Source organism: Bombus pascuorum, chromosome 5, assembly GCF_905332965.1.
Source record: "Bombus pascuorum chromosome 5, iyBomPasc1.1, whole genome shotgun sequence".
Taxonomy (NCBI): Eukaryota; Metazoa; Arthropoda; class Insecta; order Hymenoptera; family Apidae; genus Bombus; species Bombus pascuorum.
The window spans coordinates 10,850,310-11,138,667 of record NC_083492.1 but is presented as its reverse complement, the minus strand read 5'-3'; the positions used below and the strand labels follow the sequence as shown (position 1 = coordinate 11,138,667).

The window sequence follows — 288,358 nt, the reverse complement described above, 5'->3', positions numbered from 1 at the left end:
TACAGATCATTTCATGCAAAATTTAAGTCAATCAAAAAAATTATTAAATGATTTTCAAATGTTGAAAAATTCATTTGTAAATACGCGTTTAACGAAACATTTTGAAGAACCAAATTCAGTAAAAAGTGAAGTTATTGATTCAGTAATGTTAAACAAACATAAAAGTAATTTAAAGAATTGTGTATCGAAATCGTTAAATAATACTCCTATAAAAACAAATATACTTAGTTTCAGCTCGAAATTTACAGAAATGAGTATACGTCAATGTATAGCAAAATATGTGCCAAATAACGTTTTCAATTTTGGTTTTAGTAATAACAAAGCTCAAAGTAGCAGCGATATTAATTTATCTTTAAATCTCGATACCAATTCCATGGAAAAACAACAAAGTTTAGATGATATTATAGATCATAAGACTGATCGTGAGAATCTCAAATTTGATAATGTTACAAATTTAGAATATAATAATACGTTGAAAATAAAAGAAGCTAATGATAATGGCCTAAATACCGCAAAAAAAGTCCATGATGCACAATTTAATGACTTTAACAGGATAAATTTACAACCGAAGTTTAGATCTAATTCTACACATTTCTTATCTGTTAGTGCCAGCTTATCGCCAATAGAAGTAAAATCGATTGTAAATTTATCAAGTGAAAAGTCTTTGAATAGAACTTCAACTGATTGTAATCAATCTGTTCCAAAACCAAAAGAAGAGCAATTAAGTGTTAATGAATTACCATTATTGTCATTATTTAAGGAAGGTAATTCCTTGATCAATAGTAAAACTAAAAGTTTTAGTATGACTAATTTAGGTGAAAACCGGAATTTCGTACTATCAGGTGACTTACGTTTAAATAATACAAAAACCTTAAGCACAGAAAAGTTGGCAAACTTGAAAGATAGTTTTTTTTTTAAGTCTACAAGATAAAGAATAAAAATTACAATCAAGTGAAAGAAATGTGATATATTATAAATTTTATAATTTTTTAAATAAGTTTAAACATAATTTCATAAATGGAATTGTACTATTTTTTACTTTGAGTCATATACAAAAGTTCAATAATATTGATTGCATAAATTTTGTTTGACAAGTGCTATAAAATAGAAATAAATATGAATTATTTATCAAAAAAGAAATTTATAAAAAATAATTACATAAAAATAACATTATATTAGTGCAAAATGTATGCAAATCTCATGCATATCAAATATAGCAACTTAATTTGGACTTTAAAAATCTATATATTTATGAAAAGACATTACGTCAAGAAATTTGTATCTTTATGATAACATTTTGTAACAAGTACATAGTTTATACTTATGTTCAATTATTCATTAAATTATTTTTCATTATGGTTTATTGCTAGCGCATTGTATTAATTATATATATTGCTTTTCTCAATTCTGTATGTTTATTGCAGAATTTTCATGTTATAGAAAATTGTATATTTATGATTCAAATTGAAAAATATTTTGTTGCTATGTAGGAAAAGTGATATCAATTTTTATAAGAATGTAATCAATTAAAATTGTATCTAAACACGTATGTAAAAAATGTGTAATTTTTATCAGCAAAAATTTTAAAATTAATTTTGTTATATAGAATTTATATTTATTATACAGACTTCTTATTTCCTTTTTAATTTGTATAATTGTATAATAATTTTCGTTTTCAAATTAAGATTTTAGGCAATCTTCCTTGGTGCTGTATAATTTATTAAAAACTCTTTCTTGTACAGCATAATTTTAGAATAATATAATTATTATAAAATTATTTGAAATTAATCAAATTAATTTACATTTATTTCCTTTATATTAAAAGTTTGCAGTTTCTTACTGATTTTAATAATTAAATGCAAAACTTACGAATACCATTAAAAACGTTGATTTGTCATGTATGATTTAATAGAAATTCATTTTTATTCTTTTATGTAAATATTGTATACAGATTTCTAAATTTAAATAATAAAAATTGTATTGGCCTGTAGTGCTTTTTTACTTAAGCTATGTATGGTACCATTTCCTGAACTGAGAATATAATTTTTATTTTTTAATTTTTTATTTTATATTTTAGTAGGATTTTCGTTTTGTAAGATTTTCAATCTTGTATATTTACATATATATATATATATATATATATATAACTTTTGCGTTACATATAAATATACCAATTTTAACATTAATATTTAATTTTTTGATGATTATATTATATAAATTTGTGCTTATATTATAAATAATATTATTAGGGTCGACGTAAATAAAATAATTGGCATAAATTTTTGGTAATTATTAAATTATCTTTTCGATGAGAATTTGAAAAAATGAGATAGATAAAATTTTAAATAAAGATCTACAAATACGATAATATAAATAGAAAACACAATAATACTCATTAACATCGTTAAATATATTTCTAATCTTCAAAGGGTAGTCAAATATTTGAAGGTTTCGAGAAGTGACAAAGGAGATAGATGTCAAAATGGTTTTTCAAATCTAATCGGCAAATCATACGTATCGAAGTTTACATCATCAATGTACGTAAAACGTTTTTAAATAGTAAATTGCAGCGAACGGAAAACAAAAATATTCATTAACGAACATTTTATATACACGTTTAAATTATTCATTTATTCGAAAATATTGGAAATATTGAAATTGTTCATGAATTTATGGAAGTCAAGAAAATTGAAGAATTTTCCTGGAATTAATAATACAATATTGATTATATACTTAGCAATACTTTGAAATTTGGTAATTATCTGACTTTTTCACTGTGAAAATCTCTTATTGTTATTTTATAAATATTACATATATAATATGTATAAAATTTAAATTTTCTTTTCTCATTTGTCTTTTCACGTATAAATAAAAACATAATAAGTAAAATATAATAAATATAATACATATAAAATAAAAATACAAATAAAAAATTTGTAATGTTTATAAAAAAATTGAAATCAAAGTACTATTTTTTTTTAATTTTATAAAAATTATAATTTTATAACTAATATTAAGTAAAAAATATTCAGCGGTTAATTACGTATATAGTTACATTTTTCATACTGAAATTTTGGAAATTATAACTTTGTATAGAATAAAAATATATATATTTGTATTTTCCCATAACTTTTTCAAATTAATCTTACGATGATTATATACATTTATTTTTGAAGAACAATAAAGAAAAAATGCATGAATTAAATTAGCAAAAGTTATAATAATATTCATAACATTTTGTAGTAAAGAAAGCGAGCTACGACGAAACACGATATACAAAATTGAAAAAGTATCATTCAAAGTGATACACGAGCTGACTTAATCCAAAGAAAAAGATGGAGAAAGAAAATCAGCGAGCTAATAAAGCAAACTGCAATTTGATAAAGAATCAGAACGAGGCACGTGATTTAGTATTCAAGGGAAGCCAGATTCGAAATTGTGAATAAATAGATTGAATTTCATTTTAATTTTTCACCACTAGAATTCTCTTCCAAAGAAGAAACTAATTTATATCTTAAATTTACGAGAAATTTTTTTACTTATTTTAAATACACCATTTCTTATAAAAATATATTTTACATATGTGGTTAGTAATTTGAATAAAATTACGAAACATTTATTTAAATAAATGAGAAATCAATTTTAATTAAAACTTACTTTTATGGATTATATTTAGATTTTTTATATAATTGTAACTTAAAAAATAATTGCGCGAACTTAAATTTGATCTGGTTAGAACTTACATTTGGTTCAATCTACAATAGAATGGAATACAAAATATTAAATGAAGAAAGTATATTTTGAATTGTTTTTTGATTTTAAAAGTAATAATTTACAATTTGGTTAAATGTAACAGTAGCATGAAAGAATTCTTTCAGCGTGAAGAACTAAAAGAACAGAATGACGGAAAGAGGATACAAGAAAACAAAAATTTTAGAATCCTAACCGTGAAAGAAAAAGAACTAAATTGCGAAGAAGACAGGAAAGAAGACGGCGAGCTAGAAAACACGATACTTGGATTCTGTGCTGTTTGTCTTGAAAATATAAATTCTAATGTTAGTCAGAATGTTCCTTGTTCTAATGAGCATACTTTATGTCAACGTTGTATTCAACATTTTGCACTGCAATCAGGTTATTTAACATAATTTTTTAAAATTAATATTTCAGTAATTGTTAAAAATAAAAATAAACTAATGATAAATATTATTAAAAGTAGTACGGTTTATTGTTAGCAATATAATTAAGAATATAATAATTTTAGTTTTTCTGCAAAGCATTCTACTTCATCTTATTGGAGATTTAATAATTTAACAATTCTAGTATAATTATAGTATATATAATTTTTATTCTATCTTCTTAAACCTTCAATAAAATGGTAGAATATGAAACAATTTGTAAAAACTAAAATTATATTATTAACAATAAACCATATAAAAAATTTGTAACTGAAGTTCCATATTTCATAAAAAGTTGTATATTTTCACATTATTTTTGTATTTCATCTAATGAATTAATACAACAAATTAACTTTCTAAAATTGCAACTATATATTCCAGATCCTGACTGCATTCCTTGTTATACACAGTGCCAGCAATCAAACATGAATTTATTGCAAGAAAGCAATATCAGCTTGAATTCCACACATACACATATGAAACAGATGCAAATTTCACAACAGCAATCAGACTATTACTCAAAACATCATCAACGATTACGGCAGTGCGATCCTATTAATATTGAACAATTATATGCTAAATCTTGGAATCAGAATTACTCTCATATGCTACAAAATTTTGATAGAAATATATTAACATATTACCATAATGATTTTGAAGATACTTCTGATTATGAACAAGTTAGAAACCAAAATAATACGAGCAGAGAACGAAGTAGAAATTGTGATAAAGAAAAACAGCGACAAAGTTATTGTAACTTACTTAAAAGAAGAAATGTAGAATCATATATGTTAGAAGCAAAAGTCAACGGACAAATTACCGCAGAATGTTCTCGTAGACCGATCCGGTGCCCACGAATTGATTGTGCTATAAATGTAGCTTTCTCAGCATTGACGCATCATTTCATCTTTGATCATCCAGAGGTACCTATCCTGAATGTAGAGCCAGGTATCAAAAGTACACTCATCGTCAGTTTTAGTGCCTTATCTTCCAATACTAGTCGGTGCCTGGCTCTTCTTTTAGTTTCTGGCAAACTTTCGTGAGTATAAACAAATATATTTAAATTGTTATTGTTACACAAAAATGAAAATTTTTTATTTATGTAGAAAAGAATATCAAGTATTTGTATGTTTAAAAATCATTACTATTAACAATATAAAAAAAATAATTTAGAAAAAGTTTGCCTTTGGAACAATAAGTATTATGATTATGTAACAATTTGTGAGATATATCTACTGATACATATGGCTTTATTGTATTTATATTGGAATGATACTACAAAATATGTTTTGAAAGTTGTTTAATTATTTTTTTATTCTTAATAGTAAAGAAAAGACTTTTGACATACAGATGTATTAAGGAGAATTTCAAATATTTAAGTAATGCATTTGATTAACATTAAATCTTTATACCAAGAGAACCTATTGCAAAATTATTTAATGGTAGTCAAATCAACCCAAAATATCGAAATCGTTTACCATTATCAGTGTTGGCCGCTCGGCTACATTGTACAGACCAATATATATCTAACGAGAAAATTAATAAAAAAAAAGATTTTCATGAAAAAAATATAATAATCGCTTGGGTTGCTGGGCTGGATATTGGAAATACAACAAACAAACTTTTATGTAGTATTCAGGTATATTATATGATTGATAAAAAAGTTCAGTTGAATAAACGATTAATACCTATGTACATGATAAGTGATATGCATATCGACTACTTCCACAACAGGCTGTAGACAAGATTGATAATGAAGGCTTACGTTGCCTAACATACACAGGTCCAGTGAACTCATTAAGAACAGCACAATGTCCTCAAGACATTTATTCAACAGGTGATTGTATAGTTCTGCATGAAGGTCTCCTCAGTCACATTACATCAGATTGTGCTACACTTAATGTTAATGTTACTGTACATTAAATATATTACAAAATTTATGTATATATATAATTAAATTCCAATTTATCCCCCCCTCCCCCATTAACATTATTAATGATAATACTTACACAGAGAAAATTGTATCTTTGATGTCTATCCAAATTGTTGAATATCATTTGGAGTGTAATACTATGTAATAGTATATTATTATTTGAATACATGTATAAAATGCAAAAAGATAAGAAAGTATGTCTAATATGTTATAAACTCGTCATAGCAGGAGGCCGTGCATACGCTTTTGGAATAAATCCATATTTTCGAGTTTTAGGCGCATATGCCCATAACCAACCATCTACAGTTTGATTTCCTAAATCTGCATATATCCAATCAGCTCTTCTCACAGATAAATCATCTGGCGCCTGCGCCTTATAATCATAAAGTACAACTAATTCTGTGCCATTTGTTTCATCTCGAAAATCTCGCAAACCTTTTTGCTGCAATGACTCATTTCCTGACATATTGTTATTTCCTTTTCCTTAAAATAACATAATAAAAGATTGGAATTAATTAAATTGTTAAGAATATACAAATGAAAATTCTGAATATTATTAAATAACATTGAAATTAACATAAACTTCTTTCATGTATATATATTTAAAATTGTAAACTATAAATAAATCTGAACTTAAATTTTTTCGTGTTTTATTAATGTTAATTTTCATAAAAAAGGGCAAAGACCAACCTAAACCATGTGTTTCTGTAGATGTTGTAGCTACTGTAGTAGTAGTGGTAGTTGTAGTAGTTGTTGCATATGAATGGAGAACATGTCCTGGATATACAAATCCAGATGGTACAAATCCTTCATTACCATCACAATGTCTAAGTACCCAAAACCAGTCAGGATCATCTCGATTGAGTACAGTTACAAATTCACCTCTTTCTACACTAACATCATTTTCATCTCTAGCTACGAAAGTATAAAGTACAATATATCTCCCAGCTGATGGATCCTGTAACATGCATTATACAAATAAAATATTATGTATCTTTCTGAAAATTAGTAAATTCTAAAGATTATACAAACTATACAAGTTATTTTCTTATGCAGTATTCATAATATATAAATTTAAAAGTTTTGTATATATACCTTAAAGAAAGGATGTACATCTGGCTGAGAGGATATAGTCTGAATAGAATTTTGAGATTGTGTGATGTTAGATCGATTAACATTCAAATCAGCAGTGGTGACATTACGAGCATAACTTTCACAGTCTGATGCTGATCCTGTGTCAGTTTGTTGCGTATCTACAGTTTGTGAACGACCTGTACCAGCAAAATCACAATCAGTCTCATTAGATCTTGGTAATTTCTTTTTCACATTATTCATAAGAGTAGCAAGTGTTAATTCAGCAAGCTGAGACGTATAAGGTGCACAATACGAATGCGGAACAAAACCTTCCATACGTGTATCAGCTGCTATTACATATACCCAATCATTTTCTCTATATAAAACATTTACAACCTAAAACATGCAAAACATAAAACAAAATAACACAAATAAATATGTAAGGATAAAATTAAAGTTAATAACAAATATTATAAATAACAATATTTATGAACACAAAACAAATATAAAAACATGAAGTTAGAAGACATGAAGTAAACAAATAACAGACATAGTGAAGAACAACGTTGTTCACATATATAAAGACACATTATAAGAATTGCTAACCTGGCCTCGTTTTACTTGGAGTTCATCGTCAACACATGGTGTAAAATCATGAACAATAACCATCTTACTATCTGGTGACAGACCATTTTCTTTTTCTATACCTACTCGGACCAATGTCTCAATACTAGCACTTCCTGTTATACGACCAGGAGGCAGTGGTACTTTTGTCCCTAAACCAAGTCCGGTACTGCCACCACCAGCGCAATCCTTCTCCAAATTAAAATTATGTACTCCTGCTGTAATATAAAGTTCAAAATTTTTACTGTTATATTTCCTCCTTCATATTCACAGTAAGTTAGCTAACTTTGTCACTCTGAATTACACTAAAATAAATTTGTTTTGTTATATAAAAAGATGTTTCAAATGAAAGTTATATGACATTAAGGAGGTATACAATGTAAAAATTGGCATTTCATTAATTTGCTTTTTTATTTATATGTGAAGATTATTTTATATATATAATATGTAACATATTTGATCCTGTAATTCAAAGTAGTTAACGGAGTTAAGTAACTCATTTATTATATAATATACATAAAAACAGGATAAATTTATATTACAACCCAATAAATAGTTTATAAGGATATAAGAATCTAAAAGAATTTTGGGATATAGAATAGCACATAACATATATTATATATAAATAGACTATTATGTGTTCATTACTTAAGATAATAATAATATATTTAAAAATGACTATGAACTTCAATAATAAACTTGTTAAATCTCAATATTCTTATTTGATATATTCTTATTGTTCAATGTATATAAGAAAATTTTAACCACATTTTCAGTAAAATTTCAAACTTAAATATTTTCTTTCCGCTCAATAAATATTTAATTATTATAAACAATGAAAAGTAATTATATATAGACGCAATTTTAATAAATATATGTAACAGCTCATATATGTATACATACAGTGTATTTTATATATTACATTTTTAATAGAAAATAAGATTGAAAAAATATCTTTACAAAATTATTTGATATTTTATTACTCACGTTTCTTTTTCTTTCCTCGACGTATGCGAACCGGGCACAAAAAAGCCATTCTGCTTTTTTAAAGTTCAGACAAAATTATATTTCCAGAACATGAATCGTTCAATACAAGGTATTACTGAGGTAAAACATAACAGGGGCAAATATATTAAACATTTTAGTAAAAATAATCCGCTCTTCTTACATCTTAAAAATTATATCGGTATTTCAAACATTTTAGTACTTATTAGTACGAATACGATATAAAGGTATAATCGTGGGTATAACGGTAAAATCTCGAACCAGAAACACAATTACTCCTTCGTTCTCCTGAAGGATTTTAGATGAAGATGAAACTGAAATTTAGATATTTATAGTCGTGAATGCAACAGGTAGACGGCGCTTCAGCAAATATACTATTGTATAACATGTCAAACAAATGTTTATTTATATTGTTCAAAATATGCATCTTTCGAAAGAAGGTTTCTTATAAATGAGAAAATTCGTTATCCCATTTTATTGATAGGTCGTTATTTTTTAAATATTGGTATTTTTAATAGTACAGTTTGAACGTACAAGTATAAAAGTTATTGCTTATTTTAAATTATGCACATATTATGAATACATAAAGATGTTATTCGATAAACGCATTTAAGATTAATATAATACATACAATTATTTATACGATCATATAGATAGCTTATTATTGTAAACTTACGGTGCCATGTACGTTCCAACTGAAATATAAAAATTTTTTTTATATATAAATTTTATAATAAATGATTGTATAATTACAATTAATTACGAATATTCTGGTTTATAATATAATTCGTCAAGAACTTAAATAATATATACCTGGTATTCAACTTTTGCAGTAATTTAAAAATATAAAAAGAAGATTTATAAAGAGTAATACTTTAAATTATTTTTGGTTAATGAATATATATTGATATGTGAGTATATATGTATATAACAAATTTGATACAAAAATTATATAGATTAAATAATATGTAATACTGAATTTTTTAAGTCAATAAATAAATAAAATAAAAATGTTTAATAATTTTCAAATTTATATATATGAGAAACAAAAATACCTTTACTACATAATCAAAATAAAATACTCGTGAAAATAAATTGTGATTCTATTTCTAGATAAATTATTATAATATAAATATTTAGTTAAGTTTAATGAAAAGAAATCGAAGCAATAACATGAAAAAAATCTTATTTAATCGAAACGTCGTTTATTATCTCAATTAATATAAATGACGATAATAGCCTTATCTATAACAATTTCCCCTCATATACATTCAACAATGAGTATTTTTTTGGAAAATAATTATATATACATTTACCCTACAATTATGCCAAAAATCAGATCAATACTGGAGCTATATTTCATATATCCATCGTTAAATATCGACTCATAAGAATATGGAATTCGTCGTTCGAATATAGAAATTCGATCATACAAAAATTCAAGATAATGTTTAAAGTGATTAGAAAATTGTATAACGTTAAATTGTTCTAAACCGCTTTCATTATTTTTTTTTTTTTTTTATAGTTAGATAGTATTATTCAAAAGTTCAACACTATATAAGTACGTTATCAGAGACATGGCCTTACATATAGTAAAGATTCTGATAGTAAAACATTTTCGAAAGTCTTATATATTTTAAAAAAATTTAGAATATCGGAGAAGCCATCCACATATTTCATTTGTCACTTTTTCATCTTTTTTGTTGTAAAATATACAAAATTCAAATAAAACATCAAATTTTGTACTTTCATATTGCACTTCTTTTATGTATTTAATTTCTTATGAGTATTCGTTAATTATGTAGTGTACGAAACACATTTACAGTTGCTTATGAAAATATTCGAACACTTATAAGAAACTTTTATGAATATATTGTGTGCGTGATACAAGACATTTTGATATTTCGTTAACATTGTGATGAGATCCAGTTACCATGAGTATATTAGTAGTTTGAAATATATTAGAAAATGTACATAGAAGATACAAAATATGTAGTGCAATTTTTAACATTTATTATATATTCAAACGGTTATTCACTCTTTCTCTCTCTCTCTCTCTCTCTCATGCTGTATATTAATTTTTTATTAAATATATGTTCGCAATAAATATCTTGTAACTTGTATATACATTTTCAGATTAGTTTCAAATTTGACCAAGATGATAGTAATGTCTCATTACAACGCTACTGCAATTTTTAAATGTTTTATATAATACATACAATATATATATTACGTATATATATACGTAAAAGTTTTCTTTGATAAGTGTTGAAATACTTTCATGGGCTTCTGTACGTCTAACTCTATTATGCCATCTATCGAAGAGTAAGTGTAAGTTAAGAAAATAAACTATTGATAGCGTGCATGATAATTCACGCAAGAATCTCAGCACATTTTACTAGCATAATATACATACATACCACGTCCCCGGTAAATACAAATGGTTTCCATATTACTAGTCAATTAACATAGCCGATAGCTTCTATTTGTTGTTTGTTTCACCGACAAAACAAATTCGAAGTCAGTCTGAAATAAAACGTTCTATTATCCTCAAAAGAGTGTGCACACTATTTATATATGTTAACAAGGATCAATAAACACACTAGTTATTATTACTAAATTCGATCATAAAGCAATATTTTACGCATATTCTATCTTATAATTATAACGTATAAGGTCGTTTAATTTTATGAAATAAATTGCATCGAATAATAATGTTTTATTGCATCTGAATATTTAGCATAATGAACGCTTTATCTATCGCTCAATAGTTTATTTTCTTGAATCCTGGATTCATGGATATATAAAGAGAAAACAATGGGAAACTCGTTCGATTGGTATTTCATATCTACATCTAACATGAGCACGGAATTCTATTATAGCCTAGCATTTGAAATGAGAATCGAACGAGTTTTTTAATATTAATGTATTAATATACGCATATTGAATACAATATTATGCACAATATCGATCGTATGCGTATAATAATGCAATAATTATACTACAATTACTATTCACTCGCGCACGCGATTATGTCTTCTCGTTTTTTCAAATTGAACTAAATGTATTATAACAATAACGATATTTCTTATTTACGAAACACTTAATAACATCTCGTTTTACTTTTTATAAATCACCTTAATTAATTCAAGAGCCGACTGGCAGGATAATATCTATTCGAACGAACGAAATCCACATTAACGCGTTTTCGTGCATAAATGTTAATAAAGTCAGGCGTCGCATATTATGTATTTATTTGTAAACTTCCCATTTTTAACTTAAAATACATCACCCATTCGAAATTAAAATACATCTTTAGTCATGGCAGTTACATGATTCTTTTATCGAAATTTTTATACGCAGATCTCAGATATATGCAAAAAAACCGACCTTCCTATGCGATTCATACATGTACTATTTACCACAATATTCTAGTTATTCTATAATAAACCGAGTGTATGAAAATCATAAATTATTACACTGTTCACCTTAGGTGGGATGCTTATATTATTACAACAATACGATGTAACATACATGTCATATATATATATATATATATATTGATCAAATGTTATATGGAGTATAATTATGAATGCATTTATCCTACGTTATCAATTGTATTTATACACTTTTATCAATTTTTTCCTTTCTCTAACAGATTGCTTTGAAAATTCATGATTTACTTAGATTTAAAAAGCGAGTGTTTTTTTATGAATAATAAAATTGAAAATGGAAATTTCTTAATGCGTTGTGCTTTAATATGATACAAGAATTACTGGCACTCTTGTTACATTAGAAAAATGTACGTGATAAGAGATCTCCGAAGCAGTCTCGAAATATGTGTATATGTATATTTCAAATACACAAATATATAATTACTGTTTCCTTTGCTATATCATATGTAAATATGTGTAAGATTTATATCATATTGTTCTAATATGTACCTGATACAAAAAGCTTTTAAAGCTTATAAAACAACCTTTCTAATACATGTTTAATTTTTAAAATATTTTACACATTTAAAATATTTAACTAGCACTTTAAAAGAAAAGAGAAATTCATATTGTTATAATTTAATAAGAGTACACTGAATTTTCAAAATTTCAGTTTAAATTTAGGTTTAAATTATGCTTCACTTTACATATTGTGAAATGGAACAAATAAAACAGTAACAAAAGATTTAAGAAAATAAAGGAATACGCAAATATTTAAATTAATAAGATTAAGAAGAAATATATGGTGATAATATATACAAATATAAAGATATATATTATATAAAGATGTATACCTTTATATTTTTATATTCGCGTATTCTTTTATTCTTAGATATCTAGTGTGTATTTCTAGGTATATATGCATCTCTAAATCAGTGTTGGTTTTGCAAGGATACTTGGAAAAAATGTGTTGCTTCTATTATTGCATGTACATGCTATTATAGCAAATAAAAATGAAAATAACATTGAATAAGAATCAGTTGTGCTTGTAATTTCGTTTCAGAATTCTCTATAAATATTGATTGTATTATCTCTATACAAATTAATTTTTGATCGTGTAAAAATATTTGTAATAAATCACATTTAATGTTTTAAAACCCACAGGGTCAAATTCTTTTAATTTTACATATAACTAAAATGATATGTAGATACAATGTCACAAATAAATATCGATATCAAAAGATAGATAGATAGATAGATAGATAGATAGATAGATAGATAGATAGATAGATAGAGAGAGAGAGAGAGAGAGAGAGAGAGAGAGAGAGAGAAAATATACATAACACGATTTTACGCATTTTTTATAAAATAATATTCATTTCAATCCTTTATCCAACTGTTCATAATTGGAATTAAATTTTTTTATAATACAAGAATAACTAAACATACAAAAAGTTAATAATTTTTTTATATAAATTAAATTTTCTCGATTTATATCGCTTGAATAATAATTTTATAATTTTGAAATGTATAAATAATTAACTTATTTTATTTATAATCACTCAAATATGAAGATTACTAGCGAAAAATATAATTTTATTATTGTTTCGCGCTATAAAAACGATAACTAGAACATAATCGAGATTTCTGATATTCTGGTGTAATACGACCTGCTGAAATACACCTAGATTTTTGCTGAGAACATTCCTAATATAATAATATAGCACCTAAAGATTTTTTGTACTTTAGCAATATTTTGCATGATAATATTATCAATATAAACATACATCTATGGTACTTGAATCATATTTACATTATGCAATCATGACTATAAAAAAGTAAATGGAAAGCAATCTAATCTCTTATTTTCTGACCACTGTTTAATTTTACAATTAAACGAATGATCATAAAAATCTTGCGGCATATTTAATATGCACAGGAAATCTATTTAACACGTTCCGTGCCGGACTGATTTTTTGTTACTTTCCATTCAGGCCGCGTCAGACATATACGCCCCACGTTATTGCGATTAATAGTTTTGCTTATGCCTTAAATTTTTTAAATATTTTAATATTAATAATAGTGAAAACAACATAATTATCAAGAAAGGGGTGTATTGTTTATGACGTATTAGAGATCAAAGCAATAAATTTAATTTTTGTTTTATTTTTTAATTTGTGGAATTGTTTTAACAAACACATGATTGAACATTTATTCCACTAAAATCCCAAATGCCTTGGACAGGAAGTTTGGCGTGGGGCTTATACGCCCCACTCGGCACGAAACATGTTAAAAAGGCTATTAAGTATTATTATATTAAATGGCATGGTAAATTTTGGTTAACTTATGTTACTTCTTCTCTATATTACAATATCTACATTCGATTTTAATTAAAATCGACATAATCAAAGTATGGTTACAATAAAAATTTCAAATTAATGGTTATAATGTTAAAGGCTCTCTATTTATCACATAACCTAAACAGTTTTTATTTATTTAGAATTCATCATTATCATTATTATAACTAGTACTAAATTTAATGCATGCTTATCCAATAAAAGATGAGCGTTGCAAAAAATTGCTGAGCAATTTTGTATTAAATAATTTAAAAAACTCTAATCACTGATTTTATTCTTTACTAACAGCTAGAACAACAGGTTCAGACTCTTTATTATTTGATGGTAATAAAGCTTCCGTTTCTTCACTACCTTCTGTACTATCTGCTGCACTCGCTGCGTTTGTTGGTTCCTCCTTTTTATCACCATCATTAGATGATTGTATTTGCTGCATTTGCAATTGATTACGTAATCTTAATATTTCACGTGCATCCGAACGTCGATGACGTCGTAATTGTGCATTTTCTAAAACTATGCGTCGCGCCATTTCCAAAACATCTTGTGGTGCTTCCAAAGCTAATAACCTTTCCTCCAAATCTATCGCTGCCGTTCCTTCTGAATCAGAATCACTTTCCAGTGAAGAGGTTCCAATTTCAGCCATAGGTGGTTCTATATTTATCGTAGACGATGTTACAGCAGCACTACTTTCTTCTTCTTCACCCATTTCGTGTTTAGTTTTTTGAGGCAGTTCTTTTTGATTGCTTCCAGGTGTGTAAGAAGGGAATGCAGAATATACACCAATACTAGATCCAGAACTAGGGGATATTTTCTCAGATTTTACATTATCCGACGAAGCTTCTTTCTTCTCGTTAGAACTCGATGTGTGATGGTTATAACGTTTATGATCATGATGATGTCGTCGTTGGTGGTGAGCAGATGGTGGAAGTACTACAGGCACTGATGGTGCAGGTATAGGTGCTAAGGCTACATTTGGTTGAAAGTGTGGTTCAAAACGTTTGCATTCAGAGAGAGGAACCACGTGCTCTGGATGTTGTAGTACAGGTGGACCACGACTGAGATACGCAGGCACCAATGATGAACTGTTTATGAAAAATTAGGAGCATGTTATAAGACATCTCAAATTGTCTTAACTGTATTCATTTAATATACTTACTTATCCTTATGCTTGCAAGTATTTGTAGTATTCCATGGTCTAAAAGCTGATGCTCCTCTAGCTGCTAATTCAAAGACTGCCCATGACATTTGTAGATATGGATCAGTTGCATTGGCTACCTGAGATACAGGATGATACATGCCTAAGCCATTTCCATTATAAATTCCTGGACAATCTTCTCTTCCTATATCCTTCCTAATTCGTTTTATTTTTTCTGAATCATGCCGCAACTGTAAAAGTGTTCTTTATTTTCTTCTTTCCATTCTGTTTATTTTTTGATATATAAGCAGTATCATGAAATCGTAATATTAATTGACATTTAAATCTCTTTCATGTAAAATTAGATATTTTGTGAATATAGTATAATATCATTCTTCCTCTCTATTATATTATTTATAAAATAATTTAGTATTTAGTATTTAGTATTATAATAAATTAGTATTTTTATGAAAACAATATGGGAATACAGTACCTCTGATTTTCGCTTGGAACCCAATGTGAGATGTTTTTCCTTCAATTCTCGAAACAAAGTAAGTGACTTATTATAATGTTCTTGATCTCGTGAAAGCAACAAATATGACCGCCAATTTGCTGAATCAAAGCCCCAATGACATGTACGATTTTCAAGAGATCTATGAGCATGTCTGACAAAACGTTGAGGTGAGAATTGGCAGCCACATTCGATACACTCTATGCACACTGAATCATCTGACTCAAATAAACTCGCATCAAAGATGCCTTTACATTTTCCAAAACACTCATGATACACCTTAAACTTGACAATGGATTCTTCATCGTTGTCATTTTTAGTACATCCTTTCTTGTCGATGTTATCTTGGTTACCAATCTGAGAGGGATCGCACGACTCTGTCCGTAGTAGTAAAGCACTGACAAGCCTCTCTGCATCTGTTTGAGTGATAAGGCCACAGGAAGGAGCATTGCGTGGTAAGATTCCTGAATGCTTAAGTTCTTCCAACTGATCTCTGGTACATCGTGAACAATAGATTTGCAACTCATCACAAACTTGATTAATCTGATGAAGAGAAAATTCTTGCAAAACAGTGTTTAATATTTGTGGTAAACATAACCTCCTTTCGCCCCCTACAACAAAACACGATATTCTCTCGCCCTCCAAGATCGTCTCACATCTTTCAGAACAACTTTGGTCTGGAGCTGTTAAAATGGGTATCTGAAACTCCAATTCTCTCTTTTCACAGATATTTTTCGATCGTTCCAATTGCGGGTCTTCGTCAGAATCTTCGAGTGGTTGATCAGTTCTGCGAACTTTGCAAGGGCCAATAGGCGTCACCGACGAATTATTGTCCTTTTCAGTGTCTTTGGAGATCTGTTCGGAGTCGATAACGCAACTATTCGATCGGTTGGGAGAGTAACAAGGTTGTTCCTGCAGTAAACTTTTGCAGTCCATACCAAGCAGGGCTGAGCTCGGACCCTGTAAACTTTTCACAGCGGATAACTGATATGTCTTCAACACGGTCTTCAGCTGCGGGCTATACGATTGACTGTTCGTATTCCCCGGCAATAACGTCTCCATTATTCGTATCTACGTGAAAAGAATTGCAGAAGATAAAACAGGCTCACACGAAATTCCCGAGACTCGTGACATACCACGCTATTTTGTACGACTCATAATATAGGCGTATTTACACCCACAATATATACGTTCACTCTCCGAATACTTAATTCGACGTATTAGCTCTCGTTCCTCATTATACGGAAAAGCTTAACATTCGGTTAAAGATACAAAGTGTTCATCTTGTATTCCATCTTCATTGCTTCTGTTTCTCACTCGGGAACAAGCTTAACCCGTTCATGTGTCTTCTCCCCTTGTAATATTATATTATCCGCAGTCTATTGTCCATCGCAACGGAACCTCCATGTACATGATAATTCTCTTTCAATCCTTCAGTACGTTCCACTACCAATATACGTATAATCTGTATAATGTTTTGTTCTCGTTTAATTTTCCATTTATTACCAATACACTACTGGAATACACTATCGATGAAATTATTCTTCGCAACTCGCTCCGTTTCTACCTCTCGCTGATTTCATTTGCATATTTTCCCATGTTTTACGTTATTTTCATATCAGTTTTACGTTCTCTGGAGCGATGTACGCGCATTGTGTCGCGAGCTTGGTTATCACTGGCGTTCGTTTCTATCGTCACCGTCCGCGATATTATCGTATCCACCGTCACCTATAGTAGCTATCGCGATCGCGACCGCCATTCGACCGCCACCGCCACAGCTATTTCTACCACCACTGTCGCTGCCGCCGCCGTCGCAATCACCGCCACCGTCGTCGCCACTGTCACTCTACACTTTACACTGACCACTCTCGGTCGTTACCGTATGACCACCACCGACACAACCAATTAAATATTCTCGTTAATGCTATTTGTTGCAGTAATTATATCGACGATACGTTCGATCGATGAACATAATCACCAGGACGAGTGACACTCTTGGAGAATAAATCGACTCGGTACATCGCGACCGAGTAATATCGATCGCACCGAGATACCGACTACTCGAAAAGACACGCATTATTCTTTATGACATCGTACGTCAATTATCAACGTAATACATACATCGATTATACACAGACAAGAGAAAGAATCATTCACAGTCTACACATGATATTAGTTCGTCTGGATATTACTGTTTAGACTGGCACTTCTTATGACAAGACTGTATTCTCCTCCCCACTCACCCATGGAACGTCGTTTTTGCGATACAAATACTCCACCTTGCTTCTTTTTTCTCTCTCTCTCACACACAAATCCACGCGCGCGCGCACGCACGCACACATCTACACATGTACACTCTAACTGTACGAGTATGTAAACACGAGAAGATAGCACTTATAAAAGATGTATATTATTGTGCAGCTTTGTAACCATACAGAGCATTGTACTCTTAATTATGTGTATGTATAATACATAATTTTATGTACGTATATAGTATATAATAGTTTTGTATATGTGTATGATCGTGTTGAACACTCATGGTTATTTTAGTTTGGGTACAAACGATTATCGTAGACTGTACACGAGCCTCGCGAATATCATGTCGTCGAGCGAAGTTCACTGTAGCCCTTGTTAACACCGCTTCTGAACACCAAGCCAGCGCTTGGCCTCCTACCGCGCTCTCTGTGTGTCTAACCACTACCTACCACGTTAGCAGTTTCGTCTCTATCGTGCTTTCGTATCTATTGAATGTATGATGTATACGTATGTGTGTGTGTGTGTGTATATATATATATATATATATGCACGTTAAAGATGAGCCTCGGTTAGCCGTGCTTGCTTCCGAAGGATGCGGAATGGTTGAGCCGCGTATCTATGGGTTGTGGTTGTGGCATAGTGTCGGTCTGCTCACAGTCGCGGTGGCGGGGTGGCGACGGCTAAGTATTTAATCACGTGATTCCCCCGTCAAAATAGGCTACATGCTGATACACCCACATGGTCACATGGATAGAAGTGCATTTATTCCGCGTTCATTGTCAGGGCGAACTTAACACGCGTCGCACACACCACACCTTCATTGTGTCGGTAATAGCTTACTTTAAATACAAAATCTTAATATTCTTGTTAATAACGTAAATTTATATTATAAATAATACTTTTTAGGTAAATCTGTACGAATGACATAAAAGGAAATTTTGTACGAATATTATATAATATTATGGTATAAATATTATAATCCCTCTAGCTTGTGTAAAAGCGAATCTTGGGACAAAATTATAATATTTTAAGAAACAAAATATTGTTATAGAAAATAATTTCTTAGAATTAGTTTATAGGAAATTTTAGTATTAATAGGTTATCTTGAAACAGTTTGTAACAATTTTAAGAGCTAGATTTTACACGATGCTAAGTTTTCTTAAGGTCAGTTAAAAACTTCACAAAAAAAATATTTTTTATATTTATTTATAAATTTTTATGGTAGATTTTGGATAAAATTTTAAATGTTTCTTTAGATTGTCTGTGAGACTAACCAAATCAATGGACAAAAAAAGAATTTCTTGTGAAACTAGTGTTTTATGAAAAACAATCCATCAAATACATGTTTTAACATAATGTCTTTCACATATTGATGAAATTTCAGTAGTCCCATGTACACAGGAAGTTCTTGAAACAAAATTTTGATAAATGTCCTATTGGAACTTGTAATGTCTTTGATTAATTTTATATAACAAAAAACTTCCTACAATATAGAATTAGTAAATAGTAAATGAGCAAAAAATTTTGATATATTACATAATTTATTTGTATCTAAATAGTACTATATGATATAAATCTTTAAAAAGTTGAACGTAAACAATGTGACATATTTTATGGCACAAAACTGATTAGTCAACAATCTAGAGAATGTTTCATATGTTTTCATTTCTGCACAACATTCTAAGAATATATGATATACTTCAGTTCCTTGACCAGGTTTTAGTTGCATTTTCATTAATTTGTGTGCATACTCTTCAAAATCAAATGATGTATGTATTATTAAACATATGGTTCTTTTAAATACAGTTACATTTGTCTCTGTGTTATCTACTATTATATCTTCTTTCCTTTCCACCATAGCAGTACTACTATTTTCATCAGAACTTTCTTTCTTGTCATTTTCTTCTTTACTCTCTGAATCACTGACATCTGGATTTAATATTTTTCTACTTAATTCTTTACATCTATCTTCATTATTAATATATTCTGCATCAAACGAATATATTTAATATATCTTGAGAATCTGTTGTTTCATCTAATGTTATTAAATAAGTAAATCGATTCTCTTCTTCTACAAGATCAAGCTGCTCCATGATCCTTAAATTTATCTTTTCAAACTTGAAATATAACTTCAATTAGGTATCGAATTTGTTTATCTATTTGTCCTTCATATAATATATTTTCTGACATTTATAATACAGCTTTGATAGCCTTTCTAGAAGTTTCAATTAATTTCATATCACATTTTCTCAGAAATTCAATTGGTATTTCAAGCGAGTCATCTATCAGCCATTCTATTTACCATCTCACCTTTACTATGTCATCCACCAGTTCTCAGTAAGAAAACCAAAATTTGTAAAGCCACAATCTCATTGTTACTCTCACTCAGCGCTACTCTTTGATTTAGCAAATGTGCTATAAATATCCCAGAAGATATACAGAGAAGTTTGTCAATCTTCCTGAAAGCATATTTAAACTGTATTATTAGACATTTCAATATTAAGTGTCCTATATTTGAGAATTTAGAATTAATGATTGTGTCGAGGGCTGCATAAATGGATGTAAACATTGATGATATTGCTTGAGCTTATACAATAGACTTAGCGAGCAAACCTCTACCTCTAACAATGTTTTCTTTGAAGTTCTTGAATTATAAGTCCCATATTACTGACATTAACTTTATTAATGTAAACATGTATAGATTTCTTTAGGACTTCCTATGCATGGATTTCCTGATTTATCAATGATCTCAATTTATATTATTCATAACTTTGCTGGTGGTATACAAGCACCACCTGTTCTTGATGTTAACAGTTCAACTATCCGATCTTGCCTTGCTTCGTCCGAAGCACTTGTTTCTTTATCTGTAATTTCATTTTTTCTTTTTTATTTCTTATCATTTTTGTTTTCCTCCCTATGAATTTTTGTTTTCCTCACTGATATACATGTAACACTGGATTTGATGATTGTACGGACGCATAAACAAATCTAGACAATTCTATACTGAAAGTACTGACAAACCGTCCATCTTTTGAGTTGAAAAAAATCAAGATGAAGGGCAAGAAACAGGTCCCGTTCTGCGCAAGCGTAACACGTATGTATGTATTCATAGATACTGTGAATGTTTCAGACAAAGACAGAGATACTATATTTATCTCCGTCTGTTTCACAGAGCGACACCTTTTCTTCTTTTCCATCTTGAATTTTTTCGACTCAAAAGACGGGCGATTTCTTAATATATGCATATACTGATATGAAACCATTAACATTATTATTATATATAAATGGAAGTTTTATAATTAAAGAGTATTCCCACTATCCATAAAAAGTATTTTGTAAAATGTAATATTGTATAATATAGTTTCATAAAATAGATTATAACTGAATCTATTTAAAAGGCATAATAATCATAGGATAGAAATATATATATATTTATTTATTTAAGAAATTATAAATGATATGTATGAAAAAGTATAAATTTGTTTTCTAACAAAATAGCAGTTATTAACAAATTTCTTAATTACTATGTAATTATATATTTTTGCAATGTTATTGAAGATAACTGCAGAAATTCACCACGCCTTAAAATTCTTACAATTACCTATCGTATCCCAAGTTAATAAGAAGAATATAAAGTACTAATAGCAAAGATTTTTAATTTCTTGTGCAAATAGATTGGTGATACAAATTACGAAAGATGTATTAATAAATTATAAATTGTAATTATTATATAACTCATATATACGATATTGATATATAAGATATTGTAATAAAATTAAATAATAACATGTAAGATATAAGTACAAGTACTATATATATCATACAATTTTAAAATAAAAGTATATAATATTTCAATACAGCGTTGTTATATGCATCTATATACATTTTTTATAATATTATAGTTATATAAATTAATTTAAATCATATCAATACAAATTCACTTGTAAAAGCGGCATTACATATTTATAATTTTTGACTAAACTGAATAATTTTCATTATATAGTCATGACTGATCGCGATCAATTAATCGTGATAAAATAATTTAGTTGATATTGGAATTATAATGATGATAATTATATTTTTGCTCAAATTTTTTAAATAAATTCTTTTGAAAGATAAATTTTTTTCATAAATGGAATATACCTATACATATGCGTCGTTTTATAGGGAAAATAGAGATTTCCTTATGAAGATGTGTATCTAATAAACATGGCGGCTGCCAAGTGATAATGCGTTTTGCTATGTTCAGTGCTTTCTAGTTTTGTGTTTATTATATGATTCCTTCTAGCCAATAATTTATGAAATAAGACAATCGTTTCTTTCTTTCGAAGAAATACAGCAAGATATTTTATTTGGCGTAGAAATTCAAGCATTTTTCGGAGAAAATTATCGTGCTCGAATTAAAACTTGTACGTATATCAAAATTGAGATAGTTCAGTTGAACTAGTTTTTGTATATTACAATGATCATTAAATACTTTAATTTGTAAGTTTCAATTATTTTAATTGATTTTTAAAACGTATAAGAATAAATATAGAGAATTGTTCTTTTGAATTTGTAGGTTCTTAATCATGTCGTTCTCGTTTATTATGTCATAATAAACTTTTATAGTAACTGATTTAGGAACATTACAGTTACATTATATTATTTCTGAATATAAAAATCTTAATTACAAAATTTGTATATTTTGCTAGCTTGAGGAGGAAAGTAATTTTAAAAAAGGAAGGAATGTATAATATTGTAAATAAACAAATTTATAATCAAATATCTATTCCAATGTTTATTATTGTGTAATTAATTTATTTATATTAATGTTGCTTTGCTTGATAATAATATAATCTTTTTTCAGTAGGAAGAAGAGTTCTGGTACCAAATAAAAATGCCTACACAGACAATAGAAAGCGATGATATTCGAGTGAAAATCGTTTATAATGGGTAATACAAATGATTTATTTGGAATCTTAATTTAATAAGTTAGAGTTAATAAAACAAGTATATTAAATTGTTAGCTAAAATGCTAAAGAAAATTTGGGAATATAGATATAGAAAAATTTTTTGTCAAATATAAAGTAGTATGTACATCTTTATGACAATAAATATTAATTTGATATTAATTAATATTATTTTATGATATTATTTTTGCTTAGAATATGGCAATGTTAATTCAAATCATGAACTTATGCAATTATTAGTTTAATGCTATTGAGCTTAATACAAGTAACGTTCAATAATAAAAGAAGTTAGTTTAAATATATATATTTTCTTTTTGTAAATGACTTATTTTTAACTTAATAAAAATACCACTATTATTGTTATTACTATTTAAATTACTACTTAGTAACTACTGATAAAATATTTTATGTACAATAATGATACATGTGTATTAATACAGTTTTATAGTAATAGCTAGGGTTAGCGTTAGGTACCTTATAATGTATATAGTACTCGTGCATTCAGTGTATATGTTTATATTTTCAGTATAAAATTATTTTTATGTGAATTTATTGTATATGGATATAAAAATATATACAAAGAAATATTGTTCTGTACTTACATATCTACTTAATAATTTTTGTGATATTACTTTCTTAATTATATTTGAAATTCATTTATTACCTAAGCTTATAATGGACGAAAGCCTAACATAAGCATATAATAATAATAATAATAAAATATAAAATGAAAACATAAAAATATATAAGTTTATGCATATAAAAGCTACATTGATAGAGAGTTATGCATTAATGAATTAAGTAAATCGTATACATTTTGTTTCCAAATATATGTACAAAGTTTAATAAAGTACAATAAAAAGGGCAAAATATAATAAAACAAAAATATAAAATAGGTTTTCATGGTAAAATTTAACCAATAATTATTTCAATTATTTATGATTTTATTTGACCATATAACTATTTATATGTAAATAATTTTTATATTTATATTATAACTCCTAATATTCAGTATTTTCCATAAGATTGTTATATGGTTTTGGATAATAATTGTTCTTCAAAATTAAAGATGTATCAAATTATTTAAAATCAAATAATTTTATAACATCATTTATGTGTTATTTATTTCTAGATAAGAAAAAAAGATTATTGTTTAAGTCGTGTGGGATTTCGATAAAATAAAATGAACAATTTTAGTCGTCAATAAAAGAGAAACATTAAGTTATATACATAAACATAGCCATAAATTTTTGCTAACTTTTTAAATAATCTGTACTATAATGCTCTTTTATTGATTTTTTTTTACATTAATGAAAACTAATGTTAAAATTTTGAATTTTGTAAGCTGCAAATTAATATACGCGCGCGATTGTATATTATATATAACAAAACAAGAAATTTTATCATTTTATCAATTTTTAAAGAAAGAGAAAAATTATAATGACTTATGTTTGTATTAGGGAAGTGCAGATTACGTATATCACTCCTGGCATTTCAGTAGACACCTTAAGGGAAGAAATGCGTACAATATGTGGATTTGGTGCTGCAGGGCCAGATCAATTTACAATGAAATGGGTTGATGATGAAGGAGATCCATGTAGGATCGCTTCCCAACATGAATTGGATGAAGCATTGCGTCTCTATGAACTAGAAAAGGATACTGAAATAACTATACATGGTAAGTGTTTATTATACCGTAATATGTTTTGAGATAATATGTGTCTTCATAAAATTTTCTTATTATTTGAGAAATTTAGATATATTAAAAAAGTTCTTTTTACATTTGAATGAAGTATATATATAAGCTCTTTTGAAGCAAAAGTACACATTGGTTATACAGGTTAATAGATCTATACCATATAATCATGTAGTAAGCTTTTATTTAAAAGAATTCTCCAAAATATATTATCAAATGTATGGATTGAAACTTTTAAAGCGCAATAAGCAACATTTCGAATTAAAATATAGTTATAATAGCTTTTACCTAAAATAATTTATCTTATATTAATATGAAAATATTGCAAAATTTAAATAATAATACAATTTAATTCAATTACTTACATCCTTATATGTATGTATATGAGTAGCATATAAGTTTGAAAATGCTACATGTGAAAATTTATTTGTGTGCATATTACTACATGCATATTAATATTTATTATAATTTATTTATAATACTAATCTACAAAATGACATATTTTATTGAATAGTATATATAATATATATAATATATATATATATATAATATATATATGTAATATATATATATAATATATATATAATATATATAATATGTATACTATTCAATAAAATACGTAATTTTATATATATATTTTTTACATATTATATGTCACATTTTTTACATTAAATATATATATTGCGTAATTTATTTATATATTTTATATATTTCACGAAACATTATTAGTTTGAGAACCATTGTACTTTCTAAATGGTTACATACACTTACGTATCATGTTGCAATAACACGAATGGTGAATTGAGCTTAATTTACTGATGAACTGGATTGAATTTAAACATGCCATTGTTTTCGTTCGCATTCCCTGTAACAACATTTAAACGTTTAAAAATTTTCGCATTCTCTGTAAACATTTAAAAATAATTTTTTACATCTTTATAATTAATTAACAGAGAGCATTATATATTTCTTTACGTACTGTAAGTCCATAATTATCCGCATTTAATAATTAGTGCTATATTTAATAATCAGCTTCTATACTAAGTTTAATCTACCCAAATATAATTTCTAAGTATACAGGATACCCTAGAAATCATGGTACAATCGCTAAAGAGGTGATTCAATATAAAAAAACAAGTCGTAAATATAGAATAAAATTTATTCATATGACACTTTGTTTTCAAAAAAGTCGATTTTTAAAATTTGTTAAGTATATTTAAAATTAGCTAATTCTGGTTTGGATAGGCGGTAACAGCCAATAAAAGATTATTTTACATGCGAAAATGTAGAATCAAATTTTTCGCAAAATTTTTAGTACTCAAGAAAATGCGCTCGCGCGTGTATGTTATGTGAAATTTGAAAATCGATTAGGTACATGCACGTGTACCAGGTCAGTTTCTAACTAAACATGTACAATCTCTATTTTCTTGAAGACAAGACTATGAATGACAAAATTTTATTCTATATTTTTTACTTATTTTAGCATGCAGAATAACCTCTTGTTGATTGTTTATTCGTACCTAGTCGATAATTAGTCAAGTTACGTACATATATTAAAGAAATTTTCAACTTCGATTTTTTCAAAAACGAAGGGCCGTATGAAAAAATGTTATTCTGTACTTGTATTTTCAATTTATTTTTTCACGTAGAATCATCCCCTTGTCGATTGTATCACGGTTGCTGGAACAACCAGTATACAAAAAATACATAATTTAAAATGTCAATAGAAACCAATAAAAAGCCGTTTTCCGTTAAAACGCTAGAAAATAGAGCGCTTTTTAGAAGGATGGAATAAATTGATAAAAGTGCTAATCAGAAGACGCAATGGAAGAGTGAAAAGTGAACGCAGTGAAAGAATAATAAGACGAGGAGAGCACTACAGAAAAAGAAGAAACCATAAGCGAAGAATATTGAGGACGAGGAGGAGTTGAAAACAGATTGGGGGGGGAAGGGTCTGGTAGTTTGTTGAAGAGGAATCAGTCCTGTTTTCCAGAGTATGCCTTTATTCCAGCGTTTGCGCATTTCGTGGAGTAAAGCGCGTCGGGCGGCGGCAGTAGTTAACGAATCCCGCGACAGCAGTCGATATTCTTACGCGGACCGATTAGCTACGAAGTTTTCTCACGCAAGTACGTTTGAACACTTAATTCATACGCATTCAGACATTAGAAGATAATTTATAATTTGTCCAAAAAGACACGTAAAGTAAATAAAACCACGAAACGAATTAAAAATACGAAGTAAAGAAAGCGAAAACTTCGAATTGAGGCAAAAGAGAGAGATAGTATTATACGTTGATTAGCCTGAAACGTGTAACGATAACAGAGCACTCCTCTTAGTTCGCGGTGGAAGATTTCAATGGTCGCCAATTCATGTCGAGAGCTGGTGACATCACAGCTTTAACAATCGCTGTCGAAGAGGTAGCAAAAGTGGCGATAAACCAGCATCGATCGCGCTGACTCGTCGCATTCTCAGCCGGGTTCTCCTGCAAGAGGTCGGGCCACGGGTAAAAGACAAGGACAGTGATTATTGGAGGAGCAAGAAGGAGAGAGACAATCCGGGCAAAGATATCCAGTTGAAACGAGACAGAGATAGAGAAAGAGCGTGCGCACCTACCTCTAGGAAGGAAAGTAGGGAAAATTTGGGGTGGGAGTTAGAGGGTAGTAGCGAGCAAAAGACGGGAGCCAGTAGTGTATTACTGCTGGACGATATTAGACAGCCAGGATAGACGAAACAAAAATACTTCAAGATAAATACTACTAAATTAAAATGGCGTGGGGCTATTGGAGCGCAACGTCGGTCAGCGATCGGGGTCGGTCGCCGCGTCGCGAGAAAGATAAACAACAGCATCAAACATTGCATCAGCACCAGCAACAACAGTATCACCAAGCTGAGACGGGAATTTCACAGGGAATGTACGGTGTGCAGCAAGTGCAAGGTGAGCTCGCTGGCTCCTCCTCTGTCGTGTCTACAGGGCCTGCTGTCGCAGTGGAGGAACCACCCTGCAGTATGATGATACAGGGTGGTTCCTTCTATTCTTACTCCGCGGCTACAGCGGCTGCGGCTGCAGCTGCTGTTGGGCGAAGGATTCCTGGCGTCGAAGGAGGACCCTCCACCTCATCCACTGCTATCCAAATCCTACCACGAGATCGACCAATCAAATCGAGCACCAGCACCTACCCGCCGTCGCCCAGTAGCGACTCAGCGGAATACGAACAGCCTATTGCCGGTTTGAGAACAGAATGTTCGCCTCATAACAGTCCTCGTGACGATATATTCGCGCAGCCTGGAACCTCCTCGTCCAGGATTAAGTTACTCTGCGATAAAGGCATCGATGATACTTCTGAGGTTGATATCGATGAGGTTACTGCAACAGAGATGATGTACGCGACCGCTAATCGAGGTATAGGGACTAGTACATGTCGTGTTCACGGACCGTGTAATCCTCAGCCGGATTCTGCACCGACTATGCCATCTTTGATCGATGATACAAGCGGATCTTCGCAGTTTTGGTTCAACGACATCACCTGGGGTAGGTTTTCACCTGGCTCCGCGCTAAAGGCAATTCAATCTTTAAAAAGGCCGATTATTTATTGCTACGAAGCACGATAATAGAATACTTTGTTCTAATTACTTACTAGAAATTATTGTTTTCCTAGTTTTCTTTTTCTTTCTCTCTCTTTTCCTGGTTTTATAGATGGTTTCAGATTGCACGTTATATAGGTATTGATTTAGACGAGCAGCTGGTTTTTAGTGATAAGAATGGAGCAATGAGTCGAGTACAGAAGGAAGTCGATCGATGTCGATCGAGAGAAATCTAGTGTCTTCTTCTTACTTGAGACGCTCACATATCCGCTTATTTTATCTGTTCTAGCTTGCATTTTTCACTGTCTCTGTGCATACAAATAAATTGTATTGTTTGTTGTTCCAGTTTAAGATATTTAACATATGACATGCTTTCGCATTCGAAAATTAATTAATTAATATTATTTTTAATGTTTTCTAATATTTATGAATTTTATTGAAAGTAAGTTTTATTTGAGAATACAAGGTTATTGAATTCTCGTTTTATTAAAGAGAAACCGAACATTTTTATTATGATATGAATATTTGAAAACAAGTTATAGTTATAATTATTAATATGTAAGAAGTTTCTTTTAATTTAACGATTGTGTATTAATTCCGTTTCTTTTTGGATAGAATTTGTATAAAATAGTTCTACAGTTAATCATTTTAATTCTTCAGAATTTAGAGAATTTATGAAAAGGAATTTTTGGATTATCAATTAATCAATTCATAATGAACAAAAAATAACAAAATCTTGAAAGTTCAAACGTAGTGTCCAAATTAATAAAAATAAACTAAAACAAAATCTCTCTTTCCGATATTAGTTGTTCATGCGTTGGCTAGAACTGTATGATACACTATACGATATTGCCCTCCAGACTAACGGTAATATTGAAGATCATCTTCGGCTCTACATGCGGTGCAATTCTCATATATCCATACATTACATTTTATGCACTGTACACAATCTTCACTTAAGTGGCTTACACTATATTTCTCATGATACTTTCATTATTATATCTTTTAGGTTTATTTGCTTTTTGGTTTCATCGTTCGTCAATTTTTATTTTTTAATTTTCGCTATCAAAAGATTAAACAGCAGTTTATGAACATTGAGGTCCAGATTATGATCTTTTACGTGTTAATTTTTTTCCACTGATGTTGCAACCCAGGACGTACAAACATAATCTCCTGCTTACAAGTAAATACATAGACGAAAATATTCGGTAACAATTTCCGAAATATAACATAAATAGATACTGTTAATATATTCTTTCAAAGCATTATACGTAATACACTTTTCAGAATCGCCGAAAATAAGATTGGGATGCTTAAAGATATAAGAAATACAAGATACTTAATAATTCAATCCAATGTGCTTGCTATGTAATTTTCTATTGAGAAACTTTTGAATATGATGAAAAATACTTGGCAAGTGACTGAAACTTTTTAAATTCATTATGGAGATAAGCATGTATACGATTTTGTATAAATTTTCTTTGTTGATGCTGGATCACGTCATCGCGAATATGTTAAATTAAATCTTATTAACGTTATTCATATTTTTAGTTAATATCGTAATGTACTGACATTTTTTATTTTACATTAAAAAGAAGTGAATTCAACTTCGCAATATTTTAGAAATCTTTAATATATCAAAAAGTAGTATAGTTCTTCTATAATATATATATATATATATATATTTACATATGATATATGTATATATATATGATAAGTATACTTATATATATGTATACTTATATATATGTATATATATATATATATATATATATATATATATATATATATATATACATACAGGGTGCTATATTTATCTTAGATTTCTAAATATATAAATTAATTACTTTTATTGGTAGAAAAATTGGTAGATAAAGTTAGTTGGTTCAGAGTGATCAATATTGTGATTTATCATCTTTATGATTTTCTTCTTCCAAGATCATTTCTTTTTTCAAGTTTTGAAGGATAGCGGCATTTTTTAAAAGCGGGATTTGATATTTTCAAATATCAATCGATGTTTTCTAAATTTAATTTTAACTTCACGAATTTAACAATTAAAATTAAAGTATCTTGAAGTTAAAATGCTTCAATAACTTTTTATACATCTAATCTCACTTGAGAAAGGTATTGTTATCCTTCAAAACTCGAATAAAATTATTTTAAGAGAAGAAAATCATGAATCACAATTCTGAACCAATTAACTTTGATCCGGCATAATTTTTTCTATTAATAAAAATAAATAATTTTAAGATATTTAGAAATCTAAGATAAATGAAACATCCCCTATATAATATCTTTTTCTTTCAGATTGTATTATTTCAATTGTACTTTTAGTACATCACTACAAGTTACAATTGACTACCTAGAGTATTTTCTTACCTTTGTTTTCAAAAGACTAAGGCAAAAAAGATGTAAACTATATGTACATATGTGTATGAAAGTTATACATTTTTGTAGGATGCTAAAGGATATTATATTAAGAGAAAAACTATGAAGAAGCTCATTTAAGGAAACGAAGATGATTTTAATATTGTATTCACTTGCAAAAAAAGAATATTTTTATCTTTTAAATTTATATGACATATAAAATTTCTTTTTTATCTTTTATTTGTTGCTGTTTTTTGTAACACAAATTTGAATCTTCTCTGTTCATGGAGAAGATTTAGAATACTTTAGCTGAATAAAAATGATGCATGATTTTCTATATTTTTCTAAACAAAACTCAATGAAATTGAAATAAAAAGCTTTTTCAGGTTGTAGCTTTTTTTGAATATTTACAATTAATATCTCAATATTTTTTGCAGCTTTACTCAATTAATTGGGAAATAAATGTTTGTTCGATATATATATATATATATATATATATATATATATATATATATATATATGCATATTAATAAAAAATTATTTTTCTTTTTTTTTTAACATATAGAACATATGTATTATATATCTCTTAAAGATATATAATACATAATCGATAGAAAAGCAACTGAGAAGAATGCTCTACAGTAAAATATACGGATTTTTTAATTTATGAAAGAAAAACAAAAGTATTTTGTTCAAAGTAATTAGATTTTAATCTTTTATAAAAAAAGTAAAAGGACATGTATTTTAAATAAATAAAAATTGTTTTATTGATTTACAAACTATGTAGTATTTCATGAGTACTTTATACAAATATTTCATAAAAGTGTTTTGAATAAAAAGTATTGTAATTAATTGCTATTGTTTTAGTTTTCATTTATATGATTTGTAAAAAATAAATAGTTAAAAAATTTTATGATATACTGATTGATAATGAATTTCGTTTGTATCATTGTTCATTAATTTTATTGATTAATTTTTTTATCGTTTTGTGCCATCGTTTGGTGTACGTATAAGAGTTCTTCAAACTAATCTAGATATAGTATTGAATCTGGATCTAATATTGATATAATTAAATCGCTTAAATAATTTGCAATTTTTAAATTATTTCAATAGTTTCAAATTATTTTCTAAGACAGCTAAATGGTTTGAATAATATTAAGATGTTACGATGTTCTATTTAGTTCTTTATTAAAAATTTAAATTCTGTCAACAAACATTTTATAATCATTATTTACCAGGATATTTCATGCCAAATTAAATATGCGCACAATACATGCGCACTAAACACTTGACAATATGTCACTAGATATTTTCTCTTACATTACGAAACTGCGATATGCTCTTAAATTACCAATTACTGATCTTTCTTTCATATTACCCTTTATTTCGCCGTGATAATTGGAACAGCATATAAAGATTTCCTTTAATTCCTATAATAGTAGCTTCAGAGTTCGATAGTTTCGAGCGATCGATTAACGCGCTCGAGACATAACGGCGGACATTGAAAACAACGGTTGCAACTACGCTAGCGAGGTCTACGGCGATAAAAGCGATAACAACGATCGCATCAATCGAATTTAATGTTATCCGTTATCGGGCCGCGTTTTATGATCAGGTTCTGGAATGAAAGTAACAGTAGGAGATATACTTCGTGCGGCAGGCGACGAGTTTCCAGATCTAATATAGATCTTTATCTTTGTTACACGATTTGGAAGTAGTGTTGGAACACGTTGCGTATATTATCCTAACATCGACATCTTTACTTTGTCCATGTTGTTTTAAACGGAGCTAAATAGAAATATAGATATAACGTTATGACGACGTTATGCGTTATGCACGATCTACGTTAGTATTTCCTTTTATTGTTATATATGATATATCAAAATGTGTTGAACGTGGTTCAAGATATTTTTATGCTTTTATTTAAGTGGATTGTTCGTCAGCTATGAAGAGCAGCTTTATAATTTTGTGACTATATATATAGTCATGCGTATATATAGTCACCTCCATAAGTCACTAGACAGTTGCTAACTTTGAATATACGTAATATTTGTTCTGTATGAAGACTACAGACAGAGAATACGATAAGTTACATTTTCCACGTATCACAGAATATTTTTAAAATTTACTATGTTCTTAATATCACTCTTATACAAGTAAAATTGTTATTGTTATTTCATTTCAATAATTAAAAGTATTAGATCTAAAATATTAAAATATTCTGTGGCTTAACAGTTGTGCTTTTGGCTTATACAAAACTTCGTTCGTATACACATATATTATACTTCATAATGTATAATTCTCATATATTTTGACGTAACAGGTCTTTTCCATTTTTAGCTATTTTATATTAAAATATTTCATACAGTGTCATTACAATAAAAAATCAATAAAAATATACATATCGTATATGCATATCGTATTTTTATATAATCTTCATACATATACTTTCTATTATATTATTTGGAATTGGTTGAGAAGTTCATAGGGTTTTCAAAATTGGGCAGTTTAAATATAATAATGTTAGGCCGCGTGTATTAATGAAAAATAATTTTCAATGGTTTTATTTACTAGCCATATCCAATTTGCAAACATTATGATAAGAAATATTAGGAAACCACTTCAAAACAAATAAATGACGAAAAAAATAGTGTATAAAATTAGCTAATAAAATATTAAGTATTAGTTTTGATTACCATTTACTAAGATAATTTTATTGACCTTCATTGTTGCAACTATAGAAAAAGTATATATACTATGTAATGTCCCCTGTGTACAAGCAAACTTGTATAAAAATAATTTTTTTTATATATTCATATAAAATATTTAATTATTTTAAGTTAATTCAAATTGCATCGTTACATATATATGTATGTATGTTTAGCCTTCTAAGATAAAATTTTTCTTTAGATTTTAAGAATAATTCATTTCTGTCAATTATTAACAATAGAAATATATCTTTTCTGATGATTCTGTAAGGGAGACATAATGCACTAAAATTTACCGAAAATAAATATAATTTATTATACTTAACTCGTTTATAATTTTTGAAATCCAATATTGCATATATGAAATATCGAGTATGAACGGGTTAAATTGATCAATTTTATATCGAAAACTTGGTATATTGTATTGTTACGATTCATATTATTCTTTTCCTTTTAATTATCATTTATACTAAATACAATATTTGTCGTAATAACAAGTCAAGCATGTTTATATTTCGATATATACTTGATTTATTTCACGCCTTGTCTATAATGAAAAATTTCACAGTTGTGAATATGAATAGCTGGAAGTTGAATGTGTTGGATATTCAAATCTGTTTTAGTTTCATTATATTATTATAGTAAATATTTTATCTCAAAGACTTCTTGATTTTATCAATTTTTTCCAATTACTTTGTTTGTTTACTTGCTTCGGCAATACGTGTACTAACATTGAAATGAATGCATTGCATTTGATATAATATAAAATTTCTTAGCATGAAGCAAAATTTCCTGGCGTGATAGATGTCTTTTATCTATTAATGTAATTAACGTTAAATTATTATTTATGATTTCTATAATATGTAGCATGTTATTTACATGTTTACGAAATGTAATATAATTACTACTTCTACTCTATTAATACAATTAATTTTTATTTATTATTTAAGGTTTCTATAGCATACTATTTATATTTTTAGAAAATTCAATTTTTAATGTACTGTTGTTTTTCTTATTTTTGAATGTGTTATGCCGTTTGGACTACCTCCATAGAAGAGAAAATCTTTCTCCGAAACTAAAGTAGGAATCTTTCTTCTTGTAGATCAAACAAAAGTGGCAAAGAAAGTCACGTTAACCGTTGTAAATGTACGTAACCCAAAAGCGTATTAATTTAAACAAAAACCTAGTAATGAATTAGTTATTGAAAAGAGTAGATCCCCGGACTAATTATCATAGTGATGCCTGTTTTGCATGACTGAATATTCATAAGATATTCTTTTCGTGCCTTACAGCTGGGTTTTTGATCGTTCTGAGTGCACTACAATAAATTAGAGACTCTATATATTACACTGTACATAACAAGGTGGTCATGTTCAATTTATTATATATTTATTGTGTATCTCTAGGATATTCAAGGTAAAATTTCTAGTTCAACCATACTGTTCTCTTCAGATCTGTTTCAATTTTATGTTTATTCTCGTAATCATCTTTGCACAGTCTATTTATAAAAAGTGTCTTTTTCTACAAATAATAAGTAAGACGAATCATATAAATTCCATAATATTTGTAAAACATTAATCTCTTTTTGCAAGGGTCATTATTAGCTGAAGAATACGCGAGAAGAACAGTAAGGTCAAATAAAATTTTTATTTAAAGAAATACATAGTTGACTTTTTTGATATTCATATTTCTATCTCAAACTTAGTCTGTGTTATTTTAATTAACAGAATGAAACCGTAGTACATGATATGAGAGTGAAAAATTATTTATTTTTGTTACAGTTTTTCCTAATGTGCCGCCTGCGCCAGGAATGCCCTGTCAAGGAGAAGACAGTGAGTTTTCATCACCAAAGAAAGAAATTTCTAACCTATTAACATACAGTATTTCACAATTCAACGATTTTTCAATAATACTAGCCAGCGAGTTGTTCAATTAACAATAAGTTTAAGATTTTGTTGTAAAGGAATATGAGTTGTCTGGCTATATCAACCGTTGATAAAAGAAAATGGAGAACGTTGAGGAGAATCGTTCTTTTCTTCCGTCGACGCTTATTCTTTTCGAATGTTATATTGCTACATTTAAAATCAAGCAGATCTGTTTTAGTTTTCATGAAACATGGATAATCTTAGCGCGCTTATTTTTAGTTTCATCATTTACATAAATTTATATGTACACCTGATTCTTCATTTATACGATAGAGATTAACAGACTTTTTAGTTTTGTCAAATTAATTACGGTTCTGTAAAAACTTTTTGTCAATTTGTTACTCGTGTAGAAAATCAATAGAAAAATCAATTCCAAACTAATGTTTAAAAATGTATAAGTATCTGAGTGTTAATATAAAATTGTCGAAAATGAAATTTTATATATATGTCGGATCTTTTGAATCTTTGGATCATGTGATGCTAAATATCGTATAGATCAAAGATCAGGTGTAACATACTATATTAACCCACTAAGGACCAAGCAATAGTTTATCGTAATGTTATAAATAAATGAAAAACAACGAATAAATGAAACAACGAATGAAATATTAAACGGAATTGGAATTCCCATTCATAGTCATAATATTAGAAAACAGAATTTGATGATGTACATAAAAATATAAAATGTTGGATTAACGCAACGTTGGACTTCAATATGTTAACATGTTAACAAAATCCGAACAGAAGATTCTACTTACGATTAATATGTTTCTACTGCGTTTGTCAATATTTCCAATTTCAAATATCGCGCGCTTAAATATCAAGATGACCTTATCGTGTTTACAAGTTTTATATACGATTGTTTTGCCTTTACAAGATTGTACAATAGTTGGATAGTTTCAACTATCGGGGAATATGGAGGGACTTCAGTCAATCGCAGTTTTACTGCAAATTTTTCAATGCGGTATTCCAATGGGAATATAATTTAAATGCAATTATATCGTAACTTTATAAACGAGATTTTACTATAACTTTAAATGAAATTCGTGTTATATTGCCATAATTAAGGAGAAACGTTAAAAACATTCGAATCTCTACGATAGCGCATGTAATATCGTTGACACATGCCTACACATGCCTATTTTGTCCAATTAGTATTACGGATGAAGTAATAAGAGAAACTGAAATTAAAAACGAGAACAAAATCAGGACAAATATTGAAGATCAATTCTCTGGTTCATTCGTGATATTTATGTTTTTTCATTTTCCAAAGGAAGCATCTACAGACGCGGCGCTCGTAGATGGAGGAAGCTGTACCGAGTGAATGGTCATATATTTCAGGCGAAACGTTTCAATCGGGTAAGCATCATTTCATTCAACTTACTGCTCCACTGTTACTTTCCCCCTTTTTTTTCTTTTAGCTCATTATTATGTTTTTATTTTCCACACATCATTCACACACAATTATACTGTGTCACAAGTTTACAATGCATCATCATTCAGATCACACAGATGAATAAAATTGTAATTTCTGCTCAGAGGAACTTGCTGGCTAGTGAATGTTGAACGTCAAATGCTATATTTAATCGTTGATTATAATAATGATTTGCCCATTAAATACCTAAGACTGAGAATAATGTTTCTGTCATTTAAATAATGTAGGTCGTTCCCAGAGATGAATGATTTATGTGTAATGTTTAGTGTGTAAAAGTAAGAATGTGATAGTACTATTTGATAGAAGTTAAACAATTTCAATAACTTTATATTACATAACAAGTTTATTGATTTATTATAAGTCAAAAGTTTTACAATTACAAAAGGAATAACTAATTTCTATATGAGTAGAATAGAACTTTTGTAGGTAATGATTAAGAAAATTGAATGTATGAATGATGGTGTTCTTAGAGTTTCGATGGAAATTTGATAGTACTGAATTTTCTATATACATGTTGTAACGAAGGAGAATTTGGAAATATTATAATATTATAATATGCAACGATTTTTAGTATCTGGATTTTTGTTTGAAAGTTAAGTTTTTAATAAGAACTGTAAAGTTCTTGTTAATAGATTAGTATTTAATACTTTTTAAAGACTGGAATTATTCTTAAACCAAAAATCTATTTTTATTGTATTCTTATTATTTAGGAAAGGATTAATACATAATACTGTGAATATAAAAGTGAACCAAATGTAATATTTTTATTCCTTAAACAAGAAGCCCTAAGTAATAATTTGACCTTCCAATTAAATTAGCTTGCTTTCTTTTTCTCAAGATTTCATACGATACTCGAGTTATGTTCAAAATGTGAAAACAGTGACTTTCGCAAATAATTTCTTGTCTAACTTTCGTAGCGAGCGTTTTGCGCGTTCTGCCAGGATCGGATTTGGGGGCTAGGTCGGCAGGGGTTCAAATGTATTCAGTGCAAGCTACTGGTGCACAAGAAATGTCACAAGGTGGTGCGCAAACCATGCTTGAGTGTGCAACAGCAACAACAACAGCAGATGCCAAGCACCGAATCGCAGACGATCGACAGAAACGGCGATCAACAACAGCTTGATTCTGTTCAATGCAGCCCAGTAGCTCATCTAGAGGATGAGATACCAGAGTCGCCAATTATTGAGGAGCATTCACGCAATCGTAAGGATATTTGAATTTTTATATGCAAATTTTAGGAAGTAAATGAATTTTATCTTCCTTTCGTTAGGAATCGTAAAATAATATTACAAAAAGGAGACTATCGACTATTTGAAATATATCAGGTTTTAACTGATAATTTTACAAATATATGCAAAAAATTTATTTATGTGTTAATATACAGGATAATTATAAAAAAACAAGTTACGATCTTTGTATGATTTTATTAGTTGTAAGCTATGATTATTTGTTTGGAAATTCAAAAGGGCGCATCTGAAAGATTTATTATTTGAAAGTATATAAAAATTTGTTATTGATGCTACATAAATTATTAAAAATGTAACAGTAGAATATTGTTGAACAATACAAGTAGAACTTTTTGTTGAGAACAATCTTTTATCGATTAAACTGTATTAAACAACATAATATATTATATGTTTAAAATTCTTTATTTAAAAATCTTAAAAATCTTAAAACGATAAAACAATGTTAAAATGTTATAACAAAATATTAAAATAAGCAATCTATATTAAATCATAATTTTAGTATTTCTTCATAAAAACAGATGAACGTTTACTTATTATTCAAAAGATATTATAAAATAAGATTAGACTAAACCTGATTACTTATTGAATTAAATATATTTTTAGGAACTGGAAGTGAAGAAAGGGAGGAATTGCCGTTGGATACATTAAATGATGCTGATAATTCAAATGATATGCAGAGGCAATACTCGTTAAATGATTTCGAACTGATTAGGGTAATCGGTCGTGGTTCCTATGCGAAAGTTTTGATGGTAGAATTGAAGCGTACAAAGAGGATTTACGCGATGAAAGTAATTAAGAAGGCCTTAGTAACTGATGACGAAGACATCGATTGGGTGCAAACGGAAAAACACGTGTTTGAGACCGCCTCGAATCATCCATTCCTTGTGGGACTTCACTCCTGTTTTCAGACACCCTCTCGTCTGTTCTTCGTGATCGAGTTTGTACGCGGTGGTGATCTGATGTTCCATATGCAACGACAACGCCGTCTTCCGGAAGAACATGCTCGATTTTATGCAGCTGAAATTAGTCTGGCTTTGAACTTTTTGCACGAAAAAGGTAAAAGAAATGCTCTTTGTTATTTTCAGAAAGAACTAGGGCTAATTTCCCTTTAAAAATGAAAATAATGCAAAAAGCAAAATAATTAAATTGGGGAGATTTTATTTATAAGAATTTTCAAAATATTGCATAGAATACACATAATATACAATAATAAATAAAATACCGAAAGTGAAGTATTGGTTATAACGTTTAGTAGGTCAAACGAATCTTTATCTAGGTTCCATTTTTTTAGTTATTAGTAAGTAGTTATTAATAAAAATAGGAAATAGGAATAAACTTTTATAAACTTTTTATTATTCTTAGTTACAGAACATATTGGTATAGTTTTTATAGGAAGAGATTAAATATTCTATATATAATTACATTAATATTAATGCTTAAATTTTGAATATTTAAAATGATGGCAAAATTTTATCATTTAATTATGTTTGTTACAATTCACTGAAATATCCTTTGTTAAATTTTGTATATTCTATTAAATTTTTTTATTATGTTTCTTTGATACTATATCAAATCATCTTCAAAATTATATTTATTTGATTAATTTTTGATGTACAAAAACAATTAAAAATTGAAAACGGTAAAATATTAATTATATGGGGAATATTTACATAATTTTAGATTTAAATTTTCTAGAATAAATCCATTGTTAACACAATTTTTCAATAATCGGATGATACATGAACATATTCAATGTACAAGATGTATGGACACTGTAAAATGTATTTGTATTGATTGTGATGTATGATTTCTTTGTGCAGGTATCATATACAGAGATTTAAAGTTAGACAACGTACTACTTGATCACGAAGGACACGTGAAATTAACTGATTACGGAATGTGCAAGGAAGGTGTTAGAGAGGGTGATACAACCGCTACGTTCTGTGGCACTCCGAATTATATAGCGCCTGAAATATTGCGGGGTGAAGATTACAGCTTCTCTGTAGATTGGTGGGCACTTGGTGTACTTCTGTATGAAATGCTTGCAGGTCGCAGCCCATTTGATATCGCGGGCGCGTCGGAAAATCCAGACCAAAATACCGAAGATTATCTATTCCAAGTTATTTTGCAGAAAACAATTCGTATACCAAGATCGTTATCGGTCAAAGCAGCATCTGTGCTTAAAGGTTTCCTTTGCAAAGATCCAAACGAAAGATTAGGTTGTGGTAAAAGGCCAACTGCTTTCCTTGATATTGTTGCTCATCCCTTCTTCAAAGCAATAGATTGGGAAATGGTAATTCTCATAATATGAAAGGAAATATAAAAGTATTAGAATGTTAAAGCATAGAGTATACATTTAAAGATATAGTGAGGCTGTAGAAATTGAGAAAAGCTACTTGTAAAATCTCAAACTTTTTTTTTACAAATCTCTATTGATTCAGAGATGTAGAATAATGCCATGATGGTTGTAATAAGTCATTTTCAAATGCCTTGTGTATGATATTAATCATGCAAGAAATGTATTTTGTATATTAAATATTATCAATATATTTTCAGTTGGAGCAGAAACAAGTAACACCACCTTATAAACCAAGATTAGATTCTGATCGTGACCTAGCAAACTTCCCACCAGAATTTACAGATGAACCAGTTCATTTAACACCGGATGATCCGTAAGTTTTGTTAAAAAGAATTTACTAATTTATCTTTATGTTTTAAACTAAGAATAAAATTTTAAATAATTGTTTTTAATATTAAGTTTCCTAACTCAAAATAAGCTTATATATATTAATAGGCTAATTTTGAATTTTCTGTAACAACAGGAAGTTATGTGATCCAGTGTTTTAACTAACTCTGTCTATATGATTAGAATAAATAATATAGAATATCATTTAAAAAAATAGTGACTCGTGACAATATATAGTTCAATGTCAAAGAAAAATTATTGAAAATTTTAATTCAATTCAGTTCAAGTAAATTAAAATATTAGTTTCTAAGGAAATTGTGTCAGTAATTTGAATGCCATTTTAAATAAATCAATTTGAAGCTTTTGTATTTTTATACAATAGAAAACGATATGTTTTTTGAGCTTTTATACTTGTATCAATTTTACATATGTTTTCTTTAAACATATATTTATAAACTAGAATACGCTTTCTTAATAAGATAAATACATATATTGATAATAATAAATAATAAATAAATAAATATTTTGCAGGAGAGTGATCGACAAGATCGATCAAAGTGAATTCGAAGGCTTTGAGTATGTGAACCCATTACTTATGTCTTTAGAAGACTGCGTGTGACAAGAACCGCTTGTTATTGTGCCACGTCATACTCAAAATCAGCAACAATTACAGTCATGTTACATGTACGAATTACAAGACAAACTTGCAAAGCTTCGAATCGATCCCCTATTGAACATCGGCTCAAGAAATCGAGGTTATCATAACAATGTTTTTTTAATGACATACTCCGAAGAGAATGAGAACGACAATAATTATAACGAATATCGGTTATCACCACCGTTTCCATTCCGGTACGAAAATCCGATATGCTCCAGTTCTCTAAGTATCACAGATGTTACGTACGGCTTTAGCAATAACAATGAGATCATTAGTAACTACGATGAACACAATTACGATGATGAGGAAGATGAAAGTCCGAAGAAAGGGCTCTTGAAGCAAATGTTTTGCCTTCCATTAAATTAAGCTAAATAAGGCTTATTTAATATTACGAGATTGCCTCTAATTAATAGCTACTATAAATTTTGTAGATTGCAAGAGATTTGAAACCTGTAACGAAGTTAAAGTTTACAGAATCCTTGTATTAAGTATTGGAAGAAAAAAGTATTTAATTTGCGTCACATATATATGATCGTGTTGAACTCTTCTTTCACATGGTGCTGCAATTTAAGCGTTATTAATGGGTATTATTTTCAGCTATTTTTAGAAGAGAAATTAATTAAAATGGAAAATGTACCTGACTGCTTCGATTAATCTCGTAGGTAATATGTCATTCCGTTGCGCAGTCGTTCTATTAATATTTACGAGCATTGTACGATCTATTATATCGCTTGCATGAACGTATTCACTAAAAACAATAGCAACAAAATATTTCTAACGAACTAATATCTATTTAAGAAAAAAATATTGTATATTATAGATTAATTACGTTTGAGAAAAAAAAAATATAGCGAACGTAAGTATAAAATTTCTAAAAAAAAAACTAATTTTTGTTTTCTACATTTTTCTCTTTCTTTATATTTAACGTTATAGTACATTAGCGAAACACTTCTAAAAGGAAATTGTTTATCACAATATATTAAAGGAAGAAGGAAGAAATAATCTTAATCACATCACAATTTATAGTATTACATATACAATTTTGCAAATATTTTTATTTGCGTTCCAAGGATGTGAAAGTTATATAGTAAATAATTTTGGTATTAAACTTCCTTTTATAAGTAATATTATATTAATTTTTATCGATGCATTTTGTTCAATACTTTCTTTTGTTATAAGATAGTAGAAATAAAAAGTTAAAATTGCACAAAATGATAAGCATTGTTTTTGTATTCTAAATGGACTAATTTTCCAGTTTCTATTACTATTTTCATATTTCTAATATAAATTAAATATTATTATTTTTGTAAGCTAACGATATTTAGCTAATGATATATATAGGGATATAAAATGAAGGTCTTCCACTGCCATATCTTTTTGTATCCATTGCAAAACTTAAATCACCCTATGCGTTATTAAGAAAGCAAAGAAATTCATCTCGCTGTTATTTTGTTAATACCTTTTGTTATAGTAAAATCTAATAAACAAAATTACGAGTAGGATCTAAACTAATTTCTGATTAATAAACATAATACAACCTAAATTTTGTGCAATTTTATATTACTACTTTACGTTTAAACAGGATGTTAATCATTGTTCATTGATCAATATTAAGTCATTTTTTTATTGTTACATTGTACCAAAATTGTTTACTACTGACGGATATTCACTCCTGTGATGATTATAAATATAAAAAGACCTTAGAAAGTCTTGGCAAAAATAGAGAATTATGAAGATTCGACATAAAAATTAAGATAATCCGAAAGGAATTTAGAATAAGGACACACACGAAAATGAAATTACCAAAACACTTTATATGAAAGGAGTTTTACAAAAAATTAGTGAATTTTCTTAAATTCACACATGCCGGATATGTATACTATACTATGCAGAGTGAGACATTTTGATTCTTACGAATTTCAATTAAGACCTTTGAATTGAATTAATTGAATCAAAATAAAAGTCTTATGTTGAACAGTATAATTGTTCTTATTTTTGGAAATATAATATTTATTTTCTTTCGTTATCAAAAAAATCATCACAAATATGTCTATAAGCTATAAATAATGAAATATTTTTTCTAAATTTGCTTCTTTAATTTATCACATTGAAATTAAAACATTGAAATTTAATACTTCCTTTTCACAATTTCATCTTTCATCATACTTACTGCAAAAGTAATAGTAGTAAATATGTAATAATATATATAATATATATATAACATTTTTTATAAATATTAATTTAATGCTGTTGCAAATATTGTAATCAGTATTCTCATGGATATCTATTAATTCTATAATTCAAAAATCCAATTTTTTTCTTTATAGTATAGTAACAATTAGAAGCTGAAATAAACAAATTATTTACATAATTGAGAAAAGAAGAAAATATAATATTATAAATAGATTTTAAAAAATAGATAACATAATGGTATACATATGTATATTTTCTTAAAAAAGAATGCAATAGTTAGGAAGACACACCTGTAGACTAACTGTTAAAAATTTTAGTTTTGGATTGCAAAAACTAATTATTTTTTAATTTAACTGTGGTCACAAATATGTATAAAAAGTAGCTTTTATTGCTTTTCTTTCTAAAAATTATCAATTGAAAAAATATTACTCCTCGCACGACTTTCATTTTTGTTAATTTGGGCAGGAATCATTTTGAGCATAGTTGGAGTACATTAGTAAAATAATATATTCCAAAATAATTTGTCTTTAACGAATAAGGAAGTATTGTTTTATCTTCTATCATTTATTAGTAGTATTATATTTATAAATAATTTTTGAATATATGTATAAGTTACTGTTATTCTAATATTCAAGTTATTTTCTATCACTTGAATGATCTGACTAATTTGGCTGCTATATTTATATTTAATTATAAACATAAAAAACATGCATTACGCTAATGAACAACAAAGTATTGTTTTTAAAATAAGTATATATTCGTATTAAAAAGAAACATATCAATAAAAATTTTAAAAATAAAAGCTTCTGAGATATATAATTATAGAATTTACAATATGTCTGCGCGTATTCAATAAAGATTGAAATGTATCTTAAGGTTAACATTTTATGTGTTTATATAAAAGATATTAATTAATTTCAATTAATATCAGAGATTACATAAATGACATAAAGAAGATCATAATTATTATTTCACTTTACTCTTCATTGTTTGAAGTCTAATAATATGCGAATACTAACTTTATAAACAGAAATGAGGTTTAATTAGTTAAAAGACATGATTCTACTACTTGTATTTTAAGTGCCTCGCCCTGTATACTAAATGTATATATATTTATGCATGTACATAATTTAAAAAGATAATTGTAATTTGGTTTACTGTTTGGTTTACACACACACACACACACACACACACACACACACACACACACACACACACACACACACACACACACACACACACACACACACACAATAGGTGTCATTTTAAATATTGTAATTACTTTATAACATATTATTATTGTTGTTCAAATGGATAGTATTATCGATCGTTGTAGCACTGTCGTTGAAACGAAATTGAATCAGTAAATTTTTTTTGTAATTATTCACAATTAATTTTCTATATTATTTGGTAGTGTTTTGTATTACAATGAGATGCTTTTTCGTGTGTCGAAAAATATGTTCCATACGGCAGTTCCAAGAATATAATTAAACAAAGAGTATATTAAACAAAGATGGCTTCTGCTGCAAGTAAAGACTACGAAGATAAAAAATTATAGAACTACGTTATTTAAATATTCTATTGTTAGCGCTCAAAATGAAAAGAGAATGCTTGTTATCATTTATATATATACATATACACATGTGTATATATGTATATGAAAGGAATTTTACAATATATGCCTTGTTGTTCAAAACTCAGTTTTCCATCGTACTGAACTTCAATTTGGGCGAAGGACGAGTTTGTACACTGATGTAATTACTAATGTTAAGTAACAATGTTCGAAAATTATTCGACGATTAATTAAAATATTAATTATATAACCACGAGATCAGAATGAAAATTTTCTGTAGTGCATTTTGTTTTTATAACAAAATGATAAAAGTAATAATAGTTAATAATGGAAACCAAAATGAAAAAGATGTTTGTGTAGTCGCTTTGTTTATAACAAGAAAATATAAACGTAAGAAAAATCAAATGGAAATAAATGGAGGAAAAATTTATTTCTTGAATTATTGTAATGAGTGACTGATAAATTAATTAAAACATTCCATTCATTCTTTTTTATCAATGATATATATAGTAATATTTAGTAATGCTAATGATTTATTGATACCTATATTTCAAATTGTATCAAAATGTTACTATATATATGAAGTTAATAGGAATTTTATAAATTTTAACTTATGTTTTGTAGTCTGACTGTTATCAGTTATCTGATATATACTGTATAAATAAATTTTAATAATAGCATTTTAAACCCTGCGTTGTTAAATTATACTGCTTGAATAATGTCTGAGTTTTTAAACCCCTAAATAAAGGCCTTACAATTAGATATTTATTTATCTTCGTTCGAAAAGGATATTAACATTACTATTTTCGAAAAGGATTTTATTTATTATTTTATCTATTACCTTTTATAATGTCATTATTGATTTTTAATAATATTTTTATTTAGTATTCTTGAAAATAATAGTTGTGTTAAAACTATATTCATTGTTTCCTTTTTTGTAGTTCAAGACGTAGTATTGCAGATTTTTATAAAGAACTCATAAGACTAATATAGGTTCAAATATGGCTGATGTTAAATATCTTATGAAATCATAATGAGAGAAGGATTTAATGGATACTTCTTCATGGAATACAACATTATTGAGTTTGTTTTTCAGAAGATCAACATCCTAAAAGAGAATAATGCTTTGTCATTTTTATTACAATCTTAGCAAGTAAAATAAGAAAGTTGCTTATTTGGAACAAAAATGTTATTATATAAAATTTGTTTTTAACATAATTTAAACATAAATTTTATAAATTACAAAAAATTTATTTTAGATACTAATATTTTTATTCTTTAAATGAAACATTTATATAAAAATATGTAAATAATGTTTAAATAATATTTAAACAATGTTCTAAAATACTCAAATATTTTAAAATAAATTGGAATTATAAACCTTTATTTTAAAAAGTTTTTTTTTAATTGAATAATAAATTTAGAATTGTTTTCTATATTGTTATTTATTATATAAAAATATATAATTACTATCTTTGTTGAAAGTAAATCATTATCGCTGCTAAAGAGAGCAGTTATTTTGTTTAATTCGTATTCCGGTGGTTCTGGAGAATTGTAAATTTAATAATTTCTTTCCTTGTTGCCATAATCAAATTGTCGAAAACTGCCTAAAATTATCAAGTTATTGTTATTGCTATTTTTAGTAATGTATTATTTAATATATATTGATATATTTTGATATACTATTGTTATTGTGATTAACAGTATATAGATACTTATCTGTGTTATTCAATAGGTTTGAGATTTAATATTTAATTGATCCACACAGATTAGTTTTGTATACTCTGTATTTCACTACCTTGTACAGCAATTTTCAACACACCGGATACTTAGATAAACAAAAACGTAGTGAATGAGGAAAAAACAGAAGAGAATCGCAAGTAGTTGTATCAATTCTGCATGTAGGAACTAGTGATCATACCAACCTGACATTTATCTCAACAATCTGAATGTATATATACTTGACCAAAATGAACTAATTGTTTCCGAGGAACACCAGCCGGGACATAACTCATAATCGTAGTTTAATTCATCTGAATAATGAAATGTAAGTTTGGAAATTATACGTTAGATAATTTCCTATTTTATATGATAGAAAAGAATGTTTCACGAGGAACTATATAAAATACATTTATAATACATATAACATTATATACGTATAAAATGATTTCGATAATAAGCTATAAGTAATAACGTATAACATTATAGATTATTACCCTATAACGTTTAACGTTATATAGTATTACGTTATAACGTATAATGTTATATACTATTACGTATTAACGTTTAACGTTATATAGTATTACCCTATAATGTATAACGTTATATACTATTACGTAATGACGTATAACGTTATGTAGCATTACGTAACAACGCATTACGTTATATACTATTACTTTATAACGATAAAACGTTATATACTATTACGTATTAACGTATAACGTTATATACTATAGCGTATTAACGTATAACGTTATATAGTATTACCCTATGACGTATAACGTTATATAGTATTACCCTATAACGTATAACGTTATGTAGTATTACCTTGTAACGTATAACGTTATATACTATTATGTAATAGTGTATGTCGAACACGGTAGAAGGGTTTTTCAACCCTCGACAACGTTGTGGAACGTCCTCCCACGATGTCGAACGTCGTAGAATAGTTCTCCAACCCTCCACAACATTGTGGAATGCTCTCCAACGATATCCAATAACATAGAATGGCTCTCCATCTCTCCAGAACGTTGTGGAAGGCAATCCAACGATTTCCAATCACGTAGAATGGTTTTCCAACCCTCCACAACGTTATGGAAGGCTCTCCAACGATTTCCAATAACGTAGAATGGTTCTCCAACTCTCCTGAACGTTGTGGAAGGCAATCCAACGATCTCCGATCACGTAGAATGGTTTTCCAACACCCCACAACGTTATGGAATGCTCTCAAACGATATCCAATAACATAGAATGGCTCTACATCTCTCCAGAACGTTGTGGAAGGCAATCCAACGATTTCCAATCACGTAGAATGGTTTCCCAACCCTCCACAACGTTATGGAAGGCTCTCCAACGATATCCAATAACGTAGAATGATTTTCCAACCCTGGACAACGCTGTGGACGGCTCTCCAACGATTTCCAGTCACGTAGAATGATTTTCCATCATTCCACATCGTTGTAGAACGTCCTCCCACTATGTTGCACATCGTAGAATGGTTTTCCAAATCTCCACAGCATTGTGGAAGGCCCTCCAACCATTTTCGATAACGTAGAATGGTTCTTCAGCTCTCCTGAAAGTTGTGGAAGGCTCTCGAACGATTTCCAATCACGTAGAATTGTTTTCCAACACTTCTCAACGTGGTGGAAGGCTCTCCAACGATTTCCAATCACGTAGAATGGTTTTCCAAGAGCCCAAAACGTTGTGGAAGGCACTCCAACGATTTCCAATCACGTAGAATGATTTTGCAACACACCACAACGATGTTGATGGCTCCCCAAAGATTTCCAATCACGTAGAATGGTTTTTCAACCCTCCACAACGTTGTGGAAGGCTTTCCTACGATTTCCAATAACGTAGAATGGTTTTCCAACCCTCTACCACGTTGTGGAAGGCTCTCGAACGATTTCCAATCACGTAGAATGGTTTTCCAAAACTTCATAACGTTGTGGAAGGATCTCGAACGATTTCCAATCACGTAGAATGGTTTTCCAACTCGCCACAAAGTTGTGGAAGGCTCTCCAACGATGTCCGGCCGCGTGGATTGGTTTTCCAACCCTCCACAACATTGTGGAACGTCCTTCCACGATTTCCTACCCCGTCGAATGGTTTTCCAACACTCCACAACGTTGTGGTAGGCTCTCCAACGATATCCAATCACGCAGAATGGTTTTCCAACACTCCACAAAGTTGTGGAAGGCTCTCGAACGATTTCCAATCACGTAGAATGGTTTTCCCACACTCCGCAACATTGTGGAAGGCTCTCCAACGTTGCTCGATCACGTAGAATGGTATTCCAAGAGCCCACAACGTTGTGGACGGCTCTCCAACGATTTTCATTCACGTAGAAAGATATTCCATCCCTCCACAACATTGTGGAAGGCTCTCCAACAATTTCCAATCAGGTAGAATGGCTTTCCAACCCTCCACAACGTTGTGGTAGGCTCTCCACCGATGCTCGATTACGTAGAATGGTTTTCCAAGAGCCCACAACGTTGTGGAACGCTCTCCAACGTTTGCCTACCTCGTCGAATGGTTTCTCAACCCTCCACAACGTTGTGGAAGTCTCGCCAACGATATCCAATAACGTAGAATGGTTTTCCAACCCTCTACAACGTTGTGGACGGCTATCCAATGATTTCCATTCACGTAGAATGATTTTCCATCCCTCCACAACATTGTGGAAGGCTCTCCAACGATTTCCTACCCCGTCGAATGGTTTTCCAACCCTCGACAACGTTGGGGAACGTCCTCCCACGATGTCGAACCTCGTATAATGGTTTTCGAACCCTCCACAACGATGTAGAAGGCTCCCCAACGATTTCCCATCACGTAGAATGGTTTTCCAACACTCCACAACGTTGTGGAAGGCTTTCCTACGATTTTCGATCACGTAGAATGGTTTTCCAAACCTCTACTACGTTGTGGAAGGCATTCCAACGATTTCCTATGCCGTCGAATGGTTTTCCAACCCTCCACAACGATGTGGAATGCTCTCAAACGATTCTCGATCACGTAGAATGCATTTCTATGAGCCCACAACGTTGTGGAAGACTCTCCAACAATAACTAGCCCCGTTTAGTGGTTTTCCAACCCACCACAACGTTGTGGAAGGCTCTCCAACGATTTCCAATCACGTAGAATGGTTTTCCAAGAGCCCAAAACGTTGTGGAAGGCACTCCAACGATTTCCAATCATGTAGAATGATTTTGCAACACACCACAACGATGTTGATGGCTCCCCAAAGATTTCCAATCACGTAGAATGGTTTTCCAACTTTCCGCAACATTGTGGAAGGCTCTCCAACGATGCTCGATCACGTAGAATGGTATTCCAAGAGCCCACAACGTTGTGGAACGCTCTCCAACGTTTCTCGATCACGTAGAATGGTTTTCCAACCCTCCACAAAGTTGTGGAAGGCTTTCCTACGATTTCCAATCACGTAGAGTAGTTTTCCAACTATCCAGAACGTTGTGGAAGTCTCTCCAACGATGTCCAGCCCCGTGGAATGGTTTTCCAACCCTCCACATCATTGTGGGACGCTCTCCAACGATTTCCTACTCCGTCGAATGGTTTTTCAACACTGCACAATGCTGTGGAACGTCCTCCCACTATGGCGAACCCCGTAGAATGTTTTTCCAACCCTCCACAACGTTGTGGAAAGCTCTCCAACGATTTCCAATCACGTAGAATGGTCTTTCAACCATGCACAATGTTGTGGACGGCTCTCCAACGATTTCCAGTCACGTAGAATGATTTTCCATCACTCCACATCGTTGTAGAACGTCCTCCCACGGTGTCGAACCCCGTAGAATGGTTTTCCAACCCTCGACAACGGTGTGGAAGGCTCTCTATCGATTTCCAATCATGTAGAAGGGATTTCCAACACACCACAACGATGTGCAAGGCTCCCCATCGATTACCAATCACGTAGAATGGTTTCCCAACCCTCCACAACGTTGTGGAAGGCTCTCCAACGATATCCAATAACGTAGAATGGTTTACCAACACTCCACATCGTTGTGGAAGGCTTTCCAACGATTTCTTATCCCGTCGAAATGTTTTCCAACCCTCCACAACGCTGTGGAATGCTCTCCAACGATGTCCGGCCCCGTGGAATGATTTTCCAACCCTCCGCAACGCTGTGGAACGTTCTCGCACAATGTCGAATACTATTACGTAATAATGTATTACATTATATAATATTACTTTGTAATGTATAACGTTATACACAATTACGCAATGACGTATAACATTATGTACTAGTACGTAACAATGTATAACGTTATATAGAATTACCCTATAACGTATAACGTTATATAGTATTACCTCATAACGTATAACGCTATGTGGCATTTCGTAATGATGTATAACGTTATGTAGCATTATAAAACAACGTATAACGTTATATACAATTACGTAAAAACGTATAACGTTATGTAGTATTACGAAATGACGCAAAACGTTATGTACAATTACGTAATAACGTATAACATTATGTAATATTACGTAATAATGTATAACGTTATATAGTATTACCTTATAACGAATAACGTTATATAGTATTACCTTATAACGTATAACGCTATGTGGTATTTCGTAATGGTTTATAACTCTATGTAGCATTATAAAACAACGTATAACGTTATATGCTATAACGTAATAACGTATATGGTTATATACTATTACGTAATGACGTATAACTTTATGTAGCATTACGTAATAATGTATAGCGTTAGGTAGCTTTACGTAACAACGTATAACGCTATATACTATTACGTAATGTCGTATAACGTTATGTAGTATTACGTAATGATGTATAACGTTATGTACTATTACGTAATAATGTGTAACGTTATATAGTATTACCTTATAACGTATAACGTTATATGCTATAGCGTAATAACGTATAACGTTATATAGTATGACCTCATAACGTATAACGTTATGTAGTATTACTTAATGATGTATAACGTTATGTACTATTACGTAATAATGTGTAACGTTATGTAGCATTACGTAATAATGTATAGCGTTACGTAGCTTTACGCAACAACGTATAACGCTATATACTATTACGTAATGTCGTATGACGTTATATAGTATTACGTAATAATGTAGAACGTTATGTACCATTACGTAACAATGTATAACGTCATATACTATTACGTAATAACATATAACGTTATATCCTATTACGTAATAACGTATAACGTTATGTAGTATTACATAATGATATATAACGTTATTTACTATTACGTAATAATGTGTAACGTTATATAGTATTACCTTATAACGTATAAAGTTATATGCTATTGCGTAATAACGTATAACGTTGTATATTATTACCTTATAACAAATAACGTTATGTAGCATGACGTAGTGATGTATAACGGTATGTAGCATTACGTAACTACTTATAACGTTATATAATATTACGTAATAATGTATGACGTTATGCAGTATTACGTAACAATGTATAACGTTACATACTATAACGTAAGAACGTATAACATTATATACTATTACGTAATAACGTAAAACGTTATATAGTATTACCTTATAACGTATAACGTTTTGTAGCATTACGTAATGATGCATAACGTTAAGTAGCATTAAGTAACAACGTATAACGGTATATGCTATTACGTAATAACGTATAACGTTATATAGTATTACCTTATAACGTATAACGTTTTGTAGCATTACGTAGCAACGTATAACGTTACATACTATTAGGTAATAACGTATAACGTTATATAGTATTACCTTAGGACTTATAACGATATGTACAATTACGTAATAACGTACAACGTTATGTAGCATTACGTAACAACATATAACGTTATATACTATTTCGTAATAGTGTATAACGCTATATACTATTACGTAATGACGTGTACCGTTATATTCTATTACGTAATGACGTATAATGTTATGTAGCATTACAGCACAACGTATAACGTTATAGACTATAACATAATAACGTATAACGTTATATAGTATTATCCTATAACGTATAACGTTATATAGTATTGCCTTATAACGTATAACGTTATATAGCATTACGTAATAACGTATACCTTTATATAATGTTACGTAATAATGTATAACGTTATATAGAATTAGCTTATAACGTATAACGTTATATAGTAGTACTTTATAACGTATAACGTTATGTAGCATTACAGCCCAACGTATAACGTTATATACTATAACGTAATAACGTATAACGTTATATACTTTTACGTAATGACGTATAATGTCATGTGGCATTACAGCACAACGTATAACGTTATATACTACAACGCAATAACGTATAACGTTATATATTATTACGTAATAACGAATAACGTTATATAGTATTACCCTATAACGTATAGCGTTATATGCTATTACATAATAACGTATAACGTTTTCTACTATTACGTAATGACGTACAACGCTATGCAGCATTACGTAACAACGTATAACGTTATATAGTATTACCTTATAACGTATAACGTTATGTAGCATTATGTAATGACGTATAACGCTATGTAGCATTACGTAACAACGTGTAACGTTATATAGTATGCCCTATAACGTATAACGTTATATACTATAACGTAATAACGTATAACGTTATATACTATAACGTAGTAACGTATAACGTTATATACTATAACGTAATAACGTATAACGTTATATACTATAACGTAGTAACGTATAACGTTATATACTATAACGTAATAACGTATAACGTTATATATTATTACGTAATAACGAATAACGTTATATAGTATCACCCTATAACGTATAACGTTATATGCTATTACGTTATAACGTATACCGTTATATAGTATGCCATATAACGTATAACGTCATATACTATAACGTAATAACGTATAACTTTATATACTATTACGTAATAATGTATAACGTTATATAATATTACGTAATAACGTGTACCGTTATATACTATTATGTAATGACGTATAATGTTATGAATCACTACAACACAACGTATAACGTTATATAGTATAACGTAATAACGTATAACGTTTTATACCATTACCTAATAACGTATAACGTTATATACAATTACGTAATAACGTATACCGTTTTATACTATTACGTAATGATGTATAACATTATGTACAATTACGTAATAATGTATAACGTTATGTAGCATTACAGCACAACGCATAACGTTAGATACTATAACGTAATAGGGTATAACGTTATATAATATTACGTAATAACGAATAAGTTATATAGTATTACCCTATAACGTATAACGTTATATAGCATTACCTTATGACGTATAACGTTATATACTATAACGTAATAACGTATAACGATTTATACTATTACGTAATAATGTATAACGTTATATAGTATTACCCTATAACGTAGAACGTTATTGTAGCATTACGTAATAACGTATAACGTTACATACCATTAGGTAATAACGAATAACGTTATACAGTATTACCCTATAACGTATAACGTTATAAGCTATTACGTTATAACGCATACCGTTATATAGTATGCCCTATAACGTATAACGCTATATACTATAACGTAATAACGTATAACGTTACATACTATTAGGTAATAAAGAATAACGTTATACAGTATTACCCTATAACGTATAACGTTATAAGCTATTACGTTATAACGCATACCGTTATATAGTATGCCCTATAACGTATAACGTTATATACTATAACGTAATAACGTATAACGTTTTATACTATTACGTAATAACGTATAACGTTATATAGTATTACCCTATAACGTAGAACGTTATTGTAGCATTACGTAATAACGTATAACGTTACATACTATTAGGTAATACCGAATAACGTTATACAGTATTACCCTATAACGTATAACGTTATAAGCTATTACGTTATAACGCATACCGTTATATAGTATGCCCTATAACGTATAACGTTATATACTATAACGTAATAACGTATAACGTTATATACTATAACGTAATAACGTATAACGTTATATACTATAACGTAATAACGTATAACGTTATATATTATTACGTAGTAACGAATAACGTTATATAGTATCACCCTATAACGTATAACGTTATATGCTATTACGTTATAACGTATACCGTTATATAGTATGCCATATAACGTATAACGTCATATACTATAACGTAATAACGTATAACATTTTATACTATTACGTAATAACGTATAACGTTATATAGTATTACCCTATAACGTAGAACGTTATTGTAGCATTACGTAATAACGTATAACGTTACATACCATTAGGTAATAACGAATAACGTTATACAGTATTAACCTATAACGTATAACGTTATAAGCTATTACTTTGTAACGCATACCGTTATATAGTATGCCCTATAACGAATAACGTTATATACTATAACGTAATAACGTATAACGTTATATACTATAACGTAATAACGTATAACGTTATATACTATAACGTAATAACGTATAACGTTATATACTATTACGTAATAACGAATAACGTTATATAGTAATGCCCTATAACGTATAACGTTATATACTATAACGTAATAAAGTATAACGTTATATACTATAACGTAATAACGTATAACGTTATATACTATAACGTAATAACGTATAACGTTATATACTATAACGTAATAACGTATAACGTTAAATATTATTACGTAATAACGAATAACGTTATATACTATAACGTAATAACGTATAACGTTATATACTATAACGTAATAACGTATAACGTTAAATATTATTACGTAATAACGAATAACGTTATATAGTATCACCCTATAACGTATAACGTTATATGTTATTACGTTATAACGTATACCGTTATATAGTATGCCATATAACGTATAACGTCATATACTATAACGCAATAACGTATAACGTTATATACTATAACGTAATAACGTATAACGTTATATACTATAACGTAATAACGTATAACGTTATATAGTATTACTCTATAGCGTATAACGTTATATAGCATTACCTTATAACGTATAACGTTATATACCATTACGTAATAACGTATAACGTTATATAATGTTACGAAATTATGTATAACGATATAGAGTATTACCCTATAACGTACAACGTCATATAGCAACTACCTTATGACCTATAACGTTATATAGCATTACCTTATTACGTATAACGTTATATACTATTACGTAATAACGAATAACTTTATATAGTATTACTCTATAACGTATAACGTTATATGCTATTACGAAATAACGTATATCGTTATATACTATTACCTAATAACGTATATCGTTATATGGTATTACCCTATAACGTATAACGTTATCTAGCATTACAGCAGAACGTATAACGTTATATACTATAACGTTATAACGTGTAACGTTATATACTATTACGTACTAACGAATAATGTTATATAGTATTACTCTATAACGTATAACGTTATATGCTGTTACGAAATAACGTATATCGTTATATACTATTACGTAATAACGTATATCGTTATATAGTATTACCCTATAACGTATAACGTTATCTAGCATTACAGCACAACGTATAACGTTATATACTATAGCGTAATAACGTGTAACGTTATATACTATTACGTAATAACGAATAATGTTATATAGCATTACTCTATAACGTATAACGTTATATACTATTACATAATAACGTATAACGTTATATAGTATTACATTATAAAGTATAACGTTATTTAGCATTACGTAATGATGTATAATGTTATGTAGCATTACGTAACAACGTATAACGTTACATACTATTAGGTAATAACGTATTACGTTATATAGTATTACCTTATGACGTATAACGTTATGTACAATTACGTAATAATTTATAACGTTATGTAGCATTACATAACAACGTATAACTTTAAAATTGTTGCGTAATAATGTATAACGTTATATAGTACTACCTTATACAGATAGCGCATACCATAGTTGGATCGGATAATCAAGATTCTACTGTAATTTTATTAATCATAGAATGTAATGTTTTACTTGACATCGAAACAGATACAATTCTACATGGTATGGAGCACCAGTAAAAGTTCAAAGAATGCTTTACATGATGCAAGTAAGAACTAGACGGCCATGTACATTAACTGCGTGTGGATTGTACCAAATGAATATCGAGAACTTTGGAACTGTATGTAACACAGCATAAGTAGATTGTAATTGTTGTACTATATCAACCATTATTTACAATCGTTTTCATTGTAAGACCTTCAAAACCTGCATGTCGTACATTACGATGATAATGTCATTGAAAGGATGAAGTTCACTGTTATCTCTATATCATTTTATACTTGGACTGAGTAAGCATGAAGATGGTACAATACCTGATATAATACTTTGTCATTATATCGAACGTACAAGTAGTGTTAATAAATCACGATGATTAGTACATATACTTTAATTAGCAAGTGATACTGTAAACCTTCCCAAAAATTACTGTGCTGGATCTTTCTAAATATCGCCAGATACAATGTGTGTATGTATACACGTTTATTAACGTCGTCAAGGTAAACAGATATGATACAAGTACTCAATTAATCAAGTGCGTAATAATTGTTTTTTTATTTTTTTGCATCACATAAATAACGTCGTTGCGCAGTTATATCGGAAAACACTGCAAACGAAAACATAATGGCTTTGGTAGAAATTCGAACGACTTCACTGAGCAATTACATGTTTATCAGCGAACGCGTTAGTAGTGCAATGTGTAATCAATATTTCAGAACAACTACAGATCTTGGTCTTTCAAGGAAATCGACAGGTGGCAAGACAATGGCGTACGTGTCATCTTTTACCTACTATACGATTTTTACCGTACTTTGAACCTGCTTAAAAAATAATACGTACCTGTCCAGTAAACAAAATGATTCACAGCCGTATTTAATGATTGCAATTTCATACTTCATGTAATGCCGAGTATTTAGTACAACTGTGTTTACCAGATATTGTCCGCCAGTTCTGGAAATGAATAGGCATATTTATATACTTTACGACCATTAAATAGTTACAAACGGTGTTACGCTTGCATATGGTTTCATTAACTACCATGGCGCAATTCTAAAAACCTGGTCTCATGGACAGTAAGGCAAAGCTACAACGAGATAATATTTACATCGCGATTAAAATATATAAAATGGCTCGCAAAAGTATTATATTTAGTATTTCAGGGAAACGTAAAACGGTATCGTGATATGTTCGAAATCTAGTACCATAAAGTACTCAAGAAGTACTTACAATTAGTGGGACTACTCTTGCGACAAAAGCAAGAATTCCGGAAATACTAGCGCAATTGTCGTGATGATTAATATCACATGCATACTCCTGCCACCTGTAAAGAGAAGAATATTTTTTAAAAAGTTTTTACAGATAAAAAGAAGAAACTGAAGAGTGAATTATACGTAATAGATTAAGTAATCAGGTAAGATTGATAAAAAATCGGAATACGAATCGTTAGTTATTAGAAATATATACGGGAATCTGTACGCTCAATGTGGACGCCGTGCTTGTATGCCCAGTATCATTAAATTATCGAATATACATAAGTATAGAAAGGACGTGCGTCAATTTTACATATAACACAAAGAAGATTTCAGGCAACAACGAAATGTTTAAAGGACATGCTATTTTATATATTGTAGTTTAACAAGATGTTCGATTTCGTGTCGAACGAGTGGCAGTAGTTGTAATTAAATAATGAATTATCCGTTCTAGAAAAAATAGTCCTGCAAGGCAATGAAATGACCCAATTGTATGGAAGTAAGATTAGTGTATAAAGTGATTCACAAAATTGAGTCTATTTTTAAAAGTTGAACCAAACAACTTGAGTTTTTGTTTTAAGACGTTAGAGACAATAGTTTACTGGATGACGTGTGAGAAAGTTTCGAAAAAATTGTAACGGTAACTTTATACTTAATTATTGTTTAATTCAATGTTCTATACTTGTAAATGTAATTTTTTGATCTGAACCTGTAATGAAAACTTAAAAAATACGTCTTGTAGATCTATAACAATTATGTACATGCTACAAAATTCAGCGAAACCGATTCATATAGAAACAAGTCACAGGCATCGAAAGATATAACAATGTTTAGATTGATTACAGTTATAGGCCAAAAGTTGTGAAAAACTACGATTTTCACCATTTTTGACAATGTTTAGCTCATAACAACGCTAACCCAGTTCAATAAAATTACTTATTGCAGGATAATTAGCATACATATGTATATGAATTATAGGAATATCAACTTCAGTCAAGACCTTTATGTTTCAGACAGTCGTCAATTTTGATAGACCAATAGATGCTCTTAAAGGTGCTGTATTTTGTGGAACCAATCAGTTCCGTTCGTCTGTGTTCAGTTTACCTAAACAGTACTTCTAGACTATTATGCTGACTTAGTGAAACAATAGTACGTGTTTAGTGTCGTATTTAGTGTGACCATCATATGCAAGTTATCATACTAATCTGGAATGAAACGTTTAACCGAATTGAAATAGGTACAATTTCACATGGTGTAACATGTGGGTAAAAATTCAAAAAATGTTTTGCATGACGCAAATAAGGAGGCAGAAGCCATGTGTCTCAGCAGCAGATGGGTTGTAGGAAATGAATATGGAAAACTTCGGAATATTATGTATTTCTATAAGGCTGACATAGTTATTTATATGTACTTATATATGTATACCGTAATTGTATATTATCTACTCTCCGATTATTTTAAATTTTAGAACCTTCAAAACGTGCATGTCGTCATTCACAATGATAACGTCGGCAAAATAATGCTTTCACGTCAGCTGTGGGAAATATGGTAGCATAGTCATTATGTTCTGACATTGAATTTGGACTAAGCAAGAATGCCGATCATAGTAAAAATAATCGACATATATTATTAATTTTGTACTATTTAAATCACCCTATCGAATATGCAAGTAAAATTACATGTCTATATTAGTGATTAACTACTATTAGTACTTACTAGATTTCTTCCTCTATATATATATTATTCTTCTATTATATGTTCACAGTCAGTTTCATATTCGTGTTATAAAATAAGAAGTAGAATAAAGCGACCAATTTTAGTTACAATCATGATACCTGCATCTTGTATAAGTAACATGAGTATATACCTACCGAATGAAATGATTTTGTCGAAAATGCAAATAACATTATGAAACAACATTTTTCATATATTGTTTTTGTTTTTAATCGATCCTTGTTTCTACGAACTTTACGAAAATTATTAATAATATCCTATTCCACTGAATTCTTTGTATATTATCTCAGGAAAAATTTATATTTTATATTGTGTGTAACAAGATTTTCCATTGTTCAACTATAAAACGGTAAGAAACAAAATTTCAGAAATACGCATGCCTTGTAAGTAACATTATAACCTTGTCTTTTCTTGTTCGTAGAAGAACCTTTAATTGGCTATAATATCTAAAATAGCAAAATAAGTTCGCAGTACTCTTTTAAGGAATTAAATAAATTCAATTATGTGTACAGCAATCCTCTCTTAAGAACCGCAATCAACATTTCATTTTGAACTTTTTCAAAATCTACGTAAAATCGTACTATTAAAAATTACGATAGTAACGTGAGACAGTGTTACTTTTGAGGGAAATAAGTTGATCGACACGATAGACACTGAATGTACAATCGCCTTTAAAATCTTTGGAAAATTTTATTTTTGCCGTGAATAATTCTGGTTAGGCATTTTAATTCATCGAATGCAATTTAAATCGATTCATCTACTGCATTTTTCGTCCTTACTGATTTTCTTTTACGAGTGAGAACAAGTTCATTGCTAATTCTGTGCAAGCTACAGACATACTCAACGCTAATACCATCATTAATTTTGGCGCACATATAGGATAGACATATGGAATACAGTCGATCGTCATATGTTCTAATATCTTCACTGCACTAATGTCGTTAAATTTCTAGTTAAACAGCTTTAATAGCTTGTATCATATTATCTATGAAATAATTATTTCTTAAATTTTTCTACTCTTTATCTAACTTTGTTCGTAGCATTTAAAGGGAAAATTGACATGCATTTGATTATTTACTATATAAACTATATAGACGATCATATGGCAATAAAGTATTTTTTTCTTATTATGTCATAATCAAAAGCATAAACACTTCACATCTTCATTGATTTACTAAATCTCAATTATCATAGTATAACTACGCTTTTTTCTTTTGTTCCAAATCACAAAATAAACCAACGTAAATTTCAGTTCAATAAGGACACGAAGACACTTCCTACTGCGGCTGGAACGTCAAATGTACATTAAATAAAAGAACGATAACTATTAGCAATGGTAGCTAGGAGAGAGTGTTTAGGTCGTCATAACGCGTGATGTACAAAATTCATATCGATCGACATTATCAACACTGTCAGAACTGTACTGTAACTGTAACCGTAAGTACAATGTACAGAATATAATTTTGTTTTCTCATATTTCTACCCTATCTCATATTCGTAATTTCTCCTCTGTCTATATCTCAACATTTATCTTCGAAGTATCTATGTTCTTCAATAATAGGGGACCAATCTTTGTCTTCCATCGAATCGTCCAAGAAGCGACAGTTTTAGAGAGAGATGATTGATATTTTATGATGTAAAGCCTAACTGAAATTGGCAGTCCCTTAAAAGAACGATTACGTCATTTTCTTATAGGTATGTACATATGTAACTTCCGTCTGAATTGCTAACACAATAACACCAGCAATCAAACAGCTTTGCCTCGATACAATAAATGAAATAATATGAAAATACCGTCATTAAATTTCTTTACACTTTACCGAATCAATTTACTACCACTTGATACTTTGGATCTATAAAGAATCGCTTCATGCATTCGGCACGGCATGCCAGTTTTATTGAGTTTGTGGTTCCGTGCGTTTCGTTTCTTTACAAGTCGTTGTTTCGAAATTTGGAAACATGGACGGTAAGAAGAAGAGACGCAATATACTTATATTATACAGTGATCAAAATATTTATCGTTTCGTTTACTAATAGTATTAACAATATCTGAATTATATTTCTGTATATATTCTATATCGATAATTTTATTCAAATATAAATCATTCAAATAATTTTATTCAATTTTCGAAATATTTAGTATTTCAGAAATCCGGGGAACAGTATCCTAATATATATGACATTCCTTATTATAATATGATCAAGAAGTATTTAAGATTTTTGGGCCTAGATCCACACCAAAAACATGGATTGATCATTGTAATTATAATGGTGATTAGTATGACAAGCGGACTTATTCCAATGGTAAGGTAAACCTATTGTAGGTACATGTGATAGAAATAGTACTATAGTTAAAATGTGGTAATTGATTGAATTCTGCGTAATAAATTAAATAGTCAAATAATGTCATTAAACAACTGAAACTTATAATTCATTAGTCAATCGTATTGTACGGATCATTATACACCAAGAATCTGGACATGGTGCTCGAGTGTTTGCCACATTTAGGTGCACTTTTGACCAGTATCGTTAAAATATTGAATGTTCATTTCAACAGAGATAATGTACGTAAATTTATTACTATTGAACAATCTTTTCGGAAGAAAGCATGTTATAAAGTTATGACAACATGTGTTATGTTCTAGTTTAGAAAATTGTTCGATTCTATAACGAAAGAATGGCAGCAGCTGAAATTAAGTCAAGATTTGTACATTCTGGAAGAAGTCACCATACGAGGCAGCAAAATGGCAAGATTGTATCGAAGTAAGTTATCATGTCTTAATTTTTTAATTGGCTTACTTTTAGTACACGTAAAAACGGATTCGTACCACTCAATATTTCACACATAAATGATCAATTCTAATCTTTTCAGATACTTTACTGATATGTATGGTACTTTTTTTACTCATTCCACTGATTTCTCCTATATTGGATATCGTTCTTCCACTAAACGAAACTCGATCACGACAACAACTAGTAAATGTTAATTACGTGTTTTTTGACAGCGATAACTATTTCTACTATGTGTACTTACATTTATCTTGGGCGACGGTAGTAATTTCGATAAGCATAGTTACCGTAGATTCTTTATTGATGCTTATAGTTCACCACAATAGTGGACTATTTATAGTATGTGGGTGAATATGATTTACTGAATACAATTATATTACATATAGTTATGTATATATATTGCTGCTTTAAAATTGTTAATACGTTGCAAAATAATTATAAAATTACTGATGATCAGATTGTACAGATATTTATTACAGTGGGTCACGAAAGTACTTGAGCATCCAAATATTAATCTTTTACTACTTTGTTTATAGTAAATGTCTTGTAGCTTTTATGTGCATTTTAAGATTGGTTTCAAATTTTATTAAAACAAAAATGACAGAGTGTCGCATTACTGTCAACAAAATTTCAAAACGCTTTATGCAACATATACAATAGATGTATACATGAAACAACATATATACTTTCGTCGACCACTGTATGTACCAATAGACATTATAAAAATTTCTTTTAATTCTCGTTATACATCCAGGCACCAAATCCAGAAAAAAGCAAGGCACTTAAATTCATTCACTAATGAAGCTGTGTCGGAACATTACACATATAAACAGATCAGAAATTGCGTGATTATGCATAATAAAGCCATAGAGTTTGTATTTAACAAATAACAATATAGTATAATAAATTTTCAAATTATTATTGAATGACATTAATCATTTTTGGTCATTGCATTTTTAGCTTTTACGATATATTAGATGAAAACAATCGACTTAGCTATATGATTCAAATTGGATTAAATATGATTGGTATAACCACGACAGCTGTTCAAGTAAAGACATTCATACAGTGAAAACCAACCAAAACTTTCAAAATCATTAACCTAATCAATTGTTTTATATTTGCAGACAGTAATTAACTTAGATAGACCGGGAGAATCAATTAGAAGCGCTGTGCTATGCGGTGCTAATCAGTTTCATTTGTTTATGCTCAGTTTACCCGGACAAATACTTATAGATCATTGTAACGAGCTAACGAAACAACTGTAGGTGTTTATGTTTTCAAAACGTAAGTGCGGTATAATCTCGAATATCAGATCACAGATTAATGAAAATTTGTGGATGGTCCTATATATGAAAAATTGAAAAATAACAATAGGAACTGATTTCCTATGTTCAAACAAAGCTATTCGATTAACCGGACAGCGCATATCATGCTTAGATCGGATAATCAAGATTCTACTGTAATTTTATTAATCATAGAATGTAATGTTTTACTTGACATCGAAACAGATACAATTCTACATGGTATGGAGCACCAGTAAAAGTTCAAAGAATGCTTTACATGATGCAAGTAAGAACTAGACGGCCATGTACATTAACTGCGTGTGGATTGTACCAAATGAATATCGAGAACTTTGGAACTGTATGTAACACAGCATAAGTAGATTGTAATTGTTGTACTATATCAACCATTATTTACAATCGTTTTCATTGTAAGACCTTCAAAACCTGCATGTCGTACATTACGATGATAATGTCATTGAAAGGATGAAGTTCACTGTTATCTCTATATCATTTTATACTTGGACTGAGTAAGCATGAAGATGGTACAATACCTGATATAATACTTTGTCATTATATCGAACGTACAAGTAGTGTTAATAAATCACGATGATTAGTACATATACTTTAATTAGCAAGTGATACTGTAAACCTTCCCAAAAATTACTGTGCTGGATCTTTCTAAATATCGCCAGATACAATGTGTGTATGTATACACGTTTATTAACGTCGTCAAGGTAAACAGATATGATACAAGTACTCAATTAATCAAGTGCGTAATAATTGTTTTTTTATTTTTTTGCATCACATAAATAACGTCGTTGCGCAGTTATATCGGAAAACACTGCAAACGAAAACATAATGGCTTTGGTAGAAATTCGAACGACTTCACTGAGCAATTACATGTTTATCAGCGAACGCGTTAGTAGTGCAATGTGTAATCAATATTTCAGAACAACTACAGATCTTGGTCTTTCAAGGAAATCGACAGGTGGCAAGACAATGGCGTACGTGTCATCTTTTACCTACTATACGATTTTTACCGTACTTTGAACCTGCTTAAAAAATAATACGTACCTGTCCAGTAAACAAAATGATTCACAGCCGTATTTAATGATTGCAATTTCATACTTCATGTAATGCCGAGTATTTAGTACAACTGTGTTTACCAGATATTGTCCGCCAGTTCTGGAAATGAATAGGCATATTTATATACTTTACGACCATTAAATAGTTACAAACGGTGTTACGCTTGCATATGGTTTCATTAACTACCATGGCGCAATTCTAAAAACCTGGTCTCATGGACAGTAAGGCAAAGCTACAACGAGATAATATTTACATCGCGATTAAAATATATAAAATGGCTCGCAAAAGTATTATATTTAGTATTTCAGGGAAACGTAAAACGGTATCGTGATATGTTCGAAATCTAGTACCATAAAGTACTCAAGAAGTACTTACAATTAGTGGGACTACTCTTGCGACAAAAGCAAGAATTCCGGAAATACTAGCGCAATTGTCGTGATGATTAATATCACATGCATACTCCTGCCACCTGTAAAGAGAAGAATATTTTTTAAAAAGTTTTTACAGATAAAAAGAAGAAACTGAAGAGTGAATTATACGTAATAGATTAAGTAATCAGGTAAGATTGATAAAAAATCGGAATACGAATCGTTAGTTATTAGAAATATATACGGGAATCTGTACGCTCAATGTGGACGCCGTGCTTGTATGCCCAGTATCATTAAATTATCGAATATACATAAGTATAGAAAGGACGTGCGTCAATTTTACATATAACACAAAGAAGATTTCAGGCAACAACGAAATGTTTAAAGGACATGCTATTTTATATATTGTAGTTTAACAAGATGTTCGATTTCGTGTCGAACGAGTGGCAGTAGTTGTAATTAAATAATGAATTATCCGTTCTAGAAAAAATAGTCCTGCAAGGCAATGAAATGACCCAATTGTATGGAAGTAAGATTAGTGTATAAAGTGATTCACAAAATTGAGTCTATTTTTAAAAGTTGAACCAAACAACTTGAGTTTTTGTTTTAAGACGTTAGAGACAATAGTTTACTGGATGACGTGTGAGAAAGTTTCGAAAAAATTGTAACGGTAACTTTATACTTAATTATTGTTTAATTCAATGTTCTATACTTGTAAATGTAATTTTTTGATCTGAACCTGTAATGAAAACTTAAAAAATACGTCTTGTAGATCTATAACAATTATGTACATGCTACAAAATTCAGCGAAACCGATTCATATAGAAACAAGTCACAGGCATCGAAAGATATAACAATGTTTAGATTGATTACAGTTATAGGCCAAAAGTTGTGAAAAACTACGATTTTCACCATTTTTGACAATGTTTAGCTCATAACAACGCTAACCCAGTTCAATAAAATTACTTATTGCAGGATAATTAGCATACATATGTATATGAATTATAGGAATATCAACTTCAGTCAAGACCTTTATGTTTCAGACAGTCGTCAATTTTGATAGACCAATAGATGCTCTTAAAGGTGCTGTATTTTGTGGAACCAATCAGTTCCGTTCGTCTGTGTTCAGTTTACCTAAACAGTACTTCTAGACTATTATGCTGACTTAGTGAAACAATAGTACGTGTTTAGTGTCGTATTTAGTGTGACCATCATATGCAAGTTATCATACTAATCTGGAATGAAACGTTTAACCGAATTGAAATAGGTACAATTTCACATGGTGTAACATGTGGGTAAAAATTCAAAAAATGTTTTGCATGACGCAAATAAGGAGGCAGAAGCCATGTGTCTCAGCAGCAGATGGGTTGTAGGAAATGAATATGGAAAACTTCGGAATATTATGTATTTCTATAAGGCTGACATAGTTATTTATATGTACTTATATATGTATACCGTAATTGTATATTATCTACTCTCCGATTATTTTAAATTTTAGAACCTTCAAAACGTGCATGTCGTCATTCACAATGATAACGTCGGCAAAATAATGCTTTCACGTCAGCTGTGGGAAATATGGTAGCATAGTCATTATGTTCTGACATTGAATTTGGACTAAGCAAGAATGCCGATCATAGTAAAAATAATCGACATATATTATTAATTTTGTACTATTTAAATCACCCTATCGAATATGCAAGTAAAATTACATGTCTATATTAGTGATTAACTACTATTAGTACTTACTAGATTTCTTCCTCTATATATATATTATTCTTCTATTATATGTTCACAGTCAGTTTCATATTCGTGTTATAAAATAAGAAGTAGAATAAAGCGACCAATTTTAGTTACAATCATGATACCTGCATCTTGTATAAGTAACATGAGTATATACCTACCGAATGAAATGATTTTGTCGAAAATGCAAATAACATTATGAAACAACATTTTTCATATATTGTTTTTGTTTTTAATCGATCCTTGTTTCTACGAACTTTACGAAAATTATTAATAATATCCTATTCCACTGAATTCTTTGTATATTATCTCAGGAAAAATTTATATTTTATATTGTGTGTAACAAGATTTTCCATTGTTCAACTATAAAACGGTAAGAAACAAAATTTCAGAAATACGCATGCCTTGTAAGTAACATTATAACCTTGTCTTTTCTTGTTCGTAGAAGAACCTTTAATTGGCTATAATATCTAAAATAGCAAAATAAGTTCGCAGTACTCTTTTAAGGAATTAAATAAATTCAATTATGTGTACAGCAATCCTCTCTTAAGAACCGCAATCAACATTTCATTTTGAACTTTTTCAAAATCTACGTAAAATCGTACTATTAAAAATTACGATAGTAACGTGAGACAGTGTTACTTTTGAGGGAAATAAGTTGATCGACACGATAGACACTGAATGTACAATCGCCTTTAAAATCTTTGGAAAATTTTATTTTTGCCGTGAATAATTCTGGTTAGGCATTTTAATTCATCGAATGCAATTTAAATCGATTCATCTACTGCATTTTTCGTCCTTACTGATTTTCTTTTACGAGTGAGAACAAGTTCATTGCTAATTCTGTGCAAGCTACAGACATACTCAACGCTAATACCATCATTAATTTTGGCGCACATATAGGATAGACATATGGAATACAGTCGATCGTCATATGTTCTAATATCTTCACTGCACTAATGTCGTTAAATTTCTAGTTAAACAGCTTTAATAGCTTGTATCATATTATCTATGAAATAATTATTTCTTAAATTTTTCTACTCTTTATCTAACTTTGTTCGTAGCATTTAAAGGGAAAATTGACATGCATTTGATTATTTACTATATAAACTATATAGACGATCATATGGCAATAAAGTATTTTTTTCTTATTATGTCATAATCAAAAGCATAAACACTTCACATCTTCATTGATTTACTAAATCTCAATTATCATAGTATAACTACGCTTTTTTCTTTTGTTCCAAATCACAAAATAAACCAACGTAAATTTCAGTTCAATAAGGACACGAAGACACTTCCTACTGCGGCTGGAACGTCAAATGTACATTAAATAAAAGAACGATAACTATTAGCAATGGTAGCTAGGAGAGAGTGTTTAGGTCGTCATAACGCGTGATGTACAAAATTCATATCGATCGACATTATCAACACTGTCAGAACTGTACTGTAACTGTAACCGTAAGTACAATGTACAGAATATAATTTTGTTTTCTCATATTTCTACCCTATCTCATATTCGTAATTTCTCCTCTGTCTATATCTCAACATTTATCTTCGAAGTATCTATGTTCTTCAATAATAGGGGACCAATCTTTGTCTTCCATCGAATCGTCCAAGAAGCGACAGTTTTAGAGAGAGATGATTGATATTTTATGATGTAAAGCCTAACTGAAATTGGCAGTCCCTTAAAAGAACGATTACGTCATTTTCTTATAGGTATGTACATATGTAACTTCCGTCTGAATTGCTAACACAATAACACCAGCAATCAAACAGCTTTGCCTCGATACAATAAATGAAATAATATGAAAATACCGTCATTAAATTTCTTTACACTTTACCGAATCAATTTACTACCACTTGATACTTTGGATCTATAAAGAATCGCTTCATGCATTCGGCACGGCATGCCAGTTTTATTGAGTTTGTGGTTCCGTGCGTTTCGTTTCTTTACAAGTCGTTGTTTCGAAATTTGGAAACATGGACGGTAAGAAGAAGAGACGCAATATACTTATATTATACAGTGATCAAAATATTTATCGTTTCGTTTACTAATAGTATTAACAATATCTGAATTATATTTCTGTATATATTCTATATCGATAATTTTATTCAAATATAAATCATTCAAATAATTTTATTCAATTTTCGAAATATTTAGTATTTCAGAAATCCGGGGAACAGTATCCTAATATATATGACATTCCTTATTATAATATGATCAAGAAGTATTTAAGATTTTTGGGCCTAGATCCACACCAAAAACATGGATTGATCATTGTAATTATAATGGTGATTAGTATGACAAGCGGACTTATTCCAATGGTAAGGTAAACCTATTGTAGGTACATGTGATAGAAATAGTACTATAGTTAAAATGTGGTAATTGATTGAATTCTGCGTAATAAATTAAATAGTCAAATAATGTCATTAAACAACTGAAACTTATAATTCATTAGTCAATCGTATTGTACGGATCATTATACACCAAGAATCTGGACATGGTGCTCGAGTGTTTGCCACATTTAGGTGCACTTTTGACCAGTATCGTTAAAATATTGAATGTTCATTTCAACAGAGATAATGTACGTAAATTTATTACTATTGAACAATCTTTTCGGAAGAAAGCATGTTATAAAGTTATGACAACATGTGTTATGTTCTAGTTTAGAAAATTGTTCGATTCTATAACGAAAGAATGGCAGCAGCTGAAATTAAGTCAAGATTTGTACATTCTGGAAGAAGTCACCATACGAGGCAGCAAAATGGCAAGATTGTATCGAAGTAAGTTATCATGTCTTAATTTTTTAATTGGCTTACTTTTAGTACACGTAAAAACGGATTCGTACCACTCAATATTTCACACATAAATGATCAATTCTAATCTTTTCAGATACTTTACTGATATGTATGGTACTTTTTTTACTCGTTCCACTGCTTCCCCCTATGTTGGATATCGTTCTTCCACTAAACGAAACTCGACCACGACAACAATTACTTAATGTTAATTACGTGTTTTTTGACAGCGATAACTATTTTTTCTACGTGTATTTACAGTTATCTTGGACATCAATAGTAGTTTCGATAATCATAGTTACCGTAGATTCTTTATTGATGCTTATAGTTCACCACAATAGTGGACTATTTATAGTATGTGGGTGAATATGATTTACTGAATACAATTATATTACATATAGTTATGTATATATATTGCTGCTTTAAAATTGTTAATACGTTGCAAAATAATTATAAAATTACTGATGATCAGATTGTACAGATATTTATTACAGTGGGTCACGAAAGTACTTGAGCATCCAAATATTAATCTTTTACTACTTTGTTTATAGTAAATGTCTTGTAGCTTTTATGTACATTTTAAGATTGGTTTCAAATTTTATTAAAACAAAAATGACAGAGTGTCGCATTACTGTCAACAAAATTTCAAAACGCTTTATGCAACATATACAATAGATGTATACATGAAACAACATATATACTTTCGTCGACCACTGTATGTACCAATAGACATTATAAAAATTTCTTTTAATTCTCGTTATACATCCAGGCACCAAATCCAGAAAAAAGCAAGGCACTTAAATTCATTCACTAATGAAGCTGTGTCGGAACATTACACATATAAACAGATCAGAAATTGCGTGATTATGCATAATAAAGCCATAGAGTTTGTATTTAACAAATAACAATATAGTATAATAAATTTTCAAATTATTATTGAATGACATTAATCATTTTTGGTCATTGCATTTTTAGCTTTTACGATATATTAGATGAAAACAATCGACTTAGCTATATGATTCAAATTGGATTAAATATGATTGGTATAACCACGACAGCTGTTCAAGTAAAGACATTCATACAGTGAAAACCAACCAAAACTTTCAAAATCATTAACCTAATCAATTGTTTTATATTTGCAGACAGTAATTAACTTAGATAGACCGGGAGAATCAATTAGAAGCGCTGTGCTATGCGGTGCTAATCAGTTTCATTTGTTTATGCTCAGTTTACCCGGACAAATACTTATAGATCATTGTAACGAGCTAACGAAACAACTGTAGGTGTTTATGTTTTCAAAACGTAAGTGCGGTATAATCTCGAATATCAGATCACAGATTAATGAAAATTTGTGGATGGTCCTATATATGAAAAATTGAAAAATAACAATAGGAACTGATTTCCTATGTTCAAACAAAGCTATTCGATTAACCGGACAGCGCATATCATGCTTAGATCGGATAATCAAGATTCTACTGTAATTTTATTAATCATAGAATGTAATGTTTTACTTGACATCGAAACAGATACAATTCTACATGGTATGGAGCACCAGTAAAAGTTCAAAGAATGCTTTACATGATGCAAGTAAGAACTAGACGGCCATGTACATTAACTGCGTGTGGATTGTACCAAATGAATATCGAGAACTTTGGAACTGTATGTAACACAGCATAAGTAGATTGTAATTGTTGTACTATATCAACCATTATTTACAATCGTTTTCATTGTAAGACCTTCAAAACCTGCATGTCGTACATTACGATGATAATGTCATTGAAAGGATGAAGTTCACTGTTATCTCTATATCATTTTATACTTGGACTGAGTAAGCATGAAGATGGTACAATACCTGATATAATACTTTGTCATTATATCGAACGTACAAGTAGTGTTAATAAATCACGATGATTAGTACATATACTTTAATTAGCAAGTGATACTGTAAACCTTCCCAAAAATTACTGTGCTGGATCTTTCTAAATATCGCCAGATACAATGTGTGTATGTATACACGTTTATTAACGTCGTCAAGGTAAACAGATATGATACAAGTACTCAATTAATCAAGTGCGTAATAATTGTTTTTTTATTTTTTTGCATCACATAAATAACGTCGTTGCGCAGTTATATCGGAAAACACTGCAAACGAAAACATAATGGCTTTGGTAGAAATTCGAACGACTTCACTGAGCAATTACATGTTTATCAGCGAACGCGTTAGTAGTGCAATGTGTAATCAATATTTCAGAACAACTACAGATCTTGGTCTTTCAAGGAAATCGACAGGTGGCAAGACAATGGCGTACGTGTCATCTTTTACCTACTATACGATTTTTACCGTACTTTGAACCTGCTTAAAAAATAATACGTACCTGTCCAGTAAACAAAATGATTCACAGCCGTATTTAATGATTGCAATTTCATACTTCATGTAATGCCGAGTATTTAGTACAACTGTGTTTACCAGATATTGTCCGCCAGTTCTGGAAATGAATAGGCATATTTATATACTTTACGACCATTGAATAGTTACAAACGGTGTTACGCTTGCATATGGTTTCATTAACTACCATGGCGCAATTCTAAAAACCTGGTCTCATGGACAGTAAGGCAAAGCTACAACGAGATAATATTTACATCGCGATTAAAATATATAAAATGGCTCGCAAAAGTATTATATTTAGTATTTCAGGGAAACGTAAAACGGTATCGTGATATGTTCGAAATCTAGTACCATAAAGTACTCAAGAAGTACTTACAATTAGTGGGACTACTCTTGCGACAAAAGCAAGAATTCCGGAAATACTAGCGCAATTGTCGTGATGATTAATATCACATGCATACTCCTGCCACCTGTAAAGAGAAGAATATTTTTTAAAAAGTTTTTACAGATAAAAAGAAGAAACTGAAGAGTGAATTATACGTAATAGATTAAGTAATCAGGTAAGATTGATAAAAAATCGGAATACGAATCGTTAGTTATTAGAAATATATACGGGAATCTGTACGCTCAATGTGGACGCCGTGCTTGTATGCCCAGTATCATTAAATTATCGAATATACATAAGTATAGAAAGGACGTGCGTCAATTTTACATATAACACAAAGAAGATTTCAGGCAACAACGAAATGTTTAAAGGACATGCTATTTTATATATTGTAGTTTAACAAGATGTTCGATTTCGTGTCGAACGAGTGGCAGTAGTTGTAATTAAATAATGAATTATCCGTTCTAGAAAAAATAGTCCTGCAAGGCAATGAAATGACCCAATTGTATGGAAGTAAGATTAGTGTATAAAGTGATTCACAAAATTGAGTCTATTTTTAAAAGTTGAACCAAACAACTTGAGTTTTTGTTTTAAGACGTTAGAGACAATAGTTTACTGGATGACGTGTGAGAAAGTTTCGAAAAAATTGTAACGGTAACTTTATACTTAATTATTGTTTAATTCAATGTTCTATACTTGTAAATGTAATTTTTTGATCTGAATCTGTAATGAAAACTTAAAAAATACGTCTTGTAGATCTATAACAATTATGTACATGCTACAAAATTCAGCGAAACCGATTCATATAGAAACAAGTCACAGGCATCGAAAGATATAACAATGTTTAGATTGATTACAGTTATAGGCCAAAAGTTGTGAAAAACTACGATTTTCACCATTTTTGACAATGTTTAGCTCATAACAACGCTAACCCAGTTCAATAAAATTACTTATTGCAGGATAATTAGCATACATATGTATATGAATTATAGGAATATCAACTTCAGTCAAGACCTTTATGTTTCAGACAGTCGTCAATTTTGATAGACCAATAGATGCTCTTAAAGGTGCTGTATTTTGTGGAACCAATCAGTTCCGTTCGTCTGTGTTCAGTTTACCTAAACAGTACTTCTAGACTATTATGCTGACTTAGTGAAACAATAGTACGTGTTTAGTGTCGTATTTAGTGTGACCATCATATGCAAGTTATCATACTAATCTGGAATGAAACGTTTAACCGAATTGAAATAGGTACAATTTCACATGGTGTAACATGTGGGTAAAAATTCAAAAAATGTTTTGCATGACGCAAATAAGGAGGCAGAAGCCATGTGTCTCAGCAGCAGATGGGTTGTAGGAAATGAATATGGAAAACTTCGGAATATTATGTATTTCTATAAGGCTGAAATAGTTATTTATATGTACTTATATATGTATACCGTAATTGTATATTATCTACTCTCCGATTATTTTAAATTTTAGAACCTTCAAAACGTGCATGTCGTCATTCACAATGATAACGTCGGCAAAATAATGCTTTCACGTCAGCTGTGGGAAATATGGTAGCATAGTCATTATGTTCTGACATTGAATTTGGACTAAGCAAGAATGCCGATCATAGTAAAAATAATCGACATATATTATTAATTTTGTACTATTTAAATCACCCTATCGAATATGCAAGTAAAATTACATGTCTATATTAGTGATTAACTACTATTAGTACTTACTAGATTTCTTCCTCTATATATATATTATTCTTCTATTATATGTTCACAGTCAGTTTCATATTCGTGTTATAAAATAAGAAGTAGAATAAAGCGACCAATTTTAGTTACAATCATGATACCTGCATCTTGTATAAGTAACATGAGTATATACCTACCGAATGAAATGATTTTGTCGAAAATGCAAATAACATTATGAAACAACATTTTTCATATATTGTTTTTGTTTTTAATCGATCCTTGTTTCTACGAACTTTACGAAAATTATTAATAATATCCTATTCCACTGAATTCTTTGTATATTATCTCAGGAAAAATTTATATTTTATATTGTGTGTAACAAGATTTTCCATTGTTCAACTATAAAACGGTAAGAAACAAAATTTCAGAAATACGCATGCCTTGTAAGTAACATTATAACCTTGTCTTTTCTTGTTCGTAGAAGAACCTTTAATTGGCTATAATATCTAAAATAGCAAAATAAGTTCGCAGTACTCTTTTAAGGAATTAAATAAATTCAATTATGTGTACAGCAATCCTCTCTTAAGAACCGCAATCAACATTTCATTTTGAACTTTTTCAAAATCTACGTAAAATCGTACTATTAAAAATTACGATAGTAACGTGAGACAGTGTTACTTTTGAGGGAAATAAGTTGATCGACACGATAGACACTGAATGTACAATCGCCTTTAAAATCTTTGGAAAATTTTATTTTTGCCGTGAATAATTCTGGTTAGGCATTTTAATTCATCGAATGCAATTTAAATCGATTCATCTACTGCATTTTTCGTCCTTACTGATTTTTTTTTACTACACAGTGCAGGTTCTTTGCTAATTGTATGCAAGGTACATATATATTCAACAGTAATATCTTCATTAATTTTAGCGCACATGTAGGCCAACTATATACAACTAGTAATATAGTATTTCTTATTTTTCTACCATTTCGTTATTTCAGTTTTTCTTATTATGTCATAATCAAAACCATAAAAACTTCGCATCTTCATTGTTTTACTAAATCTTGATTATCGCAGTATAACTTCCCTTTTTTGTTTTCTTTCAAAATAACAGCATAAACCAACGTAAATTTCACTTCAATAAGTACGCGAGGACACTTCCTACTGCGGCTGGAACGTTAAATGTACATTAAATAAAAGAACGATAACTATCAGTAATGGCAGCTAGGAGAAAGTATTCAAGTCCTCATAATACGTGATGTACAAAATTCATATCGATCGACATTATCAAAACTATCAGAACTATACTGTAACTGTAAGTACTATGTACAGAATACAATTTTGTTTTCTCATATTTCTACCCTATCTCATATTCGTAATCTCTTCTCTGTCTATATCTCAACATTTATCTTCGAAGTATCTATGTTTTTCAATAATAGGGGACCAATTTTATGTCTTCCATCGAATCGTCCAACAAGCGACAGTTTTAGAAAAAGATGATTGATATTTTCTGATGTGAATCCTAACTGAAATTGGCAGTCCCTTAAAAGAACGATTACGTCATTTTCTTATAGGTATGTACATATGTAACTACCGTATGAATTACTAACACAATAACACCAGCAATCAAACAGCTTTGCCTCGATACAATAAATGAAATAATATGAAAATACCGTCATTAAATTTCTTTACACTTTACCGAATCAATTTACTACCACTTGATACTTTGGATCTATAAAGAATCGCTTCATGCATTCGGCACGGCATGCCAGTTTTATTGAGTTTGTGGTTCCGTGCGTTTCGTTTCTTTACAAGTCGTTATTTCGAAATTTGGAAACATGGACGGTAAGAAGAAGAGACGCAATATACTTATATTATACCGTGATCAAAATATCTATCGTTTCGTTTACTAATAGTATTAACAATATCTGAATTATATTTCTGTATACATTTTATATCGATAGTTTTCTTCAAATATAATTCATTCAAATAATTTTGTACAATTTTGGAAATATTTAGTATTTCAGAAAACCGGGGAACAGTATCCTAATATATATGACATTCCTTATTATAACACGATCAAGAAGTATATGAGATTTGTGGGCCTAGATCCACACCAAAAAAATGGATTGATCACTGTAATTATAATGATGACTAGTATAACAACCGTACTTATTCCAATGGTAAGGTAATCATATCGTAGGTGCAAGTTATAGAAATAGTTAATATGGCGGAATTGATTGAATTCTGCGTAATAAATTAAATAGTCAGGTAATGTCATTAAACAACTGGAATTATAATTCATTAGTCAATCGCATTGTACGAATCATTATACACCAAGAATCTGGACGTGATGCTCGAGTGTTTGCCACATTTAGCTGCAATTGTGACTAGTTTCGTTAAAATAATGAATGTCTATCTCAACAGAGAAAATGTACGCAAATTTATTACTATTGAACAATCTTTTTGGAAGAAAGCATGCTATAAAGTTATGACAACATGTGTTATGTTCTAGTTTAGAAAATTGTTCGATTCTATAACGAAAGAATGGCAGCAACTGAAATTAAGTCAAGATTTGTACATTCTGGAAGAAGTAACCATGCGAGGCAGCAAATTGGCAAAATTGTATCGAAGTAAGTTACCGTGGCTGAATTTTTTAATCAGCTTACTTCTAGTAGCACTTAATATTTCGCACTTTAATATTTTCAGATACATTAATGATATTTATGGTACTCTTTTTATTCGTTCCACTGATTTCTCCTATGATGGATATCCTTCTTCCACTAAACGAAACCCGACCACGACAACAACTACTTAATGTTAATTACGTGCTTTTTGATAGCCATAACTATTTTTTCTGCGTGTACTTACAGTTATCTTGGGCGGCAATAGTAGTTTCAATAAGCATAGTTACCGTAGATTCTTTATTGATGCTTATAGTTCACCACAATAGTGGACTATTTATAGTATGTGGGTGAATATAATTTACTCAATACAATTATATTACATATAATTATGTATATTCACTACCGCTTAAACATATTTGCACATTTTTAATACGTTGCAACATAATTATAAAATTACAGATGTTCAAGTTTTTCAGATGTTTATTACAGTGGGTCACGAAAGTACTTGAACATCCAAATACCAATCTGTTACTTCTTTGTTACTAAATGTCTTATAGCTTTTATATCCATTTATATACGTTTATATACATTGATATACAATTTTAGATTGGTTTGAAACTTTACTAATACAATAATGACAGATGTGTCGCATTAGTATTAATAAAATTTCAAAACGTTTTATAAAACATATATAATAGATGTATACATGAAACAACATATATACTTTTGTCAGCCACTGTATGTACCGATAGATATTATGATAATTTCTTTTAATTCTTGTTATATATCCAGGCATCAAATCCAGAAAAAAACAAGGCACTTAAATTCATTCACTAATGAAGCTGTGTCGGAACATTACACATATAAACAGATCAGAAATTGCGTGATTATGCATAATAAAGCCATAAAGTTTGTATTTAACAAATAACAATATAGTATAATAAATTTTCAAATTATTATTGAACTACATTAATCATTTTTGCTCGTTGCATTTTTAGCTTTTATGATATATTAGACGAAAACAATCGACTTAGCTATATGATTCAAATTGGACTAACTATGATTGGTATAACCACAACTGCCGTTCAAGTAAAGATACTCATACAGTGAAAATCTACGAAAATTTGAAAAATCATTAACCTAATCAATTGTTTTATATTTGCAGACAGTCATTAATTTAGATAGACCGGGAATATCAATTAAAAGCGCTGTATTATGCGGAGCTAATCAATTTCATTTATTTATGCTCAGTTTACCTGGACAGATACTTGTAGATCATTGCACCGAACTAACGAAACAATTGTACGTGTTTAGTGCTTTCGAAACGTAAGGGCGGTAGAACCTCGATTATCAGATCACAGATTAATCAAAATTTGTGGGTGGTTCTGTATATGAAAGATTGAAAAATAAGAATAGGAAATGATGAAAATTGTTTCATTTTTATCTTAAAATTTTTGTTCCTATCTGATATTAATATTTATAAAATAGTTCAAAGTAAATGACGTTTTCGTACGTCCAAGCAAAGCTACTCAATTAACCGAACAGCGCATACCATGGTTAGATCGGATAATCAAGATTCTGCTGTATTCTTATTAATCATAGAATGTAATGTTTTACTGACATCGAAACAGATACGGCTCTACATGGTATGGAGTACCAGTAAAAACTCAAAAAATGCTTTACATGATGCAAATAAGAACTAGAAGCCCATGTACATTAACTGCGTGTGGATTGTACCAAATGAATATTGAGAACTTTGGAACTGTATGTAACACAGCATAAATCGATTGTAATTGTTGTACTATATCAACCATTATTTACAATCGTTTTCATTGTAAGACCTTCAAAACCTGCATATCGTACATTACGATGATGTTGTCATTGAAAGGATGAAGTTCACTGTTACCTCTATATCCGTTGCATTTTATACTTGGACTGAGTAAGCATGAAGATGGTATAATAACCGATATAATAGTTTGTCATTATATCAAACGTACAAATAAAATTAATAAATCACGATGATTAGTTGATATACTTTAATTCGCAAGTAATACTGTGTACCTTTCCAAAAATTACTGTACTGGACCTTTTTAAATATCGCCAGAAAGTACAATGTATGTATGTATACACATTTACTAACATCATCAAGGTAAACAGAAATAATACGGGTCCTAAATGAACTAGCACTAATAAAACTAGCACTATTATATGTAACTACAGAAGTGCACAAAAATTTCTAATTTTTCATTTCATATTGTTAAAGCGATAATTTAAAGAACTTTACGAAGTACTCCACTATGGGCATAAATCAATTATGATTTATGCTACTGTATCTTTTTTCTTGTTATGCTGTCATATTCAGTATTGCATAAGATTCTTTTAAATGTCATTTTTACAATATAAAGTGAAGAGCCTGGTTGAAAACTTCCTAACCACAATAGTTACGTATATTATATTATCTACTATTTACGAATATTTTAATCTTCAGACCGTCAAATTGTGCATGTCCTATATTACAACGTTAATATCAGTGAAATATTGAATTCGCATTACCTGTCGAATGTAATCGTCCATACATTCGCATTACCTGTCGAATGTAATCATTTCTACTATATGTTCTACAGAGTTTTATTTGATATAAGAATAAATAACCGATTTGTTATATTGAATAAATTGAACGATTTCAATGAATCTGCAAATAATGATATAAAACCACACACTTCAAATACAATGTTAATACTTTGGTATATACATCGAACCTAAATAATATACATTCACTATTATTTCACTGAATCTTCCTTACATTTCCTTCAAAAATAACTTGACAATCTTAAGAAGTTGAAATAAATGCCACTTCTATTGTTACAATATTCATGTGTTGCAAACAGTGATAAACTCTTCACTGAGACTTTTCAATTGAACGTCAGAAAAAGTGTTACAACTAGGATACGCTGTGCATAAAAAGAAATGTTTTCAAGCAATCAGCGCTACGAATGTTTTGCTAGCACTCACGATCAATTATTTAGTTGGTGTACCATAATTAATTATAATAACAGCTGTACCATATCCTGCAGAGTGATGTAACATGTCTCACAGGAATGTCGGAAAACCATCATTATGATGTCAAGGATGACATTACAAACTTAAAAATGATATCGTAGTGAGGTACTTGGCAACAAATCGATTTACGATAATATTTAATGACGAAAATTACGCATTTCCAGCAACATTGAATGTCCAGTATCACTACATATGAATCATATTGATTTCTACGAGAAGGGAATCTCATACTCCATACGACGTTTCTTATACGCGCGATTTCTTCTAAAGCGGTTGCACGAGTTAAAAAGGCCGACATTTGAAACCTGAAACAACAGCCAGTAAGGGAAAGAGATTTACACTAAAACTAAAATATTTAGTTCTCTTTAAACTAATAATTGGGCTGCAGATGTTCATGTAAATCCCACTTTGTATGAATAGATTTTAGAAATCAAACCCAGGAAAAAGATGTTTTTACATCCTGTTACATATTACAGGCAATATTATATTTTAAATATTTTATATATGTTTTTGCATATGATATGATCATTAATGGTCGTCTTATATCGGCTTCAAGAATCACCTCATAAATTTCCTGACACCTGTAGCCGAAAATCTTGTATATTTTTGAATACTATATGCATTCATTACATCTCTTTTCCTTGCAACTTCACATAAATGTATAAACACACGTAGTGACTAGTGGTATTAATCCTATATTGATGTTATTTCTATGCTATTTGATATAACACGCTGGTGTAATTAATGTGGGTTTTGAGTATTCAGTGCTTCAGATAACCGGAGGCCCCGAAATATTTCAAGTGCCTTATTACAGCAAACTCGAGCGATATATGCAACTCTTGGGACAAGATCCGCGTCATAAAAGTAGCACTAGAAATATTATTGTAGTAATAGTAGTGACTAGTATTGCAAGCATTACTATCCCAACGGTAAGAAAAATACGACAATTATTATATAGAACAGTAATAAAGCTAATAATCAGGTAATATGATTAAACGATTGGGATTTACAATCGATAGACAATAGAGATATTTGCGTCGTTGCATAACAAGGACATGGATGGAGTCATCGAGTGTCTGCCACACTTTGTCACATCTTCCACCAGTGCTGTTAAAATATTAAATATGCATTTCAACAGGCGAAGTGTGCGCTGATTTCTTTTTATATGAAGAAATTGTCAACTACACACGTTGTTAACTGAATAAATACTTATCTTTTTCAAGTTTAACAAACTGTTCCAACTTGTGGCAAAACAATGGGAACAACTGAAATTAAATGGCGAATTGCACGTTCTGGAAGAAGTCGTCAAGCAAGGCAACAGAATGGCGCACTTTTATCGCAGTAAGTAAAGGTATCCCAATTCTCAACATGATTTCCAATATTATTAATTTTTAACCAAAATAGTCCTTTCTAACATACGTAACATTATTTATACGTAAACAATCAATTGTGTTGACTTTCAGACACTTTAGTATCTTTTATGGTGTTATTCTTGCTGCTACCTCTAATTTCCCCCATTCTCGATATTGTCCATCCAATAAACGGAACTCGAACACGACAACAACTACTAAGAGTTAATTATATCTTTTTTAACGACGATGATTATTTCTTTTACATATATTTACAATTATTTTGGAGCTCTGTCGTTATAGTGTTCACCATAATAAGTGCTGATTGGTTATACATGCTACTAATTCATCACAGCAGTGGACTATTTGCAGTCTGTGGGTAAATGTCATAATGTTATGCAAGGCATGGTTATAAGTCGGCATTCTCGCACGTACTAGTAAATATTATAATCACAACATTTATACTAAGTATACACATGCTTATTATTTGTTATCATAATCGTAGACATCGAGTTCAAAAAGCAACTGTGAATCCAAACAACTTTACTGGTGAATCAGTTTCTGAGAATTACACGTATGACAAAATCCGGAATTGCGCGATAATACACAATGAAGCCATACGGTGTGTATTTATTAGAATAATAAAAAAATTAAGAGATGTCACTAACATACATATTCATTTATTTTTGAAGCTTTTCAAATATATTGAAAGAAAGCAGTCGAGGCAGTTACTTAATTCAGGTTGGATTGAATATGTTGGGGATAAGCGCGACAGCTGTTCAAGTAAAAACAATCTTCAAAGTGATAACAAAGATTAAAAATAGTTTCAGGCAAATAATTGTTTATATTATTCTTCAGACAGTGATAAACTTAGACAGACCGGAAGAAGCAATACGAAGTGCAGTATTTTGTGGGGCTTGCCAATTTCATTTGCTTTTACTTAGTTTACCTGGCCAGGTGCTTCTGGATCATTGTTCTGATTTAGCAGATAATATGTATGTGTTTAGAAAGTATTCATATAAACTATATATATTAATCATAGGCTGGAATAAAATGAAATGATCGTATCAAAATAGTTACAGCTCCAAATGGTACAAGGCTCCCGTACAGATTCAAAAAGTACTACACGTGATGCAAATAAGATGCAGAAGGTTTTGTTCATTGACGGCAGGTGGATTGTATGAAATGAATATAGAAAACTTCGGAATAGTATGTATAAATTTAACAATATTATATGTACGTACAGTAGTGTATAAAAATTTCAGATTATTCATTACATATCGCAAAAACGATATTTTAAAGAACCTCTCGAAGTACATAGTATAATATGACCATAAACAAGTATCATTTGTTATACTGTCTCCTCCTACGTGTTATGGCATTATATTCAATATGGGACAAAATTCTTTCAAATATCATTTTTATAATATCACGTGAAAGGCCTATCTAACTGAAAACTACTGTATACTACTATACAGAGTGTTTAGCTATAGGTATAAGAGAATTTAAGCGGCGATTCTTGAAACTAAAAGAAAATGAAAATCAAGAATACAAAATTTGCGTTTTCTGATTTGTTTGTTGATTATTGCCAATTAAAAATTGGTTGAAATATCACTGTATGCGAGCAAGAACCCTTACAGGAACGAAATTAGGTTAACCTAAGCAACGGGGTGCACAGTGATCCACAAATCGATCGATACATGGGCAGTAGCTTCCCTCGTACAGGCCGTAGAAAACAACGTAATGACATTCCAAGATGTAAATCATCCTACACAATGTTTTCTAAGAAAAATCGTAGATTACACATTATACTTGTCTACTCATCAAAATACATGACAGCATAGTGAGGTTTAATGTTTCTTCTAGATCTTTGTTTCCATAAATAATTAATAAATAATGACGTACATAAACAACGTTTATACAAATTTCACACACGTACCGCCATCGCGCCGTCTGTGGTTAGCTGATTTTTCTTAGAAAACGTTGTGCAGGATAATTTGCGACTTTGAATGTCATTATTTTCTTCTCAACAGCTTTTCTCTTTTCTTTTATTTCTACGTTTGTATGAGGGAAGCTGTTGACCGTGTATCGTTCGAATTGAAGATCCCTGTGCACTCAAGTGCTTAGGTTGATCTAAATATTTTTCGTTTGTATAAGGAGGCTTGCTCGTGCACGGGGATAATTCAGGCAATTTTTAATTGACAGTTATTGAAAAACAATTTAGAAAACGGAATTTTTTTATTTTTTATTTTCATCGTATTCTAGCTTCAAGAATCATTCATTAAATTTTTTACGCTTACAGCCAAACATCCTGTATATACGTAAATGTATTATCCACTACTTACGAATATTTTAATTTTCAGACCTTCAAAACGTGCATGTCCTATATTACAATGATGATGTCAGTGAAAAATTAAATCAGCGCTATCTGTCGAATAAATCGTTCATACATCCACTGTGTGTTATATAAAGTTTTACCAACTATAGAAATAATATGATAGATAATTTACATGTAATACTGGATATACTGGACTACTCAGACGAATAGAAATATAAAACTACACACTTCAGACAACGTGTTAGTATTTCAATACAGAATTCGTACCTAAATAATACATTTGCTACCATTTCACTGAATTCTTTCGACACCACTTCAAGAATAATTATACAGATTTAGGCAGATAAAATTGGTAGAAGTATAAAGATAACAGTGCTGTTGTTAGAATATTCACCTTTTGCAAACAGTGATAAATATGTCGGTGAGGAATACTTAATTGAAAGTCAAGGAAAGTATCCGAACTCGAATACATCGCGCTAAAAAAGAAATGTTCTGAAGCAGTCAGCGCTATGTAAAATTTTCTAACATGTATAATCAATACTCAGTTGGTGTACCAACAATCAATTATAATAGCTGTTTTTCTATGTCCTGCCGTGTGCCGTAACATGTGCTACAAGAACTCCGAAGAGCCATCATTTTCGTATCAAACACAATGTCACAAGTTTAAAAGTGATACCGTAGTAGACTACCTGACATCAAATCAATACGCTAAAATATGTAATGCCATAATTGCCGCATTTCTAGCAACATTGAATATCCAGCATAACTACATATGAGTATATTGATTTTTGTGACTTCAGAATGAGACCTCATACTCCACACGACCATTCTTAAACGCGCGATTCCTCCAAAAGCGGTTGCACAAAATAAAGAAGCCGACGTTTGAAACCTGAAACTACAACTAGTAAGGGAAAGAGATTTATAGCACATCAAAATAAGTGGTTCTTTTTAAACTAATAATGAGCCTGTGGATATTTATGCAAACCCATATTTGTAGGAATATAATTTAAAAAATCGTACTCAGTCAGAACGTGGTTTTACCTAGTACATTCTACGAAAAATATTATATTTTGAACATTTTATTTATTTTTGCATATCATGTGCATTCTTTGCGTTTCATTACCTTGAAAATCCTATAAATGCATAAAAATCCGCAGCCTAGTAATATTGATATTACGTTGATGTTACTTCCACGGTATTTAATATAACCTGATGGGGTAATTAATCTGAGCTTGGAGTATTTAGTGCGTCAGAAAACCGGGAACCCCGAAATACTTCATGTGACATACTACAATAAACTCGAACGATACATCCAACTTTTGGGGCAAGATCCGCGTCATAAAAGTAGCACTAGCAATATGATTGTAATAATAGTGGTGACTAGTATCGCATGCATCACTATCCCAACGGTAAGAACATCACGTCAATCATGATATAGAAAAGTAGAAAGGATAAAATGATAAAACTGAATTGAGTAAATGCTACGTAATGAAGCTAATAATCAGATAATGTGATTAAACGATTGGGATTTACAATCGATAGACAATAGAGATATTTGCGTCGTTGCATAACAAGGACATGGATGGAGTCATCGAGTGTCTGCCACACTTTGTCTCATCTTCCACCAGTACTGTTAAAATATTAAATATGCATTTCAACAGGCGAAGTGTGCGCTGATTTCTTTTTATATGAAGAAATTGTCAACTACACACGTTGTTAACTGAATAAATACTTATCTTTTTCAAGTTTAACAAACTGTTCCAACTTGTGGCAAAACAATGGGAACAACTGAAATTAAATGGCGAATTGCACGTTCTGGAAGAAGTCGTCAAGCAAGGCAACAGAATGGCGCACTTTTATCGCAGTAAGTAAAGGTATCCCAATTCTCAACATGATTTCCAATATTATTAATTTTTAACCAAAATAGTCCTTTCTAACATACGTAACATTATTTATACGTAAACAATCAATTGTGTTGACTTTCAGACACTTTAGTATCTTTTATGGTGTTATTCTTGCTGCTACCTCTAATTTCCCCCATTCTCGATATTGTCCATCCAATAAACGGAACTCGAACACGACAACAACTACTAAGAGTTAATTATATCTTTTTTAACGACGATGATTATTTCTTTTACATATATTTACAATTATTTTGGAGCTCTGTCGTTATAGTGTTCACCATAATAAGTGCTGATTGGTTATACATGCTACTAATTCATCACAGCAGTGGACTATTTGCAGTCTGTGGGTAAATGTCATAATGTTATGCAAGGCATGGTTATAAGTCGGCATTCTCGCACGTACTAGTAAATATTATAATCACAACATTTATACTAAGTATACACATGCTTATTATTTGTTATCATAATCGTAGACATCGAGTTCAAAAAGCAACTGTGAATCCAAACAACTTTACTGGTGAATCAGTTTCTGAGAATTACACGTATGACAAAATCCGGAATTGCGCGATAATACACAATGAAGCCATACGGTGTGTATTTATTAGAATAATAAAAAAATTAAGAGATGTCACTAACATACATATTCATTTATTTTTGAAGCTTTTCAAATATATTGAAAGAAAGCAGTCGAGGCAGTTACTTAATTCAGGTTGGATTGAATATGTTGGGGATAAGCGCGACAGCTGTTCAAGTAAAAACAATCTTCAAAGTGATAACAAAGATTAAAAATAGTTTCAGGCAAATAATTGTTTATATTATTCTTCAGACAGTGATAAACTTAGACAGACCGGAAGAAGCAATACGAAGTGCAGTATTTTGTGGGGCTTGCCAATTTCATTTGCTTTTACTTAGTTTACCTGGCCAGGTGCTTCTGGATCATTGTTCTGATTTAGCAGATAATATGTATGTGTTTAGAAAGTATTCATATAAACTATATATATTAATCATAGGCTGGAATAAAATGAAATGATCGTATCAAAATAGTTACAGCTCCAAATGGTACAAGGCTCCCGTACAGATTCAAAAAGTACTACACGTAATGCAAATAAGATGCAGAAGGTTTTGTTCATTGACGGCAGGTGGATTGTATGAAATGAATATAGAAAACTTCGGAATAGTATGTATAAATTTAACAATATTATATGTACGTACAGTAGTGTATAAAAATTTCAGATTATTCATTACATATCGCAAAAACGATATTTTAAAGAACCTCTCGAAGTACATAGTATAATATGACCATAAACAAGTATCATTTGTTATACTGTCTCCTCCTACGTGTTATGGCATTATATTCAATATGGGACAAAATTCTTTCAAATATCATTTTTATAATATCACGTGAAAGGCCTATCTAACTGAAAACTACTGTATACTACTATACAGAGTGTTTAGCTATAGGTATAAGAGAATTTAAGCGGCGATTCTTGAAACTAAAAGAAAATGAAAATCAAGAATACAAAATTTGCGTTTTCTGATTTGTTTGTTGATTATTGCCAATTAAAAATTGGTTGAAATATCACTGTATGCGAGCAAGAACCCTTACAGGAACGAAATTAGGTTAACCTAAGCAACGGGGTGCACAGTGATCCACAAATCGATCGATACATGGGCAGTAGCTTCCCTCGTACAGGCCGTAGAAAACAACGTAATGACATTCCAAGATGTAAATCATCCTACACAATGTTTTCTAAGAAAAATCGTAGATTACACATTATACTTGTCTACTCATCAAAATACATGACAGCATAGTGAGGTTTAATGTTTCTTCTAGATCTTTGTTTCCATAAATAATTAATAAATAATGACGTACATAAACAACGTTTATACAAATTTCACACACGTACCGCCATCGCGCCGTCTGTGGTTAGCTGATTTTTCTTAGAAAACGTTGTGCAGGATAATTTGCGACTTTGAATGTCATTATTTTCTTCTCAACAGCTTTTCTCTTTTCTTTTATTTCTACGTTTGTATGAGGGAAGCTGTTGACCGTGTATCGTTCGAATTGAAGATCCCTGTGCACTCAAGTGCTTAGGTTGATCTAAATATTTTTCGTTTGTATAAGGAGGCTTGCTCGTGCACGGGGATAATTCAGGCAATTTTTAATTGACAGTTATTGAAAAACAATTTAGAAAACGGAATTTTTTTATTTTTTATTTTCATCGTATTCTAGCTTCAAGAATCATTCATTAAATTTTTTACGCTTACAGCCAAACATCCTGTATATACGTAAATGTATTATCCACTACTTACGAATATTTTAATTTTCAGACCTTCAAAACGTGCATGTCCTATATTACAATGATGATGTCAGTGAAAAATTAAATCAGCGCTATCTGTCGAATAAATCGTTCATACATCCACTGTGTGTTATATAAAGTTTTACCAACTATAGAAATAATATGATAGATAATTTACATGTAATACTGGATATACTGGACTACTCAGACGAATAGAAATATAAAACTACACACTTCAGACAACGTGTTAGTATTTCAATACAGAATTCGTACCTAAATAATACATTTGCTACCATTTCACTGAATTCTTTCGACACCACTTCAAGAATAATTATACAGATTTAGGCAGATAAAATTGGTAGAAGTATAAAGATAACAGTGCTGTTGTTAGAATATTCACCTTTTGCAAACAGTGATAAATATGTCGGTGAGGAATACTTAATTGAAAGTCAAGGAAAGTATCCGAACTCGAATACATCGCGCTAAAAAAGAAATGTTCTGAAGCAGTCAGCGCTATGTAAAATTTTCTAACATGTATAATCAATACTCAGTTGGTGTACCAACAATCAATTATAATAGCTGTTTTTCTATGTCCTGCCGTGTGCCGTAACATGTGCTACAAGAACTCCGAAGGGCCATCATTTTCGTATCAAACACAATGTCACAAGTTTAAAAGTGATACCGTAGTAGACTACCTGACATCAAATCAATACGCTAAAATATGTAATGACATAATTGCCGCATTTCTAGCAACATTGAATGTCCAGCATAACTACATATGAGTATATTGATTTTTGCGACTTCAGAATGAGATCTCATACTCCACACGACACTTCTTAAACGCGCGATTCCACCAAAAGCGGTTGCACAAGATAAAGAAGCTGACGTTTGAAACCTGAAACTACAACTAGTAAGGGAAAGAGATTTACAGCACATCAAAATAAGTGGTTCTTTTTAAACTAATAATGAGCCTGTGGATATTTATGCAAACCCATATTTGTAGGAATATAATTTAAAAAATCGTACTCAGTCAGTACGTGGTTTTACCTAGTACATTCTATGAAGAATATTATATCTTGAATATTTTATTTATTTTTGCATATCATGTGCATTCTTTGCGTTTCATTACCTTGAAAATCCTATAAATGCATAAAAATCCGCAGCCTAGTAATATTGATGTTATGTTGATGTTACTTCTACGGTATTTAATTTAACCTGATGGGGTAATTAATCTGAGTTTGGAATATTTAGTGCGTCGGAAAACCGGAAACCCCGAAATACTTCATGTGACATACTACAATAAACTCGAACGATACATCCAACTTTTGGGTCAAGATCCGCGTCATAAAAGTAGCACTAGAAATATGATTGTAATAATAGTGGTGACTAGTATCGCATGCATCACTATCCCAACGGTAAGAACAACACGTCAATCATTATATAGAAAAGTAGAAAGGATAAAATGATAAAACTGAATTGAGTAAATGCTACGGAATGAAGCTAATAATCAGGTAATGTGATTAAACAATTGGGACCTGCAACCGATAGACAATAGAGTTATTTGCGTCGTTGTATAAAAATGATATGGATGGAGTCATCGAGTGTCTGTCATATTTTGTCACATCTTCCACCAGTGCTGTTAAAGTATTAAATATGCATTTCAACAAACGAAATGTGAGCAAATATCTTCTTACATAAGAAATTTTTTCATACAAGAAGCATAGAAACTTATCGTTTTTCTAGTTCAGCAAACTGTTCCAACTTGTGGCAAGACAATGGCAGCAATTGAAATTGAACAACGAATTGCACGTTCTAGAGAAAGTAGTCATGCAAGGCAACAGGATGGCGCACTTTTATCGTAGTAAGTAAAGAATTTAAATTCTCAACACGATTTCCAATGTTTTTAATGTTTAAAGTAAAAGGTCCTCCCTCACATATACATAGAATTATTTACACGTAAATAATCAATTATATTAACTTTCAGACACTTTAGTATCTTTTATGGTATTGTTCTTGTTGGTGCCACTAATTTCTCCAATTCTTGATATTGTCCATCCAATAAACGGAACTCGAAAACGCCAACAACTACTAAGAGTTAATTATATATTTTTTAACGGTGATGACTATTTTTTTTACATTTATTTACAATTATTTTGGAGCTCTGTCATTGTGGTGCTCACCATAGTAGGTGCAGATTGGTTGTATATGTTAATAATTCATCATAGTAGTGGATTATTTGCTGTTTGTGGGTAAATGTCATGATGTTATGTAGGACTTGGTATCAGTCGCCATACTCGCATGTACTTGTTAATATTATAATCATTATATTTATATTAAGTATACACATTTTCATTATTTGTTTTCATAACTGTAGATATCAAATTCAAAAAGCAACTGAGAATCTAAATTACTTTTCTGGTGAAAAAGAATCTGAGAATCTGACATATGAAAAATTCCGAAATTGCGTGATGATGCATAAGGAAGCGATACGGTATGTATGCATTAATCAACAACAAAGCATAATAAAAGTCGACAAAATAATTAAAAAAAATACGAAATATGATTAATATAAATCTCCATTAATTATAAAGGTTTTACAATATATTGAACGAAAGCAGCCAAAGTAGTTATTTAATCCAGGTTGGATTAAACATATTGAGTATAAGCACAGCAGCAGTTCAAGTAATGAACAATCTTGAGAATGATAACGGATACAAATTAAAAACAGATGTCGTTAATTAAATATCTCATTTTATTTTTCAGACCGTAGTAAACTTGGACAGACCAGAAGAAGCAATACGAAGTGCTGTATTTTGTGGCGCTTGTCAATTTCATTTGTTTCTACTTAGCTTACCTGGTCAGGTACTTCTGGATCATTCTTCTGAGTTAGCAGATAATATGTATGTGTTTAGAAAATATCCATACAAACTATATATATATCAATCAGGCTCGAATAAAATTAAATGTCCACATCAAATAGTTACAGCTCCAAATGGTATAAGGCACCCGTGCAGATTCAAAAAGTACTATACGTGATGCAAATAAGATGCAGAAGGTTCTGTTCATTGACGGCAGGTGGATTGTATGAAATGAATATAGAAAACTTCGGAATAGTATGTATGAATTTAACAATGTTATATGTATGTACGTACAGTGGTATATAAAAATTTCTGATTTTTCATTACATATCGCAAAAGAGATATTTTAAGAAACTTTACGAAGTATATAATATATATTAAATTTATACTATGACCATAAAAAAATTATAAATTTTTCTACTATTTTCAATCGCCTGTTATGTTCCCATATTTAAAATTAGATAAAATTTTATCAAATGCCGATTTCACAAGAAAAAATTCGTAAACCATCTAGCTGAAAAATTTTCCAAACCAATATGTTTACATATAGTATATTAAGTACTATTTACGAATATTTTAATCTTCAGACCTTCAAAACGTGCATATCCTATATTACAATGTTGATGTCCATGAAAGATTGATGCATTATCCATCGAAGTATAACCTCATTAGTGTAATCTCATCCACTGTATGTTATACACAGTTTTATCAAGTATGAGACTAGTATAATAAATAGCTAATATGTAATACTGAACATGTTGGATGACATTGAAGAATAAAGATATAAAATCATACCCTTCATATATAATATTAACATCTTAACGCATAAATCGCATCCAAATAACACATATTCACTACCATTCCAATAAATTCTCTTTACGTTACATCAAAAACAATTTCACAACATTACAAGGATGAAATTGATGCCGCATAATGGTAAGTGTAAGAATAAGATATATCTATTTTTACAATATTCGCGCGTGGCAAACCGAGATAAATTTATCGGTGGAGAATCCTTCATTGAAAATCGGGGAAAGTATTCGAATTCAAATACACCGTGCATAAAAAGAAATGTTATTAACAAGTCAGCACTATGAAGAATATCCTACCACTTATAATCAATACTCAGTTGGTTTATCAACACTCAATTACAATAGCTGTCCTTCTATGTTCTGCCGAGTGCCGTAACATGTGTTACAAGAACTCCGAAAAGCCATCATTTTCGTATCAAACACAATGTCACAAGTTTAAAAGTGATACCGTAGTAGACTGCCTGACATCAAATCAATACGCTAAAATATGTAATGACATAATTGAAGCATTTCCAGCAACATTAAATGTCCAGCATAACTACATATGAGCATATTGATTTCTGCGACTTCAGAATGAGATCTCATACTCCACACGACACTGCTTAAACGCGCGATTTCACCAAAAGCGGTTGCACAAGATAAAGAAGCCGACGTTTGAAACCTGAAACTACTACTAGTAAGGGAAAGAGATTTACAGCACATCAAAATAAGTGGTTCTTTTTAAACTAATTATAAGCCTGTGGATATTTATGCAAACCTAAATTTGTAGGAATATAATTTAAAAAATCGTGCTCAGTCAGAACGTGGTTTTACCTAGTACATTATACGAAGAATATTATATTTTGAACATTTTATTTATTTTTGCATATCATGTGCATTCTTTGCGTTTCTTTACCTTGAAAATCCTATAAATACATAAAAATCCGCAGCGTCTAGTGATATTAATGTTATATGGATATTACTTTTACGGTATTTAATATAACCTCATGGGGTAATTAATCTGAGCTTGGAGTATTTAGTGCATCAGAAAACTGGGAGCCTCGAAATACTTCATGTGACTTACTACAATAAACTCGAACGATACATCCAACTTTTGGGGCAAGATCCGCGTCATAAGAGTAGCACTAGAAATATGATTGTAATAATAGTGGTGACTAGTATCGCATGCATCACTATCCCAACGGTAAGAACAACACGTCAATCATTATATAGAAAAGTAGAAAGGATAAAATGATAAAACTGAATTGAGTAAATGCTACGGAATGAAGCTAATAATCAGGTAATGTGATTAAACAATTGGGACCTGCAACCGATAGACAATAGAGTTATTTGCGTCGTTACGTAACAAGGACATGGATGGAGTCATCGAGTGTCTGCCACATTTTGTTGCATCTTCCATCAGCGCTGTTAAAATATTAAATATGCATTTCAACAAACGAAATGTGCGAAAATATCTTCTTGCATAAGAAATTTTTCCATACAAGAAGCATAAAAAATTATCTTTCTCTAGTTCCGCAAACTGTTCCAACTTGTGGCAAGACAATGGCAGCAGCTGAAATTCACCGATGAATTGCATGTCCTAGAGGAAGTCGTCATGCAAGGCAACAGAATGGCGCACTTTTATCGTAGTAAGTAAAGAATTTAAATTTTCAACTCGATTTCCAATATTTTTAATGTTTAAAGTAAGAGATCTTCCCTGACATATACATAGAATTATTTACACATAAATAATCAATTATACTAACTTTCAGACACTTTAATATCTTTTATGGTATTGTTCTTGTTGGTGCCACTAATTTCTCCAATTCTTGATATTGTCCATCCAATAAACGGAACTCGAACACGTCAACAACTGCTAAGAGTTAATTACATATTTTTTAACGATGATGACTATTTCTTTTACATATATTTACAATTATTTTGGAGCTCTGTCGTTGTAGTGTTCACCATAATAGGTGCTGATTGGTTATACATGTTAATAATTCATCACAGTAGTGGATTATTTGCAGTTTGTGGGTAAATATCCTGTTATTATGCAAGATTTGGTTATTAATTACCATTCTCACATGTACTAGTAAATATTGTAATACCTATAATCTTTTTAAGTACACACGTTGTTATTATTTGTTTTCTTAACAACAGATGTCAAATTCAAAAGGCAACTGCGAATCCAAACTACATTACTCGTGAAAATATTTTTAAGAATGCGACGTATGAAAAGTTTCGAAATTGCGTGTTGATGCATAAGGAAGCCATACAGTATGTATACATTAATTAACAACAAAACATAATAAAAGTCGACAAAATGATTTCAAAATTATAAAATGTAACTAATATAGATCTTCATTAATTATAAAGGTTTTACAATATATTAAACGAAAGCAGCCAAGGTAGTTATTTAATTCAGGTTGGATTAAATATATTGAGTATTAGCACAGCAGCGGTTCAAGTAAAGAACAATCTTGACATTGATAACGGATATAAATTAAAATAAATCTTGTTAAATAATTATCATGTATTGTTTTGCAGACCGTGGTAAAGTTGAACAAACCAGAAGAAGCAATACGAAGTGCTGTATTTTGTGGCGCTTGTCAATTTCATTTGTTTCTACTTAGCTTACCTGGTCAAGTACTTCTGGATCATTGTTCTAGTTTAGCAGATAATATGTATGTGTTTAGAAAATATCCATATAAACTATATATATATATATATATCAATCAGGCTCGAATAAAATTAAATGTCCACATCAAATAGTTACTGCTCCAAATGGTACAAAGCACCCGTGCAGATTCAAAAAGTACTATACGTGATGCAAATAAGATGCAGAAGGTTTTGTTCATTGACGGCAGGTGGATTGTATGAAATGAATATAGAAAACTTCGGAATAGTATGTATGAATTTAACAATGTTATATGTATGTACGTACAGTGGTGTATAAAAATTTCTGATTTTTTATTACATATCGCAAAAGCGATGTTTTAAGAAACCTTACTAAGTATATACTATATATTAGTTTTATACTATAACCACAAAGCAATTATCATTTGTTCTACTGTTTCCAATTATCTATTATGTCCCCATAAAATTTCTGGCTGAAAACTTTTCCAAATCAATGTATTTGCATATAGTACATTAACTACATTTACGAATATTTTAATCTTCAGACCTTCAAAACATGCATATCCTATATTACAATGTTGATGTCCATGAATGGTTGAATATGCATTACCTGTCGAATGTAATCTCATCTACTGTATGTTATACAGCAGTTTTATCAAGCATACAACTAGTATAATAAATAGCTGACATGTAATACTATACATCATTGGATGACATTGGCGAATAAAGATATAAATCACCCTTCTTATACAGTGTTAATATTTTAGCACATAAATCATACATGAATAATACAGATAACACACATTCACTACCATTTCAATGAATTCCATTTACATTACTTCAAAAACAATTTCGCAATTTTAGAAGAATGAAATTGATGCTGGCAATGGTAAGTCTAACGATAACATAGATCCATTGTTCAAATATTCGTGTACGGCAAGCAGTGACAACCTTCTCAGTCAAGAATCTTCAATTGGAATTCCGAAGAAGTAATGCTAAACTATTAGAGACTAGAATACACTGCATAAAAAGAACATCGTCTTTCAAGATCAATGTCACAGTTTCGAAAATTCTGCTAGCATTTACCATTAAGATTTAACTGGCATGTCGTAGGAGACGATATCAATATTTTAGGATGATTATACATAATAGTAAGCCTTTCATGTTCCGCAAAATATTTTGATGAGAGCCAGAAGAACATCAGAAAATCGTAATTCTCTTAACCATAATGATGTAATAAATTTTAAATGATACCAAATTGTACAGCTCTTTGACAAGAAAATGAATCAGTATAATATATAATGATCAAAATTATACATTTTCAGTAACATCTAACGTCTGGTAAAACTACATATGAACCATATTGATTTCCACGACCCTCAGATAGGAACTTGTACTCCATACGACATTGTTAAATACGCGATTTCTCCTAAAGCACTCGCACCAGTTAAAAACGCCAGCGTTAAAAATCTCGAGCTATAGCTAGTAACGAAAAAACATTTACACTAAAACTATAAATAATATTTAGTTCTTCTTAAACTAATGATAACACTGCGGGTGTTTATGCGAACTTATATCTCTATGAATATAATTGAAAAAATCGAACCCAGGCAAAAAATGTGTTTATCTGTTACATATTATAGACAACATTACATATTGATTATTTTATACATTTTTGCATATAATATACATTTTTTGCATTTCTTTCTCTTAAAATTTTCCATAAATGCATAAAAACTCGCAGTGGCTAGTGAAATTAATGTTATGTTGTCGCCTTTTGTATTTCTATCGTCTTTAACACAACGCGAATGTGTAATTAATGTGAGCTTGGAGTATTCAGTGCTTCAGATAACCGAAGGCTCTGAAATATTTCACGTGTCCTACTACAATAAACTCGAACGATACATCCAACTTTTGGGGCAAGATCCACGTCATAAAAGTAGCACTAGAAATATGATTGTAATAATAGTGGTGACTAGTATCGCAAGCATCACTATCCCAACGGTAAGAACAACACGTCAATCATTATATAGAAAAGTAGAAGGGATAAAAAGAGGAAACTGAATTGAGTGAATTCTACGTAATAAAGATACTAATCAGGTAATGTCATTAAACAATTGGAATTTGCAATCGATAGACAATAGAGTTATTTGCGTCGTTGCATAACAAGAACATGGATGGAGTCATCGAGTGTCTGCCACATTTTATCGCATCTTCCATCAGCGCTGTTAAAATATTAAATATGTATTTCAACAGGCGAAGTGTGCGTTAATTTCTTTTTATATGAAAAAATCCTGTACCATGCAAGAGGCATAAAAACTTATTTTTTTCTAGTTTGACAAATTGTTCCAACTTGTGGCAAAACAATGGCAGGAGCTGAAATTAAACGGCGAACTGCACGTTCTAGAGGAAACCGTCATGCAAGGCAACAGGATGGCGCAATTTTACCATAGTAAGTCACGGTGTCACAATTCTCATCATTTCCAATATTTCTAATTTTTAACAAAAACCGTCCTCCCTGATAGAATTCTTTACACATAAATAATCTATTGTACTAATTTTCAGACACTTTAGTATCTTTTATGGGATTGTTCCTGCTGGTGCCACTAGTTTTCCCCATTCTCGATATTGTTCATCCAATAAACGGGACTCGAACACGCCGACAACTACTAAGAGTTAATTACATATTTTTTAACGGTGATGATTATTTTTTCTACATATACTTGCAATTATTTTGTGCAGCAGCTGTTGTTGTGTTCACCGTAATTAGTGCAGACTGGTTATACATGCTAATAATTCATCACGCCAGTGGATTATTTGCAGTCTGTGGGTAAATATAATATGATGTAAATAATATGTTGTAAATATTGAAATCACTACATTTATAACACGTACACATATGTTCAGTTTTGTTATCATAACCGTAGACACCGAGTTCAAAAAGCAACTGTGAGTCCAAACAACTCTACTGGCACAGGTGTTTCTGAAAATTACACGTATGAAAAGATCCGGAATTGTGTGATAATGCACAGTGAAGCCATACTGTATGTATTTATTAATTGACGATAAAGCATAACAGAAAACGATAAAGTAATTAAAAAATTACGAAATGTTACTAATATATATTTTCATTAATTTTAAAGATTTTACGATATATTGAACGGAAGCAGTCAAGGTAGTTACTTAATTCAGGTTGGATTAAACATATTGAGTATAAGCACAGCAGCAGTTCAAGTAATGAACAATCTTGAGAATGATAACGGATACAAATTAAAAACAGATGTCGTTAATTAAATATCTCATTTTATTTTTCAGACCGTAGTAAACTTGGACAGACCGGATGAAGCAATGCGAAGTGCTGTATTTTGTGGGGCTAGTCAATTTCATTTGTTTCTACTCAGCTTACCTGGCCAGGTTCTCCTGAATCATTGCTCTGATTTAGCAGATAATATGTATGTGTTTAGAAAATATCCATACAAACTATATATATATCAATCAGGCTCGAATAAAATTAAATGTCCACATCAAATAGTTACAGCTCCAAATGGTATAAGGCACCCGTGCAGATTCAAAAAGTACTATACGTGATGCAAATAAGATGCAAAAGATTTTGTTCGTTGATGGCAGGTGGATTGTACGAAATGAATATAGAAAACTTCGGGATAGTACGTCTCAATCTAATGCTATTATAAATTTGTGTGAAGTACTGTGCAGATATCTTTCAGGTGAATTTCGTACTTTATATTCTAGAACTGCCATTTTAAAGTTTTATTTAGCATTAATAGCGTCCCTTATTTATTCTACTGTTTATTTTTACTTGTTATGCCGCTATAGTCAATATTAATTATAATTTCATTAAACATCTATTTTGGACTACAGAGTGAAAAATCTATTTGTTCACAAACCTTTGCACTGTACTTATATATTGGTATTACATTGCATACTATTTTCGAGAATTTACATTTTCAGACTTTCAAGACGTGCATGTCCTATATCACAATGTTGATGTCATTAAAAAATTGAATCCGCGTTACCTGAAATATGTAATTGTATGCACTGCGTTTTGTACCCAGTTTAGCCAGGAGTACAAATAGTATGATAAATAGCCGATATAATGTAATACTTGACATTTTTGATGACTTTGACGAATGTGCAAATAAAGACATAAAGCCACATAATTTTGATACGATATTGATATTTTAGTACATGAATCGTACCTAAATAACACACATTCCGTACTATTTCACAGAATTTACTTCCTACATTACTTCAAGCATAATTATACGACTTTAAGCACATGAAATTGATGATAGTATAAAGATGATAACGCAATTCTATTGTTACAATATTCGCGTGTTGTGAACAGTGATAAGCTTATCGGTAGAGAATCTTCAATCGAATGTCGGAGAAAGTATTACAACTAGAATACGTTATTCATAAAAAGAACAATGTCTTTCAGGATCAATGACACTGTTTCGAAAAATCTCTCGGCAACTAATATTTAAGAGACTAGCTATAATTCAGGTGTTGCATGTACTGCAGAACGTTTTGACAGGCTACAGTAGAACCTCGGACATCATAATTTTCTCTCCAAGTATGATGTCACGAATTACAAATTATACCATAGTTCATATTTGTGTGACAGCAAATCGAAAAAATTCGTATTAACACTTGATGGAAAAGTTGCAGATGTCTAATAGTATTGAATGTCGTGTAAAATTACATACGTAATATCATATTGATTTCTACGATCCTGAGAAATAGAACTTTCATACTCTCCCCATGACAGTCTTTCTTCTGAAGCGGTTACTCTAGTTGAAAAGGAGATATGGCTAGTAAGCGAAATAGGTTTACACGAAAATCGAAATAATTACCACTTTTTGAACTATGATTAGATCGCGGATGTTTGTGCAAATTAGTATTTTCATAAATAATTAATAAAATGGAAGCTAACTAAAGAGCTTTTTTACATATTATACTTTTAATGTCTTGTATATTTTTGCATATGATATGTACCCTGTTCATTTTTTTACCTTGAGATTTCCCATAAATGCATAAAAATCCGCAGTCTACTAGTGATAGTTATAATTTTATGTTGTCCTTTTATGGTTCTTAATGTAAATTATCGGGAAATTAATTTAAGCTTGGAGCACTTTAGCGTTTCAGAAAACTGAGAGACAATCTCCTGATATATTTGATGTTCCTCACTATAAAATGCTAGAAAAATACTTGCAACTGTTGGGGCAAGATCCACGTCAAAAAAATGGATTTAGGAATTTTATAGTAACTGCTGTAGTGATCAGTATTACAGGCAACATTATACCAACGGTAAGGAAGGATCTAGTAAACCTCTCGTAGAAAAATGTTATAGATAAATTGAGAATACTAAAATAAATGAATTCCTCGCAAGAAAGTAAATAATTGGGTAATGTTATTAAACAATTGGAACCTGCAATTATTAGTCACTAGAGTTGTATACCTCGTTATGTGACAAGAATATGGATGCAGTAATCGACGTTTTCCCACATTTTATGGCAGCTACGATCAGTGCTATTAAAATATTAAATATTCAGGTCAACAGACAAAATGTAAGTGAATTTATTATTAGATAAATAGTTTCTTCTATATAATAAATATTTGCAATATGTTATTCCTAGTTTAACAAATTGCTTCAATTTGTGGCAAAGCAATGGGAACAACTGAAATTAAACAATGAATTGTACGTTTTGAATCAAACCGTTATGCAAGGCAACAAAATGGCTCAATTGTATCGAAGTATATTATCGTATTACTATTATCTAACAAAAATTCTTTCATTCAGTATTTTTCAGGTAAATTATCGAGTTTATTCTTTTCAGGATCTTTATTGAGCGCTTTGATATTATTTCTACTAGTTCCACTAGTTTCTCCCATTCTCGATGTCGTTCTCCCACTAAATGAAACTCGACCACGTCAGCAACTGCTTAAAATTAATTACATTATTTTTGACGACGCTGACTATTTTTTCTACGTATATATACAGTTAGCTTGGGGGTCAATTATGGTTGTGGTAACCATAATTTCCGTAGATTCATTATACATTCTTATAATTCATCACAACAGCGGATTGTTTGCAGTGTGTGGGTAAATATGGTGCTATCGGAAACATATAAACATACATCATAATTATAATATATTTACAAAAGATATGCATAAGTATTCAAATGCTTTCACATGGCACTACAATGAATTTTAAAAGATGTTACAATTATTTTTTCTATCTGTTGTTAAAAATACAGGAACCGAGTGCAAAGAGCAACAAAATATTTAGATACCAATCAAATTATTTCGGAAAGTTACACGTACAAACAGATTAGGAATTGCGTGATCACGCATAACGAAGCCATCCAGTTTGTATCTGACGAGTAACAATAAATTATAAATAAGCTGTGAATATTTACATAAAATATTTTTATAAACACGACTAAAGTAATAACTAAATATCATAGTGAATACTATACTTTGAATATTTCATATATTTTTGCGTATTATATTCATTTTGTATTATTTTGCATCTTTAAATTTCCCATAAACGCATAAACATTTGCAGTTTAACAGTAGATTGTCCAAAAATTATTAAACGCGACTAATTTTTTCTGTTATTTTATTTTGAGGTTTTATAATATTCTAAACGAAAGCAGTCGAATTAGTTATTTGATCCAAGTTGGATTAAATATGTTGATAATCAGCGCAACAGCCTTGCAAGTAAGGAGCAAAGCCGAATAAAATTAAAAAGAGACATGTATCTAACTGATAGCTTTATTTTTCAGGCAGTAATAAATTTCGATAAGCCGGAAGAAGCAATTAGAAGCGTGGTATTTTGTGGAGCCAATCAATTTCATTTATTTGTGCTTAGTCTACCCGGACAGGTGCTTCTAGATCATTGTACAGAGCTAGGAAATAATATGTACATATATGTCTAATATACGCGTGCAATATGTAAACCGTACGAGACAAACATGATAATTCCATTTATTTTTTATTTCCTCTTCAGTTTTGGTGTCTATATAATTTATATATATATATATATATATATATAATATAATATAATATATATATATATATATATATTATATAATTTATATATATATATTATATAATATATAATATAATATAATATAATAATATAATAATATATAATATATGATATAAATTTAATAACGACTCTAAAATAGGTAACAGTGCAATATTTTAAAAATGAAACAACTAATATAATTAAGTTCCTTTCTAAATTAGATTTTGAACTTCTATGATACTGAGATGTCGTAATATCGGATTTTCGGGATAGATCGTGTAGCTGTTGCACTTGCACTTTGCACTTTACACTTACACTTTGCACAGTTTCGTAAACGTTGCAGTATACTTCTTCAGGGCCGACCTGAAACTGAAGGTTTCGAACCCTGTTGTCACTATTTATACTGAGCGATGTTCCGCTTGGCTGATCAAACTGATGGCTCAACTTGGAAGTTCTAACCGGGTGAATGAAGATCTTCCTAGTTGAGTCATCGGTTTGATCAACCAATCGGAATATCGCTCAATATAGATTAAGACAATGAGACCCAAAACCCTCAATTTCAGATCTGCCTTGAAGAAGCAGACTGCAACATCTACGAAATGTTGGCCCAAAGTGCAAGTGCAAAGCGCAAGTGCAATAGCTACGCGATTATTTCCGAAAAAGCAATATCATGCTGATATAATTAATATTGTGACAATGAATCAGAGATTTGGTATTGAGAGATTGACTGACGATTAATATAAAATTAAAAAATAATAAAATATAAAAAAGTTTACCTTATCATGTTTTTCTCTGTGGTCTTCATATGTAATTAATAATTAGTCTCAATCAAGAATCGATTGATTCGAATATTGTGTTTTCTCGATGTTATAATAGATATGGTGCCATGTGGTATAGGACACCCGTGCAAATTCAAAAAATACTTTACATGATGCAGATAAGAAGTGGGAAACTATGCAGTTTAACGGCAGGCGGATTATACGAAATGAATATAGAAAATTTCGGAGTGGTATGTATCACTATATGATTCTAATAATTGCTCGTATTATATTAACTACTTACAATTTCTTTCAAGACCTTCAAAACGTGCATGTCCTACTTCACGATGTTATTGTCGCTAAAATAATGATTCTACCTTATCTGTTGAAATTATTTAGTCAAATTCACTGTGCTGTGATACAAGATTAACTAGGAATGCGAATATTAAGATCATATAGCCAAGATATGTACTGTTAATATTAAATCGTTGAAATTACTATATTAAATACGCAAATAGAATTATTGAACCATCTTTCAATATTATTTGATATTTCAGAGTGTAAAACATGTTATATACCTTACCGAAATAATGAATCGCCCACTATTTCACAGATTTCAGTTCGTTCCATCAAGCCACAGATAAAATTTACATTTATGTACTAATTTTAGCAAAATACATATAATGAAACTCCAACAGTTGAGTCTAGTAACTAACTGGATCCACCACTTTTTTAAATTACATTTACATCTCGCAAATAATACCATTGCACTTTTTTCCGTGTCAAGACTTCAGCTAGAGGTCAAAGGAAATATTATCACATCAGCACTGCGAATATAGGTACGATACTTTTCTAAGAATTCAAGACTTTTCAGTGTATAATTACTTCTACAATTATTTATACATCACTGAATACCTAGCTAATACCATATTGCCAGTGGCTCGATCAATATTTCACTGTAATCATAGATCTTCGATTTTCAGTTTAAATGACAGGCATCGCTACAACCCTTGATTCGTTATGTTCTTATCTATAATGCACTTGTCATTCAGCAATAGCTAGCATAAACTAATGTCTATATACTGCATGCTTGTCCGGCAAAGAAGACGATTCGTAGTCATACTTAATAACCGTAATTGCAAGCTCATTAATATCGAATATTGAGTGTAACTGCATTCGTAGATTGACTTTCGCAATTTTAAGAACAGAAACATTTATTCAATCGGCACGACGATAGTCCGAACGTTAACCGAAGTCAATTAATTGAAAATCTGGAAATATGAATAGTAAGAGATGGAAATGAGCCATTTAGAAGTCACGTCGATCAAGTTTATAAATTGAGGAGCACATGAAAATGATGATATTACAACTATTATTGTTTTTAAATTTATCTTAGAATTTACCATCATTTACGTCACCTTCTTACGATAAGTAAATTTACGGATGTAAATTTGTTTCTGGAAAATTGAATATTAATCATGTGCATGTGTAATGAAATTTAAAAATTAATAAAAAGTGCGGTTGGATCAGTGCCTGTCTTCTAAATGACTCAAATGCAATTTATGTTATGACTATAATATAAATTATAAATAATTAAAATAGTTCTTTATCAATATATAATTTTTATGGTACTTAAAGTAAACTAGCCAGGGGTAATCCTTTCATGAAATTAATCTAAACTTAGGACATTCAGCATTTCAGAAAGTCGGAACACAGTCTATCGATATGTTCGACATTCCTTACTATAAAATGCTCGAGAAATATTTGCAAATTGTAGGACAAGATCCACGCCAAAGAGATATATTCAGAAGTATTATTGTGACTATAATGGTGATTAGTATCACAGGCATTCTCGTTCCAACGGTAAGGGAAACATATCGTATAGTACATTTTATAAAAATGTATCTCTACAAATAAAGAATACATTTCTATAAAATGTACTATAATCGAAATGAAAGAACTTAGTTGAACAAATTCCTCGCAAGAAAGTAAATAATCAGATAACGTTATTGACGATTGGAACCTACAATCACTAGTCATTAGAAGTATATAGATCCTTATATGACAAGGATATGGATGGAGTGATCGAGTGTATGCCGCATTTAATCGCAGCTATAACTAGTATCGTTAAAATATTAAATGTCCATTTCAACAGAGAAAATGTACGTGAATTTATTGTTACGCGATTAAGCTTTGGGAATGAAAATATATTATAAAGTCGTAAAAATGCATGTTATATCATAGTTTAGAAAATTGTTCGAATTTGTGAGGAAACAATGGGAGGAACTGAAGTTAACCAATGACTTACGCGTTCTGGAGGAAGTTACCATTCAAGGCAGCAAAATGGCACAACTGTACCGAAGTAGGTTATCATGTCTTAATTTTTCAATTATAGTGCTTCTATGTATATAAAAGATTTGTTCTATTAACATTTTGAACATAAGCGATCAATTATAATCATTTCAGATACTTTATTGATCTTCATGGTATTGTTCTTGCTGGTTCCATTACTTTTTCCTATTCTGGATGTCGTCCTTCCATTAAATGAAACTCGACCGCGACAACAATTATTTAGAGTTAATTACATATTTTTTGATCATGAAGAGTACTTCTTTTACATATATTTACAGCTTGCATGGGGATCTGTCATGGTTGTGATGATAATAGTTACCGTAGATTCGTTATATATCCTTATAATCCATCATAGTAGTGGATTATTTGCGGTGTGTGGGTAAATATGATACTGCAAAAAGCATAAGGTCGCGTTAATCCGTAAAGGCTATCATGCGTGAAATGCATGAAATTTCTCCCTTGATAGCATAGACGTGATATTATTTAATGATAGCTTTTAAGGATCAATAACCATATGCCTTATTTTGTACTAATAAGAATAAGAAGATAAAACTAATAAAATTTCATTTTTTATAATTATACTAAAAATATAGGCATCAAGTCCATAAAGCAACTAGTAGTTCAATCATATTCTCTACAGAAGCTATGACGGAGACTTACACGTACGAACAGATAAAAAATTGTGTGATCACACACGATAAAGCGATTGAGTTTGTATTTATTAAATGATGATAAAATATAATATGGTGCGAGATGATTATTGATCGCAATTAATGTGTTTTTTTTGAGGTTTTACAATATTCTAAATGAAAACAGTCGAAGTAGTTATTTGCTTCAAGTTGGATTAAATATGATGGGTATAAGCATGACAGCTGTTCAAGTAAAGAGAATCTAATAAATGAAAACAAATGAAAATTCTGGAAGCATTTTCCTAATCGAAAGTTTGTATTTTTCAGACAGTCGCTAACTTAGAAAGACCGGCGGAAGCAGTTAGAACCGGTATATTTCTTGGAGCTGAACAATTTCATTTGTTTGTGATCAGTCTACCTGGACAGGTACTTCTGGATCATTGTTCTGATTTAGCAAATAATATGTATGTATCTAGTGCAATCTAATATAAAATGCAAATATTCAATCATAGAAAAAAATATAATCTATTACTCGTATCAAAACAGATATGGGTCTACTTGGTATAAAATACCAGTAAAAATTCAAAAAATGCTTCTCATGATGCAAATACGGAGTAAAAAACTGTGTACATTAACGGCAGGTGGATTGTACGAAATGAATATGGAAAATTTTGCAATTGTATGTAACATTATGGGACAGTTATAATTACTTTATATTATTAATTAGTAGGTACTTACATCACTTCTGTTTTAAGACTTTCAAAACATGTATGTCGTACTTCACGATGTTAATGTCACTGAGAGAATGAGTTGGCTTATAGACATTTACTCATATTCATTGCATTTTATACCTGGATGGACCTACAATGAGAATAATGAGATAAATAGTCACTATGCATTGTTAATGTTGAATAGTTTAAACAACGTTATCGATGTAAATAAATTTATTAAACTATATCTTTCATAGAATATTTTTAAATATAGATTGATCTCGCTTAATAATGTAAATCATTATTACTTAATCATTTTTATAAGCTAATGATATCTTGAAATTTTTTTTTCGTTTATTTGCGTTTATTTTACAATCAATTCTCGTTAGAGAATTTTAAGTAAATTTATCTGGTGTGGTACTATGACATGGTTAATAATTGTTTATAGTATGTTTGATTCTATTTGAATCTAGTGCTTAAGTCTAAGGTGTAATGTCTTTTTAGCCTGCGGATCTGTTCCGACGTGTCGAGTAGTTAAGTAATTAGAGGGTTTCGGTGGTTTTTAACTCTTGTGCTATGTCTATTGCTGAATTTGGATAATTCTTCTTTGACTGTGGATATCTTGATGTCGTGATGTATTGTTTAATATCTTGAAATTGAGAGAGACATTTCGCCATCTTTTGTAAGACTTTCTGAAGGAATCATTTTGGCTTCTTTATTTCTCTATATAAAGTTACTTAAACTCATCTTAAGACTAGGCTGATCTATAACCATTATTTGTGCAAAATTTCATTTCGCTAAAGTATTGCTTAATAATTCCTAAACAAATAAATATAATAGTTCCTATAAGAATTGTATCAAAACTATGCAAACATTATATCACATGGTACAAGGTATACATATTTTAATCATGAATATCCATTTATTTAGATTTCAATTATTGACGTATACAGTACGTACAGTATAGCGCTAACATTAACAGTATTGGGTACGAAGAGTTTACAGAATATGTGATGTTGCGTTATAGATCTCTTCTAAACTAATAATCAATAAGAAATTAATATAACTAGACCTGAGTTTGGTTCTTTTATCATATTTCTACTAAAATTACGTTGTTACCAAGCATTTTAACAAAATTAGTAGTTAGTTTCATAACCATTGTTCGCGTAAGATATCATTTCGCCAATATACATATACAGGTTTTCAATATACTGGATTTTACTCAGTAGGCATAATGAGTTATAGTTTCGAATGTTATAATTTTCTTCCCTACGGCTTATACAAGGTAAGCTGCCATCCATTTATCGTCTGATTTAAGGAACTCTGTGTACCTCGCTGCTTAGCCTCACCTACTTTCGTTCCTGTAAAGTAGGTTGCTCGGCACAGGGGTATTTTGAATAATATTTAATTGTCAATAACTAAAAAAAGAAACCTGAAAACACAATCTTTTTATTCTAGATTTTCATCATATTTTAACTTCAAGTATCACCCCTTAAATATTTTTACACCTGTAGCCGAATACACTATATAGCAGCTTATTGATTAATATAATATGCGTATAAAATTTCGAACGATGCGTTACAAATATGCAACGCAACAAGTAATTAAGTGTCACTCCAATGACCATCGCACACATATGCGTGCTCCTTGCTCGTAAGATATTAACCACCAAAGAATTTTCGAGGAGTAAATTGATTGAAAACCTGCTGCTATCGCCGATCGTCATCGACTAAGGCTGTGTCACAACCAGTGAGATCGATATTTCAGGGTAACCACAGGTTTTCAATTCCCAACGCAATTGATTGACACTCCAACAACTGATGGCCTATTATTTTCATATCTACGATATGGTTATTATTCGATGTCGTGCTATCCAATATTGTGTTATAATGCATACTTGCCGGTAAGCAAACCGTCAAACCAATTCGATGGTAAAAATTACATGCTTTTACAGACATCGGCTGAAGGAATATAAGTGCATTCGTAGGATCCATTTCAATTTCTTGGTGTACAATATAAAGAACAACTTTCATACTTCATACTTCATACTTCATACAACTTTGTTAAATCACTTTCGCCGCCTCGTTTGCTAATAAGTCGATTGTACTGGACAAATCTAAGAAATTTAAATAGTAAGAGAAAACTAAATATATTCTATACTGTGGATTCTTTTGCAATTATGCGAAATTTAAAGATGCAAAAATTCATAGATTTCTCATAATATACCAAAATATATTAATTTTAATCGGTAAAGCGAATCTCTATATAAGTTCCATTTCTTTACTTGTGTACATAAAGGTACAAATTTGTACAAAAATTTGATATCAAATTATGATTATTGCGGTAACTCGGTCTTATAATTCACTGACTATAAGTGTTTTAATTACCAAAAAATATATGTCGAAATAAATTTCTTATTTTCACACATCAAATCATTTTCTTCCTTTCCTCTTCATTCTACTACATTCTACATTACGATATCTGATTCAACGTTGAGTCACATTTTTCAATAAAAGACTTGAATTGTTAGTTTAAACGGCAATGTTCAGTGTTTCAGGCTAACAGCAAGCAAGATTTTAATGTATTCGATATTAGCTACCATAAGCCGCTTAAACAGTATCTGTCAATTTGTGGGATAAATCCGTATCAGGAAGATCGTACCAGTAATATTATAGTAATAGCAATAATGTGCGGTTTCATTAGCTTATTTGTTCCAACGGTAAGAGAAACGTATGCTATATCGCTTTTTATGGTTGTTATTATTAATCGACAAATATAATGAAAAATAAATAAATGAAAAAGTAAGTAATCAGGTAATATTATTACACAATTGGAATGCGCGATTCCATAGTCTATGCAGCTATATGATGCCATACGTGACAAAAACTTCGATAACGTCATCCTGAATTTACCACAAGTACTTACAATAATTGTCAGCGTTATAAAAGTATTAAACATTTATTCTAACAAAAAGCAGGTACGTATGTATTTAAAACCTCCTGCATGTACAAAATATATAAATTAATAATCAAGGACATCATTAGTTTAGAAAATTATTTAGCTCCCTGGTAGAAGATTGGAAATTACTGGAATCAACAAACGAAACATACATGCTACATATATTTACCAAACACGGCAATAAACTTGCATCTCTGTACAGAAGTAAGTGATCATCTTATGATTTTTATTGTATACTTCCACAACAATTGTTGGATATAGAACAAAATTTTTAATTAAAAATTAATTCTTCCAGGAACTTTATTAACAGCTCTCGTAATATTTCTGTCCCTTCCATTGCGTAATCCTGTCCTAGATATTATTACACCATTAAACGAAACCCGACAACGAAATAATGTATTTGAAGTTCATTATGGTGTCCTAGATAACGAAGAACACTTCTACATCGTGTACATCCATTTATCTCTTTGTGCGATTATTGTCGTGGTGACAATAATCTCGGTAGATTCGTTATACATTACTATTATTTATCACGCTTGTGGATTGTTTGCAGTATGTGGGTAAATACAATTTAAATAAAAATACTGTCAAAACTATTCAAAAATTGTATTTGGTGGTAAAAAGTATATTTCATTTATATATGTTTACTTATTTGTATTTCAATTATTCACATGTACAGATCCCAGATTCAGAAAACTGCAGAAAATAATTTTGTCGAGAAAAATGGCACTAACATAAGCAACATTGGATACGATGCTTTCAAAGAATGCGTGATCATGCATTATAAATGTCTTCAGTCCGTATCGTCTTAATTCTGATTACTTAAATGTAAACTAATAATCGATAAGAGATTAATACAACTTGCACTGATTTTGGTTCATTTGTCATATTTTAAGACTTTACGACGTCCTCGAGAAATGTTGCCGGAATTTGTACTTGATTACGATGGTGTTGAATGGAATCATTCTCAGCGTAACAGCAGTTGAAGTAAGAACATCTTTTACACACCTTAGAAATTACTAGATTGTTGGTTTTTTCTGCATTTCTTGAAAGTACAAATGTTGACATATGTAAAACAGTTTTTTATGTAACTACCATGTTTTTTAATTCTTTTTATAAAAGTCTGAATTAGGAGGAACGCCCTGAGTCAAATAGGTATTGAAATGCTTCAATGCTTTTACCTTCTAGGTAATAGTGTTCTTGGACCGACCGGCAGAAGCCATCAGAGCTATTGTCTACCTCGCGGCACAACAATTTCATTTGTACATGATTAGTCTACCAGGGCAAACGTTACTGGATCAAAGCGTAGAATTGGCCGATAAAATGTATGTTTCTAATACATATAAAATAAAGGAAGTTGAAAATAGTCTACACTTTACGAACGAATTTCACGACAGATATGACTCTAATTGGTATAAGATACCAACAAAATTTCAAAAGGTGCTTTACCTAATGCAAGTGAGGTCCAACAAACCGTGTATATTGACAGCAGCGGGGATATACGAAATGAACATTGAAAGTTTTGGAATAGTACGTAATAATGGTAATTAATAAAAGTATCATGTTATAATAATTTAAGCGTGTGTTAGTAATGATAACTCTTTAATTTCAAGACTGTTAAAGCTTGCATGTCATATTTCACCATGTTCTTGTCACTGAGAGAATAATCGTTCGTACCTACTCGAAAATATTCGTTTCTAATAATTTCATGGTTTAATGACAACCCAATCTTACATTTTCTAAGAGTTATGTTAATGTTGTATGATTATGATTACATTCTAAATGGAAGAAAGACATAGATTATTGAAATAAAACGATATACTTTACCAAGTACATCAATAAATTGTTATATACTGGTTTAATAAAATTTTTTATCAATTTGTCACTGATGCTGCTATTCTCAAATTTGTAGCATATACTCAATGAGGTATTATTGCTAGATATTTTGAAAATAGTAACTAGTAGTGATCATTAATGAGCCCAATACCATATATATAATAAAAGGTTTTACAGAGAGTATGAATATTGTGAAATATTTAATTCTATAAAAATATTATTCTCTATATTAGTATTGTATAAAATTTTGTTCATTTTTTGTACATATAATATTCATTTATGTCTTTATTCGTGTAAAATTTCAGTTATCAGTTTAGATCTTTTTTCATATACAATTGATAAATTGTTTTACTAATTACTGATCCTATAAGACGTTTTTTATCACCAAATTCAATAGCAGCTAATAATAACTCGCCATTGCAATCAGACTTCTGAAAAGCTTCAACTAGTAATCGGGGAGTTGGATAATGTTCTACAATTGCCAAGGCTTTATCTATGGACATTCCTTTTAACTGTAGTAGTTGGCGGACAAACATTTGATTTACTTTAAAAACCTAAAAAATGTATTAACACCTAAAAATGTAAACATTAAATCAATGATCAGTGATAAATAGCATAAATACCTTTTGTTTAGAAGCTGCTTTATTAAATTCTTCAAATACCATGAGACTACAGGTATTATTTAAAATATTTGTTCGTGTGATAACTTCTTTTTTACAACCTACCAAGTTTTTTTCCTAGAAAAATATATTCGCTATAAAATACGATTCAAACTAAATTACATAATTACACAAAAATATAAAAATTTGTTGTAAAAAGATCACGTACTTTGAAAATTTTTATTAATATTCTAGTTAATGATGACAAATAAAACATAGAATCTTTATGATTCTTAGTATATTTTACAGAGAAACCATCTTGTATCAAAGTATTAATGGAAGCTTGCATTAATGATGAATGTGGTATTGTCAATCTTTGACCCTTCTCATAATCTTCAATTATGTATATAAGATTTGTAATTCCAGATTGCTTTAATCTAAACTATATAAAATAATATTCTATTTAACTATATAAAAATATATAAATATAAATTATGTATACATATGTCATATATATACCTTTTGTTCATGAAATCTTCCATCTGTAATACTTGCACTTAAATCATCTATTCGTTTCCTTTCTACTATAAAGGGTAAGATTAATTCATTATTTTTATTTCTTCTACACCTAGCAATCCATGCAAAATCACCAACTTTTAAATGACGTATCTCAAATGAAACACCAAACTCTGTTAGTCCTGTGATAGTAGCATCATGTTGAGGTTCTGTCCTACCACTATATGAAAATTGTTTACAGATATATGATAAAATTTTAACATTATAATTTAACAAAATGTAAACATACCCAGCAGTCTCTTGTGTATCTACTAATAGTATTATATCGAAATTGCTCGATTCTAAATAATAGTTTCTTTGAAAATCATCTGTAAAATCTGTTTCATTATTTTCTAAATTATATACATGATTCATATCTTTTACTTCTTTCGTTTTTTCTTGCACTTTTTTTGGGTAGACAATATTTTCCTTCGATTTTTGTTTTACAAAATTCTTATCAGGTTGTTGGCAGTGATTTTGAATAGTAATAGTTTCTACTGATTTAGACTTATACATTGTTGGAGGTTCATTTAAATTCTTGGTTTGTATGTCCTTACCAGATTGTATAAATATTTGCGTATCCTCATTCCTATTATTAAGATCAGCTGAATCTTTTATTAACTTAGATTTCTGTGTAATCAAAGGTTTTAATGAGATTTGAATTCTATTTAATACTTCAAAAGAATTTAATGATATTACATCAGTAGTTGTAATTTCACATATCTTCTTTGAAATACTTATACCATGCTCTGTAAGATTATACCTATACAAGTTATACTACTTTTAATACTACAGAAATGTTAAATTCACATATAATTTTAAAAATTGTTATTAATAAATATTATTACCTAATTGGTCTACCTATCATAGAAATTAATCCACATTCAAACAAATCTAAGACTGAAGTTTTTGCTTCATGCCCACATAACTGTTTCATTTCCAAAAGTAGATCTGTTTCTGTAGTATATCCTAATAAATTATAGCATTCATCAGTAATTTAATAATTTAATAATAGAATATACTTACACAAAAATTAAAAATATTCCTTGAAAAATACCTAAATAACATGAGTCTTGTGTTTTCTTATATAATATCAATAAAGCAGCATAATTTTCTATATTCCAAGTTGATAAATTTAAGTCATCAAATGTTGTTAGGTCTGTCTTAAAACAAAATACTTATTATGTTTATTTCTTTAATATGTTATTATGTCTGTACGTAAGAAATATATAAATATACTTACTTTTTCAGGTACAAAATCTGCGTCCACAATAATTTGTTGTGATCTGTGTTTCCTTTTAAATACAGGTTGTTCGTTAAAACTGCAGTGCTTGCAAACATTCTTCACACTTGTTGAGTCATTATTTTGAGCTTTATATTCTTTGAGTTTTCTATCTAACATGAAGCATAATTTTGTGCCAAAGTGTTGCAATATTATACAATCCTTCCCAGATTTTAATGGCAAGGGATATTTTTTTAATGCAGCGAGTGCTCTCGAAAAATGATATTGCAAGTCGGAATTTCTCGATGCAGCCTCTTTTCTCCATTCTTCTAACCAGAGCTCAAACAGTGGGTTTGGATTCTTAGGCTTAAGTTTTATTCTTTTCATGGTATGTTTATATCATGATATGCAAAAGATTATATCATATATGTTATTAAGTTTAATAAATTATGAAATTAATACTTCAACCAAACACAAAACATTTTTAAGGTTGAAATCTGTATGTATATCAATTTTAAGTGTAGAACTTCAAATCTTCACGATCTATACATATATTTATATACATATCCTCTTTTAAATAGAAGATCATTACCTTTATAAACATATGAATAAATACATTAAATAATGAATATTTTAAAATTATTCTTAAGATATTTTCTTAAGGACAGATTCACACAATATAGGATGTTAAGTGACAGTAGCTCTGACATTTCTGACGGTATTAATCATGATTTTCTAAAAAATTCTCGACTCTTGACACTCATATAATACTGAAGCTTAGGGAAAACCGAGTTTGATTACCTGTAAAAAATCAGCATGGAAGACAAGGAGCCTGTCTGTCTTACAAGAACTTGGATTTTATTGAGCTTCCATGATGATTTTTCACGACTAAACACGACTCAATTTTCGGACGATTTTCTCTAGCGAGTGTCGAAACCTCTTTATATGATCGTAGTAGTGATACAAAAATTTCAATATTACTAGAAATCTTAAGAAAATATTAATTCATATAGAATTTTATAAAATATAATAAATATAATTCATATATAGTAATTCATATTACCAACCAACCAAAAATAAGTAAAATTTATATGTTTAGTATAAATATGTATTTTTGATCTGTTTTGTATAAAAATTAATATATATTTAATTCTCTTTTTCGTAAAATAAAATTATTACCGATGGAGGAATATTAATAAATTATATTTAACTACAATTTATTTTAATATATATACTTTTATATTTTAATAATGAATAATAGAAAAGTTGTGCTGTACATAGTGTGAAATGTGTCATACGAAAATTGATTACAAATCATGATATACTAAATATACATTTTAAAATAGACAAAGCATACTGGTTCAGTCGGTGATAAAGGGAACATAGTTAAATTGTCGATAATTTTTGTTTGGCATTTATGGAATTTTCTACAAGATAGTAAATGTGTCTTCTAACTTGGGTGTAGCAGAAAATGCAGACCAATACGAATTTATTATAGTACTACATTTTATATAGTGAACGAAAAAAATTTCTATGAAATGATTAGTGTATCAAATGAGTATAATTGTATCGTAGACGTGTGATTCCAGTAACCGTCTGCGAGGTATGATCTCATTTCCTGATAAATCATGTATTTGTGTGTTAATCGAAATTTTCTTGTTCGCAATTTACGGAATATCTTAGTTACTCGCATTCGGTTGTCACTGCCAGAAAAATGTATTTCAATTGAAGTATAATGTCAAGTAGCGTTGTTTGCATTATGTAATAATCATTGTCGACTTACCATCATAACTATAATTACAAAGTGTCAAAGACATTGTAAGCGATACTGTATTTATACATATTTAATTGGAAAAATGTATGATTATTAGTTTCAAATTTGAACAAAAATTACAGACATAATATGCCTACAAAACATTCTGAATGATATTATTTTCCTATCTATCTTATTGTACAAAATTTTATATTTTGTATAATATTTAAAATGCTTATGTTGTAGTTGTATACTTATGTGCATAGAATTTAGAAATGGCAACTGGAGGTAGTAGTTTTATAAGTAAACCAGCCAGAGGATGGTTACACCCTGATCATTTAGTGAGCAAAGAAGGAATTACCTATACTGTTAAAGTAAGTCTATTTTTCTATTATCAATATGTAACATTAAAATAATTTTGTACAAATTATAAGTGTTTAATTATTATATTATATGATTTTCAGTATATAGGATGTCTTGAAGTATACACATCTATGAAAAGCTTAGATTTTGAAACAAGATCATGTGTTGCCAAGTAAGCTTTTTAATAAATTTTTGAAACACATTTATTTGTAGAATTTATTTTATATGTAAAGAAACACTAAAAGTATAAATGTATGTTCTTAATATATTATGAACAAATTTTTTTTAGAGAATGTATAAACAGAGTTTGTGAAGCAGCTGGTTTAAAATCTGCAGATAAAAAGAGAAGGGTATGTATGTTATTAATTTTTACTTTTATAATTGCAGCTTTACATTTATAATAATTTATATTTGAAGGTGGATAGGAAAGTGTTAAGAGCAATAGCAGATAAACCTCGCATGGAACATACAGGTGCTACGATAAATTTAACTATTAGTAGCTGCAGCTTAGCTTTGACTAACATAGAGACTGGACATACTATTGCCAAACATGAAATGCCACGTATATCTTTTGCTTCAGGTGGAGATACGGTAAATTATATGTTACAAATTATTAGTTTTTATTATCATTTGTATTATACAATAATTGCCAGACATATGAACTGATTCATATATTTTTTTATAGGAAATATTAGATTTTGTAGCATATGTTGCTAAAAATATGCAAGAATGGCGTGCTTGTTATGTATTAGAGTGTGGAGGAGGACTTGCACAAGATGTCATATCTACTATTGGACAAGCTTTTGAATTACGATTTAAAGAATTTCTTACAAAACCAGCTTCATTACAGTAATTATAGATATTAAAAACAAATTTTATTTATTATAAAATTAATCTTTAATATGTTATTTAATATATATTTTTTTTATAATACAGCCCTATGTTAAATGGCATGCGTGAAGCAGATAGAGATTATTATAATGATCTGCCAGGGAAAGTACCACCTGATATTGGCCCTCCACCAGTTCCACCATTACCAATTTCGGCATCAACACTACCTAATTTAAAACATCATCATTCTACTCAAAATCATGTGTCACGTAGCAATGTACAAAACTCTGCTTTACATGACACATTTTCTATAAATTCTGATAGACATCATCAACAATGGGCAGGTAACATTCTTTTAAAATTTTATTATTATTGGTAATTTCATTTAATAACGAAAACTAACTTCATTTCTGTTATTGTAGAAAGCGATAACTTAATTGACTTGAATTCTGATGGAACATCAACAAATTTCAATATTCCTCCTGAACATAACTATGTAAATGACAGTGTCATAGCAGCTACAAGAGAAAGTCATCGTGATCAAACATCACTTTTCGACGTGTTTGATATGCGTGAGTAATTTAATGTTGATATAGCATTTAAAATTCCAGCATATAACATAATATAATTTTATAGAGCCATTTAGTTCTGCGATATCAGATTTGAATAGATTAAGCCCCCATTCTCAAAAGCAACAATTAAAACAAGAGATATGGTTCCATGGTAGTGTTAGTCGCGCTGAAGCAGAATCAATGTTAACGAGAGTAAGTATTGTGATTAATATTTATATATAAGTTGTATATATTTCTAATATAACATATTTAACAGGATGGTGACTTTTTGGTTCGAGAATCTCAAGGCTCGCCTGGACAATATGTCCTTACTGGTATGAACAATGGTACTCCAAAACATTTACTGTTAATTGATCCAGAAGGTGTAGTAAGTATTTTAGAATATAACATTGGAGGAAATCTACATACATTGAGAAGGCAAATATTTATGATTTATTGTAATTCCAGGTTCGCACAAAAGATCGCGTTTTCGATAGCGTTAGCCATTTAGTAAATCATCATTGTGACAATGTATTACCAATTATATCAGCGGACAGTGTTTTAGTACTTCGGTATCCAATTCCCAGACGTGCAAATAATTGATTTTTACAAACTTATAATAGTGCACAAAGTAACGAATGAGATTCACATTTGGTATCGACCAATCTCACTGGTATTTACTAAAAAAAAAATCGATACTGAATATGCTTTTCATAGCAAAAATTTCATGCCACGAATACTTTTCTTTAAAAGAGGAGAAAAAGGTTTATCAGAAAAACGGTTTATCCTAATTTTACCTTCTATTCTTATCAAAAGAAAGACTTAATATTTCACGAAATATAATCCTATATTATTAGTAATATCACTGTGCAGAGAGGAACGTTGAATCATATTCAAAATTAAAGTTATTATTAGATGTTAAATTATGATGATTAGTGTGTAAAAGATTTTATCAAAGTATTTTTATGTATCAATTTTTTTGTAAAAAGAAGTATATGTATAAAAAATGGTAGTATTTACAGTATTTTTTGTTTAATTTATTAAATTGAATTTTTGAGATACTTTCTCATACATAATTTTTAAATAGTACCAGTATACTTCCATTAAATATAAACATAACATTTATTTTAATATCTTTATTTTAGTATCTTTAATTGTTTACAAATACTTTATAGTTGCAAAAATACATGAATTTCTCTTTTCATTAAATATTCAACTTAAAATATATAAAAAGATAACATTAAATGATATTGACGAATATTAAAAGATAACATTCAACTTAAAATATATCAATGTTACATCTGTTAAATATTAGACTAAATTTTTTTAAATTGACTAAAATTAATTATTTGATATAACTCGATATTAAATCAAATATAATTTTTTTATTCAATTTACACCTAATTAGTTCAACTTTTGTGTAAGACTCAAAATAGTATCTTACATATGCCATTACTACACCTCAAAGTGTGCCACAATTTAATTTTTTAGTGAATATTTGGTACTGACTATTGAATAAAATAAAACTATACACTTTTAATTTTATATATAACTTTACCATATAAATTATGGCTTTCATAAAAAAATGTTTTGTAATTTTAGTCATTTCATGTTATAAAACTCGCAAAATAGTTATGTGCATAAAATATATATATATATATATATATATATATATATATATATATATATATATATATTCCATATTTGTGAGGTAATTTTCATTTGTCATCTCAATTTTAATAGAGAATTATATATTTATATTTTATCTAAATATATAATAATCAAAGTGAATTTTGTATTCTGCATATTTATTTGCAGAAATATCTGAACTGAGTCCTGCAAAGGACCTCGCGTTTGCACTTTTATATTATGCATATATTAAAATATTTATTGCGCTTAAATATGGCCTATATTGTAATGTTTTTAGTATTAAAATATACAAATTATAATATTTAATATTTTTACCTTCCATGATTTTAAAATAGATATATATGATGATAGTACATACAGTATAAATTATTGATTATACGCTACAAAACTACAATATTAAATCGTATCTGATAATTTATTGCTTATATAGTTTCTTTGAGAATAATATCGCATATACACAACAAATTTAAATATTTGTGAATAATCACTAATACTTATATTTCGCTTAAAAATTTCGATACATGCATGTATTGTGTAAGTACAGTGCTGGACAAAAGTATTGGCACAGCATGATTGTTATGATAGAAATGCTTATAACTACTAAACAAATTGATTTAAACAAAAAACTTTTTGACGTATTTATTTATTATCTATTCTAGTTTATTACATAACAAGAGCAACAATATAAATAAAATAATACGCAAAATAATAACAAAAATATATTTTTTGAACATTTTATGGGTGGACAAAAGTATTGGCACAGTAGAATATTTACGCTTATAACTAATTACATAATAAACTTCTAATATTTTGTTGGCAGTCCTTTTCTTTTAAGGACTTCCTTTAATCTTCTGGGCATCGAGTGGACTAATTTTTTAGTGAATTCAGGTACAATATTGCTCCATTCCTGCAGAAGAACTTTCTTCAGTTCAGACTTGCTTGTGATATTATGTTTCCTAATTCTTTTTTCCAATTCGTTCCACACGTGCTCAATGGGATTCATATCGGGACTTTGAGGTGGTGTGTTTAATGTGTGGGCAGTATTATATATTATCCACTGACGAACAATATACGCCATATGTTTAGGATCTCGATCCTGCTGAAAATAGAAATCCCTGGGGAGGTTTAATTTTTGAGTACTTTTCAAAAGATTTTGCTTGAGTATATTTAAATATACATATTTATCCATTATCTCATCAATGAATATAAGTTCTCCTACACCCGATGATGCCATACATCCCCACACCATTAAACCACCACCCCCATGTTTCATGGTGGCTTGCAGATTCAGTTCGTCCATCTCTGTGTTGGGTTTTCGCCATACTAATATTCTGCCGTCAGATTTAAAAATATTAAACTTACTTTCATCTGAAAACATGATCTTTTCCCAAAAATCAGTATCTTTCGTAACAAACTCTTTCGCGAATTCCACTCTTTTCTTTTGGTTTATTTTACTGATGTAGGGCTTTCTTCGTGCTGCACGGGCAGAATAACCGGCATCCTTCAATACCCTACGTACAGTTTTGGTACTTACTTCTTTTTCACACTCAGCTTTTAACGGATCCAAAAACTAATTCGACTGAAATTGCTTCGATGTTAAAAGCTGAGTGTGAAAAAGAAGTAAGTACCAAAACTGTACGTAGGGTATTGAAGGATGCCGGTTATTCTGCCCGTGCAGCACGAAGAAAGCCCTACATCAGTAAAATAAACCAAAAGAAAAGAGTGGAATTCGCGAAAGAGTTTGTTACGAAAGATACTGATTTTTGGGAAAAGATCATGTTTTCAGATGAAAGTAAGTTTAATATTTTTAAATCTGACGGCAGAATATTAGTATGGCGAAAACCCAACACAGAGATGGACGAACTGAATCTGCAAGCCACCATGAAACATGGGGGTGGTGGTTTAATGGTGTGGGGATGTATGGCATCATCGGGTGTAGGAGAACTTATATTCATTGATGAGATAATGGATAAATATGTATATTTAAATATACTCAAGCAAAATCTTTTGAAAAGTACTCAAAAATTAAACCTCCCCAGGGATTTCTATTTTCAGCAGGATCGAGATCCTAAACATATGGCGTATATTGTTCGTCAGTGGATAATATATAATACTGCCCACACATTAAACACACCACCTCAAAGTCCCGATATGAATCCCATTGAGCACGTGTGGAACGAATTGGAAAAAAGAATTAGGAAACATAATATCACAAGCAAGTCTGAACTGAAGAAAGTTCTTCTGCAGGAATGGAGCAATATTGTACCTGAATTCACTAAAAAATTAGTCCACTCGATGCCCAGAAGATTAAAGGAAGTCCTTAAAAGAAAAGGACTGCCAACAAAATATTAGAAGTTTATTATGTAATTAGTTATAAGCGTAAATATTCTACTGTGCCAATAGTTTTGTCCACCCATAAAATGTTCAAAAAATATATTTTTGTTATTATTTTGCGTATTATTTTATTTATATTGTTGCTCTTGTTATGTAATAAACTAGGATAGATAATAAATAAATACGTCAAAAAGTTTTTTGTTTAAATCAATTTGTTTAATAGTTATAAGCATTTGTATCATAACAATCTTGCTGTGCCAATACTTTTGTCCAGCACTGTATATACGTATATTATTGTTTTCTAGCTCTTTCAGATATATAATAATAATATAAAATAAATATTCATATAAAAATTTTATATAGCCATGATTATGACTGATCCTAACTCTGATTCAAATACGTAAGTTTGTGTAGAAAGATATATTTTTTTGTTTTATATGCTTAATCATATTATTAACCACATATGTGAAAATTAAGAATAGTGTGGTGTCTCATAATCTAAATAATTAGCATTTGTCTATGCTTGATATACAGTGCTGGACAAAAGTATTGGCACAGCAAGATTGTTATGATACAAATGCTTATAACTATTAAACAAATTGATTTAAACAAAAAACTTTTTGACGTATTTATTTATTATCTATCCTAGTTTATTACATAACAAGAGCAACAATATAAATAAAATAATACGCAAAATAATAACAAAAATATATTTTTTGAACATTTTATGGGTGGACAAAAGTATTGGCACAGCATGGAACAAACAATGTATCGTCGCCGTTTTCAACGATTTCCGATCGTCATTTGGAAGTAGCGAAGGGAAATCCCCCGTTAGTCTTTTATTATAACACTCGATCAGTGAAACTGGAGACTTCAGTTATTAAACAACAAAAAACCAAGAAAGAGTAATAATGTCTAGAAAAACGAAAGAAACCACAATTGAAGAAAGAAAAATAATATTAAATTTATATAAGATGAATAAATCTTACAACGAAATTGCACAAATCATAAACAGAAGTCGTTTTACTGTGCGTTCAGTCATAAAACGCTTTAAAAGTGAAGAAAATCTAGAGAATCAAATTAGGAGTGGTCGCCCTTCTAAGGTAACAATTCGAGAAAAAAGGAAAATCGTAAATATTGTAAAGAAGGATCCAAAAACTAATTCGACTGAAATTGCTTCGATGTTAAAAGCTGAGTGTGAAAAAGAAGTAAGTACCAAAACTGTACGTAGGGTATTGAAGGATGCCGGTTATTCTGCCCGTGCAGCACGAAGAAAGCCCTACATCAGTAAAATAAACCAAAAGAAAAGAGTGGAATTCGCGAAAGAGTTTGTTACTAAAGATACTGATTTTTGGGAAAAGATCATGTTTTCAGATGAAAGTAAGTTTAATATTTTTAAATCTGACGGCAGAATATTAGTATGGCGAAAACCCAACACAGAGATGGACGAACTGAATCTGCAAGCCACCATGAAACATGGGGGTGGTGGTTTAATGGTGTGGGGATGTATGGCATCATCGGGTGTAGGAGAACTTATATTCATTGATGAGATAATGGATGAATATGTATATTTAAATATACTCAAGCAAAATCTTTTGAAAAGTACTCAAAAATTAAACCTCCCCAGGGATTTCTATTTTCAGCAGGATCGAGATCCTAAACATATGGCGTATATTGTTCGTCAGTGGATAATATATAATACTGCCCACACATTAAACACACCACCTCAAAGTCCCGATATGAATCCCATTGAGCACGTGTGGAACGAATTGGAAAAAAGAATTAGGAAACATAATATCACAAGCAAGTCTGAACTGAAGAAAGTTCTTCTGCAGGAATGGAGCAATATTGTACCTGAATTCACTAAAAAATTAGTCCACTCGATGCCCAGAAGATTAAAGGAAGTCCTTAAAAGAAAAGGACTGCCAACAAAATATTAGAAGTTTATTATGTAATTAGTTATAAGCGTAATTATTCTACTGTGCCAATAGTTTTGTCCACCCATAAAATGTTCAAAAAATATATTTTTGTTATTATTTTGCGTATTATTTTATTTATATTGTTGCTCTTGTTATGTAATAAACTAGAATAGATAATAAATAAATACGTCAAAAAGTTTTTTGTTTAAATCAATTTGTTTAGTAGTTATAAGCATTTCTATCATAACAATCATGCTGTGCCAATACTTTTGTCCAGCACTGTATATGCCTTCCATTCCATTCATATAAACAGAATTAGTTTACTCATCTCTGATATAAGTTTTATGCTTTAGATAGAAATACAATAAGAAAATAAATATGATGCACAATTGATCACGATCGAAACTAAGAAACTATACCGAAACCTAGGGAAAACGATTTGAAAATTGAGTCGTGATTAGTTATGAAAAATCAACATGGAAGACAAGAAGGTTTTTGTTTTGCTTATGTTTGACATGCTATGAATGCCTCAGATAAAAACAGAGACATTCTACTCATCTCTGTTTGTCTCGCAAGAATGCGAACTTTATTGTCTTCAGTACTGTTTTTTCACAACTAGTCACGACTCAATTTTCGGACGATTTTCCCTAACGCATGTCAAGGTCGAGACCTGCTATGTTATAGTTGTGCGATTAATTGTGCACTAGTGCTGTTCAAGAACTTGGGGAATTTCAGGCTGGGTTATTACCTGTGGAATGCTAAAGCACTCTGTTCGTGTCTGTAGGAATTTTTAATTAAACAAATGAGGAATTAACGAATGGTTTAGAAAGAACACAGAAAGAATTTAACTCGAAACAAATAACTATATTTTGATAAACCAATTACAAATTGAAAAATCTTTAATATATTATGATTTCCACATTTTTAGAATAATGTCCGGATGTCGGGGTTAGCTTTACAATTCTCTCTTTCATACTTTCGTCCGGACTACTTGTGTCTTCGGTTGTTACATAAAAAATGCAATGTGTTTATGATCAAATAAGAACAATTGTTATTAACCAATATCAATAACGGTTGTTCCCATTAGAATTAATCATATATCAGAGCGAGCGGTTTGTGCCTTGACAATGTTCTTTTCTATGGTAACTTACATAAATATGCAAATCAGAAAGTAATTAGAATTATCAGTGGCAAATACTTTGACAGTTAAGTATTATATCTTTATATGGTTATCTTATGTTTATCTTCTATGATTATATATTTTATATATGATTATATATTATCAAAATCATATTAAAATAAAATATTTACTTAGATAAATTGTCTCTGTTCATTGCTTCTGTTACGATCTTTTACAATTTGAATTTGGCGCAAATTAGTTCACACAGAACTTAATAGAGGGCATACATGACGGTACTGATATTAATTAATAGAACCAGTTTCCTCTCTAATGAAATTTTAGGAAATATAAGAAATACAGTTAGTAAAAAGTAACTACTTCGTGGATGTTTATTTTTCTTATAGTCTATAAGAATAAGTGTAAAACATGACAATGTTATTGATATAATCTTTATTATTTAAAATATTAATAATAATTGATAATCTTTTCATCTATATATTTACATACGTAACGTGAAAATGTCAGAATATGATAAAGTGAGAACTGGAAAACTTGTTTTGAAAGGTGAAAAAAAAAGGTATACAAATTATTCCCATGCATAATATGTTCATTTCAATGCATATATATTTTAAGAAATAATGAATTATTGTCTTTTGTTTCTTACAGAACGAAAAAGAGGAAATTGAAAAAACAAGAGAAAGGACATATTATAACCTCAGAAGATAAAGATACCATAAGTCATGGTATTTTATTGTAATATATATGTACTTTCTCATATTGATTATCAAAGTAATTGTATTGTATGTTATTCATAGGTGGTTGGTGGAAAGCTACACAAGTGTCAGAAGTTACAGGAACAGTAGCAATTGAATTTGGAAATCATATCTACATGAAAGCGTTAGATAATGGACTATTTACCTTAGGTGCACCTCACAATGAAGGCGAAGGGCCTTTACCAGAAGAGATTCTAACAGCTTTTCCAATAAGTGAAACTAAAGTTGCCTTGAAATCTGGTTATGGAAAATACTTAGGTATTGATAAAAAAGGCGTTGTCATTGGAAGAAGTGATGCAGTAGGCATGATTGAACAGTGGGAACCAATATTTCAGGTAAATATATTATTCATTGCAAGTTTTGATTACTGCGTCATTTCATTAAGATTATCATTTTTATTAGTTTGTATAAAGGAATGAGATTATTCATTTAATTTTACTGTCATTAATTTAACACTACAAATGTAAAAAAATATAACCAATTTTTATATATATTTTATAAAAAAAAACTATGATTTTTTTAGGATAACAAGCTTGCTATTTTAAATAGCAACGATTGTTTCATATCAGTTACAGATGAAGATGATATTATTTGTCAGAAAAGGACCGCTGGATCTTCTGAGTTTTGTACTATAAGAAGTATAACTCAAAAAGCTCAAGATCCAAATAAAGACATTCCCAAAGAGGAACAGGGTTCTCTTCATGATGTTGAAGTGAATTATGTGTAAGTAGTATAGATTTTATATGAAAAGTTGTTTTAAATATAATATAAGGAATACAATATATTGACAATATTATAGGAGGAAATTCCAGAAATTCCAGGATAAAAAATTAAGAATAAGTAAAGAGGATAGTTCTAAACTAGAGAAAGCAAAACGAGAAGGAACTTTACATGAAGCTTTATTAGATAGAAGAAGCAAGATGAAGGCAGATCGATATTGTAAATAATTTTATACAAAATAGCATTATGTATTTAAACATGTATTTAAACAATTACTGACTTCTAAAATGTATAAATCTTTAATAAAAATATGAAAAAAGTATTTGATTATGAGCTTGAAATAAAAACGTTCTTTATACATATATTTACTATGTACATTTATTATATTACATAATTTAACTTTCAAATTCATTATCTTAAATCATCATAATCTTCATTTGCAATCATTTAAAAGGTATTCTTTTTTTTTATAATAGATTATTCTTCCTTCTATACTGGTAGTAGTAATAAGAAATCATTTGAAGAAATGCACTATATAGGAACAAGTGAAATATGTTTAACACACCTACCGACATTTCTTATATACCTATTTCTACCATATCCGGTCAAAACGATTGGTGATTAAAAAAGTAATAGTTTTTATGATTTAACTTAGATAATGGTTAATTTATAACTGAATGTATATAAAACGATGAACTTTCAGAAAATTTCGTCCAAATTTACTTTTATTTAATTTCAATTATAGACTTCAATAAAACTACGCTTTTATTTATATAGAGGTATGTCTTAATGCATGCCAATTTCGCTGCATTTTTTTACAAATTATCTTATTATCAAATGTACATTTGCCGCATCTTGAACAGATTTTCGTAGTTTTGTAACCTCTACAATATTTTACTTTTTTTTTTTTTTTTTTTTTTTTTTGGTTTTTTTTACAATTTGTCCTTATGGACATTTGGTAAAGTGTTATATCTTATTGGTGAAAAAAAAAAATAAAATAAAAATAAATATAGCATGTGGGTGGCTACCCCCAGCGGTGTGCCAGCTTCGTTTTTTCTAAGTTGTATCTTTTATGTATATTTTACTTGACAAGTTTTTTGTAGCAATGAATCTGAACTTGTTGACAGTTTTATTGCATGGTTTTTTTCCCCGTGATTCTTTATACAACAGTAATGAATGCACCAGGTTTATAAGAATTTCGAGAATTCTCTATAAATCGATCCCATACTGTAGATTGCAATTTATTGGTTCGTAAAAGTTGTTTTTTCTCGCTCTTCTTATTAAATCGTATGAACCTCATAATTTCAGCAAAGTCATTTCTGCTCATTGTTTTTGAAAAAATACAGGTCCCCAAATTTTATTTCACAAATATGAGATATCTAAATTTTTTACCTAATATGTACCGCATATTAATATATAAATTTATAAAATTTAAATAAATTTATAAAATAATATAAATTTAATAAATTGTATAAATTTACAAGTGAAAGCATGCGCAATAAATTCGGTTTAAATCATTCATTTGTGCGTAAAGTATAGGTACATATAGGTTTACCCAATAGACCTCATAAAAGATATAACTTAGAAAAAAAAAAACGAAGCTGGCACCCCGCTGGGGGTAGCCGCCCACATGCTACATTATTTTTTGTTTATATTTTTTTTTTTCTTCACCAACAAGATATAACACTTTACCAAATGTCCGCAAGGACAAATTGTAAAATAACCAAAATAAAATAAAAAAAAAAAAAAAATATAGGTTTAGTTTAGTTGATGGGAATTGTGCTGGGTTGAAGTACGCAACTTCAACAATTGTGTATTATATAAATTTGTTTACGAGCACTATTTTAGCTTAAAAACCTTTAATACTTTTAAACAAATGGCAGAACAATTAATGGATGAATTAGAAAAGGCTGCACAAATAATTTTGGTATGTTATACATTTAATAAAATTGTTTCACGAAAGTATGTTTATGTACAGTATACGTTACAGTACATATTATATATATAATATAATACAATATAATTATATTGCTATAATATATATTACAAAATATTAGAGTAGTTCAATATTATTTCTTTGTTAATGTAACGCGAAAGAAAATATATAATATAAAGAAAATAGTACTTAATGTTTAGTTTCAAATGTAATCATAAAACGGATACATAATTAGATAATAATTCTTTTCAGTTCTTATACTAAAAATGTAATTTATTTTTTTACTGCAAAATTTTATAAGTTATGTATATTGTATATATGCGTACATTTATATTATATACATACCTATACATTTTATATTATGTGAAATTAACCAAATTACGTAAATTATTCAAAATGTTTTCATATATGTTTTGATGTAATAATTAATGTAATTTAATATATCCTGAGAAACTCATGACTATTAATAATATAATTCCATATTTACAATGTTTATTAATATATATCTTTTGACTAATATTTATATTATATTTGGAAGTAAATGTTTTTATTCAGTATTAATTTTTTTATTAAGTATTAATGGGTGCATTCTATTTCCCATTTTATTTTTAGGCGGCACCAAATTTAGTTACAACAGAACAACGTCATAATGCAGAAGAAGTTTTCTTAAATTTTCGGAAACTTAAATATCCTTATAAGCTTTGTAGACAAATTTTGGAGACTAATACAAATGATTATATTATTTTTGAGGCAGTTGGTTTAATAAAAATAGCATTAATACGGGAATGGCCATTATTATCACAAACACATACTTCTTCATTAAGAGACTACCTATTACATTATGTTATGAATAAACCAAATTTACCTCCATATGTTGAAGGATCTATATTACTACTTATTGCTCTTTTGATAAAAAAAGGTACTATAAATGACTCTGGACAAGCACGACAAGCCATATTAGAAGTAATTGAAAATTTGATAATGATTAGTGATTTACCAAAAGTAAGTTAAACCAATTAAATTTGCATTATTTTATAGTATTGTATGCTGTAATGTTTTCTAACATTTTTAGAAACTTGTGGGATACAATCTTATTTTTATAATAACTCAAGAATATGTAGTCAATTTCACGTATACAAATATAGGTTTATCTTTGAAAACACATTTCAATGAAAAGAAGACATTTCAAGACATTGATTTGAAAAGAATTTTTAAGTTTTGTTGTATGGAAATTGAAGAATTAATTAAAAAAGATGTAGAGGAAGATAGCATAACTCTTTTAAAACCACTACTCCAAATTCTGGAAAGTGTATTTACATGGACATTTGTTCATGAATACTATGAAAATATCCTTTTCACAAAAATCTGCTCTTATAGTCTCTATGCCTTTAGATATTTTTAAATTATTTCCTTTCCTATTGTTACTCTTATTTTAATTCCTTAATTTCATTGCACAACCAGAGATGCGTAGTAGTTTGGTACGAGTAGATATTGAGTGTGTACCTTTGGATATGGATATAAATTGGAAACGTATAATGTTAGTTCCAGCTGTAATAGATTTAATGTTCACATTGTATTCGAAAATACGAGAAAATCCACAATTAGCTCATCATGCAAGAGTTTGTTTAGTTCAAATGGTAGATATAACAAGAGACTATGAATGTAACAAAACAAAAATAGTAGAGGGATATTTTATTATCTATGTGGAAAGATTTTTAGAATTTATTACAAGCGTTAATATTATCGATGAAGAAGCAAATACAATTGCTCATATTTTTAAGAAACTTTTCAAATTTTTTGATAAAATGTTTAATTTTTTACCTATTGATAAATTCATAACATTAGTGGAACAAATGTCGCGAGTGACTTGCATATTTTTAAAAAATTGGGCACAAAAAGAATCAGTAAGTTACAATAAGTTATAAATAAAGAATAAGTGTATGATTACTAATAAAATTATTTTATTCATTGTAGTTATGTGTCAGTGAATGCTTATATAAAGAAGTTGTAGATGTTATATTTGATGCCTGGACGTCTATTATATTTAATGAAAAATTATTCTCTCAGGGGTTTCTTAAACCACTTATTGTTCAAGTATTTGATACATACCTGCGTTGTCATCTATCACCTCCTGAAGGTATAAGAAATTTTGAAAATAAGGATCTTGAGAAAAAAATATTGGATGTAAAAGATACTGATATGAAAAAATTCGAAAGACAGATATATATCATTGGTAAATTTTACATGTGCCCTTACATGCATAATAGATGCATATACATATTTCCTATATCAAACATATTTCTCATTTTAGGAAATTTTGGGAGACTGATACCACATTATACTCTTCCATTATTGGCACAATTAATCGAAGATCGTACTTCTAAATTACAAGAAATCTTCAATAAATTAGTGGAACAGACTGAATCACTTCATACAATGAAAAATGACTCTCTGGCTAGATTATATAAAGATATACATTGGCTAGTACTTATAATGAGTGGTGTTATTTGCTCGAACAGTATCACTGAATTTTATACAATACCTGATGAAATAATAAGATATAATATTGAACAGGTGTGTAGATAGAATGAGTAGAATAAGACATATATGACATAAATTAGAATTTCGCTTTATAATAATATATGTATATTTTTATGAAGAATAATGTATTCCTTTGTAGATAAAACAGGGAAACGTTGATCCGAGTCTTACATTACAATTCTACGTTTCATCAGGAAATATTTCGTCCATCGGCATTGCTACAGAATCAGTAGATCATGTTATTCGTTTAGTCACAAGCGTTTTCCGTCTGTGTGCCATCGAAAAAGCTGCAATGTCTGTTTTATCAGTTAATATACTAAGTCCCGAATTATGTTTTACTATAACGTCGTTTTTGGATACATGGTCCTCAGAATACCTTTTACAATTAAAATTCCATTATACTAAAATGTCTCCTATATACTTAAAATGTTTCGGAGGAGATAGTCTGATTGCAACATGGGCTCTAAATTTTCTTTTTGAAAAAATAGAGTTCAATATTAATGCCTTTAAAAATGAACCTGTAATATTGCAAAGAACTATGAAGATGTTGATATCAATTACTAGTAGTTCACAAAAGTAAGCGCGTTAATAAAGAATAGTATTATATTTTATGTATATCATTTTACATGTAGTATGTATATGCTTTTCAGTGCCATGCATATATTAGACTCCAAAGGTCTTGAAAGTATCATATATTTAGCCACAAAAGGACAACATGACCTTCCAGAAGTAGTCAAAAGAGGATTAATGCGATCAGTGGTTCAATTCGGGATTGAAAATGAGGTAGATCAGTCATATTGGGCATACACTCTGCAACCATTGATAGACAAATTTAAACAAATTACCTCTAATGAAAAATTTTTACAATGTTACCATCAAGAAGAGATTAAAATTCAAGTTACAGATATTTTAGAACGTTTTATTGGTAAGTTTGCTTTTTAAATTTTGCTTTAAACTTAAATGTTTATTGGTTAGTCGCTTTACTAATTGATTTTTACTAGTTTAACATTAAGCGCACTGTATATAAAATACTTACTATTAATATTTAAAACATACTCTAATATTATAGGAGTAGCACAAGCTAATAGACAAGTATCAACAGAGATATCACTATATCACAACATTCAACCGATATTATCTGAGCTACCAAATTTAATATCTTTGTACCATAATTATCAAGATATACAATTAATTTTAGAATTACTTCTTGAATGTACAGATGAATTAAATCTAATTTTTCTTTACATAACTAAGGTAAAATAATTTTCAATCTAATCGTACTGCTTTAATACAACAATCGTCATGAAAAATAATATTTATTTCTATTATAATGTCAAATAAATTCATTCTTTTAGACTGATGCTGCACATGTATCTGAGATATATTTAAGTGCAATACGAAATTATATACGTTGTAATATTAATAGACTGACTATAGATTCAATTGCAGATGAAGGTAATTATCAGGATATCTTGTTCCTGATGAAAATTTTAATTAATATTGTATCCGATAATATATTGAACAATAAAACAATGTCTTTACAAGACTTATCTATAATTATGCCTATGATGACTACAGATTTATTTAAATTTCCACGTTTGTGTTCACAGTAAGTTACCATTATTTATCATTGTATCAAAACCACTGTGAAGTTATTCTAATTAAATTAAAATACATTTCTTACAGATATTTTGAAATGATGTTGTCTTTTTGTAAGGATAATCCTCAAAAAGTGCTCGATTTACCGTCCGAACTATTACAACCACTTTTAACAACAATGGAATTGGGTTTATTCTCATTTTGTGATAAAGTAAATAAGTTGTGTTGTAATATGATTGAAATTTTAGTAACACAGATTATTGAAAATGTGAAAAAAGGCCGTCCAAAAAATGAAATAATGGCACCATTCTTAAATGTAACCTATTTTTCAAAGTAATATTACAATTAAGTTATATATAATTTTGTTCTAATTGATGTTTCTTTTTCAGTTAATAATTACTGCTATTTTAACACGTCAAGTTGACTTATATTTTATATCGAACGTGTGCATATCTGTTTTTTATTTGACATATTGTTATCAAGACGAATATAAACAGATTGTGCAAAATCATCTATCCACTCAATCAAATGAACAAGTTGCACAGACATTAGACAACGCTTTTAAAAAGTTGACTAAACATATGAATATTCCCTGGAAACTTGATTATGACGATGAAAGAAAATTTAAAAATTCTTATGATGAGTTCATTGATAATTTACTGATTTTTTAATGATTAAATAATATCTTATTGATTTTTTGTCTCCATATAAGGAACAAAAAAGCAAATTTTACTTTTGATGTCAAATTTAACACAAGGATATGTCACAAAAGGAATTCATTAAGCATGTAAGCTTTTTATTGACCGATTTATTACACGTTACCACTTACAGTGAGTCTAGCGAAAATCGAATAATTATAATAATAATAATAAATACAAGTTACAGCATCGATCTATGTCTTTTTCCATAGCAAACGATCAAAAACGAAAACGTTTTTGCAATAAAGTTTTTAGTTACCTTACAAACAAGTAAGTACATGAACTTACATACTTGGTACAGATCAAATCATCGTTAGCCTTTTTATCGTATGCCTCCAGATGGTCTTCGACATTTGACAAAATGCTTATATTAATATTAAATTTATTTATATATTTATATAATATACTTTATATATAAGGTATATATATATATAATATATATATTTTTTATTATATATATATATATATATATAAAAGCAAACATGTTCTTTCGCGCTATCTCTTTCACTCTCACTCTCTCTCGCGCACACGCGCTTTTCCATTCTCTCCCCTTTAGTTCTTCCCTTTCTCTTCTCTCATCTCCCTTTAATTCCGCATTTTGTCTTTTAATAACAACAATGATTATTAATCTTATCGACAGCGTTCCTGTATTTTTATTCACAACGCTCGTATCATTTTTTTTTCTGCTCACTTGTCCTATTTTCCATTAATTAATTTTTTATTTGTCTACTCCATGCTTAACATTCAATTTTTTTTCCTTCTTTACGTAGTAATAAATTATGTCTTTAACCCCCTGAAGCAATACTTTTCTTTTGGTTTTATTTACTTACACGCACAGTTGTTTGTCGTATATAGTATAACAAATAAATTATGCGTAAATAACACGATTAAAATATAAATGCTACGTATCGTAGGTAATATTCATAAATACATTATGCATACGTATACGTACTATGCTCTTGTACAATTCATAGATGTCTTCTTACATGTTAAAAAAAAAAGAATGAATATCTGAATTATGCATTGTTTATTTTTTATTTTAATTATTATGTGTAAAAGCGCATGTCGTAAACCTTTATTTTAATCCTAAGTTTGTAAATACAGTTATTCTGTAGATATACAATAAACATCTTAGAAAATAGCAATAGAGAGAGAGAGTACACTTTTGGCATTGTAATGTGCTTGCTTTCAAGAATTAATATTATGAATATTACATTTCTTATATTTATTTTCTATATTTATGTTACATGGATTCTACCATTCCCATTTTAAACAGGACTTGGAGTCTCTTTGATATATTATTAGACATAAGCAACAATCTAACAATACTAAATATTACCTTTTAATAAAAAAGAAGGATAATTAAAAAACTTTAATATTGTACAATGTTTTTCATACATTTTGAGGGATGAAAGATCATTTAACTTTAAGAATTAACCAACATTGCACTCCTATTGTTATACTAGGAAAAATGAAATATAATATTTCTGGGGATGTACTGAAACACGACGTAATCAAATAACTAATTTTATCGCGGTAATTCTGTCCATCAATTCGTTCATTTTATTGTATAATAATAATTATACGGTTTAATTCAAATTTCTGCCAATAAATAAATAATCGAAATTGATTACCCACTAAATTCTCGTATTTGAGGCTGTTTCATAACTACGCACAAATTTTCAATTGTGAAATATATATATTGTATACTTGACAATATTAATTAAATACATTTACAATTTCAATTAAAAGGTCATAAATAATCAGTCTATCTCTTAAATTGGGGTGTGTAATTGCAACTTGATTACTACTATATGGTTGTAAAAGTATAACATAAATTAAAATAAATAATTAAAGCTAATATGTATATAAATATGTACTGAGCAATAAAATTCATATATATAAAAGAAAAACGATTAATGTCAATACTATCGGTTCGTTTCACCTAAATTTTTGCTTCAAAGGGTTAAAAAAGCTGAGTGCGTATATAACTTATTAAAGTACGGTTTCTTGTTCTTCATCGACATGTACGTCCTCGTTAACAAAATAAAACTATCAGACTCTACAACAGTATAGTAAGCAAAAACTGTAACAGAAGCGGGGCTCACTTTTGTGTAGACCTCCGCGTACAAACAACCGAGAAAATAATCCGCTTACAAATTTTCCATTTTATCTGCCGTTCAACAAAATATGTTGGTAATCGTTTTTCACTGATAACTTGGTTAGGTAAGATTGATAGAAAAATTGGAATATAACTGAAATTAATGAAGAAAAATATTTCTTAAATGATAATGAGGATTATGCCAGTAACTAACACTGACATAAAAGTTTTAACGAATGTTTGTACTGAATATAAAAATATATCTGACTCGTCGTTTCGTCTAAATAATACTGCAAATTATCCGTATTGTTATTACGAACATTCTCTGTTGAGACAGAAAAATGTTTCCCTCGATCTTTATGTTTGAATACTGGTCTATACAGTAAGAGTACAAATTTGAGTGAAACTTGTTGTGACCTCGATATTCTACTTGTGACTCAAGTATTCGTTATTCGAGGTGTAAAATGGTTAATACTACAGCAACACGAAACAAGAGGAAAAAGGATTATTTCGATAACGGTCATAATAGACAAACAGAATTACATAAACGAATTACTAACAATGAATTGTTCAACGATTACCGTTTAGAATTCGCGTTCGAAATAATTCGCACCCTTTTTGGTGTAGAATCTCTTATTTCTCTCTTTCCTTAATTCCTGTTCTCTTCTTCCTTTCGTTCTCTTTTTCTCTCTTTCTCTCAGACATAAACACTCAGAAATTCATAATTTCGCTACATCGCCTTTTCCCTACTTCTCTTTCTCTCTCTCTCTCTCTCTCTCGTTCTCTCCCTCTCTTTCTTGCTTCCTCTCGCGCCACATCTTCTCTTTAATGAGTATACCTACAATGTGTATTCTCTTGCCTCGTTTTCTATGATCGTCTTAGGAATGTTTTATTTAGGCATAAATATGTTGCTCTTCACTGTATGCGTTCCACGCTTAAAAGAGAATCGCTTCGTACGACCGACTAATATCGAGAAATTCGAATATATTATAAGATAGGTATCGCGAGCTCGTGGTAATGTCTCATCGACGTTATTGTACATTTTGATCGTGTATCAAAATGAACGGAGAGACCACTGAAGGATAATTTGCGATTCTGAAAATAATAATGTCAATAATTCGAACACGTATAACCATTTTTTCTTGTCGAAAGATAAACATGCCCTTGCATTTAAGAGTCGTTCCGATTTTCATTTCTCTATTCGGTCGCCAGGAGTAAAAGGGCTGACGGGTAGTTAAATCAGATGTCACGAGATATTAATCGGCGGCTACCGAAGCTGGTAGTCAATCGTTAGTACGCATTTTTCGAGGCGTTTTAATAATCGAAAACTACCGAAAATCGAAAGCTACAGAGATCATGAGACTCGAAGGCCGAGTGCGACCAGCAAAGCACCTTTTCGGAGGCTTTTGCAATGACGCTCGTTACCTCGGCCAACGTGTCGGCCACTCACTTATTTTGGTTCGACTGTTGATCTATGGGCGGGACTAGACCAACAGGCGAAGCGTTATTCAGATTCGTAGCTGGCCCCTTACGTGCTAGTTTTGACCTGCAAACAATTGTCAAGTATATTAGTTAGCGAGATTTGTTAACGTTATAAGTACATTTTTATGAATTATATATTGTGATACAAATTTATAAATACTCTCAAAACCTAAAATCTTTATTTGTTCGTATAAACGTATCGGATTATAGACTTTTTTAAATATAATTTCAAATGAACAGCCTTACCTGATTTGACCAGCAAGAAGAGGATTAATAGCGTACAGCCAGTCATAAACCTCCTTATCTCCTAAAGTTTGCAATAAGTATCCTCGATGTTTTGTAACGACGCTGTAAAATAAAGAATGCCGATTTGAGATGTCTAACACGGATTACATTCAAAAGTAAATAACTTTATATACTCGATAACTTACCTGAAAGTATTTGGTACTTTCACCATAGCTAATTGATCTTCAGAATATTCAACTTGAGCAGTAGCTAAATTAATTAGAGCTCTCTCCACTGGGTCCTTTTCTTCCCGAAAGATTAAAACGTATGGTCGTCGTACAGCCTAATAACCAATGATATTTTTGGTATATCAATCAACTCTAGAAACGGAGAAATAAAAATACTGTATTCAAGATATACATACCACCCAACGTTTCTTCCAACCATTAGTCTTGTGTTCGAGAACATTTAGGTATCCTTTTCTGGCAATAACCGGACTGATGCGAATTTCTTCGACTTCCGGTACGTAGAGTACCAAATTCTCCTTCGATGGGGAAGATGAACCCAATGGAGCCGGTGCAATTGTACACGGTTGATTAGCGGATTCACTGGCTAATATACTCTCCTGCAGTTCCTGCAGTCTAGCTCTCTCCGGTGAACTTAACCTAAGGATGCACGACTTAGATCTGCTCCATACTATTATACCAGCAGCCTGCAAGTAACACTCCAGCATCACCCTGACCGTGTCCAATTTTACTTGCGGTTGTCTTTGACTCGAAAATCTCGAGTCATCGTCTACCAATTGTTGTGTTTCAAAGTAGACAGAAAGCGATTCTTAGAAGCTGATTGCGCTAAAAGCGCGACTTTCACTCAGCGAAGCTACTCGAAACGTTGCGTAACAAACGATTATTGATCGTTCTTAAAAGCGAACGTGAATCGAACTTCGATCTGACACAATAATTTCATTGAGTTTGTTGCAAGCTCGTATGTGGAAGAGACAAATCGACCTTCAAATTGAATCGAATCCTCGCAATCTTCACTCATAATTGTTAAGAAATATTTTCAAGTTTTTCATTTCAAGATATTAGTTATCCAGTTTTTAATTTTACATTTTTAATTTACATTTTATCGGCATTAAATTATGTTCGATGATAATGTGAATGAAGAAAGAGAGTATCGTTTTTCTTTGAATCTCGAAAAACAAATATCTATTTTTGCCATCGAGATAAAAATACGATGATGCGACGAAGCGTGGACAACCGCTACTAGCAGGAGCACTCAGGCATGCGGGGAGGGTTACCTGCTCTAAGTAATCACTAGCTCTCTCGTATACTGACTCTTGGGACGAGGATGATATCACCGAAGATATCATAGATGCCGTCATATCGGCCATAGTGTCTTCTCCGGGTGAAACATCGGACAATAGAATGGGTTCTTTGCTTGGAATGCGACCTTGAATAAGTTTAATATACTTCGTGGCTAGTTCTTTTTCTCTTTCGGTCATCTCCCAAGGCTCGTAAACGTCTTTACTAGTTGAACGCTTCAATTTCACCGGACTGGCATGCGTTTCATTCGTTGCTTTCGCCATCATGTTGCAGACCTCCTGTATTGAATAAATATAATGGATGTATCTCGTTTGTTTAACTGTTCTTCAACTCTACTCAAATGCTTAAATACTATATAAAGATTCTTAGATCTTTATAAGAATAAAAATATAAGATATTTTACCTTCTCACTCTTTGTGAAATCATGAGATATTTTATTGCAGAATGACACTTTGTCGATACCGAGCTTTTCTCGTAACAACAATGTGTGTCTTACTCTTTCCACCTCTTCTAATCGTGTTAATTTTTCTAACTCCCATTGGTGATCGAATATTAAGCTATCTCCCCGTGGTCTCCATCCGTGAAGATTCTCCTCTCCTCTAACATACGTAGAGCTGGTGTCCAATACACGCCGTTGTCTCCTCTGAACGCCTGCAAAAAACAATTGCAAAAGTGGGGTGGGTACTGAATGTGGGAAAAGCGAAATGTTAGAAAGAAGTATGAATATGTTTCGTCTTGGCCAAGATTGGAAATTTCTTTATCGAAATAATTTAAGAAGGAATAAAACATAATGAAGAAAATTGCCAATTCGTTAATAACATGATATAATAGTCATCGTGATTGTCACCGGAGTTTATTATTATATAATCTAGTAATGTAGTAACATCTTTCTAATAAAATATCCCCTTTCCCTAAATTTGTGCGACTATTATATCGACAAGGAGGGAAAGGATCAAGAGGGGTCTACGCTAAGGGTAGCAAGACAAACCTGGGCTACCTGCTTCCGAAGAACGACGCAAGACGAGCTCGTAAACACCACTGAGTCTGTTTGCTTCTTGATTGCGGTAGCTTCCGCTGAATAGATGCTTCAGAGAACGTGGTCCTACTCTGGCATCTCTGCCATAAATGATCATACTCAAGTCTTTCGTGATGATCGCTGGTCTTCCACAATTCTCCAACTAAAAGAAATGATATGAAGAAATAAATCAGAGAACGAATCTTATAGAGGCATTTAATCTCTATTAAATATACAACGCATAATCTGTGATTAAATCTCTAATAAATATATAATACAAAACATTCGAATAAAGAATAAGCGTACCTCGAGGTAAGCAGAAATTGTCATGAAGATTTGTTCTCCGTAAGCTGTAACTCTATTGAGCAAGGCCGAATTATGAAGAGAACTATCCCACGCTGCCTCGAATCTGAACATGCATCTATCATCACCAGGTACTTCTAGATATTCGCCAGGGAAAAGCCCTAACGAAAGCACCGACGAATCATTATCCTCTTCTTCTGGTTCTGGCGTGTTTCTAATACGTCCGACAACCAACTCTCTCACATCTTTCCATCGTAGCTCAGACGCTGGTTCGTGTACAATAGTAATTCGAATCCGACGCTGGATTCCCTGATGGAGCAAAAACAATCCACGACACGGTAGATCATCGCTATGGTCGACTACGGATGGTACGTATTCACCGTTCGGCGCTAACTCGCAAATCTCAAACCAAACTAATACATCGTATTTTGCATGCACGTGCGACGTGCTCGGAGATGGTAAAACACTGCCGAATTTCGGTGAACGTACGGGTTGACTGATAGGTATAGATGGCGGAAGCATTCTCTTCGGTGGTTGTCTTACGCTATGAAATACAATGCAACTGAGTTTATTCGTGATTTAAGAAAGACAATAATATCTTACTAAATCGTTATAACTAACCATCTTAAGGATTAAAAAAAGACAATATCTTGTCGAACTGATAGATTTCATAGAAATTATTTAATGCTTACTATTCCAGTTTTGCATCTTTATGCAGAGGATGTTGCTGATAGTGTCCAAAAACTTCGAAAACGATTGGCTGAGTTTTTAGATATTCCAAGAATGATTTTGTTACTGTCACCGTGATCTGAACAGTATACGAAAAGAAAGAATAAAGAAATACATAATCGGAGTTGATCATATATAAATTATTTCTTTTTTTTTTCATTTAATGCAAATTATTTGTTATTTCTTATTTTAATGTAGATGTAGCTTACATTTTGTACGTGATAAAATCCAGGAGGACATCCTTTTCCTGTATTTTTTACTGGCTCAGTTGAAAATGCTTCATCGTGTCGATGCAAGAAACTAGATATAACGCATCATAATCATGCATTAACTATCAATTTCCTACATAAAATATCTTTATTATTGTATTATATAAAACTAAACATACTTGAATTGACAAAAAATGTCAGCATATTCGGTGGAAATGCCCATGGCTTGTAACACGGTAACCCTGAATGTGAATTCAGAGCCAAGTTGCAAATGATCCGGTAGATCCTCTTCCTTCATGTCGCTGGAAACTGAGCTATCCCCTCTGCCACTGTCTGCATCGCCGATATCGTCTTCGTCTTTCACCTCCTTTTGCTCGTTGTGGCCCTCTACGACACGTTCCTCGTGTAACAGAATTTGTCGGTTCTTCTCAAGAGTCTGGGTTAACAGAGTGTTGCGTTTGTTCTGCTTTTGATTTCCAAACAAGTCATCCTCGAAAGAAATTCTAGCTGACTGTCTGACGCCACTTGAGTATTCACTGTTTTCCTCTTCTGGAACAAGGGTTCGTTACGAAAATCCTACGCCAGAATACTTTTTCCAAAAAATATAACGCGTTTCGTGTTCTTATCGATCGCGTGCAATAAATTTCTCATTATGACTGATATAAATTGACGTAAAGACTTCTAACATTAATACAAGCAGTGATATCCAAGTAATAAGCGTATGTATTGAATAGTATGTAAAATATATTATGTATATATATTTATTTATTTAAGTGTGTGTGCATATGTGGTGAATAGTAAAATATATTATTGTAACATCTTTTAAATACTAAATTTAAATTTATACGAACAATAGTGTACGCGTATAAATATTTTAATCCACAGAGCAAGGAAACGATTCAACAGTAAAATTATATGACGATAACGTCATTTTAATTACTTCTTTAATTACTTCTGAAATAATTGGTGGTACTGTTGTCTAGTTTCATTATATCGACATTGTTTCACAATCAACTGTGTTACTGATAATATACATGTAGGTATACGCATTTCAGGGATGCGGTCAACTTAATATCGCCTAATCAATCACGTAATATGTATTTAATTTCCTCCATCAGAGGAAATAAAGGAGTTAAATAAACTTAAGGTAGGAGATAATAAAAGAAAATATACAGACACTGATTACGTACCAACAACAGCTTGCACAGCTACACGCAAGTAGCCTTTTACGTCTCCCTTTTCGTTTACTATCGCTACTTTGTGGATCAATGGTACGGGATACATAAGATTGCTTAGATATACAAAAGACCTATGGCAACAAACAAATTGTACATTTATTATTAATGTTTTTTTATAGGGCCATAAACATCAAAATGCTTCGACACTACAAATACAACACAAAATGTTTCATATTAATAGAACAAAATTCATTAAAATATTTGGTTTATTTATCAACTAGGTCGTTAAATATTTTTAAAATACAATTTTTGATAATGGCTATTTTGTAAAATGTACTCTTCACTGTCTCGAAAAAAAGTTCATGAAGATTCGTTTCATCTGTCAGCTAGATTGTTAAACATTTATAAAAAAGATAATCTAAAGCATAGATTTTGGAAATGTCTGATGTTTAAAAAGGTTTCTTACCTGCCAACCATTCGGAACCAGGGAAAACGGTCGTAGAATGGATCACCTCCAGTGATGGACTCGATATTGAAATCTGGGGATGTCGGCGACAATTCTGCCTCGTTATGATACATTTCTCGCATCAGTTCAAGTCTTTGTCTGCACAAAAGCGGAAACGTCGAATCTCCGTTGTTAATCGGTTCGTGAATTTCTTAGCCATAAGATAAAAACGTAATCAAACATTGTCGAGAAGCACAGTGAAGGACACTCTGTACATAATACTACACCGTATGCGTGGTGTTGTGTTCGGATGTATTCGAAAGTGGTATGACAGATATTGTAGATGTTCAAATAAAGGGACATAACATGAGAACTTCAGTGTCTTTTATTTTTCTTAAACGGTGACTGAAATTTTCGTAGAAATGCAAGTTCTATTTCATCTAAGTAATAAAGTTGATATATTAAGGACAACATTTTACATATTTCTGCTGTCCCTGTATTTTCATACTAAGAAGGAGTTACGTTACGAGTTACAATGATGTAGAACAGCTAGAATATTCTATATGATTTTTGTCAAAATTGTTCGATCATAGTTGTTTAATCATAGTTTCGTGTAATTCGCAGTGACACGTGCACGGTGAAGTCACGAAGCGATAATGTGAGAAAACTTCAGCAGCAAGGAGCGCACGTGTTCAGCGGGACGCAGTTGAAACGTGTACAGGAGTTAAACCCTTCGACTAATTTTCAGTTAATGTCAATCTAATAAATTTGATTACATATTTCTTTAGTTAATATACAGACTATTTCTCTAATTTCATTCTAATCGTTGAAACTGTTACAACGAAATTTTAGACTGCCTAAAGAGGAAATAAAAAAGAAAAATGTAAATATACTAAAAAATAAGATACAAAATAAGATAAAAGAATTTTGTAAAATATACGGAGGGGTTAATTCCGCTCCGATTGTTAATATCAAACAGACTAAACACGCTTGGCCATGCAGAGATCCTTGATCGATGTATATTTTCGTTGAATTTAGCACAATTGCAAAGCGAAAGTATATTTCATTGGTAGGGAAGAGATGAAGAATAGAGAAACTGTTTAAATCAAACAGACAGTGTACTGAGACGTAGCAGAAATACGGTGATAAGACGAGATTAAGACCGACATTTTGCACATAATCGTATATATAAAAAATTTGACAGAGTTAGAGGATGGGCGTGAAGCGTGTGACGATAAAGAGGAAAGAGTCTCACGCGTTCGAGCACCAACCTCGAAGGCAAAAGATTTGCGAGCGAGAACTTCGGATTAGAGTAGGCGGTTAGACATTGGAAAATATCCTCTTTGGCCTCCGGAGTGCTGGGGCTCGAGTCCTCGTTGTACACGTGTCGCATCAACTCCAAGCGCTGTCTATAAGTTAACACGTATTACTTGCGTGAGTGTCCCTGTGCGGTTTCATCCAAGCACGCGTCTAATTAAAAGCGATGATAGATCTTGATCCACGAATCCGCACTCTTATCAGTTCTTTAATCGACCTCCTTACTATTCGATCGTACGATGAATTTAGAGTGCTGTCAACACTTACCGATTCTGATCATATGGCCGAGAATAAAGAAATCGATAAAGGAACGATATTTTATTTTTTCGCATTTGATACTGATATTAGAAAAAAGAAATGAGATTATAAAATAGCTAGTAGCTATCGTATTCGGTACAAATAATGGCAATAAGAAGAAAAGTGGCAATAAGAAAGCTTTCTGATATCTCGTTTTACTCGAGAGATATGTACTGGAGTTTGAAATAAATTATGTGACTCACCCTGTATATATAAACATAAAATGATAAGGTAAAGCTTGTTCAAGAAATGAAATATTAAATAAAATGTAACACACCTAAGTTTATCGAGTGTCCAGTAATGTGTCGCGCCATTCTTCGTATCTTGAACTTCTACAGCAACTATAGTACGCGGGAATGGTCTTTCCTCCTCTTCCTCGTCGTCAATGACAGGCAGGAGATCCGAAGGAAGCGGCGAGTAAAGCGTATCCGTGAGCAAAGTAAACTGGAATTGTACCTAAAAAGGATATATATGATATTTGTGAAGCAAAAGTAGAAAAAGCTTTTGTCGCCTGGAATAAATATAAAGATGTACCATTGTGAAAAAATGAAACAACCAATGAAATGTTAAATTATAAAAGTGATGGTGAGGTACGAAACAAGCGGATAGAATTAATAAAAAAAATATCAGTGATGAATAAAAGATTAAACAATTAGATCAACAAAGGGATCGATATGGGAATGTAAAGTAATTACTTGCGAATACAAAGTATTTTTTTGACTATTAGAACGTCAAAAAGGGGGTACGCAAAAGTGCATTAATCGTCAAATTTGAAAATCTGTTAAGTTTAAGTAATTCAGGCTTAAATCAATATTATGACCGATAGTTGATTAACAAAAAGCTTTTTTCGAATAATTTATTTTAAAATATTTGATCATTTTTGTGAAACTGATCAAATGTTCATGATAAATGGCTCTTAAAAGAATGTCAAAAGATATGATGAAAGATATGAATGTTGATGATTTGTAATCAAAAAAGAGCCGTATAAAGGTTTGAGTTTTCGTTAGTTCATCGAAGAATGAACCACGGATGTACCTTCTTTTTGAGTTCGACAGAAATAGCGTTAGCTTCTTTGAGGAATATAGCGTTGCCCCATAGATCATCCCGAAGACTTGTGAATTGATGATATTTCCACTTGCGGAAGGCCCAAGCGGCCAGTTGGAACTCTCTCTCGGTCCAGTTGCTCTCTGCGTCAAACAAGGGGTTGACTGAAATGCAAGCCATTACCAGGCAAAACAGTCAGAGAAGCCAAGCATTTCGTGGATACTGGTTCCTTCGTTAAAAGAAGCGACTGGCGTTCTGTCCACGATCAGATGATACACCATTTCATTTTGCAACAAGCGATCTTTCTAAGAAACATACCTCGAGACTGCCAACAACTTTTTAATAATGGGGAAAAAGTAAAAATTTCAGGAGCACAAAAAAAATATAGTGATGTCATACCGGTTAACTACATGCGTGCATCGCAAGTTAATTGAAAGACAAAATCGAACAATCAACGTACATTCAGAGAACATATTATTAACAATTCGTTACGTACCACCATCTGATCGTCTCACAGATCCGTACAATGATAAAATTTGTAATGGAATGAAACTGAAATTATGTGACGGACAACGGTGTATGCTCCTTTAATTAGATTTTTCTAAAAAAGTTTATGATATAAACTATAGGTGAGTCCATTACAAATTCAAACCTTTTAACGAAAGGAATATAACGATCTATTATATATGTGATCATTCCTCATTCGTATATAGAACTGTGAAAAATGTTTGATCAAAGATCACTGGCTTGAAATTATGATAGTTCAAGCCATAATTGTTGATCTTATACTATCTTGCTTACGTGAATTTCAATAATTGTAAAAAGTCAGAATATGCTATATCATAATTTTAAAAACCGTTCAATATGTGTACTCACCGAAAATATCTTCCTCGATATTGTTAAAGTCTTCGGGGGTATAACTGCTGTACATTGACATCGTCATACTTTGTTCCTCAACCTGTCGTTGCAGTGCGTCTATTCGAGCCTCGTAGTTCTACGTAAAAATACAAGAAACCATATGTATGAATATTCACATTGAGTATCCATTAGTTTATAAAACATTAGTTGTACTTACCTTTCTTTGTTCTTCGAACAATTGGTCCGCCTCTTCCTTCTCTTTACGGAATTGTTCTTCCAAAGCTAATAATCTCTTCTCCATCTCAGCTTTTAGATCAATTCCTTGTTTTTCTAGCAATTCGATCTGTGCAAAGTTCCAGTCGACTGTTTCTCCATTTCCAGGAGTTTCTGCGGGAGATCCCTTCTCTCTTCGTTCACGGACTGCACAGCCAACAAAACATCTTTTTTCACATAATATCATTGTAGACATGTTGAGTCATAGGCGGGTCTTTCCTCATTAAATATAAGATAACGTAGATAAAGCTATATTTAGTAATAAGATAGAAATAAAGAATGTAATAAGAATAACTCTTGGAACAACTTTTTCAGTTCTGAATACTTCAACGGTTCACACATAACTTCCATCTGCCAATCATATCGCACTCTTAAAGGTTACACACGCACAATACACATTCTTGCCGTACGTAGTCAAATTCAAATTTAATGCCCAGTCTTTCATGCTTGTACGAAGCTTATTCTTACTGAGGGCATTTAGGTATAAATGGTATCGAGTGTAAAGGGTTGAGCATAGAACAAAGTATATACACTACTTACCCTGATCGGGATGATTGAATCTGAACACATGATTCTTTCCTAAGATGACGCGAGATCCGGTCTTCAGAACGATCGATTCAGTGACCTCACGTCCATTCACGTAAATTAAAGCTCCTTTCTTCGGAATCAAGGTAATAATACCCTCGTGATTCTCGAAGACGCAGTGCTCGCTCAGTATGTGCGGACCACATAACTGTATATCTTGCGGTATGTTAGCTTCGGCGCTACCGATACGTGTGAAGCCATCCTTGATGTAGTAAATCAAACACTCGGACATGAGCGGATCCTCATTCAGATTCACCAAGTGAGGAGTCTTTTTTGGAGAGAATACACCAACCGTGACTCCATCCTCTTTCACAGCAACTCCCATTTCGGCGAACACCGCCTCGCGTTGTAAACGAATTATCTCGGTTCGTTTTAGCTTCTCTTCCCATGTTTCATTCAATTCTGAGAAGTAAATGACAGCAAATTTCATACGTCATAATTTTTACCATTTCGTTTAATGTTATATATATACACACACACACACACACACACAATTGTTTCTAATAGCGTTCTTTCTTAACTTTAAAAGAATATGTATCTAAGCATAGAATTTATTTTCTGTATAGTATTTCGTGTATGTAGTTTGTTAAAAAAATTAATATTTTATTTACCGGCTATAAGTTTTTCTGAAGCTTGCAATTGATCCACTGCTTCTTCAGCGATAGTCGATGTGGTATGAGACGGGATTCTGGGCCGACTTTCCTTCACGTCGTCCTCGCGTTTGGTTGCTCGGACGATTTCATCCCCTGTGGGATAAATAGAATCGAATAAAAATACAGAAGGTATAAGGGGTTGAATTTAGAATGGCGAGTCTCAGCCAGGGATATAACACGCGTCTCGGAAACATCAAAAGCCATAACTAAAGCAGTGGCGTAAGTGAAAGAGAAAATTTTTGCCAAGATCTGTCCCATGATCCGTATCACAATGAAAAATGTTCTTTAGAAAAAACAGGAAATAGAACATATAATTTAGACATTCTCCTTCACGAATAAAAGCTGTTATTATATTATTTCATTGAACAGAGAACTTCTTTGAATAATAATATATATTGTATATAAAAGAAAGTTGTTTTAAAGTTATTCACGTACATGAAAATATCTTTTTTCTTATGAAATACCAAGGGATTAAATTTTACAAAATATTAAAAATTCGTTTTCTTATTTTGGTTATCGCATATAAAGCAACGTTCTATCTTAAAAGAAACTAGGGATGAAATTTAATGTGAAATCTCTGATTATAAAATTGAGATTGCATACTTCACAAATTTCTGAGAATAAAAAATATCTTCGTGGCATACAATACTGTAAAAATGACAAATACAAACGATCCGTATATATTTATGCAAATCAAGCGCAGCGCTCAATCAAATATTGCTATCCAGCTACAATGTTCATTAAACTTTGGTTGAAGTCTAGTAAACGGTGCTCGTGTCACTGCGTCCGAGATGCGTTCGAGATGTCCATTGTCGAGTGCCATGCAATACCTTTAGGCTGGTTCGGGAACAAAGTGATGGATCTAAGTGGATAATAAGCGAGGCAAACAACACGTGTTTACTGGAGAGGAATTTTGACACAATGGAAAACTATAAAGCCTGAATTCATATGTGGTCGCTCGACGCAAAATGAATTGTAATTACATGTTTACATATCATTTAAGATTCTCTCGAAGACGCTAACAAGATTTTTCTAAAGAATGATATTATGATGACGATGATACATTGATCTCAACCAAATTGTTCGGCTCATAACACAATCAGTTACATTTTATATGACTATTTTTTCCTTATAATTATACTACAGATGTTTATATATTTAAAAGTACAAAAATATACAGAATGTATATAATATACAAAAATCCTCATTTAATTTTTATTTCTTTATTTGTGTTTATAAAAATATGAATTTCCATCAACATCCACAATCTACTTAGAAGTTTATCTTAGAGGAAATGCGACCTTTCTGAATTTCCGATCAAGATCGAGTTACTTGTAACGATTTGTTTTTATCGCTCAGTTACAACAATCTATTGTAATCCAAAAAATGTGGTAATATCGTAACAAATGATTAATTGTAACAAGGATCAAGGTATCTGCTTATCTTCATATGCTGCTTACTAAAAAACTGTATCGAAAAGTACATCGATTGTACATTGGTTTAATTTAACATTGGTTTATAAAATACACAAGAATGTTGCGTTCTATGCAACCATTCGATGTGTCCTTCCTCTATTATTCATGTTCATTCTTATATTTTTCTTTTTAACGAGGAACGCTAAAAGCCGCTAATTATGCAGCCTACGAGAGGCAGGAACAATGATAATCATTAGGCACTGGTTGTCACAGGGTTGTATATATATGTTAAAGGAAAAAACAGAATGCGTATCGCGAAGCATATGTAAAGAGAATTTTGTCTGAAAATCGACAAAAACACAGAGAGATAGAAATAGATAGATAGATGACACGCATTATGCACTTGGCCGTGAATGAAGCGGACGTTCAAAGAACAGGCGCAGAAGAGTGATCGATTGTCTGGCTTTTATAAGACTTTTCGTTGTGTGGATTGTCGGTTATTTTACTTACTAGATTCTTTCTTTTCATATGTGACTTTACCATCTGGCCCTACGTCAAGCACAAGGGAAACAAAGAAAAAAAATGTACTATGTAAATGGTGGCTTGTCTACCGCACACTACTTTTTTACAATTTGTTTCTCCTTATTTTTTTATTTCTCTCTATATCTTTTTGTTTATCATCGTTTGTCCTTTCCTTCAGCTTGATATATTTTTACAGTAATATTTCTTTTCTCTTTTACATGATCAAGTTTACTAAAACGCGTAGAACACTGCGAAAAATTATTTTTGCAACCTATTAAATCATTTATAGCATATTTTCTTTTTTTACATGGGAGGAATATCAATGATCAAGTAAGAGTATCGTCTAATGGAAGAAATACCATATTTCGTTTACAGTTTAACCAGTGTTCAAATATTACTCTTCCGGAAAAAGTATTTTCATTATAGAATTATTAGGAAACGTAACAAACCAACCCTGACAGATTATCAGGCACACGCAAATGTCCTCAGATTAGTAGACTTTCAATTTCGTTATTTTCATTCAAACTATTATTTGCATATACCTGTCATAAAATGCCTCTATGGCTGTATAGAGAAAAAGGGCATCACTCTTTGAAATTCGAGTATTATATGGTGAAAAGCCAACTTACCTTCTTGCACATCAATACCCTCTTGTTTCAGCAATTCCCGTAACTTCTGAATCTCTTCTTTGAGTTCTCTGATAAGCTTCGCGTTCGCATCTTCGTTGACGACGGCTTTGCAAACTATTTGTTTCGCTCTGTCTGCGTATCTGTAGTTTACCAAAGTAAAAATAATAAAAATAATTATTCACAAAAGTAGATATGCTAGTAACGGGAACAGTTACAAAAAAACATGCAGCCTATTACAAGTTATTTTATATAGTTAACTGTTTTATACAAATACAACTATTGAAGAAAGGAGATTTATTCATATTCATTAAATTTTTTGATGCCAAAAATTCTTGCAACTCTAAATAACTATGCACTTGAATCGTCATTAGACTTTTGAGAAGACAGAAATGCTTGAAAAAAAAAGAAATCAGTTAATAAAGGCGAAAATAGCAAAATTACAAGGGTGATGAATAACTATACCGTAAGGTGGAGAGGGTTTCATCGTAATTGATGTCCGCTGGACTCACTGCTGCAATCATTGCTGTTTTAGAATTACCTCCTAGATTTTCTCTCAAAAGCCACGTTAGAACAGAATCTCTATAGGGGATGAAATCAGCCTTTTTCTTCTTTTTAGTCGCCTAGATGGCCAAAACAAGGACTCATTCACTGTCTATTTTGTATACAAAAATTTAGCAGACTAATATTCAATGTATTTTAAAGTATAAGTAATTATGACATGTTTGATGGATTAAAAATATTATGATACATTTGATTTGTAATATTGTTAAATTAAATAAGCGAGTTAAAAGATCATGGATACACGAACTTACCGCCTAAAAATCCATAAACGACAGTAGAATAAACAGAAGACATGGATTTCGTTAATATGAAATTTAGGCAACATCTACGTGACTTTGAAAGGTTAAAATTGTGCAACTTGTATACAACCAATTGTGCAACGTACCCATTTTTTATGACTTGTGTCAATAAAATAAAAAAACAATTTCATCGTAATGTTGCGTTCTACCATACGAGAAATATAAATTTCAAATCATCTTCCTACTATGCATTATACATTATTTTTTTATAGGTAAAAAAGTATTGCTTACAATTTCAGCAAGGGCACTGATGACCTTTCCAAGGGTCGTCAAGCTTTTATTAATATTGGCACCTTCTTTCAACCTCGTACCCTTTGCACCAGTAGAATCAGCCCTTTCAGAACCCGCCAAATCGACCAGGGAGATTTTGCTGACTTTTTCTGTCACTAATCCTGTTGCAGAATCCTGCTTTTGTTGTGTGAAGAATATCGTAAAGACGGCATGAGATCTGCTAGATGTTTCATTCATATTTGTGGCCGCTACCGTTCTGAAAAAAGAAAATAAGATATATGAAATAAAATATTTTGAAATAAAATATCAAATATATTTTATACTCCTAAATATATTTTATATCTATATATATCTATATATATTTTATAATATATTATATATTAAAAGTATAATATTAATCTTTCAATAATTAGATGTTTTAATCAATTTAGATTATTAAATTTCATTAATTTTGTATTTAATGTACATACCTTGCCTTGTTCCCTTCGTCGATAAGATCATGAATATCTTGATACGACATCACCGCCAATTTGGACAGGTCCTCAACGTACGGTCCAAGCAGAGGATGCTCCCGTACACGAAGGTTTCCTTTGTTCTTGGGATTTAAGAGATCCCGCACTCTTTCGCAGTATATTTCCATATAACTCACTTCAACAGAATACTTCAGGCACTCATTTGAATTGCGGCTGATTTTTCTAAAGAGGTCCTTGCAAATTTGAGGTATTATTCCCTCTTGACCTTCTTCTTGTTTACCCATCATCGTGTACGATTTGCCAGCACCGGTCTGTCCGTAAGCGAATATACAGACGTTGTAACCTACGTGTTAACAAAATCATTGTTCAAATTAATTATTAATTAAATTTTTAAATAATTAAAATTAGTAGCTAAAACTATATCGAGTCGTACATATACTGTTGGTCACAAGTAGTAAAACTCCTACTGATATTTGATGCAAATTGAATAATTAATAATAAATATTAAATAATAAATTTTCACTATCTTTATTTTTTAATTATTTTATTATAAATTTGTCCAAACTCAGTCCAATAAATGTAACGAGTAGATATCCTAATATTTATAAATGGTAATGTGTCTACATATTTCTAAAAATTGCGAGTATTGTAAAAGGTATAACAAGATGTCCTTCCAATAATCATTTATTATAAGAAATTCAAAAGAACAGTAGAATAATGTTTTCAAATTTTTTAACGGTAGCATATATTCGTGTGTCGTGAATATATGCCAAGATCGTATGAGAATTCGAACGACTAAATTCCTATCCGGATGGTATGTGGGTCCACATGTTCGGTTCCTCGACGTAAATTCTGCGGTATGCGACAATTCGAGTACATGATGCTTAAAGTATTGAGAAATTGTTCGATCAATCTCTGCAGACGTTCAGAAATTTTCCATTTGGTATATGCTCACCTTCGAAAGCATGCTCCAACATCTCTTCGCCGATATCCTTGTAGACCATTAGTTGTGAAGAATAATTTGCGTCGTTTGGCTATGACAAAGAATATAGTCAATTTATTATGTTTTTATACTATCTGTTCCCGATATCGGTTTTACGATAATGCAATAAATTATCGAATACATGTTTAACTTGTGTCCTTTTATTAGCTTCTTCTTGGTCTTAATCTCAGTAGGAGTTATTGTAAGTACCTATATAATTTAGACTCTCTTTAAATAGTTCGATTCTTGTTATTGATCCGTAATTTTAATTAAGAGTAACGTGGCAAAAACAATTCACTTTATTAATAATGAACGAATTTAGGCTACATTTATAATAGATCTTTAGAGCAATGAAATGAAAGGAACACCAATACAAATGATTGATCTTTTTACGGAAATTCAATAAAACGAAAAAGGTATATACTTACGTCCATGGAAAAATATGAATAATCGTAATTGAAGCTCTTGAGCGCATCTTTGCTGCCCGGTGGTGCTTTGGGATTCAATATCGCTGGAACACGCAAAACAACAAATTAGTAATACAAAAGGAAGTCGTAACTTATTACTCGTTCTTATTTCATTTCCCACTTTTTCTGCGTTGTATATCAAGCATGATTCTGGCATAAGACCCACAAAAATTAAATAAAAAGTTTCCAAATATAAACTTTTCTCATTCGTACGTACTGATCAAAAGCTATATAAACATGTAGCATATATTACGCATAAGCAGATCGATAGACAAATAAATAATTAGATTAATACGTGTGTCACGGTCGAATAAGGTTAGCTGCAGGTGATTATATAAAAAGAAAAAATGAATATATAAAACACAAAATCCGGGAACGTGGGATTACATGTCCATGTAAAAATATTGATTAACTATGTCGACATTTCACAACGAAATCATTACACACCAATGAACTGACGTCAATGTGTTCTCCGAACTTTATCTAATATTAAACTTGCCCCGTGATCCATTTGCATTTTACGAGACTTAAGGAACCGAAGTTCTTCGTTCAATTCGTGACGCAACATTAAAGTTGCATGAGAAATTGCATCAAATATCGAGTAAAAAACTTTTACAAGAAAGAACCAGAATTTTCACCTCGACATTTAAGCAGATTTTCCCTTCAACAAACGCGTGTATACAAGGCACGCTATTAGCCAAGTTTGTTGAGTTCAAGTTGTTTAAATTTCAAGATTTCAAATGAATGAAAAAGATCGAGGACGTGGTTATGCATGTATGCAAAATGTTAACCGAGGTATAATGTCCCACTTACATAATATGTGTATGCCCCAATTATTACGTAATATTTTTCAAAATAATGTCAATTTTTCCTTTATCTAAGATTCAAATTGAATCAATGTTAAATTTGTTAATGTATGAAAACTACTTTTTCATTTCAAAGAATATTGGTTCATGAAACAATAGGAAAGACATACCTCAAATCAAGTGATATAACAGGCTCACACTCGTGAGAAACAATTGTCTAATCAGAAGGAGTTTCGTTCTATATGTTCTATACAAACACAATTACGATAATTGAACGACAAATCAATGGCAAAAAAACGAACATGCATCTATGTCTTGATAGTTAGAAGCAATTGTTCTCGTGGTAAACGCGGCAACTGTTTTGTTTTGTCGAAAACAATTTTTTTATTTAAAAAGAAGAAAAAAGGTAGAGAATAAATAATAATCAGACCACAATACAAAGACGAAGAAACGAAACAGAGGACGAAATACGAGCGGACAACAGCGTGAAAATACTCAATTATATTATTAAATTATACTCACAAGTAGTATTGCCGGACATTTCGATGATACATTGTGCCTCACGGGAGATCTCTCGATTGTTGAAGGGCCGTACCCTCACCGCCACCTTTACCGACGACATTTTCCGTCTGTTTTTAATTCAGCGTCGGATCACGACGGCGGCGGTGCTGGCGATTGACTTCTTCCTCGTTTTCTCTGTGGAAATAAGAAGGCATCGTTAGCGAAACTGGCATCGCGGAAGAAAGACACGATCGTAGGCTTTCATTCAGTAGCGGTCACGCGCTTCTTGATTAATTGTAACGATACGTTCTTTCGAGATAATCTTATTTGATATTATATCGCTAAATATTTCAGGAGGGACAGCTGAAGAGGAATGAAACGACGAGGGATTGTAATTAAAAAAATTTTTTTAATAGACGTAAAAAATTCTGGCTGTGGGATATTTCGCGTAGAAATAGAAACAAAAGTATCATTTATTTTTTCATGAAGCAGTTTTATTATTTTATTCGTGTTATTCTATGCAACTTTTTGCGCGTATTTAAGAAGCACAACTTGTTTTTATTAAAATTCTTCGCCAACATATCCCCTTTTAACTACACGTTATAAAATGTTTAAAGATCTAAGAATATCACCAAACAAAATTATTTAGAGAAAAGATAAATAATGTATAATTTGAATTTTACTAATACAATTCGGACAAGGATAGGAACGAAGTTGAAGACATATCTGTCTTATCAAATAAACGTCTTTTCACAACGTCGTATGTGCATGATCTTTTTCGATTCGTAAGGTTTGGAACAAACCTTTAAATATTAGTGAAATGATATCAGAATAAAGGAAGGTAAACGTGTCAACGTCAAAACAATTTGATTGAATTTATTATGGTATATTTCATTAGGTCCTAATCGAATCTTGACGCCGTAAAGTCCGTGGCGTCAATTATCCACCAACAAGAGTAACTAGTACCTACATAGTGCATGGCGACGAAAATCGATATTCACCGACAAAAGGTTCGTCTATCGGTGGGTAATTATCCCTCCATACACAGAACAGTCGGCCAATAAACATCAAACGAATCAGTGCAGGAACAAAAGAAGAGAACAGACTATCATTTATTCATAAATCCGATTAACTTTTATAATCGCTGAAAAAGAAGCTCAGTATGAATATCCATGATACCAAATAAAGTTTCAAGACTCTATTTAAAATAAGAAATATTCAATACTTGCTTTTGTTCAGTAGATTTAATAGCAATTTTGAAGTGTATTGCTGTACATTGATGTCAGATTGGTCTGTATCACAGTGCATACTATGCCAATTTTAGACATAACTAACTGTGTTGGGATAGCTTGAATTTTTACTAGAAACACTGCTTTTGACTTTTTTTACTAGAAACATTACAAAACAAACTTTTCATTTTACATTTAAAATACAAAATATATTCAAATAATATACAATAACTTTCATAATGCATATGATTCTTATCAATATTAAAGTAGTTAGATATCAATGACGTAAATGTATCATAGATTATAAATATCTTTCTATATAAAAAGATGTAAAAACCGATAATTTAAGCAATTGTTAAGCGCGTTTGTTAATTTCACGAATTAATGTTTCTGATGTTTTTTTATGTAATATAATTTATTAGTTTGTGCAATGAGGAATAAAATGTGTTCAAAACCAGGGAAAGCATATTTTTAGCTAACTATATGATGTAGTATGTACATATAGTCCCTCATCAATGGCTGACCCATTCTACTGCGAACATATCGATATTCTCTTGTCTATTCAGCTGCACAGAAAAATCCATATTAGGTACAAGATTAGTTCTCAAAATCATTAGAATCTATATAACCAGTTTTATCTCCCTGATCAACTATCCGTGGAAATTAAGTGAACGTGTAACTTCTACCTCAAGGGCACGAATATAAGTTATATTTATAACTACATCATTAAGATTAAATTCCAACCCTATGCTTATCATAGCGAGGATGATAAAACTAATTTTCAAGGGTATTCAAATTTAAATTGGCTAATAAATGTTACTAAAAGATATGAAGATAGTTTTAATGTTGGATATAAATTCTATTAAATATTGTATACTGCGATTTTAATGTATGATTTTATTAAAATGTTAAAAATCTTTTCGTTTGATTTAAAAATAAAAATTCGTGTACTGTAGCAAAAATTAAAACACAAAGAAAATTCTGAAACTATGTCGTTATTCCAACAATAGAATAGTCAGGCTAGGTTCCTTTCTTTATGAAACGAAGCGGAACAACAGTTTGAATCATTGCATCCAAGGATCGATACGATGCATTCAAAGCAAAGAAATTGCAGAAGTTGCTCCTGAGCAAAGTGCCTTCTCCTGTAATTCAATCACGATGAATGGTAGATACAATTATCGTCGCCAGTAAACGTATTATTACCACTTGATACGACATCAAAGATGCTTATTTTATGATCTTCCCACGAAAAAATGAAAGATTGATCAGATGAATTGGAAAAACAACGAAAGGAGATGGTCCTGATACAAGCGTGGTACTAACGACTGAATATTGTGATCCATTTTTAAAATATTCTCTCTGAGTAATTGGTTTGCTTTAAAGCAAGAAGTTACTTCTTTGAAATCCGTACAATAAAGTTAATCAATCTAGTGAACTCTTAATCTATCTAGTAAAACATAATAAAGAAAAATAATCTTTAATGCGCTGTTTAAATCATTCTAGCCTTCTTGTTTTTAAGTGAGATGATATGAAATAAAACTAAATTTTATTCGTAAGAAAGAAATTACACAGTATCAGAGGAGCAAGAAACGTCGAAGAATTTTTTCAAGCAAAATTTCCTATGCGAGTTTCTTCTGCTGTTATCTCACGCGAAGGATAAACGATAGTGATGTTTCAATCGAAGAAAAATCTCTCCGAGGTGACGCAATTCCATGTAAGGTTTTAAATTACGTCAGTGATACATGATGGTAATTCGTTTTTGTAAACAGAAAAATCTCGACATTCTCGTAAATGAATTTATTAAAACAAACTCAAATTTTCATCATAAAAATAAAAGTAAATATATATATATATCAATTAATGAAATATATACGTTACCTATCAGTTTTCAATTTTAAAAATTCTAAATTCGTACGTTGAAATTACAAGAACTCGGATTAAAAAAATCTCAATGTTTAATTCCAGGTTTCAAAGGTTTTATTTTTCTAAACGTATTTAAATCTCGTGACGCACTTTGACTTCGATAATTACTGCGCCATTTAGAAATGCAAGCAAGCAGCTATGCTGGTTCGAGCTTAAAACATCGCTTAAATGAAACGGGTACACCGCACGGCTGTAAACGCGACATGATGATTTAGAAAAATGATTTCTTAAATCTGAATGCTTATAATATAATGGATCAAATATCTGATAACACGAGTATCCTTGATACGAGAATAACAATATCATCGCTATCGATCAACCGATAGTCACGGCCGGGTATTGAAAAAGACTGCAACCGTTGACTGACTACGCAGTGACACGAATCACTTGCAGAGTCTGAACAAGCACTGATCTCATCCATTCGATTTTATAAGCTACAATTTAAATCGTCGTACTTGCTGTAGGAGCACGTTTCTCTGTAACCCGTTTTTATGGGTTTAATTGCATGACTAAAAATCAGAGAAAGATTAAACGTTCTGAAAATCATGAAAATATTAATATTTAACTTCTTGAAGGATACTGTCACATATTATGCATATACGAAAAAATATTGTTAATAAGAAGTATATCTTGTACGAAATGTTTCTGGTTAAACTAAAATAGTTAACCTTTGCATATAATGGCATATGTATGTGTATTAGCTTCCTTAGTTAAGGACGTTCTATCAGTTGGGAACGGAAGAAAACAGAATTTTTATTACTTTCATAGTACCATCTTTATTACTCTTTATTCAACTAAAAAAATATATATATAAATAGCCTGTATAAAATAACTTTATTTAATAGATAAAAACTATGGAGAAATTCAAATATTTCACATCTTGAAAAATGGAGAAATGCTAAGTAGGACACTTTAACTACAAAAAGACGATGTATATTACCTTTTTTTGAAAAACAAAAACTAATGATCTCTCTCTGACTTTAATAAATTTATAAAATTCATTCCCAAAGAGATAAAATTATCCCTAAAACCTACCATCCTATTTAATTACAAAATCACCCATCTATTTATAAAAATGTATCTTATTCACCGCGTAAAATAAAAAATATTAATTTATATAAGGCATTTTAATTTTTTTATTTTATTTGTTAAGAATCCAAGTCACTTGAATAAACGGTCCAGTAATTATTCTGTGCAGCGTATAGCACCACTGGTGAAAAAAGAGCCATCGCTATCAGTTCAATATTCCACTGAATATTCTCCGTTATTGCAACATACAATAAGGCAGATCTTTTTGTTAAAGGAATATCAATAATATCTGAAAGGTAGAAGTATATATATTGCACGTCCGTAAATACGTAATTTCGGTACAATCGTATTGTGGTGTTTCGTATGAATGTAAAAGTTGGTAGAAGGTATCAGCAAGAAAATTTCATCTCCGCTCATAGACTGAAACGCAACAGTCAGCAGGTTAGTAATTAACATTACGCTTCTTTGCTCGGTTATCGATTGACACGTTATAACACAAAAATAGATCTAAATCTATATTATTGTAGACTTACTCGACTAAATTTAGATTAAACTGAAATACGAGAAAAAAAAGAAGAAGAAATAAGATAAATACAATAGCTATTTTTAAAACTAACATGTATTCATTTAATGTTAATAATTCGTCCTTAATTTTATCTGAAATCGCTTGACTTCGTATTATCCTTTTTAACCTTTTTTAAGGTTAACTTTATACATATATGTATATTATTAGACTGGAAGTCTTTTCTTATATTCATTTTCTATTTAATTTATAATTTTATGATTAGAGAAGAAAAAATCGAAAAAGAATATAAAAACCGAATTGAATGATATGTATAGCAGGAAATGGAGTACATACTGCGATTTCATGGAAACGTATACCGCTTCGTGTGCGAGTACATTCTTGAGATGAACGTAAAAACATAGCCACCACATAATCGATAACAGCAACCGAGTTCGAGTTACACGGTGACTCTAACCAACCAAATTTCAATTTTCTATTAATTGATTCTTAAATCTCTTATAACTCGATCTATCATCGATTCGAATATAATTGACGTAATATCCATTTTCAATATCTATTTCGATTTCCAATTGGATAAATATCGTTCCCCACCCAACGTAACCTCAATAATCTATACAAGTATAAATGAATTTTTCCATTTTCGATACGTTTAGTCAATATCTAAAATTGACGTTTTGACGTATTTAGTGAAATATCGTGTAATTTGTTTATGACAATTGAATGTATTTCGATTCGTGCTACAGTGATGATTATCGATGGTATGACCCACCATTCGATTCGAGTGCACAGTCGTTGCACCATGTAGCATACGTACAGGGGTTTAAATGTACAAATTATCGTTGGATTGCTAAAAGCGTAACAAATTAGAAAAGATTGTTACTTTTGAAGTATTTGGAAAAATGAATTTCAAGAGTGAGCTATTTACCAGAATAAAAATATCAAAAATTTTCCAATAGAATTATTTGGGAAGAGTAATATTATAATTCAAAAGAGTATTTAAAATTTTTTTCGAGTAATGAGCAATAAAAACAATATTTTCTTAGAAGCCTGAAAATCTATAGATTAGTAACTAAATTGTAAAAGCAAAAAATAATCTTCTGTACAAATAGTTGAGTGATTAATAATTTTCCACTGCAAATTATTCTGGAAAATATATATATTTTTCCTATTTGTACCACAATTCAAGCAAACTACCGATACGTATGCACGGTCTGAAGGGTATATTGTGAGCGATGTATACAAAATGTCGTCGAGCGACTGTTGACAGGACTCATTTACCAAAACCAAGTATAATGTGTAACCTCTTTTACCAGCAAATATTCTCAATATATTCCCCGCATATCTTTGATGTGCGAGCTCAAACTGACACGGTATAATCGATAAAACAGTAGTAGAAAAGTGTCGCGAGAAGCGAGACGGGCGTAGGTGAAAGAACATCCATCGCGTATACATAGATTTTCGCGATCGATCGTTGTAGCGAAGACGTTTCTACGGTTCTTACCTTCGACTCCCTGTTCAATAACCAAGCTCAATCTGTCGTTCGTTTTCTTAAAATGAATTCGGGCGTTAAACGTTCAGGTTCACCCTTGATTCGGACGATAGCGATGATGACAGTCGCTGATGCGACACTGGAAATGAAACCTTGAGAAACGATGGGAAACGATGAAACAACACTCAACGAGCCTCACAGTTGACGGTCACTATTATGTCGGTGCACTGGTTATGCTTGGATGATCCTCAAAACTCTTAACGGACACGTACGCGGACATTATAATGTATTCATCCACGTATCGCTCACGATTGAGCGTGTACGCGCGCACACCCACACACACATACACTCACTTTACTATTTGAACCACCCTGCTGCACCACAACGAGTAACTACGACACCTCCGGTCGGCGGTCGGTCGTCGAGTGACGAACTGATTCGGAGCGCTTGCGCACTTACCCCCGCGGCTTCCATTAGCTGATGGCCGAGTTACCGCGTCGGCGCCATCTGCCGGTCGGTCACCTGATAGTTATCCCTACCCATGTGTCCTTTAAGCCCTTCGGGTCGCCTCGATTCTAATTTATTTCTTTTGGTTAACCTTTTTTAGTCTTTCTTCTCTTCTCCGGGCAATGGCTCGAATTTTAAGCCGTTCTATTTAATAAGATGACTTTTGCAGCGAAAAACTTCCAGATCTCTTGAGTACCTGGGTCTTTTAGGCAGTGGTACTTCTAAGAACTTCATGTGCAATTACCACTTTGGTTCACCTTTTCCCTTTTTAATTTATACGTAGGGTGAGTCATACACGATTAAGATGAAATGATTTAGTGATCGTAACGATGATATCTGATTTTTTGTGATCTCGCTTTTTTTCATGCCTCCAACGATGCGGCTGTAGAATGTAATTGCATTTCTCTGGAGTAAAATCATAGTCTATTTTTATGAGCAAATGCTTCGTACGTGGTTTTGGAGTTCTTAGCAAATACTTTCGAGTGCCTCATAAAAACAAATATAGGGTACGGTCCGCGTACATACATGGGATTATTCGTTGCAATTGCGCTCTAAATTATTTCATATTAATAAAATAATAAAAAGAAATTCGTATTTCCTTTATCTCAACTAAAAACTATTTACTCGACTGTACAGCAATAACAAAGTATTAAGAAATCTATACACTATTGTAAAACTACAAAATTAAAAAGACAAGTTATACAGCTACACTTTATAACTATTTCTCGTCCCCTTTCTTCCTTTCTATATATAAATTCTATTTCTCTTTATCGAAATACTTACACATAAATACTCACACACCAACAACGTTATGTTTTAACAAAAGACGTCTGCGCAACAGTTCTAATTGAAACTATCGATCATAGCTTTATTCGAGCTGGCATTCATTGTTACAAATTCGTCGTCCATTTTGGAAAACGCTCTCATCTCATCGGTGTTTATATAAGTTCTTATCGATTCGATAAATTTGTTCTCTTCTACGCTTATTCTGTTCGGATCGTCGGCGAGCCAATATTTTTCAACGATCACCTGGCCACGCGAAAGGGTTCAGGACTGAGCTTTCCCCGTAGACGTGCTTGGGGTAGTCCGGATACAACCGAAGACCCTGCTGACGTAAAATTGCAATCTCCGTGCCTTAATGCGATTTTTAAATTGAAAATGAAGCTTTGTTGACGCATCCAATATCCATCCTGGGTATTACAAATTTACTCTTACTACAAAATTACAGAATTACAGTCAGAACAATTATGTAATATGATGAATGTTTTCTTTGAAATAACTAAAGCGTATTAAATACGTATTATATATGCTAGACTTTATTGCTTTCTGAAAAAGAACAAGCATAAACAAAGGTGGTTTTGTTATGAGTTAAGTCGCATAATTCGATAAAAGAAGCTATTATCCTAGAAATTAACTCGATTCAAGTAGTATTGGTCAACAATTAAACCGTGTACGGTTTAAAGCCAAGTACAAGTTAGAGAAGCCACATCTAATGAGTCTCATAAAACGATTACAGGGGCTCGATCAGACGTTACGTAAAATTGATTCAGTGGTTCTTTTACAACTAATGTTGTAAAGAATTAATACATCGGCAACCTAAATGTTTAGCAGAAGTAAAATCAGGGAGATTGAATGAATCGAAATAAGACGGAAATCAAGAATAACGAAAATACGTTTCAAGTCACGTGTAGTATATGATTCGATGATATATTTAACAATCCGTAGCAGAAACTTGTAAAACATGACGTTTTACAGCAATGGTCATTAAATGACATCAAGAAAACGCCACTGGCCATTTTTTCAAGAACGTCCTCGGAGAAACTTTTTACGTCTTCAGGTTTATTGCGTAGGCTGAGTGTAAGAGATATATAGATAATAGGACCGTAAGTATAAAATATGGAGTGGAATGTAAATTTAATCGGTGAAAAAATAAATTAACGATATCGCTTTGATAGCGGTGAAACATTTAATTCTCATCATGTTAAGCTTCTTGTTCGAAGAAGATCGTATTGCGCTTTTTATAAACTAAGTTTTAGTTAAGTTACGGTAGATAACAGATTATAATATTTCAATAGGAAATATACGAGATGCAGTGTATTCTGCGCAATAAGTCTCAAGACGTATTGAAAGATTCGAAATAACTAGTCTGATTCTTTCTTTCCTATTATTCACAAATCAATGCATGTCGTGTTTTACATAATACCTGCTTGCTAAATATGGTCATTCCGTTTGAGTAGGCGAAAGATTCTGTCCGGCTGGTTACTATATGTATACTATAACACTAAAGATGCGACAGGTATAGGGGTTGCTCGGAGAAACAAAGGTCGCACACCCATCCCTCGTTAGGATATCTGTGGTGTCTACATATACAACAGATTGTGTAAACAGAGATGTTAACAGACTACAGAAAATCTGTCAATATTTCCCAATAAGATTAAATCTATTTCCAATGAAATGCAATAGTTGATATCTCACATGTATCAATAGATTATGCTACCAGATACATATGTGCGTTATCTTTTTTTCATAAATATCTCTACCAGTTCATGCAAAAGTTGATAAAAGATATTTAAATTATTATTTTTTTATTTCTAAAGTTAGAAGCATTAATCTCGCGTTGAATACGAGATATACCATAAGAAGTGAGAATGTTTTCATGAAACAGAATTCTTCGCCAAATGAGTCATACACATCAATGACGTCAGGATACGTGCGTAGTTAACAGCCCAAACCCACGCTTTTATAAACTGCTCGTCAGATTTCCGTTCCGTTCGACGTTGAACTGATCCTTAGTCGTTATATTTTACGTAGTTTTTCTAGTCCTGTCATGATCTTCGAATTTTTGTGCCTGAATCACGTCCCCGTTTTAACAAAAAATAAGGAAGGAAGTTTAGTGTTGTAACAAAATCTCTAGCAAAAAATTGAAAGATCATACAACGATTATTTTATCTACTCTTCAAATTTAAGAAATTTATTAAGGATAGAAACGTATAATCGAAAATGGCTCAAAGAACGCAGCAGGGTCACAAGAAATATTATACGTAAGCAAGAATTTTAAAGATCCTGTTAAAAAAATAGTAGAATCAAAAAGGTCATCTCTAGATATTACATATACGCAACATTGTACTTTAATCAATTATTAATTAACTAAATAATAAATATACCTATTTTCTATTATCTATATTGTATCATGTCTTCTTTACAGAACAAATCCAGGAAATTATGTGTTAATAATTAATAGATAAATAATTTTTTCTTGCAAGGCACGTACAAAAAATTCATTGCTAAAACGGTTAAACAAATCAAATTTTCTGACATCACTTTAAATTATTCCACTGGGCCTGCACACCAATTTCCTTCTAAATTGCACTTCTGCGCAGCAAAGTTCCCTCGCAATTTATTTAACGTAATGATAGGTTCGCTAGATAATTTTCCATAATTTATTGCCAGGAAGAACCGTGCAACTATTCATACTAATTACTCGTTACGACACCGCGTTACTCGAAGATATAGGATAATTATGAATATGAATTAATACCGAAATAAAATGAAAAATAATAAGTCCAGGGTGACGCATTTTTTTCAATGCAATTGCCCTAATTTTCCCCGTGTATAATCCCACGCCTATTGTGAGGGACAGCTCTTGTAATTAAGATAAATTGATCGTAAAAGCATCAGTCCTGATTATCAGTAGCGACACGAATTGTTTGGTTTCAAAGAATTACTGCGATGCCATATCAGGTGTGAGTTACTTTCAAGTGATTAGAGTAAACCATATTCCCAACGATGCAAAATTCCATTTAACATCACTTTTCCATCAAAAACAGAGTAAACAAAATCTTCATTTTGTAATAAATATACACGTATTATTATTTAATTATCATTTGGTAAGCTTTTTGTATTATGCTTTAAACTATTTTTGCAGCTGCTGGTTAAACTATTTCACTGGACTGTTATACGTTATTCTTCTTGTTAGATTTATAAAATAAAAGCACGACATGGGAACGTTTTTCAAATATATCACAGAAGCCTATTTTTGTCCAAATCAACAAATCAAATTTAAAGTAGAAATCCTATATATTCCTCTTATTTTTTATGCCAAAATAGGCAGACAAATCGAAGAAGTGAAGCCACTATTTGATGAAAAGCATTTCAAGGAAATGCTTCATTTATCAAAAGAAGCAGGCAATAAACCGAATCCCATTCGTAAACGAAAAACGGCTGCAAGAAATTATCAAGAGACCTATCTTGGTGCACCTTATTCCAAATTCAGCGTGTCTTAGATACATTTATGTGAAATAATTTTTCCACGAAAAGTAAGAAATAGTTAGATCATTCGAATTTTCTGAATAAACTTTCAAGGGTATGACAACGAATCTATGATTAAAAATATTTTCGGATGATCGATCTAAGTCGACGAAGGTATGCGCACATGGTTGCTGGATAAGAATTTGCCCTCGAAAGTGAAGTAGTATCGAAACCAGTGATACACGGTAGTAGGTGGTAGGAAGCAATATGGCGACCCTTAGTTAGCGATGTAGAGTGCGCGGGCGCCGATCGACATCGTGGTCCAGGGTCGTGCATGCCCGCTTTCTCCGTTTATGGACCAATCACATCGCGCCTAGAGGAGAAAATCAATAGGCGTAGAGGCACGGATGACGTCAGCCTGCAACCCGACGATCGACCGATGCGACGCGGGCGGCGCCGGCCAATTTCTACGGAGCAATCAATAAGTAAAGATATCCAACGATGTCGGCAATAGCACCCACGTATCTTTATTTCAACCACATGCGAATACGTATCTAACCGCCTGTTTTTGCTCACTCAAAAATCTAATCCAACTTTTGTTACAACCCCCTAATCACGAAAGCCACCCCTAAAGACAGCAACCGTTTAGTCAATATAGTAACCAAATTATCAATATTGTTAAAAGTTAGAGACTCTCGGTTACTGCATATCTATTATTGTGTTTACTCATTCATAATTTTAGATTATAACTAAACCTTAAAACCACGAAAGTTACTTCCCAAAGCATAATAGTTTCGCTGTTATGTTAATATTATTAGAAAAATTTAGAAATATTCATTTATGATCTTAGATTATATAATTGCAATTCCTAACTATAGAAGCCACTTCTGAAACTGTAATAGTTTCATAAATGCCGTAGATGAATTATTAATGTTATTGGAAAATTTTAGAAACCCGATTATCATATACTTAGTGTTGTGTATAATTATTCATGATTTTAGATTATAACTGTACATCCTAATTAGGAATCCACCTCTAAAAAGGAGCGATACTTTTATGGGTAAAGTAGGCAAATTATTAATTTGCCCTTCTTACCTAAAATGTTCTGTCTATCATTTTTTCTTTTTTTAACATAACTGGTGGCTACTGACATGAGTTATTTGCCAAAATGATAAAATTGAAAAGATATTAAATAAATATCTTGATGAATACATATATCTTTATCGACAACAAATGCTATCTTACGTTAACAGGCTGTACTGAATCAAATATTATTATATTTCGATAAAATTGTTTTTCCGTAATATTGCATCGTGAGTAAGTTATATATAGGTAGTACCATTGACGCATGTTCATATTTCATGAGATTTCGTTCCAGGAACGTGACTGGGACATTTGGCCACTGTCACAAAAATGATAAATTTTCCTCTAAATTTCCTAATATTATGTCACTTGTAATTATAATTTGGATGTTTATTATTTATAATTAATTACATTTTGCATTTTATTTTATATCATGAAAAATAGATGGATTAATAATGTTATATAATAAGTAACATAATAATTATGAAATATATTCTACCAAATTCGTAATACCAATTTTGATAAATATATGTTGTTTCGTTTTTAATATCATAATTTTTTGATTTACGATATTCTAAACACTATTAACTTTATAATAAATATCATTTAACATTTTTATATTAATGTATATTAAGATTAATAGAAGAGTAGATTATAACACATAGATGTCGTCATGTTCAACGAAACTTCATAATTAATATTCTGTTAAAATTATACATGTCAAGATTTACTGAAATGTGCAAAGTTCCGAGAAAAGAAGAATAATTTTCAAAGATATTGAATCAAAGTAGATACTTGACACTTCTATTCATAGTACCGCTTTTCACAAATAATTTCCATCGATCATATTCAACTTATTAAACTATTACTTATTTAAACAAATGAAGGGCAAAAACATTACACTTTTCAAATACAGATCAGAAAAATTTCTTTATTTTTTCTCTTTTCCTACATTAAATATAAGTCCTTCCATTATCTTGAAGTATATAATATTTTTAACTGCTAAAAAGATTAAAATAATTTCGAAAAATATAAAGATTTCTATTTAAAACTTTGTTTAAATTTGTTAAGTTCGTATTGGCCCGATCACTGAATCAAAACAGCGTTCTTATTCACAACAAATTTGATAGTCAATTTCTATGAACGTATCCCTAATGAACTTAGATCAGCACAAAGATTTAGTTTGTGCCCCGATCTTTTCAGCATCAACCTTCCGCAACGTTGCACCTGCATACCCTAATTTTGAAAAAATCCTAATCCTAGAAGCGCGGTATAATTTTCTTCAGTAACGATCTGCGACTCGAACGTATTTGTGTAAATGTGTACCATCGGGTGGCTTCGTATTTTACCAACAAAAACCTTGTGGCAGGAACGAGTCGATTCCACGCGCGTTCACTAAGACGAAAGCGCCCCCTTCGATCATAATTAACACTTCTGATATGCACTAACATAATGAATCATTCGAAACATGCTGCGAACGTACTCCTCGATTCATTGATCTTAGAATTAACTACATAGATACGATACATACATGCACTTATCTTTATATATCGCATATCGTTCAATCTTTATGCAAATACACATACGAGCACACGTTAAGAGCAAATACAGATGAGAACTTTCTTTTTTCAAACCCTCCTTGACATAACATAGAAATATATTATAGAACGTGTAAAAAATGTCAAGTATCCATCAAAATCGTTTCTTCAGATACTCATTTACAAGGAAATATTTCGAAAAAAATTATACTTGAAATGTTCAAATTACTTACATTTAAGCCCTAGTCTTCGAATTTTTATGTCTAATTTATTTTATTTCTAATTTAGCGCTCGTTTTGACAAACAAAAGGATTTTTGAAGTTTTAAAAAATCACGCGTATTAACAATGATTCTTTCATATTTTCTTCAAATTAAAATTTTTTAACAATAGGAAAACCCGATTATGTCGGAAATGACCCAAGGAACGTGGAATTTTTATACCTAATAATAATCGATCAAAATTCTTCGAACGATTTTTTATATTTTATATATGTAGTGCATTTACGAATTGTCATCGTATAAAGTCAAACTAACCATGCTAATGAACTAACTATGAAACAGAATAAAGAATACAATGTCGCGATGGTTTAAAACTGATCTGTCTGACTAAAGTTGTACGTATCTACTGTGTACTCCAGATTGACAAAGCAAACAGGAAATTAATTTGCGGCGCAAACGGCATTCGAGGATTTATAATAGATGATGTATTGTGCACAAACGAGTTTACGATACCTACAATAATAGCAACGCGTTCGTGCATTCATAACAAATGTGCTATTAGTACAAGTGGTTAAAATGACAAGAATGTTTTCGACTTACCAGATACGTAGGCAGTGACGTGAAAACAGCTGAGGACCTCCGGCCATACTGGTTCTAGTTCCGCGATGTTCCTCGAGACACGGCGTGGACGCGACGCGACGCGACGCAAAGCAATTCAACTCTAACCGATCGATTATCAAAGGCGCGAGTTAGGCGTCTTTTTCTTCTTTCTCGGCACTCGCTTGTGCAGCTTATTAACTGTGTGGCGCTGATGTCTGTTTTCTCCTAGCGAAATAGCGCGACGTTTCATACGAAATTTCCAATTCACACTGCTCATTGATATTATGCCAGATGAAAACGGAAATGACCGCGATGGTTATCGATATATGATAACTTGAATAGCGCGATTCGATTTGAGCGCGAAAGTTTTTCAAATCGTTCTTGATGTGTAAAAGATGATTCTTTTATTAATTTAAGAATATCGGTTTAACATTTGAAAATATATTTTATATTTTTAAGAAAGAAAAATAATCTTTATGAAATAATATAATTAGTAAGATATTTCTTTTATCTGATTTTAAACCAACAATAACTTCTCTGGCAAATTTCATTACCATTTATTACTATATGTGTACAATATATACGAAACAGATTTATATAAAATCATAAATGTCTTCTAAAGACAAACAAGAAGAGAGAGAATACGAAATTGATTCTCAAAAAAGGTTCATACTATGTAAAAATCATTTTCGACACTATCATATTTCCCTTCACTCTAACATTTCTGAGCATTGTTGTAGCGGCTATTCACGTCATTCCAGTTCACTATATCAAAGATAGCTTTAACGTAATCAGGTCGAACATTCTTATATTGTAAATAGTATGCGTGTTCCCAAACATCGATACCAAAAAGTGGTATCAAACCAGTTGTAGCTTGGAGAGGATCTTGGTTAGCACAAGTAGCTATCCTTAAAGATTTTGCTTTTGGACAATATCCAAGCCAACCCCAACCTGAACCTTGGATAGCAACAGTACTCTCAGATAACCGCTTTTTCATCTCTTCCATACTACCAAAGTCCTTCTCAATCTGTTTGAGGAGTGCAGCTGATAAAAAAGATATTTAATTAATTTGTATTTGATTTTATTACAGAATATCTATCTTATGCAGTAAAACAATATTTACCATCTGGTTTACCGCCATTTGGTGAAAGGTTACACCAGAAAATTGAGTGATTTAAGTGACCTCCTCCATTGAATTTAATAGCTGGACCCAATGCAATTTGCGTATTAACATCACCTTTGGCAACAGCTTCTTTCATTTTCTCTTCGGCAACGTTTAAATTGTTAACATATGTCGCATGATGCTTTGAATGATGCAGTTGCATAATTTCAGCGCAGATGATAGGTTCCAAAGCCTTGTAATCATAGGGTAATTCAGGTAGTGAATGTTTTGTTCTCACAAATGTGTCTTTGCTAAAAGTGAAAGATACATAATAGAATTTTTATTTTATCTAGAAATTTGCACAATATATATTGTAGAATTAAGAATAATATGTATTAGTTAAAAAAATAGAGTATAAATTATATATTTAACTTTTATGTTTAAAAATATCATATCTACAAAATATGAACTTTGTTTTCATTGATAATATGAATATTATCTTGTCATATGTTGTTTATTTTTTGTTATTATTTTTTATCATGTATATTCTTTTTATTTTTTGCATTTCAAATTTAAATAAAATTTACTTCATACATGTATGATGTACATGGACTACAAATATAATGATATTCATATATCACATTGACAAAGTATTTATCTAACATGTATCTACATGCCAAAGGTCAAACCAAATTGATATTGATTTTTTGTATATATAGTTAATTTCAACACTTTGACAATGTCTAAATATATCTTTTTAAAATATACCTTTGCCTTTTGTAATTTGGTTCAATATTTTCAAATTTGATAGATGCATTCAATACGTATAGCTGAATATCAGTAATAATTTGTCATTTAACTATCAATTATTGTAAAATAAATTTCAATTTGGAACTTAAATTATATAAATGACCATATATAAATTATATATTCAAGTGAAAAGAAATCAATTTATATTAAATATAGTTCATTCCAAATTTTGATACTATTTTCGTAATTATATTTTAAAGTACAAATGTTAATCTTTTATACAATTATGCATATATATACAATATCAATAAACACAATTCTTATGAATAAAAGGTCTAATACTAATGACAAAAAGTAGGAAGAATGACAGGTTAGAAATTATATAATATCAACTATGCGAATGTCAATTATAAATAAAAAGTAAGATAGACTTACATTGTATTGGAAAACAGAGCACGTCTTGCTGCAAACATTATTGAAACTGTGACGAATCAACTTGTTTTTATAAACTAATATCAGAAAATGTGAAGTGCAGAAGTAACCGTTGATCACAGACTTGTCGCAACAGTTGCAGAAATCTTAATGCCGGAGTATGCCGGGAAATGGCTCGAACTCTACTACCACACCAGCTATACAAATATCAGATATTACGTCACAGTTTTTTCCACTGACAGTAGCTCCATTACTAATTTTCCCCTAATTAGACAATATCTACATATTTAGATGATATAATATTATAATTAAAAAATGACTAACCTTTAAAAAATATTTTTTTCATCTTGATAAACATCTTCTCGAAGTTTATATTAATTATTTAAAAATATTTCGTATAAAATTAGGAACAAATACAGCTTTTGTGTTACAAAGCTACAGGTTTTGCGGTTTCAATTTTATTTTAATTAGATGTTTTTAATTTCCAATTTTCATAACTGTAAAAGTTGATGAATAAAAGAAATGACGTTTTACCTTACAATTATCATAAATAATTATTTTTGTGTTGAAAGGTAATCTTTAATTGATAAATTACATATTATACAATAATAATCGTTTTTGTTATAGATATATTTGAATTGAATTATCCACAAATTATATTTTAATTATAGATAAGTTTCCAAAAATTATACTCCAAATACAATAGATATACCCTATTCAAAATCCAAACTAAACATTACATACCAAAATTACAAATGAATTAGAAAACAAAATATTTATGTAAGAAACACGATAAAAAATATGTGCTTTCATAGAAGATAGTATAAAATAGCAATGTAAATATTTTGTATATTTGTCCTCAAAAAAAAATAAAAAATATGCAACTGTAATGTTCTGTGATCTACAAGATCAGTTGCACGTTTTACTGAAATTAATATCGTTTAATGTTTCATATAATTTACAGGTATTCAATAAATCTAACAAATAGACCTCAATTTTATTATACACAATTAAAAGCATATTTTATGCATGAATAACGAATGTTGACACGCATGTCTCACAATGAAAAAAACAATACATACATACAAATTATTGCGCACACAATCTTGTATAAATCTATGTATGTGCGTCGTTGTGTACCAGATATTAACATTTGTGTATTTACATAATAAAAAAGGCATAGCCCTGATTATTATTCTATTATTATTTATATTCTTTATGATTGCTCTGAAAAATCTAACAAGAAAAGTTACTATCAATGTTGTAACAAATTTACAAAAAGCCATTTAAAAACGTTGAAGCATTTGTTCGTAATAACGAATACTTATTAGAAAATTTAATGTAATTTTATTGCGAAAGAAAAAATAGTTTTAACTATCTACCCCTTTATTCCAACGCCACGTTATTTTTGTGAAGATATAATCATACGTAATCAAGTGCTGTTATCTTGGCATTAACGTGACTTCAAAAAAATTGAAATAAAAGATATATTTACGGATACACGTTATGAAAAATTACAAAACCATCAGAAATAATATTTATCATAATGTGTCTCCATATTATTCTTAAATATGAAATATTAGATTCAACTTATGTTGGGTATTAAGTCACGCTAAGCTTTGTTCATATACAACAAGTGTTATGTGTATAAAATCGTTCTAGAAAACTGTTCATTCTGGATCGCTTTGAAGCGTCTCACCATTAGTTAGAACTAAAGCGTCATCATCAGCTTCGTTATAATCAAGAGAAAGGATACTCTCTCTTCTCTTTTTTTTATATGTCCTTTCGTCGTCACTACCTGGTGCACTTTTGTCCCTTTTGGTCCTATCCCTACCCCTAGTTATTCTAGTTAGCACCTCTTCCCCATTAGTTTTATTGTTATTTCTATTATGACTTTTGCTCCTCAGTATCCTCTTATTATTTCGATTTTCTTCATGTTCTTCTTCCCTATCACTTAATTCCTCATTCTCTACTTTAATGATCAAAGCAGCCGAATCACTTGAGCTTTCGTCATTATGATCTGCTTGATTCGGTTTTCGTTCGACCCGTTCTGTTCTTTCAGTATTAGAAAACTCACACTGTGGCGATCGCTGCGATGATAACGGTGGAGTCCTAGCACCTTTGCACACATCACTATCTTCCATTGATTTTGAAGTCTTTGTTTCCGAAATTGAATTTTCCTCGGATTCTTCCTTCTTTATTGGTGGTGTGTGAGGTGACAAACCATTCGTTAAATTATTTTCGCTAGAATTTGCTTTCAAAGCTGCATTTTCTTGCTGTAACAATGTAACTGATTCGCGAGCTTTACGTAGCTCCTGTTGTAAAAAGTAAATTGTGCTCTGCATTCCTTCAACATCCTCATCCAAATCTTGCAAGAATTCATCCAATTCTGTAACATAGACATTACCAAAAGATATTAACTACTTTGATCTATAACATATTAAAAAAATATCCATAACAAAAATAATACCTGATTGTGATTTCTTCATTTCTTCACTGAAACTTCTTTGAAGAGCAAGATCTCCCTCCAACTTAGCAATTCGTCCACTAGCAATCATGCGACCTAATTCTTCATTTTCTTGATATAACAATCTGCATTTTGCCATTAGTCTTTTACCTGTATTGCTATAGATAAAAAAAAATATACAGAGTGTCATTGGAAATACAAATTTGTTATTTAGTTTTATCAAAAGACGTAAATTATTATTTACCTATCTGGTGTAAATTTCCAGGCACTCAGTTCGTTCTGGGTATCTTCTAATTTAGCTTTAGTTGTAACAAGTTCTTGCCTTAATTTTTGAATCAAAATATTAACAGCTGGATCTAACAAAGCAGATCTTAAAGCCACAGCAGATGGAGCATGAGCAGCTTTCATTTCAGCAATTTGACTCTAAAAGAGAGAGGAAAGAAGAAATGTTACGTGCTATGAAATTTTTTAATTAGTTCTATATTTCTTCTATTAAAAAGTGTAAAATCTACATACAATATATTCTTGTAATTCTTGTTCTTTAGAAGCAAGTCTCCTGACTAAAATCTTCTCTCTATGAGATGCTTCTGCATGTTGCTGTCTATACTTGCTTTCAGAGTCCCTCAATGAGGATAGCTCACCTACAAAAAAAAATTATATCATTTCCTCTTTTAATTAAGACTTCACTGTTTAAAGCTATCTATGTGTTTCGTCAATTTGTTTTATGTTTATTATATAATCATTTTAAAATTTAACAGAGTATGAGCATATATATAATATGTAATATAATGGGTAATATAATATATATACACACAATATATATTCACACAATATATTATATATATACACACATATGTATATATATCATGTAATGTACATTTTTTATTATATTTTAAAAGATTATGATTTTTTCAACTTTATTTCAATTAGATATAAAAATACTATACTTCAAATACATTTCAAACATAAAAATCATTAAAGAAGTTATTAATTGATAATACAAATTTAAAGAGAAAGCTGTATTAACATTTATTTAATTTAAAATACAATATGAAAAAAGATGTATTTCCATGTCTTTCATAATTTTACCTATATCTTTATGATGTATAATTCTTATTCATACACTTTGAATAAAATTATATTTTCATAACTAGAGTTGGGGATTATTTTATAATATTCATTTTGATTATTTTCTCCATCTCTGGTAATAATTCGTTTAAATAATGATAAGTCATATAAATTTATGAGACACATAGAGAGCTAAAAACCTTAAAATATATATGCATATAATATAATGGTACAGAGTATTCTGTACAGTCTCTTTTGATATTTCATATCTGTATATCTTTGGTGAAAGAAAGCATAGTGGTGAAAATCTACTACATACTGTTTTGCCCTAAGTGCGCATAAACAAAATATGTTTTCATATGTATGTGACATTGATTGCCTGACAACTGACATTTTTAATTAGCGCATACTTTGAGTTTGGAGTCGTTGCATCGTGCCATTTGTGAGATTCTCTGTGCTTCCACCGAGACCAAGAGTGGACGTTACTTTTCTTCCATGAAAATAGATAGACTACTTGTTGCAGACACAGATGTTGTCACAAGATGACCTCCCGGCCTTATTTGATCAGGATTGTATTTTTTTCAGATTGGTACTTGGACATCAGGAAGTTATGGTGCAGGTACAAATGCATGCATGAATTGCGTTCATAATGGGAATAGATAGGGATGTTTGTCTAGGAACATAATTAAAATTGTTCAGTTTTATCAGATATATCTATATATAAGATGATATTAAAGATTGTAGATTGGGATAAGAATTGTTGGGATTGGAAAAAGCAGCTGGAATTTCAGATCATAACTGCATCAATTAAAGGTTTCGTACTTCACCAAGACTTAGGTTCACGCATCCCTGGCACAGAGTTTTGTGGGCCAAAGGATGACATAGGGCCTCTGTTTTTACTCTTCTGAGTGGTATATTCAGAGCCAGCAAAGATGTTGTATTTCATTCAATCCTCGCAAAGTGGAAACTCGATATCCAATGTACACACAAACACACACGCACTGTCCTGCTTCTGGCAGTGTGTTTTACTACACTGTAGAATTATACGTGGCACACTGCACGGTCACTTAAGAGCTCATACCAAAAGTAAGCTATGTGTGTTTATTACAGTGAAAGAAATGATTCATAGTGAACACATTCGAAAAAACCTTTTCATCTCTTCTTGTCACACAATATCACTTTTTTCGACATACACTTTGCTTTTAGCATTAAGTGACTTTTAATATCAATAGCAGCGCAACTTAACACCAGATGATAAAATTATGCATACATGCATAATATTGTATTAGATTTTTTGTACATGCAGTGTATATGACTGTCACATCACTTCTGCTCACCAAAAAAATTTCGAACACTGTACATATTGGCATTAATTTAATTGCCCGCACTACACATCACAAATGTAGTTTTCAAAATATTACAATATTACTGTATCACTAGCCTTTATCTAAAGTCTATTACCCAATTGATCTATCTAGTGTTTCATATGAATACATAAATTTTCTACAATTGTAATTTGTTTATCGATGTCATAAGAGATGTTCTTAAGAATTTCATCTATCTTATTACGATACTTATTTATTCAAAATTTTCTTGTCTTTAGGATTTATAAAAACTTAGCATTATTATTATCCTAAACACATTACTAATAATATGCTTAATCCCTAATCTTAGCGTCCCTATAAGAGTCTTGTCTCATACAAGAGACCGTTGTGTTCTGGCATTCATAAATTCGCTTAAGAAATGTGGTGAGTGAGGTGGTCTCACTCAAGTGATCTCAGTACCTTCCTGGGCTGCCGCCTGGGCCTCTAGACACTCCACATACAAGTCCTGTTCATGCCACTTGGCTGCTAGCTCGTCCTTTGTCATGCTGTCCAATTGTTGCTGTGTTAGCTTCATACGCCTTGGTTGTCTAGGAGAATGAGGACTGCTTGGTTTTCCTCCCATACTATTATTCTGTGGACTTCTTGGTGAAGATGGACCGGCAGACTTAACATCGTTGCACTCTTCTGCCATTTTATATTAGAAGTTATTAAAACTACACCCAGGCCTGTAAGTATGTTTCGAAGTCTGCCTCTTCTTCTTTAACTGTTTAACTGCAACAAGTGCGTTGATGATATGCTATTAGTGCTAGCACACATTTGTCTGAAAAAAATAAAAATATTTTTTCAGTATAATATATGTATATAATATAAATAAATTTGACAATTATATAAACTTTAATAGTATGCTAAATTGTAATTTTATTGCCTGTAAGTTGACTGTCTTACTATTCTACATTTACAATAATATTATTATTACTACAAATATATTTATTGTTATTTAACAACTATTATTAATTTTTAATACATTTTTAAAATTTCCATAATGTAATATCAATAAATAGTATATGGTATATTCTAGAACATACTCTTATAACTAAGGTTATATAGTTACAATACATTAAATAGTAAAATAAAATATAAGAATCTTGTTGTAGATAATAAATTATTTATAGAGTTATATTTACGAACTTTTTAATTTACAATTTTTAATTTATTTTTGAACAGCGTATTAATATCTAATATAGCATCGAAAAAACATATACATACAATGCAGAGTTACTATGTATTATTGAAGCTATAATTGTAAACTTGTACGACAGTACTCTACACATACACGTTATATTTACTACTTCATTTTCATAGATATTACATGCACTTGTCATGTACTAGGATAAAACTTTTTCAGGGCGCAGGTTCGGACCCGGCTTTTAGAACATACCGCGTGATTGAAGAAGGTCACGTGGCACGTTTAATGTTTTATTGCGACATGCAAGGTAGGGAATGTAGGATCCAGTTATCTATAGTTGAAGGGAACATTGACGCCATTATGTCGACATGTCTGCCATGAACGAGAATTTCGCGATATAAGATTAAAATTTATAATTTATTTTCTTTCGAAAATCATTAAAATTACTTGCATATATGAATTATAAAAAAGATTTAAAAATATTTCTGTAAAACAGTGCACTTATAATCACATAGCCGTCCAGATGTTTGATACAACTTTAACAATTATAACACTTTTCTAACATAGATCATCGTGAACTTACTACTATGTAATATTATCTAACGATATAACATGATTCTTGCTCACTTTACATACCTGGTATAGTGACACGCCTATCATTCCATTGAAAAATGTTTGTATCCAGTATTCGGTATAACGTGAAACGATGAAACACGACACCATGTATGTGTATATCCACGTACATGTATATACATATATACGTGATATGTATATATATATGTGTGTATACAAATGTAATTTCGTAGTCTGTTATAAGCAAGTTCAAGCTTTCGTTAGTGAGTTCCTCAATTGATCAATTGACGAATGGAATAAATGTGATATACAGGACTTGTCTCAATGTACCGCGCATTCCAAATACAACATCAATACGCGCACATGATACACGTATCGCGCAAATACTTGAAAATCATGCCACTATAGGCTAACACAATAATGTAACTAATCACGAACAATGATTACTGCCGACATCACGTTCAGAATGCCTAAGAAACGAATGTCAGGCGCATGCTCCAATCATAATTGTCCAAATACAAGTGCTGATATAGAAATGTACCAAATGTTTTTCGAATAAATACAATATAAAGAATATCGAAATTAAAAAGAAAAGCAATATTTCAAAAAATTATCACCAATCAAAAAGACCACAACTTCTTTATATGTTTCTTGTAATTATTTGGTATTGATGTTATGGTTTACTAATTTATAATCATATTAAACACAACACAGTAAAGTATATTTCAAATATCGAATCATAAATTTCACAGCACTGACTTCATTACCGCGAAGTTCTAACTGATCTAAAATATTTCAAGATGGCATGTTAAGCCCGCCATTTTCAAAACGTACAATAATACGAACCTCCGGTAACTATCAGTCTGTATAGAAAGTACGACTTCTTTTTTTAAGAATGAAATATATTAATTATTTGAAACAACATATATATATTTTTAGGCATTACAAAATAATTAAATACTATAATAGTAAAATACCTGGGTAAATGTCCGTTTAAAATGACGTAATAAACTTAAAGTTAAAGTATGCTTATTAATTAAATAATATAAATGAAGATAAAAATAATAATTTATCGCTTTAAAAGGTTAGCTTTTTATTTCTTCAATATTCCTGGGCTCATCTTGATAGCAGATTTCATTGATTTCACTTTGATGGGTATTGTTTTTGAAACTTTTGTAGGTGGTTTAATCATTGACATACGAGTATTCGATGTATTAAGTGCTCCCAAGTTTGGTGATGCCTGTTGTTCTGGAGATACAACCTTTTTTGTTGTCAATAAACCTCTGCAATTTTTGAAATAGCTTAATTTAGATATTTACATATATAAAATTAATTAATAAGATTTAATTATACCTGTTCGATAGATCGGAATTGATCGTGAGATTTGTTTTACTTGTGCTGTATTTTTTACTCGCCAAAAATTTTTGTCCTGTATCCGAAGATTTTAACAACGAGATATTAGAATTAGCAGTCGAAGGAATGTGAAAGCTACTGCGACGAAGCGTCGGTTTTACATTTTCTTGTTCAGGTTTTAAGTTCCTTCGTGTCGTAGATTTAGGAAGCATTGGTTCGATACTACGACGTGTTCTCGGCGTTAACGTCAAATATGCATTTGATCGCGTCTGTTGTTCATTCGTCGATTTTGATAAAGGTTTAATGATCGTACATGTACTTGATCGAGTTGATTTATAGGGACTAAGAATAATAGCAGGTGCTGATCTTACGGATGTACTGTCATTATCTATTATGAAGATAAACAGATCTTAATAATTTCCAGTAGAATATTACTATCTTCAAATAATATTTATCTGTCTAAATAAGATAATTGCCTTGAATAGGAGAAGTATCATTCGAAATCTCTGGTTTCTTGATCCGTAACACTTTAAGAGCCTTTTCTAAGTTTTTATATGCCCCTAAAACATATTCAGTTACAATCCTAGGATTCTCAATTTCGCTCTGTAAAGAAATTTGCCCTAAGGAATTGGATAATTGAGAAACTACAGAGGGAGAACTCGTAAGCTTTGGAGGTGACGGCCGTGGTTCTTCGTTTAAACTTTCGGTTTCGATGTCCCATGTTTTCTGACGTTGTAAAACAGGTTTAACTGACTGTATTGGAGACATAACACGATTTGCAGATGGATTGGAATTTACACTCCTACTTTTCTTCTCAGGAACACACTAACAATGCATAATCAAATTAGTTAAAATATAAATAATAAAAATATCAATATTATTTTTATATTATATAATATTATATAAATATTATATAAATTATATTATAATAGTACAATATCATATAAATGAAGTACCCACTTTTAAACTCATATCACCTGTATGAAGAAACATTTCCGGTTCTGTATGACTTCGCGTAACTCCAATGTCTCCCGTTAAATTATTCTGTGCAGTTTTACAAGACGTATTACTTGTTTGTGAAACGTTTAAAATGTCCATATATCGATTGACATCCGATTGGCATACGATTGTGTCGAATAGTTTATATGATACATCACGCAAAAGTCGAACAACATCTTTTGATAAACAAGGTAATAAAGTACTACCAGTTTCTTCGATTTTTTGTGATATATTGTCCTGAAAATAAATACAATATTAAAATATTCTTACTGTACACTTCTTACTGTACTTTTCATGATTATTGATTAAAATCGTAAACTTAAAATCGTACTAATTTTTTTCTGAGGAAAATAAAGAAGATATGTTTAAATCGATATACTCGATATATTTATTAATTTTTTGCTGTCAAATTGTCAAATTTTAGTTTTGGATGTTGTCGTATTTCAGATAAATATTAAATTGCATAATAGAGGTATATCTTTACTTTCATTTGCGCAAGTTATACATTATTTAGTTACTTGAGCTATTTACATACGTAGTAAATGATGCTTAAATTTAGAAATATTACTATACATAAAATAAAAATTATTCCATCCCGAATATAATATTAAACGCTGTAAGCATTAGATAATTTATTTTAATTGTTAATGCTTTCATAAGACCCAAGTTCACGTGATTGAGAAGCTCTCAATTTAAGCATTTCGATACATTTTATATTATTTATTGCCCCCCCCCCTAAGTCTATAAATGTTGGAAGTCAATAAACTCCAAATGATAAACGATAATCGGTAAATACTAAAATTAATACACATTTAAACTTTTGAATTCGCGCGATCACCTCAGTAACAGCTCAGCATAGTTTCGCTTTAATACTTAGATAATACCAGGTTTAATAGAAATTATGAAAGAAATTATTAATTTTTGCATACGGTGCTTCCAACAGGTCCGGTACCACTAATAGTCCAGAAGGATGCGTCCTTAATATGATCAGAATTGGGACATTTACATATGACTCCTCCTAATTCTAACACTGCTCTCATGTTGGAAATATCGCATTCGAGTGCAACTCTAAGAACTCCTTGATCAGGTGTTTCAACATTATTATCGTTCTTTCCTGAGGCATATGAATCATCGTGCCTTTCAAACGAGAGTAGTTTAAATCCGATCGCTTGTAAAAAACTGGCTAACGTTGCTACGTCCGGTTTTGTTGAATGTCGAATGTCGCGCATTTCCTCATTGTTCCAATCAGCATGCGCATGTACACCAGATATCCATTTGAGTACCCACTGATAAAATTTTCGTTGTGCACTAGATTGAGAAGCATTTTGACTGTTAGGAACGCACGTGCTTGTATCCATCCTGAGGACTTGTAAACTGAGTGTCACCAGAAACGAACTGTTCTTGAGATTTATGTTTAAATTTTTTTTACCAGCAACCGAAAGTATTAGTAATGAACCTACATATATATACTAGTATTAACATATAACAGTCCCTGCTATTGGGTTATAAACATTCAAAATGATACTGATAACGATAAACGAAAATATATACAAATTACAAATATCTATATAGATTTAATCTTATTGCAAACATCTTTTGTGCTATTTTTTTTCGTAAACTATATACAACATCTATATGATAAATGATAATATATGATATACATATATTTTTTTGAAAACATCATATAAATGTAATATTGAATTAGACCTTAATTATTTAATGATACGTAAAAAATATATATAGCCTAACATTATATAAATTATAAATATTTATTTAGTATACATAGTATCTGTTTGATGATGTATTAGAATAATCGTATATATAATCCGTAAAATACATATTTTATGTGAGCCTTTAATTTTTGTTTACATGTTTGTTACATGAGTATTATTTGGTAACAATGTAATTCAAACTGTATTTGAATTATTTTAACAGCATAAAAGTTATATTGCAAATTTTATAGATATTTAATTATAATGTCAATTAATATGTTACTATATTGCGTTTCATATTTTTAGGTTATACTTAGATACAAATAAAACAAGTTGAAAATTACGCTTAATTTTCTTAACTATGAATGTTTTTTATTGACCTCTATAAATTGTCATTTATCTCGATTCATTTTGTTATATTTCTTTATTGTAAATCATTATTTATCTCATCTTCTTTATTTCAGAATTTGTAAAAAAACGGTTTTACAATGGCAATAAGAGCTACTTTGATAGCTGGTGTTGTAACCGTACAATTATCTTCACAAACTTTCTTATTGCAACAATATAGAAAAATTAGAGCCAGATATGAGTAAGTATAAAAAAGTGTGAGAAGATATTAAGAATTTTATAATGCAATTTTGTAAAATTTTATAAATAGCTTTGAGAATAATGAAATACCAGTACGAAAAGATATTCAAAGAAGATTTGAAGAAGCACTAGATGATGTAAATGTAATATATAGACCAATGGTACCAGAAGAACGTATTAAATTTTTTAACGTTCATGATATAGAAATGTTTCATGCTGGAACAACGTACTCAAAGTATGGTGGCTTAGTTGGAATTCCAACGAATTTTGAATATAATGATATTAATCATGTAAATAATGGAACCATATCAATTCAATCTGCATCACTTCAATGGGATGCAGAAGCTACTGAGGAATTTCATAAGTCTTTAGTACTCTCAGAAAATGCCCAAAAATTTGCTATAGCTCGACAAATTTTAACAGTTGCAACTTTTGATTCAATAATTAAAGGTGTTAATTTAATGGTAGATGCAATACTAGGAATAGGAGCTTATGAGTTACTTCGTTCAAAATTAAAAGTTACCAAACAGCAAAGAGGTAAAAATGCTTTATGTATGAGTATTGCTGCAATTGGAGCTCTTATTCTTACCATAAGAACAAATAGTGAATTAGATTATTATAGAGAGATAGAACTCAATGAAATAATGCCTAAACTTGGTAATGAATATATTCAAGGTGGTCTGGAATATTATGAAAAATTATCACAGAAGAATAGGGCCTTAAGAGTACTATTGGGACATAAGGGTACATATATGTACACACCTGTTGGAAATCAGACTACTTGGTTTATTCAAAGAAAGCTCCCAATTTCTGAACAAATAGATTATTTTAAAAAAAAATGCAAAATATCGAGTCTCAATTAGTATAGTATGTATTTTTAAGATTTTATGTAAATAAAACAATCATAATAAAATTAATGACAAATTCGAAGTTAATAGTACTTCCATCCTAAATTAACTTTATTTATTAATACATATTAATTACATAATTTATATACAATAGAAATATTATTTTTAAAATACTTATCTATATGAAATGAAATTTAATTTTTCAAGTTAAACTATTTATAACACATATAATGTTGACAATTTTACACTTCGTTATATAAAAAATTACAAGAAAGCAAATACATCTGTGATAACTTTATAACAGTAAATTTTTATTCTATTAACAAATTTATAAACGGTTATAAAAGTTAATAGATAGTGGCATGCTTATAGATGAACAACTAATATTTATAATTTTTTTATCATAGAATATATATATATATATATATATATATATATATTAGGAAGCAAGGTAATCACATCTAAAATTGCTTCTACCTGTAAATTGTGTCAAGCTTTTTACAGTATGTATTTTCTACATGTTATATATCATATATTGGCAGAATAATAGTCATCTTTTTAAAGTACATATTCCATAAATAAATACAAGATACTTACAATCTAATATACAAAAGTACTTACACAATTTTTAAATATACAGAATTTTGCATTATGTGAGACCTAGAGAACCAAGCTGAAACATCAAAGAATTAAGATTTAAAGTAGAAACACTTTTAATGTATGCAATACATATAATAAAAGTTATAAGTTGTAATATATATCAAAATAAATAAAACGTTCGAAAAAAGCTAATTTTATTTCTGTTTATTAACAGGTAGTTATTTTTTATCTGTTATAAATTAATGTTATTAATGTTAATGTTATATTAATGTTACTAATTAAAAATATAAATATTCTTTCAAAAAATTTAAAAACTTTTTACCAGTGTCATTTTATCTTCTTCTTTCTTAAGTACTTTTGCTGTTTGTTCTTGATCAAATTTGACAACTGCAGCGATCACCCTAGCAAGCACCATTGTTTCTCTTCCCATCATGTATTCAAATAAAATGTTTCTAAGATACTCAATCTCTGTTGAATCTTCTAGTGTATCGTGTCTTAACTTCATTAATTTTCTAAGTTCAGCTAATTCTCGCCTCTGTGCTGTTAGGGTTTGTTGAAGAGTGTGAAAAGAACCAGTATTTGATTGTACAGCTGCCATTGCAACTCGTGAAGTGCTCTCTAATTCCTAAGTAAATTAATAAAAATTAGTAAATTTTAATTTTTTACTTATACTACTTATTTTTATGTTTATGTTAAAAAATAATGATAAAAGTGCAATTAGTAAAATTGGAGTGTTTACAAATTTGAAAGAACTTTACCTTGTTAATTAAATCAGTTTGCATATCAGGCTGAAAGAGACATAAGTATAAATAAAATTATAAAAAATGAAAAGATAATTATATGAAATTAAAATAAGTAATATAAATGTAACAAAATCTTAAAAGTAAATAAAAAACGAAATATAAAATAAAACGTCATTTTGTAAATTATGAGGTATTACTATTTTTTATAACTTTGTTGTAACCAACCCTCCTTTCATTTCGCCATTCCTGTGTTAATTCATTAATCTCTTCTTCGTGTTTTGCTTCCAACTTGTCAGTTTTCTGTTGCACAATTGATTTCCATTTCTTTTCTATTTCTTTAATTTCATCTGCATGTTCTTTCTTCATTATTGTAATTTTTTCCACTAACTGGTTTATATCTTTTGCTTTTTGTGACATTAAATTTTTATTTTCTAAAATTAGATTCTCAATTTGCTCAGATTTGGCTGTTAATTCTATTTGGAAATCTTTTAATTGCTCTTTATATTGTTGAATAAGATTTGATTCATAATTTTGCTGACGATCTAAACAGGGAAATGCAATAATATATTTACAATATATTACAATCTCAACGAGATGATAACACCGTATCGGTATATATAATCTGTTATTACAAGCCGAAATATTATCTCTGTTAGAGCACGGGATAATTATATGTACATATATATAAAATGGAAACAATATTATAAAAAGAATTCTAATTTACCAAATCGTTTTTCGAGTGCAGCATGTAACTCTTCTTCCTTATCATGTAACTGTGCTTGAAATTCCTTAACTAATTGTTTTAATCTCATGCTTTGCTCTTCCTCATTTGTTTTTAATTCTTGCTTCAAAGTATCTACTTGATTTTTTAATTCATTACTAACGAAATGCATTTCCAGTTCTTTTGCTTGGAATGTTATTAATGCTTCATCTAGTTGTGCTTCTAATTTTTTATTTTCTTCTTCCAATTTGTCATTATTTTTAGTAGAAAACTCATTTACTATTTCACTACTACTTATACTTTTTACTTTTTCATTTAGTGCAGTATTTGTTTCTCTAAGAACCTTTATTTCATTTTGTAATTTTTTAAAATCTTCAACAGTAGTTGTTGATTTGTCTGTTTCTATTGCTACTTCCTCTTCCACTGATGAAGATTTTAACCTTTCAATTTCTTTCAACAATTCCATATTTTTAGTATCTAGTAATTTTAACTCTGCCACTTTTTCATCTACTATAAGTTTTAATTCATCTATTTCCATTGTTAATCGTTCTTCTATTACATCTTTATTCTTTATTTGTGATAATAATTCTATATTTGTAGATTTTAATGTATCAACTTCATTTTTTAATTCAATATTCTTACATTCTATTTGATCTAAACTGGAAACCTTAGGTTCTAAATTATTTACATAAGATTGAAATTTCGTATTTATATTTTCTAATTCTATAATTCTATTTTTTAAAGATAAATTTTCAGTAATTAATTCACTGTTTTGTGATTGCTTTTCTTCTAAATCACTTTTTACTTTATTTAAGCCATTTATTTCTAATCTTAAGCTATTAATTTCCTCTTCAATATTTTTTAATCTTGCAACTTCCTTGTCCAAAAGTTCTAAATTCATTAGTAGTTCTTTATTTTTTTCTTCCATGTTATTATTATTCTCTAACAATAAATTTAATTTATCTACTTCATTATGTAAACTTGTATTTTCCTTTGTAAGATGTTCTTCAATTTCTTCTACTTTTTTCTTGGATGAAGTTAATTCTTCAAGTTGAAAATTCAGTTCCTGATTGTTAAACTGTAATTCCGTATTTAATAATATACTTTCATTTAACCGATTTTTGTATGATTCAAGTTCTTTTCCTAATTGTGTATTTTCAGTTAGTAATTGTTGATTGTGTTTGTCATAATTTACAACTTTTTGTTTTAAGTTTTCATTAGATTCATTTAATTCTTGATTATGTTTTAAAAATTCGTTTTGCTTATCTTTTAGATTCTTATTTTCCAAATTAGTTTCATTATGAATTAATTTTAGCTTTTCTAATTCAATAATGATTGCTGCATTATTATCTTTTAATGTTACTATTTGACAGTTTTCAGATTTTAATATATTTACTTCATTTTCCGATGTTTTTAACTGTTCTAATAATTCTGCATTTAAAGTTTTTACTTCCTTAATTTCGTCATTTAATTTTTGAATAGTGGCATCTTGTTTTTGTTTAATAGTTTTTAACTTCGTTAATTGTTGGATTTTTGTTTGTATTTTTTGCTGTAGAGTTTCATTTGACTTTGTAAGCTCAATGATTTCATTTTCATATTTTTCATCTTTAGCTTTTAAATCAACTAAAAAACTTTCTTTACTTTCTAATTCTTCATTTAAGGTACTTACTTTTTTATCTTTTTCAGACAAATTTTCATTTAAAACTTTTATTTCTGATTCTAAAATGTTTATTTTTTCTTCTAATTTATTGGAATTAAGGTTTTCAGATTTTAATAACGTAGCAATCTTTGTTGCTTCTACATATTTCTGTTCTAATTCCTGTAATATTTTTGTATTATTATTTGCTTCTTCAAGTTGTACCTTCAAATCAGATATTTCATTTGAAAGTAATTGATTCATAGCATTAACATTGTTAAGTTCTTCCTGCAAAGATTTAGATTCTATCATTAATAATTTCACTTGTTCAGGTAATTTTCGTAAGTCATATAATTTGAAATTGAGATTATCTATCTCAGCTATAAGTTTACGATTTTTTGTATCAACTTCGCATTGTTGCTCCAATTTCATGGACATCTCATTTAGTTGTTTGTTATAATTTTCCAAACTTATTTCCAAATTAGATTTAAGATATATAGTATCTTTTAATTCGGTTTGTAATTGATTATATTTTTGTTTAAGTTCTTCAAATTCTTGTAATTTAGTTTGGAAATTTTTAATTTGCAAATTTACATTATTCTGAATAATATTATTTGCTTTTAGAAAAGCATCAAATCCATTCTTTAAAATAGAAATTTCATTGTTAATCTCCATGAAACATTTCACTGTATTGCTTTTAATATAGATGTTATCTTCCTTTAATTTTTTAGTAGAAATTTTATAATTTAAAATATTTTTAATTAAATTATTTTTCTCTTCATGAAGTGAAGTAATATTAGAACTATCTGTTTGAAGTCTATTTTTAAGATCAGAGATAGTAGATTTACAGGATTGAAGTTGTGTACATACTCCTAATAACTCAGTATTTTTAATTTCTAACTCATTGTTCAATGTAATTATCTCTGTATTGTCTTGTACTTTTTCTTTAAGAATTCTCATTTCCGCCTCCTGATTCAATAATCTTTCTTTAGTGTTTTCAAGCATTGTTTTATATTCATGAACTTTAGCATTGTAATTTTCACATACTTTATCTCTATCAATTAGAGCATTTCTCATATTTTCTAATTCTTTATCAAGACTTTGTATGGTAGCTTGTAATTTTTCAATTGTTGCTTCTGCTTCTTTCCTTTTTTCTTCAACAACAATTTTATATGCATTTTGTTCATTTTGAAGCTCTGTATATTTTAATTTGTAATTTGAAAATTCCATATATAGCTCTTTTTTATGTATTTGATATTCTTTAGTAATCTTTTGCAATTCTTCTAATTTATTTCTTGTCTCTTGAAGTTCAATTTCCTTTTCATTTAATTTAGACTTTATATTTTGATATATTTCAGTATCATGCACTTTTGTAGTTTTTTCTATGTTTTCTTTATTACAATCTTCTCCATGATGTTTTGAGCCCATTTTTTCATCTAGATCATTTAATAATTGCTGCATTTCTTGCTGTACTGGTTTTAAAGCTTCTGATTTTTCATTTGTTATATCTTGTACAATTTCTTTTTTTTCTGAATCTGAATTTTGAGTACTATGTGATAATTTTAGTTCTTCCACTTCAGCTTTATATTTATTAACAATTTCACTTAGATTCTCTTTGGATTCTGTCACATGCTTCAAATCCAATTGTAGCTTTTTGATTTGCTCTTCTTTATCTTCTAATTCTCTGTGTATCGAAAGTTTATTTTCAGCTAAGGATATTACAGACTCTTCCTCGCGTTTTTTTAAAATAATCATTTGATCTGTTAAACTTTTAATTTCTGTAGATGCATAACTCAACTCCTTTTCCTTTTCTGTATAGGAATTTTTTAATGTTTCATACTGAGATTCTAATATATTTTTTTCTGTTAATATTTCAGAAAATTTTTCTTTATTTCGTTTCAAAGATTCCTTATACTTCAAAACAACATTTTCCAATTTTTTTAGTTTATCTTTTAATTGTGTATTTTCGATTACCAAAGTATTTTCTTCAGAACTAATTGATGATCCAGTACTTAGGTCAATGAGATTATCTTTTAAATTTCCTTTATCATTAGTAGTATCTGGTAAAGTAAATTCTAAGTTTGGTCCAGTCGTTTGTAAAAGTTTAATCTGCAATGCATATAACATTAAAATCTGATATAATACAATAATAATAAATTTTTTAATATTACCTTTGTATTTAATGTATTTATTATGTGATCTTTTTCTTCAATGTCATTTCTCAATGCTTCTTCCAAATGAGCTTTGGCCTGTTGTTCTAACTGACACTGTTCTTTTAAGTCAGCTATTCTTCTTAATACTTTATCTTGGGTTTCTACTAAGACTGATTCTAACTTGCCTTTTACCCTTTCCAATTCTTTATAATGTGTTGCTAAATCTGTATATCTTCCACGATATTTGTGGTATTTTGCTTGCACTTTCCGATATGCTGAATATATTTGATCTTTTGAAATTTTATCTAATTGTGGATTTATATTTTCATCTATCTCACTAGCAGATTGATCCATATCAGACTAAAAAGGAAATGAAAATGAACAGTTAATTACATTCAAATATTAATAATTTTTTAAAATATTATATCTTCTTGATGATAAATGTTCTGTAATACCTGTAAATGATACAAATTAGCAGGGCTTTCATAAATTGGAAAAAGAGATGAAGTATCGCTAGTAATACTGCTAACTGATGATCTTCTTGAAACACCTATAGAATTTGACGTAGGTGACATTAAATCTACATTTTGAAAACCATGTTTTGCAGGACTATTTTTGGGAGTTTCTGTAAATAATCACTTTTATACTTAAATTCTTCTTAATTTAAAGAAATAAATCAATAAATGAAAAAAGAAAGGCTTACCATCTCCTTCTTCCGTTAAACTAAAATTGTCATTAGATACAGATAATTCTTGTACTGAACTGTTGGACAAAGTAGGAGATACTACCGCCTAAATTAAACCAAGTTATTAATATACAAAATAGATATTTAAATTTTATTTCAATTATATTAGTAAATCAACATATATTTAATTATCAGATATGACAAATGTATTTTTTTAAAAGTAATAATTTTTTTATAATTACACAATAATCTTATTTTATTAAGCAGATTACAAAATACGTAATTTATGTCTTAATTTTATATAAAATGTCAAACCTGTGCTAGTTGTTGCATGCTTGCTTGCAGCCTGGCAGGCGATTGTTTCATTTCTTCCGCGAGTTTATCTTTAAATTTTTTAAACATTTTGGCAAAATTTGTATGATATTGTAGTTTTTTATTAAATTATATAAATTTCCATAGATTTTTATTTACATCAAAATTAGGTTGGGATCGAAGACAAATGTCAAAATTTAAACATAAGTACAAGCATTATCCTATATTGTTTGAGAAAGTATTTTCAGAAAATATGCAATTCATTGATTATCAAACACAATATTTAATCCTTTGATATAATATATTTTTACTGCAATATTAAAACTTTCACATGAAAACTATGTATACGTAGCACAGTTATTGCCATTGATGTTGATAATAGTAGATTGAACTGAAACCATTTTTGAATGAACGTAGATAAACTGGTTCATTGTATGATTTTTATGTATTGTATATAATTTTATTTCTTTCAATACATATAATTCTTCTAAGTAATTAGTTAGAAGGAATAAATAAATAAATAAATATAGTCGGAAATAAAAATTATTTCAATTAGAATTGAAATATAATATACTATAGGGTGATCATATAATTATTTATCAAAAAATATTTCAGTTTCTTATAATAACTTTAGAAATTTGAAATATAAATTGAACCGAAATATTAGATTAAAACATTAATATAATTGTCTTATTATAGCGCAGCTTTATATACCAACTTTTAATCTATATGCGCACGTTGTTCACTCATTTCTTTTAATCACCATATATATAAAATTTACTTTCACGCGTTAGTTGAGTATAAATACGCGTTACAGTATCTGAAGTAGAATACTATTGCTTATATCATTTAATTTGTAAGGAATTACAATAATTCTATTTTCAATGATTTGATTTAAAAGGAAAACACTTTCATTCTGTAGGAAATGGTATGGTATTATTAAACGTAAAATGAGTGAATAAGTGATTAATAACCTTACATATTAGTTCTGTAGTTAAAAAGTTTATACAAATTTATTTAATTTATCTTTAAAGAAAATTTTTATAATTTAACTTACATACTCAAAATTTTTATTCCTTTTCTATTTTGTTTTGATAATATATGAGAAAAGTACACTTGAATTAAATCTGAGAATAAATTTAGAAAATAATTTTTTATAATGTATTACACATGTGTATGATTCCATACATACAAATACTTAATTTAATTATTTGTAAGTTTAACTTGTACATTATATTATGTTACAGGCTTCAAATGACGGTATACCTCCACCTACTGCGGTACCAGGGTTTCCACCAGCGACTCCAAATATTGCTTCTACTTTTGTACCACCTATTATGCCTACTGCACCTTTTATACCTCCTCCTAGTTTACCACCTGGTCCACCCGGTATAATGCCTCCACAGTTTTCTATACCTCCACCAGGTTTTAGTTTTCCAATTACTGCTGCTCCTCCACCTGATGCTGGAGTCATAGGTTAATAAATATTTTTTTGATTAAAGGATATTTTTCATCTTTTAGGAATAATATGCTTTATTTAAATATTATTTATATTTTAGCTGCACCTCCTCAAATAACGGCACCAGGTATTCCTCCCCCTGCACCTATAGCAAATGAAGCCACATCAGGTGTTCAACCTATTGCAACAACAGAAAAAAAGACTGATTGGACTGAACATAAAGCTCCTGATGGAAGAACATATTATTATAATAGTGCTACAAAACAATCTTTGTGGGAGAAACCAGACGAACTAAAAACACCTAGTGAATTGCTTTTATCACAATGCCCTTGGAAAGAATATAAATCAGAGAATGGAAAAGTATATTATCATAATGTGACAACTAAGGAATCTAGGTGGACCATTCCTACAGAGCTAGAAGAATTAAAAGCAAGAATCGCAGCTGAGGAGGCTGCAGCTGCAGCTGCAGCAGTTGTTGCGAGTGCTACAAATACGTTAGTAAAAATTATATTTATTATAATTCACATATGCATATACATATGATAAAGAAACTTTAAGGTTGTAAATTATGAATATTTTGCCTTTTCAGTATAGTTCCTGCAGGTATTCAACATTTATCTCCAAATGTTGCAATTGCGAATACATCTCAAACTAGTACACCAGAACCAGGTGGAAAATCTGCAATTGAACAAGCCATGGCTGCAACTCTTGCAGCAATAAACATTCCTACTCCACCTGCAAAACCAGATGAAGATAGCAATTCTGCAAAAGGATCAGCAAATGATAGTCGTACCAGTACTCCTGAACCAAAAATGCAATTTAAAGATAAGAAGGAAGCAATTGAAGCATTTAAAGAATTGTTAAGAGAAAGAGATGTTCCATCAAATGCTACATGGGAACAGGCAGTAAAATTAATTCAAAGTGATCCTAGATATCCACAAATGAAAAAATTAAATGAACGTAAACAAGCATTCAACGCATATAAGACACAGAAACTTAAAGAGGAACGTGAGCAAGAAAGATTAAGGTAAGTATCATTGTGTAATATTATATAAAACTAGCATATTTTAACAGGAGAAACAAAACATAGAAAAACAGATAAGTCATTTCAAATAGATTGAAGAAAGCTAAGGAAGATTTGGAACAATTTTTATTAGAAAATGACAGAATGACAAGTACAACAAAGTATTATAAATGTGAAGAAATGTTTGGTAATTTGGAAGTGTGGAGGGCTGTTGGTGATTCAGATCGTCGGGATATTTATGAGGATGTTATTTTTAATTTAGCCAAACGTGAGAAAGAAGAAGCAAAACAGTTAAAAAAGAGAAATACTAAAAGATTAGCTCAAGTTTTAGATACTATGACCGATGTTACATATAGAACTACTTGGCAAGAAGCACAAGCATTACTTTTACAACACGCAGCTTTTGCAGAAGATGCAGACTTATTAGAAATGGATAAAGAGGATGCATTACTTGTTTTTGAAAATCATATACGTCAACTAGAAAAGGATGAAGAAGAAGAGAAAGAACATGAGAAAAAACGTAGAAAAAGACAAGAACGAAAAAACAGAGACGCATTTATAGTAAGTTTTACAAAATTATGAAATTTTATATCATTTTTACTAATGTTTTCCATAAGAACAATTGATTCACAGAGTTTGTTGGATGAGCTTCATGAACAAGGAAAATTAACATCCATGTCATTGTGGGTAGAACTTTACCCAATGTTATCTGCTGATTTAAGATTTTCAGCTATGCTTGGACAATCTGGATCAACTCCATTAGATTTGTTTAAATTTTACGTTGAAGATTTAAAATCTAGATTCCATGATGAAAAGAAAATTATCAGAGAGATTCTGAAAGACAAAAATTTTGAAGTGCAAGTTAATACTACTTTTGAAGAGTTTGCTACAGTAGTATGTGAGGATCGAAAATCTGCAACATTAGATGCTGGCAATGTAAAATTAACGTACAATTTACTACTTGAAAAGGCTGAAGCCCGAGAGAAAGAACGTGTAAAGGAAGAAACTAGAAAGTTTAAGAAATTAGAAACTGGCTTTAAAAATTTACTAAAAACTCTTAATGTTGATTATCAAATGACGTGGGATGATGTAAGAAGTAAGATCGAAGAAGAACCAGATTTCAAAGCAATAACATTAGAAAGCGAGAGAATTAGAATTTTCAAGGAATATCAACATGAACTTGAAGAAAGTTGTAGTCATCATCACATTAGAAGTAAAAAAAAGAAAACAAAAAAGGTGAAACGGAAGTCACGGTCGCGATCACATAGTGTAAGTATATTATGCAATTTTAGAGTCTAAATATTCATTTTAAACAATCGTTTTATTCTGTATTAGGAGTCTGAAGGTAGTGACAAAGGTTTGAAGAAAAAAAGACATAAATCAAGATCACCAAGTGTTCCCAGCAAATCGGATAGTTCCGAGTCTGATACTAGAAAATCAAAAAAGAAGAAGAGTAAAAAGAAGAGAGGTCGTAGTCATTCCGTAAGTTCAATTAATATCGCAATATAATTAACAATTTTCTAAGTTTGTTTAGATTTAAGTTTGCACATGGTTAATTGCACATGGTTGGTGTAGCGATCACATTCGAGACTTCCGTCTTCTGAAGAATCGCCAGAAAGAAAACGAAAGGAAGAAAAACATAGAAGAGCTTCTGCTCACAGTGAAGGGTCTGTTACTGAAAATGCTGAACATCATGAACTTTCGGAGGATGAGTTGGAAAAACAAAGGGCGCAACTATTACGTGAATTACAAATGCAGCAAGAAGACAATTGAAAAAAGTCTGCTTGCTAATAACATCTTCTGTAATTTTAGATAATTGAAATATTAAATTAAACGTGATTTGTACAAGTTGAATTATTCATTTATTTCCTCAGTATATTGATAAAATTTCTTTATAATTGATAATAGACAAAAAGAAAAAACAGAGTAATCTAGAGAATCCTATTATATACAATGAATCATAAATCAATTTAAGTATAATGTACCCGAAGTGAACATTTTGATTATATATTTTTCGAAAACTAAATTCTTTAATACATTGTTTTAAGACCTTGTATCTATTTTTGTGCATTTCATAAAATATACATTAATAAAATTGTTTCGGCTAGAAAAAGATCAACGGATTTTTTATATGTTTTATTTTTAGATATTTGAAACATAATAACAATGAAATTATTTTATTACATTCATTTGGTTCACATTTTGTTTAAATTTTGATCAATTTAATTGATGTTACTTTGTATTAATACTATACTATATTCCATAAAAAAAAAACAAAATGTAAACCAAATGAATATAATAAAATAATTATTTATATATATATATATATATATCAATAGATTAATTTAAATATGAATCCAAATATACCTCCTTAAGCAGGATCAAAATAGTTCATATTATTTTTTTCTCGATATTTATAGTTATTAATAGAGAGTTAATAATATTTTATATTTCGACATTTTGATACCAAAATATTTGACGATTTTTTCAACACTATATGTATTAAATAATCTGTTACAAATTTTATGAAATAACTTCTCGGATAAAATATCTTATAAATGACAATTAATCTATAATTGTATATTTACCTATTTTTGCTGTTATACATATTTTTATTTAAGAGTTAATCAACGCCCTACTTTTCGGAATCTTATTACGGCCCTGTTTCATAGTCGAATTGACGGAGGGTGGGGTATACATGGGGGGAGGTTTGGCTCACTATTTGCTCGATGGTTGCCACTGTCGGGTTTCGTAGTTTCGACAGTTCAGCATCCTAATCAGTCTTTACAGTGATTATAGAGAGAAAGGTATATTGATACCTTTGCAAAATTTTTTACGACGAACGTGAAGGTGTTCATGTAAAAAGTTCTAAAGGGAATATAAGTCAAAAGAACTAAAAAAAGACAATGTTGAATCTTTGCCGTCAAGCGTTAATAATTAACAGTCAAAAGTGAGTAGCCAAACGCGAAATTACTAACTAAAATTATATGTATAAACAAAACTAAAGCTTTCGTAGTTGGTGTCTTGTGTATTTTATCAGATATGTTAAATCCCACTATGATATATTGATTACTTTCGCGCATTAACACACGCACTATGTAATAACGATCATAAACGAAGGGGCGCGTTTATATGTAGATGTCAGCTCATTGGTGTGTTATTGGTCCTCTGATTCATTTTCTTTGTCTAAACTTCTCTGTTCACATACCTCTTCGTCTACGGAAAGGATAGACTACTTTGTGGGCTCCATCGGAATTTTCCACTATAATATGGACGTGAAAGGTGTTCTTTGGTAGTTTACCGACTATCATACTTTTGTCAATGTATTTTTGTATTTTTCTCTATTTAACTATTTTTGCAGGTCACTTTCCAATATCCATTTTAATGCATTACTTTTGCGCTTTTTTTTTGTAAAGCTATATTACAATATATAGAACATATTTGTAAAATTTAATATTAGCCAGATTTGTAGTATTGACTGTAAATGTGAACATACGTATGAGGATGCATGTAGGAAGCATGAACTTTATTATATTTATTATATATGAACGTGTCATATCACATGTACACACACACACACACACACACACACACACACACACACACACACACACACACACACACACACACACACACACACACACACACACACACACACACACACACACACGTACGTATTTCTATCCTAATTTGCTTTGTTAAATGATTCTCATAAAATTATTCATAAATATTCATACTTTGAGATAATCAGATTACGTGTTAACATTACTTTGAAATAATACTTTTATTCATCGTATATATGTGAGCGCCCTTGAAACATATTTTTACAGACCAATACATATGGATAGAGCAGACAGTAACATCTGCTATAACGGACGTTTGTAAATGTATGAAATACACAGCAAAATTTTATGCGGTTATATTCGCTTATTGATACGTTCTAGATTTTCTTTTTTACAACTATTTTTTAGATTACAACTATTTCTTTCCGATTTGTTTGAATTCAAAATTTTACACACTATGTATATCATGTAATGTTTTGCGATATTTTGGAAAGGAATGTATTACTGAAAATAGTGAATCTTTATTACAAGGCCGCTTTGTATAATTAAAACGAGCGTACCTTTATATCGATTCATTCACTTCACCCATTTAACTTATCCGCAACTTCATTGATTTAATTCAATTGGGATAATTTTCGTTATCAAATTAATGTGTAATTAGTAATGCAGCGATAAGTGTAATGACATGGGTCATTGAATTTGTGTTATGTAATAATCTGACCATGATGTCGGCTTGACACATGTAAGCAAGTTTAAAATAACATTCTTCCCTGAAAATAATTTCTCTCTCCTTTTTATTTATGTAATATATATTTTTGATTTTATTTTAGATTTTAAATAAATAAAAATATTGCTTTTGTGTTATAATGCGTATAGAAATAAATAATAATTTTTTATTTTCATAATTTTTGTATTATTTTCTATTACCTTTATCATTTATTAAAATAAAAGATTGATTAGGGAAAATCTTGTGCTGAAGATAACATCATGAGTTCAACTCTTACTACAAAGTACATAGATAAATATTGACAGATGGTATCAAGAAGCTAATATGTATTCTCTCTTTTAATCTTATTATGTTCTATATCAGTAAATTTAGATATGAGTACATTTATAAACATTATGAATGTATAAATGGGATATGTGAAAATACTTGAAAAAAATGTTAAAATTGAAATAAGTTTGATTTCCTAGATTTTTATTACTTGTAATTATATATATTTCATACTTTTCTAAATAGAGTTGGTACAAGATGTTTAGGAACAATTATACCATTGCCAAATCCTGCTGAATTTCCTTTGGAAAATGAACCTGTCCTTAATTATAAAAAAGGTAGCCCTGAAAGGGTAGAATTGGAGAGAGCTTTGGATAAAATGTCCAGTGATTGTGAGGAAGTACCCCTGGTTATTGGAAATGAAGAAATTAAAACAGATTTATGTAGATATCAAGTTATGGTAAGTTAACAAGTACAATAGTAAAGAACTAACATACAGTAAAAAACTAACAATAGAGTATATATTAGTGACAGTTATGATATATATTTCAGCCACATAATCATAAAGCAAAGGTTGCAAAATATCATTGGGCAACACCTGATCTAGTCAAAAAGGCAATAGATGTTGCTGTAAAGGCTCAGCGTGAATGGGAAAAATGTCCATTTGAACAGCGTTTAGAAATCTGGTTGAGGGCAGCTGATTTGATGGCAACAAAATACAGACAGCAATTAAATGCTGCTACAATGCTCGGACAGAGCAAATCTGTTATTCAAGCAGAAATCGATAGTGCAGCAGAATTAGTTGATTTTTTTAGAATGCATGCATATTTTGCCAAAGAGGCTTTAAAATATCAACCAATTTCAACCAATTCTAAAGAAACATTAAATTCAATGAGATATAGAGGAATGGATGGTTTTGTTGCAGCAGTATCACCATTCAACTTTACTGCCATTGGTGGTAATCTTAGCTATACACCTGCTTTAATGGTTTGCATTTTTTTATTATTTCATTTTTATGTGTCTTACTATACAAATGATTTATACATAGCAAACTCAAGCGCAGTACATGTTATACAATAAATGTATATTACAAACGTTGTATCACACATTTTTAGGGTAACGCAGTACTCTGGAAGCCATCTGATACAGCTTTACTTTCTAACTGGTGGATTTTTAAGATATGTAAAGAAGCTGGTGTACCACCAGGTGTAGTCAATTTTGTTCCATGTGAAGGTCCCGTTTTTGGTGACACTATAACTGCTTCACCTTATCTATCCGGGATTAATTTTACCGGATCAGTTCCCACGTTTAATCGTTTGTGGATGCAAACTGGCAAAAATCTGGGGAAGTATAAGAATTACCCCAAATTAATAGGCGAATGTGGCGGAAAAAATTATCATTTCGTACACGCGAGTGCTGATGTAGAGTCAGTTATTAATGGGACCATACGAAGCGCTTTTGAATATAATGGTCAAAAATGTTCAGCTTGCAGTAGAATGTATGTTCCAGAATCATTGTGGCCAAAGGTAGATTTCACACATAGTTTTGATTTCTGTCTTTTCAATTTTCCAATATAAAACACTGTTATATATATATAGATAAAGGAAGGCCTTTTATCGCTTCGTGACTCACTTAAGATTGGCGACGTCAGAGATTTTACCGTGTTTACCGGAGCCGTTATAGATGCTACTGCATTTAAAAGAATTTCTGGTTATATCAAACATGCCAAAAAATCGCCTAATTTAAAAATTATCGGCGGTGGGAAATATGATGATTCGTACGTTTCAGTTTACATACAATCTGTTAAATATGTATTTTCTTATTATTTTTAATTCCTTTCTTTCCATTAGGGTTGGATACTTCATTGATCCGACAATAGTAGAAACAAAAGACCCTACAGATAAGATAATAACAGAGGAAATATTTGGCCCTGTATTAACAATATACGTTTATAAAGATTCAAACCTCGATGAAACGATGAAATTGGTAGAATCCTCGACACCTTATGCTTTAACTGGATCGATATTCTCGCAAGACGAGTAAGCATTTTATTTCGTTTTTAACATATTTGTACTTTATCTCATTATACAATGTTACCCTTCAGAAAATGGGCGAGAAGAGCTCTCGAAGAATTTAAATATACAGCTGGCAATTTCTATGTTAATGATAAATCGACAGGCTCGGTCGTTGGTCAGCAACCATTCGGTGGTAGTAGAATGTCTGGAACAAATGATAAGGCTGGCGGACCTCATTACGTTCTTCGTTGGGCATCGCCACAGTCAATCAAAGAAACATTTGTTCCTTTGCGTGAATACGATTATCCATATATGAGGTCTTAGATGTAAGTATTACTAACAGCTTGCAGTTATAACGTGAAGATACATATACTGATGCAACAGCATTTTATATTACAAATTGAAAAGGAGCAGATTTTCGGGTTGTTCGATAAGAAATAATGAAATATCTTCATGCATTCCTCTATGTGAATTCATGAAATTTGTGTATAAGGCGCTATTTGCACTCACAATACAAGTGACATGGGCTTTGTAGGAATTTATACTATAAAGCAAACTGCTTAAACACAAAGTAATTCACGATAAAGATAGCCGACTTTAAAAAAAAGATTCAAGTATTCAGTGGTTGGTAATACATATACCACTTGAACAGTATTTTTTTGTTTTTAATAAATGTGTTTATCGATTTGACGTTACATAGCGTACAAGGAAGACGAACATAAGAATAAGTACATATTTCTAAACTACTTACAAAGTAGTCTCGACATAAGCAACATAAACGCAAGTCCACCTTAATACATATTTGCTGCCAATAGATAACACTAATGTTCTGCAAGTTGCAGCGTGTAGAGTCTATATTATTAAGATCAAATGTTTTAGTACAATAATATTTTAATATCTCAGGAATTACTATATGTGGTTGCAAACAAAGAGGCATTTTTTTTTGGTCGTACATTACAGTGATACAAGAAATTTTATAACAATATTATTCAAGTATGGTGATCGAGATAAATAACATCTGACGGTGTGTTTGAAGATTGTGATGAATGCGTACTAGTTAGAAAACCATCTGCTGTGTTTTTCTGACCTTACTTTTTTATATTCTTATATAGATCATTTACAATGGTTGATATTATATTATAAACGCGCAGCAAAGAAAACATTCATTTTACTGTGTAACTTACAAGACAATATGTAGACGCGGGACGAACACAGTAAAATGCAAAAGTTACCCTTAAATCCTTACATTGTGTTATCAAGCCTGATCGTCGATCGTTTAGGCATGTTATTGTTAATAGTGTGATTGAGATAAAGCATCTTGCAAATCGAACAATTATTAATTATTATTAATTAAATATACAATAATATGTTAGATGTTGTGGCTGATGTTACGATGTAATTTAATTTAAGTGTACCATAGCAATAAAAACACTATATAATTAGATACTTTTAATATAAATTTTTCAATTGACTCATCAGTCATCTTGATTTATTGTTGCGATCGATCGTTTTCATTAAAAGTAATTTTACATTCCTAAAATTCCGAAATTAAAGATATGTACATAATGATAACTAGCAGTACACTTAATCATTGAATAATTAAAGAACGCAAATAAATGCCACAGCAGGTAAATAGAATGTTCGTCTACCCCTGTATTGTCAGTTACCCTGTAATGTTAATGTTGACAATAATATTACATTCTCAAAAAATGATGATTCCACTTTTATGAATCGATGATTACGTGAATCGTTATTACAATTTAAATTATTATTATATTATTATAATAGCACAGATGGTAATAATTAGATATGGTCATATGCTGAAATATCGATCGATTATTTCGAACTCACGTCAACAGAGTTCGCAATGACGTCAATTAACATTCGCTAATATTTTTTTTGCATAAAATTTAGCTGTAACCTTAAAAACAGAATATCTTTAAAAATCTTTTTCAAAATCTTTTTAACGTTCCTTAAAAATATTACGTCATAATGTGTTACGTCGTAATACGTTCTTTAGATATTCTGTTTTATCAACTCTTGATACATAGACTTATATCGAGATATTTAAAGCTATAAAAGATATAAATTTTAAAGGTACACATTTAAATTCGTATTTCTTTATATAGCTACGTTTTTATTTTGAGCTATATAATCAATAAAATTATACTTTTCAAATATTAAAATTTTTAAGCATTTTTTTCGATCTATAATTGTAGATAAGGAAGGAACTTTATGTCTTTCAATTCCTATGCAGTTCCTGGCCATCGAATTAGGATCACTTAAAACTTTTAATTTTCTTTCCTGTTTTTAGTGATATTGAGAAGCGTGAGCGAATTCTAACGTTAAAGTTTATTACTTATTACGCTGTTATACATATACATGCTAGTGATTTGTATTTCTCCTCTTTATATTTGTTATAGGCTTATAGCTCATATGCTTTCCCGTATGATCCATATGCACCGTCTTCGTGTCTGCAGTATTGTGTTAAATTTCTGTGTTTTGGTCCACAGATTGAACATAAGTAAGTAGAACGTAGCATTTAAAGATGGGTATATAGATGATTTGATCATGGTCCAGACACTTTCAATGGCAATCAAATTGAGTGAATTATTCAATCATGAATACTTTTTAGCTTAGTATCCTCGTGCCACTTTCATTGCTAAGATTTCGTATTAGTATTTATGAATTGTTTCTTATTGTTGAAATTAAAAACAACTCGCCATTTATTTGATACAATACATGAGTATATGATATACGTATCATAACTAAAACAGGTTTCTACACGTAACCCGAATTCGATGACCTGAAACGTCTAGAGCAAATTTCGTATTTTTTATGTAAACTTATCAGCTGGAGAACAAATTACCTCCTCTTTCTCCTCCTCCTCCCCTCCCCCTCTCACGTCCTGATCGTACCATTTGCATTTTTCACAGTTCCTCGTTTCCCTTCGTTACTTGGTTGCTGGAACTTTACCTTCCGTCATTTCCACTCGACTCTCTTTCGCTCCTCCCGTTCATTCCTTCTTTTTTCTCTTTCTATTTCTTTCTCTTTCACGGCACGTCGATGGCGCCGCTTTGACGAGCCCTGGAATGGGGTTGACATTGGAAGACATCGACGGAAGAAGTGGGATTCGATGGCTTAGGAGAAATCGTCGTTAATGGCTTTGCTGAAGGATTTCCTGGCGTTCTCGGTGCTTTTTTACGAGTTTTCCGGGCGCGACGATCTAAAGCGCTCACTCAAATCAAGATTTTCACCTTTTCAACGGCAGATGAGGCGGATGGCCAACCGTCCTCGCCTTGACGCGACGCCGTTTTTTCTTCATCCATCTTTCGCCGCTTTTCGTCCTCCACGATCCATCCTTTCTTTCCTTTCTCTAGTTGAGCCCTTTCAGGACTTCCCCCCGCCGCTTCTTTTTTCCGTGCTCGACTAAATGACTTGTTTTTTCGAGTTCTGCTTGGATCATCTTGTAGCGGGAGGACGAAGGTCCCGTCTTTTGCCCGGTAATCTGAAATTGACGTAATGATGATGGATGCACGGTCACGAAATTAATCGCTCCGTTTTCAATATCCTTGGCTACTGGTCCTACGTTCATCATAAGAGAGAACCGATAGTATTACTCGAAGATATCGTAGAAATGTTGAATTGAAAATGTTGTGGAAATTATTCAGCAACGCGGATAAATGTATAAAATGTAAATTGAAACGCTCACTTAAATAATTATTTCGTTCGTAACAGAATCTCTTTACTTTTATCCTTTCAAGCATATCTTTTCGTTTGATTGTAGATGTAAAATCGAAAGAGTTTCCATTCCATTTGCTAATTACCGCTATATACATTGTTAAAGTTCATTCTCGAAAGTAATTGTTTGTCGGAAACAGAATGTCGTTATTATCGGCAAATATCGAACAATGAACGAACAATGAAACCAAAGATTTAAAAAGAACAAAAGAAAATTCGTTGCAAATTTATTAATTAGCGTGCAACCGATTGGTTCATTAACGGCCTCTAATGGAACACGTGTATTTGAAATTTAAGGATTTCATTGGCAACGGATACAATAGTAAATCAAGAGAATTGGATTTTTTAAAAATCTCATCATGTAATGGTTTTAAAGTTTCAAGAATAGAGAATTTTTAATAGAAATATTTTAAACGTAAATCGTTCGAAAGAAAAATACAATGAATTTTTATTTTAATTAACGCTTGCTTAAAAGGAGGAGTATGTTTCGAAAATCATGATATAAGTGATTTGGAAATGACTGAGTGATTATTTGGATAACATAATTCTCGGCAAGACGTTGAGATTGGATAAAGAAAAAGCGCTTGAGTTCCGGTATCAGTTCGCAGACGATGCTTATATTCTGCTCTCACGCAATATTAATCGTAGAGGAGCAACGTTTAACCATTTCATTCTACTGTTTCATACACGAAATAAACTTACCGCTCTTCCATTTCGTCTTGCATGGCTTCCTACATAATTTTCCTTTATCCAACGTCCGAGTAAATAGACAGATTTTTAACGGAAGAGTTGGTCGTTTATCCTAAAGAACACTTATTAATTGTTACCTGAAGTCACATACAAATAACATTTATTATCTTATATTACGTAATTATTTTATATTACAAAAAGCAAATGGAGAGAAACTTCATTTAAAAACATTTATTTAAATTTTGGAAACAAGACATTCTCTAACGAAAGCAAATTAACGTGAGAGATATGTCCATATGCATTCGTACTATACTAGTCTTATCTACTAGGTATACTATAGTTTAGAGATTTCATACGTAAACTAAACAAAATGGAAACGGTTATAATGAAATTTAAAGATAGTTTTATTTCGTATAAGATCTAAAAATTTATTGTTCGCTATACAAACGTTAAAATAACAAGTTTAAATTTGCCACAAACTTAACAACTCACCAAAACACCAAACTTAAAACAAAGCGTATCGACAAGGATGCTACGAAATACTTGGAAATAGATGGTCCGACGTTTCGTCTCACGACGAAGGCTCTCGTGTCAATATCCCAACGAAATTCAATGATATCCGAACAAGGCGTGCTCGTCTTGCGTTGCAAGAATACAAGCAACCAGAAGATCAGGGTACGAGACTAAGAGAGAGAGAGAGAGAGAGAGAGAGAGAGAGAGAGAGAGAGAGAGAGAGAGAGAGAGAGAGAGAGAGAGAGAGAGAGAGAGAGAGAGAGAGAGAGAGAGAGAGAGAGAGAGAGAGAGAGAGAGAGAGAGAGAGAGAGAGAGAGAGAGAGAGAGAGAGAGAGAGAGAGAGAGAGAGAGGCGATACTACGGTGGCACTCGTGGGGTGGCGTTGGGTTTTAAGGGTGGGAAGGATACAATATTTCAGAGTGGCGACAAGGAGCAAGCCTGCTTGCCACTGGCAAATTAATTAAATTCCTAGAGGCTGGCTGGAAAGGCTAAGGGGTTCGTTGGCGAACCGGGCAAGAGTCCTGTGTTCAGCTCGTGGGAATATTGTAATTAAGATATGCACTTCCACCCTCCCATTTTACCCATTGCAGTTTCCACACTCCATCCTCTCACTCTTGCCGCGGTGGATGATTTACGCTTCGAAAGACGCGGTATTGTCTGTTTCGACCGTTTCTAAATTGCATCCTATTATGGTTTGGGGCTCGAGGTTGACGCGCCACCGAGATTCTACTTCCTCTTACGGCCCGCTGCTTCAAATTACTCCACTCTGATTGACGCTTAATGCTTCTGTTTATATTGTGCGGTGTATACATATGGAAATGGGTTGAGCGTGCACGCGAAATAAGGGTCGAAACACGCCGGGAGTTTCATAGATTTGTAAAATGGAACGATGGCCGAAGCAGATGTTCTCGTATTGTCTCTACATTGCTGCAATTCCTATTTCTTTCTTTTTTTTTTGCTGTCGTTGCGATGCTCTTTGCATTATCGCGATGTATTTTTTTTGGTCTCCTTATCCTTTGCTTTCTTTTTGAACTAAAATCTCATTTTCGGTACGTGTATTTTGTTTGTTCTTTTTATTATTGGAATACTTAGCTCGGCGTCGTCGTGCTATTTTCGTGTCAACATCTTTAAATCATTTTTTTACTGTTGAAACTTCTCCTACGTGTTCTCGTATTGTATCTTTATCACTGAAATCAATTTTACTTGTTTATGTATTCCTGAGCTGTATTTTTGCTACTGGAGTTCGCCGTTTCGAAAGTTGTATTCCTCCCTTGTTACATCCGCGAGTGTGGAAAACTTTTCAAAGTTTCAATTTCATCATGCTAGAGTACCGTACGAAGGTATTGCTGAAAGAAAAAAGCTTGCAGGATTGATGGATTATTTTCCACACTGCGCTGGATTGGACACTCTCCATCCAAGTAGTTGCAATCGGAACTGGTCAAGAATGATTTCAGAGAAAATGTTCATACATTAGCGATCACGTTACCATTGATCGATCACAGGGTAAACGTTAGTAGCATAAAGCAGCTTTGAGTACTTTTGTAATCGCATAAGAACAAAAAAAGGCTTAGGGAATTAGTTTTACTTAAACTTAGGATCACTTAAAGTGGGATCGCTTAGGATCAGAGCAAGTGGTAGTTCTGTATTCGATTTTATTAATAAATTGGAAAAGTTCGATACTCAGAAGCATCTTTGTACGTGTTTGTCAAAACACATCGGTCGGATACTCGACTGTTTTTTTACAAAATAAACGGTGGTGTTTTTTCAAAGTTTAATTCCACAAAGCAATATTAAAACGTGGCAGATTAGCATAGTGTATACAGTCTACGCGACGAAAAAAACGAAAAAGAAAAAATATTCGTTCTCTCCCCTTGCGTATGGAAATGCGATGAAATTTTCCTCCGTGAATCACCGAGACCGGCGTGATCACTGTTTTTCAATATTACCAGAACATCGCTGTTATTCACTTTGTGTTTTCAGTGAAATTTCAATCTGCGTCGCTTCTTTTTTTCTATGTATATTCCCCATATCTTACCGCGTTTCTCTTTATTTTGCTGCTTTTCAAATATTTATTTAGACATCGATATACAGCAGCCTATAAAAATATTCGTACAGTGGTAGAAATTTTCTGCGAGTATATAGTGAGTTCTACGATGTTTCATCATTTTGACGATCATTATACTACATTATTGTTCATAGAAAGTACGAAATATTTAACGCAATATTTAGCGCAATTATTAGAAAAGAATTTAAGCTGTGAATTATTCGTTATATTAATAAGCCTCGATATTCAACGAGATCTTATTTTTGAAATATTCAAAGAAATGAGAGAAATGTATATTTAATTCCAAAATTAAACAGGAAAATAATTTTGTTTAAATGTGATTGATTGTTAAGGCCCTTGTTGAAATAATTACTTCTAAAAAAAATTCTACACTTTTTCTTTTGTATATCCGTGATCTGAAGACCGTTGTTACGAAGAGAATAGAATTTAGTGAAAAACGTTCAAAATAAGGAGAGATCCATATTATTGTGCCCTTGAATATAAATTTTGTTTCGGATTACATGGTCCAGAAACAAAAGAGCTTTCTATTGCTGTTTCTTGTAGCCTTCAGCTAGAGCTACACACCAAGATTAACTTGTGTTGTCGTTTGCTATAAATATATGAACGTGATCCCTATCATACCTTCTTCCTATTGTATTGCAACACTGTAAGAGTGATCTGGATCAGTATACCTGTACTTATACTTATATCTATACTTATTTCAATATATTTTTCTATTACAAATTCATCCACTCGTTCCTCTATCAGTCAATCTCAACAGTCCTATCTCTTTAAGTTGCTTTAATAAAACGACTTACTATGTTTTAGTCCTATGCTCTTTACACTTAAGACGACTATTCATTTTTACAGAAAATATCTTCTAATTTCTATATTATATTTTTAAATTGATTTTAAATTTTATCGATGTAATTACGACGTATATATAAAAAGTTTCCTATGCTAAGTATTCAAATACTTTCAGCGAGCGATTGTATATTTTTACGTAAAACGAGACTTTATCACGGATACGTATTAAATGTAGAAATGTCAACGGAACGTCCAGATAGGTTACAAAATTCTTCGTTTTGACGGCGCGTATTTCCATAAACAAATGACAGGTTTCTGTAGTCTCGTGTCGTGTCGTAAAAAAATCGATCCACAAGCCGTGGTGTCCGATGGGACCCGGTGTACGACCGATTTTTATAGAATTAAAGAACGAAAAAGAAAAGCTCGATTAAACGATGTTTTCTGTCGATATCGTGAGCCACAGAGCGATGAAGATGTCCAGGCCTGAGAAACCGGTCGAGATTTTAGCCTTTTCATAGAGTGAAAACGAGATTCATTAAGTTTACCATGGCGAGCATCTACGCTCTGTTTCTCACTTTGATCCTTGTGTTTTCTATCGCCGTTCAGCTCCAAATGTTAATCGTATGTAATTAATATAAATATATTAATTAATATGAATATACGAAGTATCTTTCTTGTAATATCGTAAAGAAGATTTCTAGTCTGAAAAACTTCTTAGAGGTTACCACGTTTTTTTTTTAAATTGAACTTTTTTAACGAATTATTTAATACGTTGTTATTTTACGAATTATATTTTCATAATTTATTTGAATTTCTTTTATTGGGATGAAATTTTATTCGTCCTTTCGTTAAATTAACTCCTTTTTGATCGAATTAAATCACCCAATTGTGAACTCGTTATTTGCATCGGCAGTGTTATATCGCTTACTCGCCACGATAATGGCAATTCTCGCGGGGAATAAATTTGTATGTTCTGTAGCTATAAATCAGAATTAGCAAACTGCATCGTTTGTCGAGCGTCCAGGCTAACCCACTTTTGCCCTCGATGTCTCGCGTGTATTTACATTTCATTTTCTTAGTTACGTATGTAAAAGCATATAAGTTTAACAATTGTATAGAGCTTCGTAAATTCAAATCACAAGAGTCACGATAAAACCATAATACCTTGCTCCATAGGCAGACCCAAAGAAGCTATGCACAATTTTCCATTACTACGCGACCAACGCGGAGGATTCCAATAAATCATCCGTCCCTAACATACTGCAACACTATTCCAAAGAACCTACCGTCTTCAGCGATCCCAGCTCCGATTCCAAGATATCGTTGACCAACCTGAGAACTGTTTCATCTTGGCCAGTGATACCGAACCAAACGCTATCGATTCCTAACCCAACGGTCAAGACAGAAGCTAGAAATTCGAAGGAAGCTGAGCCGAACGTGGTCGCGAAATATTCCTCCACGTTCGTGAAAACCGATCAGGTTTTACCTGTCGTTGACATCACATGGGATTACAATTCGTATCGATTCAAAACGTTTGAGTCGTGCTTACGAAATTGTTACGGGGATAGGTATCCACCAGGTGAAGTGGTGTTGAACTCGATGCAGCTGAATCTGTTGGACTCTCACACGAACGTCCCGATGAACGTTGCCGGTCTATTCGATTTCATGAAAGAAGAGAGCGAGCCGTGTTTGAACACCGTGTCGAGGAAGCTGGAAATTGAGTATCTTAATCCGTTGGATCACTTTGTGACGAAACAACCCGGTAGACCGGAGACTGTGGAGAGATTCACGGAAACGGATGAGCAGGATCGGTGGTACAATACAGCCAAGAGCCAACAGGAGGATGCTATCGGACCCGTAATCACCGGCCGAGAAAAGAATCAACCGAATCGAAGATCCTCCAGGAAGATCGAGGCCTCTTGCAAATGCTATTTGTCCTCGTCTCGGCGTGTTTGCGGGATGAATGACTCTTGATCGGGAAGAAACCCTCTAGAAACGATTGGAGAATACGGTCGCTGGCTGTTGGTGGGACATCGATTAGGGCAACCAGCCTGATTGAGAAGAAAAGGTGGCGAGAAATATTTGTCGCGAAATTATCGCTGCTTCTTTCTTATTCTACGAAGGATTCTACGAGTTTCTTCCTTTTTTTATATTTTATTCTGACCCGTGGATGAGAGAGAAAGTTCAGGGGATTTTTGAGATCTCGCCGAGGGAATTTTATAATTTACGGCTTATAATTTACCGCGTGCAGGATATTTGTTTCATGGTACTAGTATTTTTATACACGGCTTTGTTTAAAGATCTTTCTCTGGGAATATTAGTCTAAGTAACTTAGACGAATAAATTTCTGGCTACAGAATGCGATTTTTCTGGCGATTCTTTCGAGTTCTATCGATTCTCTAAGCGTTACTCGTAGGTGATCAGGATAAGTTAATCCTTATTTATGGAGTATTGTCGTTTCGAGTGTAGAATATTGTATTTGGTGAAAAGTCTGTTTATTTCTAGGCGATAGCTAAAACTTAAAAGATAAAATTTGATAGAGTAGTAACGCAAAGATGACAGTCATATGTATCCAAGTAGGTTAACGATTCAGATCTTCTACATATATAATAAAAATTAGAAGTAAATATCTGAAATAAAATTATGAAATAACCTAATAACTATCTAATAACCAAAGATATCAGCTTAAGGTTAATTAGATTGTTATACATCTGTTCAATCAACGTGATTAAATTATACAGTATCAGGATTGATATCATTTTAGCTCTGGCGGAGTACGAGGTATGGCTGTAGCCGGAATCAACGTCAACCGTGACAATGATGTTTGTATTTGCTATTGACAGATATACAGGGGTCACATGTGTATGTATTTCTGTCTTGCCGAAGCTCCGTTTTAAATAGAAATCGATAATGGGTAATAAGGATTGGATAGGGAGAGAGCTTCCACAGGATAGCTTCCCAGGAATTGCGTCCATTTATTGATCGTCTCCTGTATCGGAATATTCAGACGAACTATGGCCTCTATCCACTTTTGGCTTGTCTTACCCTTATTCCTTGTTTCTCTTGTCGTTCTTGAATGTGAGTGTCTCTATTTTCTCGTAACCAATAATTTCAAGGAATTCGGTAATACCGAAATAACAATAAAATATATGATTATTGACGGTCTAAAAATTGTATAGTATAGGACAGAATTGTGAGAATTTTAGTGCTGGAAGCACTGATGATATTATATTGGGTTGTAACACAAAATTCGTACACATACATGTACTATATAATCACATATATATTAAATATATTCATATATTAGTTGGTATACATATATTATCTATACATATATTCTAATAAACAGTAGTAGTAGTGAATTTATTCATTTCAGCTTATTGAAAGTGGACTTGGTTACATAGGTTGCTACTGTAACTCGTAGTGTTATCGAACCTGCTTTATATAATTATTTCTTTAGTTTCTATTTTAAAACTGTTTCTGTTTCGCTATAAAGCATTACCGTTCCTTAAAACTACCTTAAACTATTTCATTGGCTTCACACTTTGCGCAGCTTCCTTTGCTCATCTCCTCTCCGCCTCTTTTTCTCCTTTTTATCTTTTTTAGCCATTCCGCTTTTCGCTCCTCCATTAGTATTTCTTTCACGCTTACGTTTGTTCTATCAATTCCTTTGCATATCCTTCATGTGTTCAAATGCCTTTTCGTTGGTTTTACAAAATAAGTATGTCTTTTCCTTTTTACTCACCCAAAATCTACATGCATTCTCCAAATTGTTATACCTTGTTCTTCTCAGTAGCTTTTGCTCCCTAACTTCCGTCTTTACTTTAAATGTTTTGGTAAACTTCCTATGGTTATTCTCCTGTATTTCCTATTCATCTAGATCCTTGTATTCTAGTCCACTGCTTTTCTCCTTGTACATCTTCCCTGCTCTTTAGAACCTCACCTTCATCTCCTACCTCTCCATCTCTCTCTCTTTTTCTTTCTTCTATAATCTCTCTACTGCTTTTTGACTTTAGCCACATTCTTTGAAGTGCTCTAATTTTTCATATTGCAATAAATATAAGAACAGGATGAATTTATGTTACGACTGAATAGTACGAAGTTTGTGTATTCTTGTACATGTAATATATATAGAAATTGAAATGAATGCCATATGAGAAAATATTAGGGTTGTAACATATATAAGTCCCCATTTCTCCGTTTAGAATAATAAATAGAAATATGTACAGGACGAATTTATGTTACAACCCAACACTTTTATTGATCAAGCTGTCACGTTTGGATGATTCGTTCCAACTGGTTTCACGATGGCAAGCCGTTGGTCGAAAATGAGAATTAATTGCGCCAGGAGAACGATCATCTGTCAAGAAATCGAAAGGAAAGGACCGGGAGATAGATCAGTTGTAAGAGAGAAAAGCGTAGCTTTCCTAGCTGTGCTATTAGCTCTTAAGCTAAGCCGGAAATTCCAGACCGGAAACCGGCAGTCGCAGCTTGGCTGGGTACAGTGAGGCAAAACAAAAAGATCAAAGAGAAACAGAGATAGAGAGAGAGGTGCAAAAAAGAAGAAGAGAGAGAGAAGGTGCAAGATGGAAGGTTGAGTTGTGCGAGGAAAGAAGAGGATTTATTGTGGATCCAGCATCGAACGCGTACTCTCACGTGGTCGAAATGCCGATAGTTTGTTTAACGCCTCCTATGGACATTCCGAGAAGGATTCAATTAAAGCCAGCCTTCATTATTGTCACTCTAAGAAACCTACTTTCTTCTGCATTGCTGATTACGTTATCGTAATCGTATAAAAATTTTTTTATTCTGAGCAAATGGTAGACATTTTTCTTGTCGCGATTGAAGGAATAAAAAATAGGGAAATATATGCTTCAAAGTAAAAAAGTATTAATGGGCTGCGAATTTTTACGCAAGTATTTATAAATTATAACGCAATTTATAAATACAATTGAAGCGATCGAATCTAAACAGATAGTATCCTGTTTGTTTACACTGGAAATAATTGTTTATTGGGAAGTTGTTATAATCTGCGAAATTACACGTGACGTGTAAAAATGAGGGAAGATAACAGTACTGTAACAAAGAAAGGAATATATAATGGAAAAACCATTAATTGTTTGCCGGAGTACTTTGACCAACACTCTATGCGAAATAATCACGTTGTAAAATACGTGTAAATATTGAAACTTTGGCCTTTTGTACAAGTATCGATAATGTATCAAAATATGTACATTTGTTCTATTTTTCAATTTAATTCACTTTTATTCCTTCGTATCAAGTTCCATCATAATACGTTGGTCCTTTTATTTCATTATTCTTCATAAATCATGAATACTAGAAATAATTCCAAACGTTTGAACGATAACGTAAGAGGGATGGTTTTTATCGTTAATCATTTAATAAGAAATTCTACGTAGATTGTACATTATTTTTCATTATTTGCAACTGTTACAGTAACATAACAGTTCCTTTTAGTTTGCCCGACGACTTGGCCTCACGACAGCTTCACGGGAATTTAAATTTTAAAGCGCATTCTTTCGCGATACCTGTGCACCGTGTACAAAGGAAAAAAGTCACGTTCCTTCTTTAACCCTTTTTGCTTGCAGCGTCGTTTCGCGCGTCACGCGTTGCATCGTGTCTCAGACACGTAACGTAGATTCCACCTACCCGCGCCCCTATGAATTTTCATCACGATACTTCATGAAAACCCATTTGGATCTGTACACTGTCTACTTTTTACTGAACTGTGCACGCAAAACATCGCAAATGGAACTAAGATTACGCGAATCTACAGCAGTTTTATCTAAACGTAAATCAACAATTTTACATTACGATTCTTTATTCTTCTTCGAATCTTATAAGACTTATAAGAATTTGCTATATCTTCTATGAATTAATCGGTTGATCAAGTAAAATGAAAAGTGAATAATAATTTTTTGTTAGAAAAATCAAAGGATAGATAAACTAACATTCTTCTAATTCCATTTTCATCATCTTTTTCGTGCTACATTTTCGAGTCTGACACTTACGAATTGAGCACGTAAGAGGTAAATGGTCCAACTTTATCTTCCACTTACACAAAGAACAGAATTTTCTTTCTTTGAGAAATAAAAAAATCAATATACCTCATATATACGAACGAAAGTTTTTTTTGCTACTATTTTTAATCTCTATTAGTCCTTTATATTCCTTTCTATTAATTTCTTTAGTCTTTTATACTCGTATTGCTAACATGAGAATTATTTTTAAGTTTACAAATTTAAATTCACGAACTTATAATGTTTCCCTCCTCAAAGATAAATTCCTCATTTTCAAAAAGTTTCGCTATAAAAGCGTGGGAGAGAGGATACGAAAAATATCGTTAACACGCGAAGGATTAACGTTTCTATCAAACCTATCTAAAATGAATCGAATACAATCGAAATTTTATGTGCGTAACGAAACGCATGGGGCAAGAAATAATCATCGCAAGCAAAGGTGAATACGTCGCGGAAAATCGAATTTCGGGCGAGCATCATGGAGCTAAGCGTCTCGAAAATTTGAGCACGCCGTCGAACGAGGTTTTATCGGATTTCACGACAGGGAGGTGAGGAGGATGAGAAGGTGGAAAACGAGAAGAACGCTGGAAACATGCAGGAGGCGGCAATAGGATTTCGTGACAAGTCGATTTGCCGCGGAGCAAAGTTCTCGGATTCGTCGGCGTCTTCGTCTTTTACGCGTGCTTTCATGCTTTCCAACAATGTCTGCGGGAAAATTCGTGCCATTCGATCGTCGGCGAATGGAATTGCGATAATCGGACGCGAACTCATGTGTTTCGTTCTCTAACTTTTCTCTCTGAACAACATAATGATAAACTAAGTTCAGCTTAATTTGGTGATTTGGTGAGAAAATTAAGTATGTGTTGTTATCTCTGGTAGATATACGCCATTGATCACAAATTTGGGATTCTTTTTGGGAAGTTTCTGTTGTTCGTCTGAAATTAATTCGCTACAGCTATAGATACTTACTTTCTTTAGATTTCTTTTCATTTAGATTTTTGAGTAGAAATTATACGAACCTAAAGGAACTCTAAATTGGCGTTTTGAATTTCTATTGAATATTCAATTTATGGATTTTAGCTAATTTACGAGTGATTTAATTATTCGTTTGTTGCTCGTATAAGACGTAGTACCTATATTTTAAGTATCCTATCCAAGTCTATAATCTTTCCACGTATGATCGTCGAAGAACATTTTGACGCTACCATACAAACATTTTACCTGCTGAGTCTTGTAATATCTCAAAAAATTAGGAAAGATTTGCTATACTTTAAAATACGCTTATTTCTGTTTACGTTAACTACGCTGGTAATACACCGATAATAATTTTCACTGCGACTGTAACGCAGCGACTGTAAAATAGAATTAGTAAGAAAAATTGGTAGATGCTATCACTCTAAAGAGCTAAACATTGAGAATGTAGTGTGTAGCTATTCGAAGCTCTTGATCGCCGACGTATTTATAGCAGCTGTTCGAAGGAAGTGGGATCGAGCGGCGCGCAATTAAACCAGCGGGCTCGAGCAGGTTCACGGGAACTCGGACATTACGCGTGCAAGTACGATTTCGAAGGAGGTCGGTTCGAAGGCCGCGGAACTCATTTCGCGGGCGCAACTTTATGGAGATCGATGCTTCGGGAAATAAAAGCTCGGCTATAACCTCGAGTACCTCGCGGACGACCGATTCTCGTAGCCATCAAAGGATGGAGTGCCGCGAGGATTTGCCTATTCCATTACGACTCCACCTTTCTCCGTTTCCGATTCCGATATCTTCTTTCGAGGTTGCCCTCGTTCGTGGAAAGCCATTCTGTGGCGTACAGTCAAACTTGCCGATGAATATAAATGCCAAGGGCAACGTGGGGCCGACTTAATGCCACTGAAACGGGCCGGGCCGGTAGAGACTTCCGGTCGAACCATCAATCTCGCTTCTTGCCGTTTGCCTCTCCGTTCGTATCACGCGGATCGTTGCGCAGACGTGGTTGTCGAAGGGGGATGGATAAGTCGATCCGGGTGTTCCATTGTCGGGTAAGTTGTATCCTTAGCCTCGTGTGTTTGTATTTATAAGTTGTTTCTGAACGCTCGTTTATAGAGTGTTTGGGTAAAAAGGTGATAAGAAGAAATGGTTATGAGTTTGGAAGAGGTTTTAGAATGTTTATTGTTATCTCTGACGTTAGGTTGAGACCTTAAATGGGTTTTTTACGAAAGCAATTTAAAGGGACTTTTATTAGTATTGGGAATATTGATATTGGGACGTATATTTTAATATCGGGTATAGTTCTATGAAAAAACTTACGAAATGTCTGAAATAAAGTATTCCCTGTCTTTCTATTTAGATCCAATTTTTTTATTTGTACTTATGAAGATACGAATTTGCATCAACATTCGCAGTTTAATAATTAATATAGGGCATGACGTGTGATTCTCATTATTGGGTAAATCGTATTGTAGGCTGTTCATGAAAGACTTCGGATGTATCGTATATTTATTGTTACACGATACGTTCTATACGTATGTAACAAATAATCATTATTCATTATCGTATACGTATATTCATACTGTATTTGTTTGAAAGATTGTCTAATTATTTTGTGTACCTTTTTTTTTTAATACTGAAAATATGTATTTGGTTCAAGATTTTTCTACACATCTACATACTATTTTCAAAGGAGAAAATAGAAGTTGTTAAGATACTAATTTTCTTATCGCTCCTTCGTATTTATTTTTACCTGACATTTTGAACGTATCTCTCGTTTGATACTTCCATGATCGACGTTTCAAAAATCGGAAGACCGAGGTAAGAATGTACAAAGGTTAAAGAAGGTGCGCATGTTTTGCTAACGTATGACGTTTAGCAAACTGAATATGAAAAAGGGACTGAGAGAGTACGATGTACAAAAAGAAGAGGGAGATGAAGAGGGACACGTGTTTTCTTGCTGGACATACCGATGGACATGTCGGTAAAGCTATCTTGCTGATGTTGCTTTAGACACGAGAGACGTACGCCGATAGTACGAAAGGTCTATGTATATGAAGGGATCGATGGCTAACCGAGAACTTGCGGAAATAGGGATTGATGGATGGTCATCTACCAGCGAGTGAGAAAGGTGTTAGTATGCTTCACCGAAGCGACTTTTCAAACATTCAACTTCGTAAAAACTTTCCCCAATACCAATAAATATGTATCAATAAATTACGAATAATTTAAGGTGGCCCAATTATGTGACTCACGTTTGTGTGATAGTATTTTACATAATATTCACAAAATCTTTATATTTTTAATATCATTATGTTTATCTTCTGATATGAGAAAACTGTAAGTGGTTATGTTTTAATGTAGAAATCTGTAGATTGTAAACATTGAAGCAGGTCATTATACATAGTCACAAAGGCTGAAGATTCATAACTAGATCCTCCAGATAAATATAGATATTTTATGTTGTATTTTTGAATTATTTCTTCTTTTGGAAAAAGTGCATTTATATTTTTGTAGCATTTCTCTACTGAGTTTTTCATGTATAGATGCAGCATTTTGTCTATAATTATTATACGTAATACCATGCATAATAATGATCTTCCTCTGTAACAAGAGTGACCTCTTATAAACCTTTCGTCATCCTCTTAAAGAGGACCTATCATTTAAAAAAAACTATACTTGTACCACTTTTCCATTAAATGTAAGTCCCTAGACTTGCATAGAGTGCAAAATTAAATTATTTACGATTTTGAACCAAAATTTTCGTATGTAAATTCTTAGGTGACTAAAATTGCATCCTATAAATGTTACCTATATATTTCCTAATACCTCGTATATGTATTAATATTGTGTAATATTATTACGTATGATTATCTATATTATTTATCTAAATGTTTCTATAAAGATCATTCATCTGATGTCACTCTTCTCAAGAGGAGGCAACTCTCGAAGGAACAATCGACTAACGCGGTATTTACGATTCGATCTTTGGTCTCAGCATGTTGGTTCGCTACTTCACGGGTCGAATCTGTATTTTTCTCCCGATCTAACGCTCGGAGACATTCCGTTTCACGCGGCGTCTCATTCCTTTCCCTTCTGCCCGTTCGTCGGCATCCATCGGTGTCCTTTTAATCTTTCTAGCCAGCTTTCTACGGCAGATTTATTCCCAAAGATTCGTTGACCGTCTCGAGGTAGCCGTGTTGGTCGCTTGACACGTTTAAATGGCTCGAGAATCACCGACTTCAAGGGAAAGAGCTCTATCAACTGCCCAGACAAAGGCACGCTCCCGAACGAGACAGACCCTGTTTCTCCTTCGATTCTGTCTTGTTCCGTTTCAATTTCTGTTCCGTCTTACTTCTTTGCCTTCCCACACAGGAGAATTTGACGAATATCTCGACGCTCGCGATCATATGATACTTTGTGAACTGTGTTGATGTTAGAAGATGATGGGTACAACAAGTTCTAAAGAAGGGAATTTGAACTAAAATTTGTATTAATCGACGAAGATATTGTGGGAATAACGATAAGCTGAACAGAGGTAGTCTTTGATTATTAAAAAATTCACGCACTAAATATCATAACGAGTACTATACTTCGGATATATTTCATATTTGTGTATCGTGTGCAGACTGTGCATTTTTTAAATTCAACAATTTTTCATGAACACAAAAATATCTACAATTGATTAATTATTCGTATTTTAAAGTCAAGATGTATATAGTGTAAATGTAGATAATTTTCTTAGAATATAAATCTTCGTAAAAGATTGTGAACATGGATTTTATAGCGTCGATCGTCGACCATTTTTATCGAGACTCTCGAAGAAAGTCTTCTTCGTAGATTTTCGAGGAAAGACGGTGTCGAAATCAAATCGCCCAAGGCGTTCAAGTCTGCCAAACTTTACGATCGATCGTTATTAAGCTAACTCATTTTACCATTAACGACGGCGTAAACCTGATCATTGAGCAAATTTATATAGATTTTCGAATTGTTTCGCGTGAGCAACCATCGTTCTCGCCACTTCTGGCCTTTAGAATGCGGAGAACTACGCGAATTTCGCGGAAAATTGACGATAATGGCGGTGACGAGACTAGGATACGATGGAAACGAAGTGTTTGAAAATGTGTTCCCGGTTTCTCGAATTGTATTACATAATTACTTCGAGGAAATATCTTATAGGAACTTCGTGTTTTCGGAAGAGCGATACTTTTGGTTTAATTTTTTAACGCTGTAAACTTCCATGATCAGAATTTTCAAGTCAAAGAATTTTTTCCCTTTGATCTTTTAAAATCGTTTAACTTCAACGTGCAATTTTTTTAACAAGTTTATCTTTTCATAAGCTTTCTTTTTAGAAGCGTGACACTTTGTAATATTCCCATTTTTTAAGCTGATTGTAATCCAGTATTAACTCTTTATAACTTGCAAGTCATGTACTTAATTGCTTATATATACGCTTTTTAATCTTCATTTTATTTATCTATCATTTGCTATATCATCGATCGCTGATTTATTCTCTGATATCGATAATCTATAATCAATTAGAATTTCTTTTTTTCTATAATCTTACTTTTTAGTCTACAATCTATAATATCGAAGTCTTATTGTACTTAGTATTTCGACTTTGAAAAGTTTGATTCGATATCTGAGAAAGTATCTCGTTTCGGAATGCGAAAATTCAGCAGAGGTAAGTATCATAGAGAGACAAAAGAAAATTTTCAATTTTATCCTTATTCTTCGTTTGAAAATCGACATGCGAGGGAATGACAGTGTCGTGAAAGAGGTAAAGGGTCGAATTCCGTACTAGATCGAAGATAATGGCAGCGATGAGACGGAAGAGAGTCGATCACAGAAGTCACTTATCGACCGAAGGAAGTCGTTTAACGCTTCGTTACGAACGGAATTCCTTCTTATTTTATCTATTGCCTCCTCCTTCTTACCGAGCAAGGAGAATGACATTTCAGGGAAACAGAACTAAATTGGCATATTGGCAGGTCCCCCTTTTTTTATCATTATTAATATTGGTTTTTCGTCACTGTTTAACTTCATATATAACCGATGTACACCTAGTGGGCAAATTGTAATATCTGTAGAAAATTAGAATTTTTGTATGTATGTCAAAATATTTTTCCATGACGTATATCAGAGAAAACTATTTGCAAAAATACTCCAAACGAATTTATATTAATAACTTTCGTCGACGTCCAAACTCTTCGAAAATTAACCATTTGCCCTCTTGTATATCCAACGATATATTTAAGAAATTGAGTAACAAAAATATATGCGTGACTATGCTACATCGACACAGTATAAAATAAATGTACTATTATCCTAAAATTGCTGTCTTCACCTCCCATTCGACGGATTTGATCAAATCTTAGCTTTTTCTCTTTCCAGTCCAAACTAATCGTTCTAGTTCCTAATTCTTCATATTCAGAGAGAATAAAAGCTTTCGAAATATCCTGAACAACCGAATCCACTCTTTCATTCGACGTAAATCGTTCCAACATAGGGAACCGCGAAGAGAATAAAGGAACGTAAAACGAAAAAGATCGAGGTCGTAGAAACAGGATCAAAATGGTTAAGTCGATGGAGGTTCTTCATTTCGCTGGACCTTCAATCTGCTCGCGTAAGTCCTGGCTGCTGTTATCTTATCGATTGACTTTATTACCTAAGTATACTTGGTACGTGAGTAGCTCGAGGGGAATCGGTCGATTTCGTGCTAGACATTGAATCGACCATTGCTGCAGTGTCTAGTCATATCGAGCTAAATGAATGGCACTTTATGACGCCATCCTCGTTCCAGTTGCACGTCCCGTACATTTGCCATTCTATGAATAATTGTTTCTCCATGGAAACTTTCCATTACGCGCATTTCAGTCTTGCATTCTTGTTCACGTCAATATCCCGTGTACTTTCACGCAGAGTTGTGTGGAAGTCGGTTTAAACAGCTGGTATTTGAGTAATTACAGTGACGTACAAATACATACTTATTTGGAATCGTCAGTTTGATACGTTCGCGAAAGTGTACGAACGCTAGCAATATGGAAAATTGTTATGTTTCATATCGCGTGTGTTATTCATATAAAACATTTTGAGATTTCATTAGTATTGTAACAAGGCGGGGTTATCGTGATTATATCGATGAATATAATAATATACAAGAGTATATAGATAAGATAAAGAAAAAAAAGACGGAAGATAAAAAAAAAGATAACTATTTGAAACCAATGATGAAAATGCGTATAGAAATTACAAAATATTTGACGTTTATTATACGTGTTGGTTTATTAAAGAGACGAGTGATAAAAATTGTAATAGTCAATTATATTAAAATCACTTTAAATACAAGCACAGAGGTAGTGTATGCCGGTCGTAATCGTCGCTCGCTCAATGCTACTGTTCAACTCTACGCTCGCTATTCGACTGTATCACTCGCTATAATCATTGTCCTAGAGAGCATGTTCGTCTGTTTATATCGAGCGGTGGAATTGCAAAAAGTTTAAACGTAACTCCGGTTGACGATTAGAAATAACGGTGATAATGTTTTGTCCGGAGTTTGTTTACCTTTAAATCTAGCAGACCAAAACAACATTGGTACTCCAAGGCACAACAATATGAGTCTCTCCCGACTCGAATTTTCCGCAAATATTTATATATGTGACATATTTGTCGCGAATGTATATGTATTTAATAAAAAATTAGTGTACTACATGAACAGTCATCCAAGGCGTATGCATAGTAAGGGTTGAATATGGTCTCAATGAATATTGAGATTTTATTTATATGAATAATCGATTGTTTAAATACTTTTGTGACATGGCCAAGAAAATACCGTAAATTGAAGTGGAGTAACAGAAGTTGAAAGAAATTTATAATGATTAATTTTGGAAATTTAAAACCAGTACTTTGACAATAGGCGAATCTAACTTTTTAACATTAAGAATTGGAATAGGATATTATAAAAGATTCTATTTTTCTAAGAGTCGACATATTCCTTATCGAGCGTTTAAATTTAAAAGTGTCAATTTCCGAGCTACCTCATTTTCAAATTACATTTTGTTAATTTCAAACTCTGAAAATTCATGGAAACTGGAAGCCAATTTACCCAAGAATAATTAAAAAATAAAAAGAAATCAGGAAAATCCATGCATTTACGTGAAGAAGTCGTGTTGTAAGAAAAAAAGGATCGGAGTGAAATCGACGAGAAAGAAAGGTTCTTGAGCGTTTCGCCTCGGGAATCGCCCGTTTTAATCGCGGACGACGATGCAACGAATTAGTCGTCGTTCCGTTTTAAACCCTTTCTTCGCCACATGGCTCGAGTCAACGAGCTTTCAGAGGGTCGAGAAAGCTTGGAAGTTGGTCGCAAGGTGCGAAAGCGTGCTTGAAGTATAGAGAAGGTGGTTCTGGTTGAAGAAAGAACGAAGGCACACCGGAAGTGGGATGAAGATTGATACGAAACAGTGAAAGGGAAGAGACTAGTCACTGATGGAGGCGGGCAAGAGAGTTTTCTCAGGGAAAAACATGTCTTCGTCTATTTCCCGAGCGGAGGAAATTCTTTGTGTTTTTAAATTAAGTTAGCCCACGGAAAAGCCATGCATTCGGACTTTATCCTCGTCCCTCGCTTTCTTCGAACGCTTTTTCACCTTTCCACTATTCTTATTTCGGGTTCTCCAACAAGCTTATCGCGATTATTTAATGCAAATTGCTTCTCCCATTTTTATTGCTCATTATACAATAGTAATGTGAGATAAACATTTACGATTAGAATAAAAAAGAAAAGTAAGATAAAAATTCTTTCGTGACAGTAATTTTTATAAAATGTTGTAAAAATTGATAACTTTCAAGCTCTTTATTTCAATAACTTTGGTTTTATCAATCATAAGCGTTAAGATGAGGTTTCAAAAAAAGTTTTAGCGTTACGTTTTTTAGATAAACGTTAAGATAGAGAATATTTTTTGCTTGTAGCTGACACGGTGTAAAGGAAAGGACGCATGTGACGTGAGGATACCAGATTCCAAGCTCTTAGGTGCGCGTTTATATTCAAAGGTCCATTAGCGGAGCAGCGTTAATTAATATTTAACTTCCTGTCTGAAGCAAAGGGTATTTATTACGCTTTGTATCAGGTGTCTGTAAACTATACTCGGGACGCGGTTATGATAGCTTACTTTGGTTAATTTCCAATGTATACATAAACAAAGTCGGTCGCCACTCTCTCTTGTTTTTAGCGAGTTACTTGATTTTCTATCGATAGTTTCGATAAACAGGCTCGGTCGGCTGAAATTGCCTACGGTGCACCTGGTTGCATTCATAAATAAATGCATCTTCCTTTTAAGGGTACGAAAAGTAAATTTCTCTACCATCAATTTTCATAACATCAAGTTTCCACGTTTTGAAGTCTAACATTTTATGTCTCATATTTTCGTAATTATTTATATTGTAATTTCTAAATTTGATACTATGACTTTCTTGAACTCTTCAATTCAAACTTTATCATCTTTTAGAATATCTTCTATACTTCGAATTTTTATATATTTCAATATTCGAATTTCAAAAACTTGATTTCATCGCTCCATTGAAGGTCTCTCCAATGACATCGTGATCAAGTTTCTAAAGTAAAAAATTTCATATTCAAGAAGAAAAGCAAGTTTTCTTGTCATATACATATTTTACGAAAGATCATTCAAATCTTAAAACATGTATCGTTGTCAGTTTATAAAATGTTTAATCTAGAAGTCACACGAATGGAACACTTTAATGCTTTTAGTGTTACGAAAGTTAAATCGATGTTGAGGAAATTGATTTTTTTCTAGCAAAACGAAGATTCATAATCGCAACAATCTCAACTAAGGTTCCTCGCATCGTGAAATCGTTTTGAAATCAGTTTATCCTTTGTCCAGTCGTCCTGACTTGTTAACGCGATGGATTAATAGTCGTCACTCAGTCTAGATGAAAATTCTTGTTTACTTAATTAATTAAATCTGCGAATTCGATGTGTGTCCTGCTAACGAAAGGATGTAACGTTACCGACTTGGCGCAAAGGTCCCACGCTCTGTTGAATATAATTTCGGCCAGGGCGGCGGAAATGCACTGCCAATTTTCCAACATCGTTCGAGTGTTTGTCCGGCGGCTCCACCACGGACATCCAAACTACATCCACACAGAAACGCTTGTTCCCTCCACGCGACGAATACACCCCGATTTCCGAATTACACGCTCGCACTTCCCAAATATCTAGCAAACAGTAATTGAAACACGACTGATCTCTAGATCTCCCTGCATGTCAACTTTCTATACTTCCTCCAGCCCTATAATTACTTCTTCCTCACGAAGAACTTTCTAATAACTTTCATCTTATCCCCCTTTGATATTCTTATGGCATATGCATAAAAGGATGGTGGAAAATTAAACGCTGTAGAGCGTTAAGAGCAGCCATTTTGTACGTGATGTTTACGGGAGTTTGTGAAGCGGTCATGCCTCGCTTTTAGTTGATACTTTCTGGGTACTTAGTTAATGAAGTATAAGAAGTAGCTGAGATTAAAAATCGTCGCTGTGTTTGTGGTTTTAGAATTTTATCAAGGGTGAGTGTGATTACAGAATTTTGTTTTTAGCAAATAAAACACGCCGCTTGTGTTTGAAAATGGCACGTTCAGTTAGTTTAGAAATGGAATAGCGTCATAAATATAGTAACAGATTGATAACTTGCGAGGTTGGTAAAAGGTGGAGTTAATCAGTTTGAGAGGATCAATTCTCAACAGTCTAAACTTCTTACATTAATTCCTGTTGTTTTAAAAAATCAAAGAGATTCCGTAGTTCATGAAAGGTTCATATAATTCCACCTTTTTGTTTAAGAGTAAGTAACTTTTTCTGTACTAGATGGAAATTTGTGTCGTGATTGTATTGATTAGAAAGTTTCATACGGAATGGATTTCAGGTAAATGTGTATCTATGTCGTGTTCGAAGCTTTGGATGCTATTCTCTCCTTTGCAAGATTAAATCTCGCGCGCGCTGTACACAATGTAATACCGCGCGGAAAAATACTCCGGTCGAGGGTTTCATCTTGGAAAGATAAAAGCGTCTCGAGGATTCTTGGAAATCGACCGGAGTTCTATCGGAGGAATTTAAGAAAATCCACTGGAATCATTGCGAGAAACAATATATGAAAAACAAAAGAAGGAGATGAGTTTCGAACAAATTACCATCGAACGTATACATATTTTTGGCTGGTTTCTTCGGGTAAGAAAACCAAACATAAGATACGAAAATATAAAAAGATAGAAGAAACATAACTTTGCAAGATTGTATTCATTCGTGTTATTAGTATCATGTTATTAATTTATATTTTATATGAATTATACTGTAGAGTAGATCTTTTTAAATTTATATTCTCTACGTTTACAAACATATATGTACGAGTCAAACAAAACGAATATAGTGATATATATTAATATTTCAAAATACATATACATTATCTTATTAAAATCTAATTTAAACCCCATCTAACTTTTACAAATTAAAAAATGTTGTGATTTTCCAAACTATTCAATCGATAGAGACAAGTACGTATATAATGAAATACCAAATACCCGATCAAAATATCGCAAATATTTGAATATTTCAAAGTACGCAGATTATATTTCTAAAATCTAACTTTTACTCCATCCAACTTTCACAAGTGAAAAAATTTCATTTCATTTTTTCTTCAAATCATTCTATTTGTTGATATAAAGCAATAATTAATCGCAATAGGTTCACAATAAAATAGCAAATCACCGATCTTCCTGAACACTTAGTCACTTTTGCTAGCGTCGCATGTTGTCGCGAGTCAACAAAGAGGCGCGTCGTTGCTTTTCACAGAGACGGAAGCAGCAATGACCCATGGAAAGCGACGAGACATTCGTACGGCAATCAGGACGAAGCACGAAGAACCATTCAAGTTGTGGGCTTTCATCGTCGCCTTACAAGTTCCACCACTTTCCGTCCCCATCGCGGCTTTCTCGTCGTATATCTGGTTCGCCGCTCTTTCGCTCCCTTCCAACCTTTCTTTCGCATTGGACACCCCTTTTACCCACGTACCACTCTTCCATCCTCTGTTTGAGTCTTGCCGAACTGTATATAAAGTGGTGCTACTAAATTGGAAACCGCAGCTTTGTCGATGCTATTGCCATCCTCTTCTCTTTACCTTGCTCGTTTCTTTTCCTCCCCATTGAGCCCACTTCCCTCTTCGCTTCTTTTCTCGTTCAAACCGGTCCTGGTCAGGATGGATCGTTGTTAGAGTTGACATTGGGGCTGGATTTATTGGCCTGGCCCGTTTTTCGAACTTCTTTTGGGGTTGGTCGACCAAGCTTCGAGGGTCGCTGGATCTCACGGGTGGAAAATTCGTCTGTCCTGACGCTTTGATAACTTTTTCTCGCGCCTCGATGCGAATCCTCGTCCTCCTCACTGGTTTTCCACGTCCGAGCCGCGGTTTTCTAATTTCTTCAGGTTCCTTCCTTCTAGCTCCCAGGTGTTTCTCGTTTTTTGTTCTCTCTCTCTCTCTCTCTTCTGTTTCTTTTTCTTTTCCTTCTTTTTTAATACTGTAATAGATGCTGAGGAGATAAGAGAGAGGAAGCGAAGCGAGAGAGTTTAGGTAGATTTTGCGTTACGTTTAAGGACGATAATGGTGACTTGAGTTTATTAAGCGAAGAGCTGCCAGAGTTGAGTAATTGCCATTTACGGTTCGCTGTTTAACATGAAAATATTGACCGGAACAATTTGGCCTTTGACAAAGACCAAGTTCGAAACTTTTGTCACTCGTTACGAAGAATAATGTTTTAAGATGGAATTTGAATTTAATTACTTTTAGACTTTCCTCTGCTTCTTGCAGGATGAAAAGTTGCTGGTACAAGGAACTAAAGACAACTTTCAGGCTTGTTATAGATCACTATATAAACAATTCCTTTGAATATTATTTAGATTAAAATGGTAATTATAATTCCATTATTTTTTAAATATCCAACAACGTAGGAATTCAAGGGAAATTTAATAAGAATTGGTCTCTACACATTAAAATTCATTACGTTCTAGTAATCTATCATGGTTTAATTATTATCATGAAAGCATTGGCTTCTACTTCGATCAGATTGCAAAGCTCGATACGGATAGTAGAACGTGGAGACCGTCGATTTCTACCGCGGATGACTATAGATAGATATCAAACCGATGAGTTTAATATATGAGCAGGTCGACTCATACGGAATTAATTAGAATTATTCTGCATTCGGCAAGTTCCGGCAGTTATTACCCGACCCCTTGCTGTTCTATTGCGTATAATATCACGAAATTTACTGATCTACATTTGCTAAGAAACAAAAGTGCAGCATTTATGGGATCATCCACGTTATTATAATTTTCATATTTTGTATGAGATAATAATAAAAATTAATTGTAAAACAACTATGTAACTACGGTCACTTAACTAAACATCAACTTGGTCTTGATCTTAATCTTAATTCTTAATTCTATCTTAATTAAAATCGACCTTGACCTGCTTTTGACTTGATCTTTAGCTGACATTAATTTCAATTTGCAGTCAAATTGACCTCCACTTGATTCCAGTATCGAAAGCAATATATTTTAGCATTATTTTAAAGCGATATAATAATCGATATATTTTATCGAAAGAAAGAAAGGAAAGTTTCGGTTACATTTTATTTTATACTTTAACGTGTATCCAATCGAAACCTCTATGATCCCCTTCATCATGTAATCTTTATACGTATTTTCTAAAAACATGACGTAGAAATGTCTCGAAGGACGCTCGAACAAGAACTCATTCAACTTCCTTGCTTTTCTTCTATGTATATATTTGGCGGTAATCTCTCCTCGCTCGTTGACCTCGACGACTGAGCAAAATTTCGCGATATCTCGAAGAAAGAAAAAAAAAGCACACGTCTGTCCTCGAGACTTTCTTCGCGGATTTCATCCGACGATATTATAACTCTCGAGGAAAGGGACCGCGCGCTTGGGTCGTTGGAAGAATGGCGGGTATCGACGTCTTCGGATTAAAGTTAATCCGGTTGAATCGGCATTCTCGTGGAAACCACGGACGCGGTGCACTTTAGCTGATTGCTTGATTTAACGTAAACGGAGGCACAGTCCACGAAGGAGAGAGGCTGCAAGGCGAGTCAGAAAATGCGCTTTGCTTTGTCTGCCCGTCGCGATATCGCCCATGGTCTTCCGTTTTCCTCTCGACTTTCGCACGCTAACCTGCGCTCCTTGTACAACATTCGTTTCCACCAGATACTCGACGATGATTATCATCGAAGGTAGAACTGCAATATTATGTAGAACAATGTGATTTACTGTTAAGTGGTATATATCTATCTCCTCCTATTTCAATTTTCTCTTTTTTACAACGAAGTTGGAAAGTTTGCAAAAAATTAACACGTTGACTACTACGTGAATCTCATATGCATCATATATTGAGTTGGCTAATAATTTCGTTGGTATTTTAGTTAGTGTATAATATTTCGAAGAACGTTGTAAAAATTATTCAAAGAAAGTAAAGAAATGTTTTGATGGAAAATATAAATTTTGTAGGGCAATAGCACAGATATCTTACAGATAAGTAGACTTTATATGAAAGCAATAAACACGTGATGTGCACTTAAATATAAATAAACGTATTACTCAATGTTATATCGTAGAGATGATAGAGCGGATGACTATTACGGCAGGTTGAACTATTATTTTATTGCTAGGTAAAAGGAGAGTACGCTCACACTCGCTAGCGAAGAATCTCTTGTCTTCACGCAGGCACTTGCTGCAAGCGCACTTGCTGCAAGCGCACACACACACCATATGCACATATTTTTTGGCTTAGATCTGCGTGTCTCACAAGGATTTCCCGTAGCCATCATCGTCTGCTGATTTTAAGACTAAACAGGAAACTATGGATATTTAAACTATCTACAATATAACACTTATCCTAACTTATACACTAACACTACAATAGTTTGTTCTGTATAAAATATTCAGATTGTTGAATATTTCTTAATGTACGAACTTTATCTTATTTTAATTATTCCAAATAATTTAGCAACATTTGATTGAATCACCGATGATCACTAACGATCACCATGGTACTCAACGTGTTAATCAGTGTGTTTTCCGGAAGATTCAACATTGCGTCACGCGTTTCTCTTTCCACTAAAAACTTGAGATATAGTTGCAAGTAGATATTTCCCTTTTGGAATATCATATAGAGATGCGAAGATGCAGGATTAATTTACGATCGATAAGTCGGAGTTTAAGTAAATGTTCGGGCTGTACCGGGAACAGTAACGAACCGAGACGCGGAATAAGTGTTTCCCGTGTTCGTGGCAATCTCCGAGAGTGAAAGGTGTCTCGAGAATGGATAGAATTTATTCCGTAGAAGTTCCGAAGGTACAGGACTGTCTTGTTGGAAAAATTTCTCCCCGGATAGGTTCCGCGCCGTTCATAGAATACTTGAAGACGGTTGCTCTCTTTGTAACAAAAGAAGATACGATCAAAACAGAGCTTGCCGCAGTATCCCTTTGAACGTTTCGAATTCCTCACCGACATGATTTTCACCAAGTCGTGAAGACGTTTTTAGAGACAAATGAAACCAATTTTCAGTGGAAATGATAGTGCAAATGGAAATATATATCTGGTATTTATAGAAGATAGCCTTGTTCATGTTAATTCTGTTGCATGAACAGAGATACCTATCGATATTCGGATTTCTCTTTTATTGAGGCAATTTGAGTTTCTACGAAGAGACTATTTTACGGTACATTGCACATTCTAACGTTATAGCAAAATTTCAATTATAGTTATATAATACACATCTTTGTTTTATTAATACAGTGTAAAAGAAAATTCTTTTCAACCTCAGAATCCCGAAGAATCACAAAGGTGGCTTCCGATAGCTAGGAGATATATTGGAATTCTGGAAAATTCACCCCTTGGATTTTTTCCCTTTCTTCGGTTTTATGAATCATGTGAACCAGCCGTCTGGTACCAGTAGCCGGCAACTAGAGTAACGATGATAATGTTGTCGTTCTACGTGATTGAATATCGATTATGTGTCGAAACCTCTTCTTGCTTGCTAGCATGGTCAGCAAGGAACGTATCACCGGATACCAATATCCCAATGATTTACGAAAAAGAAGGATTCTTAAGTAAACGATCCGTAAAAGCCTCCTTTTGATGTAAGAACTACGGCTGCGTGCTTATCCATCTGTGAATCTCTCGAATTTTTAACTAGCCTAATCGACTTTCTCTTCGATAGTTGACTATGTTTCGATATAGGGTACGAAAGGAATTCGATTGATAAGTTCTTTTATTTTGTCTAAAATCTTTTAGTCGACGATTATCACGTGTTGATTTTCACTTTTGGTTAGAATTAATAGAATAGAGATGTCTCCTTTTGTATTGGATTTTAATTGTACAAATGTAACATAATGGAAGTAAGTGTTTCTTTTTTTTTCTACGAAGAAAGAAAATTCAAATTAGGTAAATGCCAGAGAACATCGAGATAGAATTTAAAATTTGATTCTACTCCAAAGCTTTCGTATTAATATGCTGTTTAACAGTTGTGTTGAAATTAAGCTTAAACTTATAAGAATTTTTGATAAATATCGAGAAACGATATAGAAATCATGTAAGAGTTATTTAAATTGCATAACAAAAATAATAAATACTTATTATATACTGGGTAATAATGAAATAAACTTGCATCATCCCAAAATCAACGTGCAAGTCTTCAATCTTCGCATAAATTATACGCACAGGCGATTGAAAGGTTCCTGAATTTCGTACTTTGAGCAAAATTCCGCTGAAATTATAAGGAAGCAGCAGAAAATTATAATTGAAAGAAGAAGATACAATCAAATTGATTCATAATTGTTAGATAACTTACTAAACAATTACAGGTTCTTCGAAGTAGACTGGCATTAATGAGGATTGAGTTCGCAGGTTGTTAAACTCTGAATCTCCTTCCGGTTCTTCGATATAGAATTTCCAAAGAATGTTCTTCACCGTGTTCACGATCGCGATAGAAAATTTAAATTCTTAAGATATATTAAAATACTAAAATTTCAAGACATCGATTCATCTTCTATTGCGAAACGAAGAACATTTATAATCAACGAATGTGATTTAGGTTAATTACTAGTTACATTTGACATCAACATAATTTGACTTTCATGCTTTCTGCTGATTTTCTCATCAAATCGTAAAGATCCAGCGAATTTTGTATAATACTTATGGCACATATCTAGTTTCCTTGTGTAAGTATGTGCGCGCATGTAGTAGAAAATTGATACTAAGTGGAGATATCGCGAGTTAGCGAACCTTTCTAAAATATTTACCGAATACTCAGTACCAGGTGTTTAACTTTCGACGCTGTCATCTATTGTAGAACTTAAACATCACACTTAACTCTCTGTTTGCGAACTATTCCTGGTCCGCTTTCTAGAAGATTTGTGTTTGTAACCTTTATTAACGTTATTTGTAGAACTGTATATCGCTTGATTGTCCAGTGCATTTCAGTGAATCACAATTTGAAACGGATCAATTGTTTATTTAAGCTTTAAGCAAGTTTAGATCTTCTCGAGGATCAGATTAAATCCCTGAACAGTTCTTTATTTTCTAAAGAAAACTACTCCGTTAAAGAAACTTATTTCAACATTCAAAGACCAAATGGATCAATTTCAATATGTTATGCTTCGAATCAGAACATTCTCGAAGATTAACTTAAGTTCGCAGCAAACAAATTGCAAATCAAACTGTCAATGAAACGTACATTCGTCATAGCCTTAGATCTTTAATGATTTGCTTTATACAAGAGTATACTCAATATACTATATCTAAAATTTTAATAAACCCTACTACAAGAACTAAATTCTCTAACAAAAATTTCATAAACTGTAACGGAAGATTAATTTAAGATTATTTCAAGAAGAATGTTTTAATATTCAAATGCTTGAAATTAGAACGTCCACGATCATCAATTATTTAGTTACGTATACGTTTGACGATACAAGTACTCGTTCTTTAAATCTCTAGTCAGATACTAATCAATTTTCACTTTGCACAGCTAGGTCTAATAGATTCACCGTTGGTATCAGATCACAGCCGGTCGTATTTTCCCGTCTCGCGCCGCAAGTCTAACGGCCGGTTACTCGACGATCCCTTCGAGTTCTCGAAGAACGTTAGGATCCCTTGTAAGAATGGAAGTGAATTCGATTCCTCGAAGAATCCAGTTTCTGTCTGATGCCCTTTCTTTTTCGCTCGCACCGGGCGGAGATTCAAATCTCGAGTCGATCGACTCGAGACCACTTGGCGTCGATCGAGTCTCTCCTTTGGTAGATTCCACCTCTTCCACTTATCCGACTGGACGATAACATCGAGAAATAATCCGGCGGTTTCTTACCAGGCGCAAGTTTTCGGGGAGAACCGTCTTATTATACCCGACGACCAGGATTACCGTGACCGGTTCAAGGTCGCTGCATCGATCTTAGTGGAAAGCTTTCCCTACAATTTCGTGGTTATCACTTTCGCTGAAGGCTGCTTGATCGTCGTTCGATGCTTCTACCTTTCTTGCATTAAGTTGGATTGAATTAATTTTCTATGAATTTTAGATTATTATTTTATAACGCATATCGTTGTTTCGTTGGAATATCGTCAATTCTGAGATATCTGTAAAGATTCGACTTAAGACAGAATTATTAGATCGTAACGTATGAAATGTTCGATTTTGAACGAACAATACTTTACTGAATATTAAATGATATTCCTGTGTTTCGGAATATGTGTGAACTATATGCGAAGATATACGTTAAGTTAATATAGGAAGATTATGTTGTTTTTTACAGGTCTTTTGGTAATAGCTTTAATTTTTATCTAGAAAAATTTTACAAGTATAAATAATTATAAATATAAATAATATCAGTAGCTTATTACATGTGTAGATATTGCGATAAGCGTTAACCAGGTGCTAATTCTTTTATCAACAATTGTTGACTCAACAAATATGCCTTTGATAAGCCTCTGAAGAGATTTCCTTAATTTACACTCGAATAGAATGGCAAGCACAAGACACAAGATATAATATGTTTCGTGATTTACTAACGCATTTACTAATGCAAGTAATATGTCACTTTCGAATACGTACGTATGCACTTCACGTTTAAAATTGGTCGTTCAACTTGTCATTTTGTATTTTTCTACGTCGCGCTCCATTATATGAACGCGTTACACGCGATTTTTCTCTTTTCATTACTTTTTTCACGCCGTACGAGCCCGTTCGAAGGAGGCCGAGATAAAACACGATTTGGGGCGCGCGGTGGTTGAAGGTAGACGCAACTCTCAAGGAAAATATTGACCTTTCCGCGAAAGTTGTTCAGAAATCTCCGCAAACTATACCTGGAGCTCCACCTGGAAGAGGGCTTCGGCCTGTTTTCACAGTTGGCGGCGCTTTCGTTAAAATCGATTCCACGTTTGTCGTGTCTGACTCGCGAACACGCGGTTGCTACGAATTTTTCTCCTTTTCTTTAGTACCATTAAATCTTAGATTTTTCGTATTTATCAATATTACGAGTAATAATTATATCAAGTAAAAATTTGTAATCAACATCGATAATTTTCAGCATTTTCAACGCGTCTACTGTCACTCTGTTTTACGACATTCTTGATTTTCTTACGTTTCACGCAAATTATCTGTCTAAACGATTCATCGATGCGTAGATTAATTAATTCGCGTGACATTGAATGGCTCAAGGTCGTTCTTATCTTTCCTCTAAGTTATATCCAGTATTATCGAACCGATAACTAGAGTGTCAAGGATCTACTAAATTAACCGACACATGGGACGTCTGAGATTAGATCGATTGTGACTGGAGCAATTAAAACCGTAGGTATTAAACCGTTCGTTTTACTAATTTACGACAGTGGAACTTAAATAGAAATCTGTTTGGTACCTTATCCTGAATATTTTACATACTTCTGTATATTCTGTGCGTTTTTGAATTGGAGGTTCGAGTTCGCACTCGTAAATCGCATGTACCAATAAATGTGTAAACATTCAGTATATGAATTACGAATTACGTTTTCAATTAATACATTTTTCGATATAAAAATACAATATTTCTAGGGAATTTATTTTTACAATGCACAAATTCTATTTATAGATATGTTACGTTGTTTCGATATTTGTGAAACAAAATGTATTTTCGACTTTAAACACTCTTTTTATTACAAACACAGCGATGAAATAATATTTATGATACCAAAACTGGCGACATATATTTATAAAGAGGCCTGCTATTATCACAAGAACAGCAATGAAACAATCGGTAAAATTGAACAATACGCTTTACGAACAGTTTAAATCTAAGGTGTCTTTATGCGCATTATACGTATATTCGACTGTTTGGTCAATTATATGAAAACTTTCCATGGTTTGTACCTCTCGTTATTTATGCTCGAACAAAATCTCATCCTTCTTTCTTTCTTTCTTTTTTCCTTTTCCTTAAATATTGTTTGCATAATACCGAGGCTAGGAGCCAGTTGCTTAATGATCCGGCCTCATCAACTTCCGTCTTTCGTTTTAATCTCGATTCCTTTCGTACAAAGGTTATCCACGACGTTCTTAATCTGCATCCTCGTCCATCCTTTTCCACGATTTCTTTTTCGTCCGTAATCTTCTTCCCTTCTTCCGCGCACCTAGCCATTTCAACTCTTCGTATTTATGTCTCCGTTTAAGACGATTTCTACACTTCACCTCTCCTTTTCCCCTCTTCTTTTCTCTTCTCCTCCCCTCCTTTCCCCCTGTTCATTTCCCTTTTCCGTACTATCTGAATTTTCCGTTATTTAATCAGTCACTATCTCAAAGAAGTTCACCGTCTAATTATCGCTATTGCCGCACCGCTGTTTTACGTAAGCAATTATCGTCACGCGATTTCGCTCCTCGCGAGGACAATGGAACGTGACAATGGGAAAGAAACAAATACAATTTTTGGTTATTTAAAGCTTTGAGAAGCGATTGTTTGCCGAGACATTGATAAGTCTCCAGCAAACAGAATAATCGAATAGCAGCTGTAATTTATACAATTTTCTTTTTCGTGACTGGAACTGTTATTGAAGACGCGAAGATGTTTATTGTTATTAGACTGCATATCTCTATATATCCATGGAAAAATTTAAAAATTGCAGAAACGCAGAGAATTCGCGTAATATGTAAAGATACATAAAATACGCAAAATTTAGCACGTATTATAATATTTGGTAGCAGTATAATATTTAGTAAAACAAATTTCTATCCCTTTATTTGTCTTTGTAGAAATTAGTATAACGAGCCGCAGTCTAATTATCACTGGTGAAGTTTGTAATCCCGTGACTTGCAAAATTAGTTCAATCGTGAAAGAGAGTCTGGAAGATGTTACTTTCATATTTTTCTATTGTTTTATTGATACAAATTGCTGCGGCCTCTCAAAAAAAAGTCCCCGGCGATCACGTTTGTCCGCCGAATGGTGCGCGGCGAATTGCATCAAGTTTCCGTATCGGCTTTTAGCCGTCCCCGAAGGCTCCCTCCATCTTTATTCTCGGCGGGAACCTCGGCGCAACTTGTCGCTATTCATTTACCCTTTTTCCCTTGTTCCCAAGAGAGACGATCTTCCTCCGTTCTCTTGCGGGACACTTTCAGCCTCCGGCTCCGGACCGGAGACGTTTTGAGAAAGTGCGAACGATTGGGATTGTCTCGTCTTTTACACCGTGAAAGGACAGCCACGGCCTCGATGCACTTGAGACTCCGGTGAACAAAGGATCGGGCGATATTTTTTGCCCGAGGGAACGGACCAACCCGACAATTACGACGATCGATACCATCTTCTCCCTGCGATCATTAAAATGCTTTATTTTTATTTTTTCTTTTTTCATTCTCCGCCGTTTTATTAAATTCTTCTTTTTGTCTTTTTCTCTTTAGAATATTTTTCTCTTACCGTGTTGACTGCTGCGAGGCAGACGCCGATGATCGCCACTTGACTTGCTAATGGCGCGATAGGAAAATTTTCTGATGGACCTGGGATTAATTAAAACACTCGATTCGAATAAACGATATTGTTTTCGGAACTTTTAATACTGTCGATGTCATTACATCAGTCGATGTTAAGTATCATGTGTACTATAAAGCAGGAAGTTTTGTTTCACGATCAGATGTAGCGCTAGATTGTACTATGTCAGAAGAATTGATTCTTAATGATTCACACTTTACTAAATCGCAAAAGAGATACGTTTACATCGCTGACTATATGTATCATAGTATTATTGACCAATTCTTAATGTTTCTCTTATTTTCTATCTTGTACCGTCCAATTCCTATACTTCTCTATAATTGGCACATTTGGTATGAGAAGCAGTTTGCTTATTTGTTATTTACTCGTCATTTGCTTATTTGCCAAACATTCATAATAAAGGAACACACAACGTAAGTTTATGCGAATTATCAAGATTTATAGAAACTTGCGTAACAGATCAGCTGATATTTGAGGATAATCGTTGGTTATATTTACAAACGAGAGTTTGCAAGTTAACTTTTCCTATTTCTTTTTTCAAAGACATTGATCGATTGGTCAGCGATAAGAAAAACGAGGGAGAGTTACTTGAAATTTCATAGCGTCTTATACGAAATTCAGTCTCAGTAATCCAGCCTCGTAGTTCCGTAATCAGGTGAAGTAGGGCGCTATAATTACAGACGCAATTTGTTTCGAGCGTCGATGCACGACTGCTTGGAAGTAGCTCAAGGATCATCGTCTTCACTCCGCCTCTCCTGTTCCACCTCCGTGAATACCGGGGAAACCGACAGAGAGAGTAGTAAATGCCCCTGAAGTGAAACGCTGTCGAAATAAACGGTGAATCTCGATCGGTCAGTACTCGTGAGTACTATACTGACGTATCGTCAGTATTAGAACGTTTCACGGCTCTAGTTAACGACTAGATTGTTCTCTTTTATCGATTATTTTCGAGTCTCCAATATTGTTACCTGCTCGCTCCCAATTGGCATATTTCTTATCAAAACGAGGAATATATTTAATTGATTAGAATTAAAATGACACAACGAAAATAAATAATTGTGTGTAATCAGATTTCTATCCTCGTCAAATTAAATATTAATATTATTAAGAACATTTTTTTTCATCATTCCCTTGATCGAACTATTTTATCAAATATCAAATCAAATTCACAATTTAATATTTCTTTCGCTGAACTGATTGTGCTGTTTAGCTCATTTCATAATTTCATTGTGATTGTAAGCAACTCAGGTTATTGAGATACCAATAATTCAATAAATTATTAATAATACAATTACGTTAATAAATTATTGTAATATGAAGTATAATATTTATATCTCATTAATTTGTAATATTTATAAGACTGTGAATTATTATTTATCCAGTAATTATTGTCGAAGCTTCAAATCTATTATTTATCGTTGATACACCAACAATTATATATAGAATCAAAATCGTTGATATTATTTACACATAAATACGTGATTGTATGAGGGCAGCGTACCCATATGTCGCATTCGAAACTTAACGGCAATACGACTCTGTTGGAAGGATAGTAACTTCCGGCTACATCCGCTGGAACCGGAAACATCGTTAATCAACGAATGATATATAAAGTTTGGTGGCAAATAAAGTAGCCGAGCAAACGTCCCGGCGTAGAAAATTACTTTTACGATGACGATGAAGAGACGGAGAAGGAAGAAAGAAGGAAAGAAAGAAAGTATAAGACGAGGTGTCGACGGGAATCCAAGAAACGGCTGGAAATAAGAAATGTCATTAAAGTTCCTCCATAGGCCACGTGTCGATTCCTTTCCTATCACGGTACCACCCTTCGAGATCTCCACTTTTTTCCTATTCCTCGCTTCTTTGATTATTCCTCATTTTCATCCACCACCACAGCACCTGATATTTGCATTGGAAATTTTTGATGGAGTGGGGATGGTCACAGGAACCAGACCGCGACAACTCTTTCTTTACTTCTTCCGTTTTCCTCGTCCTCTTCTACTTTTTCTCGGGACGGCTTTCTTTGATTCCTTCTATCTCTTCCACTTCTGGCGTTTATCGGTCACGAAGTTTTTAATTGCGAGTCCTTGAATTCTTATTTTGAGAATGAAGAATAAATGTTAGATACGTTTAATATCAATATTGTTGAGAAATAATTCATATAAAATTATCATTCTATTTATTTATATCGCCGTACACGTGTTACAAGCGTTTATTAGATGATAGTAAATTTCATATAAATCTACATGAAACAATGTGTAATACAAGCAGAAAAAGTAGAAAATTCTTAAAAATTGTTGTAAGTCCATTTGACCATTTTCGTGTTTACACTACAATTCATTTATTTCATGTTCATTCGTTAGATATTTATTCTTGAAGCATAGAATAAAGTCAAATGCTCTAAAAGTTAAGTAACTCGATTCAAAGCAAAGCTTAATCACTGTATCAACAATGCTAATAGAGATCTAAATTCTATCAATATCCAAAGCTAATCTCGATTTCAGTATCGAGCCAGGCTAAAAATTCTTCCACAAACTACTCTTTTCGCCTGTCACATGACACATCATACTCACTGCGTCGTATTATCGCACGTTCTCCTATAAACACGAGTCTTGTCTCGCGAAATGAAACTTTTCGGGTCGTGGCATTTGCGAATCACGCGCAAAACGTCAACCGTGTACGTCAGCCGAGTAAGAAGATCGGCAGTGATTTGATTTTTTAATCATTACCAGCCAGATAAGAATTTTTATTTCGCCACGGTTGTCTTAGGTTTCTCATTTTTTTCTTCTTTATTCGCTTCATTCCATTTTACCATCGCGTTTTACAGGATGTCATAAAAAAAGAGTCACCGCATATGTAAAATACGATATTGATCAAATGGCCACTTCCGTTTCTTTTACAAAAGTGTGCCAGTTCAAAAGGCATTTTTCATAACATTTTCTCGTAGTATTCGTTCAATTTCTTGTCGAATAATATCGTTTAATGGTTCGATTGTGGTCGATTTATTTGCATAGGCGTCTTCCTTTCTAGTGTCACTACCTTTGAACATAATCCCGGTGATCGATATCGATAATAACTTTCTATTATGATAAAATCGAACGAATACAGCACGGTGTGTAATATATCAGCCGAGAAATGGAATGACGATAAAACAAAAATGTAACATCTCTTTCATGACACGGTGTATAATCTTCCTTATCCGCTGACGTAAATACGCTGATAGGATTTCGTGACGTCCGTGTACACCCCATAGAAATACGTTTCATCGTAATACGATACGCGGCCATGAATAATAATATTTACCCACGAACGTTTCGTCAGGAAGCGACGATAGTGAATAGCCGGAAGGGTATCTACCTATCCATAACAAGCGAATTCGATCGTCGATCTACCACGAAAGTCCACGATTTCCCCTTGATGCACGTTGATATTCATTTGCCCATGGTGGATTTAATTAGTTTTCGACCGGTCCTCGGCCTTGGCACTAATTAAACTCGCTCTCGCTCCTCTTTCTCCCTCGGTTTTATCGCTTGTGCTGCCTTGTGGGGTCGTGTAGGTGGTGTGAAAGAGTTGCACGAATTTCTTTTAATTGTTAATTGGTGAAAAAAGGAACCACGTCTCGGGGGGATGTTCAAAATAACGAGTATAAAGGTGCAAATTGGGGAACGACCGTATAACGTTGTCAAATTTTTTCTGTTCATTAGGTTCCGAGAGGCTCGCGGATTTTTGTGAAAGATTCAATGGCGCCTTTTTTTAATGCTGATGAAATTGAAAGGGATCACGATTGTATTCACGTTTACTGACCAATTGTTGATAAAATTAATACGCCCGAGTTTAAGTTAAATTATTGCAAGTAGTTACGATATTATGTACTTGTTAAATGTAAAATATCGAATTCATAGTTCTAGTTACAGTTACATAATATACATATTACATATTTATACAATGTATACATAGGTACACGTATAAACCAATAATGAAACACCGTGATATCTGAACATTAATAAGTCATTGTACATATGTACGTATATGACATTTGTTATAAATATTTTTAAGCAAACATATTTCTATTATTCGAATTATTTCTATTCTATTCTACACACACTATTCACGTTTACAAGTACACATCTATTTTCGTACATTCTCCTGTTTTACAACGATATAACCGGCACTTCGAGACTTTACCACGTGCCTTCGACCAAGCTACGTCTTTGACGGTGGTCTTTGAAGGTGGCCTCTTCGTGAATTCCATCGTCGAGCGCGACCTAATTGCTCCGAACTACGTTTCGCGCAATCGAATTTCCGACGATTCCGCCACCCTCGCGTATCGATTTCCTGTTCGTTGACTAGTGCGATTAATTTCGCTCGAGCGGCAACTCACTCGCGGTATGATAATTAAAATTTGTTGTCCAATCACGATACTATATACCGATTTTGGTCGCGATACCAATGGAACAGGCTGATCCAAGGAGAAACGGAGACGGAGAGGTGTTGTATTGTCGGTACGTACATTACGTGTCAAAAATTTAGAATCATCATAGGTATATAGAATTGAAAGAAATTGTTAATTTAAAGCCGGTATTTGTTTTAGAAAATTCTTTAGCTAAAAATCTATCAAGAATTAATATTGATACATATATAAGTATATTAAATTAAATTAAAAACATATATAAGTATATTAAATTAATTAAATTTCCTATTATTTAGTAGTAGATTTGTATGTCTACAGAAAATTGGTACTGTAAAAATGAAATATAAAATCGGATTAAAAAAATACTTCACCGGAAGATAAGGGCACGCGCAAGTAGTTTCTTCAACTACCATAAAGCAAGTAGTATATACAAAAGTTATTAACTTGCTTAAAATACTTTAAATTCATACTGACCTATCATTCCACATGATTTTTCCATTCCTTTTATGTCTATGATTCCTTTACGTTGCTAATAGCCCATACAATCATTTAGTACGATTACAAGTAACTGAAGAAAAAAAAAAAAAAAAAAAAAACAAAAAAGAACAAACAAAGACGAAATTCCAATAAAGAGTGTTCGATCGAGCGAACGTGAAAGAAGTTTAAAGAGTAATTTGATGAACCAGCAAATTCGAAAATTAAATCGATCTAAAAGAAGATAATATAAGTAGTCTAAATGAAACGTTCTAATAAAAACTGAAATAATCTAAAAAAAGGAAAGAAAAATCGGGGATGGTTCGAGAGCAACGATAATGGTGAAGCGAGAAGGTTGGGATAAACATGAAGGGGTGGAAGGAAACAAAACGACGGAGAGCGAGAGACGGGCTGGAACGAGGGATAAGCGAACGGCTATTCCGTTTCGTTAAGCAATTCCGACGCGTTTCGTCCGATAACGTCCGGCCACGAGGTTCTCTCATAACAAATGAATTTATTCGTGCGCGAGTTTACGCGGCGGGCCTGGTCACGCGGATAATTTACAAGGAAACGGGCCACGCGCGTAGATACCGGAACACATCGACTCTATAGTGTTTCCGCCGCTTTTTAACCGGAGGATCGCGGCTTTGTTTGGCCGCTTTAAAAGGCACGGCCAAGTCGCAGCGATTTTTCACTTTTAATCTCGGCCAACCCAACTCTCCTCTCTCTCCGTCTCTCTCTTTTTTTCTGGTCGAGTCCCGTGGCCAGGCTCAACAGCTCGTTCGAAGAGCTCTTTTTCTCCCGCTTCTGTTTTTTGTACACGTCTGCGTTCTCCCTTTTATTTTTTTCGTTTGTTTGTAAAGGGATGATCCTTTATTTGATAAAATTTTTGCACACGTGAAAGGCGAGTGTTCCCCCCCCCCCCGTAAAGATTCGCTTTTTATTTCTCCGTTTAATATTTCTGACCACGCGTGTAAGTAACGTAAGCATCAGTTGCTCGGTTACTGCATTTTTAATTTGTTTTCGTTAAGTAGGTTTCGATAGAATATGGAATACGTGGAAGATATTGTACGTTGTAAAAAGGAAGCTTAAAGGTCGTCTGGGAGTTTTATCGAGAGATTTAGGAAAGTAAATTCATCCTTTTTTCTTGTGCGATAGTAGTTTTTAAAGTTTATTACGCATGGAATAACATAGAAGAACATTTGTTTTTATTATGCGGAAGATACGAAAGGGGTGAAATATGTAGAAAATATTGAAATTTGTGAAAAAGGCGTAAGAGTTGTTTGAAATCCTGATTGAGCGATTCGCTAGTATAAATTGTTTTATATTTCATGCAATAATGAGTTTTAAACGGCGCAATAACGTATTTCTAATATTGTGGGAATAAATATCCGTATCATAATTGATTTAATTAACTCCGCGTTAATCCAAAACGAATGTTCGACTATCTTTAGAGTTCTATTAAATTCCGCAACTAATAATTACAATGGACATTCAAATTATTAATGTTCATTAATATCGCTGATGTGGCTGCTATCTGTCCATTGGGCATTTATTAATTTCAATAATGCCGAGTAATTGTTTTTGCGAATTCCGTGCTTCGAAATCGTGACAACGTTGAACTTCAATTGCGATATTGCCACCATTCAATTCCATGCTTATGCAGCGCTTCTATTGAACAATATTACGTATATCACAATGGAAACTTTTGGAAATTATTTTCAACCATCATCATCGTGTATACTAAAATAATATTTCATTTAAATCTTCATTATCTTTTATTCATTTGTTCTGGAAGCAATAATAGACGACGATTAACGAAGATGCATTCATTTTCGATTTATCCAATGTAGATTCATTTTGGAAAATTTTCGATCGTGCTACTGTCGATTGTGTTGCAAGAATATTTTGTAGGAAGTCATGGAAGGAAAGAGGCCATGTAAACTCTATTTCAGTCGTCTCTGTCTCTTGATATTCTACGCGCGTTCTTTGCAAACGAGATTCCGACCAAAGCTAAAGGCGAAGACGGGAAAAATTTTCAGCTGGCTCGTGAAACGTCGTAAGAACGGACGTTACACGTACTGCAAACTATCTTAGGATGTTCCGACCGGTACGTGTCACTAGATCCTTTCCGATTTGCATTATTATCGGACGTACTTTTAACACTAGAGATGAAATCGCCCTTCAGGTCTACAGAAACAATCACAGTAAACGTTCTTGGCAAATTTCTTAAGGGACTTTGCCTTTTTTCTTTTTACCTTACTCGGGGAATTAAGAATTTCCATGCTTTCTACTTTTGTAAGTTTGAGAATTATATCAGATTTTTCTGTAAGTTAAATGAAAAAAATGTTCCGTGTTTAGTAAGCGTAAGCTTATGATACGATTGCGATGTTTAAAGATATTTTTTTTAAATGTACTTTAGTTCAAGAAATAAGCCTTTGTTTAATAATTTAGTAATGAATAATTTCATATACTTGGACCTAATTAATTAACATGTAGATGCTACAATATATACATGGTTATTATAGTTAATCGATCCCATCGTTTAACATAAATATTCTTTAAATGACGTTGCTAAAATGATAAAGAAAAGCGATAATTATAAAATATAGTTAATAATAATTATTATTATAAAATGTGTAATAGGTTGAACAAGACGAAGAATATAATGGAATTAAAATGAAATGCACAGAAGGGTAAAGAGTGGAATTTATTTTAACGTGTAATAAATACAGGCATCTCGCAGTTCATAATTATTATCACTCACGACAATGTTCATTTCGTTTTGCGAAACAAAAGTGCCTCGGTGGCGTACGAAGAGCATTGTGTGCGCACGGAGGTTTAACCGGGGAAAACGCTTGGCGACCAGCGTCATCCGGTGTTAATACTTCTCTCGGTGAACAGGAAAAACAAGATTGTAAAGTGTGTATTCAGCGTGGTGCGCGTGTGCACCGTTTAAAAGGCGTGCACTTTAGTCAGTAAACAGCGAGTTTTGTTAATCCCGTGTAACAGAAATCTGCAGGTAATACTATGAAATATCGCGCAATCTCCTGTACAAACCATAAATTGAATATGATGTTTTATTCACGTACGTTTTAATCATTTTAAGTGGATCTCGCTTATTTTTCATTGTTCAACTTTCATAATAATTTGATCGTGTCATCGGAGCGATATAACCCCCCGAATCAGGAACACTTTTTACGTTTTATCATTTGATCTCTTTCCATCGTTTCCTCGCGAAACAAGTGGCTAGAACGTCGTTAAAAGATAATTACCTGCCCATCAAAAGCTTTCTTGTAATTAATAGCTGCAGCGTGGGAAGAGTATAGAAATATACAGTGTGGAATCTTTATTCAACTTGTTTTTGGTAATCATGGTTATGCAGAAATACAATTTCTCAGATCAAGTCGATGCTCGCCATAAACATCGCCTGAAACCAACTAAAATTTCAAGAAACTTGCCAATCTCTTCAACAATTATCTTTTCACAGTCTTTCAGAAGCTAAATTATTCTTCCAATAAACTGTTCAATTTTATTATCTAGATAATTCGGACGTATTCCTCTCCTTCCTATAATTTTATTCATAGCAAGAAGATAGCATATGTAAATCCTATGGTAAATTGACAATACATTTCTAACATCCTTGCGTTTTTCTACCTTTTTACTTATAAAGTAGACTACTATTCTTTTAAGTATTGATAACTGAAATACTTTCAACCAACCTCATATTTAAATTTCCAAATTCTCATCCCTCTCGACTGTTTCAAAAACTCAGTACCCCAAGTTATATCACACTGACGTTACATAGTCATCTAGGCAGGAAAAAGCGCTAATAGTACATCAAAAGTGGAGTGTAAAAATGAGGAAATCGGGAGGCGTCAGACACTGGGTGGATGTCGCGTCGAGACAGGAAAAAGGCAACATTAAGAGGCGCTGAGCTGGCGACACGGCAATCTCAGGAACTGGCAGGAAAAAATCCGTCCTTCCTGACACGCGGTCCGCCTTCAAAAAAAGAACTGGCTAAAAGGTCGTTAAGGTTAATGTGGCGCGAGAAGACGAGGACAGAGAGTGAATCCCCTGAAGGCGGTGGCTTGCTTCCTGCTTCGTTTCGACGTTTGGCACTCTTTGAAGTGTGACTTGTTCCTAGTGACAACCTCACGTCGTTATCGAGAGATTTCGTTCTTGCGTTATATTCGTCCGATTCGAGCTTCTACACGCAGCATAGGAATGGTTTAGTAGCTAGGGAATGGACCAGAAGAGAGATATACTAGATGGATTCCAGGCGTCGGGGAGCATTAAGGGTTTAGGAGCTTCGAGTTTCGAGAGGGAATGTCTCTTGACTTGTACGTGGATCTCGTTGGTCGCGGAGATTTCGGGAGACTGGATTTTTCCGAGGAGAAAGTTTCGAGATTTCTTAGATGCATGTTGGGATTTGCTTCATTCTCTTGCTTTCCTTTTTTCCGTTCTTCCTGATATATGAGATTGTGTGTTCGGGAGATTGAACGGTATATAGTGTATGAAATATAACTTGATTTAGAAAGTGTGAACTGAAAGTGTGATGGAAAATTGTTTTGATATAGCAGACGAAGGTCGCCGTGGCCAACACTGTCCATTCAAGCTTTCTTCTAATCTTAATTACTTTCAAGAGGAGATCAGAAAAGGAGAATGCTGCTATAGGTTACGTATATCAATGTTAAAAAATTTACAATAAATATTCGAAGCAATGATCAGAATATTCATATAATTTTCTTATGTGAGATCAAATTTGGAAAAAAGTTGGTGAAAAAATAGATTGAGTATTTGAGGAAATAAATTTTATTTCATAGTTTTGATTTATTTTTGTAGAAGAAATTATATAAAACACTAACTTTAGGTATATTATACCAGATAACTTTTGGTCGTATCTGGTATAATAATTATAATAATATTCGTACTATAATAGTCAAGTATAAGTTGGTTTTTGGAATGGGGAGAAGGAGATGTAGTAGAATGAAACAAGAGAAAATTCTTCTTTACCATCTCTTTCCCTCATTACGAAAGTATCTGAACTCTCACGGTTATGCAAGAAGAAGGGGAGACTGAAGTAGAGAAGCAAGTGAAAACGGATCGTTTGTAGCCAGACGCGCTACATTACTTCATAACTTGGAACTCTCGCATTCTTTTAACAATCTTATCTCACATTCTTTTATAAACTGGCAGAAGGAAAAGGAGTAAAATATAAAACGAAATAAAACCGTGGAAGTAAGAGTTCTCGTTGGTGATTAATAATTAAGAATTGAGTAGATATAAATAATACAGTAAATGTGTTAATAAAGAATTTCTATAGTTACAATATGAAAGATTAATAAAAACCAATAAAAAGAAGAGCAAATACATTGACACGGATGTCACGTTTTTACAAATATAAGAATTGTTTCGTGTACTTTACTTTATTATTTTTTGGCAATTTTCAAGTTTTTAATGGTAATATATTTTTTCAACGATCGATTGTTAATTTTTTATTGAATAAAATGTAATCCTCCCTCGTTTTGTTTTACATTTTACATAAAATTTGTAATAGAAGCATTTACTCTGCGGTCGACGTGTACACTTGTCATTGTTTGATTTTATCTGCGCATTTCGTAAGAGATTTTTGAAACGAAAGTTAACGTTCGCAGTTAACAGGTCGAACGATAGAAGCTTCAAAACGAAAAACAAAAACGGTACAATCGTCTAGACCCGGTTATCGTCAAAGTTCGCATCACATCTTCTCTTCGTGGCCACTGGCTATTTATTTTCACGGACAAATTTTATTATCAAGCAACGGTTGAAGTTAGCAGAACGGTGGGAGGAATTTTCATTGCATATAAAAAGAGAGAATCGCGGGTTCATAGGGCGACGGGGGGCACGTTTCACGCCTTCAGAGAAATCCTTAAAGCCGTTTAAGCCCTGCGGTGACGCCGGATCTCACGTACCCACGGTAGAGGCGGAGCCAGGAGTTGCGGCGTTCAACGACGGATGAATGGAGCTTAACTCTGCGGCTGTTACGATTTGTACGCGTATTCGTTCCCGTAGATTCGAATGGTTAATTTACCTATAATCGCCGCGTTCCTCTTGCGTGTCGCATTTTCTTGTTACACATCGCGTTCGTCGGCTTAAAAAGCGGGAACGCAACAACGAAAGAGATAATTATTAAGTTTTATACGTGTTTTTTATTACCTTTCCGCATTATTACTCTTTATGGTTTATTTTCTGAGAATATTGGATTGTTTGTATATGATATAGGATATAAGGAACTATATTTAATGACAAAATAATAACGATTGTTCTTAAAATTCTTCCTCTCTTCCTCGTGAAAAAGGAAAAGGGAAAGGAGAGGAAGAAAAAGTGCACTTTGTTTGGAAATTATCAGTGGATTTCATTATCCACTATCACAATTATCATTAAGGCCCTTTCAACATCCTTAGGCATTAGGATAGTGTAGGACACGTTGAAGAATGTCTATGAGATAAACGATTAAGTGAAGATTTTAGAGAACTGTCTCTCATGTACATCCCTCTATAGCTAGTGTAGTACGGTGTTCACAGTATTTTACTTCTTTCATTGCCAAAACTTCTTTTAACATGTTAACATTTGTTTGCAATAAAGAAGTTAGAAAGAACACTCCTTTGGAAAATCATAGAGCGTGACAATTTCGTGTTTTTATAAATGTAAACTTAGCTGCGCGTTCTAAACATTATAGCGAGCGCTTTATTTCAGATATTTTACATATTTATGCATATTATGTACATTTGCACGTTTTGAAATTCTTTATAAATGCATAAACATGTGCAGTTTACACACAGTAACGAGATGAAGGAAAAGAAATGAAAGCACGGAGAAGCCATTGTTTCGCTGCATATACATTTTAATTTGCTGGGACGTCATTGTCAAGTAAAAGCCTCTTGGTACGAAGATATTACAACGTTAGGAGAGAACGATGGGGTGAATGCGGGATCATCCGATTCATACCGCCGCCATGATATATCATAAGTTCCATTATCCGGCTCCCGTGTTACATTATCGCGGCACGTTTCGGTTTAAAGGCATCCCTCAGGTGAAATAGCCATTGCCTTTCTTGGCCTCTTCTGTATACGACGTCGTGTAAATTCAATTTAACTGGTTCGAAGGATGAAAGACGTGTCGAGACTCTTCAACGCCCCCTCTTTCCTTTTACTTCTTCTTCGGCTCGACCGATTTAATCGGGTAATTACCTACGTAACGTCTATTTAGACCAGTAATGGAACTACCACCATGGTGTATTTCTTTGATTGAATTTTATGGTGGATTTTCCGCTGGAAGATGTAGAAGCTTGTTACCGGCTTCACCGGGATTCGCTGTTCAGATTTATTTTGGTTTTCGAAGAGTGTCTTTGAAGAGAGACTAATCACAAATCGAATAGAAATTCGAGTATTTGTATTTTCAATCATATTAATACAATTTTTATACTTTTATATCCTGGAATGATGGCTAAAAGTCTCTTCCGTTGTAATTTTCTATGGACGAAAGTAGCTCGTTATTGGCTTCATTGAAATTTGTTGTACGAACTTATATCAATTTTCGAGGAGTATCCTGGAGAGAAGTAATCACGAAAGTACCGTAATATTTGTATTTTTCATCTAATTACACAGTTCTCGTATTTTTATATTTTTATATCTTCACATGAAGAATAAACAAATTTTTCTATACGTATAAAATGGAATTCCATCTGCGATAGATTCACAAATGGGATATTACTGTATAGCGCTATAAACTGTGTTTATTATATTACATTTAAAATTCCCTATTTCCATTTTCTATTCGCTTGAAAAAAGATATATTAGAGAATGCAAAGAAACAAGTAGCAGCAAATTGAATCGATACGTAGTCACCCGTTATGATAACGGCTATGTAGATATTAAATTATATTCAGTATGTTTGCAGCAGCTATGGCGAGGAGGAAGTGACTTTGTATTAGAGATCTTCCAATATGGGACCATTTCTTGGCCCTCGACCTCTGTCTCGTTCGAACCTCTTTTTTCTCTCCAACATCGACCCTTTCCTGCCGAGTGCTCCCGCCATGCTGCGGTGTTACGGTATTATGAGCTTAGAAATATCATAATATCGGCGACGTGTTTTCCGGAATATTGAATTTTGAAGGAGAGAATCGGACGAGAAGTCGAGCGTTATTCTCGACGAGGAATTTAACACCTGGTTCGTCTTTTTGAAACGCCAATGTGTTCTAAGGTATTAAATATTTAAAGGGTACCTTTACTTGCTTTTAAGCTCCGTTCCCAACGAATTTGATCTCTCGAATTGAAAGGGATTTCAAGTGAGGAAAACTGTAGGATCTTTTGCAATTTGTATATTGTATGAGACTCTATAAAAGGAATACAAATTTGAAAGCATGAAAAAGTATTCTTTCCTGTAAAGACTAATTCTGATTAATTAAATGACTGACTCGATTCGAGAAACGCGCGTCGGTAAGAAACGATCATTTGAAATAATTTTCAACTAAAAAATATTAAAAGATCAATTCTTGTCCCAACTTACCTGCACAAATATACTTTAATTAACAACAGGATTTTTTCAATTCTTTCATTTAATAACTAATTCCATAGGAAACTACCGTAAAGCGTACCGTAACTCCACGAAAGAAACTTACATTCCGCTGTCGAGCCATCGAACGGAAAGTTGCTCGATATCGCGGCATTCCACTCCCTTTAAAAAACAAGTAACTCGTACACATCCGGAAACATTCCCCCCAGAGAATCCGTTAAACGAGAGGAGGAATTATCGAGGAATCGTCGAACCGTCGTCTTTCAGCGACTCCATCCGAGCGGGAGCATAATCTCGCCTCGTTTCGTGTCAATATAAGGCGAAACTTCGATGAACCGTCACCCCCCGTGGGAGGGTTGCCACCGCCGTCACTCTGCCGACTTTTTAATTGCGAATCTTCCACGAAGAGATATCGTAACTATCGTCCAGGGAGAGAGACAGGGTACCGCGATAAAATTCCACGTCCGAGAACCGAATGAAAAAAAACTCCGATTTCTTCGACGATTTTTTCATTTCTTCTCTCCCCTGTCGAACAACTTGTCCGCGAAAATTCAAGAAGATATTCCGCGTCGAGAGTCGCTCATCAGATACACCCTTCCTGTCCATTCCTTTTTTTGCTTTCCTGAAAGACGGCCGCCTTTGAGCAAAACGCGGAGGAAAGTTGCAAAAAAGTTGAAAAGCTTCCGTCTTTTTTCCATTCTCTTTTTATTTTCCTCGTCTGCATGCCCCATCCAGCAAGCGCGAATGGAATCGTCCAGATCAACTTTTATATAAAATTCCCTCTCTATCGAGATGCGCGTGTAAATCAAAGGACGCAATTAATCGGAGGTTGATTGCAATACTTCGCGGACTTTCAATATCCAATTTCGAGTTGGCAAAGGACCGCGATATCTCCTTGCCGTCGCGGCTATCTCCTTGCCGGACACCGAATCAAGTCCGTTCTACCTTTGTGCTCGTCGTTTTTGAGATCTATCAACTTTCCATCGAGTCAATTTCCACAAGGCGAATCGAAAAATTGTTTTCGTTTTGCTTCTGATTCGTTTGAGGATTTACTTAACGCTCTCTCGTTAGAGTTCTGTTGCTACGGTAAATTGCAGGCTTTTCGTAGATTGGGTGCCTTTGATGTATTAGTGTATGATTGCGAAGAAATAGAATTTGTGGTAGGAATAGAATTCTACAATAAGGAAATGGAAACTTAAAATATAAATAAAGAAGTTTGTATTTTTCTATCGACCAGCAAGATACATCTGTATTTTCTGTAATTTTTTTTTATGACAGATATAAAGAATCTTTTCCATTCACAGCACATACCTTTTTTGAAAATTCATTGGTTTAATAATTCTGGTATAATGTTAAATTTAAAAATATAAAAAGCTCGTATTCTTTTCATTCTATTGCTCACTATATTGTATTCTATATCTCGTAAAACAAGAAACTTATTTGTCGAAAAATGAGATGTGTTTCCCAAAAATTTTGCTAAATTTCTAACATCATTGTACTATAATAATTCGATCAACTCTTACGTATAAAATCTATTATTCAGAATAATCTTGAGTTAATTCTAATCGATTAGCATGCACAAAATAAACTAATCGTCATAAAATAATTTTTAATTAACCAACGCGAGTTTATCTATACGTTATAACACAATATAAAATTCCTTATCGTTCACAGAATTCGCATGCAACTAACTAACGTCCGCCTTCGTCTTCGTTCCATCGAAGAACGTTGCATAGTAGACGAACGATTATACAGACCAAGTGAAGAGCAGCAAAAACTTGGCAAAAGAAGCGAACGCGGAACGCTAGAGCAAGAAGATAATTCCCGCTGATCGTAGGAAGGATATCCGGTCTTTCCGGATCCATGGAAAAAAAAGGATCGAAGAGATTTCCAACCGGGGAACCGTGGCCAAGGAACCGAGCCTAATGGGGAATGGAGGCTTAATTACAGGCTCTGGCGGATATTAAGGGTATGCACGGCAGCTCAGTATAAACGTTGAAGCTGTCGTGTGCGTCTATCGGCTGAAATTGACTACGATAGGAGCAAACGCGGTGCAACCACAGGAAAGGAGACAGATAGACGGAAAGGGAGAAAATCGAGGAAAATAAGGTGAAACGAGGGGTTTGGGGGTTTGAAGAGGATAACGCAGATAGATTGACAGATAAGTACCACCGGGTAAAAAGTTGAGTGGTGTCTAACGAGTGACGAGCAAAGTGAGAGATAAAGAGGCGCGTGATAACAGAGATGGAAGAAAGAAGACAAAATGGTGTCTGGTTATTTGCATTGCTTGAAAATCGACGATGTGCACGATGTAGAAACATTAAATGGTCATAATTCAAGCACGTTGACAGCTCTAGAATATACCAATTAAGGTAGCTGCACGGTGGCGGATATTAAGATCGAGCCTGGATACACGCGACACCGATGTTATCGTCTTTCGCCGCCTCCGCGCATCAATGGCCTCGCCGTGTGTGGTTTTACACACGTGCCACTTGTCACGTGGCATACAGGATCGTACGTATGTGTGTAGGTAGACGCACCACAGGGACGTACACGAGCAGACGTGGCAAACATTATTGCGATATTGGACACATAGTGGCAGCGGGCTACCAACGCGGTAAGCAAACCTCTTTAGCACAAAGCAAATGGGAACTCTGATTTAACACGACTCAGTAGTTGGGCCGAAACTCTCTGAATATACTGATTGTGGTATCATCGTGGTAGCAATCTACGACTCGTTTGGTGGACATAGCGATTAAAATGTTTTGGATGTAGTGGATGTAGTTTCTCCTTTAGATGGTTTTTTTTTAGGATGAATATGTGTGTGTAGTATAAATATACAGTGAATCACGAAAGTATTCGGAGATTTACGATACATTTATTTTCAATTATGAATATATTATGCGCGTTATATGAGCCTTTTTGAATTACCATTTTTATTCAGCAAATTGTTTAACTACTGTTCGATGCTATCATAATTGAAGAATATACAAAGAATACGATAAGAATTTCCCATTTCCTACAGGGAAATAGTTTTAAAATTCAATATATTGTTTAATTGGTAACATATTAGCAAAATTACCTTTGGCTTTAGAGCTAGAATATTGTTCACATTATTAAAATATTGTTTGTCTTAATAATTATATCTTTGGCTTTGATAAAATTTCTCCAACTTACTATCAATAAAGACTATCTTTGAACCTAATAGACTGTTTCCATTTTAAATCATATTAAAATTTTTTTGTTTAATAGTAAAATGATTACTAAAATTTAGTGATCTTCTATGATGTTGAATTACTATCAAACGATCCTTCACCTTCATTTTATACAGCTAGATACTTTTTACATGTTATTCTCATTATCCAAACAACAATAATCACCATGTCATCACGTACCCTAAGAGCCCATAATAACCCCTCGAACCATTCACCTCACCTTCAGATAATCCCTAAACCTTTTTCCTTCAGCAGTTATCTACCCCCTTTGCGACGATGTTTCACCAATATCGAACAACGACATCGACAACAATGATATCAAAAGTTATTCAAGTCTGTGATCGATATTTTCGAAGCTTTTAGACCCTCGACTGACCTAGTTTCTCCGTAATCTAAGGCCGTAACGAAGACATTAGCGTGTTGAAATTCGAGGGTAATGACCAGGATGGAAACATTTATACAAATGAACATTTTTATGAATATAATTTAAAAAATCGTACCTAGATCTAGAGATTTGTTTTACCTACTTACATATCATAACTGGACTGGCCATTTGACATATTTATAAGAAATTTAAATTGTGAAAAATGCACACAATGTAAACAATAAAATCGTTAAAAATGTATAAAATATCCAGGATATAGTGTGATAGTAATTAAAAGTACAGTATAATAATAGAAGTATAGTATGCGTAGGAAGCATGGGCAGGAAGGCCGTAACCTCCTTCTGCGAGCTAGTTATGCTGCGGAAGGAGGCGGCGGAGCGGGAGAGGGAGCGGGCCTCCCATCCCGAGAGGATTGGCCGACGAGGACGCGGCGGTGCCCGTGGACGCGTCTATATGAGGCGCGGGAGAGCCGCAGCGACCTCCGAAGGGGAATGAAGTTAGGTGCTGGACCTTCCAGCACCCGGGAGACACCAAACAGTGCGGTTGGGGATCCGGACGCCCCCTGAGAAAGGGAGAGACGTAGTACAGATGGAATATTGTGTGAGGGGGGCCCGGTGTGTCGCCGCAGCGGTTCCCGGGCACCCCTCGGTCGCAATAGGGTCATTGTGGAGGTTTTAGTCGGTTGGAGTCCGACACTACCACGCCGCTCTTCCCCCTAGAGGCGGCGGGTGTCCATGCGGATTTCCTCCACGGAAAAAAAAGTATGCGTAGAAAGCATAGTAATAAAATAAAAGTATAGTATGATAAAGTCCCTATAATATTTTTCATAGGTGAAACAGTTTTCTAGCTCGGTTCCATTTTTTAAATTATATTCATAAAAATGTGAATTTGCATACATATTCGCAGTCTAATTATAAGAAACACCACGTTTTAAATATTTTATAGATTTATTTATTACGTGAAATCTGTGCGTTTTTCAACCTTCAAATTACCCATAAATGCATAAAAACCCGCAGTGCAGTAATTTGGCCTGACCGATATGTAAGTAATATAATACAAATCAGCGTTGTCGTCGTCGATTAAGATATCTTTCCAAGGTATTTCTAAGAAGTTTCTATGATCGAACGGTCTCTATAAATGCCAATGGCAAATCCGATCGACTCGGTCTCGCGAAAATCTCTTCGTCCATTACGCTAACACGAGTCCGAGTCGAGAAGCAAAGTACGGTGTCCGTTTTATATTGGACGCAAGAAGATGGAAGCATAATCGTTTCTCGTGCGATCATACGTTCGTCGTACTGGCCGGTTGCGTGGACTTCGTTTGAAATTCTATGCATTCGGGAAAGGGGATGAATATTCACGCGGAGCTCAAAGACGCGGAGTACGCGCGCGCCTGTTTCGCTCTGCTCGTCCGTTGTAAAAGTACTAATTAATGGTAAATACCAGCGATGCGCGTGGAAATCTGATGAGATTGTTATTTTCATAACGTGAATCCTTCCATTCTTTTTTCCCTGACCAGAGAATAATTTTGAATATTTCTAGAATTCTCCATGAACCTTCTCCATGAATTGGTGGCTGGGATTAATTTGATTGGAATTGAATAGGAATTTTTTTTTATGTGCGGCTTATTACGTTTGAAAGCTTGTATTTGCCTTGGTGACGGACAGAAGTATTGATTTATAAAGAGACCAATATTTTTTGTATTATTCAAATATATCTAATTATAGACAGCTATACAAAACTGAATTTAGTCCCGACAAAAAATCTTAGTAAAATTTTGAATAAAATTGAAAATTTAGTATTATCCATACCACCTCCTTTTTAAATACCCTTTTAAATAAATAATTTAAATAAACCACGCTTTTAAATAAAAGATTTAATAAATCTTGCTTAATTCAGACATATCTACCGAATTATCTTTTTAAAACAATGATCGTAAAATAATTCTCTTTTGCGATTTCATATTTTACATTATGCTTTTGTCTGGAACGTTGCTATTACAGTTAGTATTTCAGATAGTAATAATATTATAATTTAATTAGTAGATTTAATCTAAAGAAAAGATATTACTTTTTAAAATGTTAAAACAAATTCAGACATGTCTGAGCTAAAATATTAAATTGCGCAAAGTTTAATTTAAAATGAAAGAAAAGTAGTATCTCTAAAAATATAAAGTGTCGTATTAATATTTTAATATCCTTTAGAGATAATGAATTGTTATATTTTAAAAAATCTGAAAGGTAATTATAATCAATTTTTATTACGCAGCAATAAGTATATCGCGCCTTACGATCTATAAATTTCGATATTGTGTTATATATGGGTTTTATGTTACGTTGACGTTATATTAACGTTAATTTAGACGCCCCGACGTCTCTTCGTTTTTTCCTAGACTCTATTTTATTTGCAGTAAATAGCCGGGATATGATGCTGTAACGTTGTTGCGGAAATTGTGTATGAAACGATGATGCCGTTATAAAAGTTTTATCGGATAATATTATTTACTGTTTTATCCAGATTTTTATTCCAGCTCTGAGGTATATTATCTATTATGTAATTTCATCGTATAATATTGCTGGATTAAAACTTATGAAGAAATTATGCACGTCAGCAAATTATATTCTTGATGATAAATTAATAATAAATGGATCTACAATTTTCATACATTTATTGTTATATTTATAATAATTTTTTAGTACATACAAAAAGGTACGTTTATCAACTAAAACTTTAATAAGTAGTTCATTTAAAATACTACATGTATTTAATTAAATATGATTCATGCTCTAAATATGATTCATGCTCTAAATATGATTCATGCTCTTTTTTCGAAACTCGTATGAATATTTTCATTATTTGTACCAAACAATAATTTTTATTCTAAACATTACTGGATTTCTAGTAAATTTCTTCTGTTTCTAATGTAGTTGACAATTGACGATATGATAAACTTTGATGAGTAGTATTGACCTGTCAAGTTCGAATTTTGGAAAAACAAGATATATTTTACATACATCTAATATAATAATTAGACACATTTTAGAAACATTTAAGTCGTAACTAAAAATAAATCTATTGGACTGAGACATAAGACGATAGTAGCACGAAAGAAACGACAAGGAAAATAGATCTCGGTGGTGTCAGAAGATAAGAATACGGACACGGAATAAAAATTACAGATCCAAGTCATATATTTACCGTGAAGATGCTCTGCCACTGACTTCTCCTGCTAAGCTTGCCAACACCTTTCATATATAATGGCCGTATAAGTCTGCCAGCTCTATATGAAACACTTACGAATCTCTCGCCCGTGTGCAGGCGACTTCTGCCTCTAGAAAACACGATTGTCTTACTGTCATTTACAGGCTACGTTTGCTAAGTAACTAATGCTCTTCGAATCTCAACCGGATATGTGTAAGTAGAAGCGTGTTAAAGTACGATTGCAATGGAAAAACCAAAAATCTCGTATTTTGGAAGCACATACAGTGCCCTAGGAGAGTATTTGAACGCTTATCATAGAAAACTAGTATGTCTTTATCGCTCGGCATATAAATCATTCTAAAGTATCATTAACATTGTAATAAAATAGAAAAATCATGGTTATATAGAGAATGTTTAAAATAAAATTGAAAATGTATAAATGGAACATCGAATATGCCGTAGTCTTCTTATTTTGATCCTTACAAAATATGATATTCGAAAGACATAGATACGAAATTAGATACTTTGGAAGTCTGTAAACACTATGTGAAGGAATTCGTTACCAAAAATGTCGAACAGTTTTCCAAGAAAAGGCTGGTCAAGTTACACACGGCAAGAAGTCAAATTGTAATTAAATTTTTCGTAACTCTCGCTACGAATTTTCCCTACAACCTACTATCTACGTTTTCCTATTTTTCAATCTACGAAGTTGATCAGGCTTCCGAATGGCTCGTATATCTCTCACTTTCGATCGATGTTCCGTAATACAAGCGATAGTCCCGATCGCACGAAAGTCTCGCGATGGTCCCCAACGCAAACACACACCGTACGAAGTAAAACTTTCCTAGTAGCAGGAAAGGAATCCTCAGGAACGCCCTCCGATAAGGGTGGCGAGTAATGAGTAATAGGCTGCTTATTTTCAAAGTTCCTTTTGCGGGCTGGAGGTTTGAAAGGAGGGTTGGGTCGCGAGGAAACGAAGAGACGTCTCGACCCCAAGCTGGGTTAGGTGGCAAGGGCGGCGCAGGTAAAACGTAGAGGGGACTGTGGTACTGGCAGATAATACTATTAATTTACTTCCAAGAATCGTAAAATTACGATGAAACTTTAAATTGGATATTTTATCTGAGAATCTTACTGGATGTGCTCGGCCGGCACTCTTTCACCCCCTTTTCGTTCTCCACCCTGCAGGTATCCGGAGTTCCTTTCCTTTCTCTTCGTCCACGATTTCGAACGTCGTCTCCTTTCACCGTGGCTCTTGCATACCATTCAACGGAACAACGTTTCCATCGAACGAGCTGTCTAATCGGTCTGATCGCAGGAATATCCCTTCCGCGAGCTTTTTAATGGCGGCCTATCAAAACGGCTGCTACGGAAGAGCGTAATCAAGAGCCGGGGCTATTAAGAGACTTCCCGATGAGAAATTCAAGGTACCAACTTCTTTGAACATCGTGTGGTTTTCGAAGTCGTGACCTAACAATTTGCGTGAGAATTCTAACAAATTGACTTTCAACGTCTCGAACTACGGAGAATTGGTAATGATCTTCGTCTACTTATTTAGGTGACGCGATGTAAATTCAATTGGCGGATCTCTGGCAGTTTGCCTGCGAGCAAGTTTATAGGCATTAAATATTGTTAGCAGGAAATAATTAAGAGAAATCTTTTCAATTATATATAATACATGATTTTTCTGTTAATCCTTGACGGATTAACAACTTCCCACACGTTTTTAAAATTTTTACTGCGTGTCAGTCGATATGATGATATTAGTTATCAGGAAAATCCCGGATCGATCGCTAGATCGCTAGATGCTAATACTAGAAATACCACACCAGTCAAAATGAGTGGTTCTACAATTTTATAATTGTGTCAACCCTCGTTTAGGGATCATGGTCCCAGAAGGATTAATAATACCAAAAATGTACTATATAACATGGAATTACTTCTGTAAGAAAGTAATAAATCAATAAATATAAAAATATTCTATTGTTACGTATTTTTTAAAGACCAGTCATTTTGACTGGTCTTGGTAGAAATAGTTTCATGTTAACTATTAGTAGTTCTAGTGTTAAGTAACTTTGGAACTATAGCGCCGATTTCTACTGCATAATTTATTTAACTATTCATTGAAATAACGTGTTACCATTTTCTACTGTCATTACGGAAAACAATTCTCATCTTTCATTTCAATGTACACAAAACTTAAGCAACCTAAATGATCGACGTTCGTTCAAACTCGTAGATGTTTGGTAAAGTGATAGCAAACAGGGCACTCCGAGTAATAGTTCTCGGAGGGATCGTGCGATCGTTAATTTGCCCAGTGTGACTTGACCGATACAACTGATAACCCATCTTCTATCCTCGAAGTTTCACGGCCGGCCAAACTTCCTTTTCCGCGCAGGAAGTTCAACGATCTCGTGGAGGTCGCTATTGAACGACAATGAGCACTACCAGCGTCACCATGATTGTTGTTGCTGCACGAGTTGGATGATGTCTGACCTCGGTTTCCATCGTTATTGTGCCACTTCCTTAACTGTGAACTTGCCTTTGAAGGGAAGCTTCTAGCTTGACTGCGTAATGAGTCTTTCCACTTACGCATCACCCTCATCGTCCCACCAAATCTCGTCCACATTATATTCGGGTAGACTTGAAAATGTTCGTTGAAAATATTCGTAAAATGTAAACAGCGATTAGATATTGTGAATATATTTCAGAATCATTGATAACTGGTATAAACGTAAGAAATTTTGGGTTAATTCTGAAGGAGATTTTTGTGAAACATGTTTACATTTACAAGAATTTAAAAAAAATTCTATGATATAATTTTTTTATCAGAATACCTTTAGAAATCGAAATTAAGGAACATAGTCTGTTGCAATCACGAAATGTTTTCAATGGATGAGAGAAGAGAAGAATACATAAATACATAAAACAGAAGAAAACTAAAAAACAATTTAACAATGTATTTAAGTGCAAAAATGTAACAATAATTAGTTTCTGAGTGCAAGAAACTGAAATACCAAAAATTTCTAATTGATATTTGTAATTCTTTTTCTCATAATTAAAAAGACATTTCAGCTATAGAGGAGTTAAATACCGTCTGCACGTTCAATAATATTTTGTAATTACATAAATAATTATATTTTATATGAAAAAATCATCTGGAATGTTTCCGTTCTTTCATCCCTTAAAGAGTCTACTGTTTCACCAGTATATACTGATATTGTGTATCTGTGTCGACTCCCTTCTGATGAAGTAAACTATGGTGTTTACGAAAGGTAGGCGACAAAACCCCGCGTATAGCCGAAAACTAACAGCGATGCGGGTCGTGAAAGCTTAAAATACTCTGGCTTGAAATTTTCGTTGGCACTGGTGCGCCTGAAAATATTTTGTGCCCTGCGACACTCAAGATTCACTCGTTTTCATTACGTTCCTTTTTTCTGCTTTTTCTTTTTCCCCTATTTTACTACTTCTCCCTCAGTTTCTTTGTTTGCTTTTAAGCACTTTCCCTTATTTCTCTTTTCTATCTCCTTCCCCTTGTTACCATTCATACCATCTTTTCTTCTTATTCTTTTTTTTAACAACTTTCATCATTCCATCCATTCCTATCTCTCTTTCTTCTTTTGCTTAAGATACATTTCGAAGCCTCTTCAACGACGCGATCAATTTATTATTCTTTGAAAGTAAGACTAAAAGATCTTCCCAAATTTTCCACTTTAACGTTACAACTATCGAAATGACTAATTCACGATTTCTTCTAGAAATTTTAAACAACGATGCACATTCAAGGGCTTTTTATGTGATTTTTTAACAAAATACAATATAGATAAAGGCTTTGCTTTTCTTTTGCATTAGTTCTAGCACTGAACAACACAACTTTTTTCAAAAATATATTTCTCCATAGTACAAAATATAGCGTCCTTTTTCCGTTATCCAAAAGTTACCTCCGCTAGAATTATTCCTTCGATAACTCTAAACCACGGAAACCTTAATCATCGAAACTGCGCGATCGCAAATAATCCTTCGCAGTTGCAACGTGTACAGGTTTTCCGGGACGAAGAGCTCGCCGTATCCTTTTCTAGGTGGACGATCGTCATGGGAGAGTGTGCGCGCGGTTGTGTACAAAAATACACGAAGAAATTCCTGGTCCACGACACGGCTTGAAAAGGGTTTGAAAACGTTGGAGGAAGAGAGGGTTTGGGTACATCGGGGGTTAGATGGGTATTTTACGTTTGAGGGGTCGGTAAGCTTCTGATGTATTACTGGCTGAGCCTGCGGAGTCAGCGCTGCCGGTCCAACAAACTGGACAATCCGATTTTTTCCTCCTCTCTCGCTCGTCTCCTCTTCCCGAGACGGAATGAAAAAGGACCAGGACGAAACTACCGATTCCGACGAACGCCGACTAGCGCCGCGACGCTCTTGTGCCCGCGCCAAGATTCTCATGGCAAGATACAAATTGTAATCCGGCGTGATTGGATCGCGAAATTAGCGGTGCGTTAGTTGAACGTGGACGTTTCGCTGTACCAAGGAAAATTGAAGCATTTCAGTGAGATCGGATCGTGCGCGATCTCTTTCTTTTTTTCTGCCTATCTTTTTTACATATAATATCGCATACAATTTGTCATAAATCTTCGGTTTGCTGGAAGAAAGACACGATTATAGAAATGGAAAATAGAAGTAGAAATAAGAAAGTGATTAATTATCGGAGCATATATAAATAAATATTTAATTAACAATCTTTGGGTTTGGGAGATTTCTCAAAGAAATACGCAACTGTAAGGCAGTTTCAGTTTTATATAAAAATGAAAACTCGAATAATTTTCATTCTCAATTATATAGAATTACTATTCAGCTCATACGTATTGCGCATAATATATGTGAACAGAGACGTTTTAAGTGTACATTCGATCAGGTCAATGTAAAATTTTGATGTGAAAATTTGGTTTTTGATATTTAACTCTTCCTCGTAGTATCAAATATTTATTTTCATATTATACTAAAATGTGGGCAAGAAAATGTATTCAAAATGGACAACTAAATTATTGAAACTTCAGAAAGTATCTACCATTTAAATATGTTTGTCCATTTCATATTATAAGTAGATTAATTATTGTAAGTAGAAATAGAATTTATTGTAGACGTGAAAAATTATTATTCAGAATATGGTATTTAATATATGTATATATATGTTGGATCATCTTTGGAAAACGGGGCGTGTGATGAGTTTTGCTGCGAGTTATCCATAGTTGTCTTATACCAGATGATGTTTGTTTATGGGAATGTATTACAAAAGTTAAAAAGTGATATCGATGATTGAGTGATCGAGATGTCTATGACGATGAATTTATGTTCGATAATGAATACACGGTCAACGGGATGACGATTGCAATTAGGACCTCGATGTATGTGTTCACTGGGCTAGTCGAACTTATAGGATTGCACTCAGTCCAAGTGGAACTGCCCTTATAAACTCCTCTCCGCATTCGTGAGGTCAATCCCTGTTTTTAAGGAGAGTTATTTAAATACTTTATACCTCTGATAGGTACACGTCCCTCCCGTGACTGTGGCTACGTTCAGTGACCCACTATGTCACTTCGAGCCCAAGCCCACTGTCACAAATCTCGGATAACCATAGTTGACATAACTCATAAACAGCTATTTCTCAGTTTTATTGTTTAAGTACGACAATAATAAAAAGTCTGGACTAAAGTATTGGGGTCTTTCCCAAATATTCCGAAAGAAAGGCTCCGGCGTCCCTTCATTTCCGACATATATATGTATTTTTATAACGTATAAATGGAGAAATATATCGAAAATTTTGCGCAGATTTTTCACCATCCTTCCCGATTTTTGTGTAATGTATATCTACAGTGTTCAATGAAGATTCGATACATCATATGATCCCTTGAAGAGAATCGACCGTCTGTGTTTCATACAGGCCAGAAATGTATTTCGAAACGGGGTTGCTGGATTTTCATTGACACTTTAGTGGGCGGCGCTCCAGTTTCGACGGATTATTTCATTTCCGCCAGTGAGATCGACTCGTTGTCTGTATTACGTGTTTCGAGGGGTACGAATTTTTGCATTTAGTCGTCTGTTCATAGTGGTAGCCCTGTTAGCCACATTTTATGCCTACGTTGAACGAGTAAAATTAATTCTATTAATTCTATCTAACTGACAGCATAACGATAATGAAAACCGATTCACCCATATATCTTTATTATCCCGTATGTATATAATAAATACTGCTTCGTTTAAGATAACAACATTTTTGAAGACACTAAAAAGAAGTATTTGAAAATTCATGTTTTAACAAAATTTAATACATGTGACAAGAAGTTATAATTATTCCTCTCATATACACCGTTACACGATATAACATAACGTGTAAAGTTATATAATATTACGTACTAACGTATAACGTTATATACTATTTCGTACTAACGTATAACGTTACATACTTTTACGTACTAACGTATAACGTTATATACTATTCCGTACTAACGTATAACGTTATATACTATTACGTTATAACGTAAAACGTTATGTAGTGTTACCTTATAACATGTAACGTTATATACTATTACGTTATGACGTATAACGTTATATTCTATTACGTACTAACGTATAACGTTATATACTATTACGTACTAACGTATAACGTTACATACTTTTACGTACTAACGTATAACTATTACGTATATACTATTACGTACTAATGTATAACGTCATATACTATTACGTACTAACGTATAACGATATATAATATTACGTTATAACGTATAACGTTATATAGTATTACCTGATGACGTATAACGTTATATACTACTCAGTTATAACGTATAACGTTATATACTATTACGTACTAACGTATAACGTTATATACTATTACGTTATGACGTATAACGATATATACTATTACGTTATAACGTATAACGTTATATACTGTTACGTAATAACGTGTAACGTTATATAGTATTACCTGATGACGTATAACGTTATATACTACTACGTTATAACGTATAACGTTATATACTATTATGTTATAACGTAAAACGTTATGTAGTATTACCTTATAACGTGTAACGTTAGATACTATTACGTTATGACGTATAACGTTATATACTATTACGTACTAACGTATAACGTTATATAATGTTACGTAAAAATGTATAGCGTTATATAGTATTACCTAATGACGTATAACGTTATATACTATTACGTTATAACGTATAAAGTTATATAATATTACGTAATAACGTGTAACGTTATATAGTATTATCTGATGACGTATAACGTTATATACTACTACGTTTAACGTATAACATTATATACTATTATGTTATAACGTAAAACGTTATATAGTATTACCTTATAACGTGCAACGTTATATACTACTACGTACTAACAGTATAACGTTATATAGTATTACTTTATAACGTATAACGTTATATACTATTATGTTATAACGTAAAACGTTATGTAGTATTACCTTATAACGTGTAACGATATATATATAATTACGTTATGACGTATGACGTTATATACTATTACGTACTAACGTATAACTATTACGTATATACTATTACGTACTAATGTATAACGTCATATACTATTACGTACTAACGTATAACGTTATATACTATTGCGTTATGACGTATAACGTTATATACTATTACGTTATATCGTGTAACGTTATATACTGTTACGTAATAACGTGTAACGTTATATAGTATTACCTGATGACGTATAACGTTATATACTACTACGTTATAACGTATAACGTTATATACTATTATGTTATAACGTAAAACGTTATGTAGTATTACCTTATAACGTGTAACGTTACATACTATTACGTTATGACGTATAACGTTATATACTATTACGTACTAACGTATAACGTTATATAATGTTACGTAATAACGTATAGCGTTATATAGTATTACCTAATGACGTATAACGTTATATACTATTACGTTATAACGTATAAAGTTATATACTGTTACGTAATAACGTGTAACGTTATATAGTATTACCTGATGACGTATAACGTTATATACTACTACGTTATAACGTATAACGTTATATACTATTATGTTACTACGTAAAACGTTATGTAGTATTACCCCATAATGTGTAACGTTATATACTATTATGTACTAACAGTATAACGTTATATAGTATTTCTTTATAACATATAACGGTATATACTGTTACGTAATAACGTGTAACGTTATATAGTATTACCTGATGACGTATAACGTTATCTACTATTACGTTATAACGTATAAAGTTATATACTATTATGTTATAACGTAAAACGTTATGTAGTATTACCTTATAACCTGTAACGTTATATACTATTACGTTATGACGTATGACGTTATATACTATTACGTACTAACGTATAACGTTATGTAATGTTACGTAATAACGTATAACGTGATATAGTATTACCTAATGACGTATAACGTTATATACTATTACGTTATAACGTATAAAGTTATATACTATTATGTTATAACGTAAAACGTTATGTAGTATTACCCTATAACGTGTAACGTTATATACTATTATGTACTAACAGTATAACGTTATATAGTATTTCTCTATAACGTATAACGGTATATACTGTTACGTAATAACGTGTAAGGTTATATAGTATTACCTGATGACGTATAACGATATATACTACTACGTTATAACGTATACCGTTATATAGTATTACCTGATGACGTATAACGTTATATACTATTATGTTATAACGTAAAACGTTATGTAGTATTACCTTATAACGTGTAACGTTATATAGTATTATCTGATGACGTATAACGTTATATACTACTACGTTATAACGTATAACGTTATATACTATTATGTTACAACGTAAAACGTTATGTAGTATTACCTTATAACGTGTAACGTTATATACTACTACGTACTAACAGTATAACGTTATATAGTATTACTTTATAACGTATAACGTTATATACTATTACGAAATAACGTATAACGTTATATACTATTACGTTATAACGTATAAAGTTACATACTATTATGTTATAACGTAAAACGATATGTAGTATAACCCTATAACGTGTAACGTTATATACTATTATGTACTAACAGTATAACGTTATATAGTATTTCTTTATAACATATAACGGTATATACTGTTACGTAATAACGTGTAACGTTATATAGTATTACCTGATGTTGTATAATGTTATATACTATTACGTTTTAACGTATAAAGTTATATACTATTATGTTATAACGTAAAACGTTATGTAGTATTTCCTTATAACGTGTAACGTTATATACTATTATGTACTAACAGTATAACGTTATATAGTATTTCTTTATAACGTATAACGGTATATACTGTTACGTAATAACGTGTAACGTTATATAGTATTACCTGATGACGTATAACGTTATATACTATTACGTTATAACGTATAAAGTTATATACTATTATGTTATAACGTAAAACGTTATGTAGTATTACCTTATAACGTGTAACGTTATATACTATTACGTTATGACGTATGACGTTATATACTATTACGTACTAACGTATAAAGTTATATACTATTACGTAATAACGTGTAACGTTATATAGTATTATCTGATGACGTATAACGTTATATACTATTACGTTATAACGTATAAAGTTATATACTATTATGTTATAACGTAAAACGTTATGTAGTATTACCTTATAACGTGTAACGTTATATAATATTACGTTATGACGTATAACGTTATATACTACTACGTTATAACGTATAACGTTATATACTATTATGTTACAACGTAAAACGTTATATAGTATTACCATATAACGTGTAACGTTATATACTACTACGTACTAACAGTATAACGTTATATAGTATTACCTGATGACGTATAACGTTATATACTATTATGTTATAACGTAAAACGTTATGTAGTATTACCCTATAACGTGTAACGTTATATACTATTATGTACTAACAGTATAACGTTATATAGTATTTCTTTATAACGTATAACGGTATATACTGTTACGTAATAACGTGTAAGGTTATATAGTATTACCTGATGACGTATAACGATATATACTACTACGTTATAACGTATACCGTTATATAGTATTACCTGATGGCGTATAACGTTATATACTAGTATGTTATAACGTAAAACGTTATGTAGTATTACCTTATAACGTGTAACGTTATATAGTATTATCTGATGACGTATAACGTTATATACTACTACGTTATAACGTATAACGTTATATACTATTATGTTACAACGTAAAACGTTATGTAGTATTACCTTATAACGTGTAACGTTATATACTACTACGTACTAACAGTATAACGTTATATAGTATTACTTTATAACGTATAACGTTATATACTATTACGAAATAACGTATAACGTTATATAGTATTACCTGATGACGTATAACGTTATATACTATTACGTTATAACGTATAAAGTTACATACTATTATGTTATAACGTAAAACGATATGTAGTATAACCCTATAACGTGTAACGTTATATACTATTATGTACTAACAGTATAACGTTATATAGTATTTCTTTATAACATATAACGGTATATACTGTTACGTAATAACGTGTAACGTTATATAGTATTACCTGATGTCGTATAATGTTATATACTAATACGTTTTAACGTATAAAGTTATATACTATTATGTTATAACGTAAAACGTTATGTAGTATTTCCTTATAACGTGTAACGTTATATACTATTATGTACTAACAGTATAACGTTATATAGTATTTCTTTATAACATATAACGGTATATACTGTTACGTAATAACGTGTAACGTTATATAGTATTACCTGATGACGTATAACGTTATATACTATTACGTTATAACGTATAAAGTTATATACTATTATGTTATAACGTAAAACGTTATGTAGTATTACCTTATAACGTGTAACGTTATATACTATTACGTTATGACGTATGACGTTATATACTATTACGTACTAACGTATAAAGTTATATACTATTACGTAATAACGTGTAACGTTATATGTATGGGCAGTTCCCTTTCGACTGCCGAAGAGTGCAGACGTGCCTGGTGCCCGGAGAGGTCTCTCAGTCGAAATCGGACGTGGAAAAAAGTGCCCCCGAAAGTGCGAAAAGCGGGGAAAACAAAGCAATGCAACGAGTGCCACCGCTCAGGATATCAAACAACGGTGAAACATACGCCATATACAAAACCATGGAAATCCATGAATGCACAGAAACCGAAATGGATACGACTCAGATGAGTGACGAGAGAAACACCACCAACAACGATCTAACACAACAAGACGAAAGCTGGAAGCTCGTAACTCCCAGCAAAAGAAGAAAAATTACAACAAACGCAAATACTAGGAGGGCTGCAGAAACAGTAAGTAAGCAGTGGCTCCAAGAAATCCCACTACAAAACCCCTTCAGCATACTACCACAAGAGAAGGAACCAGAAACATCTGAAACAACTGAAAAACCAATAACACACAACCCCAAACCACCGCCAATATACATCGATGCGCAAATAATAGACCCCCTCCTCGAACTGCTAAACAATACGGCAGGCAAAGAAAACTACTCAATAAAACAATTAAAACTGGACCAGGTAAAAGTGCAAACCAACGCCCCAGAAACCTACAGAAAAGTGGTAAAAGTGCTAAAAGAAAAAAACGCCGGGTACCACACCTACCAGCTCAAAACTGACAAAAGCTATAAAGCAGTTATCAGAGGGCTACACCCAAGAACAAACACAAGCAACATATGCGACGAACTAGCCAAAATCGGACACCAGGTAAGAGCAATAAACAACATAACGAGATTTGACACCAAACAACCACTACCGCTGTTCCTAATAGAACTAGAACCGAACAAAAACAACAAGGAAATCTATGACATTAAACAAATCTTAAACACAATAATCACAGTCGAACCACCCAGACAAAAAAAAGACATACCTCAGTGCATGCGGTGCCAACAATATGGGCACACAAAAAATTACTGCAACAGAAACCCGGTGTGCGTCAAATGCGCAGGAAAGCACCTGACAACTTACTGCCCATATACGGGAAAAATAAAAGAGGTAAAGTGCTACAACTGCAACGGAAACCACCCAGCCAGCTACAAAGGCTGCCCAGCCAGAAAAATACTCCAACGTAAATTGTTTCCGCCGCTTAGAAACAGGACATATAACTACCACCACACACAACAAGACAGGGCAGAAGCTGAGACACCAATTAAAGTACAGTACGTAATGAACAACAACCACAACAATATCAACACCACTGGCAGCCGAAGCTACGCGCAAGCAACCAAGGAAGTAACACCCGTAGCCAATCAAAACCACAACAACAACACCAACGACGCTACAGAAATAAAAGAACTATTAAAACAATCCATCAAAAGCACCGACATGTTAACAAGAACGATAAGCGAACTAAACGAAGCATTCAAGCAGCAATCATTACAAATCACAGCTATGATACAACTGATAACAACCATGCTAAGCAAAAAGTAAAAACGGACATACTAAAAATAGCTGCCTGGAACTCTAACGGTCTACAACAAAGGGCCATTGAAACCAAAGCATTCCTATACCACAACAACATAGACATACTACTTGTATCGGAGACGCATTTCACAACAAAAAGCTACACAAAAATACCGCACTATACCATATACGATACCAAGCACCCCTCAGGAAAAGCACACGGAGGAACCGCAGTGATAATAAGAAACGACATTAAACACCACCTACACAGCCAAGTTAGTAAAGAACACATACAAGCAACTACTGTTACCGTACAAACTAGCAGCAACCGTCTACAGCTGTCAGCAGTATATGCACCACCGCGACACAAAATTACAGCACAAATGTGGGAAGAATACTTCCAACAACTAGGCGACAAGTTTATCGCAGCAGGAGACTACAACTCAAAGCACACAACATGGGGATCAAGAATCACTACACCTCGAGGCAGAACCCTAGAAAAACACATCAGGAAAAACAATCTCAATATATTATCCACAGGAAGACCGACATACTGGCCGACAGACCTGAGCAAAATCCCTGACCTACTCGACTTTGCAGTCACAAAGGGATTAAACGGAAATAAAATAAATATAGCATCCAGCCTCGAGCTTAGCTCCGACCATACACCCATAATAATAACATACAGAAACAAGCCAATACTCTACAACAACTCAGAGACGCTATGCAACAAATCCACTAATTGGCAAACCTTCAAAGAAATAATTGAAAGCAAAATCAACTGCAACATCCCACTGAAAACGCCCCAACACATCGAACAAGCTGTAACAACACTTACAAAAACTATACAAGAGGCAGCACGGGCAACCACAAAACCAGCAACTACCACTAGACCAACAAAACAAATCCCATCAGACATCCTCGAAAAAATTAGAGATAAAAGAAAAGCGAAAGCAAAATGGCAAAAACATAGAACAAAAGAAAACAAAAAACACCTAAACAAACTTGCAAAGGAAATAAAAAACAAAATAAAAGAGCACAACAACAACGAATTCACAAAGTTCATAGAGTCACTATCTGCACACGAGAACTACAACTACTCACTATGGAAAGCCACAAAAAAAATAAAGAAGGCGATAAAACCAGCCCCAGCAATCAGAAAAGCAGACAACACATGGGCAAGAAGCAACGAAGAGCAAGCCGAAGAATTTTCCATCCACCTATGCAACACATTTACACCACACAACATCAATAACAGCAACCACAATAGCCATACGGACGACGACGCGATAGCCACTAGCACTGCAATCGACAAGCAATACACCATACCCAAAACAACAGCACAAGAAATAAGAAACATAATAGAAAAAACAAAAAACAACAAAGCACCAGGAATCGATCTAATCAATGGCAAAATATTGAAAAACCTCCCTCCAAAAGCGATACGGTTAATTACAATAATATTCAATGCAATACTAAGAATACAATATTATCCTGCATTATGGAAACAGGCACAAATCATAATGTTACCCAAACCAGGCAAAGACCCACATGAAGCAACATCCTACAGACCAATATCACTACTCCCCGTGCTCTCCAAAATACTAGAAAAAGTAATATACGCCCGACTAAAACCAATAATAGAGAAGGAAAATCTAATACCAGACCATCAATTTGGATTCAGAAATAAACACTCCACCATAGAACAAATGCACAGGCTTGTCAACGAAATAATACACACAATAGAAAACAAACAATATTGTACAGCCCTATTCATGGACATAGAGAAAGCTTTCGACAAAATAAACCACGAAAGCCTAATACAAACAATCAAGAAACAATTCCCGGAAAAAATATACCAAATAATAAAATCATACATAAGCAACAGAACCTTCACAGTAAAAATCAAGGACGCACACTCCGAAGCAAAAGACATCAAAGCAGGTGTTCCACAAGGAAGCGTCCTAGGACCCATACTATACACATTATACACGGCCAACATTCCAACAACTACCAATAGCAAAATACTGACATTCGCGGACGACACAGCCGTGCTAGTCAGGCACACTAACCCTGTAACAGCAGCCACAATACTACAAGAGCACATCACAAAAATAGAAAAGTGGCTACAGGACAAACAAATCAAAGCTAACCCTGACAAATGCAACCACATTACATTCACATTGAGAAAACAGATAACACCAAACATCTTCCTGAACGGCACGCAAATAACACAAACAAGGCAAGTCAAATACCTTGGACTTCACATAGATACACACTTCACATGGAAAGAGCACATCAAATCAATAATAGACAAGATACAGATAGCAAGGAGACAAATGTACTGGCTAACAAGCCGAAAATCCAAACTAAGCACAGAAAACAAACTGAAAATATATAAAATAATCATAAAGCCAATCTGGACATACGGAATTCCACTATGGGGAACAGCAGCAATGAGCCATATAAACAAAATAGAAACAATCCAAGCCAAAATCCTTAGAACAATGGTAAACGCCCCGTGGTACGTTAGAAACGAGGACATAAGGAAAGACCTCGGAATATCAACGGTCAAGGAGGAGATTACCAGATTCGCAACAAGATACAGAACAAGAATAGAAACACACCCGAACCAGCTGGCAGTTGAAACGTGCAACACAACAAACATCGCAAGAAGACTAAAAAGGAAACACCCAATAGACCTCATAAAAGATATAACTTAGAAAAAACGAAGCTGGCACCCCGCTGGGGGTAGCCGCCCACATGCTATATTATTTTTTATTTATATTTTTTTTTTCTTCACCAACAAGATATAACACTTTACCAAATGTCCGCAAGGACAAATTGTAAAATAACCAAAATAAAATAAAAAAAAAAAAAAAAAAAAAAAAACGTTATATGTATAGTATTATCTGATGACGTATAACGTTATATACTATTACGTTATAACGTATAAAGTTATATACTATTATGTTATAACGTAAAACGTTATGTAGTATTACCTTATAACGTGTAACGTTATATAATATTACGTTATGACGTATAACGTTATATACTACTACGTTATAACGTATAACGTTATATACTATTATGTTACAACGTAAAACGTTATATAGTATTACCATATAACGTGTAACGTTATATACTACTACGTACTAACAGTATAACGTTATATAGTATTACCTGATGACGTATAACGTTATATACTAGTATGTTATAACGTATAAAGTTATATACTGTTACGTAATAACGTGTAACGTTATATAGTATTACCTGATGACGTATAACGTTATATACTACTACGTTATAACGTATAACGTTATATACTATTATGTTACTACGTAAAACGTTATGTAGTATTACCCCATAACGTGTAACGTTATATACTATTATGTACTAACAGTATAACGTTATATAGTATTTCTTTATAACATATAACGGTATATACTGTTACGTAATAACGTGTAACGTTATATAGTATTACCTGATGACGTATAACGTTATCTACTGTTACGTTATAACGTATAAAGTTATATACTATTATGTTATAACGTAAAACGTTATGTAGTATTACCTTATAACCTGTAACGTTATATACTATTACGTTATGACGTATGACGTTATATACTATTACGTACTAACGTATAACGTTATGTAATGTTACGTAATAACGTATAACGTGATATAGTATTACCTAACGACGTATAACGTTATATACTATTACGTTATAACGTATAAAGTTATATACTATTATGTTATAACGTAAAACGTTATGTAGTATTACCCTATAACGTGTAACGTTATATACTATTATGTACTAACAGTATAACGTTATATAGTATTTCTTTATAACGTATAACGGTATATACTGTTACGTAATAACGTGTAAGGTTATATAGTATTACCTGATGACGTATAACGATATATACTACTACGTTATAACGTATACCGTTATATAGTATTACCTGATGACGTATAACGTTATATACTATTACGTACTAACGTATAACTATTACGTATATACTATTACGTACTAATGTATAACGTCATATACTATTACGTACTAACGTATAACGTTATATACTATTACGTTATGACGTATAACGTTATATACTATTATGTTATAACGTAAAACGTTATGTAGTATTACCTTATAACGTGTAACGTTATATAATATTACGTTATGACGTATAACGTTATATACTACTACGTTATAACGTATAACGTTATATACTATTATGTTACAACGTAAAACGTTATGTAGTATTACCTTATAACGTGTAACGTTATATACTACTACGTACTAACAGTATAACGTTATATAGTATTACTTTATAACGTATAACGTTATATACTATTACGAAATAACGTATAACGTTATATAGTATTACCTGATGACGTATAACGTTATATACTATTACGTTATAACGTATAAAGTTACATACTATTATGTTATAACGTAAAACGATATGTAGTATAACCCTATAACGTGTAACGTTATATACTATTATGTACTAACAGTATAACGTTATATAGTATTTCTTTATAACATATAACGGTATATACTGTTACGTAATAACGTGTAACGTTATATAGTATTACCTGATGTCGTATAATGTTATATACTATTACGTTTTAACGTATAAAGTTATATACTATTATGTTACAACGTAAAACGTTATGTAGTATTACCTTATAACGTGTAACGTTATATACTACTACGTACTAACAGTATAACGTTATATAGTATTACTTTATAACGTATAACGTTATATACTATTACGAAATAACGTATAACGTTATATAGTATTACCTGATGACGTATAACGTTATATACTATTACGTTATAACGTATAAAGTTACATACTATTATGTTATAACGTAAAACGATATGTAGTATAACCCTATAACGTGTAACGTTATATACTATTATGTACTAACAGTATAACGTTATATAGTATTTCTTTATAACATATAACGGTATATACTGTTACGTAATAACGTGTAACGTTATATAGTATTACCTGATGTCGTATAATGTTATATACTATTACGTTTTAACGTATAAAGTTATATACTATTATGTTATAACGTAAAACGTTATGTAGTATTTCCTTATAACGTGTAACGTTATATACTATTATGTACTAACAGTATAACGTTATATAGTATTTCTTTATAACATATAACGGTATATACTGTTACGTAATAACGTGTAACGTTATATAGTATTACCTGATGACGTATAACGTTATATACTATTACGTTATAACGTATAAAGTTATATACTATTATGTTATAACGTAAAACGTTATGTAGTATTACCTTATAACGTGTAACGTTATATACTATTACGTTATGACGTATGACGTTATATACTATTACGTACTAACGTATAAAGTTATATACTATTACGTAATAACGTGTAACGTTATATAGTATTATCTGATGACGTATAACGTTATATACTATTACGTTATAACGTATAAAGTTATATACTATTATGTTATAACGTAAAACGTTATGTAGTATTACCTTATAACGTGTAACGTTATATAATATTACGTTATGACGTATAACGTTATATACTACTACGTTATAACGTATAACGTTATATACTATTATGTTACAACGTAAAACGTTATATAGTATTACCATATAACGTGTAACGTTATATACTACTACGTACTAACAGTATAACGTTATATAGTATTACCTGATGACGTATAACGTTATATACTAGTATGTTATAACGTAAAACGTTATGTAGTATTACCTTATAACGTGTAACGTTATATAGTATTATCTGATGACGTATAACGTTATATACTACTACGTTATAACGTATAACGTTATATACTATTATGTTACAACGTAAAACGTTATGTAGTATTACCTTATAACGTGTAACGTTATATACTACTACGTACTAACAGTATAACGTTATATAGTATTACTTTATAACGTATAACGTTATATACTATTACGAAATAACGTATAACGTTATATAGTATTACCTGATGACGTATAACGTTATATACTATTACGTTATAACGTATAAAGTTACATACTATTATGTTATAACGTAAAACGATATGTAGTATAACCCTATAACGTGTAACGTTATATACTATTATGTACTAACAGTATAACGTTATATAGTATTTCTTTATAACATATAACGGTATATACTGTTACGTAATAACGTGTAACGTTATATAGTATTACCTGATGTCGTATAATGTTATATACTATTACGTTTTAACGTATAAAGTTATATACTATTATGTTATAACGTAAAACGTTATGTAGTATTTCCTTATAACGTGTAACGTTATATACTACTACGTACTAACAGTATAACGTTATATAGTATTACTTTATATCGTATAACGTTATATACTATTACGAAATAACGTATAACGTTATATAGTATTACCTGATGACGTATAACGTTATATACTATTACGTTATAACGTATAAAGTTACATACTATTATGTTATAACGTAAAACGATATGTAGTATAACCCTATAACGTGTAACGTTATATACTATTATGTACTAACAGTATAACGTTATATAGTATTTCTTTATAACATATAACGGTATATACTGTTACGTAATAACGTGTAACGTTATATAGTATTACCTGATGTCGTATAATGTTATATACTATTACGTTTTAACGTATAAAGTTATATACTATTATGTTATAACGTAAAACGTTATGTAGTATTTCCTTATAACGTGTAACGTTATATACTATTATGTACTAACAGTATAACGTTATATAGTATTTCTTTATAACATATAACGGTATATACTGTTACGTAATAACGTGTAACGTTATATAGTATTACCTGATGACGTATAACGTTATATACTATTACGTTATAACGTATAAAGTTATATACTATTATGTTATAACGTAAAACGTTATGTAGTATTACCTTATAACGTGTAACGTTATATACTATTACGTTATGACGTATAAACGTTATATACTATTACGTACTAACGTATAAAGATATATACTATTACGTAATAACGTGTAACGTTATATAGTATTATCTGATGACGTATAACGTTATATACTATTACGTTATAACGTATAAAGTTATATACTATTATGTTATAACGTAAAACGTTATGTAGTATTACCGTATAACGTGTAACGTTATATAATATTACGTTATGACGTATAACGTTATATACTACTACGTTATAACGTATAACGTTATATACTATTATGTTACAACGTAAAACGTTATATAGTATTACCATATAACGTGTAACGATATATACTACTACGTACTAACAGTATAACGTTATATAGTATTACTTTATAACGTATAACGTTATATACTATTACGCAATAACGTATAACGTTATATAGTATTACCCGATGACGTATAAAGATATATACTACTACTTTATAACGTATAACGTCATATACTATTATGTTATAACGTAAAACGTTATGTAGTGTTACCTTATAACGTGTAACGATATATATAATTACGTTATGACGTATGACGTTATATACTATTACGTACTAACGTATAACTATTACGTATATGCTATTACGTACTAATGTATAACGTCATATACTATTACGTACTAACGTATAACGTTATATACTATTACGTTATGACGTATAACGTTATATACTATTACGTTATAACGTGTAACGTTATATACTGTTACGTAATAACGTGTAACGTTATATAGTATTACCTGATGACGTATAACGTTATATACTACTACGTTATAACGTATAACGTTATATACTATTATGTTATAACGTAAAACGTTATGTAGTATTACCTTATAACGTGTAACGTTAGATACTATTACGTTATGACGTATAACGTTATATACTATTACGTACTAACGTATAACGTTATGTAATGTTACGTAATAACGTATAGCGTTATATAGTATTACCTAATGACGTATAACGTTATATACTATTACGTTATAACGTATAAAGTTATATACTGTTACGTAATAACGTGTAACGTTATATAGTATTACCTGATGACGTATAACGTTATATACTACTACGTTATAACGTATAACGTTATATACTATTATGTTACTACGTAAAACGTTATGTAGTATTACCCCATAACGTGTAACGTTATATACTATTATGTACTAACAGTATAACGTTATATAGTATTTCTTTATAACATATAACGGTATATACTGTTACGTAATAACGTGTAACGTTATATAGTATTACCTGATCACGTATAACGTTATCTACTGTTACGTTATAACGTATAAAGTTATATACTATTATGTTATAACGTAAAACGTTATGTAGTATTACCTTATAACCTGTAACGTTATATACTATTACGTTATGACGTATGACGTTATATACTATTACGTACTAACGTATAACGTTATGTAATGTTACGTAATAACGTATAACGTGATATAGTATTACCTAACGACGTATAACGTTATATACTATTACGTTATAACGTATAAAGTTATATACTATTATGTTATAACGTAAAACGTTATGTAGTATTACCCTATAACGTGTAACGTTATATACTATTATGTACTAACAGTATAACGTTATATAGTATTTCTTTATAACGTATAACGGTATATACTGTTACGTAATAACGTGTAAGGTTATATAGTATTACCTGATGACGTATAACGATATATACTACTACGTTATAACGTATACCGTTATATAGTATTACCTGATGACGTATAACCTTATATACTATTACGTACTAACGTATAACTATTACGTATATACTATTACGTACTAATGTATAACGTCATATACTATTACGTACTAACGTATAACGTTATATACTATTACGTTATGACGTATAACGTTATATACTATTATGTTATAACGTAAAACGTTATGTAGTATTACCTTATAACGTGTAACGTTATATAGTATTATCTGATGACGTATAACGTTATATACTACTACGTTATAACGTATAACGTTATATACTATTATGTTACAACGTAAAACGTTATGTAGTATTACCTTATAACGTGTAACGTTATATACTACTACGTACTAACAGTATAACGTTATATAGTATTACTTTATAACGTATAACGTTATATACTATTACGAAATAACGTATAACGTTATATAGTATTACCTGATGACGTATAACGTTATATACTATTACGTTATAACGTATAAAGTTACATACTATTATGTTATAACGTAAAACGATATGTAGTATAACCCTATAACGTGTAACGTTATATACTATTATGTACTAACAGTATAACGTTATATAGTATTTCTTCATAACATATAACGGTATATACTGTTACGTAATAACGTGTAACGTTATATAGTATTACCTGATGTCGTACAATGTTATATACTATTACGTTTTAACGTATAAAGTTATATACTATTATGTTATAACGTAAAACGTTATGTAGTATTTCCTTATAACGTGTAACGTTATATACTATTATGTACTAACAGTATAACGTTATATAGTATTTCTTTATAACATATAACGGTATATACTGTTACGTAATAACGTGTAACGTTATATAGTATTACCTGATGACGTATAACGTTATATACTATTACGTTATAACGTATAAAGTTATATACTATTATGTTATAACGTAAAACGTTATGTAGTATTACCTTATAACGTGTAACGTTATATACTATTACGTTATGACGTATGATGTTATATACTATTACGTACTAACGTATAAAGTTATATACTATTACGTAATAACGTGTAACGTTATATAGTATTATCTGATGACGTATAACGTTATATACTATTACGTTATAACGTATAAAGTTATATACTATTATGTTATAACGTAAAACGTTATGTAGTATTACCTTATAACGTGTAACGTTATATAATATTACGTTATGACGTATAACGTTATATACTACTACGTTATAACGTATAACGTTATATACTATTATGTTACAACGTAAAACGTTATATAGTATTACCATATAACGTGTAACGTTATATACTACTACGTACTAACAGTATAACGTTATATAGTATTACTTTATAACGTATAACGTTATATACTATTACGCAATAACGTATAACGTTATATAGTATTACCCGATGACGTATAAAGATATATACTACTACTTTATAACGTGTAACGTTATATACTATTATGTTATAACGTAAAACGTTATGTAGTATTACCTTATAACTTGTAACGATATATATAATTACGTTATGACGTATAAAGTTATATACTATTATGTTATAACGTAAAACGATATGTAGTATTACCCTATAACGTGTAACGTTATATACTATTATGTACTAACAGTATAACGTTATATAGTATTTCTTTATAACATATAACGGTATATACTGTTACGTAATAACGTGTAACGTTATATAGTATTAGCTGATGACGTATAACGTTATATACTATTACCTACTAACGTATAACTATTACGTATATACTATTACGTACTAATGTATAACGTCATATACTATTACGTACCTACGTATAACGTTATATACTATTACGTTATGACGTATAACGTTATATAGTATTTCTTTACAACATATAACGGTATATACTGTTACGTAATAACATGTAACGTTATATAGTATTACCTGATGACGTATAACGTTATATACTATTACGTACTAACGTATAACTATTACGTATATACTATTACGTACTAATGTATAACGTCATATGCTATTACGTACTAACGTATAACGTTATATAATGTTACGTAATAACGTATAGCGTTATATAGTATTACCTATTGACGTATAACGTTATATACTATTACGTTATAACGTATAAAGTTATATACTATTACGTAATAACGTGTAACGTTATATAGTATTATCTGATGACGTATAACGTTATATACTACTACGTTTAACGTATAACATTATATACTATTATGTTATAACGTAAAACGTTATATACTATTACGCAATAACGTATAACGTTATATAGTATTACCTGATGACGTATAACGTTATATACTATTACGTTATAACGTATAAAGTTATATACTATTATGTTATAACGTAAAACGATATGTAGTATAACCCTATAACGTGTAACGTTATATACTATTATGTACTAACAGTATAACGTTATATAGTATTTCTTTATAACATATAACGGTATATACTGTTACGTAATAACGTGTAACGTTATATAGTATTACCTGATGTCGTATAATGTTATATACTATTACGTTTTAACGTATAAAGTTATATACTATTATGTTATAACGTAAAACGTTATGTAGTATTACCTTATAACGTGTAACGTTATATACTAGACGTTATAACTTATAACGTTATATACTATTATGTTACAACGTAAACCGTTATGTAGTATTACCTTATAACGTGTAACGTTATATACTACTACGTACTAACAGTATAACGTTATATAGAATTACTTTATAACGTATAACGTTATATACTATTACGTTATAACGTATAATGTTATATACTATTATGTTATAACGTAAAACGTTATGTAGTATTACCCTATAACGTGTAACGTTATATACTATTATGTACTAACAGTATAACGTTATATAGTATTTCTTTATAACGTATAACGTTATATACTATTACGAAATAACGTATAACGTTATATAGTATTACCTGATGTCGTATAACGTTATATACTATTACGTTATAACGTATAAAGTTATATACTATTATGTTATAACGTAAAACGATATGTAGTATAACCCTATAACGTGTAACGTTATATAATATTATGTACTAACAGTATAACGTTATATAGTATTTCGTTATAACGTATAACGTTATATACTATTACGCAATAACGTATAACGTTATATAGTATTACCCGATGACGTATAAAGTTATATACTACTACGTTATAACGTATAACGTTATATACTATTATGTTATAACGTAAAACGTTATGTAGTATTACCTTATAACGTGTAACGTTATATATAATTACGTTATGACGTATGACGTTATATACTATTACGTACTAACGTATAAAGTTATATACTATTACGTAATAACGTGTAACGTTATATAGTATTATCTGATGACGTATAACGTTATATACTATTACGTTATAACGTATAAAGTTATATACTATTACGTAATAACGTGTAACGTTATATAGTATTATCTGATGACGTATAACGTTATATACTACTACGTTATAACGTATAACATTATATACTATTATGTTATAACGTAAAACGTTATATACTATTACGTAATACCGTGTAACGTTATATAGTATTATCTGATGACGTATAACGTTATATACTACTACGTTATAACGTATAACGCTATATACTATTATGTTACAACGTAAAACGTTATGTAGTATTACCTTATAACGTGTAACGTTATATACTACTACGTACTAACAGTATAACGTTATATAGTATTTCTTTATAACATATAACGGTATATACTGTTACGTAATAACGTGTAACGTTATATAGTATTACCTGATGTCGTATAACGTTATATACTATTACGTTTTAACGTATAAAGTTATATACTATTATGTTATAACGTAAACCGTTATGTAGTATTACCTTATAACGTGTAACGTTATATACTACTACGTACTAACAGTATAACGTTATATAGAATTACTTTATAACGTATAACGTTATATACTATTACGTTATAACGTATAATGTTATATACTATTATGTTATAACGTAAAACGTTATGGAGTATTACCCTATAACGTGTAACGTTATATACTATTATGTACTAACAGTATAACGTTATATAGTATTTCTTTATAACGTATAACGGTATATACTGTTACGTAATAACGTGTAACGTTATATAGTATTACCTGATGACGTATAACGTTATATACTATTACGTTTTAACGTATAAAGTTATATACTATTATGTTATAACGTAAAACGTTATGTAGTATTACCTTATAACGTGTAACGTTATATACTATTACGTTATGACGTATGACGTTATATACTATTACGTACTAACGTATAAAGTTATATACTATTACGTAATAACGTGTAACGTTATATAGTATTATCTGATGACGTATAACGTTATATACTATTACGTTATAACGTATAAAGTTATATACTATTATGTTATAACGTAAAACGTTATGTAGTATTACCTTATAACGTGTAACGTTATATAATATTACGTTATGACGTATAACGTTATATACTACTACGTTATAACGTATAACGTTATATACTATTATGTTACAACGTAAAACGTTATATAGTATTACCATATAACGTGTAACGTTATATACTACTACGTACTAACAGTATAACGTTATATAGTATTACCTGATGACGTATAACGTTATATACTAGTATGTTATAACGTAAAACGTTATGTAGTATTACCTTATAACGTGTAACGTTATATAGTATTATCTGATGACGTATAACGTTATATACTACTACGTTATAACGTATAACGTTATATACTATTATGTTACAACGTAAAACGTTATGTAGTATTACCTTATAACGTGTAACGTTATATACTACTACGTACTAACTGTATAACGTTATATAGTATTACTTTATAACGTATAACGTTATATACTATAACGAAATAACGTATAACGTTATATAGTATTACCTGATGACGTATAACGTTATATACTATTACGTTATAACGTATAAAGTTACATACTATTATGTTATAACGTAAAACGATATGTAGTATAACCCTATAACGTGTAACGTTATATACTATTATGTACTAACAGTATAACGTTATATAGTATTTCTTTATAACATATAACGGTATATACTGTTACGTAATAACGTGTAACGTTATATAGTATTACCTGATGTCGTATAATGTTATATACTATTACGTTTTAACGTATAAAGTTATATACTATTATGTTATAACGTAAAACGTTATGTAGTATTTCCTTATAACGTGTAACGTTATATACTATTATGTACTAACAGTATAACGTTGTATAGTATTTCTTTATAACATATAACGGTATATACTGTTACGTAATAACGTGTAACGTTATATAGTATTACCAGATGACGTATAACGTTATATACTATTACGTTATAAAGTATAAAGTTATATACTATTATGTTATAACGTAAAACGTTATGTAGTATTACCTTATAACGTGTAACGTTATATACTATTACGTTATGACGTATGACGTTATATACTATTACGTACTAACGTATAAAGTTATATACTATTACGTAATAACGTGTAACGTTATATAGTATTATCTGATGACGTATAACGTTATATACTATTACGTTATAACGTATAAAGTTATATACTATTATGTTATAACGTAAAACGTTATGTAGTATTACCTTATAACGTGTAACGTTATATAATATTACGTTATGACGTATAACGTTATATACTACTACGTTATAACGTATAACGTTATATACTATTATGTTACAACGTAAAACGTTATATAGTATTACCATATAACGTGTAACGTTATATACTACTACGTACTAACAGTATAACGTTATATAGTATTACTTTATAACGTATAACGTTATATACTATTACGCAATAACGTATAACGTTATATAGTATTACCCGATGACGTATAAAGATATATACTACTACTTTATAACGTATAACGTCATATACTATTATGTTATAACGTAAAACGTTATGTAGTGTTACCTTATAACGTGTAACGATATATATAATTACGTTATGACGTATGACGTTATATACTATTACGTACTAACGTATAACTATTACGTATATGCTATTACGTACTAATGTATAACGTCATATACTATTACGTACTAACGTATAACGTTATATACTATTACGTTATGACGTATAACGTTATATACTATTACGTTATAACGTGTAACGTTATATACTGTTACGTAATAACGTGTAACGTTATATAGTATTACCTGATGACGTATAACGTTATATACTACTACGTTATAACGTATAACGTTATATACTATTATGTTATAACGTAAAACGTTATGTAGTATTACCTTATAACGTGTAACGTTATATACTATTACGTTATGACGTATAACGTTATATACTATTACGTACTAACGTATAACGTTATATAATGTTACGTAATAACGTATAGCGTTATATAGTATTACCTAATGACGTATAACGTTATATACTATTACGTTATAACGTATAAAGTTATATACTATTACGTAATAACGTGTAACGTTATATAGTATTATCTGATGACGTATAACGTTATATACTACTACGTTTAACGTATAACATTATATACTATTATGTTATAACGTAAAACGTTATATACTATTACGCAATAACGTATAACGTTATATAGTATTACCTGATGACGTATAACGTTATATACTATTACGTTATAACGTATAAAGTTATATACTATTATGTTATAACGTAAAACGATATGTAGTATTACCCTATAACGTGTAACGTTATATACTATTATGTACTAACAGTATAACGTTATATAGTATTACGTTATAACGTAAAACGTTATGTAGTGTTACCTTATAACATGTAACTTTATATACTATTACGTTATGACGTATAACGTTATATTCTATTACGTACTAACGTATAACGTTATATACTATTACGTACTAACGTATAACGTTACATACTTTTACGTACTAACGTATAACTATTACGTATATACTATTACGTACTAATGTATAACGTCATATACTATTACGTACTAACGTATAACGATATATAATATTACGTTATAACGTATAACGTTATATAGTATTACCTGATGACGTATAACGTTATATACTACTCAGTTATAACGTATAACGTTATATACTATTACGTACTAACGTATAACGTTATATACTATTACGTTATGACGTATAACGTTATATACTATTACGTTATAACGTATAACGTTATATACTGTTACGTAATAACGTGTAACGTTATATAGTATTACCTGATGACGTATAACGTTATATACTACTACGTTATAACGTATAACGTTATATACTATTATGTTATAACGTAAAACGTTATGTAGTATTACCTTATAACGTGTAACGTTAGATACTATTACGTTATGACGTATAACGTTATATACTATTACGTACTAACGTATAACGTTATATAATGTTACGTAATAACGTATAGCGTTATATAGTATTACCTAATGACGTGTAACGTTACATACTATTACGTGATGACGTATAACGTTATATACTATTACGTACTAACGTATAACGTTATATAATGTTACGTAATAACGTATAGCGTTATATAGTATTACCTAATGACGTATAACGTTATATACTATTACGTTATAACGTATAAAGTTATATACTGTTACGTAATAACGTGTAACGTTATATAGTATTACCTGATGACGTATAACGTTATATACTACTACGTTATAACGTATAACGTTATATACTATTATGTTACTACGTAAAACGTTATGTAGTATTACCCCATAACGTGTAACGTTATATACTATTATGTACTAACAGTATAACGTTATATAGTATTTCTTTATAACATATAACGGTATATACTGTTACGTAATAACGTGTAACGTTATATAGTATTACCTGATGACGTATAACGTTATCTACTGTTACGTTATAACGTATAAAGTTATATACTATTATGTTATAACGTAAAACGTTATGTAGTATTACCTTATAACCTGTAACGTTATATACTATTACGTTATGACGTATGACGTTATATACTATTACGTACTAACGTATAACGTTATCTAATGTTACGTAATAACGTATAACGTGATATAGTATTACCTAATGACGTATAACGTTATATACTATTACGTTATAACGTATAAAGTTATATACTATTATGTTATAACGTAAAACGTTATGTAGTATTACCCTATAACGTGTAACGTTATATACTATTATGTACTAACAGTATAACGTTATATAGTATTTCTTTATAACGTATAACGGTATATACTGTTACGTAATAACGTGTAAGGTTATATAGTATTACCTGATGACGTATAACGATATATACTACTACGTTATAACGTATACCGTTATATAGTATTACCTGATGACGTATAACGTTATATACTATTACGTACTAACGTATAACTATTACGTATATACTATTACGTACTAATGTATAACGTCATATACTATTACGTACTAACGTATAACGTTATATACTATTACGTTATGACGTATAACGTTATATACTATTATGTTATAACGTAAAACGTTATGTAGTATTACCTTATAACGTGTAACGTTATATAGTATTATCTGATGACGTATAACGTTATATACTACTACGTTATAACGTATAACGTTATATACTATTATGTTACAACGTAAAACGTTATGTAGTATTACCTTATAACGTGTAACGTTATATACTACTACGTACTAACAGTATAACGTTATATAGTATTACTTTATAACGTATAACGTTATATACTATTACGAAATAACGTATAACGTTATATAGTATTACCTGATGACGTATAACGTTATATACTATTACGTTATAACGTATAAAGTTACATACTATTATGTTATAACGTAAAACGATATGTAGTATAACCCTATAACGTGTAACGTTATATACTATTATGTACTAACAGTATAACGTTATATAGTATTTCTTCATAACATATAACGGTATATACTGTTACGTAATAACGTGTAACGTTATATAGTATTACCTGATGTCGTATAATGTTATATACTATTACGTTTTAACGTATAAAGTTATATACTATTATGTTATAACGTAAAACGTTATGTAGTATTTCCTTATAACGTGTAACGTTATATACTATTATGTACTAACAGTATAACGTTATATAGTATTTCTTTATAACATATAACGGTATATACTGTTACGTAATAACGTGTAACGTTATATAGTATTACCTGATGACGTATAACGTTATATACTATTACGTTATAACGTATAAAGTTATATCCTATTATGTTATAACGTAAAACGTTATGTAGTATTACCTTATAACGTGAAACGTTATATACTATTACGTTATGACGTATGATGTTATATACTATTACGTACTAACGTATAACTATTACGTATATACTATTACGTACTAATGTATAACGTCATATACTATTACGTACTAACGTATAACGTTATATACTATTACGTTATGACGTATAACGTTATATACTATTATGTTATAACGTAAAACGTTATGTAGTATTACCTTATAACGTGTAACGTTATATAGTATTATCTGATGACGTATAACGTTATATACTACTACGTTATAACGTATAACGTTATATACTATTATGTTACAACGTAAAACGTTATGTAGTATTACCTTATAACGTGTAACGTTATATACTACTACGTACTAACAGTATAACGTTATATAGTATTACTTTATAACGTATAACGTTATATACTATTACGAAATAACGTATAACGTTATATAGTATTACCTGATGACGTATAACGTTATATACTATTACGTTATAACGTATAAAGTTACATACTATTATGTTATAACGTAAAACGATATGTAGTATAACCCTATAACGTGTAACGTTATATACTATTATGTACTAACAGTATAACGTTATATAGTATTTCTTCATAACATATAACGGTATATACTGTTACGTAATAACGTGTAACGTTATATAGTATTACCTGATGTCGTATAATGTTATATACTATTACGTTTTAACGTATAAAGTTATATACTATTATGTTATAACGTAAAACGTTATGTAGTATTTCCTTATAACGTGTAACGTTATATACTATTATGTACTAACAGTATAACGTTATATAGTATTTCTTTATAACATATAACGGTATATACTGTTACGTAATAACGTGTAACGTTATATAGTATTACCTGATGACGTATAACGTTATATACTATTACGTTATAACGTATAAAGTTATATCCTATTATGTTATAACGTAAAACGTTATGTAGTATTACCTTATAACGTGAAACGTTATATACTATTACGTTATGACGTATGATGTTATATACTATTACGTACTAACGTATAAAGTTATATACTATTACGTAATAACGTGTAACGTTATATAGTATTATCTGATGACGTATAACGTTATATACTATTACGTTATAACGTATAAAGTTATATACTATTATGTTATAACGTAAAACGTTATGTAGTATTACCTTATAACGTGTAACGTTATATAATATTACGTTATGACGTATAACGTTATATACTACTACGTTATAACGTATAACGTTATATACTATTATGTTACAACGTAAAACGTTATATAGTATTACCATATAACGTGTAACGTTATATACTACTACGTACTAACAGTATAACGTTATATAGTATTACTTTATAACGTATAACGTTATATACTATTACGCAATAACGTATAACGTTATATAGTATTACCCGATGACGTATAAAGATATATACTACTACTTTATAACGTATAACGTTATATACTATTATGTTATAACGTAAAACGTTATGTAGTATTACCTTATAACGTGTAACGATATATATAATTACGTTATGACGTATAAAGTTATATACTATTATGTTATAACGTAAAACGATATGTAGTATTACCCTATAACGTGTAACGTTATATACTATTATGTATTAACAGTATAACGTTATATAGTATTTCTTTATAACATATAACGGTATATACTGTTACGTAATAACGTGTAACGTTACATAGTATTAGCTGATGACGTATAACGTTATATACTATTACCTACTAACGTATAACTATTACGTATATACTATTACGTACTAATGTATAACGTCATATACTATTACGTACCTACGTATAACGTTATATACTATTACGTTATGACGTATAACGTTATATAGTATTTCTTTACAACATATAACGGTATATACTGTTACGTAATAACATGTAACGTTATATAGTATTACCTGATGACGTATAACGTTATATACTATTACGTACTAACGTATAACTATTACGTATATACTATTACGTACTAATGTATAACGTCATATGCTATTACGTACTAACGTATAACGTTATATAATGTTACGTAATAACGTATAGCGTTATATAGTATTACCTAATGACGTATAACGTTATATACTATTACGTTATAACGTATAAAGTTATATACTATTACGTAATAACGTGTAACGTTATATAGTATTATCTGATGACGTATAACGTTATATACTACTACGTTTAACGTATAACATTATATACTATTATGTTATAACGTAAAACGTTATATACTATTACGCAATAACGTATAACGTTATATAGTATTACCTGATGACGTATAACGTTATATACTATTACGTTATAACGTATAAAGTTATATACTATTATGTTATAACGTAAAACGATATGTAGTATAACCCTATAACGTGTAACGTTATATACTATTATGTACTAACAGTATAACGTTATATAGTATTTCTTTATAACATATAACGGTATATACTGTTACGTAATAACGTGTAACGTTATATAGTATTACCTGATGTCGTATAATGTTATATACTATTACGTTTTAACGTATAAAGTTATATACTATTATGTTATAACGTAAAACGTTATGTAGTATTACCTTATAACGTGTAACGTTATATACTAGACGTTATAACTTATAACGTTATATACTATTATGTTACAACGTAAACCGTTATGTAGTATTACCTTATAACGTGTAACGTTATATACTACTACGTACTAACAGTATAACGTTATATAGAATTACTTTATAACGTATAACGTTATATACTATTACGTTATAACGTATAATGTTATATACTATTATGTTATAACGTAAAACGTTATGTAGTATTACCCTATAACGTGTAACGTTATATACTATTATGTACTAACAGTATAACGTTATATAGTATTTCTTTATAACGTATAACGTTATATACTATTACGAAATAACGTATAACGTTATATAGTATTACCTGATGACGTATAACGTTATATACTATTACGTTATAACGTATAAAGTTATATACTATTATGTTATAACGTAAAACGATATGTAGTATAACCCTATAACGTGTAACGTTATATACTATTATGTACTAACAGTATAACGTTATATAGTATTTCGTTATAACGTATAACGTTATATACTATTACGCAATAACGTATAACGTTATATAGTATTACCCGATGACGTATAAAGTTATATACTACTACGTTATAACGTATAGCGTTATATACTATTATGTTATAACGTAAAACGTTATGTAGTATTACCTTATAACGTGTAACGTTATATATAATTACGTTATGACGTATGACGTTATATACTATTACGTACTAACGTATAAAGTTATATACTATTACGTAATAACGTGTAACGTTAAATAGTATTATCTGATGACGTATAACGTTATATACTACTACGTTATAACGTATAACATTATATACTATTATGTTATAACGTAAAACGTTATATACTATTACGTAATACCGTGTAACGTTATATAGTATGATCTGATGACGTATAACGTTATATACTACTATGTTATAACGTATACCGTTATATACTATTATGTTACAACGTAAAACGTTATGTAGTATTACCTTATAACGTGTAACGTTATATACTACTACGTACTAACAGTATAACGTTATATAGTATTTCTTTATAACATATAACGGTATATACTGTTACGTAATAACGTGTAACGTTATATAGTATTACCTGATGTCGTATAACGTTATATACTATTACGTTTTAACGTATAAAGTTATATACTATTATGTTATAACGTAAAACGTTATGTAGTATTACCTTATAACATGTAACGTTATATACTAGACGTTATAACGTATAACGTTATATACTATTATGTTACAACGTAAACCGTTATGTAGTATTACCTCATAACGTGTAACGTTATATACTACTACGTACTAACAGTAT

At 31.4% G+C, this 288,358-nt stretch overlaps 30 protein-coding genes, 2 long non-coding RNA genes and 2 pseudogenes across 68 annotated transcripts in view; 22 read left to right on the top strand and 12 right to left on the bottom strand.

Annotated features, from left to right (window-relative positions):
• The window catches only part of LOC132906724 (uncharacterized protein PF3D7_1120600-like), a 4,106-nt gene extending 2,743 nt beyond the window's left edge, over window positions 1-1,363 (top strand). For all 3 annotated transcript variants that reach the window (XM_060959173.1, XM_060959172.1, XM_060959171.1), the window contains one exon: window positions 1-1,363. This exon is cut by the window's left edge and continues 251 nt beyond it. In XM_060959173.1, coding sequence (XP_060815156.1) covers window positions 1-931 — 931 coding nt within the window. In that variant the 3' untranslated portion in view covers window positions 932-1,363.
• A 1,111-nt stretch (window positions 1,364-2,474) lies between these two features.
• On the top strand, window positions 2,475-6,119 carry LOC132907083 (uncharacterized). Its single transcript, XM_060959826.1, has 5 exons — window positions 2,475-2,485; window positions 3,794-4,131; window positions 4,557-5,214; window positions 5,592-5,814; window positions 5,910-6,119. The coding sequence occupies exons 1-5, from the start codon at window positions 2,475-2,477 to the stop codon at window positions 6,096-6,098; spliced, it is 1,419 nt and encodes a 472-aa protein (XP_060815809.1). The 3' UTR covers window positions 6,099-6,119.
• LOC132907324 (SH3 domain-containing protein Dlish) lies at window positions 5,798-9,321 on the bottom strand. 4 transcript variants are annotated; one of them, XR_009658147.1, is made up of 6 exons: window positions 8,794-9,321; window positions 7,789-8,024; window positions 7,204-7,578; window positions 6,799-7,066; window positions 6,185-6,591; window positions 5,798-6,087 (listed from the first exon to the last, which is right to left on the bottom strand). XR_009658147.1 is itself a non-coding variant. In XM_060960295.1 (5 exons), the coding sequence occupies exons 1-5, from the start codon at window positions 8,840-8,842 to the stop codon at window positions 6,317-6,319; spliced, it is 1,203 nt and encodes a 400-aa protein (XP_060816278.1). In that variant the 5' UTR covers window positions 8,843-9,321; the 3' UTR covers window positions 5,798-6,316. The 4 variants fall into 4 exon arrangements, 1 of the variants encoding a protein (XP_060816278.1); XR_009658148.1 differs by having other exon boundaries at window positions 5,798-6,071; XR_009658149.1 differs by having other exon boundaries at window positions 5,798-6,066.
• Window positions 9,322-9,994: 673 nt separating this feature from the next.
• Window positions 9,995-19,434, bottom strand: LOC132907323 (ski oncogene). The gene is made up of 3 exons (XM_060960294.1): window positions 16,228-19,434; window positions 15,756-15,985; window positions 9,995-15,681 (listed from the first exon to the last, which is right to left on the bottom strand). Exons 1-3 carry the CDS (start codon window positions 17,305-17,307, stop codon window positions 14,874-14,876), a joined length of 2,118 nt encoding a protein of 705 aa, XP_060816277.1. The 5' UTR covers window positions 17,308-19,434; the 3' UTR covers window positions 9,995-14,873.
• A 250-nt stretch (window positions 19,435-19,684) lies between these two features.
• Window positions 19,685-20,799, bottom strand: LOC132907082 (pre-mRNA-splicing factor CWC22 homolog; annotated as a pseudogene).
• On the bottom strand, window positions 20,693-21,529 carry LOC132907081 (pre-mRNA-splicing factor CWC22 homolog; annotated as a pseudogene).
• A 1,154-nt stretch (window positions 21,530-22,683) lies between these two features.
• Window positions 22,684-41,946, top strand: LOC132907322 (atypical protein kinase C). 6 transcript variants are annotated; one of them, XM_060960291.1, is made up of 10 exons: window positions 22,684-22,910; window positions 23,354-23,436; window positions 24,914-25,131; window positions 35,588-35,638; window positions 37,005-37,090; window positions 38,084-38,369; window positions 39,017-39,469; window positions 40,234-40,706; window positions 40,970-41,085; window positions 41,631-41,946. In XM_060960291.1, exons 2-10 carry the CDS (start codon window positions 23,381-23,383, stop codon window positions 41,716-41,718), a joined length of 1,827 nt encoding a protein of 608 aa, XP_060816274.1. In that variant the 5' UTR covers window positions 22,684-22,910; window positions 23,354-23,380; the 3' UTR covers window positions 41,719-41,946. The 6 variants fall into 6 exon arrangements, with proteins under 6 accessions (XP_060816274.1, XP_060816273.1, XP_060816275.1 ...); XM_060960290.1 differs by having other exon boundaries at window positions 23,351-23,436; XM_060960292.1 differs by lacking the exon at window positions 35,588-35,638 and having other exon boundaries at window positions 23,351-23,436.
• Window positions 41,947-61,501: 19,555 nt separating this feature from the next.
• Window positions 61,502-64,749, top strand: LOC132906736 (odorant receptor 9a-like). The gene is made up of 9 exons (XM_060959198.1): window positions 61,502-62,234; window positions 62,409-62,572; window positions 62,707-62,832; window positions 62,914-63,031; window positions 63,141-63,405; window positions 63,813-63,929; window positions 64,019-64,109; window positions 64,186-64,322; window positions 64,570-64,749. Exons 1-9 carry the CDS (start codon window positions 62,228-62,230, stop codon window positions 64,718-64,720), a joined length of 1,176 nt encoding a protein of 391 aa, XP_060815181.1. The 5' UTR covers window positions 61,502-62,227; the 3' UTR covers window positions 64,721-64,749.
• A 188-nt stretch (window positions 64,750-64,937) lies between these two features.
• On the bottom strand, window positions 64,938-74,251 carry LOC132906748 (uncharacterized). Its single transcript, XR_009658035.1, has 5 exons — window positions 74,123-74,251; window positions 73,100-73,193; window positions 72,713-72,823; window positions 65,806-65,899; window positions 64,938-65,529 (listed from the first exon to the last, which is right to left on the bottom strand). It is a non-coding gene; the product is annotated as an uncharacterized LOC132906748 (long non-coding RNA).
• On the top strand, window positions 68,796-72,232 carry LOC132906744 (uncharacterized). The gene is made up of 9 exons (XM_060959212.1): window positions 68,796-69,528; window positions 69,703-69,866; window positions 70,001-70,126; window positions 70,208-70,353; window positions 70,418-70,699; window positions 71,107-71,223; window positions 71,313-71,403; window positions 71,480-71,616; window positions 71,864-72,232. Exons 1-9 carry the CDS (start codon window positions 69,522-69,524, stop codon window positions 72,012-72,014), a joined length of 1,221 nt encoding a protein of 406 aa, XP_060815195.1. The 5' UTR covers window positions 68,796-69,521; the 3' UTR covers window positions 72,015-72,232.
• A 1,430-nt stretch (window positions 74,252-75,681) lies between the features above and the next one.
• On the top strand, window positions 75,682-79,642 carry LOC132906735 (odorant receptor 9a-like). Its single transcript, XM_060959196.1, has 10 exons — window positions 75,682-76,640; window positions 76,815-76,978; window positions 77,104-77,229; window positions 77,311-77,428; window positions 77,505-77,769; window positions 78,215-78,331; window positions 78,421-78,511; window positions 78,588-78,724; window positions 79,054-79,186; window positions 79,262-79,642. Exons 1-10 carry the CDS (start codon window positions 76,634-76,636, stop codon window positions 79,313-79,315), a joined length of 1,212 nt encoding a protein of 403 aa, XP_060815179.1. The 5' UTR covers window positions 75,682-76,633; the 3' UTR covers window positions 79,316-79,642.
• Window positions 79,643-82,323: 2,681 nt separating this feature from the next.
• LOC132906742 (uncharacterized) lies at window positions 82,324-84,599 on the top strand. Its single transcript, XM_060959210.1, has 5 exons — window positions 82,324-82,453; window positions 82,524-82,614; window positions 82,690-82,826; window positions 82,908-83,040; window positions 84,195-84,599. Exons 2-5 carry the CDS (start codon window positions 82,585-82,587, stop codon window positions 84,246-84,248), a joined length of 354 nt encoding a protein of 117 aa, XP_060815193.1. The 5' UTR covers window positions 82,324-82,453; window positions 82,524-82,584; the 3' UTR covers window positions 84,249-84,599.
• Window positions 84,600-85,947: 1,348 nt separating this feature from the next.
• Window positions 85,948-88,788, top strand: LOC132907108 (uncharacterized). The gene is made up of 8 exons (XM_060959868.1): window positions 85,948-86,033; window positions 86,156-86,265; window positions 86,345-86,420; window positions 86,547-86,663; window positions 86,734-86,824; window positions 86,900-87,036; window positions 87,118-87,250; window positions 88,405-88,788. The coding sequence occupies exons 1-8, from the start codon at window positions 85,948-85,950 to the stop codon at window positions 88,456-88,458; spliced, it is 804 nt and encodes a 267-aa protein (XP_060815851.1). The 3' UTR covers window positions 88,459-88,788.
• Window positions 88,789-88,917: 129 nt separating this feature from the next.
• LOC132907107 (uncharacterized) lies at window positions 88,918-91,872 on the top strand. The gene is made up of 6 exons (XM_060959866.1): window positions 88,918-90,234; window positions 90,358-90,864; window positions 90,965-91,055; window positions 91,137-91,273; window positions 91,354-91,486; window positions 91,819-91,872. The coding sequence occupies exons 2-6, from the start codon at window positions 90,632-90,634 to the stop codon at window positions 91,870-91,872; spliced, it is 648 nt and encodes a 215-aa protein (XP_060815849.1). The 5' UTR covers window positions 88,918-90,234; window positions 90,358-90,631.
• A 1,523-nt stretch (window positions 91,873-93,395) lies between these two features.
• Window positions 93,396-94,408, top strand: LOC132907106 (uncharacterized). Its single transcript, XM_060959865.1, has 4 exons — window positions 93,396-93,485; window positions 93,554-93,671; window positions 93,795-94,059; window positions 94,186-94,408. The coding sequence occupies exons 1-4, from the start codon at window positions 93,396-93,398 to the stop codon at window positions 94,319-94,321; spliced, it is 609 nt and encodes a 202-aa protein (XP_060815848.1). The 3' UTR covers window positions 94,322-94,408.
• On the top strand, window positions 94,406-95,307 carry LOC132907105 (uncharacterized; the record flags this gene model as incomplete). Its single annotated transcript, XM_060959864.1, has 4 exons — window positions 94,406-94,492; window positions 94,573-94,709; window positions 94,798-94,930; window positions 95,208-95,307. Coding segments are annotated over 4 exons (411 nt in total), but the record flags the coding sequence as incomplete, so codon positions are not given.
• Window positions 95,308-96,835: 1,528 nt separating this feature from the next.
• On the top strand, window positions 96,836-98,422 carry LOC132907104 (uncharacterized). Its single transcript, XM_060959863.1, has 7 exons — window positions 96,836-96,925; window positions 96,997-97,114; window positions 97,228-97,492; window positions 97,590-97,706; window positions 97,806-97,896; window positions 97,978-98,114; window positions 98,195-98,422. Exons 1-7 carry the CDS (start codon window positions 96,836-96,838, stop codon window positions 98,352-98,354), a joined length of 978 nt encoding a protein of 325 aa, XP_060815846.1. The 3' UTR covers window positions 98,355-98,422.
• Window positions 98,423-99,490: 1,068 nt separating this feature from the next.
• On the top strand, window positions 99,491-103,189 carry LOC132907103 (uncharacterized). The gene is made up of 10 exons (XM_060959862.1): window positions 99,491-99,497; window positions 99,806-99,990; window positions 100,125-100,250; window positions 100,320-100,437; window positions 100,521-100,785; window positions 100,941-101,051; window positions 101,316-101,406; window positions 101,472-101,608; window positions 102,593-102,725; window positions 103,145-103,189. The coding sequence occupies exons 1-10, from the start codon at window positions 99,491-99,493 to the stop codon at window positions 103,187-103,189; spliced, it is 1,218 nt and encodes a 405-aa protein (XP_060815845.1).
• Window positions 103,190-103,576: 387 nt separating this feature from the next.
• On the top strand, window positions 103,577-106,161 carry LOC132907102 (uncharacterized). The gene is made up of 8 exons (XM_060959861.1): window positions 103,577-104,337; window positions 104,511-104,636; window positions 104,719-104,836; window positions 104,941-105,205; window positions 105,420-105,536; window positions 105,616-105,706; window positions 105,783-105,919; window positions 106,002-106,161. Exons 1-8 carry the CDS (start codon window positions 104,200-104,202, stop codon window positions 106,159-106,161), a joined length of 1,152 nt encoding a protein of 383 aa, XP_060815844.1. The 5' UTR covers window positions 103,577-104,199.
• A 1,149-nt stretch (window positions 106,162-107,310) lies between these two features.
• LOC132906738 (odorant receptor 9a-like) lies at window positions 107,311-110,956 on the top strand. Of its 2 annotated transcripts, none has more exons than XM_060959201.1 (12): window positions 107,311-107,331; window positions 107,395-107,553; window positions 107,624-108,068; window positions 108,715-108,884; window positions 109,017-109,142; window positions 109,210-109,327; window positions 109,419-109,683; window positions 109,803-109,919; window positions 110,020-110,110; window positions 110,312-110,448; window positions 110,521-110,653; window positions 110,737-110,956. In XM_060959201.1, exons 4-12 carry the CDS (start codon window positions 108,852-108,854, stop codon window positions 110,788-110,790), a joined length of 1,074 nt encoding a protein of 357 aa, XP_060815184.1. In that variant the 5' UTR covers window positions 107,311-107,331; window positions 107,395-107,553; window positions 107,624-108,068; window positions 108,715-108,851; the 3' UTR covers window positions 110,791-110,956. The 2 variants fall into 2 exon arrangements, with proteins under 2 accessions (XP_060815184.1, XP_060815183.1); XM_060959200.1 differs by having other exon boundaries at window positions 107,392-107,553.
• A 204-nt stretch (window positions 110,957-111,160) lies between these two features.
• Window positions 111,161-114,403, bottom strand: LOC132906726 (crossover junction endonuclease MUS81). 3 transcript variants are annotated; one of them, XM_060959176.1, is made up of 8 exons: window positions 113,357-114,401; window positions 113,171-113,276; window positions 112,962-113,082; window positions 112,364-112,876; window positions 112,078-112,294; window positions 111,788-112,000; window positions 111,583-111,696; window positions 111,161-111,513 (listed from the first exon to the last, which is right to left on the bottom strand). In XM_060959176.1, the coding sequence occupies exons 1-8, from the start codon at window positions 113,720-113,722 to the stop codon at window positions 111,268-111,270; spliced, it is 1,896 nt and encodes a 631-aa protein (XP_060815159.1). In that variant the 5' UTR covers window positions 113,723-114,401; the 3' UTR covers window positions 111,161-111,267. The 3 variants fall into 3 exon arrangements, with proteins under 3 accessions (XP_060815159.1, XP_060815160.1, XP_060815161.1); XM_060959178.1 differs by having other exon boundaries at window positions 111,371-111,532; window positions 113,357-114,402; XM_060959177.1 differs by lacking the exon at window positions 111,788-112,000 and having other exon boundaries at window positions 113,357-114,403.
• Window positions 114,404-114,616: 213 nt separating this feature from the next.
• On the top strand, window positions 114,617-117,857 carry LOC132906732 (SHC-transforming protein 1). Of its 4 annotated transcripts, none has more exons than XM_060959193.1 (11): window positions 114,617-114,938; window positions 115,355-115,462; window positions 115,553-115,623; window positions 115,741-115,801; window positions 115,869-116,042; window positions 116,137-116,300; window positions 116,388-116,626; window positions 116,705-116,854; window positions 116,919-117,046; window positions 117,111-117,221; window positions 117,302-117,857. In XM_060959193.1, the coding sequence occupies exons 2-11, from the start codon at window positions 115,364-115,366 to the stop codon at window positions 117,434-117,436; spliced, it is 1,332 nt and encodes a 443-aa protein (XP_060815176.1). In that variant the 5' UTR covers window positions 114,617-114,938; window positions 115,355-115,363; the 3' UTR covers window positions 117,437-117,857. The 4 variants fall into 4 exon arrangements, with proteins under 4 accessions (XP_060815176.1, XP_060815174.1, XP_060815177.1 ...); XM_060959191.1 differs by having other exon boundaries at window positions 115,335-115,462; XM_060959194.1 differs by lacking the exon at window positions 114,617-114,938 and adding an exon at window positions 114,946-115,153.
• Window positions 117,858-124,235: 6,378 nt separating this feature from the next.
• On the top strand, window positions 124,236-125,671 carry LOC132906718 (protein FRG1 homolog). Its single transcript, XM_060959146.1, has 5 exons — window positions 124,236-124,433; window positions 124,523-124,599; window positions 124,672-124,964; window positions 125,153-125,352; window positions 125,429-125,671. The coding sequence occupies exons 1-5, from the start codon at window positions 124,375-124,377 to the stop codon at window positions 125,574-125,576; spliced, it is 777 nt and encodes a 258-aa protein (XP_060815129.1). The 5' UTR covers window positions 124,236-124,374; the 3' UTR covers window positions 125,577-125,671.
• Window positions 125,672-126,926: 1,255 nt separating this feature from the next.
• Window positions 126,927-133,127, top strand: LOC132907151 (exportin-4-like). Its single transcript, XM_060959945.1, has 13 exons — window positions 126,927-127,276; window positions 127,898-128,287; window positions 128,358-128,631; window positions 128,741-129,189; window positions 129,260-129,518; window positions 129,597-129,859; window positions 129,966-130,402; window positions 130,477-130,751; window positions 130,896-131,080; window positions 131,182-131,435; window positions 131,513-131,741; window positions 131,815-132,542; window positions 132,601-133,127. Exons 1-12 carry the CDS (start codon window positions 127,226-127,228, stop codon window positions 132,094-132,096), a joined length of 3,348 nt encoding a protein of 1,115 aa, XP_060815928.1. The 5' UTR covers window positions 126,927-127,225; the 3' UTR covers window positions 132,097-132,542; window positions 132,601-133,127.
• LOC132907152 (uncharacterized) lies at window positions 129,230-129,607 on the bottom strand. The gene is made up of 2 exons (XR_009658122.1): window positions 129,542-129,607; window positions 129,230-129,416 (listed from the first exon to the last, which is right to left on the bottom strand). It is a non-coding gene; the product is annotated as an uncharacterized LOC132907152 (long non-coding RNA).
• Window positions 132,201-167,663, bottom strand: LOC132907144 (kinesin-like protein unc-104). Of its 12 annotated transcripts, none has more exons than XM_060959921.1 (29): window positions 167,440-167,663; window positions 153,070-153,243; window positions 151,703-151,785; window positions 151,248-151,326; window positions 150,290-150,635; window positions 149,820-150,075; window positions 149,191-149,348; window positions 148,729-148,868; window positions 148,088-148,126; window positions 146,121-146,255; window positions 145,465-145,911; window positions 144,869-145,071; window positions 144,670-144,787; window positions 143,785-143,957; window positions 143,027-143,205; window positions 142,407-142,544; window positions 141,157-141,294; window positions 140,703-140,821; window positions 139,692-140,061; window positions 139,513-139,603; window positions 139,267-139,382; window positions 138,578-139,118; window positions 138,245-138,434; window positions 137,660-137,907; window positions 137,232-137,534; window positions 136,356-136,643; window positions 136,138-136,274; window positions 135,953-136,054; window positions 132,201-135,770 (listed from the first exon to the last, which is right to left on the bottom strand). In XM_060959921.1, the coding sequence occupies exons 2-29, from the start codon at window positions 153,167-153,169 to the stop codon at window positions 135,671-135,673; spliced, it is 5,337 nt and encodes a 1,778-aa protein (XP_060815904.1). In that variant the 5' UTR covers window positions 153,170-153,243; window positions 167,440-167,663; the 3' UTR covers window positions 132,201-135,670. The 12 variants fall into 12 exon arrangements, with proteins under 12 accessions (XP_060815904.1, XP_060815903.1, XP_060815907.1 ...); XM_060959920.1 differs by lacking the exon at window positions 167,440-167,663 and adding an exon at window positions 159,257-159,675; XM_060959924.1 differs by lacking the exon at window positions 167,440-167,663 and adding an exon at window positions 159,257-159,675 and having other exon boundaries at window positions 138,254-138,434.
• A 309-nt stretch (window positions 167,664-167,972) lies between these two features.
• Window positions 167,973-169,969, bottom strand: LOC132907150 (superoxide dismutase [Mn], mitochondrial). The gene is made up of 3 exons (XM_060959944.1): window positions 169,727-169,969; window positions 168,563-168,852; window positions 167,973-168,483 (listed from the first exon to the last, which is right to left on the bottom strand). Exons 1-3 carry the CDS (start codon window positions 169,762-169,764, stop codon window positions 168,155-168,157), a joined length of 657 nt encoding a protein of 218 aa, XP_060815927.1. The 5' UTR covers window positions 169,765-169,969; the 3' UTR covers window positions 167,973-168,154.
• A 674-nt stretch (window positions 169,970-170,643) lies between these two features.
• On the bottom strand, window positions 170,644-176,789 carry LOC132907148 (pre-mRNA-splicing regulator female-lethal(2)D). 4 transcript variants are annotated; one of them, XM_060959937.1, is made up of 6 exons: window positions 176,406-176,789; window positions 175,043-175,403; window positions 172,707-172,831; window positions 172,435-172,613; window positions 172,194-172,348; window positions 170,644-172,112 (listed from the first exon to the last, which is right to left on the bottom strand). In XM_060959937.1, exons 2-6 carry the CDS (start codon window positions 175,272-175,274, stop codon window positions 171,394-171,396), a joined length of 1,410 nt encoding a protein of 469 aa, XP_060815920.1. In that variant the 5' UTR covers window positions 175,275-175,403; window positions 176,406-176,789; the 3' UTR covers window positions 170,644-171,393. The 4 variants fall into 4 exon arrangements, with proteins under 4 accessions (XP_060815920.1, XP_060815923.1, XP_060815922.1 ...); XM_060959940.1 differs by lacking the exon at window positions 176,406-176,789 and adding an exon at window positions 176,022-176,128; XM_060959939.1 differs by lacking the exon at window positions 176,406-176,789 and adding an exon at window positions 175,850-175,996.
• A 621-nt stretch (window positions 176,790-177,410) lies between these two features.
• LOC132907147 (uncharacterized) lies at window positions 177,411-180,318 on the bottom strand. Its single transcript, XM_060959936.1, has 5 exons — window positions 179,624-180,318; window positions 178,656-178,931; window positions 178,172-178,520; window positions 177,696-178,083; window positions 177,411-177,625 (listed from the first exon to the last, which is right to left on the bottom strand). Exons 1-5 carry the CDS (start codon window positions 180,050-180,052, stop codon window positions 177,436-177,438), a joined length of 1,632 nt encoding a protein of 543 aa, XP_060815919.1. The 5' UTR covers window positions 180,053-180,318; the 3' UTR covers window positions 177,411-177,435.
• Window positions 180,319-180,802: 484 nt separating this feature from the next.
• LOC132907149 (transmembrane protein 177) lies at window positions 180,803-181,918 on the top strand. Its single transcript, XM_060959942.1, has 2 exons — window positions 180,803-180,995; window positions 181,065-181,918. Exons 1-2 carry the CDS (start codon window positions 180,895-180,897, stop codon window positions 181,855-181,857), a joined length of 894 nt encoding a protein of 297 aa, XP_060815925.1. The 5' UTR covers window positions 180,803-180,894; the 3' UTR covers window positions 181,858-181,918.
• Window positions 181,919-182,129: 211 nt separating this feature from the next.
• On the bottom strand, window positions 182,130-189,085 carry LOC132907145 (golgin subfamily A member 4-like). Of its 3 annotated transcripts, none has more exons than XM_060959933.1 (9): window positions 188,696-189,085; window positions 188,399-188,486; window positions 188,151-188,320; window positions 187,714-188,055; window positions 183,910-187,651; window positions 183,411-183,727; window positions 183,201-183,230; window positions 182,765-183,067; window positions 182,130-182,515 (listed from the first exon to the last, which is right to left on the bottom strand). In XM_060959933.1, the coding sequence occupies exons 1-9, from the start codon at window positions 188,780-188,782 to the stop codon at window positions 182,492-182,494; spliced, it is 5,103 nt and encodes a 1,700-aa protein (XP_060815916.1). In that variant the 5' UTR covers window positions 188,783-189,085; the 3' UTR covers window positions 182,130-182,491. The 3 variants fall into 3 exon arrangements, with proteins under 3 accessions (XP_060815916.1, XP_060815918.1, XP_060815917.1); XM_060959935.1 differs by having other exon boundaries at window positions 188,151-188,245; XM_060959934.1 differs by lacking the exon at window positions 183,201-183,230.
• A 395-nt stretch (window positions 189,086-189,480) lies between these two features.
• Window positions 189,481-193,023, top strand: LOC132907461 (pre-mRNA-processing factor 40 homolog A). 2 transcript variants are annotated; one of them, XM_060960586.1, is made up of 8 exons: window positions 189,481-189,620; window positions 189,940-190,168; window positions 190,252-190,645; window positions 190,741-191,178; window positions 191,268-191,736; window positions 191,809-192,444; window positions 192,511-192,657; window positions 192,751-193,023. In XM_060960586.1, the coding sequence occupies exons 1-8, from the start codon at window positions 189,618-189,620 to the stop codon at window positions 192,946-192,948; spliced, it is 2,514 nt and encodes an 837-aa protein (XP_060816569.1). In that variant the 5' UTR covers window positions 189,481-189,617; the 3' UTR covers window positions 192,949-193,023. The 2 variants fall into 2 exon arrangements, with proteins under 2 accessions (XP_060816569.1, XP_060816570.1); XM_060960587.1 differs by having other exon boundaries at window positions 189,511-189,548.
• Window positions 193,024-193,885: 862 nt separating this feature from the next.
• Window positions 193,886-237,460, top strand: LOC132907401 (delta-1-pyrroline-5-carboxylate dehydrogenase, mitochondrial). 4 transcript variants are annotated; one of them, XM_060960475.1, is made up of 8 exons: window positions 193,886-194,125; window positions 195,979-196,192; window positions 196,285-196,719; window positions 196,848-197,258; window positions 197,331-197,509; window positions 197,583-197,771; window positions 197,837-198,073; window positions 237,331-237,460. In XM_060960475.1, exons 1-7 carry the CDS (start codon window positions 194,082-194,084, stop codon window positions 198,069-198,071), a joined length of 1,707 nt encoding a protein of 568 aa, XP_060816458.1. In that variant the 5' UTR covers window positions 193,886-194,081; the 3' UTR covers window positions 198,072-198,073; window positions 237,331-237,460. The 4 variants fall into 4 exon arrangements, with proteins under 4 accessions (XP_060816458.1, XP_060816459.1, XP_060816457.1 ...); XM_060960476.1 differs by lacking the exon at window positions 237,331-237,460 and adding an exon at window positions 200,171-201,487; XM_060960474.1 differs by lacking the exon at window positions 237,331-237,460 and having other exon boundaries at window positions 197,837-199,189.
• On the top strand, window positions 206,482-209,072 carry LOC132907599 (uncharacterized). Its single transcript, XM_060960855.1, has 2 exons — window positions 206,482-206,508; window positions 206,719-209,072. The coding sequence occupies exons 1-2, from the start codon at window positions 206,482-206,484 to the stop codon at window positions 207,514-207,516; spliced, it is 825 nt and encodes a 274-aa protein (XP_060816838.1). The 3' UTR covers window positions 207,517-209,072.
• Window positions 237,461-288,358: the final 50,898 nt, after the last annotated feature.

Coding starts and splice junctions, on each gene's coding strand:
- LOC132907083 (XM_060959826.1), top strand. Junction 4,132..4,556: donor ACATTTTGCACTGCAATCAG/GTTATTTAACAT, acceptor TATATATTCCAG/ATCCTGACTGCATTCCTTGT. Junction 5,215..5,591: donor TTAGTTTCTGGCAAACTTTC/GTGAGTATAAAC, acceptor CTTTATACCAAG/AGAACCTATTGCAAAATTAT.
- LOC132907324 (XM_060960295.1), bottom strand. CDS start 8,842: ATGGCTTTTTTGTGCCCGGTTCGCATACGTCGAGGAAAGAAAAAGAAA. Junction 7,067..7,203: donor ATGTACATCCTTTCTTTAAG/GTATATATACAA, acceptor TGCATGTTACAG/GATCCATCAGCTGGGAGATA. Junction 6,592..6,798: donor TACAGAAACACATGGTTTAG/GTTGGTCTTTGC, acceptor TGTTATTTTAAG/GAAAAGGAAATAACAATATG.
- LOC132907323 (XM_060960294.1), bottom strand. CDS start 17,307: ATGGAGACGTTATTGCCGGGGAATACGAACAGTCAATCGTATAGCCCG. Junction 15,986..16,227: donor GTTCCAAGCGAAAATCAGAG/GTACTGTATTCC, acceptor ACACTTTTACAG/TTGCGGCATGATTCAGAAAA. Junction 15,682..15,755: donor ACTTGCAAGCATAAGGATAA/GTAAGTATATTA, acceptor TTTCATAAACAG/TTCATCATTGGTGCCTGCGT.
- LOC132907322 (XM_060960286.1), top strand. CDS start 27,916: ATGGCGTGGGGCTATTGGAGCGCAACGTCGGTCAGCGATCGGGGTCGG. Junction 28,679..35,587: donor GTTCAACGACATCACCTGGG/GTAGGTTTTCAC, acceptor TTTTTGTTACAG/TTTTTCCTAATGTGCCGCCT. Junction 39,470..40,233: donor GAACTTTTTGCACGAAAAAG/GTAAAAGAAATG, acceptor TTCTTTGTGCAG/GTATCATATACAGAGATTTA.
- LOC132906736 (XM_060959198.1), top strand. Junction 63,406..63,812: donor GGACTATTTATAGTATGTGG/GTGAATATGATT, acceptor TTATACATCCAG/GCACCAAATCCAGAAAAAAG. Junction 64,323..64,569: donor AACGAGCTAACGAAACAACT/GTAGGTGTTTAT, acceptor ACATCGAAACAG/ATACAATTCTACATGGTATG.
- LOC132906744 (XM_060959212.1), top strand. Junction 70,354..70,417: donor TCATGTCTTAATTTTTTAAT/TGGCTTACTTTT, acceptor ACATAAATGATC/AATTCTAATCTTTTCAGATA. Junction 71,404..71,479: donor TAACCACGACAGCTGTTCAA/GTAAAGACATTC, acceptor TTATATTTGCAG/ACAGTAATTAACTTAGATAG.
- LOC132906735 (XM_060959196.1), top strand. Junction 76,979..77,103: donor CAACCGTACTTATTCCAATG/GTAAGGTAATCA, acceptor ATAATTCATTAG/TCAATCGCATTGTACGAATC. Junction 79,187..79,261: donor ATATTGAGAACTTTGGAACT/GTATGTAACACA, acceptor TTTCATTGTAAG/ACCTTCAAAACCTGCATATC.
- LOC132906742 (XM_060959210.1), top strand. CDS start 82,585: ATGTTGGGGATAAGCGCGACAGCTGTTCAA. Junction 82,615..82,689: donor TAAGCGCGACAGCTGTTCAA/GTAAAAACAATC, acceptor ATTATTCTTCAG/ACAGTGATAAACTTAGACAG. Junction 82,827..82,907: donor TCTGATTTAGCAGATAATAT/GTATGTGTTTAG, acceptor GTATCAAAATAG/TTACAGCTCCAAATGGTACA.
- LOC132907108 (XM_060959868.1), top strand. CDS start 85,948: ATGGGAACAACTGAAATTAAATGGCGAATTGCACGTTCTGGAAGAAGT. Junction 86,034..86,155: donor AATGGCGCACTTTTATCGCA/GTAAGTAAAGGT, acceptor GTTGACTTTCAG/ACACTTTAGTATCTTTTATG. Junction 86,825..86,899: donor TAAGCGCGACAGCTGTTCAA/GTAAAAACAATC, acceptor ATTATTCTTCAG/ACAGTGATAAACTTAGACAG.
- LOC132907107 (XM_060959866.1), top strand. CDS start 90,632: ATGATGTTATGTAGGACTTGGTATCAGTCGCCATACTCGCATGTACTT. Junction 90,865..90,964: donor ATGCATAAGGAAGCGATACG/GTATGTATGCAT, acceptor TTAATTATAAAG/GTTTTACAATATATTGAACG. Junction 91,056..91,136: donor TAAGCACAGCAGCAGTTCAA/GTAATGAACAAT, acceptor TTTATTTTTCAG/ACCGTAGTAAACTTGGACAG.
- LOC132907106 (XM_060959865.1), top strand. CDS start 93,396: ATGGATGGAGTCATCGAGTGTCTGCCACATTTTGTTGCATCTTCCATC. Junction 93,486..93,553: donor TGCATTTCAACAAACGAAAT/GTGCGAAAATAT, acceptor ATCTTTCTCTAG/TTCCGCAAACTGTTCCAACT. Junction 94,060..94,185: donor GGATTATTTGCAGTTTGTGG/GTAAATATCCTG, acceptor TCTTAACAACAG/ATGTCAAATTCAAAAGGCAA.
- LOC132907104 (XM_060959863.1), top strand. CDS start 96,836: ATGGATGGAGTCATCGAGTGTCTGCCACATTTTATCGCATCTTCCATC. Junction 97,493..97,589: donor GGATTATTTGCAGTCTGTGG/GTAAATATAATA, acceptor TCATAACCGTAG/ACACCGAGTTCAAAAAGCAA. Junction 98,115..98,194: donor TCTGATTTAGCAGATAATAT/GTATGTGTTTAG, acceptor CACATCAAATAG/TTACAGCTCCAAATGGTATA.
- LOC132907103 (XM_060959862.1), top strand. Junction 99,991..100,124: donor CAGGCAACATTATACCAACG/GTAAGGAAGGAT, acceptor TGCAATTATTAG/TCACTAGAGTTGTATACCTC. Junction 101,609..102,592: donor ACAGAGCTAGGAAATAATAT/GTACATATATGT, acceptor ATGTTATAATAG/ATATGGTGCCATGTGGTATA.
- LOC132907102 (XM_060959861.1), top strand. CDS start 104,200: ATGTTCGACATTCCTTACTATAAAATGCTCGAGAAATATTTGCAAATT. Junction 105,206..105,419: donor GGATTATTTGCGGTGTGTGG/GTAAATATGATA, acceptor CTAAAAATATAG/GCATCAAGTCCATAAAGCAA. Junction 105,537..105,615: donor ACACACGATAAAGCGATTGA/GTTTGTATTTAT, acceptor GTTTTTTTTGAG/GTTTTACAATATTCTAAATG.
- LOC132906738 (XM_060959201.1), top strand. CDS start 108,852: ATGTGCGGTTTCATTAGCTTATTTGTTCCAACG. Junction 109,684..109,802: donor GGATTGTTTGCAGTATGTGG/GTAAATACAATT, acceptor TCACATGTACAG/ATCCCAGATTCAGAAAACTG. Junction 109,920..110,019: donor ATGCATTATAAATGTCTTCA/GTCCGTATCGTC, acceptor TCATATTTTAAG/ACTTTACGACGTCCTCGAGA.
- LOC132906726 (XM_060959176.1), bottom strand. CDS start 113,722: ATGAAAAGAATAAAACTTAAGCCTAAGAATCCAAACCCACTGTTTGAG. Junction 113,277..113,356: donor CAGATTTTGTACCTGAAAAA/GTAAGTATATTT, acceptor TTTTGTTTTAAG/ACAGACCTAACAACATTTGA. Junction 112,001..112,077: donor GAAGATTTCATGAACAAAAG/GTATATATATGA, acceptor TATTTTATATAG/TTTAGATTAAAGCAATCTGG.
- LOC132906732 (XM_060959193.1), top strand. CDS start 115,364: ATGGCAACTGGAGGTAGTAGTTTTATAAGTAAACCAGCCAGAGGATGG. Junction 115,802..115,868: donor CTGCAGATAAAAAGAGAAGG/GTATGTATGTTA, acceptor TTATATTTGAAG/GTGGATAGGAAAGTGTTAAG. Junction 116,855..116,918: donor TTTCGACGTGTTTGATATGC/GTGAGTAATTTA, acceptor ATAATTTTATAG/AGCCATTTAGTTCTGCGATA.
- LOC132906718 (XM_060959146.1), top strand. CDS start 124,375: ATGTCAGAATATGATAAAGTGAGAACTGGAAAACTTGTTTTGAAAGGT. Junction 124,965..125,152: donor AGTGGGAACCAATATTTCAG/GTAAATATATTA, acceptor TGATTTTTTTAG/GATAACAAGCTTGCTATTTT. Junction 125,353..125,428: donor GATGTTGAAGTGAATTATGT/GTAAGTAGTATA, acceptor ACAATATTATAG/GAGGAAATTCCAGAAATTCC.
- LOC132907151 (XM_060959945.1), top strand. CDS start 127,226: ATGGCAGAACAATTAATGGATGAATTAGAAAAGGCTGCACAAATAATT. Junction 129,860..129,965: donor TAAGATATAATATTGAACAG/GTGTGTAGATAG, acceptor ATTCCTTTGTAG/ATAAAACAGGGAAACGTTGA. Junction 131,742..131,814: donor TAATGGCACCATTCTTAAAT/GTAACCTATTTT, acceptor TTTCTTTTTCAG/TTAATAATTACTGCTATTTT.
- LOC132907144 (XM_060959921.1), bottom strand. CDS start 153,169: ATGTCGTCGGTAAAGGTGGCGGTGAGGGTACGGCCCTTCAACAATCGA. Junction 150,636..151,247: donor GTTGGAGCATGCTTTCGAAG/GTGAGCATATAC, acceptor GTTAACACGTAG/GTTACAACGTCTGTATATTC. Junction 135,771..135,952: donor CTTCTTGCTGGTCAAATCAG/GTAAGGCTGTTC, acceptor AATTGTTTGCAG/GTCAAAACTAGCACGTAAGG.
- LOC132907150 (XM_060959944.1), bottom strand. CDS start 169,764: ATGTTTGCAGCAAGACGTGCTCTGTTTTCCAATACAAT. Junction 168,853..169,726: donor GCTCTGTTTTCCAATACAAT/GTAAGTCTATCT, acceptor TTTCACTTTTAG/CAAAGACACATTTGTGAGAA. Junction 168,484..168,562: donor AAATGGCGGTAAACCAGATG/GTAAATATTGTT, acceptor CTTTTTTATCAG/CTGCACTCCTCAAACAGATT.
- LOC132907148 (XM_060959937.1), bottom strand. CDS start 175,274: ATGGCAGAAGAGTGCAACGATGTTAAGTCTGCCGGTCCATCTTCACCA. Junction 172,614..172,706: donor AAGAATTACAAGAATATATT/GTATGTAGATTT, acceptor TCTCTCTTTTAG/AGTCAAATTGCTGAAATGAA. Junction 172,113..172,193: donor AATGAAGAAATCACAATCAG/GTATTATTTTTG, acceptor TCTATGTTACAG/AATTGGATGAATTCTTGCAA.
- LOC132907147 (XM_060959936.1), bottom strand. CDS start 180,052: ATGGATACAAGCACGTGCGTTCCTAACAGTCAAAATGCTTCTCAATCT. Junction 178,932..179,623: donor CCGGACCTGTTGGAAGCACC/GTATGCAAAAAT, acceptor ATTTATTTTCAG/GACAATATATCACAAAAAAT. Junction 177,626..177,695: donor AATTCCGATCTATCGAACAG/GTATAATTAAAT, acceptor CAAAAATTGCAG/AGGTTTATTGACAACAAAAA.
- LOC132907149 (XM_060959942.1), top strand. CDS start 180,895: ATGGCAATAAGAGCTACTTTGATAGCTGGTGTTGTAACCGTACAATTA. Junction 180,996..181,064: donor AAAATTAGAGCCAGATATGA/GTAAGTATAAAA, acceptor TTTTATAAATAG/CTTTGAGAATAATGAAATAC.
- LOC132907145 (XM_060959933.1), bottom strand. CDS start 188,782: ATGTTTAAAAAATTTAAAGATAAACTCGCGGAAGAAATGAAACAATCG. Junction 187,652..187,713: donor TAAATACATTAAATACAAAG/GTAATATTAAAA, acceptor TATGCATTGCAG/ATTAAACTTTTACAAACGAC. Junction 183,068..183,200: donor AAACTGATTTAATTAACAAG/GTAAAGTTCTTT, acceptor TAATTTACTTAG/GAATTAGAGAGCACTTCACG.
- LOC132907461 (XM_060960586.1), top strand. Junction 190,646..190,740: donor GTTGCGAGTGCTACAAATAC/GTTAGTAAAAAT, acceptor TTGCCTTTTCAG/TATAGTTCCTGCAGGTATTC. Junction 191,179..191,267: donor CGTGAGCAAGAAAGATTAAG/GTAAGTATCATT, acceptor CATTTCAAATAG/ATTGAAGAAAGCTAAGGAAG.
- LOC132907401 (XM_060960475.1), top strand. CDS start 194,082: ATGTTGAATCTTTGCCGTCAAGCGTTAATAATTAACAGTCAAAA. Junction 196,193..196,284: donor TATGTAGATATCAAGTTATG/GTAAGTTAACAA, acceptor TATATATTTCAG/CCACATAATCATAAAGCAAA. Junction 197,772..197,836: donor TCGATATTCTCGCAAGACGA/GTAAGCATTTTA, acceptor GTTACCCTTCAG/AAAATGGGCGAGAAGAGCTC.
- LOC132907599 (XM_060960855.1), top strand. CDS start 206,482: ATGGCAATTCTCGCGGGGAATAAATTT. Junction 206,509..206,718: donor TTCTCGCGGGGAATAAATTT/GTATGTTCTGTA, acceptor CTTGCTCCATAG/GCAGACCCAAAGAAGCTATG.